Below are 243,793 nucleotides of genomic sequence, written 5' to 3' on the forward strand. Positions count from 1 at the left end.
GAGCTCAGTTTCCATTGCATATTTGCATATGAGTAATACAAGTTATTAACTAAATTATTAAAAATTTTGAGGCTCATCCATTGTTTTAATTTTCACTGCTGTAGTGTTCCTGATGGCAGGTCTGTCAGCACCACAAAAGACATCTAAGAAATGGGATTTACACCTGCCCAGCTCTTATGCCTGTTACCCCAGACAGTTAGGAGAGCTGCATTGCTCATGCCTCTTCAGGAGTTAATGGGTAAGAAAGCAATTTCAGTAGAGCTGAAAGAAAAAAGTAAACCCTGTCATGCCTAAGGATACCACTAAATGTGAATAATTTCAGCTCTAACACATAGTTAGTCGTAAAGAAACCTATCTACCGTTAACAAAATATTGATGCACTGTCTTTCATGCTTTTGCCATTACAGAAGGGACTTGTTAACATGAATTTCCTCAAAGCCTTATAGAAGAAGTTTTAGACATATCTGGAAATTCATTCTCATTGATACCTTTTTGACAAATACTTTATTATGCTAAAACTCCAGTACATACTGGATTTGCATGTTCCTGACTGAGTTATTTCACTCTGTTTCCTAAACGTTAGTTAATGCAGTACTAGAAGGTAGTGAAAAGAGTCCAGTATTAGCTAACAGAAGATAGTTTACATAACACAACTTGCTTTGAATTCTTCCTGGATATTATCCCTCCAGAAATTATGATGTTGATGGAACATCCTGAACAAAAAAGAGAAGATAACTTCCAAATAATACCTTTTTTAAACACACTTCAAAACCTCTGTTTCCACTTGAATCGTGTTTGCAACATGCCTCTTCGGAAGTCTGGTTTGCACAAATATTTTAACAAACCAATTCACTGGGACGAATGCTTTATCAAGATAGCTTTCAAGAAAGTTTTAAAGATTGAAAGGGAAACTACCTGCTTCATTACAGTCTTGATTAAAACAATTTAGTATTTACCCTTTTCAATGAGAAGGAAGTATTTTGTGCTGCAAGGTCACTAGAGTCACTATGAGTCCTCAGCTTTCAACTGAGTTTTTTGATAAGCAAGCTATACAGTAGATGAGTATCTATTTCCAGCAATTTGGAGCCACAAATAAAAAATCAAGAACACTTCATTCCATTCAAGAATAAAATGTGAACAGGAAGGGAACAAATTTTGAGTTTCAAGTGACTCTTTTCCCAGTGACAAACACCATAGTTTTAAAAGATATCACCATAGAATGTCCAACTTTCTGAAAACAACTATTTTCTCTGCATAATGACAGTTATAGTTTCTGATGCAAGGTCAAGACTGTTCCATTAGAAATCTGTGCCAAACTAACGTGCTGATTTTGCATATTAAGCAGCATTACAAACATCTGATGTTTTAGTGCAGAAGTTAGCTCTCTGTGTGTAAAATCCATGCTAAATTAATGCTAAATTATTTTCAATGAACATGAGATATCTGATATCTTTGTCTTGATTAACTTCTACTGTACCTGGGCACAATATAGTGCCAATAAAGTTATTGAAATTGAATTAACTTTATCTTTTCATGGTACACTATCTGTTTGATGACTCTAGATTTGGTTTGATTTAATGCTCCTGGTGATGAGAGAGACTAAAAGTTAAAGAACGCCATATGTGATCGGAGATGAGGAAGACTTTAGGAGGGACTTTTGTTAACAAAATAAAACCCTTTTAATTTCAATCCATCCTAAAAAAATAAAATTAAAAGAAAAAAAGAAAAGAAATTCTGGAGAAAGATATCTCTGATATCTTTTCCATTGTACCTTGGGAAGGCACCCAAGTACTAACATTTGCTTTGTGCATTATTAATTTTTCAGCAAAAATCTTGATTTTATTTCCATGTGCCTCCATATTTCCAATGGAGTTGCTTTCAAGAAAAGAAATCAGACTATTGAGGCAAAATACAAGTGTAACAAACATTTACCATACTGTTGCATCTCACCTATGAAAATATCCTGACATGGGTTGAGTGGAGGAAGCTCCAAGTTCTTAGTCATAAATCACAGAACCATGGAATGGTTTAGGTTGGAAGAGACCTTAAAGATCAGCTAGTTCCAATCCCCCTGCCAGAGACAGGGACACCTTCTACTAGATCAGGTTGCTCAAAGCCCCATCCAATCTGGTCTTGAACACTTTCAGGTATGGGACAGCCACAACTTTAGTTTCAGGCAGACTGTGGCTTTGGTTTTGGTTTGGTCTTTTTTTGGTTTATTTGATGGTTGTTTTGTTGTGGGTTTGTTTGTTTGTTTGTTTGGGGTTTTTTGTTGTTGTTGTTTTGTTTTTAAACTGGTTTCATTAAATGAATACTTCTACTCCTGTTCTACCTCCCCAAAAATATATTTATGGCATTGCAACCTAAGAGAGGGTATCAAAAGCCAGCAATTCCTCCTCTATGTGGTCTAAAATTCTTGCTTCTGGCAACAATGTTATTTTTTTTAAAAAGCTAAGAAGTTAATTGTAATAACTTTTAATGTGATTTAGCATGTGGTAGAGGCCTTTCTGCCTTCAGAATCTCATATGATTTCTTACTGTGAAAAAACATCAGTATTCTACAATGCAGGACAAAGCCTTATTTTCAACTCTTTAGAGTCATATTTGAGGTAAGAAGCTACAAACAGATGGTCAAGAGGAGATAATTCTTATTGAAGACTTTTGAAAAAAAGGAAAATTCATTTAAATGCTTAATTACAGATTTAAGAGAAACATTTTTTAGGCTTCCCTACCTAAAACAGCATGTATTTACACATGCAGATTAAATGTTTGTTTTCAAATAGATACATGGTGAATAAGAGGATGCATTAATCTTACACTACAGGACGATCTAATTTATAAAAATTATGTCATGTTAGATGAAGCATATGTCCTAAGTTTCAGTGGTCCAGTGGGAAAAGTGATACCTACTGATTATATATGGGTTTTGATTCTCTAAAGCATTAAAGAGTTACAGATTTTTACCTTTTCCTTTCTTGCATGACAGGAGACCGTAAATTCATGTAGGTTACTTCTGTATTTAAGAAGTTTTAGATTAAATATGTAACTAAGTACTAGTTACTGAACAGTAAGAAACACATAAAAACTCTGCAGATTTTAATGTGTGCCAAATGTGGCATATGGTATGCAATTAAATAAAATAGTTGCTTAAAATTTACAGTTTTAAGGACACTTAAAATTTTATTGCTCTAAAGATTTTTTTTTTTCATGGGGGGGGAGGGAATTCAGTCAAATCCAGCTTTCAAGTAGCCAGCTACTTAGCTAGAAATCATCTTACTCCCTTTGAACAGTATCAGAAAAAAATCAGGCCATGCTTATATTTGTTAACTAATCTTCCAGCTAGTGAAATTATGGGAGGAACAGAGAAAGAAGGGACAAGTATACCTCAGTTGAAAGAGACTGTATGGAAAAGGTGAAGTTCTGGCGTCACTGGCCATGGCTATGCTAGCTTGTGCTGCTGATTGCCAGAAAAGTCGTTGGTATAACTTTGGTGTGAGCCAATTAGTCCTCTCCCACACAACTCCTGTGCAGGGCTGAGGAGGTGGCATGGAGCTAGTCCCAGTGGGCAACCTAAATGCAGTGGTGCAGGGAAGAGTCCCAAGTGCTTTTATTTACTGGTACAATCAAACTATTGAAGCCAGTGATTAAATTCCCACTAACAAGTTCAGGGTAGCCAGAATATTATCCAAAACTTTTTGTTTCTAAGGAGCAAATCTATGTGACAGAGCTCACTTTGTGGCTGGTCTGCGTAAACTACGGTATCCATTGCATCTACTTCCTTACAGGCCACAGAAAGACATTGCTGTTTTATTTACTGTCTCAGAACTCCTGAAACTTTGGTGAAAAAAAAAATCACTATTTTAAGCCCTAAAATAGCATGGTGAATTGTTCTTGTTTGATTTTAAGTTTTGTTGTTTTTTAAAGGAAGTACCTTAATATAGAATTATTTTTAATGACACATCAGGAATCATATTTCAAAATGTTTGTCAGCTTTTTGAAATATGCTGTTGAATCTTATTAAGCTGTCAAAAGTATGACTAATATGTTAACAAGTAACATGATATTGCTGTAAATAAGTATCTTGGAGTAACAGATCTCAGAAGCAGAAGAGGAAGAAAAAATGATTGTTTGCAAACTTTTTGCTCTGACGTTTTGTCTTCTCTGCCTCCACAGTGCACTGCATCTCACTGCTCTAAGAGGCATTTAAATGCTTTACAGGCGGTGTAATCTGACCTAAGAAGCTGGACACAGAGGCAAGTGTGGATGGGAAGAATGGAGAAAGTACTTCCAAGGTAGCATTTTTGGTTTTCCGGCAATTTTGACTGAAAGTCAACATTTTCTATAGGAAGCAGTGTGATTCACAAAAGAGTCATTCAATCAAAACCCACTGTGTTCTTAATAGTTTTGACTGAAGACTTTCACTAAACCCTGGCATTAAGTTAAATGATATCAGGAAAGATAAACTTGTTTCAAGATTAAAGCTTTCACCTTCAAACATCCAGAGGTACTCATTGCTGGAAGGGACACAGAAGTGTATTTTTTGACTACAGAGTTGCAGTTGAATTTTTTGTAAATTAGGAAAAGGACTCTTAGGTTTAGTTTCGTTAGGAGTGAAATTGCTTGTCAGATATATTAAGATAGAATACAGGATCATACTTCTATATGTTATTTTTATCGAGCAAATGACCTATCTTCCGTTTGCTCATGCATTCCCAGTGGGAAAGAACAACTGACATCTGGAACAGTTTTCAAACTATTTGATGTAACCATTTTCAAAAGAAAACTGGCTGAATAAAATAATTATTCAATCAATTGAAATTGGAGTTTATTAGTAACAGCTGACTTGTATTTCTGGCTTAGCTGAATGCAGTTCTGTGATCCCTGCTACCTAATGAGTTTCAATGGATACTGTAAACACAAAATATGTATTATTTGTAAACAGCATGGCCTTTGCTGTTTTGAATATGTAAATATTTTTCTAACAGGTCTAACTAAAGGTTAGCTTACTTGCTGACTTATTTTATTTTCCTGTATCCCTCTGGGAAGTTTTATAGGGAGTGTTGGAAATTACATCATTGTGGCATGGACCACAGCTTGGCTGGGATGATGGTCACTACAGAGTCCTTCTAGTCAGAGACTCTGGATTTTCTTTCTCCAGAAACCTGGTACACTGTAGGGTCTCAGCAAGAACTCAGGAGTCTGGAAGGCCCCCTCGTCCAACCATTTAGATGTAGACATTGCTAGTCTGTTAATTTACAAGGCTGCTGTTAAAGAGGTGTAAAAGACTTGTTCAGATGCTAGAGGGAGACGAGTCAGGTAAGAATCAAAAGAGAAGAAATACATGTTAGGCAGGAAACAGTGCACTGTTTTGAAGAAATTTTCATTGTTTACTACTCCTACTGTTCAAAGCACTTTATGTAATTTATTAAAAAAAAAATAAAATAATCCCGACTACTTCATATGAAGAGTCTTCAAATTATTGCTTGAGATTTCCTCACATGGACCTCCCAGAGGTATATGGAAATAATAGACAGTACCAGTTCCTCCCTCTAGCCAACCTATTCATCACATAATCAGCCAAGCACATCAGGGTAATTTGGGGTCTTGGCTACATAAAGGAAAACGAAGCTGGATGCTTCATATAAATGAGTCAGTTTTTCCCCCAACTGACTATGTGACTGTCTCAGAAGGCTCTGATCGTGGTTGGTTAGCTCTGCAAAATATCTTGCATGCTGGAATGCCTATTTACCTTTCAAACACTGGGCCAATATCATGAAAACAGATGGAAATTATTTGAAAATTGAGTACAGGATGGAGTTACTCCAAACCCAGTGCCCAATGAGATAGGAGTTCAGGAAAAAGAGAACTGATTGAATTACATTTTTCCAAATTTGGTATAACTCACAATATTGATTCAGTATTTCATCTTATCACCACACACATATTCTTTATATTTTCTAACTGGTATTAATTAGAAGCAAACAGCTAACTTGTCAACCCACCCCCAACATTTTACATTGCCTACTACTTCTTACGTGAAGTTAGTTCTTCACGCTTACTCCATTATCAAAACACAACATACAAAGTTCTGCCTGGAAAAAATAAGTATCAATGCATGATAATCATAGTATCTTCTTTCCTTAATTCACATTCTATAATGTTTTCTATTTTCTGATCAACCTGCTTTTCTCAAAACTTTTTAATGAGAGAATGTTTTAACTAGTATAATTTACAAAATAAGCACTTCATTGCCATTACGTAATTATATATATATATTTATTCTTTCAGTACTCTTTACAACATTTTCATGGTATTAAGATTGTACAAAAGTATCAGCTGTAGCATTAAGTAAACCTCTCTTCTGGTTTTCATTTAGGCTGTTGTGTCCATTTCTGTGTTTTTAATATAAACCAAAGATAGCTGAAATATGAGATGTGTTTTTTGATGTCTGTATATAAAATCTAGTAGATATATATGAAATCAATGGATTAACAGCTATTGTAGTAAATAGAAAAAAAAACCAACAAACTTGCCTATTGCTAACAGGCAAGTCTGTCTCCATGGTCCATCAGAACACATAAGCTAGTGCTTAGTTTTGTGCACTGAAGACAACAAAACAAGGAGCAAGCCTAAAATAGAGACCATCGCTGTACTATGATCGTTCTACCTAAAGAAGTTTGAAACATGAACTTCATGTATGTGCAATGGGCATTGTGGGTGATATATGGAGATTACAGTCATATGTATTGGTATGATTCTCACATTACCGCTGTATGTAGGAAAGGTAAGGGGCACAATGACCAGCTGTGCTAAGAAAAGTGGATGAATAGAAAAACCACATGTCACTAAGCAATATATTAAACCAGTGCTGCCATTCTGTAGAGCAATTCAGAGCTGAACTCTAACTATAGATATTCCAAACTGACTTTCCCAGGAACTAATACAGGCCTCTAGCCTACCTAATCTGCAGCTGGTCTTTGTGAATATGTTCCTCCTTATTCATTAAAGTAATACATTTCCCAGATCATCTTGCAACTTTATCAGCATTGTTGGTTCTAGCCACTGGAGTGCATTTGTGGTCATCTCCAATGGACTTCCCTTTGCTTCTGAAAACATAATGTACTGATGATGTGTGTCTGAAGCCTGCAACTTTCTTGTGACTTTTGGCAACAGTAGTAGTGTTCAAACGTTATAAATCTGTGTGCTAGACTTCATAGAACAGAACATTCAAAAATAATCACAGTTATGTGGGCCAATTTCGGCTATGGTTTTGATTAAAAGTTTGATAGAAACCTCAGAAAAATGACAACATGCTTCCATAGATAAGCTCTGCAACATTTATATTCCACTTCAGTGCACTGGGTTGATTCAGAGTGTATTTGCTTTTCCTGGCCACAGTTTAAGTGCTCAATAAAGTTACATTCTATTATTAAGTGCTGACTCTTTTTCCCTAGATTAATGGATTTGGGTTGTCCAGAGAGATGAAGTCTTTTGAAGAGGATGAAATATACCAAACTTTTGTATCATACTCATCATACTCTGTGATGAGTAGCACCACAGATAAATACTGGGCTTTTGCCGTTTTATGGTATGAAGAATGCCAAAAAGAGAAAGTGCTTTCCAAATCAGTAGCCGAAGATTATTTCATCATTTGGGCAATTTCTTATGAGCCTTCAGGAAAAATCAGAGTATTTTTCCTAATGAAGATTGTTAAATATGCCTTTCATAAATGTCCATGATATAGACTTGACACTGTAACTTGACCCAATAGTGAAAATGAGATGCTAGCTTGGAGTGTTCTGCAATGACAAAGAGCTGAACAAATTCAATTTTCCTTACCCTATCATTTAGCAAATTTTATGATTTATAAAGATTAAATATTTTTATGTGTCCTTTCTATGCTGTTTAACTGATCACATATTATTAAAAAACTATGAATCAAAAGCGTGAGACTTAGCTATTTATCTATATCACCTCTGTAGCAGGATTCTGAGCAGTGCATTGCATGTTAAATAGCTTGAAAGCAGAGTAACTAAATGCCCAATTTCTGTTCTTTACCATCACGTGACTTAGTGTCTCCTGAACATATTAGAAATAGTAGAACAGCAACATTATACCTGAGGATTGATCACTGCATGCTTTTTACATATTTATTTATCATTTACCCATCTGAAATCCTGAGAGAGTCAATACTCCCGTTGCACATTTCAGCCAGACGTTGGCCATCATGCTTTTCTTTCTTTCTTTTAACAAGAGAAATTGCACATAAATATAAAACAGACACTACTGGAAGAATACTGGCAGAACAGCAAATATAACTCCATATTTGGAGAAACTCTCAATAAGGAAAAATAGATGTTGGCAATATTGTTTGATCTACATTTTAAGAGTGGGCTTGAGGATATATAGTCAGTGTAAACATAACTAGCATGCAAGAGTGTTCTCAGAAATGAATCTCTAGGTCACGTCCAGTTCCCTCTGTCAATATTCTGGTCACTGGAAGACCGAATACATGCACAACAAGTACCTCCCAAAAGGCTAAAAGAACTAAGGATAAATATTTCAGGTACACATACATACAAAACAAAAGTGTTAGCAAAAAAATATCTGGCACTCTTAGATGAGATACACTATGAGGAAACCTTCAGCACTCATCTACTAGTCAGAGGACTGAATTCACAGGTCGATACTAAAGAGAAGTATGAGAACATCCTTCTCACAGAGAAACCAGTATACACTACATCCTGTATCATTGCCACAGCAGCTTGTTTTCAGCAGAAAGAACATTTACAACCATCTATATATACCATACAGTGTGGGGCAGGTGGTTGGTAAGCATAGTGCACATCTCACAGTGCAAACTATTCAAAGAATGACCTCTCTTCCTTCCCCCTTGACCTTCTACCTTGTTCCTACATCTATCCTAGCCCCACCTGCAGTATGAAAATACACCTCTCCCAGTTTTATGTCTTTCTATGTCCCAGCGAATTGGGACTGACAACCTGTCTCACAATTACATAGCAAAATTTCAAATAACTTCAATAAAGCTGGAAAGTTTCTCCTTGGAGTAGATCCTCAATTGCACGTAAGTCTCAATTCACTTCAAGGTAACTATTGCTTGAGGATCTTTACTGACATGTCTTTCCAGCAAAAGAAAACTGTCACTGTCCCATTTCACCTGTGTCTGATGAGTCTTGAATGGCAGTAGTGGAATGGGAAGGCTAACTGCAATCACTGACACACTTTTACTACCATTACAGAATTCAGCACTAAGTTTGCTCATTTGCAGAACATGATCCTTTCCACTCTCTTTTGGCTTTTCCACTGGAGGCATGGTTATGCAGTAATGATAGTTTGGGCATGCTGAGGGACTTTGCAGCTCAGAGAAAAGGGGCAAACACCTAGTTCAGTGTAAAGTGAGGGGCTGTGCTACCAAGGTAAGATAAAAGAGATGCTGTCACCAGTAACTAGCAGTCGTCAGGTCAAGTGATCATGTAAAAAAATCCACTGATGGGTAGGAGCAGCATTAGTGGACATTGCAAGTTGAATTTCCAAGTCAGAAGAACCCTGCAGGTTGTGCAATGGGGTGACTGAGAGGCTCCACAGGCTGGAAGCATAGAGATTCCAGATCAAATATCTGCACTTTTGTACATACGCCGGTGCTGCTTCAGCACTGGGACATGCTATATGCCAACGCCTTTCCTTCAGGGTGGGAGGACCTCGTTGACAGAAATCTGTAGCAAAAGCCAGCAATATTTGTTTGTCTCCTTTGTTATTGTAGCCTGAGATCCAGGCTGAAAGCATGAAGAAATGAGAGTTGCTTTATCTAGGGGAAAAAGACACTACACAAGAAAAGGCAATGTTTCTCCGCACTTTTTTGTCAATATGGTTGCTTGTTTTAGCTGTCCTTTCCTCTTTGTCCTTGGCTTTACCTCTGCAGACTGAAGGAAGATGTTCACAGCTCAGTCCTTGGACACTTACCAGACTGTTTCACTGGATAATTTATTCTAGTTTGGATCCTCCCACTATATGTGTTTATGTTGTTTGGCGGCCAGCAAATTTGATCCTCAGCAGTCATCATTTTTGCCATGTTATCTTTCTCCCGGGGGTTTGGCTGCATCAAATACAAGCCTGCTGAAGTGTACTCTATTCCTACAAAAGGGATCAGTGTTTCTTCTACAAGTCAAAGCTAGAGCCATTCACATCAGCTCTAGCTCCTGTTGGCGCAGCTCTCCTTGAAGCCGCAGACAGTATGTCCTTGGTCCATCTTCATACAGACACTTCCATGCAGAACGTATCCCACAGCGATATTTATATGGTCCCTGCTTTATCATTCTGCAGGGAAAAATACACCGGTCCAGAAAGAAGACTTTCACATGGATCCTGATCCAAAAAATATGCATATTGCTGGGGCCATCAGAAAGAGAAGTTTTTGATATGCTGGGATTTCTGAAAGCTCTTCTCTGAGCAGCATGGGGTGATTTTACAGAGAGCTTTTTCAGAGCCCAGACATAATTATGCGAGCATCAGCGATGGTAAATACTTTGGCTCAAACTCTCCATGGCCTAATATGTCATATTTCCATCTGAATGACACGAGACTTCTATGTTCATGTTTCTAATTCCCTAATCAAATCTCATTTTGTTTGTCTGGATCATATAATAACATTTTGGTCTACAACAAACACACTTCTCAGTAACAGTAAACTTACATCAGACACATTTGTTGGGCCCCAGGCTGGCCAAATAATTGCTCTACAGTTACAGCAAATGGGGTTGTACCTGTGTTTGCTTCTGTGGAAAGGTTTAACAAGGTGGATTGAAAATATCATTGGAGAATGTGGGCTGTAATGATTTTTACCTGGTAGGGTGTTATTTGTATGAATGTTGTTTTATCGTTTCAAATGTTACTTGTAGGAAGGGAATGTCGCAGCTCTCCAAGAGCTACATTATGTCAGCTGCCGTGCTCTATAAACAGATTACACACACCTTATATAAACAAACTGTGGTTAGCTAATTATCCTGAACAAAAATACACACACAGAGAGAAGAAAATTCAGTTCAAAATGATTAGTTATATAAATTTTAGTTTCACTTCAGCAGCATATTTCCGATATCCCCATGTGTAGCTGCAACTTAATAAAACTCCCTATAAGATTACCACCATTTAGTTGGTTTCACAAGTTCAGATTGTTATGCAGAATCATGCCATGTTGTGAATTCAGCACTAACCACATTGTAAACTATGACCTAACTTGGCAGAGAGGACATATATATTGTAAATAGATACTATGACAGGTGTATCAGCTAGTGCCAACAATCAACTTTTAAAAAATATATAGTATCAAATGGTTATGGCCATAAATAAGCTGGAAAAATTGTAAATGGCTTATTAAAATATTCAGGAAAAAATGTTTTATTCAGAGGGTCATTTCTCATTACCTATAGCATCAGGTAACAAATTAGAAGTAAAATGCGAAGTCAGACCAACGCATTTTACTCCTTTTTTCCAGAAGTTATATGCAGTGCATGGTAATAAATTCTTGTGGGAGAAATAAAAAAAAGGCTTAAGAGCACAATAATTACTTTTAGTCAGATAAGAGATTTCAATAAAAACCAGCACATCTCTGCCTGTGTATGCCTTCCTTTTACGAAAATCTTAAGTTAAAAAAAAGAAAAGAAAAAGAAACAAGGCAACCAAGACAGATTGAAAGATGGTAGAATTTTTTCTAAAAACAGATTCAAAGCATGATTGGCTGAACAGCAAAATACTTCCAAGTTCGGAAGGACCAAGATGCTCAAAGGATTGAGATTAAGAGATTAACTAGCAAAGTTAATGATTTTAAATACATACTTCCCAATGCTAACATACAGCACTAAATACACCAAACAACTTAACTGATGTTGATATAGCCTACGAATGGTTCCCATATGTGGTTCCTGTCTATGTGTATACTGGGTAGTATATTTATTCCAGTGGTAAATAAAATCTTAATTCAGCAACCCAGTGGTTTACCAATAGGGCATGTGTGGATATCCAGATTTTAAGGAAAACATTCTTAGTGGTATACATAGCCACATTACAAAACCCCACAGACAGAAAGTCCCTCATGAATTTCCATTGGAATTCCAGCCTAATTTGAAACTCATGGGATATAATAAGGATTTGATTTTGTGACGTCTAAGGCAAAGCACTGGTTATGAACTGCGAGAAGTTTCACAAGTGAGTACAGAATTGACATCTTCAGCATATTCTCCAATACATTAGCAGTACATACTGGTCAGAAACTCCACAAATTTAGCATAGTGTCATGTGTTAAAGATAACTGTAGCAACAAAAATGTCAACATAGCACAGTAAGATCTTATTTTATTCCAGTTATAATTACTAAGCAATGTTCAATTCCTACTTCTACCTCAGCGCTCATGAATGCATTATGGAGAACTGAAGCACTAAAAATAATTATGAAGTAGTGGAGATATTCTTAGTTTTAAGAGTTTCTTTCATAGTGTTATAAAATAAAGTATTTACAAATATGTAAGAAAACAGGGGAATTAAACCAGAACATTTCCTTTTACTTTCAAAGTCATACTTAATTTAGCAAACCACTTGAAAAAGAAGAGAAACTTGTAAGAGAAAATATGTTACAAAAAAGTTTAAGGTTGCAATGATTAAGAGAAGTCAATGATAAGACTGCCCAAGTAGCTGTAAGCTGATATCCTTCTGCAAGTACATTCAAGAGACTGTGAAATTAAAGACCCGAAGTTTGGTCAAGAAGTGGCTGAGATGACAGCTGAGATGTCTGCTGTCAGCAGAGGAACAGGGAGAGTGGGGAACCCCAGGCACTTCCCAGCACCTGGGCATGTGCCCCTAGATATGACAGGCCTTTTTTTGCTGCTGTGCCCAAACCTGCCCCCATCTTTTGCTAGATGTTCCACATTCTTCATATGGATTTCTCTTTTATTCCTACTTCAGCTAACTAGATATTCATTCACCCACCTCACCCAAGCCTTTCAAAAGCTCCTCAAGTGGTTTCTCAACAGAGAAGACTTTCAGAGGGTGCAAACTTATAATAAAATTTTGTCCACAGCAGCTTATACAGCAAAGTGAGTTTTGGGTCCATCCTCAGATGTATTGGAGATCCCAGTTTCTCCTTTCCTTATGCCTAGTTGTGGACCCTGCAATAACTCCAGGCATCAATCGCAAGGCTTCCATACTCCAGTTACACCCTATCAGCTGTTCCCCAGACTCTTGCTGACCAAGAGTAAGGTTAACATGATATTTGTAGGGCTGAAAGGTATCTGAAGCAATCTGCTGTCTTGGTGAAGAGGATCAAAAGTGCAGACTGAAGTGAGAAGTGAGAAAAAAACACACATGTTATGAGCTTGAAAAGCAAATGAAAAGGGTAGATATGCAGCTAAAATTATATAGAGAATGGCCCCGGGGCTTTAGTAGAACAAGAGAGGCAGGTGGTGATTGTGTGGTTAAAGATGTGTGACAGAAGGGTGGAGGGCATAAGGATGATAATAGAGCAGTAGACTGGTTGTACAGCAAGTTACTTGTAAAATTTACTTGGGGTCTTGCTCCTATTTAGATGAATAAATGCCTTCATATTTCAACACAAACACTAAGCAATAACTGCAACTTGCTACTACATATACGAAGTAATACACTGGTTGTCAGCAGTTACTCCATCAAGGCAGGCAGACAGAGAATACTGTGCCCTGCTTCTCCATGGAGAGAGAAAGGCAGAACGGTAAAGCTCGACTACGGGGGGAATTTCATCTCAGGTATGCCTGATTCCCAAATATACTCCTTCTCACCCCACTGTTCTGCTTTTCATTTAGTATATTTTATGTACTGGGGGTTTTCAGCTAAACAGTCTCATGAGGCTCTGATCATGCATTATCAGATCAAGCCAAGCTGCCAGCTGCACCACGTAGCATGTCACTCCTTTCTGGAAGAAAGGAAAGAAAAAGCTTGAAACGACTTTCTGTGAAAGATAGGTACTACTTTGTGTTGTGTCAGCATCCTGTATGTTGGTCTTGTCCTACAGTCATTTCTCACCTAGCTACTGCATATACACAGAGTAGTAAGATTTAAGTCTATTTAAGTTTATTCATTCTTTGTTTTTTGGTACTGAGCAGACCAATTTAATCAATGAATATGACCTCCTGTGTAACAGGCCATACTAAATACTGCATCTAGTCATGTGTACGCATTTCTAAATGCTTTGCCTTACTAAAGCATGCTCCCTTTCTTCAGCTGCTAAATTTCTACTGCAGACATATAGTGTGACTTGTAATGTTATCGAGGAGTTGTTTAAGGGTTAAACTACAACCTTCTCTGTAAAAACAAATCTCTAAGCAACTGACAAAAATCTTCTTAGGAATTGTTATGTTCTGCAGCAACAGCTGAAAGCATTTAGTTTATGAGCCAGGATTCATCTTCAAAGACTTTATTCTGCCCAGAAAGGAAAGAACAAGAGATCAATTAAGATCTTATCCAGCGTGCTAGTAACAGTGGGAAACATACCTCACACAAGTCATATAATCTTGGAATACATCCTAAGCAAACCAAAGTCTGATTTTCACTTTCTTACCTTTCATAGACTGTACAGATGCTGCTTCAGACTGAGATGACTGATTTTGGGAAATGTGAACAAAGAACTTTTGGGAGCTTAATTCTGAAAAGGGAAATTATATGCAAGGTACCAGGTTCGTCATTATTTAACACACATTACCCAGGTGACAGATGACCAGTCTTTTTATTTAGTGTGATGTCATGGCCATGTAAAATCTGTAGCATATGGAGCAGGAAAACTGCATGTGGTATATTTCCCTATTTAATCCTCAAAGCAACTCCATCAAACTGTCATTTTTATATTAAACATGGAATTAATTATAAGATTATGAGATTTCATAGCAAGGGTTATAAAACTACTGTTTATTCATCTGAAAATGCTTAATTAGGTTTATTTATAACAGGTTTTAATATTTTGTTTAGAATATTCCATTATGTTCCATGAAGAAATACAGGTCCCATAGACATGGACCTAAGCATAAGTCTGGGAGCCGTGCTTGAATTTTCGTGAAGATGAAAGTTTCTCAGATCTTGAGCCAGCTTGGCTTTCTACAAAGGTACGGATGAAGACTCTTACAGTGGTGAGAATTTCCTCTAACTTCTAAAAAGAGAGTTGGTGTAAACTCCTCGCTAATTTTAATGGTAGTCAGGAGCCAGTTTTCTGCATGGAGAATAATGGGAATAACCTTTTATCCCACTGATTTTCTACATCAAATTCAGAACATTTTCAAAGGTGGATTGTATTTTGGGAGAGGCCATTTTATGGCTACTGTAAATTCTCTGTTCCGAGGTCTTGAGACCAAAATGGCTGATGTAAGAAAACGTATAGTTTGGAACAGCAGTCCTTATAAATCTTATGTGCATATAAAAGAGCAAAGAAAATAAAGAGACCGTGAACAGACTTTAAGACCAGGCGAATAAAAGAGAGTTTATTTAGAGGAGACTCACTACCAGACTGGTTTGACTGGAATGATGTTTGTAATCTGTAAAGAGGCCATGTTATGTGGGGTGAATACAAAGTGATATTCCTCAAGGGTGAGAGAACACTTGTAGAACTTACTTGTGACACTAAAGGTACCACTTACTGTGGAGTAAGACTTACAGAACCAAATTACAATTCCAAAATTGCCTACAATGAGTCAAAGTAAACAGCCCAGTAGAGCAGACTTCACTGGTGCATGTATGAGGTAAATTGTGCTTGTTTGCAGATTATTTTAAAAAAGTAAATAAGTGAACATTTGTCCTGTGTAGGTCACTGTGAAAAGCACTCACATGTTTTTGCTCTTAGCTTAAACAAGACTGGGGAAAAAGAGGGGAAAAGTGGCTGGACAAGACAGACAAGACTCTTTTTCAACCCTAGTATACTCAGTGCATTCAATTAGCTCAGAATACAGCTCTAGCTACCACAATAATCTCATTTTAAATCCAGCCTTTGATTTTTCTTTTATGGCAACGATTCAGACACAACATAGTTAATAAGCAGCATAAATGTCTCCATACCATTTTCAGTTATGTTCTTCCTTAAATTTTAAGACAGAGATACCTACAGATCTATACTTGAAAGAATTTTTAGGATTTTGTTCAGAGTTCTCACACTGCAAGCCAGATCCTTTGCAGTAATTCAGTTCAGACAAACTGGAAAGCAGCATCTCACAATATCCTCTTATGAAATAAAGTAATGAGCTCATTTTGAAGGAAAAAAAATTATACAATTTCACAAAAGATTGGTTTGAGCTACATTAGTTAACAGAAAGTTAACTCCAGAGCCACAGATTTTGCAAGTGCACTTAGAGCTAAGTTTGGTCTTAGGAAAGTAACTAACTGTTTCCAGCTGGACTTAGAAAACAAGGTCACCTTCAAAAGCAACCTTTACTATGAAAGTTTTGAAAGAAGTGACACCCATAATTCCCACTTTAGCAGTTCTTTTGTAGGAGACCACTATTGTATCTTATTTCTGCGAGTAAGTGCATACAAAATTGTATTTCTGCTTTGTATGAACCTGTTTACACAAAGTCATGAAGGTTTCGGGGAATTACAGTTGTGAAAGTCCCGCTCGGTGCAGGTGTGTTACAGACATGCCTTCTCTTTATAATACCATGATTCATCTCATTTAAGACACAGAAATGAAGACAAAAACCACAGGCACTGGTGTGCTACATTTCAGTATCCTGTGTATAATCACTGCAGGAAGAATGACTGTGTAGTTTACAAAACCTTCATCTTTTTTATCTATTCTAAACTTCCTGAGTGTAATTTTGTTAAATATGAACAACTCCCAAAGAATTCTTTCCCTGACCCTATACAATCCTTTTTCTTCCACAAAAAGCAGATTGATAAGAAACTCTACTTGCATAAACAGCTTCAAAAGCCACCAGACATTTCAGCATGCAGGATGGGTTGATGCTGTTGTCAGGATAAATTTCATTCTTACTGCAAATTGTGGACAAAGGCAACAGCACCTTGAAATGGACCAGCTGTTAATATCTGTGGCAGCTATTTGAATGGTATTTCAGTAGTACATGGTTACTGACTTGAACAATTTGGTATACAGATAATGAGAAACGGTGGTTGGATAATGTAATACAGTAGTGCCAAATATAAGCATTATAACATGCCAGCAAATTTTATTGAATTAAAACATGATTTTCTAGATACCAAGTACAGTGCAGTTTCAGTGCTACTACTTTACACGTTCTCTGAGAACTTTTCACCTCGAAAGTTCTAAAAAGACAAAATGTAAGTGAGATACAGAATATTCTTACCTCTGGGGTGAAACTGAGCAGCTGTTTAACATCACATACAACAGCACAGTTTAGGACAGCAGTTGCTAATGTGGGAAAACATACCCAGATGTTGACTCCTTGTTGTTTCAGGATCACATCTTGCTTAGATATTCATGTTCAGAAGATTGAACTCTTTCATGCCTTTGAAAATTCTCTTTTCCCCTCAAATTCAAATATGAGAGGAAATCATTATTTTTTTTCCACATATAAAAGCAAGATGTATATATGGCTTTACTGACACTTCTTAAAGTCCTTGGTCTGAAGGCTTTGCTTTCTTGGACTTTAGTACTGTGGTGACGCATGCATGAACACTTGCATCTCAAAACACATCAAGAAAGGGGAGGAGGAAGGACTTACTGCATTTACTTCCAGAGAAGATTCTTGGAAAATCAAAAAGGGTCCTCACAGGGGTCAAATAGACATCCTTAAGGACTGGCAGCTAATTCTGACAGCCACATTAAAGACTGTCTCAAAATCAGAAACTGATTTTCCGGGCTAAAGCAATTTCAAATCCCCAGACTATTATCCGACCCAAGTCCTTTAAGATTTTACTTTAATGTTCTTCTATGCACAAAGCTATTTTAAGTCACATAGTCACATTTATGTATGGAAGGAAGTCCAACACACATTCCCAGTATTAACGTGTTCCAACAGATGCCACAAGTGAGGGATTCAGAGCAGCAAAGTGCTCCCAAGTGGTCTGTCTAACTCAGAAGTCCAAAACCAATGTATACATATATATATGTGAAAAATATATGCTAACCCGGACACCATGCACACAGCTAGCAAGAAGATCATGTGAGCGCTGTGTTTAAGTGCCACTCTAGACTAGGTAGCAGCTGACTTGGTCGTTATGAATAACAGTTCATTCAGATTGTCCAAAGATGATTTTCAGCTTATGCTGAAGTGCTATGCTTGATAGAAGGTCTTCCACAAGGACTGATTCAGAGTTCAGTACAAGCCTATATAGCTAGGTAGTGACTGGTTTGTTGAATGTAAGCAAGTCTGTCCATGGGCACACAGTTAATCTGGTGCATGACTGACCAGGTAAATACAGTTTGGATATGCCCTCAGTTTTCAGCTGGAAGCGCAGAGAATAAATATGACCACAGAGTAAATGTTACTTAACTTTGATAGGGTGGTGGAGAATTTACTTCAATTTCTAAATTTGACATCCATTTTTGACTTTTACTTTTGATATTGTTACATGGTTCTCCAACACCCAAACACTGGACATTCAGTTTCACGTTTACCAGCTCCAGTTAATCTCTTGTCCACAGGTTGCATTAGCAAAGCAACAATATGTCAACTGATAATATCTTACCAGCACAGTCCCAGAACAGATGTAACAAGGAGATCACCCATCAGGCGTGGCTTTGGGAGTTTCCAGTCAGAGCACATAACAGAAGACTGATCCCATGAGCCTAAGAAACAGATGATTATTAATGGGACCTATATGATAAAGTTTTTGGCTCAGTTCTGTGAAGTTCAAGGACTGAAACAAACCTGGAAGAAGTTCATCACAAGGACTGCCAAGAGGACAGCTGCTTAGGGAAAAAGAAAAAAGCAGTGACTCACACTTCATAGTGGAAATGGGTGGAGTTCAATCAATAGATGAAGTGCAGACACAAAATGAACCAAAACCCCTGCTGCTAACTAACTCTGAGGTTTTGATAGAAAGGTGATTCTGAAGCTCTAAACAAGGCAAACTGTCTTACAAAAATCTGACTGTGGGAACCTAAGGGATACGATGTCCCTAGTGACATCCCCTAAAAATAATGCTTTTTTTTATGGCAATGGTTTAAATCACAGCCTCAGTAATTATATTTTAACCAAAGAGATACAGTTGACTACAGATGCAGATCATATGGAAACCAAGGTAACCAAAGTTTACAAAGCAAAGAGGCATGTCTAACCTGTCCTACTCAGGCAGGTAGAAATGTGGTCAGCAAAGCAAGAAGTTACAAAATTCTGAAGAATAATTGCTTTAGAGTCCCAGCAACAATTTTATATTCAACACAGAAACATCTAGAAAACAGCAGCAAAAGCAAAGAGTTACCTAAACAAAAGTAAAAATAGTTAACAATACCTATTGTTATAGGTATTGCAAATCCTTCAGGTTACCTGGGAGAGAACATAATGATCCAAAGAGTCCTACCTCTATTCTCCTTGCTAAACTAGCAGGAAGATTGAAAGGACGGTAACAGGGTTAGAAGGAGGATATCAAATCTTTTTGCTTCATCACCTCTCCAGAAAAGAGCAAGGAAAATGGTTAGAGATTAGAAAACACAAAGACAGAAAACTAGTTTTCTGGCAAAAAGGGGAAAGATCATAGCATCCTTCAATTACATGAAAAGCTCTTGTCAAGAAGAAGAAAATCATCTGTTCTACTTGCTCATGGTGGAAAGAACAAGTAGTGACAGCACCAAAGGTTAAACATTAAGAAAGAGCTTTGAAATAGATTTTCTGGGAAGGTCACAGAATTTCCATCACTGGAAAAGGTTAGACAAACATCTTTCAGGAAAAAAGATAGGTATAGCTGATTTTAGTTTAGGGACTTCATGACCTCTTGAGATCTTTTCCAGGACTATTTTCTATTAATTATTTGACAACTTAAGTAGTGATGACAAACTTTACAGACTTACCTTTGAACTCTTCATGTGTCATTAAGATTATCCAGACCCTTTATTCTAACAATTAGGCACAGTTTGCAGGAAAAGATGACATCCTTTATTTTTCCAGCTACCTCAGTCTAAAAAGACAGTATTTGGGGCATATGTGCCTTTCTGAGAATAGCAGGCAGGAAAGCAACACATTCCCGTTGTTTAAAAGGACTGAGTTGCTAGTTGGAGAAGAGCAGGTGTACTTTGCATTAGCTTTTAATACGAGGTCATGATATTACATCATTCACACGGAAGCACTGAAAGTTAATATGCTGAAGAATCATATTTAACGCTAGAAACAAATTCTGGTTAGTTAGCATCTTCACTATTCCAGTTAAAAATGTACATTTACCTCTACAGTTGCTGTATTTCATACTGAGAGGGAAGATGTAAGGCTTCAAGTGATAAGGTTTGCTTATGTGAGCTGAATTATATTTCTTTTCCTAACATTAAAAGGGAAAAAAGACTATGGTCAAATGGGATAATGGACAAGGCAAGTATCATCCTTAGAATGTAGTCAAGTACTCCAGTGACATGAAGAGACAAGCACCGGCCTAGCCTGATCACATGGTTGCTGACCATCCTTTTGTAGGACAACCTCTCATATGTGCTTTTTGTTGACACAATACTCCTTGTCTATGCATCCCTCAAGAAGAGAACAACAAGGTCTGAGTTGCAAGAAAAAATCTCATTTACTGTATAAGCCCCCACCTGAGGAATGGAAGGGAGAAAAAAAAGACTGGGAACGTTTGTTCATGAAACTATCTTTGGCCTTCTCTGGGAAAAAAAAAAAAGTCATTATAGGAGTGTGCAAGGCAGAAAAATTACTTTCAGGTTATTTTTACAGGTGATTATAAATAATGTTTCTGTTTATGAGAAGTATAACCACTTCAGTCATAAGACAGACAACAGCGCTGTTGCACAGTGCTGTATCTCCCACTTCACTCAAAGTAGAACTTGATACCATCAGCATAAGCAAATGCATGTAGCCTTCTTTACAAATCTTATATTTCCTTTATGTTTTTTCCTATTAAATAATCAGACCTGCTCTTCAGACTAGTTCTATACTTTCTATTTACCTCTACAACAGCCAATGAAAAAAGAGTAAAATCAGGAGGCCTTGCTAGCAACTGTATCTACAACATTTACACACCTATTGGGGCTACATTCCTCTTATTTCTCCTAGAATGAGCTTTCCAGAGATTTTCTTCCTTTCAGGAAAACTTCTGTTCCGTTCTATTCATTCTATTATATTTCCACAGCCTAATTTTGGAAAAGTTTCTATCCCCCAGTTTTTTATGGCCTTTATTGGCCTTGACATGTACATGCCAGATAATTTTAGAAAAATGACGTCAGGCAACATTTATACTACTAGATGCTAATGACATGACATCATTGCAGGCCAGCCTATTAGATCAAACTTTAAGTAGCCTTTTTCTTCCATTGCAAATCCCATGAAAGAGCTGATATTGCCATTGAAATCCCTTTTATATGCAAATCAACAAGTCTGTCTGAGACACAAACAAATATAATTTGAGTTGGTAGCTATAGCCTAGAGACTCTGCTTGCAACATTTGGACAAACAGAAGCAGAGGCTTCTCCCTGGTGATCTTCTCTTTTACACAGATCAAAGACTTTCTAGTCTTTTATGGGAGCCAATTCAGGAATTAAAAGATAACTTGGCCTTATTCAAACATTAGACTTCCACAATACTTGGAATGGAATTAGAAAGCCTTAACAAAGCCTGTGGTTTAGAATTTGCACTTCTCCTTTAAGCTTAGCATCAAATCATATTTTCAATGTTAACTATGTTAAATAGAACAGCCTCTCTACTAGCTTATAAAAAATTGCAGACATCTTAGCTGCACAGTCTTTAGTATATTTATCTGTTTGAAGAACTACATCCTCACTTCCAGATGGATTGAGTTCAGCACTTACTAAAATCAAAGCAAGCCAGTTTATAGAACAGAAATGATGTCCTTAATTATTACCTAAGTATTTTTATCTATTGCTTGTAAATATGTGAGGTCAGCTGTACCTTTGCAAGAAAACAAACATAGGAAAATTATTCAAAGTGACTGAGCATGTAAAAATCTTCCAGCTAAGCAGGCAAAGTCGATTTTGGAAGGAAAGCTGCAGAACTTCTCAAAAGGTGTTCTTGCGTGAAATGACTGTGTATTAACGTGCTACAGCAGCAACTGGCTCCTTATGAATGTCTCAAAGACAGCAGTGGACTTAGACAACCCTATAACCTCTTGCAGTAAACCACAACTTCCACTCGTCATCTTGAGCTCTTGTACTGCAACAGGCAGAAGTGGGAAGAGCAGAACAAGCCCTACAACACCAGCACGAAGCAGGATGTGTCAGGAAGAGGGTAACACCACAGAACACAACTCATCTCCTACTCTGAGCTCAGATTGACTGTGCATGATCCCAAATCAGAAATAGGCTTTGCAGTTTCTGAAAGCAGAACAGTCTTCTGAGCCACTAGCACCCAATTCACTTTTTGATGTACTGTTTAAAGCAACATCTGCTTACCAGGCATGGTTGACTGAAGGATAAAACCCACACATTTGCTAAACAAAATAAGAAGTAATTACTGAGATATGATGCCACTACACGGCAGCATGTCACTAATAGAAAAAAATACTCAAGCTATTCTGTCCCAAAGCCATATAACAGTTTGGGTTTGTTTTTTTTTTTTCTCCTTTTCTCTTTCCTCTTTTACATCCTATTAATTTAAATTTCTTCAGGGAAACAATTTTAACAGATAGGAAATATATTAACATTGCAACAGCATCAATCCTAATGATTTCTGATCATTTCCAATAATTTCTTGATTTTAAAAAACAATTTCAACTAATAATGTTTATTAATGTCTATACCTAGCCAAATGTTACTGTACATTTGTTATTTTATTACTTTCATATTTCATCAAGTATCAATAAGTCCAGTATATTTTTTGCCAGAAGCTTGTTATAAAACATCTTTTTTTATTACATACCATATCTCTGCATACTAAATAAACTTACAAAAGCTCTGAGAGAAGAGAGGAAGATAAAAGAAGAGCAATAGAAAGAACAATATTCTTTTAATCTTCTGTGGACTCTTTGTAATGTCAGTTACCAATAGATCTCCTTTCCCAAGCAACTGGCATGTGACTTGTTCCAAAGATAGATCAGCAGAGCACCATGCACAGTAGAGGGAAAGAAAAAAAACAAACAAAATCCCGCAAAAAACTGGCATCAATCACCTAAGAAGGTATTCCCAACCAAGTCAAAAGCCTGGTTTATAAAGCCCACAGGGATGATCATCCATTTAGCCATCTGCAGACCAAACCACAGAATGTCCTTTCTTCCTAAAAAGCAAAATTTATGTAAAATCAGATGTACAGGAAGAACAAAATCTTCTGTTTCCAGAAGCTTATGCAAACAAAAAGGATTTGCAGGCTCCTGATCCTATGAACTTTTCGTTCTGCTGCATTTTTATCTGATGGAAAGAATGAACTCAGAACTCAGGGCTATATTACCAACTGGTAGCTCACAGAATTTCTTCAGAATGCAATGAGGTAAAGGTGTCGTTCTGTTGTTTGCTGTGTTTCAAATGAACATTTCATCGTATAAATGATACATAAACAGCTTTGCCTCCACCCACTCAAAAATCTCTGGTTGATATATACACACAGTGTAAAACTTCCTAATCTTCTGCCTGAGACAAAACAGGCAGGTGAATTACCAGAAAGACAAGCAATGTGAGAGCCGCAGGCTTAGCTGCTGTTTTGTGCTCTGAAAAGATCTTCTGCAGGCCAAGCTCCTCAAACCTTGAGGTCCTGGACAGAAACTCCCTCAACAGGATTTCTCTCTTGGGAAACGCAGAAGAGCAAGCTCACCCGTAAGTTCAGGTGGGACTGTGAAACAGAAAGCCTATCCACAGAAAAACAGAGCTAAAAAGGATCTCAGAAAGTTGTGTATGAAATCCCTGATTCCTGTGCAGGACTATTATACCATAGCAATTGAGGCAAAATCCAGATGGCATCTTTTTCTGTGGGGAACAGTACTTTAAGGAACACGGGGCACAGTTGCAATAGGCACCATTATTGGTGTTTATTATCAATGGCTCTGGTGCTTTGTGGCTGGAAATGTGCTGCCATGGCAGCAAGGGCTGAACACAACAATGAGCAAGGATCATGCTGAATTAAAGGAAAATGCCCAGTCGCTAAGTACATTTTTATTATGTAGAATAAAATCATTTAGTCTGCTGGAAGCAAAAGAGGCCAAATTACTTTCCAACACTCCCTCTCCCACAAAAACTTCTCACTTATTTTGCTGCTAATGACTACCAGTCCCTTCCCTCTTCTCTATATGATCTTTTGCAATAGTACTTTCTGTGATTTAGATACATTAGAATTGCAAGCATGAATAAGTACCACACTTTTCTATCATGCTGTGCAAGTACAACACATTTAAACTAATAAATGTTCATTCTTCATTTTTTTAAATAGTTTTATTACTGATAATGGGAGTTTCTGTACTTATTCATTACATTTGCCAAGGCCCTTCTTTAGGAATTGATTTTGAGTTTATATTACAGTGTTCTCTGGATTAATATTAAAGTGTAATTCTAAGCCACTTTTTTCTTGGCTTAGTGGATTAATTTAATGTCTTTTTAAAGACACAGCTCTATGTGACATCATTACACTGCTAGATTTATAACAGCCAATGAAGTCACCATTATAGCTTCTCATAATTTTCCTCTTTCACCAGTGGTCTAATATGCCATTAGTCCTACTTCTCAATTATGAATCTAGTTTCTGGACAGGTAACCTTTACCTAGAATAGAATATTTAATTCACAATAATGGTCAGAATTACTTTACAGTGACATTTTGATTAATAAATTGTAAATCAGTGTTACCAAATTTCAGAATATTTCAGATACAGTAGATATGAGAAAGTGTTAAAATATAAGGGTTAATATTGAAAATGTTGCTGATGTTTCTGAAAGAACTGTAGTTCTTTCCAATTTTTTAATCCTAGTTAAAAATCTTGTTATTTGTCCAGTTTTTATGTATTTGTAGCACAGAAATTTCCTTGTGTAAGGACATACATAGAAATTACAATCAGTGTTATATGAAAAACACCTATAGCATGTTGTTTTCTGTTCCTTCTACCCTTGTTAATGAGCGATCCAATGTTTGTGCTCCTTGTAGTAAGTATAACATCACTAGTATAGGCAGTAAGTGTGCAATTAATAACTTTCCACAAAAACATTAATTTAGGCAGTTTAAACATTTTCATCTATAAACCGTACCTTGGGCAGGCTGTACCTTTATGTCTGCATGCTTGCTCTCTGCTTAGTCATGTTTACTTCTTTGGTTTCTCCGAGTTTCAGGGTCTCTTGAATGACAAGGATGGCCATATGCCTCTTCTTTCTGGCCCAATGTATTTATGCTCTTTTCTTAAAATTTAGATTTTTTTGATGTGAAAAGATTCACATCATGAAAAGGTAGTAGGTTAATAACTGGCCATGGCCATTAGGTAGGACTAGATTTTCTCTGAGAAGAAGAGGATTCTTTATTGCAATAAAAACTAACAACCTATATATCTGTATAAGTAGTTAATTTGCATAGATACACCTCAAGTGGTTCTAAAATTAACTTCAGATCAACAGTCATAACTTTGGTGCCCTGCTGCAGGATATAGATTTATGGTATCATAGTTGTATAACATTTTTGTAAATGAGGGAAAACAGCTTATTGACAACCTAATCATATGAACAGTATTCCTGTTCCAAACTTCAGATGTGTTAAAGAAATAAATACTTATGTGTGGTCTTTCTTCGTCTTCTGTCTTCAGCAATGATTCTAGTTCTCCAGGGATAGAAAAAGGAAAATGCTGGAAACATGGTGGCCTGGAGAAACAGCAAGTCAGAGAAACAGCAGAAAGAAGGAGGTAAAACATGACGGACAAATCAAACTGAGTACTAAACTTCAGACTAATTCTCCTGGATTTTACATCTATTGTACTATTATGCAATGTTTTCATTCATCGAACCTCCATTCTAATGATTCACCTACCACCTCTATACATTTAACTCCTCTCAGTTTGTTGCAGAGCTCAAATCAGAAAAAAATTATGTAGATGTTGTTCTTTTCATAACATCCAAAGAATTTATGTGCATAATTTTGCTCCAAGACCATCATTTAACTCTTCTGTTTGCCACAGTGCAAATAGCTCCCCCCATAGATTTTTAGCTGTCAATGTGAAGAAGAAATAATAGGTTTGATTTTTACATTTAAACTTTTCAATCCATGAATAAATTTACAAAAATCCACCATATATAAATTTGCCTTCTTATCTTTTTTTTTTTTTTAAAAAGATAGAAGTGGAAATGAAAAGTAATTTAAAAAAACTGATATCCTAAAGCTGAGTATCAGTTATTGATTTAACCATATTTAACATTAAAGGATCAAATGTCCCTATCCCTGACAACTAAAGATAATGAAAAAATACAAACATGAGCTTTGTCCTTTGTTACAGGGTCAGGAGATACAATCACTCACTTAAGCTATTAAATGTAATGCATACAGGCATAGGGAGATGAAAAGTGCCAGTTTAAATTAGCTTGACCTGCAGTGTTGACTCCTGGACAGATGGCATAATATACCCTGACTTCATTGCTGAGGCATTAGAAGTACACAGCAAGAGCTCATTGTGATATTAAGAAAAAGCTCAGAAGCAAACTCAGACTGAGATCCAAAAACCTGCTGGCCCCCTGTGAGGCTCTTGGCTTCCTTTTGCCAGACCTATTACAATATAGAATGAAGTCTTCTCAGTTTTAGCTAAAGCAATGCAGTGCTCAGGCAATGAACACTCATTTTCTACTTTGCCGTCTACAGAACAGGCTTTAGGATGAGATTCAGAGTCCTAAAGACCAGGCTGACAAAGGGCAAACCAGTCAAAGTCAATGTATTCTTTCGAAGAGAAGGAAAAGCTAACAGCACCCGAACCTCACTGTTTGACAAAGCTGGCAATCCTTTTAAGGAGGAGTGTACAGGCATAAAAATTGAGTAGATCTGTAAATCCACATATAGTATTTCTCATGAGACAGTAAGAATCATCTAAAATAGTCTTTCTCCCTCTAAACTGTTCTACTGTTAGCAGAAACTGAAGGATCTTCCCTCACACACACACCAACCCACACATAATTTTTTTTAGTAGATTTTAAATTAGAAGAGAAACAAAAAGTGCTTATCCAACTTCCCTTTTGAATTCATTGTCTAAATTGGGAGGGATGACTCTGAAGCGAATAGATAATTCACTGTCTAACATCCTGAGAAACAGAAGCAGGGGTATGGAGTGCAGAGCACTAACAAAATAGTTGAGTATATAAAAACAGAGAGCTAAAGGCTAATGGCATCTCAGTGAGTGAAAGGCGGTTAGGAAAGAAAAGCAATTAGCCATTTATACAATGCATGAAAGTTGGCATCGTGAAAATGATTGGTTCCAAATATCAATGATTTACATCAGTTTCTTCATCAGCACAAGTTTGCAGCTGCGCATTTTGGGAATTTAGATTTTATGGGCTCTAAGTAGAAAGGACACATCACAATACGAGTGCCCAGCATTCATCAAACAGGGTCACCCACAGCTCTAAAGGTCATCTGGGTTCTGTTTTGTTATTTGGTCCCTTTAAAAAACTAGAGAAAATAATATCCCTGATATCTCCTCATGCTTCCCTCTCCAGCAAAAGCAGAAAGCATGACAAAGGGCAAAGAAAGTTAAGAGAGATGGTGACATTGGATGAACCTCGTATAGAAAGGAGTTGTGGGATGCTCTGTATGCCATGTCTGTAGCACTTTGAATAGACGTGCCCAAGTTTCTTATTCTCCTTAGTCATTTTTATGTACTGAGATAATCCTACAGGAAGCGAGATAGTGATTTATTCCATAAAATGTAACAGATTCAAATTGTTTCTGCCAGTGACCACACTTTCCATTTTGTTTTGGGGTCATGACATTAATCTTGTTCTTTTCCCTCACTCTCCAAAATCTTTATTATTTTATAGACCATAAACCTGGGGAAGCTCTCATTTTAAAGGAAGAAATGAAACAAAAAACAAGAAAACATTTTGTCACCTACAAATCAGCTTAACATGAAACTACAATGATCCAAACTCAAAGCCTGGCAGCAATCAGTAGCTTTCAATACAGGCTTCATTACATTTTGCAGCTTCTCCAGGCATTTGCCTTTTAAAATTGAGTTCCATCTTCATAATGTGGCTTGCAGAAAGCCTGCACACCGAGAAATCATGTCTGAAGTGTGGGGTTTTTTCACTACAGAACATCTCTTAAAGTGTGAATGATTTCTCCAAAATCTTAAGTTCATAACGAGAATGATTTGTGTTCTCATGTATGTTTTTTCTAAATAGTTACTGTAATAAAAAATATTTAATTCTACAGAAACTGCTGTGCCTAAAATTAGGCATCTGAGTAAGGAGTTTGGATTTAGCCTTTTCTTAGCTAAGGCATTCTGGCACCTGCTTTATTAACTTAAAGCACCCTCTTAAATTTAAACATATTTAAGCATCAACACCAAAAGTGTTGGGCAGTTTCCATCAATCTCTGAAGAAAAAGAAAAAAAACCACACATTTATCTCCCTGATTAAACTTAATCATGTGTATTAAAAATGTTGGCTTTTATGACTAATGGAAAGTCAAAATACTTTCCCAGTGTATTATTTTAAAGGATTTGCAATACAGTTGAGCTTTCTGAGCAATCACAACACTGTGCATATACACCCTGCTTCTTATTTATGCCCTGGTAGCACTGAGGTGGTGGATAATGGCTCCACTGTTGCAGTTACTGTACAGACAAAACTTTTGCCGCAACCTTTGCCAAATGTACAGTTTGGGCTAATACCAAGCTGGAGCTAAAGGTCTAATCAGAGAGCACTCAGAGCAAGTGAGGGAATATTAAAAGCTCCCTTGCAGTTCAGAGCAAAGAGAGGCCTCTAAGTAGGGCAGATCTCCATTCCTGGCTGTCAGAAGGCTGAGTTGTAACATGAGCTGGGCTCCATTTGCTTTTCCATTTATATAAAAACCTTTTTGTTTCTTTTGTTATAAACTTAGACCTCCAGAATAAAGCCTGGAGGAAGGGGGGAGGGGGAGGAACACATGCTGCCTGAGAGATGTAGTTTGTTGTTCGACCACCTTATGCAGCATACAGTTCCCAGCTATCTGCCGAACTTGCAGCAACCCCTCTATGCCATCTATAATCTCTTAAAAAATAAAGTACATGTCCACATCCAGAGAATCCAACCCAGTCCTTGTCACCAAGGACTGTACATTGCAGAGGAAACACTAAAGCATGCCGGGAAAGAAGAGCAAGCAAAATTGTTTCCTTTTACAATACTTAGAGAATAAATCAGTCTTTAGGACACATTTTAAGATGGGAAGACATTAGCAAATCAAGACTTCAAAAGCAGCTCATGATAGAGAGGAAGAAATTGATAGGATGGGTATAGGGTAAGCATATTAAGCAAGCTTAGCACTTGGCATTACTCATGGCGAAGGGAGCAAACCCTCAAGAAAAGAAGATAAAGCTGGGAGAGACTACAGGAAACCGTTTCAATGGAAGCTATATTTGTCAAGCATGCTAAGGGGAAGTGGCTTGGTAACAAATGAAAACAATTTATTGATCATATTGATCATGAGAACAGCATATATTGCCACCTTGCTTACACTTCATTCAAAAAGAATAATAATAAGTAGAACATTACAAGAGTTAATGTGGAAGAGGATAAGTGAAAACACAAATATAAGTGTCCTAGTTTTCTTCAAGAGAAGACATATTTACCTATCAGTCATGCAGAGAGGAAGCAACACAAACTGTGTGGATGCATGGGTGAGGGTAACTATAAAGGAATTGAAAGACTTTATTCAGCTGAGACTTATAAGTAGCAATAAACAACAGAAATCATGCTCTTCATAAAATCAATTTTCATAATTGCTTTTATGAAGAAACCTTATCACTGCTCCCATTTTACAGAAGGAAAATGATGTATAGCTAAGTGATACAAGTCACACAAAGCTGCCAAAGGTGGCAGTACAGGGGCAAGAACAGAAGCACAATGCTTGGAAAACCCCACAGCATTTCACCCATGAAGTTGCATTGCTGCTGAAGCCAAATGCAGCCATGGCTAAAGGAAATGGAGAGGGAAACCTCTTCTGCAATGAGCAATGTGGGATGCATAAGGAGAGAAAAGAAACCTCCAGATGACACCTTCCTCTGGTCCTCTCCATTGAGCAGGTCGAGTTCTATCTACAGGGACTAAAAAAAAATAAATTTTCTCTCCAAATGTAAATTAAAGTATTATCTAGCTAGTCAGTTACTCCTATTAGTTTATCTCAGGCCTGTAAAGACAACAAAACCTGAAAACAAGGGGAGTTGCAGTAAATAACCGATCACTAAATCACTATTTAGGGCTGTACCTCGTTTGTTATGTTAAATTTAAATTGAAAGAAGGAAAGATCGATCTCAAAAAAGAGCAGTGCAGTTTGGAAAGCAGTGGTATGATTAATTCTCTGTGTTTTGTATGAGTGCTATAACTTAAGCTGATAAAGGAATTAAGCAAAGTCTTAAAAAGATAAATAGCCAAAAAATTTCAGAGATCTGCAGAGCGATAGGAAGTTTTGGGGTTTTTTTGAGACTCTGCCCTCACATGTGCCCTGTCATTAAATAAGTACACAGGAGAGTTCCTCATCACAAACACTTCAGTCATTATCTATACTGGAGATTTTTAAGGCTATATATTTAAAGGGAAGGATGAAGAGGCAAGTGATCTGGGCAATAGCTAGCATATGTGGTAGCACTGAAGGAGGTAGTTATTCCAGGATTAATTATAGCCACACCTCTGCCATATAAAATGGCAAGTAGTTTATTAGTGCACATACCAATGAAAAACTTGCTCATAAAGATATGAAAAGTAGTGTAAATACATATATGTGCATCATCAAGAAAGACAGTGAAAATATGAAGGTGAACACAAAGGAAGAGCCCTGTTGCCCAAAACCTCAAAACTACACAATATCTCCTGCATCACTCTGCAAGCCTCCAGTGCTTATGGAAAGTACAAGAGCTGAATGCTCATAAGGTTGGGAAGAACTTAATATGACGTATCACTTGGATGACAGGTCTGCTATGCCTTGCTCCATTTGAACCTTTCTGCTTCCCCCACCACTGGAGCAGAAAGATCTAGGGCTGGGGTCTGCAATGATCTGAGGTGAAAGGAAAACAATGGGAGAAACTGTTTTTTTTTTCTTACCTCCTACGAATCCCTCAGGGGCCCAGAAAGCTCATTTTATGTTAGACTTTGAGGGCTGAATTCTCAGCCAGTGTTCTGTAAAACATGCTTTTTCATGTTACAAAACCAGAAAAGGCAACAGCTTTAACATTTTAAATTCCATTCTGTTAAAACAAGCTTATTTCTATTTTTTCCCTAGTTCCTTATTTTCCCCCTTTTTTTTTTTTTTTTTTTTTTTTGATTCTTCCAAAGCCTATAGTGGAAAGTTTGACATTTGGCCAAGTTTCAGTATGAAATTTTATAGCTGAGATAATATAAACTTCTGTAAAATTAAGTAGCAAAATGCTGCCAATTAGCTTTAACAGTAACTGGAACTGGGAATATTGTTTCTGAAATAAGCCCCTTTGCTCTATTTGTTATTAACAAGTGCTGAAAGAGATTACTTTTTTATAGGTGCTATTTATTTTCTGCTTCTCCTTGCTATTGATTTATAAACATACAAAACACATCTAAGTAAAGTATTTAACAGCATAGACGTATGCAAAGTCTCAGAGTCCACTGTCATATTGCTTTTCAGTAGCACAATTCCATTCATTTAATTGACCTGTTCCTGATTTATAAGCCACAGAAGTAGAGCAGAATCTGATCCACAGAGCAACAGGATCTTTCTCTGTAAAATTTGGTTTTAAATGTTAAATAGTCAGTGCCGCAATGATCAAAAGATGCCACAACAGTAGCAGCATCTCTGTTATTCTGAAATTTTCTTGCTTGTAAACTTCAGACAAAACCTCTTTTTTGTTTGTTGATGTGAGCATTTTAACAGGAAACAGGAGTTCAGCCACTAAAAAGCACTTTTTTTCCGACACAAATTTCACCATTGTACTGTGATTGACAGCCATCCCAATGTCTATAAACAACCTACAAGCCTCCCAAATTGACCATTCAGTTCCTGCGTCCAACATTTAAACACTGAGCAGTTTTTGCGCTCAATAAAATTCCTTTTCATTTCACCCTGGGTTGCCATGTCTCTTCAAACAGAAACAGAAAAGCAGTGCTCTGTGTCAGACAGATTTTAATTTTCAGTCCTCATCCATTCGTACAATGTAGACACAAGCAAACAAACCCTACCCAAAGCCTAGCAACCCGCAGTTTAAACAGTCAATGCGTATGAGCTACGGGATGAAGGCCTGGACCTGTTCACACATGAATAAAGAAGATTAAGATTTTCTTTCAAAGACATGAAGCCTTTTTGACAGCCTGTGTCAACAGCGCTGTCTGCCTCTCAATGTGAAACAGTCTTCTATCACAGGTTCCCACAGGGAGGTCTTGCTTATTAGCATGCTTTACACTTCCATTCCTTGTCAGTATTTAATTTAAGAATAAGGGTGCAAAGTTTTGCAAACTCTTACTTACCCACAATGAAAGGATAACTTACTGGAGACGCTGAAAGGAAATACCAGCTAACACGAACACCTACAGGGTACACTTTAAAAAGAGGATAACCTAGAAGGAAGAAGAAAGGCAGTGGATACAGTCATATTCTCTATTTGCCACTGCAGGAATATACCAGTAAATTCGTAACCACAGTATATCTTCTTTAGCAGGTTACTTTTGCATAATTCCTATCAGCCTACATTTCAAGTGTAACACGTGCTGCTGTGCAGGGCAATATTTCAACTAAAATTTTGGACATCAAACCAAAAAGAAAAAAATATCCCCATCCAAAAAGCAATAATACTGACTGGATTCATATAGAAGCACAAGACTGGAAGGGATTTCCAAAGTTATCAAACCGGGCTCACTGCTATCACAGGTAATGCAACATATAATCCTTCTCCAAAAGTGCCTGAGTGCTCTTCTAAAAAAACACTGGGAGCAATAAAAAGTCAACACCATGGTTTTCATTGAAGAGAAAGATTAGTCCTGGCTGAAACAATTTAGATTCCATTTTTCTCAACGAATGACAGCACCGTCACTATTACGTACTGATGGTATCATGTTGTTTAAAATAAAAATATTCTAAGACCCCAATCTCACAAACACACTTACAGAGCTGTTTAGATAAAGAAGTGAGTGGTGCCAATGAAGGTAATTGCATCATGCAGATGTAGAGAATATGCAGCTTTCAGGATTACGGTTTAAATTTCTGGAGCTAAAATACGAAGAAAAAGCCCAACATATCTCCTTCAGTATTGGTATAACTTTTGTTTTCAGAAACCAACAAAAATGTTGAGTGCTGTATTAGCTTACTGCTTGGGTAAGACCACAGATTTGTTATCAAGTTATTATCTAGCTTAACATTAAGGGTTTATTTTGAAATTATCACATGGAAAAGTTAGAATGTCAGGGCAAAACACTATTTCAACAAGGAACTGATTATGTTTCAGTGAAGTAAGTGGGAAAACATCCAAATTTATCTCAGAATTGGACTTAACATGATTAAATGACAATGGTCCTGAAAGCGAAGTCATAATCCCTATCATGGGAAGCAAGATCTCAGGCAGGAAAATTATAAAAATTTTTTTTTCCCAAATTGCTAAGATTTTTCTTAAGGTTCAAAATACCCTGCATCTGTATTTTTAAGGTATTTTTGTTTGTTTGTTTGTTTTTCAAATAATGCAGCTGAAATTAAAGGAAAAAATGTTTCATGACTAGTAAAATTCAATGTGAGATACAGAAAAGAGCTGAATGACCTTGTAACTAGAAATAAACAGCTGAGACAAGGAAGGATAACTAGGATTACATGGATCAACATTTAATGCATTAAAAATCTGCCTTTAAGGCTATGTACTGTGCACAATAATGATTCATAGTCTTTCACAAGTATCTGCTTAACAGATGCTTTTCAACAGTATTCCTGATTTCTTCCCCACTGTCTGAAAATTGTAATTGAGTGTGTGAAAGCTAATACAATTACACCAAAGATGCACTTCCTTTTATCCTGGTTTAGTACATCCCAAAGAAATATTCTAGATTTTTAATTAGTTATTTTTGAAGCAGTACATTTCGAGTTCTACAAATTGTTTCTAGCCGACATTTATTTCTACAAAGCAACTATGTGATTTAGTGCACTGTGGTTATAATCCGTAACACATTTAGTTATGTTTTCAAAACTACATATTTGTTTAACAGAAATAATGTCATTTAAAGTTTTAATTTGCTAAAGTTAAATTTTTCTAGACATCTAGAGAAAAACTACATAGGTCAAAACACTAATATAAATAAGTAAAGAAGATGTACAAATACAGTATGTGTGCAAGAGTCTGGATTTTATTCTCTCCAATGTCAGTTATTTATAGGTATTAATTTTGAGAAGGAACACTAGGTTCTAGCAACAGTTAGTGGCAGGCCTATAAATAAAGCATCATTTCCATAATAAAAGAAAAAAACCTCCAACAAATAAAGTTGTTGATTTTTTATTTTCTGATCAGTCTTTAAAGTTATAATATAAAAAAATGAAAGCGTACAGCCATGCCTTTGCATCTTTTTCACAAATTAATTTATTCACTGTCTCTCAGGGTCTCAGAATGCAATCTTTTGTTTTGCTTTTTTTGAGACAGATGCATTGGAATCAAACACTTTTTAGGTTTAGATATACAGTGCATACTATTTGCACAAAACACTCTCAACAGTTTAGGGACCACTGCATAATTCCACTTACAGGCAGGGACTCATCAGAGCCACTACATTTGTTAAAACAAACAAACAAGCAAACAAAACCAAAACTAAAAAAAACCCTGACCAAAACCAACAAAAACCAAAAAACAACAAACCTTGAATTATTGTCAGGTTTGGTTTTTTTTTTTTTTTTAAAAAAAAGGAAAACAGTGATTTCCTGACTTTTTTGCTTTAATTTTCATCACTGACCAAGCTGCACAACAAAGTTCATCACCAGAGAAATTTCACAAAGCCTCGTGAAGCCCCCTGTCAGCATGGCTGCTATCTCCCCCTATTCTTTCCCAGTTGACCTCAGTGGGCTGTGATTTTGCAAACGGTATTTCTAAGCCTTTGTTCTTAGTGGAATTGTCTTGTCTCCATCTCTTAACCAGTTAGGAGGTCATCCTTCTCCCTGGAGGCATTTGGTTTTACTGTTGTAGAGCACAATGGGAAATAGGCACTGTCAACAAGTTTCTCTGAAGCACAAGATTTCAGGGAATGGTGGTGGTATTTCCTAACTTTCAGTTACAGCCAGCAGGAGTAAATGTGACCACATATATAAAATACTTCTCAGAAGTCGTCACATGTGCTATATCTACCTGATAGAGTAGGCAGGAAAGAGGAAGAAAGTTGTTTTAAGTGCATGCCTGAATGACAGAAAGGAAAATTTAGGAATGCATGCCGGGGGATGGAGAGACATGGGAGGAGGTGTACATGTAAGTGATGCTTAACCATGAGCAGCCATTTACGTGGGGTATCTTTCGAAGATTCTAGTATAACATGTAGGCAGTACCTGTATGTAGAACAATAATTTTGTAGAACGAATTTGTATGTTGGACCCAATTCAGTGTTGTGCCTTAACCCATAGTATTTCAAAAAATTCTATGGCAGGTTATGTTTTGTGGTCAAGCAGATTCCCATTTGTCCCAGTACTTGTTATCCTCACCACAAAGGCAAACAAGGCAAAAAGTTGTTGTCTAATACTTTCACAACTTAAAGCATGTTCAACATTCATTCTGTTTACCCATCTTATTCCTAATCCTAAAATACCCAGCTTTAAAACAGGGTATTTTGCAGATTTTTACAACTTTATAACATCTGCACCAAATATTGTGGGAATACTTTACCCCAAGTTCCAAAATTATACATGATTTAATAAGAGAGTTGTTTATGTTGGTTAAATAAGTCAGCAATTGAAAACAGATTCGTGGAGGATAAACAGCTCTAGTATGTGAATTGTTTAGGTTTACTGCATTGTCCTTGAGTATATTTAAATATAAGTTATTAAATTAGTTTACCAAAATGGCTTAGCCTTACAAAGCTATGTTTGGGGACTCTGCATAGTATTTGATGGCATAACACTAAGCCATCTATTAGCATTTTCAATTTAACCTGTTTGAAGAGTAACTGAAAAACAGGAACAACATCAACAGGAAATGTTAAACAGTTATTAATGTGTTTATCTGTTTATAAATACAATTTTTTTTGCATTGCCACTGATGATGATTGATGGTGATGTGTTTAAAGCTTTTGTAACTATGGCTCCACTTAATAGAAGTGATCATGCATTTATGTTAAATGTTGCACTACAGCCTAGATTTGGTCTGTTTAGTATCAGAAGAGCTTCTTAAGCTCCCAAAAGAAGTACAATGTGGCCTCTTTTTGTGAAATAATTTATTTTCATGGCTCCTGCTCCATGTTAACTGTTTTCTTTGCAATTTCATCAAAGTTTTAAAAAGACATATTAAATGCAGTTCCTGCTCCAACATGCCAACAATTTAAAATATCTAAAATATATTGGATAAAACACGCAAACAGGAGACCAATTAAGATTGAGGTATCAACAGTTAATGAGTTTTTTTATGCACTGGTCTTTTGCATGCACTTTTCTGCAAGTAGCTCATCTATAGACTAGTGAGTGCATAGACTGTCTTGACAAAACATTACCAGGAGATGAAAACTAAGGACTATAAAGTGGTGAGAAGGAGGGAGAAGAGGAAAAAAAATAGGCAGATCCATTAGAAAGGCATCTCTCACTTAGACAATATGTAAGAAGGCAGATGTCACGCATTTGTTAAAGTATATTTCCACCTGTTCTCTATTCCCCATCCTCACATCCTCACACACAGCTCTGCATTCCTTCACCAGGGCAAAGGAGAGCTTGGCTGTGTTAACATCAGGGTTGGGAATTTCCCTGCAGTGTTCATTTTAATGTGAGACAACATATTCCTTTCTCTTTCAGCAACACTTGGCTCACTAACAGGAGGATGTGACAAAATCTGGGTAAGAAGACATCCAAGGTTTATAGCCCATAGAGCTAACTCTTCCATTGCTCTCTGCCAGCCTCCTAGCAAATGTTGTTCTGCAGGTAGTGCCAGGGTCCAACTGCTGCGCCTGTTAGAAAAAGCCATTTGGCTCACCTGCTGGAGACAGGAGCTTTTACTATGACTACTTCTGAAGCCAACTCATTTACTCTGACTTGAACAATCCAATCTCTCCCCTTGGGTTAAAAGACTGAGGATTGTAGCAAACAAAGATGCCTTGCTAGATAATTAAGACCTGAGCATGGCTAGACAGGGATTGCAGCCACCTGTTTTGCACACAGATGCAGCTTTTCTCCTGCACGGAGGCAGGCTCAATGCAGGCTTCCGAGAAACATCATTGCATGAAGTGCCAAACACCCAGAAGTGGCACAGTTTCTTCTTTTTCTCTCTGCACTACAAAGGCAAAGTTCTGATTTCTGCCTTTCCAGAGGCAAGGCTAATTGTCTTTCAGTAAATCCATAGAGCAGCAACAAAACAACACATTGAGAATAGATATGAGACAAGGTAAGAACAGAGGAAAACACACTGATGCTTCTTTCTCTGCAGCCATCAGCAGGCATGGAGATTTGAGGAGTTCTCTCCCAAAACAGCACTGAAGCTTATCTGGCATGGCCACAACAAGGCATGTAAGTGCTGAACCACGCGTAACCCATGCCTATTAGGGTCATAAATATAAAATAATTACAAGTAATCAGGTTCCAGATTAGTATCATTAAAATCTTTGGCACTACCACTTATCACAGCTCCTTCAACGCTGTGCAAAAGCTCTTGTTTAATACTGACTCACACAAAAGTGTATCTTATATTCAAGCAATAATACAAACCCTTCTTTGGAGTTCTGAGGTCCATAGGTCCATTATTCCCTGGTTCCAACAAGACCTTATCATAAATTATCAGATAGGCTGGGATCACAGTGTGTCTAAGGTCAGTGATGAGAAATCTGAAGTTTGGTAGCTTTAGTAGAAAAGCAATGGAACACATCTGAAGAATACAGTAACACAAATCATAAAGCCGTATTGTCAGTGCTGGAAAAATCAACTTTTATGTGACTAGCCCCACCTTTAACAAAACATTAACTTTTTCCACAAGTGAAATATTGGGTGATTTGGTTGTTGGGGTGGGCTGAGGTCTGATATGCCTGGTTAGTCTTTGGTGGGTAATTCATTTGGATCCTGAACACTTAAACCAGATGTTTGTATTTAATAGCTCAGTGAGTCTCATAAGCAAGTAATTATTTAATGGTAGAATTGGGTATTTCAACATCTCTCTCTCTCCTTTTCCACTACCAAGCAGACATAGTGTCACACATACATACTTTTATCACTTGTATGCAGCATACTGTAGGCATTTAATAGCTTTGAGTTGTATGTAGAAGACTGATGTAATTTTTTTGCAGTTTATGAGAGCTCTAACTGTAGGTTTATAGGATACAAAGGTTTAAGTATTCTATATCTGGGGCAGATTTGGAGGTGAAGCAAAAAAAAGAAAGTCATCTTTGAAATATAATACAAGTGTGACACAAGTCAACTGTTAAGTCCTCCTCCTGACTAATTAGAATCATGGCTGCATTCATTAAATTGCATTCATAGCTAGATACTCTACTGAGCTGTCAGCCGTTCTTTAATGTGAATCTGGAGTGAGTTTATTGGGGTAAGTCAGAGTTCCTGGTCTTTTTCTTTGAGTGTTCATTTTCTTCACTGATTTATTTTGGATTTAGTCCAGTGTAATAAGGTAGGGTTTGGCCCATCGTCATTTCAAAGATTCCAGCATTTCCAAATATTGGGTTGTAAGTGAGCCTGTGATATCCATAATTTATAAAGACATATGTTTACCGACTGAATTCAGATCTATATACAAATAAGTAGAAAACAGTCAAGAAGTGAGAATTTGAAGCTTATCAAATATATCTTACTCCTTTTCCTCCATTCTAGAAGCTGCCAACCCATGTTAATTAAAGCAGAGCTGCCAAAGTGACAGGGCAGAATTTGGCTCCAAAAATGCCACAAAGGCAAAATAATCACTGTTCTCAGTACCAAATGTATTTATTTCTAAATGTTACATGTTAAAATGTAATTTTGAATAGTGTCTTTATTCAGAAAGATATCATTGTATAATCCAGAATTTACAGTAGGATAAACTCCTGAAGATGGGTTTTAAAATAAAGAAATAATCCAATAATATGAAAGAACAGATCTTTTTAGATACACAGTTTAATTAAAACTAGATATTTAAATCTACAATATAACTGTAGTAGATAAACATTGTTACATAGCGTCAATACATAGTTAAATGTTGAAACAAATATTAAAGTAAATATAGAATAAATTCATTGGAATCCACAAGTTCACAGCATGTTAAACATAAGTGGTAACAGTACTTAATTGCCCAATTTTTTTCCTCCAGTAAAATTCTACTTTGAGTTGCTCAGAACTTTGCCATATTTCAATTGTTCATGATGAAGTATGTCCTGCTGTTCCCTCACTTCAGGCTGAGTTCCTCTAGAGAGTGTAATCTCAAGTAGTTCACCCATTTCCAAGAACAGTGATAAGATTAAAATGGTGCTGTCCATGTAAAAATGCTTTCAGCTTCTTCGTGAAGGAAGACTTGCATTCCTGCCACCTAGAGCAGGGGCAGGAGCTGCTCATTAGGTTTCTTTCTACAAAAACCTGTGTCAATTAAAAAGTTGATGGAGACAGCTCTGGAAAGCACATTGGCGCATGCTCATGACAGTCAGCTGGAGCCTGGCAGTTAAATTCTCCAAGGATCCTCTGGGTTTTGAGCATGCCTTGTCCCACCACAGCTCCTGTGTACTGACTAAGCGGCAGAGCTGACAACACTCAAGGTTCTAGCCCATCTCTTGCACCATATTATGTATTTCTTAACATGCCAACTTCTGAAGAGCTTAAGAGAATCGCAGATGCCGATATTATTTTAAGGAAGTTTTCCACCACTCACAGTGAAAAGCCTGAAAGCACGGTGTGAGCACATGGTGAAGTCTCAAAGAAAGGTTTGAAAATAAGCTCAACAACCAAAAAAGTTTAATAGAAAGAGCAACAAAAGTCTTTTTTTTTTGGTTTTTTTTTTTTTTTTTTTTTTTTACACATTCTTATGACCAAAGGCAGTTTCATGATTTGTTGTGGTCTGCCTCTTGATGTTTTAAATGCTTGTGGCTGAGAATACTGGAAGTATGCATGCATTTCCCTGAGAGAGCTGCTGCAAGGGCTGGGGTAGTCTTGTTGTGCAGTTAGTCCAGGCAAAAAATCAGTTCTATTTATCAGGCATGCCATTCACATTTGTGTCCTGGCAGTAAAGGAAGAAAGAATCTGATCCAAGAGAGACAAGGAACCAAAAGGCATGTGTTGAGAGAGGTTGGAATCAGCAGCTGGGGGTCTGGAGTGAAGCAGAAGGGAGCAGAAGAGGGCTGGGAAGAAGAAATAAACATGTCTATAGCTGGTGGTGAAATTGCTCCTTCAGAAATTTGTGAAGAAATGGAGTAGTCCTGAGTATCTCTGTAGTGCATTGAAACCCACTGTAAAAACTCTTGCTAAAATGTGTGGCTGCATGCTATGTAATAGCCTACCAATGAGGCCATGGACAACTCGAATGGCTGAGATCTTTTCCAAATTCTGAAGTTTCCAATCGTCTTGTTGGCCCTGCAGTTGTGGACAGGCATTCTTCCTGCTGTTCCTCAAGTTTGCCATGTTAAAAAACCCATACTAAATAGAATCATGGAATCACATAATCATAGAATGGTTTAGGTTGGAAAGGACCTTAAGATCATCTAGTTCCAACTCCCCTGCCATGGGCAGGGACACCTCCCACTAGACCAGGTTGCGCAGGGCCCTGTCTAGCCTGGTCTTGAACAGTGCCAGGGACGGAGCATTCACAACTTGCTTGGGCAACCTGTTCCCGTGCCTCACCACCCTCACCCTAAAATTCCCCTGTTAAAGTCTGAACCCATTATCCCTTGTCCTATTGCTACAGTACCTGATGAAGTCTCTCTCTGGCATCCTTGTAGCCCCGTTCAAATACAGGAAGGCTGCTATGAGGTCTCCACGCAGCCTTCTCTTCTCCAGGCTGAACAGCCCCAACTTTCTCAGCCTGTCTTCATACGGGAGGTGCTTCAGCCCCATTAGAACCCAGAAAAACAAAGAACCCCCCCAAAAGTGAAAAATGTCAGAATTAAGGTTGTTACAAATCATCTCTTCATGCATGTTCATTATGACACTCTTATTTACACTATTGAGCATTTCTTCCACAGCCACCTTTGTGTGATTATGGGACAGACAACAGACACTACATGGCTGGCTATTTTATTCTACTTCTTTCTCAGATTAAAGTTTTAAATACAGGATAATTACTGCTCTTTGAGTTCAGTCCTAATGTTGGTACTATCATAATTCTTCACAAATACTTTTGATTTTCCTGAAGAAGTTATTTTTCCATTTCTTACAGCTGGTGCTGGGATTGTCAGTAGACAGCTGTGATAATGTTAATTAAAAGCATTTGATCATCATCATATGAAGAACTCTGTGGCAGAAACAAGGGAAAAGGGCCAGTTTAATATTTGAGTTTTTTCAGGTTCTTGTAGTACTATTATTGTGCTTTCTCTTCTTGAAAGCTTCTGTTTTATTCACTGACACCTTTCAGCTTCTGTAAAAATATATCAGGTGTTCCCACAAGCAGCCTCATGCAATAAATCAGGTGAGCAGAGCTCTGTAGATGCAGGGCTAGCTACTGCTCTTGGGATTTCTTTTTGCGGGTTATGTTGGCACTGTGACTTCTGGCTCTGAGCCTGGCTGTGCAGAGAGACGTATGCCTTCCTCTCCCAGAAGGATGTCATCAAGGCAACCCGGCAAGGGCCAAGCATCTGGCCATATGGAAGAACAGCAATTGACTGGATGGAAACAGTCCAGCCAGAGCTGGGCTAACAGTTGTCTTTTGCCCTCATAAGTACACTACGTTCTGTGCACTTAATAGGTACTGCAATTATCAAGTAATTAGAGAACATCATAACATGTACAAGTAGGTTGAATTAATATTACTTAGGCAGCCTTAACCCCAGCAATTTTTAAGTTCTGAGTGCCTGACTTGCAATCTTAGCATTCCTGTAGTGTAGTTTTCTGGATGTAACAGTCTCCTCATATCTGACAATATGTTTCATGCTTCATTTGCCAGAAATGTTACGAGCTTTAAGTCAACACATTAGGAGCATGTCTCTGTTTTCAGTGGCAAAAGGCCAACTTTTAATTTCACTTATTTGCCACTGGCTAAACTGTGTCATTTCCTAAGCATTTCTTAATTTTAAAAATAAACGCCTAACAGTATTGCAATATACTAAAAGATACTGTTCAAATGGCTTTAAGGGAGAATAGAAATACAAAGGTAAAGCATTATATATGGGGGAGCTAGAGGTTTCTACTCTAAAATTTTATGTTGACAGGATAGGGTGGAAATTTTTTGTATGTAGTCCTCTGTGTTTCAATTTAAATGTTGTTTTAGGTTTGGTCCTATTTTGCTTTGAGTACAATTCTGTTTAATTGGCTTTGCAGTTTTGTATTCGTGATATAAAATGGTACAGAACAAAACAACAGCGTAAACTACAAGGTAGTTTTGTTGTTCCTAGAAATATAGGTAATATAGATTAACAAGATTTGGCTGTGCTTAATCAAACATTTGGCCAAAGACAGATTATAATGTTAAGAAGTCAGATGATTTTACTGTTCTCCAGAACAATGGATTAAAAAGACTCCAGCGCTGTTCTTCATCAGTGGCTATCGTCGACCTTCCCTATGTATGCTACAGGCATAGAACATCTCTTTAGTTTTTAGGAGAAAAGCTCCTCTAATGAATTCTGATTTTTTTGGTGAATTTTTTGCAATATTAAGAGTTTATTGACACCAGTGTGCATTTGCTCACAACAGTACAGGCTTTGGTTGATAGATCCAGTTACAGTAAAGTTAACCTTTCTAGAGGAACTGGGGACAGTTTTGATGAGAAGTAAACGTAATCTGTCATCAGACTGTAAATGTAAATCAGATTGTAAATGTAATCTGTAAACAGAATTTGTTTGGAATAGTGAGGAAGATATTATTGCTAAACATGCACCACATTTACACCAAGGGTTTTTGTATTCATTTGAATGTTACACCTTCAAGAAATGGATTTTTCCTTCTTCATGACTGAAGTGCTGGTTTATTGCTGACTTTGATTACTCAGGTATTGACATTATCACCTGAGCAGACTTCATACCCAGAAGTCATTCCGAATTAAAATAACAGGTGTGTTTGACCTTCTCCAAGCTGACCTTTTAATTAATTTTAAGACTTTTAGATTAATTCTTAATTAAGTACTCAATTACTTTTTAAATCTTAAGTAATTTCAAATACTGAATAGCTTTGAGGAAGATCCATTTCTGCTGTAAAAAGGAAAAAAGGCACCATCACTCTACAGTTAAGGAATATACAGCCATTGAAAGTAACTGGATCAATCATCTTTTGTTTTCAGCATGGTAGGTAGCTTAAAGCTACTGAGCATTAAGGCATCAATAAAAGTGTCCAAGACAGCAAATAATCATAATAAGTGATGTCAGCAATTCTTCATGACCTTCCAATTTTATAGCCTTTTATTTTAAATACATTAATAAAAGAACCCATAAATCAAATCCTGGAATATAAGTAACATGCTTCTATATTGAAAAGTCCATTCTGTATTTCCATTGAAATTTCCATTTCATCTGTTTAAATATCCATTGAATTAATTCAGACATAGACCTAATGTTTCTATATTATGGGAGAGAGACAATTCACTTTAGATACCCATTACAAGTATTTTTAGAATCTATTTAAAGCCCCAAGGAAATGTATACGATATGCACTTGAACACCAAATTAACTCATTAAGATAAGAACAATTTTGTTAGTGTTAAATCAATTTCTAGTAAAAGGCTGCTTTTTTGTGCTGATAATTTATGGAAAGTTTTGACTGTTATAGCTCCCAGCAAATCCTTACTAACGTGTCTGTAATCTTACTATGCTGAAAATGTTATAGATAGTAAAAAAAGATGCTTAGGCATCATTTTTAGAGAATGTACTGTACCTTAAGGCATTGAGGAATCTTCATCCTCAAGAAGATCATTTTTCACCTTAGAGAACTTCCAAAACAGTACATGAAGTGGTCTCTCTCTTGCCTTTTGCTAGTGTTCTGTTGTCATGTTGTAATGTGAACTTTCCACTCAGAGGAAAAAGGGGTAAGAGGGAGATGAAACAGGAAAAATATTCCATTAAAAGATTTTTTTTGTTTGTTTTAGGAACTGTATCACCATTCATTCCATTAACTTGAACAGTCCCAAGTCTGTAGTGGTTCACACTGAGTATGGAGTGAATGCTTTCTGAAATAGGTACCAGATAAGACTCTTAAATTTTACAGGCCATGTTCTCAGTGGCTGTAAATCACTGTCATTCCATTTGCACAAGCCTGCAGTTCCACTGCAGTATAGAACTATTTAAGTCTGAATTGTTGTGGTCCAGGCTTCATTCCCACTCCATTCCTTGCCCCATCATCCTTCCCAGCCTTATCAGGGGCAGCCTGGATTTCAATCTGTTCAAGCCGCTCTGGGACTGCAGCCTTTGACATATATCACTGAAACTTATCAGCCGACAAGCCTAAATTGTGTTGGTTTTAGTGAATCTTGCCACCATAAGAATGGGGCAGTTTTCCAGGTAAGAGATTGTCAGATAACATATGATTTGGTATAAAACACTGAGATCGTGGTAGCTTGAAACTCTAACTCAGCTGGGTAGATAGATGCAACAGAATGAAATTACCAATTTCCAATGAAATTACATTTGACAACAGAAAACCATAACTCCAGCTTCAAGATTTGCTGATAGCAGTTTAAAAAAATACAACAATCACCCCAAAGCATATTGCAGATGTCTTCACTGCACAGATGTGCAGCAGACATGTGGGTTAGTTGCTGAGGCTGCAGTTACAGTCCGCTTTGTAGTAGGATCATGAGGAACATGATATGTTGCTGTACCCACCCTGGTGAGTTGTGCGGCCCAACACGAGCAGATCTGGAGAGCGAAACGGCCAGTCCTGAGTGACTTCCAAACTATCTGTGTTCAGGGAGACGGGGGATTGGTTCAGATGGGCTATAGTCTGGCCATGTGGAACAAATGCCAGAGAGTGGTGGGGGTGCATTTATTCAGCTTCTGGAGCGTATTAGCTGGCTTGGCTTAGCTCAAAAGGCAGCCTGTCTGTGTGCTGGGAGAGCACTCTGCATTGTGGACTGACGGAGAGTGGGGATGAGTCTCCTCAGCAGTGCTCATGCGCCTGGTCCTAGCTAAAAAGCTCACAAAGCTACGCCAATATTCATGTACAAATGCCCTCTGTGATGAAGTAGATGACCCTTGCTGGAAAGATAGAGTCCATCAAGGAAACTGGTGAAAGTTGTATGTGTGGAATAAGTTAAAATGTACCTTTTATATTACTCTTTCACTTTTAGATATGAGGCAAAGTTCATCTTTGATACCCATAATTGCTGTTGTTGATGGTATTTTTCCTTCATGGCCAAATGTTATATGAAGCCTTATATATCCTCTGGCTTGTTTCAGGCATTTTGCCTGAGTAAAGGCTGTAGGATCAGGCTTATAGATTCTAAATTCTCAAGATCCTTGGGGAGATATAAATCATGACTGCATATAACTTGGCTGATGTAAGTGAAAGAAAATACATGTAAGAATGTGTACTTGTTACAAAAATATGTTTAAAGATATATTGAAAAATCAAGTCCTGTTGCACTGATGTCATCTACGAAGGCGGGACACTGCCTGTGAGGTACTTCAATGTTTTGTGGGTTCCTATAAAACTTGGCCAAGGAGCAAAGGCATTTCAGATTAACAAGCTAATAAATAGCTTTGAATAACCCACCTTGTGTCTCATAACATTTGGAATTAAATCATAAAGTCAAGCCAATGAGGATAGAAAATAAAGAAACGCAAGGCTGCCCTCTGCCTCTTACACTGGAAGGGATGTAAGGGATAGTGATGGAAACGGTCGCTTTTTGACGGGTATGATCCATTGGCTCTTCTGTTTTATGCCCTCTGTATCAGTAAATGGGGCAGCATATTGTATTACATAAAATTAGAAAGACATTCTGACACCAATTGAAGTTTTATGAAACAAAAAATGTAGCGTGTAGAACATTTTCCAAAGGTATGCCATGACATTCAAACGTCGCAAGAGGAAATCATATGCCGTCTTGAGACATAGCCTAAAAATGATAGAGATGATTTGCATTTAACATTTTGGCTGGGGCTGGATCTTTTCTAGGATTTTTTTAAATGTTCTTTTGGGATTACAATAAAGTCACCTTGGTGTCAGCATTAAAGTGTTCCCACCTGCCAGATAACCTGCCAATACCATTGTGATCCAACCAGACATTTCTAAATTAAGAGAGGAAGTGAAAGAGGAGGAAAGAGGCCACGCTCATGCAGGACGAAGACATTTTAGTGGACAGACTCTGCATTTTACTACTAGCAAAAATTCAATGATGTGATTTAACCATAGAACAAAGATAAGTAAAAGGAGCATTATCTCCAAAATTTTTATTGTTGGTATAAAGCTACATCTAGTCTAAGCTGACAAGTTTTGGCTTTTAACCTATATTTGAGAGACAATGTTTATTTGTGGCTGGTGACTAGAGTAAGAAGAATAAGAGAAGTAGATGATGAGGATAACATCAATGGTAGCCCTAATTATATGGAAATTGCTTTGATCTATAATGACTTGTTTTAGCTACTTTTGATGAGAACCCTTAGGCTTTTGCATGTGGAATACCAGAAATAAATTAAAAAGAGTAAATTTTAAATGTTAATTTTACACATGAAGTATCATGCCATGGATAACATCTGCTTTTTAGCTTAAAAAGGCACAAGACTGAATCCACACATAGAATTTCCACCAGTTCTTGTAGTAGTTCATATAAGAGTACATGAGCAGTATGTGACCGCTGTGGGGCCATTATGCATGTTGAAGCTACAAATCTTTAACTGTCTGCCATCTTTAGCAATACCTGAGTGCCCCAATTTAAGGTAGGGAATTAAACATGTAGCAAATGAGAATCGCATGGGTAACATTTGGAAAATAATTACAATAAGTGCATTGATGGAAATCATCCAAGAAAAGCTCTGGCAAAATGAGCTCTGAAGTACATTTCATCTGTGTTTACATTTTTAACACTAAAATACAAAGTTTATAGTGTTTGCCGTTAGTCCACCTGGGAAACATGCGATATTTCTCTTCTATGTTTCAAAAAAAACCCCAAAATAAGTTTGGAAATAAATGTTAAGCTGTTAGCTTAAGGGCATATTTTCATGTTGTTTGGAGCAATAATTTTTAATAGCATTAATAAGAGATGTACATACTAGGAGAATAAATCCACCTGGGCTTGTGTGTCAGAGGTAGGTGAGCTGAGCTGTGCATATGTCTTTGTCTATGTGGAATTGATCCAAGCGTGCTTTGTATCTGATTGATAGGCACAAGGACCTCAGTCACAGCCTTTGCCTTCACTTTGTCAGTTAGTCCCTGCATAAATAATTAAGAATTTCTGTTACTTGACTATATAGTACTTCAGAAATACGTTATATCTATTCATAACCTTTGCAGAATAATTTTAACAGTGGAAAACATGAAAAAAAGTACTTGCCAAAGCCTTCCTATGTTAATATATTACAAACATGAAGCTCAGAAGAGTATGAGAGCTAAGATGAAGGTGTTATTATCGGTATTTATTTCTCTATTAGAGAAGGATATACAACTTTCAAACAAGGATAAGGGCCTTACTGTAGTAAGCTCTGTACATAGCCCCAGACTTTCCCCTGTAGAGACCTCTAGGCCTTCCTTGTGTCCCAGCCATTCACTGGTACCTTCTAGTGACTCAGACTACGCAAGCACCACCCAGTCAGATTCCCTTCTGCTGTCCAAACAAATATCAATATAGTTAGGGGTACAATGGAAAACTTCAGCTGGTGAAATAAGGTAAGGCAGTTCCTTAGCCAGAATAAACCAGGATGGACCATAAACATGTCTTGAAGTTCTGCTTAGGTGATGAGTTTAAAAGAACAGTCAATTTTTTGACTGATGCCCCACTTACTAAAGAGCACTGCAGTAGACAAGCAGGGATTTATACAGAATAGACGGTTGCCTGACTAGAGTTTTCCTGTGAATGCATGAACTCATGCAAAAGGCAGCAGATGATGGCTACCAAGGCTGGCAAGGCTGGCTTAGCCGAGACAGAGGTCAGACATAGGATAACCCAGCAGAGCATAAGTAGCGCAGATAGGCAGTTGTGTCCACCACAGGTATCAGTAGACTTATCAACACAAAGTAGAAGGAGAAGAGATTGACAAACTAGAAAGGGGATCCTGGAGGTGGCATTTTGAGATCAACCACCTGAAACAGATTGAACAGACTTTCTTCTGTGACCTAAGCAGGTCACATTATACCCAAGTAGATACAGTTTACACCTACAACTCAGATGACACATTCAGATATGGTTTTTAATTGCATGTACTACTAAAGTCACTGTGATTTACAACATCAGAAACAGCTCCACTAAGGTTAGTAAACACAGACCAAAAGGCAACAGCACAGATTATATCATTCAAATAAATTAAAAGGAAAATAAACAGAAGCAACTTCATGTTGTGAACTAGTAATGGCATTAGCTCTTACAGCAAGCGCACCCTCACTCTATTAAAACACACTAAACATTCAAGTAAAGTAACTAAAGCTCAGTAACCAATAGTCCACCCTTGAACATTTCACTACAAGTCAAAATTAGAAAAACAATTACAGCAGAGTCTTCACAAAAGGGACACAGTTTTATTTCACAAGAGTAATTATCTTCTAACGAACACTTGACTTCTGAATATAATTAAAAACCTTCTCAAAAGTGTCCTCCCCCTTTAATCCTGTTGATCTTACCACGGCAGATCACACACACACACTGAAGTGCAAAACATTCAGAAAAAGGTCTGGAGAGTTCACTCATAAATCCTGGAAACAAATACAATCTCAATGGCTTAAGGCTGTCAGCACATGCAAACTTCCTTCAGTGTCAGCAGTGGGAAAACTGTACTGCTTGTAAATTAAACATACAATTTGCAAACGGATAGCATCTGATTAGACTCTTAGCCTTTAAGTTTAGCTTTGCTTTTGCTCTGCATGTATTCAAAGTACCAAAGCGTCAATTAAAGTATCTGCTCCTAACCTTCATGGCTCAATGTTCTGGAGAGAAACATCAGCCCATGTGCTCCCCTACTTCCAAGTCTCCCAGTACAAACCCGAAGCTTCATCCTTTCATGTTACATGGTCTCAGACATGAAGTGGCAGGACTGTCAGCTCTGCACAGGGAAGGGGAAAGAAGGTCTCATAACTCCTCCAGAAAATAGGACTTCCACTATGATTAAATTAAATTTTATCTTTCTTGGTTTTAGACAGAAAAAAATCACTGGCGAAGGCTTGTTCATAGCAGAGGTTCCTATAAAGGTGGGTCCACACCACTGCTAGAAAACAGCTCGCAGAGTCCTGTCTTTAATCTTGCTTTCTGGATATTCTGTGAAAAGTTTTGGCAAAGCTTAATAATAATAACCCTGAGGATCCTTGGCTACCCACATGGCCTACAACCACATTTCCAGTTGGCCTGTGAGTGTATCCTAAAAACATCTGGAATTTCTGGGACTTCACTGTACCAACAGCTTCACTGAACAGTAAATCTACCCACACCTGAGCTGTGCTGTACCCTTCTCAAAGACCATTTCTAAAGAGACATCCAAAAGAGCATTTAAAAAAATTGTGTTCTACTTTGTGCTCCAGTGTGCCTTATATTTTGCTCCATCATGCTGTGTGCTTACCTTGCGAAGGAAGTTCCCTCAATGCTGTCATGTGTGTTCTTTCTCAAAAATTGTTTATGTTTTCCCTTTTGTTGAAATTAATCTGGAATATTTGGCCAACACTAGAAACTCATCTTGGAGGATGTGGTATACTGTAAGGTTCTTTGTTTGCTTTTTTTAATTTAAGATTATATCAGTACTGATGATAAATATTGGCATGAGGGACATACATGAAATTAAGTCTCCCTACTTTCGTCATCCTCTGAGACAATAAAAGGACAGCAAGGTCATGCCCCTCAAATAATTCACAGCTTTTTGGCACATTTTGAAGTGATCTATTACTCAGTATATTGATTTTCTTCCACTATCGATTTTGTGGAATCTTTCCCATATTTCATGAAAGGAGCTTCATTTCATCTTTATGCCATAAGCATGTCATAAGAATCTCTGTGACAGCAAAACCAGATAGATAGACTCACACTACATGAGATAAAACCTATGCTTAAAAGCCCTTTGAAACAGATTTCTGTCATAAACAAACTGCTCCCACTGGGCTAAATTTTACATGTACATATATATTGTTACAGCAAGAAAAAGAAAAACCCTACAAGCTCTCTTACTGACTGATGGGCACACTTTTTATTTACTCCATGTACAGCTTATGGAAAGTCAACAGGAATGAAAATATGTTTTCAAGTTGCCAATTCCTAATATGATTCCGTGCTTAAAAGTGAATCACAATCTTCCTTATAAATTAAAAGCATCACAGATAATTTATCAACACACTTGCCAAGCTTTTTCTTTCTGTCAGTTTAGATATAGTATTAAAAATCAACTTGAAATAATAGAATGGTTTATGGAACGCAGCTACTGTCTGTTCTACATTTTTATTTTTAAGTAAACGTGTGCCAAAAGGAAAGCTCACATAGAGCCAGAAAGTCTGTATGAAATCATTTACTACCCCCCAAAAATGCACTGAAGAGAAATTAAGTTCTGAACTTTCACTAATCTCTAATAGGGCTCCCTACAACAAATAGTGTATTGTTCATGGGCCAACACAAAAAATGCGATTAATTTCAATTTGTGAAATATGCTTTGATCATAGTTATTACATATTTGAATGAATCATTAAAAAAACCCCACCTTTGTTTGAGATGAGATTGCAAGTAGACTGTTGTACAGTAAGGTGTAAGTGGGATGGAATGGTTAGGGAGAAGAGAGAGGCAGTAGGTAACTTGCAAAACAGGATGGCATGACTTTGCACGTGCTAACATTGATTGCAATAAATCTCTCATACTTCAAATCAGACATTCCAGTGTTCTATCACTGATTAAATTCAGATCTCAAAAGGTCACAGCCAGAAAGCCTGGTTTCAATCCACCATGGAAATGGGGGCATGGGTGAAGGGAGGGAAAAACAAGCTAAACTGAAGATGATGAGATCAGCTTTTAAAGTGCAACATAGTGTATTTTAATTGTGGTTTAAAATATATGTATAAATTTAGGATGTGAACTGTCACGTTCAGAGGGACAATATGAGGTTATTCCAATCCTGGTTAATGAAAGTGAAACTCTAGCTCAGTAACATAATGGAAAAATAGAGGGTAGGAACCAAATTATATATAAAAAAGACAGAGGTAATTGATTCACATTATATTCTGAGAAAACTCAGAAAATACCAAACAAATCCAGCCTTCACACTGTTCCTTTCAGAGTCCAAAGAAAGCAGTGAAGCTGCAGCAAATTTTGACTGCTTCAGTGCTGGCATGTTGGCAGTGTACAGATGCAGAGCACAGGTGGGCATGTCTTTGTCAGTAGGGCATTCAGAGGGAGTGCTGAATTACAGTGCTGTCTTGGGACTGGTGGTAGGGTTGTGATTGTCCAAGATACATAACCAATTTTATTAAGACATAAACTGTGTAAACATTATTAGATTAACCATTACATGTCTGAGTTTAACAGTCAGGTGCTTCAAGGAGATCATGAGGGATAGATTACAAAACTAATGTAAATTTAGGTGGTCCAAAATAACACACTCTTTGATGATTTCAGTGTTAATGGAGTTTGGGCTAATATTCAGATCCTAATTAGACAAGAACTGAAAGAGTTGACAAAGATTTAACCAATATCTCCTACCCATGTGTAGCCTCCATTAACCAATTCAAAGGACAAGACTTGGAAAAAAAGAAAAGATCTCAAAAAGTCTCTACAAGCCCAAGAAAACATTTCTCTGAGACCAACATTATCATGACCAGCAGACTCCAACAAACCAGCAGTAACTACCACCTTCTTAAAACTAAAATTGTAAAACCATTAAAAAGTGATGAGATGTTGTTTAACTCATTTTGTTTGGAGGTGTTTAAGTACTTGTGAATGTAACTAATGACAGTTTTATATAGTGACAGATTAAGGCCAAGTCCCGTTTAGTAGCTGCAAATGCCCTATAGTAACAGCATCCTAAATAACTGTTGTCAGAGCACCGGGTTTAATGTTATTTACTCTCCTCCTTTGAGTACATGCTTTGCAGTTTAGGCATTGTTGCATGGCACAAGCAAACTTCACAACCGCTTTCTGGTCTCCTCTTTGTCCTGCCTCCAGAATCTGGAAGAAGGATGCTCTCCCAGCCAGCATGTTATAGAGTAACAGGCAGTAACAGGGCAAAGGAGAGCAAGAGTCTTTACTTTTTTAGAAAAGAGAGGTTGTTTCCATAATAAAAGGTACTAAGAAGTGAGTAGGGAGGAGGGAAAAGAAGGGAAATGAGAAGCAAAAATGGAATTTCTGAGGTTTGCACTTTGGGACCAAAAGGATGTTTGCCTTGGTGGCCAGGGCAGGTATTTTGCAACACCCTGACATTTTGTTCAACCGAAGTCTTATTTAGTTTTAGTCTGTGAGTGAGCCTTTATCACTCACAAAAGTCTTCCTGTTGCTAACCACAGACTAAGTCAGAAGAGATTTGCAAGACTATACAGGGAGAACACACAGAAAAGAAGGCAGGGTATAGAATGGGGACTGGGGGGTGGGTGTGTGCGGGACCCCACCTTAGAATAAACCAAGCAGAAGCATACTTCTCACTATTTACAAAACTACATTAAAAGAACAGTTTACAAAGACATAGATTTAAGTCACTGCCATAAATTCGATGTTGGAAGGTGGTTGTACAACTGTGGTGGGTACAGCTTTGAGTTTCAAGCAGAAAAGAGCCTGGTTCCAGCATTACTTAGGAAAAAAACAGTGTCCAGCACATATTAATTCCTGCAAATAATACAGCAGTACATCATAACTGGCACATGTTTCTGAGGATGTTGAGTGGAAAGAAGTATAAAATACAACAGCTGAATGACATTTCTACCTGAACATAGCTCAGATTTTTATTAAAATCACTTTTAAATGTATATGACTTCAATATCAAATGAAACAGATCTTTTAGATGTTTATACTCAGTGTCACTACGAGCTAAAACAGTCTTTTCACAGAGGTACAATGGCTACAGCCCTTCCCAGCACGACTGAATCAAACGACAATGCTCTAAAAGTAGTAAATGAGATTTGAGGTGTCTCATTGTTATAAAACAGTAATTTTATTAGCTCAGTTATACCCAGTATGTAATGTAATTACATCAAAGAAATTAGCTCCATTAACATGCCCTTTCTGACCCATTTGTCAGAATGTATGCTTCCCATACATAAAGTGCTATGTACAATAAGTAATTAGTAAAAGTCCTTTAAATTGTTGCAGTGCAGACCCCTCCTGAAACTGAACAGATGTCTTAGATGTACATAAAAAATAAGCCAGTCAACTGTCATACAAATGGAGATTACTTCTATCCCAGAAATCATCAAATTGTTCTGAGGAACAAATATTTTGGGATTTGGAACAGACCAGCCTGTACCCCATAATGAAGAAAATGACATAAGCCTGCTTTCCTTCCAACTACGTAGGCTGAATATTGGTACTATCACAAATCCAAGGAGCAGAGCATAAATATTTCCAGAAAATGCACTTAGTCCAAATGTGTTTCCCAATGCGGCTTATTTCTTCCTGTTTATGAAAGCACTGTCTATTTTTTACGTAGGAGGATAAATCAAAATAACTCCACTGCTTTCCCCTTTTTGGAGTACCCAGTCTTAGCAATGAATCCTAAATAGAAGACACAGTGGGATATTTCTTTGTCAGGGAGTGGGTGGAAAGACGGAAAATTTTTTCTGCAGCTACTGTGACTACACCACCAGGCTTGCAGCAACCATATGTTCACATGTAGGTGAGCTGGCTATATAAAGGAATAGATCATTATTCAACAATCTAATGCAATATTTTTTATTCGTTTTGTGATAACAATCACATTCTATGGCAAAATAAAGGCCTTACCCTGAAACTGATTTAATGGTAATATCAGGGCATGGAACCCAGACAAAGCTCCATCCAGGTAACTGGACCTCTGACCTACCCAGGTGCAATAACCAGAAGGATGTTTTCAGCATAGTTCAACCTTCACAGCAGAACTGGCTCACCAAACTGAACTCTATAAGGCCATAGGGCCAGTAGCCTCTGGTGAAATTACAGTATGAAAAGAGACATTTAACTGTGCTTTGTCTGAAGTTCTGCCATAAATTTTGTGGCTGACTTAAGAGAAAACTATGTAACTTACTGGTTATATTGCACGCACTATATCATACGTAGCAAATATAAGCAGGACTACTGGCCGCATAATAGGTCATTCTGCTCATGGCAGGGGGGCTGGAACTAGATGATCTTTAAACTAGTGGTACAGAATAAAACAGAACGATGATTATTCACACATCTATTTTTTCTATCAGGGCTATTTACTGATTTTTCAGCTCTTTAAAACAAATTTCAGAGTCTTTATCAACCCCTTCACAAAGGCACTCAAAGTAGAGAAGGGCCAAGAATTTCTGGTGACATATTTCATAACTGGAAAATATTGATTACAGAATCTTCCGGTAGGAACATGCACAACCTTTCCAAAAAGATCAGATGTAAAAGTGAGTGTTCATGAACCCATTCAAATGTGCGTCCTCACAACTAGTGCACTAACTATTCTGACATAGCTCTTTTGCCTGGTAGGGCAGTTCCACATTTCATAAAATTTCAATATTCACAAGCCTAGAGCAAAACCAATATACATAAAAAAGGAAAAAAAAAAAGAAAAAAAGGGAAAGAAAAAACCCCAAAGGTTCAAGGTTCTGCATCCTGCTGCCTAAAGAACTCAAGATGTTGGAAAATCGTATTCAAAACCTTGTTTCAAATCCAAATGAGCTGTCTTTCTATAGGAAGTATCTTAAACACCAGAGCACACTACAGAGTGAAAGTAAGCATTTCACTTTTGAAAGACCTTGATTTGAGCTCATTGAGGACTAGGACACTTTCCAAATTTGCAGCCTTTCGAAAGACAGGATAGTTGTTCTTCTGCTGAGGAACTTGCTGGATTTACCACCTATCTAACTGCTAAAATCTATCCATTGGTTTTCTGTCTGAAAAGATTCAGGACATTTACTGTTAGCTGTTAAATTGGAGCTGTTGAAATTCCAAATTTATGTGCAAACTTGATAAAGTGGGGTCTGTGTGATTAATTTGTTTTGGATATGAAAATGAGATTCTATTAGTGCTGATATAATATACATTTAGTGACATTCCATTAAAGGAATTCTGCATTCTATTCATGACATTGCTTCAGTGTTCATGTGTAGTCAGAAACTCACCTAGCAGTATTTATTCCATTTGTCTGAAAAGACAGGAATGAAAACAATAACCAAATCAGAAGATAAGAATGAGTGGGTTTCCCTTAACTGTGGGACTATGAGAAAAAGTACACGAAAAATCTTGCAAAAGGTTTGATCCCACATCCAGATCTCTTTCATCGGAAGTAGGAATACTTACTGTAGAGATTTAAAAGATAAAAGATGAAACTTGCTTTTAGCATAGCTGAAATAAAGGCAATAATTTTGCTGTGATCGCTACAATTTCACTTGGCAAATACTAGAATTCATGTCAAAGTTGAGAAATATCAGTCTCAGTGATGTTTTGTGTTTCTAATGTTCTAGTTTTAATAAGGTGCTTATGTTCTATACAGGAAAAGTATCTGAACTATTAAACTTTTTCATTTAATAATAGAGTGTAAGTATGAATGAAGGTGCTTGAAGAAGTTATTTAACCAACGTCCACTTCAGATTTGAGAGAAACCTTATTTAATTAGCTGTCAAGTTAGGGTAGATATAGTTCTGATGTTTTTATAAGCAAATGTCATTAAAAGTCTACCATGATCTCTGTGGGATTTTAGTGATAATGAGTAGGAAAAGAAATAGTGCTGTAATCTAGCCAGGTTCCATGGGGAATTCAATAACACGGTATTAAAAAATGTTTCATACAGTGATTCATAATACAGCTATTTTCCATAGCTTCTAGATGAACAATAACAGAGAGACCACAAACTCTAAAAACATTTTTATCTACTCTATTATACACTATTCAGACATTGATAATTAATAAAAGGCTAAATCACCAAATAGTTTACATTAACAATGTGAAGCATGGTATAGTCTATCTAGTCTCTTCCGGAAATCAAACAGGAATGCACAAATGCCTTGCTGTGAAGCTGGCTGCCATTGTCAGAATATTTTATGTTTAGACTGTGAATAGGAAAATATATTTGAAACCAGATCTCATTTAGGTCATAAATACTTTCAGATTTTGACATTTGAATAGACTAATTTGTCACTCCTACAATGCTGATCTAATGTAATCAGAAGTATACAGCAAAACTGATTGCAAGGCTCATCCTTTGGGTAGGTTACAAAAATACAGTTTAGTTTAGTTTAGTTTAGTTTAGTTTAGTTTAGTTTGGGGTTATCCTGTTTTATGCCCCAAGGACCTTAGTAATCAAATGGAGGGAGCCCTTAAAATGAGGCAGGCTAAAACCAGGAACTATTCTGCATTCTTAAAATCTCAGGGCATTCATCTAGTGGTTATCCTCTTGGAATAAAATAGCATCAGCTAAGCTAAGCCAACAGCACATACGCTATCAGCTGATTTGACCTGTCAAAAATTTTAAAATGTATATGGAAAAAGATTAAAATCTAATTGTTAGCCATAATGGAATTTAATTCAGCATTTTAATATTCATTTATAACTGTTGTAAGATACTGAGATAAAGCTTTTTGAAGTACTACTTTGAAGCATGGAAATGTTTTTAAATGTTAGTTTAAATTCAAATGTTTTAAATGTTTATAAAAATTTGCATTCAACCATTCACTTGTATATGCTTTTTAGCAATGCACAAAACCAAAAGAGATTTTTTTCAGTTGATAGAGAAAGATGCCAATGGATGAGGTTACTATGAACTGCAACAATACATCCAGCTGGGCCTCAACCTTAATTATTATTGAGCCATACCACATTCCATGTTTCATTTGATTCTGCTTCTATTACCAGCCAACCAAAGGCAAAGATTTTCTAATATAAATATAAATATAGATATAGATATAGATATAGATATAGATATAGATATAGACATAGATACAGATATAGATATAAATATAAATATAGGAGATAGATAGTATGATGAGTGTCTATCAGATCTACTAAAAACAGATTTCAATGGACCTCACTTTCTAGTGGTGTACACTAGTTAAAATCAGAGCAGATTAACTGGGTGCTGTACGCATGAGAAACAAAAAGGCCATGTCATTAAATACAGCTACATTCTCAGTTACTGAGAGAAAGCATAAGTGAAATTTGATCAAGAGCCATTCTTCAAACATGCCTATGACAAGAAAATAGTATTGTTATTTTGTAATGAACACAACCCTTATTTGGTGTTGAGTTCTCATTTACTGTGTTGAAAATCAATCAATCAGCATACACAGACGAAAACAAAGGAACGCATCCATCAGGGGTAAATAAGGTTAATACTGGATCCCTGATAAAAAGGAAACTTATCAGATAATGACCTATTTTCTCTGGATGTTCTCAATTAATATCAAACTTTATACAATATGACTCATTACAGTATCATGTTGTGCCTGTTTAACAGCATGTTTGTGTACAAGTGCTAGTGGTAACCAAAATCAAACCAGCCTGGGGAGGTTCTCAAGATGAGTAATTATTCTTCTCTTCATGTCACAATTCGTTATCCCTTCAGTTTGCTCATTCACTGTGGAAGAAGCATTACTATCAAGTCCAGTGTCTGAGCAGTCTAGTGTGGAGCTTGGCTATGAATCCTTCAATACCTGAATGCACTGACATGGCTATTTCTGGAATTGCACCATGAATAAGATCACTGTGAAAATACGCAGCATTTTTTGTGTGCTGATTTTTCCTCCATCTTGGAAAAAAATTTCTTTGGTTCCAATCCAGCTCACATTGCAACCACCACAAACAGCTTTGACAACAAAACCGGGAAGGCAGCACACACCAGCAATGGCAAACCTATCATGAGGAGACAAGGGGCAGCAATACTTGAACCAGTATTACTGCAAGAACTTTTAAATCCCAAAACAAAGTGACTGTCAGGAAAAGTCACATTTGATTCTAGTAATAGCAGGAGAATTGTACAGAAAGCTTGCAGCTAAAACTGCATCCAGCCCACATTTTACTTATATGACAGGGCTCCTCGTTCCATGTGCAGGGAAGCTACACTAACTGCAGTCAAGTCCAGGAACTGACTAACCAGACTGTAATATTTTCCCCAATTTCCAGCTGTGTTCTTCCCAAGCACACAATCAACAGTGCCACTTAGACATAAAGTCCTTGAACGTTAGGCTGAGCTTCCATGGGCACCAGCGGAAGTCCTGTAAACCAGAATTGCTCAGCATGTTCATCTGTCAGAGTTGTGAAGCAGGAACATCAGTATGAGTGGAGAATGAGGAAAAGGGCTAATCTGAGAATTTTATGTAAGGCAAGAGACCTCTTAGACATGCAATGTATCTAATTGTTTTTAAGACTCATTCTAGGAAATGTTTACAACTCCTGAAGGACTGCTTCAAAACGTTTACCAAAAGGGGGACAGGGCATTTAGTGACACTGTGCTTTTATATATGAGAAAAGTATGTTCTGAGTGTATCTGTTGACAGCAGGGCACAGACTGTTTATCATGTCAACTTCTCAATGCTCCTGGACTTCAATCTGGCTATAGGCATGAGCAAGGAAAGTATGTCCTTGGACAGGAACATTAATTGGTACTTGGCAAATTAATGAGAAATATTAGATAAAAAAGCATGGGGTTTTTGCATCCTTTCCACCAGAGGCAGTCAGTATATTAGAAATTAATTTTGGCAACAGTTATTTCTTATTCTACCACCACAACCAATAAAGCATGGATAAGCCCATTTAATTTAACACAAGCCATCCTTCTGTTAAGTCACTCAGGAAAGGTCTTATTTGCAACCTCCCCTGGTAATAGCAAACTAGGAGCTGAAGGAGATCAGGGGCTCTGTCACATCAGGGAAGCACAAACAGAAACAGCTGCTTTTCCTGCTTGTTAATTGTAAAGAAGGTAGTGTCATGCCAAAATTTATTAAAAATAGATGGCATTAGTTAAAAAAAAACCAAACACAAAAACATCTCTAGAGATTTTTCAGAGATTCTTTTAGCTAATCGTTCAATGCACTGACTGATTTTACAGCTAAGTGAGCTAAGGTATTCAGCTAATTGGTAACTAGGTAAAGTAACTTGTCTCTTCCTTTCTGGATAAAGAGTCAAACTACTATTGGAAGACTGTAAATGTACAGTGAAACATGCATTATATCTGGCTTCAGATGTTCAATTTGAACTTTCTTTAAATAAAGAAGATCCAGACTTCTTAATCTGCTAAAAAGAGACACCAGCATGCTGTTGGTATCATTTTAAATGCCACAACACAATTATTAAATTTATGGGATTATATGCAATAAACAAATGGACAATAATTGTGTTAGTAGTTTCTTCTACCTTCCGTTAGTCAGTATTGTGATCAACTTTCTTGGCATCTAAAAGCTGCTGCTCCCTTTTCATATAGTCCCAGACTAATAATGAAATCTGAAAGCAAAAGATGTGAAATCCTACTGCTGGAAAATCAGTATCAAAGCTCTTAAAGTTTTAGTGGTATTGGTCTACAGCCTATAGTTTGAAGTTTCTCATCACTTCAGTCTAAGAACAGTATTGGTCCAAACAACCAAGCTCCTTTTTCACTCTGTTTTCATCAAAGGCAGTAAAAAAGTGGCCCTACCTGATTGTAAAGGATAGATAATTGCAAAGAACTAGGAATAAAACCCAAGTTCCTTCACTTTTTCAGTTTCATCACAGTATTGTCTGTTTCTGCAGCCAGTAAACACTGGTGTTCAACACAGAAGTCAGTATATGTTACATTTATGTAGGCATATTTGGCATACTTGGATAGAACTTCAGATTACTTTTCCAAGAATAAATCATTGCTTGTCTGAAAAAGTACATGTCATGCAAGAACAATGAACTGTTATCAGAATTCTGCTAAGAAAACATTATGTTCATGATTGTCATCATTGTCAGGAGCAGCATTTTTTACCTTCATGACAAACTAGATTGCAAAACTTATACAAATTAAGGGCTTTCCAGAGACAAAGCTGTTGTAGCTACACTAACTTCTACCAAATGTGGCTCTTACCTTTTTGTGTAAAGAGACAAATGCATCTCAGATCCAACCTCCCAAAATGTGGGCAGAACTCCTTATAAATCTGTATCACATACATTAATATGAAACAAAACATGATTAACACACATTTACAAGTCATATATTTAGGAGTCTAAGGATACTGACAAGTCCATGACAGGACTGAGGAACTTTCAATGATAAGGCTGTAGCCTTATAAATTTACAAAATTTTTACAATTACAGATAGTATTAGAGTAAATCATTGTGATTTGATGTGGCTGAAATGAATACACAAGACATAGGGTGTGTCTAAAGAAAGCACTTGAGTGTTAAAGAAATACAGAAAAAAAGAGGAAGAACCACCACCAAACACATTAATTCATGGCACATAAATGCTTTGGAGACCCAAGGAGTAGGGGGCCAAGGACACGTTCCTTGCATGCCATACTGCTTAGCAGTTCCCTCTGTGAAAATCAGTAGGGACATTCAGTAAGTTTTGATAAGACCCATCAAAAAGAATACTTACCCAAATCCAAATGCTAGTCCCTTGTCCATAGGTAGCTTGGTGTGCAGGACCCGTAAACAACTGAATGTCTGAAAGGGCTGGAGTGAGTCCCACCAAGACCTAAGTGGTGTCCAGACAATCTTTATCATCATTCTAGAGGCAGAAGGAGTTGGACATAATAATTTTCTTCTCTTGGGATAGTTTATTTTCCTTCTCCTTGACTACCAAAATTATCACTCTTGTCCGTCCCAGAATTTATTTTTTCTCCAAATCTATCATCACTAATTCATTCTCACCACATGTACAGTAAATGTGTTTTGAGCTCTCTGTCTCTTTTATCACTTAACTCCATTTTCTATTATAGAAGCAATTATGGGATCAGAAAGCACCTGAAAGAACTAGGAAAGTCAATAGTTCATAACTGATTGCAAAAGGAGCTGGGACCAGATGAGAGGTTGCAGTATTAGAGAATGCTGACTGTTTTGCCCGCATGTGGTTTTACTTTTTATTTATATGCACTGTCTGTTTATTCTGGATCAGCATTTCTCCCTGTCATCCCTCAGCCTCCACCTTCTCACCCCACCTCCATACGCCTGTAGTGCAATCATGAAATCTCTGTCTTGGTTCCAAGATGGGACTGAGGTTTAGAAAAACCTCTAGCTAGCCCAAGTGCAAATAGCAGTAGATCCAGGAACCAATCTGGCTAAAGGCAATTGATGAAAGCCAGTGGTTCATTTTCAGGTCGTCACAGAGCCAGTGATACATTACCCCTGGCACAAGGGAAGAAGAGGTGGTTTCACAGCAGTAGCTGGTATAGACCGAGTATCACTAGAGCAGGCCCTGGTGACCTGAGGATGAACATACTGGCCATTAGGTAGTCAAACTGCAGAGACAGATGCTACCCAGCCTCAGTGAAAGCAGCATGTCTAACTCACAAAGCTTTAGGTATTCAAGAAATCATCCTGAGTCAGTCAACTGAAAGGCAGAGCTCTACACAGATTTTCAGCAAAAGAAGTTGCCAAATGAGGACGAATATGTTGAGCTGCATGCCTCTGCATGACGATGTCTGGCATGTCTGGTGGCACTGTCACTAGATGGAATAAGGAACTTCCGTTTTCAACTAGCCACACAGAACCAGTGTATAAATAACATGGCTACAGTGAGATACCAAACTGAGGTCCCTTCACTTGCACCACAACACCCTCCTACGATCCCATATCAGCAAAGTCACTGACCTCAATGAATTCCAATAATGGGTACTTCAAAATAATTAGGAAAAAAAAAGTTTCCTCTCCAAATTCTAGGTTAAGTGTTCCTATCTTCAGTTTTGTTCCAATATGTGGCGCAGCAATTCAAACTGTAAGATAAAGAGAAATTCCTGGGAGGAAATTTTCATTGTAAAAAATCTGGAATGTTCTCAACTGAAGATGCAAGCTATAGCATCCAGGATTCCCTAAAATAACATTGCCCCTCCCCCACTCCATTTCTTGCATAAATTAAAACTATCTATTTATATAAATGAAAATAAGACTGTGGGTTGTATAACATAAACTTGTTTCCTGACACCTTTTTGTCATCATATATTTCAAACACACAGTTTGAAAACAAGCTGGCACATTTGATAATTCAATAGTGTCAAAATAATGCAGTAAGGTTTAAAAACTCACAGCCCACTTATAAAGGATTCAGAGAGATCTAATTATCACCACTTTGTGCTATCAATCAGTATGCCACAATGCAGCATCCACTGTCTTAGTCGAATTGCCTGGGAATAAGTTTCACTGCTTAGTGTGTTACTGACATAGGTCCTGAACAATGTAGGTGGTGAAAATAGCCATATGGTCAATATTAAATGAAAGTTGCTCTGCTATAAATCAAAGAATGGTGCTAGCTGTCATCACTGGAAATACACAATCACTTTCCAGAAGGGCCAAAGGCCACTGCTTGTTTTGGTTTTGCAGTGGGCTAAAGCTCAAAAACTAACTACCTAACCTTCGCCCTCTCCCCCACCCCAGAAAACCCAACCCATTAAATGGTACAGTGGTAGATTATACATTGCACCTATCTGCTTATTCTGCCGCTTTCCACAGTCCTATATGTTAGCTCTAACTAAATCTCATTCCTCTGAAATATGCCAGTATGCCACTGTTTTGGGTTCAGCTATAGCAGTCATTTTTTTTCCTTCTTAGTAGCTGGTGCAGTGCTGTGTTTTTGACTTTCAGCCTGGGAACAAGGCTGATAACACCAATATTTTTAGTTGTTGCTAAGTAATGTTTAATCTGACCAAGGACTTTCTCGGTGTCATGCTCTCCCAGGGAGGAAGGGAAGCCAGGAGGAAGCAGAGACAGGACACCTGACCCAAACTAGCCAAAGGGGTATTCCATGCCATGGTACGTCATGCCCAGTATATAAACTGGGGGGAGCTACCTGGAAGGCCAGATTGCTGCTCGGGTTGGGCTGGGTATCGGTTGGCAGGTGGTGAGCAATTGTATCCTCTCCCTTTGTTATTTCCCTTATTATTATTATCATTGGTGGTAGTAGTAGTGGTTTTGTATTATACCTCAGTTACTGGACTGTTCTTATCTCAACCCATGGGAGTTACATTCTTCTGATTCTCCTCCCCATCCCTCCAGGAGCGGGGCGAGTGAGCGAGCGGCTGCGAGATTCTGAGTTACCAGCTGGGCTCAAGCCATGACAGACAGTCACCAAAATTTATTCTATATAGAAGAAAACTTCATAATGGCATGTAAAGAAAGGGAATATTTTATTAACTGAATGATTCCAACTTCAAGGCAATACAAGCAATAAAAAAGTCTTAATTTCCAAATATTTTACCATATGAACCTTAAATCTTCTCAAAAAGGAATTTTTAGAATGCAAAAATTGAAAGTAATTAATTCAGAGTATTCCTCCTCTCCGTGACATAAGTACTGCTTTCCACTGCCATGAGTAAAATGATTTCCTCAATCTGTAAAGTTACAGGGTCTCTCACCATGTGAATAACTTCCTTCTTGAAAGAGAAAATTGGTATCTCTTCATACAGAATGCACAAAGCAAAGGGCAGATTTGAAAGCTCTGCAGGTCGAAACTGGATTATAATAAATGTTGTCTGTAACTCAAGTTGTGGCACTGAGGGAAGCACGTTCTGCAGTGTTTCAACACATCAGCATCAAATAGATGGTTTTCAGAAAGCATTTTTAAATGCCCTCTCACATCCCTGTCCAGAGCTAGGAAGTTGCTCGGCAGCAGCGTAAGCAACACTAAATTGTATCATTTTCAGGATAAGAACACCACCCTTCATTGTGGATTTAGGACTGTTCTCAGCCCTGAGACAGGACCATTCATCCTGGAACAGTAGCAGGGCACCCTTCTGGGACACCAGTGTCGGATGACCACAGAAGACTCAAATTGCTGTCAACGGGACAAGGGAACCATGAGAAGGCAGACGATTTGAGGTGCATCAAAGGATGTCAGTGAGGATCTGTGTTTCCCAAACTGATCTACTAATCTGCTTACTCGGGGGGGCTTCTGTTCATAGTGATGAAGTAGCCTCACAGTCATGGCATGGGCCCTTCAGAAACATATGATCAAGCACTTTAGAAACTCTGGATGTTCACTGAAAGCAACATGGACACCTCCCATCAAGGTACATGGAGATGCCCACCCAGTTCCACTTGTTCAGAAAGAGCAATACATAAATATCCATATACACACACAGCCCATACAGCAGCGTAGAAACACTTGTGTGCAAACTCCCCTCACTTCCCAATGCACCCAACCTTTTCTCTGTCTGTGAAGACACACCTGAGGCCATTCCCAGGCTTCATCAAAGACAGCAACAATGGCAACAGAGCAGCCCAGCCTACAATGCAGAAGGAAGAGCTTCATGTGGTAAGGCACATACCTAAGACAGACCAGGAAGAGGACAAAGAAAGGTACAGCATAAATGCCATTACAGCAGCTTTAAAGGAGAGGAACTTGAAGAGCTTGGAGCACTGTAGGCAAGTAAAACACATGACCTTATGGAGCTTGGGACAGATTTCACTGTCCTTCAGCCTTGTACACTTGCCAAATGCCCAAGACTGCCTTTACCTAAAGGCACTTTGGACCTGTGAAAAACCATTAAACACTTACAGGTTGTCATAATGTTAGCTGACACTCAGCTACATATTCTGCGTGGCTAAGTGCCATGCCATTCACACAACTAATTACAAAAAACAAACAAGAAAAATCCAGAAAATTCCTCTTATCTGGTAGCATGTAATTTCTTACTGAGAAACATGAACTAACACAAACTAGAATATTAACCAAGACTAGTCATTTTTTATTGAAGAATGGAGAACATTCTAAAACTTCACACCAGCCTGTGAGAGTGCTAAATGTTACTTTGCCACGGAAAGAAATAAATTTGACAGTTAAATGAACTATGATCAAACTTCTCCAATAGTGAAAAAGCACGAAGGTCATAAAACAGAACACTACAGTATTCATATGACATCATAGGGTATGAAATTAAAATGTAGACCAATTGTTGGCATACTAAATGGAGAAATAAGAGATTTTTTTTTTGGCAGGACTTATGAATGTGTTTCATATAGAAAAATTCAGCTTTTACAAATAGTATATCATTAACAAAGTAGTAAAATTAAAAGATACTACAGAGTCCAACATGCTAAGAAGTGGAGTTTGCTTCTCATGTGGCTCAATCCTTCAATGCTAAGATAAAGACATAGGTAGGCAAACAGACAGGTCAAGACAAAACTCACAGTTACAAGCATAAAGTGAATCCTACCAAGCAGGCAAATTGTTCCTAAAACACCCCACATTTCCTTGCAATGCTTTTGGTAAAATTAAAGAATAAAAAAACATGAATAAAATTCAGCAAATTCATAACTTTTTATCATATTGTGTCAAAAAGATCTGAACAGGTCAAGCCAGTTATATTTAAAGAGTAGTTTGTTCTTAACCTCCCAACAATTTCATTCTTGAAATCCCCAAATATTTTAATGGAAATCAGCTTTCTCTGATACAAAAGCAAAGCTGTGTTTTGCTTCACCAACAGATATTAAAAAATAAAATGAAATCAGACTACGCCATTAAACACATATTATTCACATGGCTCCATTCCAGTATCTATACTTCAAAACTTACATAGTGGCACTGACTGGCATCCCTTTTTAAGTTCATAGAGAAGTGACTCCATGTTTTGGCAATTTACATAGTAAAATCATCAATCAGTCTCCCCAGGACAGGAAAGGTATGGAAGGAGTCATATTAGCACTGTACTATGTTAATTTTGTTTAGGCAATCACTGACCTATGACAAGATCAGTCACCTGCCTGTGGTGGTCTCAAGGGTAGGAGGTATGGCAATCAGTCGAGCTTCAGCAACAACCTGAACTCACAGCGCCATATCAGCACTGTCTAATGCAGATAATTATTTTGACATCTGGTGGGTTTGATACATATTTTTCCCCAAAATCCTTCATTATGAACTACTGAATAGGGAAAATAATAACATATTACACTTATTTCCACTGCATTAGTGGCATGGTAGTTCAAATCTTAAACCAAATGAAATATCTTAAAATTCTTATAAACAGTCCGGCATAGATGCATCCAAACAAATATGTAAAACTGGAAAGAAGGATCTCATCTTCCTCTTGGAAAAAAATATCCTGGGGGTCAGAGGGGGAGAGTTTCCTCCCTTGCCAAGGTACCAATGAAACATAAATCCATGCAGGCTTGTTCCTTGTGCTGAAAGAAACAAACAGCTGTGTTCCACTTCAGTAAGTAATATATTAAAAGAGTTGAGGGGATGGAGGATAGAGACGACCTGAAGATGTCCCTTGCCCCTAAGCACTTTTCTGTAAATTGCTCCAACTTAAGTTTCAAGTCTGTCTCAGTTATTACCCTAACTCTTCCAAAATCCCATGGTAGTAGTAAATTACAGTTACTAGAAGGAAAAACTAGCATTGCTTCCCAGAAACACTTAAACCTGCTATATTTGGATTAGAGTAGCCACTCAGTTAAGTACTTCAAACAATATTTAATATAAAGGCAGTGGGAAGGGGGAGAACAGATATTCCTAATGGAAAAATTGTAGCCCTGTAATTAATCCGTGTCAAAGTTCTCCTACCCGCAAAAGAAATAGTTTAGAAAGAATGATTAAAACTTTCAGATGATATTTAATAAATGTCCAATAATAAAACTGGATGACTTCCAAGCTCATAAAACATAAGGACTGCAAGAGATGGAACTTCACTGTACAGTGCAGAATCTGCTGGAAACAGCAGCAAGGATGTGAAAGATCCTTTAGTGTGTCGAGACGATGCAGCTGCTGGGAGGCTGCTCTCTGCTAGGACAACTTTGCCCACCGAAGAAGAGAATATCCTAGGTTAAAAAGACCACAGGGCAATTTGAATACAATGCTTTTCACTGTTCAGAAAGGAGCTGGCTTTTTGGGCACGGAATTTACTAATACTGTAAATAACAGAAGACCATTCTGATGGATGTAGCAAAACTGTGTCACCTAAGTGAATACCATATACACAAATGTTAATAGAAATATTTCCTCTGTATCAGTAAATACAGGATAAAGCTTTTATCCCAGCATCTCTATTATTAGACCAATGTATAATATTTTATAACTAGACTAAGCATTGAAAAGTACCATGGGTCAGGTAAGCAGTTTAGCCGAATCATGTACCACAGGACCATCAGAGGATGAAGTGAAGCAAATACCCATGTCAACATCCCACATTCTCTGTAGAGCTTATTTCTTAGTATTTGTAATGTCTCATTGTATCTCATTTTGCATGACACTTGTTAAGGTATTCAGATTTCTGAATCACTAGTGAAGGCAGAATTCATATTAAAAGTATTGTAAAGAGTTATTGAAGTGTATCTTATCTAGTTGAATGGGGTTCCACTGGAACAAAGCAGGGAAGGAGATACTGTATATTTTTTTACATCAAGTTATATAATGCCCCTGCTTCAACTGGATACAAGAATAAAAATTTCCACATTCCTGAATTCATTCTCTTATATTTTTAAAATCTACAGAATACATTTACTTTTCTTAAATGAGTTATCCTTCTTCTGACATGTCTGAAAGCTGAAAAAAAAAAGTGTTCCAGCATTTGAACATGGTATTATTCTCTACAACCATTTAGCATACAGAACAAGTGACAGAAGATAACGTTTAATTTGTGATACTATGAATTAATTGCTTTTAAAGACAAATAGCAAGTGTACATCTCTATGGGGAATATTGGCTGTGTTTTTACCTGAAGATCTTTAGCTCTGTCTGTCTTTGCATAAAGCAGACACAGAATTATGGATGCAGTTGATGCTTCAGTCTCTCCCAGAAGGCCTATGCATCACAGTACCCCAGGCAAGCCCATCAGATATTTTCAACACATCCTCATAGGAAAATATGTTAAATTCTGTAAGATCTGTGTCCAGATGAAAAGTCAATAACAGATAATGTGTTCTGGGACACAGAAATGTAGCATCACCTGGGGGGACAGGAAGTATAAGTTGCTTTGGAATCTCAGCTAAAGGGCCCCACACTTTATTAAACCTGGAGTTGTGAGCGTGTAGGTGTTGGATTACACACATCAATAGGAAGAGAAGGATTTCTGGAGGCACTTATAGAAAGATTTTGAATTACGGTACTTATCAGGCCCCAGGGAGCATTTTGGCAAGTTTTTGAAATGCACTCATGAATTCCTCATGCACCTTTTGGAGACAGCTACAATGACTGAAGCATGGAGGCTCAAATGACCCTTTGCTGTTTCATCCCATGTGATTTCCAGTGCAAAAGCAGGGCTTCTCAGCACCCTTTAGAGCCCAAGTCCTTGCTCTCAGTGGCTGACACATCTCATAGCCTGTAACAATGCTTCTTCACTAACTGTCTGTAACTCTGGGGTGAAATCCTGGCCACATTTACATCACTGCAAAAATTCAAAAGGTTTCACAGGACCAGTAATTCATTCTGTTGCTTTGGGTGGCATCTGAATTCAATGTTAGCTGAGCCGAAACAAGATGCAAACAATTCAGATGTGAAGAATGTATTAAAGGGGAAAACATCTTGTTCTGAGAAACCACTGTCAAGCAAAAGTACGAGCACTTGGGTACATGATTTTCTAAAGATAAGGAGAAGGATTCTCCATCTCCAGGCATTCTCAGAACAGATTAGTCAAACATCTGTCAGAAAAGGTTTAGCTGCAGTTATGCTGCCTCAGGGTTAGTAACTAAATGATATCTGGAGGCCCTTCCGAGCCCCATTTCCTATGACAGTCCCTCTGTAGGCAGAGAGGTTCTTGGTGATAATCAGCAGCTCAGCATTCAAGTAAGTCACAGTAGGAGGTATTTAACGTTTGCTCTCCTGTGGAGTCTCTTTAGATCTGTGCTGTATCTGAGTTTGGTGGGCAAAACCATGGTTCCTCCTGTCTCTTTCACAATTTAGAACAAGATTCTGTCACAAAGCTTTCAAAAGAAGGTCCATGAATCTACAGATTCAGCAGCAATTGTGCTTAATTGCTTCAGAACCAGAAGCATTCTCAAGGATTGGGTGATAATTAAAAACAAAAATAATGTGAAGCTCAAATATAATACAGATACTATTCATACAATAAAGATATGCTAGCTGGAGAGTATGTCAAATTCTACAGTAGAACTTCTGGAATAGCAGCTGGTATAGTATTACTCACTAAAGCACTGCCATCTTCCAACAACAGACATATGTATGGAGCTTCACAGATTGAACACCAGTTCTTCATACAGTGAAATTTATACATTTGTACTGTGTTTGTGTAAGTGAAAACACCACTAGACTGCTTTGCTAACTGAACTGAAGGTCCAGTACAGTGTTTTCACTTGACAATGCACCTTGACATAAAGCTGTCATAGATGAAACTTCTACAGACAGTAAATATTAAATTTGCTGTGTGTCTATGGCAGACAAACCATAGAAAAGAGTATCTGACTGTACTATCCAAAAGGGAAAAAAAAAAAAAAAAAGCCATCAAATTAGAATCTATTTGGCTATGATTTAGTTTTATATAATGTGTCAGGAACAAAACAGCAACCAAAGTCATAAGTAACAGTCATGACAGAATTCTAACTTACAGAGATGTGTCTTTAATTTGGCAACTAAAAGTAATTAAAAATAATTGACTAATATTTCAGCAATATACCATTAAGTAAGCTAATGTTGTCAAACCAGTGATCTGTTTAAACTTTACTAGATTAACCCCAAGCTTTTGCACTTTCAGCTAAAACTGTGAGGGGCAAAAATATCTACAAAACTAAGTACTTGCATTGCCTAACCAACTGCTGCCTAATCCAAAGTAAGTAGAAACCAGGGCCATGAGTGAATGGGCACCAAACTTCTATAAGCATAGGAAGAGCCACTTGTGTATGAACACAGATTTTTGTACATCTTTTTTCATTGGGAAGCTGCCCGGAACTAGTCATAGAAAGCTGTTAAAATCACGGTAACTTCATGGTTAGCATACTTGCTGCAGAGAAACCCAGGTTGTGTAATCTATCCCAGGGGAGCTTTTCTGTAGTTTACATTAATAGCTCATTGGATTAAATGTAACACGTCCACATATAACCAGACCAGTGAAACGCTAATGTATCATACATGTGTGTGAGCTGGCTTTCATTTATTTCATGTATTTCTGTGAATTTAGTTGTTGCAGTACAGAATTCCCCTGCATTTAGCAAGTTTCCTCTGCAAGTAAAATGTAGACATACCTGAAGCAATACTCCAGGAAGCAGGATACAAGTTTCCCTCCCTTTGTTGTAATTACTGACTCGGGAGAAAGAGACTTAAATTGCAAATAAAGCCATATTTTTAGGAAGCATATTCACACAGTGCCAGAAGCTTTTGTTAATACGTATGTGCACTGTATAGTTGGTTGTTATATAAGTGTTTTTAAATTATTGCTTAAGTTTTCAAGATAAGGATTTGCTCAGCCAAATCTTCCACTGGATAATACTGTAAAAGAAATTGTATCATTTTAATAATTTCTGTAAGTAAAATTTCTTCCCATTTCTCCCTCAGCCACGCCTACAAATCCTAAAGCTAGACACTGGGGTAGCAAGAAGTCACTCAAATCTGCCAAATTGCGAAGTTACTTGATATGAGCAGTACAGAAGGAAACCTATTAATATTATTGTGTTATTGAAATTAATAGAGATACATTAAGGTTGCTTTTAAGATTATCCAGATAAAGTATCAAGGGTGTGAAGGTCTTCACAGGAAGCAGCAGAAGTCTGGCAACAAAACCCCATTTATTATAAATTGGCCTTTGAAAGCAAGACAGCTGCTTATTAGACAAGCTAGACGCTATTTTATATACTGAGATATGTTTGTACTTTTTTCATTAACAAGTACTACTGAGTATATCATGTCCTACATTATTGCATTAATAAATGCTTTTAAAAACTAAGATGTAATAAACATATGGCTAGGAAAAATGTATCTGTTTATCATGGCTGTTTTTCCATCAAAAAGCAGTAATTGAATAGCATCAGCAATGACCCATGAAGTATCTTTCTGAAAAGCACTGAATTTACTCTGTTCCATGCAACTAGAGAGAAGCACATTTCTATGTAGCTTACACTGAACTTTTTGTGATGACTTTGAAGCATTTGATGCAGTCAAAACCAAAAGAAATAAAACCGCACCTGATACTCCTGCTAAACTAACTAGAGCAGCAACAAGAACTTCCACAGCTGACACTCAATTCAATTAGGCACCATGGAGGCAGAGTTTATTCCATAAGCAAGTGGCAAATGGAAACTGCTTCCCGAAGCCAAAAAGGTCAAACAGAAAATGAGTAAGGCTTCCCACAGCTCAAAGGTGAAAACAAGTTTATCACACATGCCTTCTGCATGGCCTTCCCAGCTGCTGTTTAAGCTCCCCAGCCTCTTAAGCCCAGCTGCTTGTTGCCTATTAAGCAAATCTCAGCTCCTCCTTGGAGTTCTCCTGACTTGTTACGCTTCATTGCCAGCTTGTTCACAGTCAGGGTACCAGGTGGCTGCTCCTCCTCTACAGTGCCAGCAGTGGTTGCTGGGCTGAATGGTATTATCAGCCAAGACTGCTTGCCATACGCTTTAGAGGGAGTAGTGCCAACCACAAGTGCTAAAAAATCATGAGATCATCTCAAAATCATGAGAACTAAAGCAAAAAAAATTACGTGGGATTTTCTGTGTTTTAATGTGAAAACAAAGTAATATTTTCCATGAGTTTATCCTCTACCCTTTAGTTTAGAAAGTGTCCCAAAAAATACCATTTTTCTGGCCAGCCTCAGGAACAGCCAGATCTCAGGAGCCCAAGATTTCACAGCATCTACAACCAGGACCACTCAAGAGTCAAGCCATCCTACCACGCCTTGAGACACTTGCATACAATTAACATTTGCAAAATTATTAATAATTTTAATGAGTGTTGATGGTACCCACTATATTTGTAACTGAGAAGTTTTTTGCCCTCTAAAGATCAGAAGCAGGATTAATATTCTGCCTTCCTCTATAAAGCTTGTCTTGTCTTTCCTCACATGTAATCAAAATATAAAACCAGCCATGTCCCTCACCAAATCTCTCTGCACAACCCAGCCAAAACTGTCTTCAAGTTCTTAGACATGCAAGAACTTCTAGAACTACAATGCTGACAAATTCTAATTTCTTTCTCAACTTCTTGTGGGCAATCTTAGTTCTACTGAAGTCAATGAGATTTTTCCCAGGGATTAAATAGGGTCATAATTTCACCCAAGAATGGCATGAAGTGGAAAGAATGGAGCTTAACAGATGTTCAGTGAAGCAACTGGAAGAAGAAAAAAACCCTGAAATCTACTTTACACTTTCAGTAGTGTCAAGGTAAAATATGAAATGCAGGCCAGTAAGGGTGAATAAAACCCATGAAAAGGAGATATTAGTTTCACAAGAATGCTTTACTGAACACAACTGACTAAATATAGCATAACAGAGATAATATGCTCTCCTCTACGCAAATGAGTCTTCAGGTATATTGCAAACACACATAGAAGAACAGATTTTCTTTACTGATGACAAATTAATGAAGCCCTTTACTGAAATGAACTTAAAGGGACTATTCCCATGCGGTTGCAGCATACTAAACATTTTACGTATAGGAAGTCCACACTAGGATGACACATATAGCAAGTACTTGCTCATCACAACAAGCATTTTACTTGCTCATGACTAAGACAGACCATACACTTTCTGTGTATTTCGCACTGTTTGTGAGACAGCAAAAAAAGTTCACACTATGAAACATCCATGACAGACAATTCATTTTTATTTCATAAAACAAATAGATGGTTTGTTGTACTGTATTTTTTAATAGTTGCAAGCAATTTCGTTATATCATTATGTCTAAGATACAGGAACCAAGCGTACATTATTGAAGACAAAGGAAATTGAGAACACACTTGACAGAATTAACAGGTAAATGAAATCAATAAATGCAACTGCCACATCCCTTCAGTTGATGTCTGCGCAAAAGCATCTTCTAGAGTTCCAAGCACACGGCATACACCAGTTAGCTTATTTTAAACAGCAAATTTGTTTCAGTAATCCATATGGGTAACTAATGGTTTATTATATATATGAAATTCCTTTAGGTGCTGTATTTTTGCATGCATGCTCCATTCCTTATTGGTAGGTTCCCTTTTTAACAGAGTCTTTATTTGTTTTGAAGATCAAAGTAGGTCAACTCAATACAAAGCTATGTAGCATGGGCGACACCTGTTTCTGCTACCCACACACATACTCTTTCACTAACTCCCCCTTCTGACCTCTCTCTGCAGGTGACTATGAGTGAACAGCTACTTCTCTGTGAGACCTGAATGGGACATACACATTGGCAGTAGGCGAATACTTTAATGTTTATTCATCTAAAAAAGAGTAAAGATTACAAAAATATAAGGAGTAGAAAAACCTTTGACAAGTCAAAATACATAAAATCTCTAGGTAAAGTTTATTTTGGTCAGGCAGACTTTAGTTTATCAAATGTCAATCCAAAATAAGAGGGGTATAAACGAAACAAAAACATTATAGTAACTTTATACTAAAAGGCAACAGTTACCCTTCTTCCCTAAGGCCACTGTACCACAGTAAATACTCTGATTCAGTGCATTACAGCATCCACATATCAGAGTGGTTCCACTTATGTACTGCTGATACTAGAAAAATAACTTTCTTTAAAATTATGTATAAACTAAAGCAAATTTTCAGGTGCAGTTTTGATCACCATAATTTTAATTAAATTGTTCTTCAACAATCCCACTGATTTCACAAACCTGTGAAATCAAACAGAAAAATACAGAAGTTAGGGCTAGAATTTAATGTACACAAAAATAGGATAAAAGGGAAAATGAATCTTTCACTGTGCTTGCATTTTGTAAAAGTTTTCCATAATGCTGAATTCAGTTAAATATGCAACAATGATCAGTATTTTGATGCATCCTGATTAATTTTTATTTCTAAAATATTCAGAAGCAAATCACAGCTTCTTTAGTTATATTATTTGTTCTGATTATTCACTGAGGGTTTTTTTTTGGGGGGGGGGAGGGGGTCTGCTGCTTCGTTTTCAGTAGTAGTAAGAGATTGCAAACAATGACCAGTGTTTCAAAAAGTATCAAACATAAAAAGCAATTGTTATGAATCAGAGAAGCTGAGATAGCAATGTTTTGAGTTCTGATTGTGATCATTTTGAAAACCTTCCCCAAAGCAAAATGGAAATTTAGCTTTTGCAAATATTTATACACACGTATTGAAATAGATTGTTTTGCAAATGTTGCTGACTATAATACAATCTGCCCCCTGCCCCAGGTTATGTAAAGGATATAATGCTTTTACATTATACCTATTACATGGATCCAGTTAGACAATCAGGGTTATAAACCAGAAATAAACACCACAACACTTATAATTACACAGCTGAACGCATAAAGGTCTGTGTGTTACTTTAGAAGCCTTCACCTTGCCATTTTTAAACACTGAAGGAAATCAGGCACAGCAGCTTCACATTTATTCACTCCTCTTGAACATATAAATATGCAAGCCCTCTTTGGGAGATTAAAGAAACTTGGCAGCAACAAGCTATTCCCATTATCTCCAGCTAATCAATTAACTACACGTGGAACAAGATCCTTAAGGTTCACTTTACCAGGTGATAAGCCTGGACTTTATATCTGATATTGTACTGATATTCAACATACATGAATATGTACATACCATGAAAACCTCTGCATCAAAAAATGTTAATTAAGCCTAGGAAATCTTAGCAACAGTTCTTACCTTTTATTAACCTCATATGTAATTTTTTTGTCATTTGTACCTAATGTTTAACAACTGTTTTCCTTGGGGGTGCTTCATTTAGCAGATATTCAAGTATTGTCACAGTTTGACCTTAAAGTAAAAAAATTTGTTTTAAGGCTGGAAAAGCAAATACATATAAGCCTGTTCATTTGCAAATTCTTCTCATGACTGTTACCCACAAAAACTCCAGGGACTGTGATTGTCTTAGCTGCAGAAGGCAGTGGGATGCCAGCCAGAAAATATATTCCATGCTACCCGATATACATTATGGAATTCTTGACTGATGAGAAATGATATTAGCAAGATCAAATCAACTTTCAGCTGACATGAGATAGAGATGTGCCAAGGTCAAGATGGAAGAGATGAAGGACACCCTGGAAGGGTGATGGGATTCAGTGTACCTCTCTCAGTCCCCCTGTAAGACAGATCTCTGGCTGTCCTCTGAGGTCCCTTTGTTTCTCTCCTTCAGAGAACAAATAGCTTGGACTAGACTCCCTCCCATTTACATAGCTGAAGGTAGGTGAGACAAGTCATATTCTGACAAGCTGATTTCTCCAATACAAAAGGAAATGACAATAATTTAAAAGTAGTTAATACAAGCAGGAAGCCACCACTGAGTTACTTGGGGAAAATAACTGAAAAACTACAGCCATTTCAAATTTAGTGAAATCATGCCAGAAAGAAACAGATAGATATTAGAATTGGGGCCCAGACTCGTGACACATTTTAGAAACATTAACTGGTGATTTCTCATAGCTTTGACATCAGTTATCACATTTTATCATTCCTTTGCAGATCAGGGAAATAAGACACAGAGAAAATAAGCATTGCCCAGATCCTGCTGTACCACTCACACTGGCGTTGCGCATTGCCAAACAAAACTTCATCGAAACACACAGAAGTCACCTATATCAACTCTCTGCTCTTCTCCCTCTTCCCCAGTCTCCACATTCATGGATTTTCCCCCTGACAAGATCAAGAACAGTCACCATATTTATATCATAAAATCTTTATCTTTTCCGTTACGGAGCTTTTCCTACTTGATTTTGAAATCCTTCCTCTTCATGATGAAAGAAGAATTTCTATGGTTTTGGCTTAGAATAAATCTTGGCCTTGTAAAACACATTTACAGCAATAGGATAATAAGGAGTGTTAATTTATTTGTTTTAGAGCTTAGAGAATACCAGACAAAAGAACGAAAACAGACTTCTTTCATAGATCCTTCACCTCCTACTCATTTTTGCACCCTGGGATTACAGTCAGGCGTTCTATGTTTTTTCTGGTTTCTGCACCAATGTGGTCCCTCTGCTGAATCAACCATGCAGTTGTAGAGCCAAAAAAACTTTCAAGGCCTAATTTAATGCAAAAGGATGTACTCCCTTAGCTAGTTGCTCCCTGGGTCTTGCACTTCATGGGGTCATTTGCATTCAAACGAACTGAGTGAAAAGCAGGTGTAGAACATGACCAATGTGCTTTGGTAGTACTTCAGGGCTACTTTGTGCTCTTTCTTCAGTGCTGTAAATGACTATACAAGGCACTGGTGAAAGATGACTGGGTTTGATAGCTCTTGAAAAAAGCTGGGACAATGAAATGGGCCAAAAAGCTCACATGGGTTTGTGGCAAGATCTTCTTGGCCTGCAGTGAAAGCACTCAGCAAGCATGGCAAATGAAGGAAGCAAGAAAGGCATAGAAGAATGAGCCCATCAGTATGATTTGGTCCCTAGCTCTTTCCAATGCTCTGTACTATGAAGGACACATGAAATGGCCAGTTCCTTCCAACCAGAAAGTCTGGACAGCAGTCCCTTAGTCAAACAGCTCATCGTTATACCCCTCTACAGCCACACATAGTTTAATAGGATGACTTTGCACCTCACAATTTTCACAGGCTTATAGTCACTTGTCCTTACTAAAACTCTAGGAGTATTGCTTCATAAGCATGTCTTGGTTGAAAGGCCAGCTAAAGCAGCCTCAGCTCATCACTATCAGATTCAGATGTTGCTGCTCCTGATTCACACAGCACAAATGTCAGGCAGCCACAGGGTGAGCAGCAACAGAAGACTGAATTATCTGAGTAAAAATGTTCTTTTTACTCAGAGATTTTCCAATAAGATCAGTTCTCAGTTCACTGCATGTCTTCACAAAGAGCTACGTTCAAGTTACCTTTACTCAACATGTGTTTTGCAAGAGCAAAGGCTAAAAGGGGGTGGACCAATCCGATACAAACAAAACCAAATCAAGTGATTTAATTAAAGTTCATCAAGATGCAGCAAAGTAGGCTGCATTCCCATTTCTTTGCTATAATGGCTAACCTTGTTAACTGCTTGTCAGTTATTAGTCAGTAAAAGCTTTATTTTATTCTCCAAAATTTTTTAATATTAGAGAAGAGCTTTACTTTCCTAGATGCTTATTATTCTTTATTATGTCCTTTTAGCATGAGTTTTTAACACCCCAATACTAAACAACCTGTGTTTCAACACATACACTACACATTGCGAATTAAACTAAAGTTCTTGTATCAACCTATATCTCCTGCTATATCAATATACAGCTAGTGGAGTATTTTTATTGTGATGTGTGTAAATCAATATATGTTTATATTTTTATTTTGGAACAAAATTCTAACAAAGCTTAGTACAATTTTGCAGTGATGAGCATAGATGATTATCTGTTGAACTTACCTGGGTATCTATCCAGAGAGGTTTATACAAGGCATAGAACTCTGGAATTCAAAAATTATGGACATCCAATATTTTTTTTTCCTGGAAGCTTAGAACTCCACTTGCAGATATGTTTTGAATTTAAAAAAAATAAATCTTTTAAAAGCAAAATATTTATATCACTGTTAGTATGTAAATTGCCATTTAATACCAGACATTCACACAGACAAAATTAGCATGAACATATTTTGTGCTTTGAAATCTACAGACTTCTATGACTATCTAGAGCACAGTAAATTTTAACAGTATTTTATTAATATCTTTGTTACAGTCAGTATTAATCCAAACTGTCATATTTCCCAGGTATATATTTTTGGATCACTAAGGACAGCCATTATTTTATCCAGACATAGCCTACCTTCTCCAATAAAAGATTTTTATATTCCAAGGACTAAATTATGATAATAAAAACAACTGTGGGGCAGATAAATGTAGAATCATGATCACTATATCATGCATATCTTTATCAATGCCTAACATGTAGTGTCCAGGAAAGCAACTTCAGTTGCACAACCAGTCTGTTATTTATGTGAATGAATAAGTATATTCATAGGCACCAAGACAAAAAATCCTGCTGTGATCACCTAGTTTGACCTCCCATATACCTGTATAAAGCCCACAGAATCTCCTGCTGGATTTTCTATCATCTGTCAGTTAGCAAGCTCTATCACCTCATGCTAATGACTTCATTGTCGTCCTTAACTTTTGCTTACAGTGCTTAAGGCTTCTGGTTGCTAGGACAGAAAACTTTTCTTTGTCACAGTTTGATGAGTTGAATCTTTTTTATTTAAATGTCTACCTACAGATACCAGGTAATCTCTAAGGTTCCTAGTTGAATGCCTTTAGGTGAGGCAAACTCCTAAGAGCACTTCCCAAATCCTGGGTCATTTTTAATCATCTTCTGAAATCTCTCAAGTAATTCCAATCTTTCTTAACAGCAAGACACCAAACCCACAGGTTTTTACCGATATGATGTGGAATAATTACTTTGCTGCTTAACTTTTTAGGCATTCAAGGAATGGTCTACCCTTCTTTGTGACAGCATTATGCTGAGAGCTCACACTAAGATGATCTTCTATGATGACTCTAAATCCATTAGGTCACTGCTTTCCAGGACAGAGCCTCATTATTCTGCAGCAGAGACAGATATGTTTCTCTGGTGCCAGATATATTTCATTTGTTTCAGATATACTTCATCTGGTTATAATAAAGTGCATTTTACTGGAATGCAGCCATTATACCAGGGGATTCATATAATTTAATAACTTCAACTTGTCCTTCCCACCAATTATCCAAACCTATCAGACCCTAATGAGCCCCATTCACCTACATCTTCCCATTAGAAAAACTAGTTTTTGATTCCTCAGTGAGCCAGCCTTTAATTTATCTAATGCGTGCCCTGATAATTCTCTACACCCTTTTTTAAATTACAGTGTCATTTTTTATTGTGTTAAATGTATTTGGGAATCCAAATTTACCATAATAATGTAAGTTGCAGAAAATGAAATCCTTTGGTTTGCAATCCTTTGGTTTGCAAGTTATAGTGAAAACAGCTTTCTGCACCGAAACAAATTTTGAGAATTTTTTTCCTCGCTGCAATGGAAAATTCCTGCCTTCTCCCAAATATTTAGTTCAATGTGAACTTTTGAAAGATGAAACCAAGTATTAGTCAGTAGAAAAAAAGTGACATGAGCTAAAGCCTTAAAAATAATATAAGGAGATAGATAATGGCAGCTTTGGATTTAAGTGCATCCATTCAAAAAATGGATCTGGAGTCTTGTTCCAACTTTCCTTAGCTATATTTGAACTTTCCCCTCACCATCCAACAGTCATCTAACTTGTGGTAGAAATAATGTCAATTTCCTTTGTTTCACTTTTGTTTCACTATCTAGAAATAATTAAATCCAAGTGGGCAAGTTTCCATGCTTGAAAATCATTTTCTCTCATTTTCAGTCTCAAATAGCAGTTATATGAAATGCTGCAGCTTCAGCTATGGGTGTTACAAGACATCAAGCGAAGACCATCCAATAGGCTTGGAGAATTTTTGTTTACAGGAACGCTATTCTTACTGGTATCCCATTTCTGAAGTGGACATAGAACTGTCTCAAGCTAAATACCTAGCTAAGCCATTGGTAGGGAGAATGAGAGACAACAGATCTTCTTTAACATATGTAAGGACACACTGGAGAAATATGGAAAATTACTCATACCCCAGGCAGACAAAAATCACATGAGGTTTTAACCTTAGAAACCTTATGCGGGATGGGGAGATACAACTTTCTTACTCCAGTATGTATTACTACTTTTGAAGTATTAAATGAAAGAAAGATACCAGTAAGTTTCTCCACAAGATTCATAACTCTGAACTTGTCCCAGAAGTTCAACCCAGATTTACTTTCGGAACAAAAAAAAAAAAGTGTGTATTTATAGTGAATTTACTATAGTAATAGTAAATTATATTGAATTCACTGCAAAAAATTTCAAACTACAAATATTATGTTTTTCTTAACCATAAATACAATTGACTAATCTAAGAATGCCTCATAACTACATTATTCCCTCGAGAAACCAGATCCAGGCTTGCCTTAAACTCATACCCACTGAAAGAGATGTTTCCAGTACTGCTATACTCCATCTGAGCACACCACAAATACAAATAGCTGAATTTAACTGACAGAAATGTGTTCGTGCTAATGTCACAAAGGTTGCAATAAACAGCTGCTGCTTGAAGCCTGATTTTGTCATTCTAACTCATACTGAGTAGTACCCGGTTCTAGCAAAAGCAAACTTTCACAAACAGATTCCAGTAAATAGCAGTAAACACCTCCTTATTATCAAGCAATATTCCAAATCTTAGGAACACTTTTTTCATAATTAAGAAAAACTGTTTAGCCGTGTTGATTTGCTCAGTGTAAGGAATTTTACTCATGGACAAATATTGTAGAGTTTGGAATTTTACTGGAACACAGTCTGAATTTCCTGATTCTACAAAAAAACTTTCTTTTATTGCATCTTTTTCCTAAGTGGACAGTTGTGAAAAATGGGAAAAAGGTTTTCTTCAATACCTGTTGAAGTCATAAGCAGCATGTCTTTGACTGTAGAGTTTCAAGACCAGTGCAAGAATGAACAGAGTAACAATCCCACTTTTTCCCAACAATCACCTGCGATTTATCAGCAGTTGACCTTCCACTGCAAACCTTAGAAAAGACTTTGCAGATGTATAGTGGCAAAACATTTAAGGTTCTTGCCATAGGTCAGCAGGTGAGATTTCAAGCCTTGTCCCAGATCAGCCAAGCTAGAAGTGAGCATCTAGTGCTCCCGCTGACAAGCTGAAGTTAGAATGCAAATGGTAGCAGCCACATCACTCAGTGTGTCAATGGCTACAGACACTGACATGCCTTAAGTGGATTAGGGCAAAGGAATGTACATATGCATATATATATATTTAATATGTATTAACCAAGTAGCAAGTTCACTAAGGGTCTACATTATTCACCTATCATGTACATCTGACACATGGACTGACTGCAGGTAGGGATACTCTGTGTACAAGACTGTGAGAACCTGGGGAACCTGTCGTGAGGGTTACTTCTTGAGTTAGGCTCCCAAGAAAGCAGACTCGGGCTTTTAGGCATGTTGGGACTACAGATAGTAGGTTAAATTACACCAGAAGACTGTCTTTGTCTTTTCAAGGTTTTTGGAAGCTAGTGATGCATTAGAAATTTCAAACCAGCAGTCTTTGTGGGACCTGTTCTCAAGTGAAAATTATACACCTGTCTTTCTCTGTCTGACATATGGCCAAAACTTAATTAAGCATATAAAGAGGAAGTAAAGGGTATGCTGAAAAAATCAACAACGCTTCTTAAAAATTTTTCCTTCCTGCTGCAACATAACAGATCTTTTAAGCTGTAATCATTTATACTCTGCTATACGAGTGCCTATTTGATTTCAAATTTTGACATAATTTGTATAAAGCTTTAAAAATTATTGACTTCTAGTTATCTTTGGATCTTGCTGATAAGGATAAACTCTAAAAATGCTGTCAGAGAACCTAAAGTATTTAGAAAGTAAGTTCTGATTTACAAGAACTGAGAACTTTGATCTCACCTCTATAAGAAAAGATGTGTGCTGTCTTATCTGTTTTGCAAATGATGTTTTTTGGAAGATGCTGGGATGCCAGAGTGACACAATTCTTTCAAGCTACCACTGGCTTTGAAAATAGCCTCTTTAAACTCTTACATCTGACTACATTTGAAACTGTTATCCCCAATTTTTTTTTCTTATAGAACACTAACCAGCAAGTATTCATTTAAAAGAACTCATGGTGACTCACATAGCTTCTCTTTTTCAATTGTTAGTTTTCCCACTACCAAAAACTAGCTTTACACCTGGCTGCTATTATCTCAAAGCAGTCAAAGAATGTGGTAAATATTATCTACATACAATTTATTAAAAGCTGAGTCAAAGAACAGGTGTTGCTATTGTAAAGATTAATTTTGCAGCTCTTCTGTTCAAAGTCATAAATTATGAACTCCTGGGCCCTCTCAACACTAAATCACACACAAAACATCCACACAGATTTATTAACTTTAGGGTGAAAAACGATGTGTAAACTTGCCAGCTGCTCTGCCTACAAGCACTGGCATCAGCAAGTATGCCAGGCCCCTTACTGTCTCTCCGCTTTATAACTAGGAATTGGCAGCTTCTCTCTGTCACCAGTGGCAGTTCTGTAATTTCTGCTTTTGTTCTACTCCTTTAGTTATATCAGAAGAAACAATGACCTACTATAAAGGGTGCAGCAGTTAACTACACTACAGTTAACTGCACAGTCAATGTATGTTCACAAAACAAAAGTCCTGTTTAACTGATTTGATATCCTTCTATGATAAGGTCACATGCTTAGTAGATGAAGGGAAGGTGAGGGATGTAGTTTTTCTGAATTTTCATAAGACATTTGATACTGTCCCTCACAGCATCCTTCTGAACAAGTTGTTCAACTGTGGGATGAGCAGATTCATGGTGCACTGGGTGAGGAACTGGCTGAAGAGCAGAACTCAATGGGTTATAGTGAGTGCAGCTACATATGGCTGATGACTGGTCACCAGCAGTGTTCCAAAGGGCTCAATCCTACCTCCAGTTCCATTCGATATATTTATCAGCAACCTGGATGCAGGAGTTGAATGCACCATTAGCAAGTTTGCTGGAATGTGCCGTGGACTGTCTTGAGGGACAAGAGGCCTTGCAGACAGATTGGAGGACTGGACAGTGATTAATGGGAAGAAATTTAACAAGTCCAAATGCTGGATCCTGCACCTAGGATGGAGTAATGCCAGGAACAAGCATAAAATGGGAGAGGAGTGGCTGGAAATCAGCCCTGCAGAAAGGGATCTGGGGGTGCTGGTCAGCAGCAGGCTCGATGTGAGCCTGCAGGATGTCCTAGCAGCCAAAAGGGCAAACCACATCCTGTGGTGCATCAAACACAGCATCACCAGCTGGGCAAAAGAAGTGATCACCCTACTGTATTCAGCATTGGTGCAGCCTCACCTTGAATACTGTGTGCAGTTCTGGACCCCACAGTTTAAGAGTGAGAAGGGTCCTTGAATATGTAGGGCAACAAAGGAGGGCAACAAAGCTGGTTGAAAGAGCTGGAAGGAATATCCTTTGAGAAGTGGCTAAGTACTTTGGGTTTGCCTAGTTTGGAGACGAGGCTGAGGGGCAACCTTAGTGTTCTCTACAGCTTCCTGAGGAAGGGAAGTGGAGAGAAGATCTGAGCTATTCTCCCTGGGATGCGGTGATAGCATGCATATGAATAGTTCAAAGCTGAGCAGGGGAGGTTTAGACTGGACATTAGGAAGCATTTCTTTACCAAGAGGGCGGTCAAATACTCAAGAGGCTTCCTAGGGAGGTGGTCAATGCCCCAAACCCATCAGTGTTTAAAGATGGTTGGATAATGCCCTTAACAACATGCTTTAACTTTTGGTCAGTAACTATAGCTTACAGCTACCTTTTTTTTCCTTTGTTCTTAGTGCCATCAGATTAAGGAAAAACAATTGTTATTATTTAGGCAATGGTCATCTGTACAAATCTGGTGGTAGAACTGAGACTTTTATCTATAATTTACCACTCTGTCACACTGGGCAGTGACAATGATCTACCAGGATTCTTTGAATCCTATAGCATAGGATCTTGGATGCTCAGAAGTCCCCACATCCGTGCAATTCAGGCACAGCAGCTATAAAAGAACCATGCTGTGCATCTGATGTGTTCTGAAGCATCAGTCTCCCTGATCACATAATTATCACCAGTCTATGTGTGTGCAGCCAGCCTTACCAACATTTGTGGGATTGTAAATTCGTTACAGAAAATAGAGAAGAAAATTCACATGCACAGAAAAGGCAGGTACCGGGCTCTCCCTTGGGCCACTTAAGGTGAGATTCAGTCCAAAGATAACTGAAAGGTTCAGGCGCAAGTCAAACTGGACTTTACTGGCTTTGGATCAAAATCAGCTGGACACACAGAACTTCATTTTAACACTGTACTAGTGTTAAAAAAACTGTCACATGCTCTTCAGTATCTCACTGTGCAAACTGAAATTTCATATTCAAACCCTGGGCTATGTATGGACTTGTGAAACTGGTACATGAATAGAAAACTCTCATTTTTTTATGTGGCACAATTTAAAAATGTATTCTCTTTATTATGAATCATTAATGCCTTACACAACTGTTCCATTCAGTGAAGAAATTGGCTTTTTCTTAACTCTGCATGTTTAAAGCAGTTTTAGAAGAAAGTATTAAGTTTACTAAATATGCTGATTGAATCATCTGTTCTTTTCAAGTACATTACCTAAGATATGTTAGGATACAGTTTGCATATTCACCCTTGCAGATCCCAAAACTGCTGTGAATTAAAAAAGAAAATGCAAAACGTAGCATTTTCAGCAAGATCATTTACAGGTACCTTGTAGGCACACAGAACTTGCTACAGTTTGAATGTATTGCAATTTAGAGCATGTTACTTGTTGTTACTTGTTCTGTCATTTAGGTTATGATCCTTCTGACCTTTGCTTTCATGATTAGACAACTGCTTCAAAGAATGTAGGATATTAAGGATTACTTGTGTGATTAAGAAAATTTTTTTTCCATACAGGAGAATTCAAAGGAACGCAGGCAAAATAGAGGTAATGCAGTCACAGGCCTGAGGAGGAAGCTACTGAGGTTTTTTTCAGAGCTTCTGGGGGTTTTATGGTGTTGTTTTGTTTTGGGTTTTTTTGTTGGTCAATACAGATTTACTAAACAGAGTATCTATTTCAATTTCACGCTACTTCTTTGGAACAGCTACTTTAACACATCAGAACAAATTGTTTCACCTAGCTAAGTAAACTGGTCTGTGATAATTTTGTCATTGTTCAGCGACTGTAGGAAAGCTTATGTAAATCAATCCTCTAAAGTTGAGTCCTCAAACAAGTGAGTAATTGGTACTTAGAAGAAAAGCTCCTGTGAGCAGCATGACAGCTTCACAGGATTTGAAGATATGAAAAAGAGAAGTTAAAATTTCGAGGGTTTTTGACATATTATCTGGTCCTAACAAATATACTCACATTTGTCTTGATCAGCTTCCACTCCTTCACTTTCTGTGTCACTCGGCAATATCCAAGGTTGATGAGCAAGCTGAAGCTGTTGTAAGAATTCATCCTGCCACAAACAGATCTATTTTAGATAAAATTACAGAGAATGGTTCTATATAAATGTAGACTGTAGCAAACACTCTAGCCTCAACTAAATAGTGAGGAAAAAGCCTTTAATAAAAAATATCTTGCTGTGAAATAATAGCAGAATGTAGAGGATATGCAAGCTCCCTAGATTTTTTTTAATTCTTATTTATTTATCTATTCTGAAAAAAACCCAAAGGTTTCTTTAGCTATTTATCTGCTATAGCCACAGATGATATATACATATTCATCTTAAGAAATGCAGCAACAGAGCAAATTCTTAATGCAGATATTCCATCTGTCCCTGCAGGTTTTGGATCATGCCTAGACATGTCATGAACAATTTGCTAAAATAAGGTTTTGATTTGTCAGATTTCACTGTCTCCAATCTAGTAAGAAGAAGGACCTGAAACTTGATTTAGAACCTATGGTTTTATTGGAGAAGTAGAAAGCCGAGGAAGGAAAAATGCTATGGAAACTTTTGTCTCCAAGATACCATAAAACTCACAGCATCAAAATATAAATGTTTTACACAGTTAAGAATCCATATGCAGCCGAATATATTCTTTCAAAAATGTTTTACAGTTGCCTTTTTTATATATAATGTATATATGTATGTATATAAAATTTTTTTTCCGTACACACACACATGTATGTGAGCACGCACACACACAGACTTATAAAATACTTTGGCAGGTTCCTTTGCAATATTCAAGGTGAGAGATGAGACTGGAATGCATTTTATTTTCAAAAGCAGTTCAAACATGCAATTCTAGTCTCTAAAAGAGAACTTAAACATTGGCCAGATATCATAAAATTACTGGCCAGATTCTTGTAAGTGTCTGAAAACAAAGAAGGATAATAGCCCTGTCTTGTTTTACATCAGCTAAAACCCAGAATCTGTATGTTCTAAGTTAAATTGTATTGCACAATGCTACAGCATTATTTTCATTGTCAGGCTATCTGGTTTATAAACAGAAACCAGGCTTCTTTTAATCAGTTCTTGGAGACCAAAGGCTGTTCAATCAAGATGTAACTCTCTGGAAACAAATTATTGATTCCATTAATAATCTGTGAAAAAATCCACAAAGACTGCTGCCATGGCCCAACACTAAGCTCAGGGAGGAGCTCCAGGCTTTAATGCATGAACTTCCATTTCACATGTGCTCATTGTTCGAGAAGGTTGCTGACCACACCACTGAACTGGGAGAAGTGTTTTGCTTCATGGAACAGGATTCCTGCAGCAGGAGAGAGTGGCTCTCAACACTGATCAGCACACTTTTTAATCTTCCAAAATCCCAGAGCAAAGAACTGAGTCAGGCAGCAGAACATAATGGAAGTATCTGACCAAAAAGAGCATCCTCATCACATCAAGTTATGCTCTATACTACAGTAAGTAGGAGAAAAAACTTGTGTTAATCAATGCTATATTCAAATAACCTGAAATTTCCTGCTGTTAGCAATGACAGACCAATAAAGATTACTGAATACCACTTTAAACTATCTGGATAAATAAAGTGATTGTAAAATTCCACATGTTCAGAAAATGGTATGGCAAACAAGGGAGTCAGAAGTATTTTCATCTCAACAGCTATTGATAACTATCAAGCAATTGTGTCACTTTAATGGAATCCATCCTAAAGAGATAAGCAGGATTCAACATTCCTTTGTCAATTTATACAAAACACCAAAGGATAAGGTAATGCATAGAAGTATTTCTGCCAAATGATTTGGAACCCTGATTTATTAGTTTTATAGAGATAATAAAACTATTTCTCTAGGTAGCATTTCTTTGCTAAAATTCCATTCAGTCTTGAACAGAGCAGATAATAAAACACATCTGTTTGTTAGAACTTTGTAATATTATGTGTGCCAAGAGGCAGAAACTCACCCACGAAATCACAATCATTATAAGTCTTGAGCATTAAAAACCCCTAAACATTCTTAACAGCTGATATGTTAAGTACTTGCCAAATTATTGAAGATTTGTACTAAAACAAGATTAAATCACCCTGAGTTACAGCATGAACTTTACTAAAACTTAAGGACAACTCTGAATTATATTTATCAGTAATATTTTTGTATTTTAGACTTATTATGTTTGTTTGAAGCACACTGCAAACTAGGAAACATATGTAAGGCGTTGAGAGATACTTTAAAATTCCTGTTAAAAAAGTGACAGTACATTGTGTAAACCCATGCAGATTCTGAATTCTTTAACTCAAGCTCCTTATGGTAAAGCATGCTCCTTGTAGCCAGCAATGACATCCTTTTAAACTGACTTATTCTCATCAAATATGTATCAATCAAGTTCATACTGGTTAATTCCATTACCACTACCTAAAAGTAAGGAAGCAAAATTATTTGCAAATTCTCATCATAGAATCTTCAATAGGATTGGTAAGACAACCACAGTGCATTCACATCTAGTGGAAATTCATGGTTCACACCGTAAGGCTAAGAAGAATAAAGACAATTTCCCTTTTTTATTTTACTGGTTTTAAACAGGAAGAGGATACAAAACCTACAATGAAAGTTGCAAAATCATTTACAGTATCAGCCTTGAGTTTTACATGTTTGCGATCTGTCAAAGTACAAAGTAAGAACTTCTCTTACCCCAGGCCACCTTTGACTTTTCAAAATTTGTCTCCATGGTCAGAGACAAACCGTGATACAAGAAAGTTAAATCACATGGCCACAAATAGGGGACGCCTCTAACACAGCAAAAACGTCATTGGACAGAGATTCTTCTTGGGTATGTTCTGTCTAAACCCAATTCTCTAAGTGACCAGAAACTTCGGTGGGCAAAGATAGCTTAAAACAGTTCCCAAAGCTTCTAGCATAACACTCCAAAGACGAGGCTGGGAGCAGCAGACTGGCCAGACCTCCATCAGCTACTTTCTGACATCCAAGGGCCTTTACAGTATGGCAGAATAAGATCTTTTGTATGAATGTGTCATATTAGCAGTTTTGCCCTTGGAAGCAGAGCTAGTCCCAAGATGAGTTTCCATTAAGTCAAAGGTCACGTGTGTTTGTCAGGAAAGGATAAATAGGGTTTGAGCTGGGTCATTAGCATCCAACATACTATTGTACCCAGTGAGCGAAGAGAAAGAAAACAATTTGTCACAGAGGATAAGACCCTGCCTAGAAATGATGCGATTTAACACCAGCTTTACAGTGGGCTTGTTGGATGAAAAGTGCGCTTGTTGGATGAAACTGGACACGCTATTCTAACTGTAAAACAAGGTAATACTATTGCTCATTTCTTAAAGTTCTTGAGACATAAATATACATATATAAAAGTATAACAGGACACTTACTGTAAGAGCTATTAGCAAAGCTTGGGATTTGGCAAACAGAAGTAACAAGTCACAGCAAATTAAATGGGATTCATTGCTATTATTACTGTAACTTCAGAAAGGCTGTGGAAGAAAGCATTTTTAATTGCCTGCCTTGTTACAGGAAAGATCAGAAGTGATGGACAGACTGGATGTCCCTTGATGTAGATGCAGTGCTCATTACATGGCACTTTCAGGACTCTATACAATAATTTTAGTTGGCATCCCATGACTACGGATCAGTTAAGAGCAGGACTGCTTAAAAAGAAAGAAAGAAAAATAGGAGTGAAGTACTTAGTAGGAAACAATGAAACAGTTAATTTCTTCCAAACATTTTTAGTTTAAAATGAATTTCAATTCTCATTTTCTGGTACATGAGAAAAATTCCAACACACTAACACACCCACCCCTCAAAACTGGAGACAAAGGGGTTCAGTTTGTCAAAAAAGAAATTTGTTTCAATTACGTATTTTTTTTTCCATGGAAAACTTCTGGTTTGAAAATGTATCAACTGTCAGTGAAGATACTTTCAACAGAACTGTAGTCACCTTCAGTTTTCATGTCTTTAAGTTGAATATCCAATTCTAGGTGAAGAAGTAGCTTGAGTGATGGGATTAGTGCACTGCCATTCAAACACCAAAATGAGGATTTTTTTTCACCACCAAACTTAAGTAAGAAAGATTTCCTCCACATATTCTTCAGTTTTAGTTATCTGTGCCTCATTTCCTTCCTTTCATACTAAATAATGGTGGCCATATACTTAATTGCAAGATTATACCAAGTATCAAGTCTCTGATTTTCCTATACCATCTCTAAGCAATATTACTAGAAACAACATCTTTTTAATTTTTTAAGAAGTCATTAGACTGATAATACATTGTGTTGTGTCACATCCAACAGAATTTTAGAACAAATTATATTTCTCAGAAACAATTATCTAAAAGTATGATTTTTTTTTTAGTCTTGGAAAAAACTCTCCAGGCTTTGACAAATTGATTACAAAGAGATTGGTAATAAATGGTGGGATCCGGCTTAATCCACCATGAAAAAATTAGCAATCTGCACATATATATCCTTCTCAAGTCAGTATAGAAGGACAGGCATTTCCTGAGAAGAAACTCACCTTTGTAAGGCATGTATCTGAGATAGACAGCAGGGCTATTCTTTCACAGGTGCTTTTATTTCCACTGCCTATATACTAAAGTTATCTTTAAGGCAGCAAAAGTTAGCAGAGGAGTATCCCACTCAAAATTGACAAGGTACTTTAACTTTCTGTCTTGTTTTAAAGACTAATCCTGTAAAAGTGATTAATATGGGACAGGAAGTTTTTATGCTCTGAATGAGCCTAGTTAACATGCACATAGTGCTAGACAGTGATTCAATGATATTGGACATTTTCTTATTGCACTTCAGTTTTGTGTTTCAGAAAATTTGTTCACTCAGCGATGCCTAACTTATTATTCCAATGTGTCCAAAAACTGACAGAAAAAAGCAGACAAGGAAATATTATGTGTTGTCAGTGCTGCAGGAAAAAAATGCCCTGGAATCATAAAGATAAGATAAAGTTGTGTTTAATATTCCAGAGGTACACACCTCTTAGAAACTGTAAGGCTAATAAAACTGCTATACATTGTACAGGCAAAACCCTACAGAACTCATGGAAGATTTGAGGGGCATAAGTGTTTCAGTATGATTCCTGTAATCACCCTGATATTCTCTAAGCTGTACCTCTCAAAGCTGAGCAGCATTTCCTTGCTAATTTTCTCTTTATGTTTCAAGTTATTTTCAGAGTAGTAAGTTACATTAGGTATACTGATGTTACTTCAACATAAAACACAATCTAGTCTTCACATTATAGCAGCTCTTAAACATAGCAAAAACATTAAATCGAAAATCTTACTTCTGATAAACTGCTTCTCTGAGTAGTGACAGTTCCAACAATGTCTCCACTCATTTGCACTGAAAGCCCTGAAGCAGCGCTGAGGGTCCTCCCCATTTGGCTCTTAGATGTCAAAGATCTGCTCCTTTGCATACTAATGATGCCTTCCCTATTTCCTTGGTTGCTAGGGGTAAGAGGCCGTGACAGCAAGCTATTTGGGGTCACAGGTCTGCTCCCTGGAGTTGATGGCCTGTTGGTTTGTGTACCAGGCGTTGGAGGCCTGCTGTTTGCAACACTGGAGACCTGTGTTCTGCTGTTAGTGGGCAGTGGTGGTGATTTGTTTCCTTGGAGCTGAATGCTCTTCCCCATCTGAGTTGGCACCTGAGGCCTTGGATTTTGGCCTTGTGTAGCTTGAAGATTGCCTTGATGGTCAGATGTAACTAAACTATGATGTTGGATACTTGGGCTTCTTGAGAGCCTTGCTTCTTCCCACAGTGCTAGGTCCTTCTCAATATCTGTGCACACACACAAAAACAAAAAAGAAAATAACAAAATAAACTCATTTTCTGTTTCTCTCTGATTTAAAACTTGTATTGATTTTCTCCAATGTAAGTGACAATCTGAAGTTGTGCATAGAAAATCTATTCACCTATAATCTATAAGGCATTAGAATTCATAGTTCAAATGTTTGACAAGGATTTGCTCAAAGTTTATTTATATTTCATTTACTGCAAACACAGCTATCCCACAGAAACAAAATATTACCACTTAATTGAACGTCAATACAACCTATAAAAATCCCTCTGATTTCTTCAAAGTTCTCTCTCTGTGGCTTTTGCACAGTTTCTCTCTGTGGCGTTTGCTGTTTCTCAGTAACAAACCAAGATGGAGCAGTGAGCTAAATTTGCCATCCTCAGCTGCAGTGAAGAGCAATCCAAAACTGGTTCAAGGTGAGACTTTTGCTTCTGGCCTTGCTGTCTATTGCCCAACCACAACTCTGGGGGAAATAACCCCTTGAACTCTGCCATGTCTGGATCTGTAATCCTGTTTGAATCTGAGTTTTGTGCTCAGGCTTGCAGTCAGTGCCACAGCAGGTGGAACATTTAGAATCCAAGGACAAAAGTTGCACACCATTTGGTGGTGCAGTCCTTACCCCTTACGCAGCCATAAGGAATAAAATCCTATTTAAAAACAGATCAGGCATAGCGATGAAAAGTATCTTTTGAATTCATTTAAATCATTATAATGCTTCTAACGAATTAAATCAGATACATCCAACAGTTAGGTGAGGGAAGCTGGAGTTTAGGTTACCATTGCTAACATAGTGAAAGTCCTCACAAGTAAAAATGTCAAACTTAAGGAACAGTTTACTCAAGTTCATTTTATCTTATACAATTGCTATCAATTTTCACTCTCACCAGCATGTACTCTACTGTAACTTGTTTTTGATAGGGACAGTTGGTTATTGTTAGAAAAGCAATGCCACTTCCCATTGAACTGTAAAGTCACAGTCACAGAAGCTGTAAATCAGCCAGCCTCTGCTGATTTAAACACCTGGTATGTGAATTTATATGAAATATGCATTTCCTTTTTATTTTTATAACAATAATTTCAGGTTCTAAAAGCCCTAAAAGAAGCAGATTTAAATTGCATGTTGGAAAATCAGATTTTCTTTCACTTGTGTTTACCAGTAGATATAAAAAGAATGCTGTCTGTAAAATTAACATTAACTTATTTTATAATAACATCTTGAAAACAGGAAAATAAGATATGTCAATTTCATGTTACCAGTCTAATACAAGATATTCTGCACATTTCAATTGCTATCACTAGAAAAGCTGGTAAAACTGAAATAGTTGTGAAAGCCTCAGATAAAAGTGTCTCCCAACTCTTTAAAGGTTAAGTGCTTTGCTGTTAGCAAATTTCAAAACAGTCATTGTTTCTAGCACATACTTAAGAACATTTCTAATTGTTACCTTGCTGACCTCTTAAAATTATTTCCATTTTGAAATAATTATGTCTTGAAGTACTTCTCCATTATGCTTTTAAAAAAAATCAATACACATCACTTTGGAACTTGTAAGATGTCTGGCAAAAATTCAGGGGCCAATAAATGACAATGTTGGTTACCTGATTTAAACCAAATAAGGAATATGTTCTATTAAATATTCATCTTAGCCTATGTCTTTGCAAAATTACAGACCTCTAACTTTCTCATGATGATTCAGTATGCTAAGAAATTATCTGAATACCGAATGATTTCCTAAGAGTTAAATAAACATTTTATTTTGGCTCATGTTACCTTAATTCCATATAGTAATCAAGCCTGCAGATAAACCAATTATCCTAATAATTTCTCCACATATAATTAACATGTTTCCATAGCATAATTATTCAATTTTATTTAGCACATATCCTCTATTTGATTTTGCTTCCAGATCAGCTTTTCAACCAGAAAGAATACCTTTACAGTATTATCTGATCCACAGTAAATACCAGAATTGAATTACAATTTAGGATTTTTTAAATCCCTTGTTAATGTGATTTAAAGGAAAATAAAATGCAGACAATAGAGCAACACAAAGGCATTTTACTTTCATATCAAGAATACCAGTATAAGGATGTGATTCATAATGTGCTTATAAACTGTTTATACATTTAACATTTTCGTGTGATAAAATATATTCCAGAAGTATCCAATGACCACAGAATCAGTGCAACAAACCAAATTGCAAGATACTGGAATAAACTACCAAAAAAAAATATATCCTCTTCTTGTGTGTGATATAAAGCAGCCACAGTAACGTAAGAGACTGGATCTTAGACAAAAGTATTAAAAGCCATATGTAGAGAAGGAAAAGAAAATTAACTGCTTCAATACCCAATTTTGTAAAAATGCTACTTTCAAATATTGAGGTGCTGAGGCTGTTGCTGGCAATTGGTGCCAGTCCCTAATTTAGGCACAGGCACCAAGTTGTTCCTTAGGTTAGGAGTGAATTTTATCCAGCACGTAGTCCCCAAAAGAAAGCCAGGCTCCTTAAGAAGATGTATCTCAGACAGGAGACCACATTTCATCATTACACAGGTAATCCAAATCATAATTCAGGCACCTAAATGCCTGGATAGGCAGTCATTTGGGTAGAATTAATAGGTTCCAGTGCACTTGGTAAGAGAACTTAAACAGGAGACTTGCTGATATCAGAGACACTTGAACTTTAGCTAATGTACACAGCATTATTATCTGAAGTCTTCTGAGCTGGTTCTTCATGAAAATTGTTATGCTTGTCTGTGAGGGGAATAATTGTCTCAAGCAGCACTGGTGCTATAATAGGACATGAATTATTAGAAGAGTCCAAAGTCAAATAATTGGGCTGTTTTCTTGTGAATTTCTCAGGCAGACAAAAATTACTGAATGGTAGAACGACTGAACCCCATGTTACAGCATTACTGAAATAATGTGCCCAAAGCCAAATGACAACAGCAGCATTGATGTGAGAGAGAAGACCTTGTAGGTCACAAAACAACAGGCTGAATTGCAGAGACTAAGTGAATATAGCTAGTTAGCTTACGGTCAATTAAGTATTTAAATTCCATATTCTGCTGAATATGGTAGTTATTACTGTCAGCTATGTCAAGGGAGATCTAAAGGAACTGCATCTTTCAGAACACACTGCGTACAAGAACAACCATGGACATGTGACCAGTTAGGACATAAATCAAAGTAGGGAGTTCTTCACCAGACCTCTCCTGAGTGACAACTGCAGCAATACAAGGGAAGGCAAGTGCTACTTCAGTGGCAGAGGCCCCTGTGGTGCTCAGGTCCCTGCTATACCACAGAAACCTGATGACCACAGCTTGGCCTGCTGGTCTCGTGGTTCTCACTAGATCTTCCTGGCAGTTTCACCTTGGAGACAGGGACCATGGAATTTCAATCTAGTTTGGCAGTGACTACATCTCTAACAGCTACAGTGACTTGAACCTGTCAAAAAAACTCCAATATCTCTGTTGTCAAAAACAAAAACCATCTAAAATATCTGCATTTGCAGACAGAATAATTTTCAGCTGTTGTTCCACTACAAGGAAAACTTTTTTTCTAAAGGGCTTCCTTAATTGTGTTCACAGATCTGTCTTCTGCTTTGACTTCAGCTGCAGCAGCCCCTAGGCAGAAGTACAACAGCTGTTCCTGTCTCTAAAGTGGATACAACTCCCAAGCCTTTCACTCCAGTATTATTGGTAGGATTAATGTCCAAAGTCTTTTAGAAAATCACACTGAAAGTGGTAAGTTCTCTGCCTCACTCTTTAAGTGACCTAGATTCAGGTCAGATAAATTTCATTTCTCCCTCCACCTTACATATACTGTCTTCATGTTCCAGTTCTGCATTACTTTTCATAGACTTGGCCTACAAAACCCAGATTTCACCATACGACTGTTGTGGTTTAAGCCCAGCTGGTAACTCAGAACCACACAGCCATTTGCTCACCCCTCCTTTCCCACCCCCGTCTCTAAGTGGAATGGGGAGGGGAACTGAAAGAATGTAAACCCCACTGGTTGAGATAACAACAGTCCAGTAACTGAAGTATAATATAAAAATACTACTACTACTACTACTAATGATAATGATAAGAGAAATGACTAGGGGAGAGAATGTAAAATTAAAAAGGGAAAGAGGAAAAAAAATAAACACAAGTGATGCACAATACAATTGCTCACCACCTGCCAACCGACACCCAGCCTGACCTGAGCAGTGATCTGGGCCTTCCAGGTGACTCCCTCCGGTTTATATACTAGGCATGATGTGCTCTGGCATAGAATACCCCTTTGGCTAGTTCAGGTCAGGTGTCCTGTCTCTGCTCACTCCCAGCTTCTTGTGCCCCTTCTCACTGGCAGAGCATGAGACTGAAAAGTCATTCATCGGGGTAAGCACTGCTCAGCAACAACTAAAACATCGGTGTGTTATCAGCACTGTTCTCCGACTAAAGCCAAAACACAGTACTGTATCAGCTACTAGGAAGGAGAAAAATAATGGTTGCAGCTGAAACCAGAACAATGACAAAGAGCATGCGTAATATAGGACTATCATGCTATAGGTCTATGTCATACCTTAAAACTAAAGCTGAAGATAGCAAATATTGATTACAAATAACAACAAATGCAAACTATATCCTAGGATATCCCTCATTAATTTTTACAGAGCTCTGAAATATATTTTCACCAAAAAAAAAAAAGGTGGGTGTGTGTGTTTGTTTGACCTTTTAGAAATGGTTGCCCCCTCGACGATGTTGCAGATGTTCCACTGCACGCAAGTTAACAGACTTCACTTAGCCAGAAGTCTCATGAACAACGGAGGCTTTCCCTGCAAGGCAATGTTTTCAAGCTGAAGGTTCACTGTAGCCTCTTCTAAAGATTACTGAACTGTAGGTAAAGCATCTTCCTTATTACGTAAGTCTTGGTGAAATGTGAAAACAAATAAATAGGTGCAGTATTGAGCTGTCAGACTGCAGTATATTTAACACAGCTTAATTACTGGTTAATTGCTGTATTTATTGTAATTACAGCAAAGATCATTACAGCTATGAACATAACAATAACTGTGCTCTTTCTCCTCAATAAAAAAACCCCCCGAAGTTTAAAGTTTTTATCTGTTTTCATCAACATGTGAGACAGATCATTTTTTTCTTCATCTATAATATTGGCAGAGCTAGCTGGGTGAGTACTGCTATGTGGTTTACAATCCCTTGCTACCATACATACCAGCTAGGTGTTTTTCCATGGTCTGAAGTTCTTTTGCTGCTAAGGAGTCCTTTAAGAGTTTCTGCCTTGGGGAACCTCCTGGTCTGACACCCATGGCATCCAGGGTCCAAACTGTCTGAGACTTACAGAGAGAAAAGGAAAAGGGAATACCTTTAATCTAGTTTCTCATTTACATGTGAAGCAATAAAAGAAAAAAAAAGATCTTGTCTTTTTTTTAGAAGAGTGAATCTGGTGCTTTTTATGTAGAATACATAACATTTTATGCAAAATATTACAAAATATCATGCCTTACCTTAAATAACATAAATCAGAGGTATTACTTAAAATCAACAGTTCTAAAGTAATTCAAATATATACCTTCGCACAAGCTCTTGTTCCGTGCTGAGGCATCATACAGGACAAATTCTTCAATGATTTACGTTCTGTGCAGTTCCAGTTACTTAGTGGGGGTTGCACTGACTTTAAATTACCATAACATTTGGCACCATATCTCTGCAAAGCAGCACTTCTGGGAATATCACAGAATTTCCTAATCAGAATTGCCAGTGCTTTTTTATCACTGCAAGAAGTATCCCTTTCAGGAATGGCAACTAAATCATCCGGGTGACATAGCAGTTTGGAAGGGATGCCAGCAAACAGACCACCTCCCCAGACGCTTCACTATTGAACACTGTGGTATTCAAAATCATTTGCATTTTCTGGAATCCACTCAATACAGTTTCAGGAAATGATTTTAAAACATACTATGACATAAACTTGGTAAGTTTTTTTAACGCTTGAGATACACAAAAAATATATAACTAAGTATATAAGACTTGGTCATAAAAACAACAAGCAAAAACACTAACTAAAGCATTCTTGACAACCTATCTGAAATAAATCATACAATATTACCTCAGCAAAACATTTAATCAATAATCTAAGAGGTTTTGTTGATTTCCTGAAGAAACAAGGCTTACGCAATGGTCTCACTGTCATTCACCTCTTCCTAATTTTTAAATCTTTCAGTAAATGTCAAACAAATTTAGAGAGGGACCATGGATTCAAAGACATTAAGCTGACATAATTTCAGGGAGAAGAATGACTGAGCAGAGGAGGGAGACCCAAACCAGTGACCCCTATCACAGAAGGCATACAGGGCTCTGCTGCTTCGCAGTGTGCTGGGCTGGAACTATATCACCTGCAGACATGTGGGCTGCTGCAGATAGCTCCTGCATGAGATGGAACTCTAAAAGGATTAATCCTTTTTGAATGTACAATTTCATGCACAATTCTGATGAAATATGGAACAAAAACTAGTCAGTGGTCTATGGTAATAATTGAAGACCAAAGTGCTCTTCTAATATTCTTCAGTCGGACTATTCAAGGTTATCATAAGGAAATTACTATGGGTTTTTATTAACTCCCTAACCTCCTAAAAACACAGGCTTCCAAATGTTAGCCTGATGAAAGGGTTATACTCTCCATGTTCTATTTTCTGGAAATGAAATAGAGTTATCTTTCTCTTCTACAAACCTCTACTGTTCCTTACATTCTGCTTTTCCCTCTACTGTACTTCTTTCCTTTATGCACAGCAATCATGTAAGACACATACAACAAAGATGACTGTCTAAGTAAAGGCAGCTGTCTACTGCCTGTAGTAGATTCAAAGATAAATGGAGAAAAATGATTCTTTAATCATCGTCATCATTATAGTGCTTCAGACATTTATAAAAACGTAAGTAATGTTTAAATTTAATCGTTTCTAATTAAGATACTCCAAATCACAAAGATCATCAAACATCAGCAATACTTTTTTATGTTTCAATACAGGTTTTAAAATCTTATATAAGTGCATGTAAGGCACTCAGATATGCCTGTGCATAAGCACATACAGGCACATAAAGGCAGGAACATGCAGGTGTTTAATAAATATGTCTGCCTTCATTGTGTTAACACAGCTACAAAGACATACAGAGTTTGTGTTCAGTTCTGTATCTAGCACAGATATATACATTCTTTCTAGGAATGTATATTAATGTATATTAATCTTGCATATGATTTAAAACAAATACATTTACATATATTCATTACCTATTTTTATATGTTCAAACTCCCTTTCAGATGCACAGTTCCAACACCCTCTGAAATTAATGAGGTAACTTTGGATTACTTTTTTCCCCAAATTTTGTAACTCTTTGTGTGCATTTTTCTGTTCTATGTAATACCACAGGCTTATGGCATTTTGTCAGGCAATAGCTTCACAAAAGACCAGAACAGTATTGCAATACTAGTTATGGAAAATTAAACATTTAATATTAGCAATTTAGTTTTGTGACAAGTTATGTGCTTATAATTGTGCCTTCCAATTAAACACTCACTTTATAGAAAATACTAATGATCAGAATTTATTAAGATATTAAAACCATAGTGTAACCATTCTTTGTTCCTTCTCTGAAGCTAGGCATTTCAGGGCTATAACCAACAACATTTTTGGATGCAGGCTCAGGTAATGTTTTTTTCCTATATATCTAAATAATACTGTATATAAAAATATTTTTTAACATTTTGAGACTATGAGTTCATCTATGTGAATAATGCACAGACACAGACAGATGTCCTCAGTGTCTCCAGTACTCAATTTATGCAGCAGCCTTATTCCTAACAGACAAACACAATCTGAAAGTAGGGGATGTTATCAAGGAGGCTTTGGAAGCATGCCAGTTCAAATTAATTTGTACAGCTCTAGCAGGATTCATTGGTGCCCCTTCTCTCCACTGGATACATGGCAGCAGCTCAGACATGCCACTGAAGAGATTTGGGCTTGCAAGTCATATATTTAAACCTTCTTATTCCACTTCACCAAAACCTATCCTTTGTCTACTGGCCAGGAATTGCAGAGATAAAACACTAATGTCAGTTAACTCGGACTTTAATGATAATGACAGTAGACTGAAAAATAGAACATATATGGATGAAGTATGTGCACAGAAGTCCTTCCAATTCCTTCAGTATCTTCCAAACTACAGTTGCCCTTGATCGTTCATTAAGCTTTCTAAATATTAGCACAAAATTTATAAATGGCTTATTTACATTAACAAGATTAACCAGATCTAAATATGCGGATGTTCCTGAAAGACATCCTTGTCTTTCAAACTTGTAGCAACAGCTCTGGGCCCTGTTCATCACCTTCAAACTTGGAAGGTGAGGCAGTGTCACTTTGCGCCAGAAATATGTTCAAACAAAGCCCTCAGGATACATTTGACAACTTTTAAGGTCAACTATTTCTTTACATATCATCATAATTTCTTCACATACAATACATTCATCAATGCTATTTTTACTTAGAACGCAGCCAAATTACTACTAAGAAGTTACAAACAATAAAACTAAAGGTAATCTCGCATCACTGGTTCCCTGAACTTCTGGAAAATACCGTCACTTATTGGGAATGCTGCAGTGGAACAGAACTACAACTAAGAAGGTCATTAATAAGAAAGTTTTTCAAAGAAGGATCACTGTATGTGCTTCGATCTGCAGCAGTGTTAGCCAGCATACATCAATATAGCTTGTACCCTAAAAAAACCCAATGCAGATATGGTCTTGATCTCACCATTGAGCTGACTTGACATGGGCTGTGTAATAATCACTGAGACCTGAGGAGTTCTAGAGAGGTGCAACATTTCAGAATGGCTAAGGCCCAGAGAAAGGCCTCCAAATTGCCTACAGCATGACCTGGAAATTGAGCGCTTGTTAGAAAAAATTACTCTTTCTTGCTGACCACAAAAAATGTTAATAAACAGCACAGCATTATATTTCTGTGTCATTTTGGCCTACTTTAGAGTAAAAACACCCAGGTACTCACACACATGTCCATGCACACACACAATCTCTTTTCAGGTGTGGGAACAGTTCCCACTTCACAAGAGAAGTGCTTAAAGACTGAATTGTATGACCACAATGAAATAAGGAGAAGGAGGTGAAACTCAATTAATTAATTAGTTCTTGGCACGCTATAAATATATGCAATGCGTTTTGATTGAACTTTTTCTTCTACATAGTTTTGCTAATCAACTGCAAATTTTATTGGTAATTTCAGGAGATAATACTGTAAGAAAGACAACCATGCTTGGCTTTCTATGTATAACGTACAAATCCTTTGCCGAATAGCTTAGATATCTTAAATAGACACATTTGACAGAGATCCCTCCAAATGCACAAAAAAATATCCCCCTTATTGAACAATTTGTTTGCAAGTGTCCCTTCTGTTCTGACCAAACAGCTGGCAAGGACAGTTGTTATTCATGCAATGGAACTTTTCGTGCAATATTTTGTTTGAAGATTCTCCATACAACATGCATTTTCTGTAAGAGTTCACCAAATATTTAATCTTTCAGCTTCCGTAGTCTGTTCAAGGACATATGGTCAGCTAATCAACATGGTCTTTTGGTGCTGTAAAAATAATAAACCTCAGAGCTCTGCTGCAATATTGGCAGCCACCTCTAATCCCCACCTACCACATTAGGGCCTGTTCTACTTGAAATGCCATGTAATTGAAATTACAAGCCTTTTGCTTCCCATGGCAGTCAGCCAGCACATTTTATGCTAAACCTTACACTAAAAAATGGTAGTTTGAGTTAACTTACACACAGTTTTTCTGTCTACAGGCAAGAGGGACGGAGAAAACATGTGGGCACCTGGGTATCACATTTGTTTCAATTTCTGAAGCGTAACCAGTATAATTTTTTTCTAAGCTTTGGTCTTGTTTTATTTACTGTTATTTGGACTAATATTTTTGAATATGTCATACCCAACAACTAAAATTTTAGACAGGTAAAAACAAGGCACTCATTGATTTTTTTTTTTGTTGTTGTTTTGGGGTTTTTTTTTTACACCTTTTTTTTAAAATTCAGAAAATTCTTTCAATTTAAAATTACATTTTAAGGGATTAAATATTTTCAACTAAGAGTGGTTTTACTTCAAAAGACATCTGTCCTCCTGTGTGCCCGATGAAAGGTCTCCTTGGAAGCACTGTATTTAACATATATTGTAGCAAGAATTAAAAGCTTATTTTTTCATTGTGCATTGAGCCTCACGTCATTTCACAAATTGAATTACCATTAAGGAATTTTTGTATTTATCAGAGAAAATCCATGTGTGTATTCCTTCCAGGAAAGCAACTGAAAAATTCCAAAGCAGCAGGGAAAATAGGAGAAAATTTATTTAAAACAAAACACCTTCATAAAATAATTCATTACAGTATTTTTCCCACCATAATAAAGAACAAAAACCCAAGGCAAATTCATGCAGAAATGCCTTTTGCAGTTGGGCATTTTTTTTCCCCACAGTTTCTGATATACTTGGATTGGTTTGACTTACATGGATAATTTGCAAGGAAAAATATACCTTTTTATGTGCACAGGCAGAGGCAAGATGAGTGAATGCAAATATTCACATCAAAAAAACAGTAACCATGAGTCCTGTTAGATCCAGGTGGTAAAAGAAGCAACTCAGAGGGAAAGCACAGTCTACTCAATGTGAATTGCCCAGTGCACATGCCCTCTTTCTTTCTGTTAGATACTGTAAACTTAGTAATTTCCCTATATACTTTACTTTTCCATTTCTGTCAGAACCCCAGGCCACTTACTTTGTTCCTAGTATCACACCAGTATTACCTTAAAGTTTGCTAGCCAAATATTTATAAAATTCATTTACAGAAACACAAAGTAAAACAGGACTCCATGTCCACCACACTGCAAAAATCTCAAGAAAAAGCTTTGTATTTTGCCTAGCACTTTTTGTTACGTTAAATATTTGTCAGGAAAGGAGCCCTGCAGTAAACCGGGACCTCTAAGCTTATTTTGAATGCTTGCTTCCACTTTCAATCGTTGCAAAACACTTGGGAAGAGTGCTGATGCCTGTAAATACTTCAAACTGGGTTTTGTTAGCTTTACTCCCATATTCATTCAGTACACCCTGTTTGGGATTGTGCAGCACTGAAAAGGTAACCTCCCTATTTTTCAAATATCAGCTCTCTTTGTGAAAAATAAATCATATCAAAATAATCTATTAAAAAAGAGTTAAAAAGGTCTAATTACAAAACCTTCTAGATTCTTCAGAAACAGAACAGTAAACTTATACAATGTTACAAGAAAATCATAACGTATCCATAGTATAAATTACATGAACAATGTTAGAGACATAGATGTGGCCTATCTCTTCAAAGTATCAGTATCCAGATTGCTTAAGTCTCCACATCAAAGCTCTTATATGGGGACTTACACAAGACATGAAAAAGAGCCCATGCGGCTCTTTCTTATCTAAACATCCTTATGCATAATTCTTGCTGGTTTATCCCACTGTTTTTCTCAAAACACTTCTTCTTTGAAGGCTGAAGCACTTTTAAGGAAAATTTGTCAAATACACAAGTACAGAGAAATTCATGATAATGATACATTTAACTAGCAACAGGCTCAAATTACCCTATTGGAATGCAGTACCAATATTAAAGATGGCACACCCTGAACCAGATCAGGAATTTTTACATGTAATATGTACATTTGAGTGAATGCCATGAACCAATTTGTTCAGTTTATGAGAAATGTCTGATCAACATCATAGCTGTTCTATTTTTCTCTCATCTTGTATCTCATACAGTAACTCCTATAATATCTGAAAATCATTTCAAGTCACGAAAATGTATTTTGGTACCAATTTCTGAAGTAATTTTCCAGGCATATTTCTTACTGTTTTGAAGGATCTTCACAGCCTTCCTATGGGAAACCTGTTTCATCTCTGTATTTTATGTGTCAAGATTGTCAAAGAATGAGTCTCACTGGAAGTCATGAGGGGCCAATGGAACAGATCTCTACTCCATCAGAGCCCTAAAAGGTAACTAACAACAATGGTTGGATCATTTTTTTCTTTTCGAGCTAACAGAGTTGCAGACAAATATAGTGTTGGACAGATGAATCTTATTCCGGATAACAAGTCACTTTAAAGATATAAAAGTACACAATCAGCTATGCATTATTTAAGCAAGAGTTTTAAGATACGAAACATAAAACAAAAACCCCAAAGCTGCTGAACTAACAGTTACTGGCTTATGGCTCCTTAGAAATTTAGGCAAAGGAATTTTCCAAAAGCTCAGGAAACTGAAGCTAGCTGCCTTTGACACAGGGAGAGGTTGGGCGTGCAGAGCAATAGCTGTAACTGCTTTTTCTTGCCATCAATAACAAAAGCCAGTGTGGCTTTCAGGGATTCAGCCCAGGCAACTTTGCTGCCTCTGACAGCCTACTGCTCCAGGCAACCTCACCAATGTCTAGAACTAGCAAAGCATTAAATGATACATGTACATATTGTTTGTCCATTCTAAAGCATGCACACACAGCTCATATATCTAAAAATAGCCAGTTGAAGGCTGGACATTTCAGTAGCAAGAATTTGCTAATAGCATAATGATCTTTTGTTTTCCTTGCATCTTTTATTTTTTCTGTGTAATTCAATTTATTTGTTGCTAATTCCCTATGCTACATGTCTGCAGAACTGATAAATCAAAGCTGGTAGCTGCAAGTCCAAATCAATAAGAAAAACGTGGGTTCAGATATTGCTGCACAATTTATTATCCCTCTCTGTTCAGCGGTGTGAAGCAGAAAGGAGGTCTGAGAAAGAAGCTCAAAGCAATGGCAACTAATGTTCTGCTCCTTACTCCTTTTGCCTAATATCTGTAAATGCTCTGTGAGGTTCTTGCACTCCAAGATCTCAAAAAGCTTTAGGAATTGATCTGGAACTCAATTATATGCCAACTGCTTTGATAACTCTGGTTAGAAATATTATATGGTTTGTATTATTATTAGTAGTTAATCAGCTGCCTGAAAGACTGCAGGATCACTCTGCATTATCGCTTTTCTTTTTGCTTTAACACTGCCCTTTTCTCCTTAGCTAACAAATACTGAGCCCTTCTTTTGACTGACTTTATCAACACTACCATGTGCTATAAGCCAGTATTGCTAGGGTTGAACAGGAATTAATGTGTCCTTTTACAGGTGTCTAAAATTCTGCAAAACCAAACAATTATTGTCAGGTTATTTGCCTTAGAAAAAAGTAATCCATTCTTTAGCCTATATTTAAATTATGATGCAATACAACTAGCCTCAAAATTCTGATTATATCATTTTTCAAAAATTATTTTATTGCTGGTTATATTTTTCTGCAAACTGCAAACCTGTAAATATTTTCTTAAATTTCAAAATAAAAGAACTGATGAAAACATGACCAAGCAGAATATTGCGTTCTTTAAAAAAATACATAAATTAGCCATACATTTTAAATAGATACCTCTCATTTATTAATTTTCAAGCAAATGTTACCAAAAAGCTAAATTCAGATACTATAATCATATTTCATAATGAAATGTAGAGCCTGCATTATTTTGTTCCCTTATTTTGTGAAATCGAATACTAGCTGGTAAAACAGACATTTGACTAACATTTAAGAACAATCAGACCATAGTATAAAATGACTGCGTTTTCAATAGAAGCTATACATGTAAAAGTCACACAACATATGGTTTTTTATGAGATTATAATAATTTCTTTCAAAACACCACCTTTCCTAGAATGAAAAAAATTAAAACAACCGGAAAACTGAAGATTCAGAAGGCTCAGGTAAATAAAGTTTTCTCTAGGGCATAGTGCTGGCACACACAACTGTTGTCTTTACGCAAAATCAATTTTTTTTTTTTATCAAACTAATTTTAAAATTACAGGATTATCCATAAGGGAAGATACTCACAGATCCTGCCACTTGAGAGGCACTCTGAAATTCATCAACATCTTCTGTAAGTGTTTCAACCCCGGGTGATTGAGCTGTTCCAAAGAGGTAGAAGAGACGTAAATCATTCTAATTAAGTAAGCATAGTCACTTTGAAAATAAAATGCCTATAAATTAACTGCTAGGAAGGTAAATGTGGCTATAGTAAATGCACAGCTTTCAGTTACACTTCAACGGGTTTTAATTTATGTCTGATTTTAATTTATGTCTGATTTTATGCCTGATTTTAATTTATAAGCTTAATGCAGTGTAGCACAGTGTCTCTAACATGATTAGAAGTACAAGCAAGCTTACTTCAGCTGTCTCGTATGTTGGGGTATCTCATACGTTATTTATTATTTTTACTATTAAAACTTAACAGTGTTCTTTACACAAGTGAGTAGTGGATCTTCAGCTTTTATAAAATCAATACAATTACTTTAAATTAATTTTGTTAAACTAATTAAAATATAGTTAAAATCCTTGAAGTAAGAAGTTCTGGTCAATGTTCAGCCGATGTTTAAAAGCCCATACTGCCACATTTGTAAAACAACATGACTTGGTGAGAAGCCTAGAACGCCTCTTTGACACATACATAACAACTTAAAGCAGAATTTAGGTACCTATGTCAGAGAAAGCAATTTCCAAGTAACATGCTATGCAGTTTCATTCTTTGCCTGGCAGTCTGCTAGGCAACTTGGATGCTGTTCATAAGCAGCCCAAGAAAACAAGACACCCTGATCTTCTCTAGTTTCTCCTGTTATTCAGACACTTAGCAGGGAGATCCTTATGTTTCCAGAGTGCCCTGATGTGCTAATCATCTCAGATTATGCTTACTATAAGGACAGAACTATATTGACGTACAGTAACTATGGTTACCACATTCATTGCAAAAACAAATGAAAGCAGAAGGATTAAAAATAACGATGATGCAAAGGTGTGGTCAGAGAACTGTGCAGACGTCTGTGGGAGATGATGCCACATTTTTGCCACTGTCACATCTAGTTCTCAACCCTAATTCCCACATATTTGTATCCTTCTTAAGTTTTTGCCCTGGTCATGCAGTTCCATCTGGAATAGCACTATTTGTATTTCATACATTCCTATTTCTGTTGAACATCTCCAATTTCAAACAGTTCATTTACATACAAATGCCTGTTTTGAACTTTCTACTATATTGGCACTTTAAAGGAAAAAAAAAATGTAGAAGCCTCACAACCTAGTCTTTCCAATCCCTCCAAGCTGAAAAACTGACTGCAGGTTAACAGATGCTGATTTTTACTGGACCAATTCTGTTGCAGTGTCTATCTTTTCAGGCCTCAGCCGTTCTCCCCATCTATCTGTACAGAACACGAGCTAGGCTTAATGGCAGACTGATCCAAGAGGCAAACCTGACAGGCTTGGAATCTAGAGGGGAAGTTTGTTGTGTGGTAATTCGAGCTGTTTCTTCTAATCAAAATCAAGAACCTAGCTATTAAATTCTTCCCTTAGTTCTTTCCTGTGAAGTGGTCCAATGGGAAAGAGAAAGTTTTGAGAGGAATAGTTTAGGACAGTAAAAAGAAACTGCAGCTTTAAAGCATCCTGTGTTCTCTGATCTTGAGACCTGATTCCCATCTCTCTTTTTTACTACTTAGATCAACACAACTCTGTCCAATTCTGTAGGATTATACTAGAGGGAAATCAGTATAGTGGTTAATTAGAACCAGGTCCAGACTGACAGCGGAGTCACTATAGTGCCTGATGCTGCAGATGAACTTTTTACATAAGCTATTACATTGACTTTATTAGCTGGAATTGCTTTAGTAAGGTTTATTTATAAGGGCTGTTAGATCAGATGTGTTGCCAATTACTTCTGAACCTAGTTCATCTGAAATCCACAAGAGAGATGCTCCAGATCTAACAACTTAACAATTTCCCACAAACCCAGAAACAGATCATTATCTAAAGAAAGCTACCCTTCACTTTGCTGGGCATCAGCACCTTGCTTGCATATTCTTGAACAAATGGTTTAGATCAGCACTTCTGAATGCATAGTTTTCTCTCAGTAAGGCCATTGGTACCAATAAGCAAAGCAGAAAATAAATTCAAACAAACCAGGTAAGTGAAGCCTGTTAGTCACTGTTTCATGATATAATACATTCTTAAGAAGACATGACAAAAAATTCAGTGCAATATGATGCATTGGGTTACTTAGTGTTTTCTAACAGAATGTTTAGGAGTCTCTTTTATCATCTTCTCATACATAATATTTATTGTAAATAAATTTCAGATGCACAGAAAACAAGTAATATGATGCATTTACAAGAAAGATTGATAGAATGGGTGTTGCCTGAGTTCTGTGCCCGTTTCTAGCCTGTGCCTATTTGTAAAGTCCAGCTGTGATTTTTTTCAAATCAAAATGTATTACTAGCCAACATTTAAGATGAAAAAAAAAATGTTTTGAAAGACTGAACATTCCTAAGAGTGCCTCCTGACAAAAAACTGGCAGTACCTCACTGCTGACCTCAGTCCTTTCACCCTAGGGGTTTTACTATTTTCTAGCTATATGACTAAGAGGTTCATGTATATTCACAGACATGAGATAGATGTGTTTATAACAACATGAATGTCATTGCCCCACCTAACTAACTTATAGCCCCTATATTTTTATTGGAGGTAGTTCTTTAGGGAAAGTGTTCTCCATCTCCATTTCACAGCTACAGGTTAGGCAGAGAAGAGATTCAGAGCAGCCCTGTGGAGAAGGATTTGGGGGTGTTTATTGATGAGAAGCTTAACATGAGCCAGCAGTGTGCACTCGCAGCCCAGAAAGCCAACCATATCCTGGGCTGCATCAAAAGAAACATGACCAGCAGGTCAAAGGAGGTGATCCTGCCCCTCTACTCTGCTCTTGTGAGACCTCACTTGGAGTGCTGTGTACAGTTCTGGTGTCCTCAACATAAAAAGGACATGGAGCATGCTCCTGTGACGAGGATGATAAGGGGGCTGGAGCACCTCCCGTATGAAGACAGGCTGAGAAAGTTGAGGCTGTTCAGCCTGGAGAAGAGAAGGCTGCGTGGAGACCTCAGAGCAGCCGTCCAGTATCTGAAGGGGGTCTATAAGGATGCTGGGGAGGGACTCTTCCTTAGGGACTGTAGTGGTAGGACAAGGCGTAAAGGGTTCAAACTTACACAGGGGAAGTTTAGATTAGATATAAGGAAGAAGTTCTTTACAGTCAGGGTGGTGAGGCACTGGAATGGGTTGCACAGGGAGGTTGTGGATGCTCCATCCCTGGCGGTGTTCAAGGCCAGGTTGGACAGACCCTTGGGCCACATGGTCTGGAGTCAGGTGTCCCTGCCCATGGCAGGGGGGTTGGAACTAGATGATCTTAAGGTTCTTTCCAACCCTAACTATTCTATGATTCTATGATTCTATCTTCTCTATATCCATGCTGACTGCAGAGTATCTTGAAGCATAAGCTGGAGCAATCCTGTGCTCTTTACTCTGTGACAATGAAAGATCCAGCTTCATTATTATACAGCATTCATCAGCTTGTTTCACCTTCTTTAATCCTGGTGCCTCTGCCACTTAGCAACAGCTTACTATTTTATTGAAGCCTACAATTTCAGAAGATAGCATGGCAAAGTGGGTAGATTTCCACTTCAAAAGCAAGGGTACACAGGAAGAGAGAAGGAAGGCAATGATCTGTTAAAAACAAAATGTTCCAGGAACTACAGAACTTTTTCCTGCATGTCTTACCCCTCTACTTGTTTCTGCTGCAGTAATCTCATGCTTGCATACCCCCTTACCTACCCCAAACAAGCCACTACCACCTCCTTTCCTGGAGTTTACTCCCATAACAGAAAAATTTTGCTTTCACAGGGCTTGAGTGCAGTCACAGTCTGGGACTCTCTTGCTCACAATCTTCATGAAGCAGTAAGACCATCATAGTTTGAAATTCTGAGTCCCCTATTAATTTTTTTTATAAAGTGATCAATGGGAGACGAAAGGAAAAACAAATGGTATGGCTGCATGAAGCCATGCATTCTCACAAAAACAGTTTGAAAAAATTATCTTTAAAGACATACTAGTTACTAATGCTGACATACACTGGTTTTCAAATGAGGCAAGAGAAAGGAGTGAAAGCTCAGGTTGTCATCATACCTAATAGCACACCTAATAGTACTAAATAGCAGAGGATAAGCTAATTAAAGAAACTCAAAAGTTAGTTCCTATTTGTTTTGCATTAATTAATCAACAAAGCTAACTTGTCTGTGGCTGCTGAAGGCCAAACTACAAATCAAATCCTCCAATTAATTGACTGGAATTAACTGATTATGCCCAACGGAGTGAGCCATTAATCTTTGCAGATTCTCTGTCCAAACCTCTATTCCTCTCTGTCTCCATTCCAGTGACAGCTAAGATAAAGTTAACCTTCATCAACTTAATCTTTTGTAGGAATGCAGGTGTTCAAAAACCTGAGCAGAAATTGAAATAAGGCTAAGTGTCCTGACTGCAGATTAGAGCAATGTACGATTATGTTTGTATGAGGTGAAAAAATGTTCTTCAGAGCTACTGTATAAACTCCTTTTTATTGTATCTTAATTCTTGTCAGTGGTGCTTTGAGAGATCAGAGAAACATTTCTGATACTTAGTTCAAAAATGGGAGAAATTCTATAACTTATTATTTTTAGTGTATATCATTTGAACCCTGTGGATGCATTTGTAGTGTTAAATTAAATATTTCAAAGACCATTCCTTGGCAGAGAGGCCAAGTGGCAATGAACAGCCCATGTCTACACTATTAAGTTATTTTACATCCAAAATAGTGTGCTAACATACAAACTGTCTACTAAGAATGAATCCTGGCCCAAGGCAGATCCCAAAATATGCCTAGGAATTATTCTGGAGTGCTAATTGGCCACGACAAAAACCACGTTAGGGGCTCTTCTAACAGATTTGATTGTAAATGATTGAGTCCAACTGCCCAGGAACATTCTCTGGAAGTGCTTAATCTTCTTTTACAGACTTAACCTCTACTCTTCAATTGAAGATGTTGGTATTTTTTTTTTTTTTTATGAGCAGCAAATATTTATGTAACTTACCATCAGAGTCTGCAACTGCTGATTCAGATGTTTGAGATACCACGGAGACATCTTCTGGCCTTTCTGCCAAATTCTCTCCTTGCAATCTAAATTGTGGAAAAACTGAATGAAAACACTTGCAATCATATTGCATAGACAAGACACAGAAGAGTGTCATCTTTGTCTACATACCCTACTCACAACATTGTCCTAATCAAGATGGTGGCTTTGCTGACCATCTTAACATCCATGGTTCAATCATATCATCCCAGATTGTCTAGTAACCAAAACTAGCCTTTAAAAAACAGTCAACTGGATCCTAGCTTACGTGTTTTTGTAGGGCTTATGTCAGCAACAGCGGAGTTTTGGTTGTATCATGTGCATATGAAACTGAAAGCTTCCTTCACTACATTCAAAAATATTTTAACTGAACAGTTAAACAGAAAACATTTTAACTGAACAGTACTGGGTGTCCGTGTCAAGGGGTTGTCATTGCGGAGGGCTACAGGGATAGCCTTGGTGAGGAGAGAGGCTGCCCTATGATGGACACAGGTGCGTCCATCCAGCTCCAGAAGACCCACGGCGGGACACAGTTGAGCCCCTCAGTCAAAATGGTGGTGCCTTATAGAGAAAACATAGTTAAGGAAGAGCAATCAAAGCCACACAGGCAGAAGAGCAGCGAACAGAAGGAGTGGAAACAGCATAGGGAACACCAAGGTCAGAGAAGGAGATGCTCCACACTCCAAAGAAGATACTCCCCTGCAGCCCATGGTGAGGTGCACCCCAGAGCCGATATCCACTGCAGCCTGTGGAGGACCCACACCAGAGTAGGTGGATATGTCCTGGAGGGACTGTGGTCCAACCCACAATGGAGCAGATGTTTTTCCTGAAGGACTGTAGCCCGTGGAGAGAGCCCACACTGGAGCAGGTAAAGTGTGAGAAGGAAGGAAGGGCAGAGAGGAGCTGTTATGGAATGACCACAACCCCCTGTTTCCCATCTTCCTATGCTGCTCAGGGGGTGTGGAGAAGGATCTGGAGTGAAGTTGGGTCTAGGAAAGGCAAGAGGAAAGGTGTGATTCTAATGATTGTCTTTCTGTTTCTCATTACCTAAATCTATTTTATTTGGCAATAAATTAAATTGATTTTTCCCCAAGCCTGGTCTCTTTTGCCCACAACATGAACTGGTAAGCAATTTTCCTGTCTTTATCCTGACCCACAAATTTTTTCATCCTATTTTTTCCCTTCATCCTGCTGAGGGCAGAAAGTGAGCAAGCGGCTGGGTGGGGGTTTAGCCAAGGTTAACCCACCACAGGGAAATACATGCAAGAATATTTCCTCCTCCTTCATTATTTTTTAAAAGACAAATACAGTAATTATGGCAGGCTTCATCTTCAGGCTTTCCCCCTGCATCAGCTGACTGCAATGCCTTTGACAGCAATGTACAATAACACTCCTTGTATTTGTTCTTTTAAATGAGCATCCCAAGAGTCCCACCATCCTTCTTCAGGCTCTTATGAATCCTTAGTACAGATCCTGCTCTGAAGAAATGGTTTGTAGCTCTTAACACAATATAACTGCCAGTTACATCAAGGTTATCTGACCTTGAATTTATTCTGACATGAAAAGAAAAGAAAAATGCAATTCAATTTTGCAAAGCCCAGGAATCATAAAAATGCATTCAAGTAAAACCTTGGGGAAAGAAATAACTCATCTTTTACAAAAAAGTTTCTTTCACTTTGTATTCTCACTTTCTGCAGCTGCTTTACACTAAATTTTGAATTAATCTTTGAAACCAAGCAGAACCCCCATATCTGCCCTATCATTATGACACATTTTATGACTCTCACAGTTATCTAATAAATTTGGATCTTAAGTCATCTACTTGTTTTTACCTTCTCAAATTAAGCCCCCCCTAATTACTTTATCTCCTTTTATTGCCCCTGGGACAGCTTATTTAGGATGGAAAGCTCAATGTAATTCATAATGACTCTTACCTGAGCAGCCAGTTCCACAGATCACAAAACTCCTCAAGGCAATGTAAGTAAAACTTAGAAGCTGTAAACCTAATTTAGAAAATTACTTATATGAATACTTTATAGCTCTATACCTGGTTTGTAATGCTCTAGTTACCAATTCTTTAAAAGCCTGCTTGTCAAACAGGCTTTTCTGAAAATGTCAGTGAAACAGAAGCAAATAACTTTGTACCATTATCATAAAGATATTCAAATAGAGAGGAAACAAACTGCAAATGAAATAACCATGTGAAAAAGAAAGATCTCAAAAATCACATCATTTTCCTTTGCATTAAAATTGACCTGTCTTCCTTCACTGCATACATACATGTTCACTGCAAGTGTGAATTCAAGCTTATAAGGTTATGCGTGAAATCGCAGGAACCAGCAGTGATATACTCTTCTCTGCAGCCATGTTGATAGTTTATTTGTGTTTAATTAAAAGGAAAAAAAACTTCTCTGTTTATATTGCAGTAATAAAAAAATGGTCTCTAGAAGTAGTAGCTGCTTCTTTTATCTCATTAGAATTTTCAAGGTTTTATAATACATTCTCGTTCTGAGCTTTCATAAATCCAAACCAGACAACCGAAAAACTGAAATTACTCTCACCTTATTTTAGAAATTACATATATTTAAGTGGCCCATTGCCTCGTGAAAAACATGAAAAAAAAGAATTTTTTCAATTTATCTAGTCAGAAAAGCTAGTTCATATGATTTCCCTTTGTAGGAGGAAATGGCTGGGTGAACTGGGTGAGTGGATGGGTGAATAAGATATTTGACATATTTGGACCTCATTTTCACATCCAGTTTTCAGCTTATTTATGTATTTCTTACATGTGGATTCATATTGAAATAAATTCTTATATGGCTCAAGCAATAAAAAAGGTCGCAAACACTACTGTTTGCTAAAAGAATTCTGTTACTTGGACTGATCTCATTTCTTCTTTAATAGTAACACTATTCATAAGACAACTCCACAGTAAAACGAAAACATGTAAAAATTCTTAAGCAACAGATTTCAAAGAAGCACACATCTAGAAGAGCTACTGGATGCTTCAGAAGCTCATTATACAATCAGAGATGTATTTTATAATCTGAATGTCTTCCAAAAAAAGTGTGCTGCACCATGCTCCAAACATCATTAATGTTGGATGGCTTAAGCTATGAGATTCACTGACCTGGTCTCTGGTACTACAAAAGCATTTTAATCTCCAACACTTTTTCTTGCAGACTAGTTGTACACAGAAGTGTAAACTAGAAGGTAGACTTGATTCTTTGTTACCAGATACCAGATAGAGATCCTTTTAGCAAAGAAAGGTAAAATGATGAGCAAAATGTTGTGTTGGAACTTTTCATCCACTGCTTTGGAAAAGGTGATTATATAAAGAGGAATGCATATGAGATCACATCCTTGTTTGCAAATCAATCTAGAGTCGAGCTTTTCCAAACTGGAAAACCCGATACCTGATAGCCAACATTTTTTTCTACATACATTCTGTTTATAGTGTGATCTCTTGATTAGAGGCCATTGTTTCAGTTACATTCAACCAGCCACATGTTGGAGCTTCAAGAGCTACAAAGTCAAACAGCCTCCAGGCAAATACTTCAATTTCCTTTGACTCAAAAATGCATTCTGTAGGAATTGATCCAACAAAACTGCCAAGAACTTCAGGACCAAAGACATTCTGAATAAGTTCTATAGGATGGGTGCAGCAGCATTATACCAGGTCTATCACTACAAACAGGCTTGTGTGTGTGTGAAACACAGTAATACTGCTAGTATTACTTAGCAAATATGATACTATGAATATGCAAAAAGAGGACAAAACAAGTTCATCTACATTCCTTGAATGAGTCACAGCATAATAAAATCCTATATTGCTTCATCAAAGAAAGGAAACAGAAAATAGGAAAAATAGAGTCAAGATTGAAATTACAGATTTTTTGGTTTTCATCCATTATTTTGAAAAGGTCTTTTCACACTCTTGAAAAATCTATAAGCACACACAGTATTATCTAAGAAATGCTGGTGACTAAGGTCAGCAAAATGAAAACATGTTGATTCCTTTAGGATTCAGATTAGGAAAACATTTCCTCTCGACTTAACATCTGACAAAGCAGTGTTTTCTACAAAAGTTTAATATTTATCAGCTTATCAAAGATTTTATATTATTTCCATGTAAGTTGTCTTTATGTACTATGTTAATTATTAGTGAAGGGATTTGGAAGTAGGAGTAACCAACTTCAGCATGCACAAAGGTGATACAAAACAAATGTTACAGTTTTGATTCAGTAATACATTTATCTAAACAGATTACTCTTTGGTTTAAAACCATGCCCATGTTAAGTGCACTGCTGAACTCTGCATTTAGGATGTTTTCTTTCTTTATACATATATTGCTAAAGAACAGGGCATGTCATCAAGATGAGGATATTACAATTTGCTATTTCAATATAAGTCACCTAATTTACCAAATGACAAAATACTAAGATTAAACTATTATTTGAATCTAAGTTGCTAAACTGCAATGAAAATGACATTAACTCCATGACTTATGTTGTGTAAGCTCTCACCAATGAGACTGTGTGAAATAACCTACATAACACCCCATTTTCACTAATACAACAACCTCTTTTTGAACATCTTCAGTATTTTCCTGGAAATTTTGAGTGCCCAGTAACACCTCAGAACACATTGTTCTGTGGTATCAAAGTTACCAACAGTCTTAGTAAACCACATCAGAATCCCTATGATTACAGAGGTGGAAATCAACTCATTGGCTCATTGATTTCATCCTGTGGGCAGTGCAAGAAGCAATACCCTAGAGAAGTATCAGATACTAGTTCCTACTCTAGTTCCATTTGTTGCAGAAAAAGTGAAATAAAGCAGACTAATGGCCATAAATGTTTCAACTTATTTCCACTTTCAATATGACAGAATGTTCCAGAGGAATTTTACAGGGATTAAATATACAGCATGTAAGTATCTGTAACATGAATTTAGTGACAGGGACATTGTACACCACGCAGGTGGGCTAAGGATTCACTGCAGATCTGCATTTCCTGCCTGGTAGATGAGCTCTGTAGAGTAGCTGTTTGGTGTAGTCCAGCTGGAAAAGACTGATCAAGTGCTGCAAAGTCTCCAGCTTCTCTTGTGCCTGACCTTTCAGAAAGACACGTGCCAGCACTCAAAGACAGACTCTTGAGCTTTTCTGACAGTGCAACTTAACGAGAAAATGCCTCATGGACTAACTTTATTTCCCTTCATAGCAACCCCCTCATCCACCCACCCTGTTTTTAAAGCCACATTAACATCCCTATGGCGATTCAAACACTACTATCCAGAGGAAACACTGAGTGCATCTTGATCTTTCTTCTAACATAGCAGCTAGAAATAAATTGCACAGTATGAGCAGTCATTCTGCAAGACCACCTTTGCTTTGAGCTTGAAGAGTCATCCAGAGTATTGTTTGTTTCTAGATTGTACTGTCTGAATCGGATTAGAGTCAGATTCTTCCATGTATTTGCAGAAAGCAAAGAGTATTTTCAGTACTAAAGAAGGAATGAATAAATAGTATGAATTTCCCTTTTAGTTTCTGAAATTTACCAGTAAGTGCTTTTAATACTGTAACACATACTACTTAATTAAGCCAAAAATATTAGTTGGAGCTATCTACATAATCTTATCTAATTACAGCTCTATAAAAGGAGACAGAAGAAAGGACCCTTACATAAGGAAGATCTGTTCTCTGCAATATGAAAAACTTTGAAATGACATCTACTTTTTCTAACACTAGGACATATTTCTTAGTGATCTTTTCTTCTAATCAATTCCTTAAGTAGACTGTGTGGTGAAATTTGTTGCTGCTGTCTGAAGGTTAGCCCTTCCCAAAACTTAACATATTTTACAAGAAAATAAATGTTGACAGTATCCAAAGTCCAGTTGAGTTTATTGCTCTTCTTTATTGTAATCAGCTACGTGGCATGTAATTACACTTCCCCATTCTCCTTGTGTGACAGAACACTAGTTCTTTCTTGTTTTCAAATCTCTCAGACTCCCATCAATAACCAATTTACCCCAGCTATTAAGAGAACAACGTCTTGACATTATGGTAATTGCTGCTTTAGAAAGATTTTAGATTAATGACCTCACTTAAAAACTGAAAACAGACAAGATGATTCTAGAAAACAATTCCTTATATGAATCCAAAATCCATCAAACAGCATCCTAAAATGACTAATTATAATGGATACCTATAAAATGTGGGTATAGTGAGAATGGAAGAAGAGTCTCTACTTGTACTACCCTCAAAACAACGTGATAGCCGTCATACAGCTGCAGAGTTTTTAGACAATAGGACACTGGAATTAAACTGCACCTTGTGGAAAAAATAACAGCGAACAGTTGAGGAAGCTGAATTAAAATTGGTTGGATTTTTTTCCCCTCCATAATTTAAAGTTGGCAGGCAGTTTCAGATTTAAAATCTGTGGACACATTTAGCTTGAGCAAAATGGACTTTTAAGAGGTAAAGTCCTGCTTTGAGGACAAATATGGGTATGTCTATACTTGAGTGTATACATGACTGCAAGTACAGATGCAGGACAAATTCCTACTGAAGAACTCCTCTAGTGCACTAAATGTAGGTATACACTATGAGTGTCCTCTATGTCAACACTTGTCTTACGATATTCTTAAAATTAGCAGTAAATAAAATTAAAGCAAACTGTGTTATAGCAGAATACTAAAATAATAATAATAATAGTAATAATAAAAAAGTTCACTGGTAACACCATTCTCACAACATTAATGGATTAGAAAAAAAAAAAAAAAAGCCTACTTCCAAGGACCACACCAGATTCATAAAAATAATTAAAAATGCTTAACCACAAGCATAAGTACTTTCTAACATCAGGGCCTAACGAGAAGGAACGAAGTTCCTGAAAACAAGGACATGGAAATGTTTCTCATACCCAATATTGAGATACACGTTCTTTAGTACTTATTCTTTGTGTAGACTACTAATTCAGTGTATGTGCATTACAAATTGCCTTGTACTAGTATATAGCAGAGGTTGTACATTAGGAATTTTTTGTGTACAATCAAATATTAAATAGGAGAGGAGATGCACTTTCAGAGAATGGTGATTGTTCACTCACAGAAAAGTTTGGATTGTATTTAGATTAATACTATTCTGACAGACTCTTCCAGAAAGATGTCACTCAAATAACAAAATTCCCATTCTATTCCTCCTAAAAATGAACAAAAAAAAAAAAAAGAAGAAAAAAAATCCAAACAGAGTAAGGGTTATCATTTTTGGATAAGCTCTCCTTTAATCTCCAAATAAACAACTATAGGCAAGAGTTACAGAATTACTGTGTACATGGCTGGCCTTCAAATTCTGGTACGTGACTATGGATGGGACTTCTTTTTCAACATAGCAAACTAAAGCTGGATAAATTTTCTCAAATTCTGATGTTCTCCAGAAGTGAACAATAGAAACTGTGAAATTCCACTTCAGAAGAAATCCTGAAAACCTGTTATTTCCAATACAATACAAGACAATACAAATGCTCCTGCTGGCTTTTTACTAATAAAGAAAAATTCCTTCAGGGTCTCCAAGACAGTAGAAAGAGAAGGAAGTGGGAAATTACATGTCTGAGAATTGCAGCTCCAGCCACTCTCTCTGCTCTGCCCTGTGTCAGCTAAATTTTGTTGAATCTGGATAATTTCTGTAAAACATCTTGGTTTCTGTGAATCATTATTTCCCGAAGGACACACATTTCATTGGAAAATTCCTGATCTTCTTTGCTGAAGATTCAGCTGACTTCTTTTAGATAAACATGGTGAGAAGTAAGGGAAAGCTCGCCAAAGAATTTTTAAACTTTTAACCAAAAAGAGCAATAAAGCTGTTTCCATGTTCACCCAAGATCAGTGTATGCTTTTAAGCCTACAACCACAAAAAAGAGTCCTCAACTCTGAAAAACAGAGGTAGTGTCATATTTACATTAGAATCTTAATAAAGGAAACTTTGGCTTGCTGAATCACTGATTTTGCTTAAATTATTTCAAAGTAGGTTAACTATGCTCTTGAACAGATCATAGAATCATAGAATCATAGAATAGTTAGGGTTGGAAAGGACCTTAAGATCATCTAGTTCCAACCCCCCTGCCATGGGCAGGGACACCTGACTCCAGACCATGTGGCCCAAGGGTCTGTCCAACCTGGCCTTGAACACCGCCAGGGATGGAGCATCCACAACCTCCCTGTGCAACCCATTCCAGTGCCTCACCACCCTGACTGTAAAGAACTTCTTCCTTATATCTAATCTAAACTTCCCCTGTGTAAGTTTGAACCCTTTATGCCTTGTCCTACCACTACAGTCCCTAAGGAAGAGTCCCTCCCCAGCATCCTTATAGACCCCCTTCAGATACTGGACGGCTGCTCTGAGGTCTCCACGCAGCCTTCTCTGCTCCAGGCTGAACAGCCCCAACTTTCTCAGCCTGTCTTCATACGGGAGGTGCTCCAGCCCCCTTATCATCCTCGTGGCCCTCCTCTGGACTTGCTCCAACAGCTCCATGTCCTTTTTATGTTGAGGACACCAGAACTGTACACAATACTCCAAGCGGGGTCTCACAAAAGCAGAGTAGAGGGGTAGGATCACTTTCTTTGACTGCTAGTCATGCTTCTTTTGATGCAGCCCAGGATACAGTCGGCTTTCTGGGCTGCGAGTGCACGCTGCCGGCTCATGTTAAGCTTCTCATCAACCAACACCTCCAAGTCCTTCTCTGCAGGGCTGCTCTGAATCTCTTCTCTGCCCAACCTGTAACTGTGCCTGGGATTGCCCCGACACAGGTGTAAGACCTTGCACTTGGCTTGGTAAAACTTCGTAAGGTTGGCATCAGCCCGCCTCACAAGCATATCAAGGTCCCTCCGGATGGCATCCCTTCCCTCCAGCGTATCAACCGAACCACACAGCTTGGTGTCATCGGCAAACTTGCTGACAGTGCTCTCAATCCCATTGTCCATGTCACCAACAAAGACGTTGAACAAGACAGGTCCCAACACCGATCCCTGAGGGACACCACTCGTTACTGATCTCCAACTGGACATTGAGCTGTTGACCACAACAATTTGCGTGAGGCCATTGAGCCAGTTCTTTATCCACTGAGTGGTCCATCCATCAAATCAATGTCTCTCCAATTTAGAGACAAGGATGTCATGTGGGACAGTGTCGAACGTTTTGCACAAGTCCAGGTAGATGACGTCAACTGCTCTGCCCCTGTCCATCAGTTCCGTAGCCGCATCATAGAAGGCCACCAGATTGGTCAGGCAGGATTTGCTTTTAGTGAAGCCATGCTGGCTGTCACCAACCACCTCCTTGTTTTTCATGTGCACTGGCATGCTTTCCAGGAGAATCTGCTCCATGATCCTGGCAGGCACAGAGGTGAGACTGACTGGTCTGTAGTTCCCTGGGTCTTCTATTTCCCCCTTCTTGAATATGGGGGTTATATTTCCCTTTTTCCAGTTATCAGGAACTTCACCTGACTGCCATGACATTTCAAATATAATGGACAGTGGCTTAGCAACTTCATCCACTAGATCCTTCACAATCCATGGATGGATTTCGTCAGGTCCCGGTATTTAGTATAATGAAATTATACTAGAGAAATATCATTAAACAATATACAGGCAAGAGTACTCTTTTGCTGGTAAAACTCTTCATCTGCTTTAGCCACACACTTTAGCTTCCTAATGAAGATTAGATTTTAAAAGAAGTTTATATAAATTTCAGCTCAATAAACCACCGAAGAAAAATGTCTCAGATCTATGAAGGCAAAGAACAGAGGATTGTGAATTCAGTGAGTAATGAGAGCGCTGGCACCTCTCAAGTCTGAAGTAATAATGCAAAAGCTCTGCAGCATGTCACCTTGTTATATTAAAAAATCAGTGCCATAGCTTCTGTTTTCACTATAGACTAAAATGCAGGAAGTGTCTGCACTGAAGAGAAATGAAGCATAATGACCATTGGATTATCCTGCAGAACATTAACCAGGAAGGCAGATGTTTCCAAAACTAAACTACATGGATAAATACAGATATTTAACAAAATTTCCAAATAAAATGTATGAATATAAACTTAGTGACATCTTCAGCACGGTCCCCAACAGAGATTTATAATTCCTTTAAATCCATTTTAAAGAAGTAGTGCAAAGCTCTCAGGCAGGAGTATTTTGTTACTACTATCAATGCTATTCACATGAGATATACAGCATTTGTATTCTTTTGATTTCTACCCTCATCTAAGGTACAGTTGAACAAATTCCATTTTCACTGACACAATTCAGATCACAGTGTGTTTCTTACTTTTTCACTCACTTTCTAAGGACACCATTTCTCAGTACTTGCACACTAAAACACAGCAATTTAGTTGAAAACTCATTAAGAACATAGTTAAAAAAGGATTTTGATTGATGTTCATTCTCTTTCTGCAAATTGAAAGGATTATTTTCCAGTCACAAAGATTTTTCTGGAAAGTTTCCATGTTACCAATACATTAATTCACAGCCATGATGTTTTCAGCTGGTAAAAATACAATATCCACTTGCTGAGCAAAACTTACACATTGACACAGCCTGCAAAATAATCTTCTTTGTGTGCTGTTTGCCTTTTCAAAATGTCTGAATGCAGGCCTTTGTGCATTTAAATAAGTACACTCTGCAGCTATTTCTGAGGAGAATCAAAAGTGGAAATATATTTCCCAGAGTAAGGAATCCATAAAGAGACTGAATTATCTAATCCTTTTTCAAGATGGGGAATTAAGCCATTCTTATAGCAATCTTTTATCTGCTGCTGGCTTCAAACCATTATCTCACAGGAGAAAAATTACAGTCTTTGTCAGTCTTTTCAGACTTAACACTCTTTCTTCCCCTGTGAACAATTTTTTCCTAGGACTTGTGAAAGAGTTTTGTGTCTGTGTGTGTCTTTAAGAGCTATATTAAACTGGTATTCAGAGCTGCAAATTATGACCAACAAGCTTCCCCAAGCTCATGATCTCCTGGCTTCCTCCCTATATCAGTTTGCATCCAAAAGCAACTGCTACTGCTGATATACATCACAGTGTAGCTCCAAACAGAAAAAAATCTCTAAACACTGCAGTAAAGAATTAGCTTGCAAAGCACACATCAAAGAGAGCAAGGAAAAAGAATGGGGAAAGGTTTGGGAAAGCACTTGATATTTTAAATTATTGAGAGGGTTAAATGTGTTTTGTAAGGGAAAAGAGAAAGAGATGTCTTGACAAAATCTACAAATGAAGCACAGGATGACATGGATGTTATCCTCTATAAAACTGAAAGACAGTACAATATTTTTCAGATATGCTTCTACTGCTTTCCTTATTACAAATCAAGACTGGTATATTCAAAAGAACAAAAAAAACCCTTTAAATCTACTCTTCTTAGAATTTCTCAACAGCATTTTTAAATGTTTACAAGTGTACCAACCCACTACTGTTGAACAATAGTTCTTAGAAAAGATGTTCTGGTGACACATCATTAATTCACAGCATCTTATACTGTATTCTTCCTTCATAACCAAATCCAGACAGTAATTCCCTATCAGTGAATTTACAGTAGGGATCTCTCCAGATGAACTTGGTGCAATAAGTGCCACATTTCCAAAACCAGTCCTATCATGAAAACAATATTTTAGTGTGTATGTATAAGATGCAATTCACATGCAAATTTTATGTACTTAATGCACATTTTAAGTCTAAGTCTATTTTCATTAACATGCAAACACTTATCTTTCCTCAAACAAACAGCTCTTCCATTTTTCTTATACTGATTGACAACTACTTATGTCAAAAATAAGTCTGCTCCACACGTGCAGCCTTTAAGGAAATTAAATAGCTGTTACATTCAGAAGGAAATGTTTCATCTCTGAAAATACTGCATAACGCAAGGACACAGACATACACTGTGCCTTTTAAAGAGATATGCTCCATTTGAAAATACTGGTTTCTTTGCAGCTTACATAGTTTTTGGTAACAGACAATGATTATCACAGTATTTTGTGGAATTTCTGATAGGTCTGAAACTATTGCTTGGTGGATTTATCCAGTGGGAAATTCTGGTTAAAAAAAAGAGGAAGGAAGGAAGTCTGATCCTCCTGGGATGTCTGATCTTGATCCTCCTGTCTGAGCTCTTGGTATAAATCTCCTATCTTATATTGTTCCCTTTCCAGGACACGGTTAAGATTTTGAAAATAGAGAGACCTTGGCCAGTCTTTTAAAACACATTCATTGAGATTTTGCCATAAAAATAAGGTTTGGGATTAAATATGATAATATATTGTGCATTTCAGAGGCCAAACTTAAATCCATGAACTCAAAACAATCATTTGAAATCACACAGATATTCTCTACTTTGCATATAGTAAGATGTTCAAAAGAAACACAAGTCAGTGAAAGAAAAGACAAGCCAGTATGTTACTCTGAAGACAAGCAAATCAACCTATTAACTCTTTATCTTCTTTTTCTCTGCTAACCATTAGGATCAGTAAAAACATTTTCTGATGTTTTTTTCTTTAGTGTTTTTCGAATTTTTTGAAAGAACAAGTAAGCTACCAAAGTGGTAAATCACTCCAGAAAGGAAATATAAAGTAGTTTATTTTAGCTGCATTTAACACTAAAAAACCAAGAGGACAGTGAAGGCACTTCTGATGTTCTTTATGTATCAAAGCTGGATAAACTAATCACTGCCCAGATTTAACTCAGCCAAAAAACTAAATGAAATTTTTTGGACTAATTTCTTTTTTTTTGCCACAACTTTTTGTTGTCTTGTAATTCTTTTCATTTTTCTATCTTTTAAGAAATTCTAAGCAGCAAAAAGAAAAATACAGGTTTTCTCCACAATTTTCCAAAGTGAAAGGTGATTTTTTTAAAGTTATGAAGCACTACTATACAGAGTTTAATTTGCTTGTTTGCCACTCTTAAAAGGAAAAAGATGTAAATGAAACACTTTGTTTAGGACAAAGTCTGTGAAGCTAGCACAAACAAACATGAGGAAAATTCAGCTCTTTAAAACAAAAGATCCAATAAAACTAAGGTTACCAAAAAAAAAAAAAAGGAAAAAAAGAACAAAAAAATTACATGAGTCACGTGGAATATTAGACTGTTCTTAGACTATTTCTAAGTGGCGCTTAGAAATAGTATACAGACAGAAAGCTAACATGATATGTAAGATGGGAAAGAAAAAAAAGTATATATAATGGAAAGATTTGGCAATATTTGAACATAAATGTCCTAATATTCTGTGCATGAACTCCAATCAGAGAATTTTTCCCCAAAAATTATTTCTGTACCAATCACTTCAGTTTGGAAACATTTTTGTCCCTTGGTACTTTGAAGTCATTTGTTTCCAAATTTCAGGAAAATTAACAAACCAGAAGTTTCTGCCAGAAACTGAGTCACTAAGCTGGCCTTACCACTGCTGGGCAGACATACAAAAACTATTCTTTATGCAAATACATGCACTAAACCACACGTATACCTGTATCCATTCCCCAGTATTACATCACAGTGTACAGAGCCAAACAAGGGATTTACGCAGGATTTGAGAGGTTAATCTTTCTGACAAGTGTATATCGTTGATTAATTAGAAATATAAATTGTATGACACAATATCAGCCTGTTTCCTATCTTTCTGCTGCATAACTAGACAGAAATTAGCTGCTTCCTTTCAAAGATGACATGTTCCACATGGAAAAAGACTAAAAACTTTCATAAAACCCACAAATCGCAAAATACAAATCTTAGGGGGTTCTCTGTTACACTTCGGTGTAAAAGGCTGCACTCTAGACAAATAAAAGCCCATTTAAACGTACAAAAGGACAAATTTATATAAAATTCACCACTGAGAATAAAGCTAGGAAGGAAAAAGGGGGCGCAAAATTAAACAGTCAATAAAACCCAGAAAAAACAGGAACTTAGTGGGGAACATAAAAGATTCAGATACAAGTCATCTGGATGCTCTGCACCTTCTGCTCTGACAATATACTCACTATGCATTTATTTACACAGATTTTGGGGAGTAGCAAGAAAGCTAGGAAAAAGAGGAATCAAAACTATGAGTCAGGTCTTAAGAGGAAATGTGATGTTAGGTTTTCCAAATAGATATATCATGTTACATCATAATTTTGATATCAGAAATTACAATTTATTCTCCTCAAATCAGAATTTGTAGTCATAGGCATTCCAAGATCCACCATTTGTAGGTTACTCTCCACAAAATATTAAATTAGGAATGAAGTTAAAGTCTATAAAGAAAAACCAGGATTTAAAGACATCCTTTGAAGTCACATACACAGTGCTCTACTCCTAAATCTGTTAGGAATAGATAATTTTATATTCCCAGTGATCAGATTCTCTTCTACCTGTTTCCATCGCCTCTTGTTTTATATTAGCACTGCAGTTAATAGTTTGATTATAGTTCATATAAACATACCTGAAGCACCTTTAAATTAGCATCTGTAGACGCTAGCACTGAATAGTTTTGATAACTCATGTGGCAGCTAAGATAATACGGCACAAGCAGAAATCTCCCTGTCAGATTTCAACGTAGGCACAGCCTTTTATCATCTCACCCAGACACCACATACTGTTACATATGCGATAAGAGGAAAGCAGTCCATGGAGTCTCAATATCTTTTAGTCCTGCATGCATTTTCGAAGTACTACTCCCTTTAGAGTGACTCACACCAAAACACCTCAGCCTAGGAAAAGGACTAGGGAAAAAAAAGCAATCTGCTGAAAACAGAGCAGAAGGTTCTACAGTGATGGCTTGGTCTAATTTAGCAGAATATAAACCTAGACCACCTATTAAAAACCACACCAAGGAGTAAACTCTACATCCTCTCTTCTTCCAGGATCTATGGCATCTTCATTGGGATGTTAGAGGTTGACTTTCTTCTACACCCTACTGGATCAAGCTATCCCAATGTTGCATGGTGCAGCACCAATTCCTTAACACCTTCTGCTCTCCAGCTATAGAGTTAGTCTGCGATTACATGTCTGAACAAGATAGGAGAACCCATCCCATTTCAAAAGACAAGTCAGCTTTCCCAATAGTTTCTGTGCAGGGAACACAGTGACAATGGGAGCAGACTAGCCATAAAGAATAAGGAAGGGATCTAGTGCACGGCTGAAGCTTAGGAAGCTCAGCAGGCTTCCTTCCTTCCCTTGAGGAAAACTTCCAGGAGCCCATCATCTTTAATTCCTTTTAGAACATAGTCTTTTGTCAGTACTTATGAACTTCCTCACAGGGGTAATTAATTTCACTAATATTTCTCTTTGTTGTCCGAAGTTTCTTTAATGTTGTCTGTGGACGGTACACACAGTAACATGGCTTCTTCAAGAGCAGGATTTCTCTCTATTTACAGTTGTCAGCTTTTCTGCTTTTGATAGTTAAATGAGATCCACTTGCCAAGCTTCAGACACTATTGTTTTCTGCATAGTTCATTATCAAATTTTCCACCAAATGCTTTTTAATGACCTCAAGTCTCATTAGTATTGTTACAGCTTTGTGATACTCAGATAAAGCATTTCCATACAAACTCTTACTCTGTAAGAATCTAAAATGGTTTAAGATAGATTAATGCCAGAGAATTCCCTGACCAAACATCTAATTCCTATTCTTTTTTAGAGAGATATATCATGGCCAGTTCAGACAACAGTTCTATTCTTTCCTCCATAATTCTGCAATTTATGACAAATTACAGCTGGTTCCTTCAATTCTCTCATCTCCTCCCCCACATGTTGATGGTCCTCATGGCTCTATGACATGAAAATCTGCTTAAAGTCCAGTGGTATACTTGAGAGAATCTACATGTGATTCTTAAATTTCACATAGTATCATGCAGTTTATATGACTGTGTTCCAGGTTCACATCGAAATGGTGTAGACCACTCTGTAGAAAATCAGATTTACTAAAATAGTGACAAAAATTCAGATGGTTAAAGAAAAGTTAACTGGCCTTGGTAAATAAGCAAGCAAACTTGAAGATTGCTTGGAGGACAAGGCGACAAGACATCTTAAAGGAGTCAGACATACAGATGATGAGCGGGGCAACACTGAAGATTTCACAGGCAAGACAAACTGATAAGAAAATTTTTGAGTGTTTTTTCCAAACTAAGTTTTCAGAGAGCATCTGTAAATGGTAGCATGCACAGAGCATCTCATTTATTCTACACTATCAGCTCAAGCACACAAGTTACTACACTTGAACTGTGCTCCACGTCCCAATGGTGATAGATAGAAAAGCCACATTTACTTTTTTAATGTACAGAGGTACTTTTGTTTATATGAATATACTTGATTCCTCTAATATGTTAAAAAACTTTAGGACATCGTGCTTTTGCTCTGGCTTATCTTAAAATATTAACTAAAATATTGCATCTCAAACCTACATTTGTATGCAACTAGTGCCCCTTCCCAACATTCTTGTTCAGAAGCCTTCAAGCTTGTGGCACAGTATGTTTTCTATAATCCCATTTCTTTTTTAATCACATGCAACCCCTTTTTTGTATTCTATTGATGTTAAGAAGAATGAATGCAGCCTTTGCGCTATTAAAAACAAAAAGCTTCTTACTTCCAGGAATGCATTGGCAAGACTCCACAAGAACAAGATTTAACTTTTGAGCATGGCAGTGGGCATACAAGGCTAATGGGTGGTCCTTACCCCCCCTCCAAAAAAAAAAAGGAAAAAGGAAACTCTCAAATTCATTCAACAGTACATTAATATTATCTTAAATCTTATGTCTGATTACATTGTTGTAAAATGCTCGATGTTCAAGTCACAACACATAAGAAAATATGGAAGTGTTGTTTGGCTTTTACAAATATTCATTTAGATCTTTATTTAACCCGTATGAATTTGCTTATGTGAAGGTGTCTTGTGATTCATCGGCCAAACCTAAAGTTCATTTGTTTTGCCTCTATGTTGAGGTAGGATTCACAGAATCGTGTTATAGAATGAGTCACTCCACAATTTAAGCCAGTCAGACTATAGATGAAGAAGGAATTTTTACTATAATAATTTTGCTCTAAGGATCTAAATCCAGATCAGTCGTACTAAAAAATTTGCTAATTTTCCAGACTAAATAGCAAAAAGCAAACCTTCCAAATACAGGGGTTTTGTAGCCTTTTTTCTGTATCTATAAACCTTGTTTTGTTCCACCTTGTGAATGATGTCACCCCTTTATTTAGATGACTTAATATGCTGCTTAACTTGCACTGTAGTCCAAGAGCAGCTATGGGAATAACATTGTTCTGTAGCTACTTTCCCATTTCAAAAACCTCTTAAAGCTGTTATCCATCTGCATTTCGCTCATCGTGTGTGAAACATCTACACAGAAAACAGTAAGCTCTCTGTGTCCTAGAGCTATATTCCAGTCTACAACCCAATTTATACTCAAGGAGAACTAACCCCTCCTTCTATTTCTCTTTTTGTTTTTTAAAGAGTTGTTTTGGGGGGGATTTTTTAATTTTTTTTTTTTTTTTTTTTTTTAATCATAAGCTGTAAAGACCAACTTGGCATCATAGCTTTGAAAGAACTCCCGTTCTCTACCTCCTAGATGTCTGGGTGAAGAACTCCTGTACCTTTTATCAAAATTAATGACCTCGGTTGTGATAACTCTGTTACTTGAAGATTGGTAAAATTATCAGCATTGAAGATACCACTTTCTAAGAAAAAAAGAAATACATCAAAAGTTTTAGGGTTTTATTCCAGTTCAAATTATGTCCATTCTCACACTCATTTCTTATGATTCATAAAAAAGCTCTTAGTTTTGTTTGAGACACCTAAGGCAAGGGAGAACGTTTTGCCAAATGCAGTGCCTCAACAGCATGGCAGGTTTCCCCCACAATATAAACTGGATTTAATTTGCCTTGTAACAAAGTAGATTTTTATCATCTTGAACTATAGTCACTCCCATTTGGTGTTCTTTATTAAGATCTTCTTCTGACAATGTGTTAAAACTCTGTGTCAGAAATAGAATAGGGGAGTTCAAAGAGAAGAACTGTTTCTGCGCAGACTAACAGCCTGGTGACAGTAAGAGAAAACCAGCTACACAGGACATTTAATACTAGCTTGAACTAAGTGCCAGTTACTAGCAAAGGAATAAGGCCATACTGACAGAGAACGAAGGAACCAGAAGCTGCTAATAGTGTCCTCCTATTATTATATTCTAGAATTTGGGTCCTCATTTTCTCATACAGTTGAGCGGTACAAAGGGAAGGAGTTAAACTGGAGCTAAACAAAGTCCAATTGACAAATATCTCAGCATGAGGGAAACAGTTGGTTCAGTCCATTCTTTTCACAAGTCACTGTACTTCCATATTTAGCCCATTTGCCGGAAGCTATCAAAGCTATCAAAGAAGAGACAAGACATACTGCTGCACTGTACCCTACTGCAGGTGCTCTCAGTGAACATACAGAATTAACTGGCACTCCTCTAAAGCTTAAGCAACCTACACATAGCCACAGACCTGTTTTTTCTAATTCTCAAATAAGTGAGCTCAAATGATGCAGGGCAAGAAAATGTAATCTTAGTAGCAGGAGGTTCTGAAACTTACACACAATTTTAATTAAGAAGTAGGGTAGAACTTCAGTAAGAGTATTTGTCCTTTCCATGTGAGACCACAAAAAATTAAGCCAAATTAAGTTAAGGCTAGTACTCAGGAACTCCTTCAATTGTTTAAATAAATCCCTCTCAGAAGAGCCCCAACATAGCCAACCAAGTGAGAAACCTTCTGGACGAGATATCATCGAAGGTAAATTAACTGGAGAGTAATCAGAGCAGAACATTTAAACCAAAAATACAGCCAGGTGAAAAAACTAGTTTATGGAACAATAAAATTAAACCTTTTGTCTGAACCAAGAAGCACGTTTCCTAACATTTGGAACTCCGCCAATCAAATTTCAAGTGAAAGTCATATTCTTCCTACAGACAGCCAAAATACCTTCAGCAAACCTGATCTGGTAATCTGATTTGACAAGCACTATTATCTACAGAACACCCACTGCCATTAATAGCTCCATTCATTTCAAACCCCTTTTACAGAACAAAAAATTGGGTAAAATTAAGAGGAAAGACACCTGTTTAATTGTTACCAAAAGTATGCATAATCATAGAATCATAGAATCAACTAAGTTGGAAAAGACCTTTAAGATCATCAAATCTAACCATTACCCCAGGACTGCCAAGACCACCACTAAACCATATCACTGAGGGCCTCATCTACACAGTTTTTGAACATTTCCAGGGACAGTGATTACACCAGTTCCCTGGGAAGACTGTCCCAATGCCTGATTACTCTCTCTGTGAAGAAATTTTTCCTAATATCCAATCTTCTAACAGCAACTTATACTAGTTTCTTTTTCAATTGTATTAAAATGTGCCTCCAATCAAATCCCCTAGTATTGATATATAAAACGTACAGTGCACAAGACTACTTAGAGAATATGAAAACATAAAAGTATCACTTCCAGAACAAGTAAATATACTAACAGCTTCTGTGTTATGACTTGATAATAAATATTAGGCTTTGTCATAACAATAGAGATAAATGTCAACACTGAAAAACTTTCACAGAGATGACCCAAATACTCAGGCTGTGATTTTATAGCACAGTAATTTCAATGGCTGTATCACTGAGTAACAGAAGGTTGAATTGTTATTTGATCCAAACAGGAAAAAAACCTGCCTTTGCGTCCTTGAAGCCACTTGCTTCATGCAACTCTCTCTACCTACTACTTCAGCTGCTGCAGGAAGACACTGTGGAGGTATCTATCAAAAGAGAGAGCTAACTGCACTAATAACTCTGTCTTGAAGTAAGAAGAAAGGTGTCCTTAGGCTCAGTAAGAAGGAAGCAATGCTCTAAAAAAGTAGACAGACCTTCATCATCTTGAAGAATAAATGCTAGTTTCCTTACTACTGAATACAACAGAGATATCCATTTCTCTTTTGACTTTCCTTGCTAGCAATGAGATGGTATATTTTTTTAAAATTCCTCCAAAGTTTAAAGAAACTGCTAAACTGCAACAAGAGTGAAAAGAACCACAGTCAAGGAGGCTCCTCACCAACTTTATTACACAAGGTAGGGAATGAAGGTGTATAGGTGAAATAAAGCACTGCTTTGCATTCTCTGATCAGTGACAAAAGAGGATTTTATGAGATCTTTCACAACTCACATATTAGACTGCAGAGTCATACAGTACAGCCAGTTAAAGGACAATAACAATAGCCAAGGTTGCTAGGTTTGGCTCAAGATCTGAGCCGTTTGTTCCCTGGTGTGCAGGACTGAGAAAATATATAGTATCTTGGCACCTGCTGTTAGCGGCTACTTTAGGGAATTTAAAATTTAATTAACCTTCATAGTAATCCATACAGGATTTTACGTAAATTCAAAAAGACCATGCAGAAAAATTAACATTTCTATTTTCCTTACCTTTCTACTTGTTAACCCATGGACAACTGATAATAGTTGCCACACTTGAATGTAGCTAGTTGTCTCATATTTTACAAAATTTACAACATTTTACAAGCAACTTGTTTCTAGTGAATTGGGAAGAATCCCATGACTAGCATGTTTGCTCTTTCTTTTAAAGTATAAGGCCACACTGCTGACAGCAAAACTCTCTAGAATTACAAGGCCATCCAGGCACTGCTGGTCTGACAGCACTGTGAGCTGAAGTTCCTTGAGGCTCCACAACCCTGCAAAAGAAATGCTATTGCACGGGTGATTCAGTATGCCTGTAGTTACGCTCCCAGAGCATCAAAAAATGTTTTGAAGCTCCTCTTCCTACATAAGTGCCTTTTAAAAAGCAGTAATTTGCAAGGAAAATGGGAAAAAAATAGAAACGTAGGGTGGCATATGGCCAAACTTTTGACTTAATTTCACCACAGGTTGCTTTTTATTTACAAGCGGCTAATCCCCTCTCAAACTACACAATAGAGCAGCCACTGGCAAAGGCAGGCAGATAAAATTGGCATGCCTCTGTATTGTTCTTGCTAATCTGAACCATTAACAGAAGGGTGAGAAGGCTAGTTTTGTCATTTAAACAGGCTTAAATCCTTTCCCCAAATGAGCTTTTGTCTACATAGAAGAATGCATCTAGGAAATTTAAGGGGTTTCTGTTAGTGTTGCATTCTCAAGTTGACTTGGCTACCGGAATACCAACCTGTTTATTTGGCCCTCATACTGTAAATGCAAGAATTATTTCCAGCTGTCAAAACCAAAAAGGGATTCAACCCAATTAAATCATTTCTCAGAGGTGAAACAGGATGAGATTATAAAGTGCTAAGAAGCAACTATTTGAAATCCTGAGCTGCACCTGTGCAACTAAATCTCCATTTATACAGGTGCTTTTCAAATTGGATTTGAACCTTTAAATTCCCCGATTCATCCCCTGCAAAACCACAGAAGCCCAAATAACTAATGAAATTCAGAGACAGAAAGGCTTAAAATAGTTTCAAGCTGTGAAGTAAGGCCTAAGACTATGTTCTTTGATTCACTGTTGATGTGACATATCAAGCATAAACAAAAGTTGCACAACCCAAAAGCTAGAGGTCAGAGGGTAGCCAGTAGCTAAGTAATTATTTTTTCTTTAGCCCAGGAGAGGTCATCACCTGGCCCATATGCTCAATACATAGCTGAAAACCTGGGGAAAAGAATGCACTGGTTAGCATGATCTGGTTTTATTTTGCTTTTTACCTGGCACATCTTGCGCAGATATTCAATGTGACCTTTGCTTGAGGCTCAGCCGTATAAGCACTTCGAGTTTGATTGAATTTGCTCCCAGAAGACATCACACTTGTTACTCCTTCCATTCTCAGATCATCAAGATCCTCTGCAACAAGACAGAATAACTGGATGAACACACCATTAAATTTTGTAGCAATTGCTTCACCTGTAGAATCACTAAAGAATGGAACAACTCAAAAGTCAGAAAGAAAACACACAGTTACTTGCATAATAACAGGAAAAGGCATTTAAGAGGATTTTCATTTATATATATTTTTACCCTCTTACAAGGGGTTCCTTGAAAAATATTCACTGTCATTTCCACTTCAAACAGTGCTGTGTATTTTTTTCAATCGTTATTTCTCTGATCCATTTATAAAAAACGTGTCATCAAGAGATGCTGTTCAATAGCTCCATTTGACATACGGCATATCAAAGAGAAAATTCACCTTTTTTGAGTGTACGCTCCTCCTCTGATTTTTTTCATCATCTATTCACTTAGCAATGAAAAAATACTGGTAAAATAAAAGTGCTCTGCTACACCCAGAGAATGTAAAATGGATACACATATCACACTGAAAGAAACCATAGATGCATACTTATACCCTCCATAATATTTGGGCAACTCAATACTAACTGGATTTTCTGCTACTTTGAAAGTATTCCCATTTTGCAGGAAGACTGCTCAGGCTCTCAGATTTTTTTGTCTAAGATGACACCGGAATAATGTAGCTCAGTTAGACTGTAAATGAATTCTCTCGGTTTACAGCCAGGATATTCTTCGGGGGTAATCACTATTTTGCCAACATAAAATAGGCAATTTCTGTATATCTAATATATCTGGAAAGCCCAATTTTCAGTTGTGTACAATTTGGTTAGATTCTAACTGAAAGATAAACAAGCAAAACACTGATTAGCTGCTATTAAATGAGCACCAACCATTCCATGTAGTGACTCATACATGTGGCTTATGGTATACAGTATGTGATCATCTAATTAAATGTCTTTCATGGATACACATGTATTTTCATATATTAATGTTTACAAAAGAAACCTGATGTTAAAGGATCTGAGTGGAGCAGAAAGTGCACAAAGGCAGGCTTTAAATCCCAATACCAGATGGGGAGAAGTCACAGAGAACTTACAGATCAGAAGAGGCAATGTTCAATTACAACTTGAAATACACAAGTAGTCATTACAGATAGACAGTGGAGTACCAGGCTCATCTTCATACACAAAAGAGTGAGATACAAGTCCCTGAATAATTACCTGAAATATTTCTGGGTGTGCTCTATAGTTCATACACTACTTTTACTGCTGTGCTTCAAACTCCAGGCAGTATGGTCAGATTGTCAGCATTATGCCATGTTAACAACACTTTCTGGGAGTGCTGTTCACCCATTTTACTAAGCAACATTCAAGAACAGCAAGGTTACACTTAAATTCAAATGAATTTTTTGTGACTAAAGTCCTTGAACTAGATTTTCTTGTCAGTTATGTTTTATTTTACTGCTTAAAGAAACTCTCCTTCCTCCCAAAATTTGTTGTCTTGGTGATATTAAATGGACAGTTCTACTGAAGTTTCTGGCGTTGATCTACACCATTTCGACACCTTTCTCGTTAAATTTAATCTATGGTTAATATACAAACTAATTCAAAGGACTTGGAAGGCTGTATGATAAAGAATTATGAAATTAATCATCTATGAGTCATTTCAGAAAAGGTATTACATATTCGGAACACATTATGTATTAAAATAAATACAGTTTAATTGTGCTTTAAAAAGGTGTGAAAAGTTCCATATTTCTTAACAGATGTAAACCACTGAATGGATTACAGTTTAAATGAAATTGAAGCATATGCCTTAGGGTTTGGGGTTCCCCCCCCCCAAACAGATGTGATTTCTTTAAATGAGGTTTTCAACTGTTCCCTGCTTGATTAACTTTTGGCTCTCTGATGACTAAGACTGTTATAGCAGAGCAATGACATAGGCTGCCCTCTTTCATAGCTTTTATATTTGAATCTGTATATCAAAAACATGCTCTTTTTAAATTTTTAGTCAACATTTTTCTCTCAAGAGAAAACAAAGTGAAACTTTGTGCAAGAAACTTGTATTTCAGAGGTTGTAGCTAACAGACAAGTAGGCAGAATATTATGCAGTATTGATTTATTGTCACATACTGTTAGACCAATAACAGTAATGTGCATGCAAAAATGCAGATTTAAAACCCCCCAAACTACATCATACAAAACTGTGATTTTTTTCCAAGGAATATTCAGTGATCACATTCAGCATTGGATGTAATTTGTCCATGGCAAGCTACAAAGAGCTGTAATATTCCAGCTAGACAGAGGAGTATAACCCTGTAACCAAATCTGAAGAAGAACTGCAGCATTTGATTTAATTTTGATTACTGCACTTCTGCCTTAGCATTGAATTATTTCAGTCTCTTCTGGATGCCTGAAATTTACAGTGCAGATACTGCACTTTCTTCTCACTAAAGCAACTGGGCTTTGAGAAGCTACCTCGTTCCCAATACCAATAACTTTGGATGGGAATTTTTGAGTTGTGACCAACTTCACGTGTCACCTGGCAATCTTCCTGATTGACCGCATTCATTATTGAAGGCCCTTAATTAAAAAAACCCAACAATAAATCATAAAGTAGTTTTAGAACTAAACTCTGTGAGTGTGTGTGCATATTGTTCAACAATTGATGCATGATTTGCAGAAGAATATTTGTGATAAATAAGGATGTTATTAAAATAAATATAAATAATGAGCGCAATAATGCATTTTAACAATTAAAAAAATATAAATAAAGGTTTCCAAAGGTTCAGATGGTTCTATGTAAAATCAGAAAAAAATCAGTTTTAGCAAAAAAGGATTTTATGAGAAGTCAATTCAGTTACAGGGTCTGGAACACTGGATCTTTTATCTTCCTTTGTATTATTTGCTAGACCAACTAGTGATGATACAGCTGAACAGTTCAGTGATTTTATTGAGCAGCAATGAGGTAATTCACTGAAAAAGGAGAGAAAGAAAAGCCAAGCTGAGGTCTGCTTATGTGATAGATGACAAGAATACTGTGAAACTTCTCAAATCCTTAGAAAATTGTTACCTCTCTTTGGAGAGTGATAGGCTGGAAGTTCACGTAAATGAAACGATCTCACTTGTGCTAATAAAACTTTTAGTTATTTTAATGCTTCACTGTGCACTGTATTTCTTTGATTTAATGTTAATTCTCCTCTATTCCCTACATGAATAAGGTATGTGAAGGCCCTAGCTTGGTCCTATAGCAATTTCCATTAAGTATGTTCTGTGTAGTAAAAAAACCTACCTACCTACAAAAAAACCCAACCTTCCATTTTTCTCAAATCAGCAATTCACCAAAATAAATTCACACAGCTGCAATCTTCATGCATTGCCATAATGTAGGTAGTTAAGGTCTGGCGGCCAGAAGATATCGCGATGTACGGAAAGAGAGAGCCCCTCCCCGGATACTCTCACAAGCCCCATAGCATGGAGAGGGGAATTGTGGGGCGAGGCTCGGCAATACCATAAAAGGTAAAAATTGTTAACCTGCCTTCTGATTGGGTCAGCATAGGTACTTCCGTGTGGCCGAAAGGCATATAATGCCTGCTGTTGTTTAATAAAACGCTATTTGGTCATCCTCCATATTGGTGTCTGCGATCTTCTAGCCCTAAGCCAGGGGTTGGCTTAGTTCTGCAAGTCTTGGCTGAAGCAACGCAGCAACACCATAACAACAATACACAGAAATACTTAAAAGTGAGATAAAGATCACAAGCGTAATACAGCACAGCAAAGAACCAGACGTTTTCTGTATTAATGATAATACTGCACTAAGCTAAATTCTCTGTGATTTTTTTATAGACAATTTTCATCAAAAAGGAAAGGGGAAAAAGGGTACCTTTTTCAGTTAAACAAGAACATAGCCCAGTAACAAGGTAATGTTTTTAAATAGGATGTTGTTAGTAACTATTTACTTCCTTTCTTTTCGGGGTAGAAGGACTGAGGAAAGGGAAAGGGGCACTAATGCAAGAGTTCTAGAAACTGCAAGATTGCTTAATGTCTTGGATTGAGAGGCTGTGGAATAATCTTACAAACATCTCCTACAAGACTCACACACACCATTCACTTTAAGGACAGAGGTCTTCTTATGCAAAACTCAAATGCAGTGAAAATGCAGTTGCACAGAAAGCTGAAGTAATCAGGATATGTGCTACATTGCTTGATATGACCCAGTCACTTTTGTCTCCTTCCTCCATTATAAAACATGAAGTAATTTCCCAGGAGTAATTCAAGAAGTATATGGTGCAAAGCTGGAAAAAGTCCTGGTTCATCTTTAGAAAGGTTATGACTGCTCAGAGTTTGTTCAGTCTAATGCTAAGAAAAGCACTAAATGTTTTCACATGAGAGCAAAAAATTCAGATAATGAATTCTGATCTATGTTCTTGCAGGCAACCAGTCAATTCTGATGCACCAGTAAAATAACGCCTCTTTCTCTGAAGCAATCAATTCCTTAAGGCAGTATTTTTGCATCATGATAGACATTGATATAGACATTGATGTATTCCATATACATAGCATTGATTTGTCAGGGATTAGAATCTGAAGCACAGATTCCAAATACATTCTACTACTTTCATTAAAAAGAAAACAAAACAACCCCCAAAACCCCAAACAAAAAAATCTACACCCCTATCCCCCCCAAAAAAAAACAAACCAGAAAACCTGTACTGCCAATAGCAGTTCTGTTTGAATTCCAGGAATTTACACTGCTTTATATGCCATACTTCTATGTTTCTTATTACGTTAATAAATCTTTCCATTTTAGGTAAATTTTCTTACCAGTATCAAGAGAGCCCAATAAAACCCCCACCTTAAATCCAAACGAACTGTTGGGAAAAGCAGGAATTAAACTTCCAGACAAAGACATTAAACTTCCAGACATTTATCTAGAATACCTGATGCTCCACTCCCGAAAATTATGTTAATCATTTACTTCAACAGAAGCTAAACTGGAGTTATCTTCTGCAAGAGACTAGCTACAGGACATCTCACTTTGTTTCTTCTTACTCATCTAGGACTTTAACGTCATGGAGTAGACAATGCCATTATTCTGATACATACGTTCTCATGTATCTTCATCTCAACATCTTCAAATACTGGCTTTTGGACCAGTTCAGACCCATGCCATAGACTGTTGATGCAAATATCATCCTAAGTAAATCCATCAAGAGACTTTCACTCCTTAGAGCAATTTTAGATATCTGAACCCAATGCTCTGAAGACATCTTACTTTATAAGCATCTCAAGTTGACAGTAAATTCCCTAAATATTTGTGCTTCCACTGATGGATGTATGCAAAACCAAATGAAACATGATGCTGCGAAGTCTTTGAGTTTGCAAGTCCACTTCTACCTGTACCATTTGTCAGAGCCAATCTAGCAGAATCCCACCCCACAGTCAAAACCACAAAACTAACCTGAGATTACAGAAAGAAGGATTGTTTGAAGGTACTGAAACATACCAAGAAACATTGATTGGAGTTTTCACATTTAATGAGCAAGAGTGAGAGTAATATGTCTTCAGTTCCTCCACATTCTTGTTTTAAGCTGGGACTGGAATTAACACAAGAGGTATCCTTTTGTAATGAAGTTGTTCTAGTTTCATTTGAACACACTTCAGAATCTTGGACAACTACACTAAGCACTGGCCTACAAGGCTCCTGCTTACTCTCCCTTTTTCCACTAGGTGGAATTTTTGTTTACTACATAAAACACTGCAGGCAAGACTGATGTAGCAGACAGAGGATTAAGAGTGTCTCTTAAAATGCAGTGTCTGGACTTCAGAGCCTTGTTCCAAATCAGGCAGTTGAAGTTTATAAAGCAAGTCTTGGATATCCTAACTGCCCAAACCACCAAATGAATGCAACATTACAGTCTTATTTAAATGAGAAAATCCATTACTACAGTTGAAAAGAGCTGGCATCATGCCCTCTTATCATTCCCTACTGGTAATCCTAGGCCAAATGATCTAATATCACCAAATAGAATCCTATCATCATAGAATGGTTTTTGTTATAAGCAACCTTAAAGACCATCTAGTTCCAACCCCCTGCCATGGGCAGGGACACCTTCCACTAGACCAGGTTGTTCAAAGCCCCGTCCAACCTGGCCTTGAACACTGCCAGGGATGGGGCAGCCCAGCTTCTCTGGGCAACCTGTGCCAGTGTCTCACCACCCTCACAGTAAAGAATTTCTTCCTTATATCTAATCTAAAATTACCCTCTTTCAGTTTAAAGCCATTACTACGTGCCCTTACTACATTACTACACCCTCTGACTACCTAAGCACTGTTGCTCCACACCTACAGTGATTTCAAACACACTGGTCTGCACTTTCAAGTAGGTAGTTTCATTCAGTGCTAAAGAATTATTTCAAACACTTTATTTTTACAATAATGGGAATCTACTATTGATTGGAACACATCAATTACCTCTACATTTCCAATAAAATATCATTTAGAGTATTTCACTTGTTACATCACATTCTATAATGCATTACTGCAACTACCACAATTGTACAAAAGTACTTGCACTATAATAATTATACAGAACCACAAAAAGGCCATAATGACAAAATCCACAAAACAATCAGAAATTCTGGTCTTCAGAATGCAAAAGGAATGTCTTCTAATGTTTTTCCTTGGCAAACTTTTTCTTTTTTGCACTTCAGCTTTAAGTAAAATAAGTTTTAAAATTAAAAGCAAATTTGGATCAATATTTCTAATCAGCTCTAATTCTGATGTTGTTTGTTTATGCAACCACTACGTTTAATGGAATATGAAATTCAGACCTCAGTCCAACTCTGCATTCTTAAAGAAAACAACAAAAAAATCTTTGTCATAATAATAGAAAAAGCCATGTTTAAATCAGTTAGCTTTTTTTTCAATCATATCAAAAATATCAATGTATTAGAAAGGAATGTATATTTAAAAGGTACATTATGCTTTTAATTTCAGTTTGGATTTTTATTTTCTAACAAAAAGGAGCCAGCCATAATATTTTTCAAGTGTGTTTGGTTAATGTAGTACAGATGTTCGTTAAAATACATGTCCTAAATATTGAATTCAACATTACCATTGATACTGTTTTTCTTTATTAAATCTATTTTGAATTGAACTGATAATTTGCATGCTGTTTATATGAAGTTTTATAAAAATAAGCTAAGATGAATAATAATTCATTAATTCAGTGGTACACCTCTCTAAACATAAAGCAACTACAGTGAATTTCAGAGAAGATATTAAATTGTTCAGCTCTGTATGAATTTGCACTGAAGGCCACATTCATATTTATTTGCATCCACCTAATTTACTCTACCAGCCCCTTAGCAAGATTAAGCTTGTCAAGAGGTCAATGGAAATTCATACACCTTTTATTGAAAAGAAAGTTGAGGCAAAGCATAAAAATTACAAATAATCTTATGCCAAACATTTCCAGTAACACTGAACCTTCCAATAGCTTTCTTTTGAAAAATTATTATTACAAGCATTTCTGGAGTGCCAGTTACTAGAGCATCTATATGCCCTATTCCATAAACCTATCTAGATCAAGGATTCCTGCAGTGGAAATATCTTTCTTTCCCCAACTTTTTTCTTCTATTGTTTTGTTTCGTTTCACTTTTTTTTTCTTTCCTTTTTTTTTTTTTTAATAAAGATTATCAAATTTTAAATGTAGTCAAACATCTTACTTGTCCTTCAGAGAATCGTCTTCATGAAAAGAGAAACACAGTAGGTAAGAAGCAAGATGCTTGTACAGCTGAAGTTTTCTACCAAGAAACCAGTGTATCTCTCATTAAAAAAAAAAAACGCTTTTCAGTCAAGCACTATACCCAAATGCACCTGGCTGTAGCCCAAGCTGTTGTGTTAGCGAAGTTCCAGTTAATTCAGGGACTCATATATGAGTGATGTCAGACTGGACAATCACTAAACTGTGTGCACAGCCACATTTAGTGAAGGATACTTAGTGTGTTGTATGTGAATGTTCACCGTAAGCTCTAGGTGCATTAAAGACTAGACTGAGACAGAAACATAACAGTAAATCTATGATAATCACCAAAACTCTAGGATAATAAGCTAGTAGAAACAAACGGTGGATCTTTGTTATTGCTCTTCAAACTTCTGCCTAGTTGCAAAGGGACAACTGCCCTCCTTGTTACCTCTGCTAACTGTGAATCAAAGATAAGAATAAGATGGCATCTAACAACTGAAGCTCTGCAGTTTCTTCCAGTTCCATCCCACTACCAGCTTGCATCAACTCTCCTTTGTCCTGAGACAAGATCATCTGTTTTGTATCACTATCACTATTTTGGCCAGACTCTGGGACATCTGGAAGACTGCACTGTCTACACTTAGAGCAGCAGACACTGAGCTGGATACCATCAACATACCAATGGCATCATGGGGGACAGTACATGCTCTTCCTCACTTATTGATTAAATTCATACCATTGACATCGTTTGAGAGATGGTAGAACAAATTTCTGAAATATAATTTTATCTTTCCATCTAGGTTAAGCAGACAAACTAGCAGGTGTGTCAAAAACATCCCACATATCCAAAAGATTAGCCAGGTACTAAATTTCTAAACAAACAACTCAGTTTTCCAGTAATGTTTTTACTGAAGAGAAATTAATGTTTTTTAAATAAACTTCTGGTTACTGAAAAAACTGTGTAGTTGGGGTGTTGTATAGGTGCCGCTTATTCTGTTAAGATTGCTTTGTGTAACCTACCAGTTCTGTCCACTACCAGGTTATGTTTGCTCATGCTTTTGGTTTGGGTAGGAGAAAATTAGAAGGTTTTTGTTTTGCCACATTGCTTGCACAAGCATACTGCAATTCAAGACAGAGAGCTGGCTGAAATAGAAAATAACGTAGTGGTACATGTAATACATGTGGTTGCTACACTTTCACTGAATATTGCAGGATTAGTTTATTGCCTAAATAATAAATCAAGCATTGAAGCATGCTAGTTCATGTAATGTTAGCTCACGTCTACTATCTTATATATCAAAAGAGGTACATTAGCTTTTACTTAGCACTACTTTATCTTCTGGGTATGAATTAGAACTACATATTTCTCCACAAGATCTCATTTCAGAACTATAAAACCATCTTATAAACAAATCAGAGAATGTTACCTGGCATTTCTGCTTTGCAAGACATACTAAGGTTAATCATGACTCCATTGAACTCAAGTGGAATTTGCCACTGACTCCACAGACTGAAAATTTATCTAAAATACGTCAAGTTTCTCTCTTTTGGGTTTTAACTCCTTAATGTGAGAGCTGTGAAACTCCTGTAGATCTTGAGAGGTGTTTAACTTGAGCCAGTGACTCAATTCTCCATATCTAAAGAGGAGATACCTCCTCTTACCTACGGTAATGGTATGGTTTAACTTTGGAGTCCACAGCAGTGGAACTGAATGTTCTCTGGTGGTCACTGTACGCCATCCTCTGTGGAGCATAAAAACTGTGGACTAACCATTCGAAGCAATTCTATCAATTGAGAGGGAAGCAGAGGTCCTAGACTGTAACGCCAGTTTAACATCAGACAGCAAATGTTCCTTAAAGAGTCGTTAAAAAACAAGAATGAAGGAAACTCAAAACCTTGAGAAGCACAATTGTCATATGCTGGAATGAGGCAACAAAAAACAGTACATTATATCACAAAAGATAAATTACTAATTTGAGATATATTCCTTCACAGAAAGAACCATCTGTACTAAATTCCTAGAGTGCAGGCAGTTTGACAGACAACCTAAAAAATGAAATGAGGTCAAACTTGCAGTACAAACCATATCAACAGGAGGAACAGAGAAAATGAAAAAAACTAAGAACTCTTAACTGAAAGCATCTTCAACAATATCCAGTAGAGATCTATTTCAAGCAAAAAAAACCCAACAAACACTTAGCATTGCACTAAGAGGAAAGTTAGGTCAACACGAAAAGGCCAAGTGATTCATGATTTTCAGTCTTCAGGTACACTAGCAAAGCTCGCTGGCCCTGAAACGCTATTAGCTCAGGTGGTGGATGAATGAGGTCACACTCCAAGATGCTGACCAGCAGTTGCTACGGTGCAGTCCTGTAAGCCAGTAGCTTGTTCCCAGTGAGAAGGTCCCACTTATTTCCGTCCTCTTACCCCTTTCTACTGTTCCCAGTGATATCAGTGCTTGATTCTTATCTGACCCTGGTGTGAGCTCATTCAGGAGAAAAAATATTATGTTATTGCTGGAATTTTCTGGACCTGGCTTAGTGAGCTGCATTGGCACACTAAGGAGTCATACAAGCATTAAAATCAGTTTAAAGGAAACAACAGGAGCATACAGCCCTGTGTGAAGGAACAGAGGAGGAAGTACGACCACTTTATTTAATGAAAGAAAGAAATCTGCCACATTCAGCTAGGCTCAGCTCATCTCCCATAGCCATACCCTAAGGGATAAAAGCATTAGATATTTAAGCAACACTAACATCTCACAATATGACCATGTTTCTACAGGACTAAAGCACCAGAAGAAAAAATATAGATGTTTGTCAAACTATCAGAAATAAAAGAAAACAAGACATAATTTTTACACCGATGGAAGGATACCCCATCTGCACCACTGCTGCTTCTAAGGACCATAAAACTTAGTGTAATTTTGCTTCTCTCAAGACACAAGAATCAAAGTTATTCAAAACTGGTATTACATCAGAGTATTCAAGTATGTATTCAGAAAAGCATCCCTAATACATTATCAAAATATGATTCTTAGTAGGATGTGTTAGGGCATTAAAGATATGATTTTGGATTTTGTTTTTGAATTTATTACATTTGGCAATAATCTCTGCCTTTCAGGTTTTTTTTACTGAGTAATGCCAAACTGATATAATCTAGTATGACTGAACTTGCAAATAAGCTTGAACTTGAGATGCAGGTTAAGCTGCCTTGCTATCAACACGTCTTAACTTCTTACACCTTTTCTTCATGTGTTTTAGAATTCCTGAAATATAGTAATGTACATGAATTAAATGAATTCTGATATTATGATGTGATTGTATAAAGATTTTTTTAAAGTGAATGCAGATTTAATGGATGAGTCTTGCTGTACCAATAGATGCAAGAAAAACTGAAGTTGCAGCTACTTTGAAAGTTATCACAAATGAGAGACGCCATTGATGTGCTCAAAGAAATTTTAAAAATAAGTAATTTTTCAGTTTCAGAAAACTGAGAAAGTAATTCAGAAATTACTTTCTGAAATTATTCAGAAATTTCACTATCATGAATATAAATACTATTCTGAAACTAAGGTACAGATACATTTGCTTGTCCATAAAATGACATAATCTCAATTCAACTGCATTCCTCCAAATGCAACACCCCTTCAGTTTCCTAAAATACAAGAAACAGTTTGTAACATCTGATAATGCTTCAGCAGATCCACAGAAATGCCTTTTTTTTAGCTCCCAAATGACATTTTAAATTATCTATGTATACTCAAAGTTCCCTTTCACATGAGCACCCAAAAAAAGTCCTGAGCAAGAAGCTCTCCCAGCTGTCACAGACTTACTCTTCCCTATCACTTGAGCAGCTTAGTTTGTAGACATTTTCATTAAGCACCCACTAAATACCCATAGCAGTTAACATCATCACACCAGTGAAAGTCTCCCATCTGTTTAATGTTCTGTTTCAGGTATCACCTACTTATGAAAATTTTATCTATGTGAAGATTCAATATAATGTGAAATATCGCCAAATTATTGTTTGTTTACAAGTTAGAAATTATGTCCAATATAAACAAACCAAACCAATATAATCAAAACAAATTCTAAAGAACAGGTTATCCGAAACAGAATTCCCAAGGCACTGGTGGTATAATTACGATGTTTATAGACTTTGGAAGTTTTAACAGAAGAGCTTTGATTCCTTAAGCAAATACATTATTCAAGTATTTTCAACAATGCTTTTGAACACGTCAATAGACAAGCAATATTCAAAGATGAAAAAATAACTACTGCTCAGCACCTTAACAATATTTTGTCTCTCGTAAGTAGACACACATTTAGAGCAAATTTCACGAAACAAGTATTGTTTTTATCAGGTCATTATGCCAGTATTTATACAAAAACGCGGTGACAAAGCCTAATTATTTGTGACTGATATATACCAGTTGCTATCCATTTCCTGAAAAAAAAAAAAAATCAGGAAAATTAGTTGCTCTCAGAAATACTCAAATATGTCAAAAGCCAATTGTCCAAGTAAGTGTAAAGAACAATTGATAAAATCCTCTGCAAAGATACATTTCCCCATGCAGCCAAATAGAGAAATAGGTCTGCAAATTATTGTCAGACACCTTGCCAAGACTCCTCTATCCCAAACATTACTTAGAGTACTTTTGCAGTTAGGTGATAGTGATTGAATAAATAAATCTGTGACATTCTGAGGAACTGTTTCTCCACAGCCATTAATTCACATTTGCCTATGGTTATATATACCCTGACTAACTGAGAGTCAGACACAGAAATGAAATGACACAGTTCTTTTGTATCTGTAAAAATGACAACCATTCAGTCAGCTTCTGAGTATCACAAATAAAATATAGACCAATTTATATATCAAGAAAGAGCTTAGTTCAGCAAAAGATCATGCGTAAGAACAAAATCAGTTATCCTTCATTTGCATTTCACATAAATAATAAATCACGAGTTATAATACTGATTATAAACAACAATAAATGTGATTTTTATATAATACAAATGTTACTCTTTTCAGCCTACTGGACGATAATTCTCTGAACAATCTTGAAGCTGAAATTTCACATCAAAAGCAACCTGAAGGAAGACTAAGAAAGGATTATATGCAACATTACTTTGGAACTTCAATGTCAGCATTTATAGTTTCAAAAAAAGGAAAATTTAATAGTCAATAACATTTAAAATTTCTGCAATAATGCAGGAATGTTTGGGAGGAAAAAAGAAAGTATGTTCGTTACCTCTGTTGGAAAGGACAAATACGTGACTATCACTTTTTTATTATGAACTATGCCTTTAAGAACAATTTTGTATTCTTATTGTTTCATTTACAACATCTTTCAAGTTTTTATTCTCATCATATTGAAGAGAAAACAATCCCTTTATAACTTCTGGTTTTAATAAAACAAGGGGAGAAACCTTTTTGAAGCCACAATTGTATTTGTCTCTTTGCATCTGGTTAAAAATCAAAACCGAAAAATCCTATTATTTACATATTTATTTATGTTTCATTATTCCCAGGACTGTAAACTTTCTCTGTAGAGAATTAAAAATAATGTAATTACTATAATTCTTTTCATTTCCATTTTATTCCTTCATTATTTGATATTTCAAAGAATCACCATTTCTTTACAGAGAAGAAACTTGGGCTACATCAATATTAGCCAGAAAACAGTAAGCCAATACATGTACCCTTTTTGTGTTCAAAACTCCCCCTTCTATCACAAAGGCACATTATAATCTCATCTGCTCAGTCCAGGAATGTATAAACTTTATGCATTTAACATCACATCCATCCATACATATCCTATTAAATTTTAATCTCTTTTTCAGCTGCTCAATATCTCAACATTTTGCTAACCATTTCCATTCTCATTTTTATATATCCTTTCATAGGTGACTCACCATCTCTCTTCCCACGATCATACTGCCAGCCCTAGCAAAACCTTGGCTTTATATGAATCAGTGGCCTAACTCATATTTCACTGTAGTGAAGCCAGGACTTAACTCTTTTAAGTGTGCTTCCTGTGCAGCTTATTGTTCCAAGATAGTGATGATTTAAGGAGCAGTTTCACAATCATTTTAAGCTAAACTAAGTCTGTGTTGCCACTGAAAGAGTCAGGCTTGCCTGCCTCGCATGTCAGCTGACTAACACTTTCTTTCCTTACACTAGTGGTGCTTGTGTGGCCCACCAGGAGCTGGGTCAAGGAGGTCATCTGTCTGAAGGTTATCCCTTTTGCTGTTGTTTTGTTGATTTTTTAGCCCAGCTCAGACTCACTCTTCCATATTTAATTTGAGGTTTCTTGCTCAGACATGGACTGTTTTAAACAGGCATTCATAAGAGATGATTTTGAAATACAGCTTAATATTTTTTCAAATCAGTGTCTGGTGATACAGAATCATAGAATGGTTTCGGTTGGAAAGGACCTTAAAGATCATATCGTTCCACCCCCCCTGCCATGCCAGGGACACCTTCCACTACACCAGGTTGCTCAAAGCTTCATACAAACTGGCCTTGAACACTTCCAGGAATGTGGCATCCATAACTAATCTGGGCAACCCATTCCGGTGTCTCGCCATCCTCACAGTAAAGAATTTCTTCCTTCTATCTGATCTAAAACTACCCTCTTTCAGTTTAAAGCCATTCCGACTTGTCCCATCACTACATGCCCTTGTAAAAAGTCCCTCTCCAGCCCCCTTTAGGTACTCGAAGGTTGCTAGAACTCCCTGGAGCCTTCTCTTCCCCAGGCTGAACATCCCCAACTCTCTCAGCTTGTCTTCGTATAAAAAAGTTAAATTAAATCAGGGTCATGGCTGATTACTGAATTTAAAATAGAGGAAAACACCAGGAAGCATCTTCATAGAAAATAATACAACATCAGCTTGAAGTACCATTTTTATTTTCCTTGGAATGTGATGCTGAAATCCTGTAGGTCGCAATTTGAGGAAATATTCAGGAGATATTAGAAATTAGTTTTAGGAGTTATTTTAAACACCTCTTGTTTTGGATTTTGTTTATGCAAAAAATACTGTATGTGTTGAGATCATTGCAGTAATAAGTAAGCACAGAGACAACATACAGAAATCACCAAAACTTTCACAACTCCAAAGAAAATGGTTAAAAGATAAATTTGTGCCAAAAATAGACATTAAGCTTAAACCAATGCTCTTTCTGACTACAGGGAAAACACAGAAAGTGTAATAAGGAAGGGACTCGGAATACAAACTTACAGACAACAGATTCCAATGTCAACTCATACTTACTGTAACTTCGTAGACTTCAAATAATTTCATATCAAAGGTAACTCAGATCCTTATATTTAAATCTAGCATCTTTCCTCTTCCTTGCCTCATCTTTGCCCACGGGCACATTTCTTTTCTTTTTAGATTTTGTATTTGGGTGTATGTTTACTGTACTTGATGATTGGACTTGATGATCTTAAAGGTCTTTTCCAACCTAGTTGATTCCATGATTCTACTTGCCCCTCTCTCACCTCTCCTTAGTCCTTACTAATTATGCAAAGGATCTAGCAGCTATTTATGACAACGAACAGACATCCTTCAGCTGAAATGCTCCTTTAGGTTCTTTTTTTTATTTATTTATTTTCCAGCATTCTTATTGTTCAATGTTGCAAACTGATGATTACTCCTGATTTCTCTTCTCATTAATTCTTCTGATTTTTAATTTCTCATATCCTGAATTCTTATCAGTCTCAATAGACTCCCACTCTACCGCCCTTTGCAGTATAGCCTTTGCTACATTTTGACTCTTTCTCATCTTTGCTACATTAGTAATCAGAATGTCCTACATATAATAATACTTTCTGCCAGTATATTCACATACAAAGAACTGTGTCTTCATGAATGCTGGGTCACTAAAGAAAATGCAAGAACAGAAGCTGGTAGCACTAGTTTTGATGTCAGCAGGTGCACTGCAGTCAATACAGCAATGTGCCTAAACTACCACTGAACTTGCAAACTCAAAGTATTGTGTGCTACAGTAACCCTGTGAATCACAGCAATGTCTAATGAGCTCCTTGGTCTGCTCAAAATTGCTAGATACACACTACAAAAGCTGGCACTGCCAGTGGTATCTGACTTGGACTGTTTGAAGCTGTCCTTCGCTTGCAGGGCAATCACAGCATTTACTGCAGTATTCCTCATGACAGTTCTGTCATGTAATTTGTTAAGACAGCAATCAAAGAAGACAAATAGGATACTGGAAATTGTAGGTGGACCAAAGAGCTATTTAGAGGTGCTTTTATTTTTTTTTTTTGTTTTCAATCTCTCTCATTTTTATTAAAGCTTTCTAAATCTAATTTTGAGTTCTGCAAGTATCACAAGAGTTACCTTTCTGAAAAAGCTTTTTAATTTGCTATAAAGGATCTTTTACTTCACTCTATTCTTTCTTCTCCACGTTTATTCTTTATCCTCTTTTTTTTGCTTTCAGCAACTACAACTGTTAGAAAAAAAAAAATCCATTTCAATTTAATTTTAGAAAACAGAACACTCTCAGAATCTCTTCACATGCAAAACACTATCAGAAAGAATGGCTCGCCAAGCAACAGCCTTTTAATATATGTTGAATTGACTGTTTTCAAGTAAGAACAGGTAACAAAGTTTGGATTTTGCCATGTTATTTACTGTTTGTCATATTATTTACTGCTTGCAGCATTTTAAATAACACTTATCTTGTGATTTTTAAACTTAGTGTTCCATTTGATATCATGTTCAGTGGTAAGAGCACACACCTTGCAGTCACTTAAAATGCTGCCTGGTCATGGAAAGAAACACAAGCAAAAAAAAAAAATAAAAAATATAGAGGTACCTATTCTGTAAGCAGCACACATAATTAATCTTGATTTCTATGGATTTGTGTTACATCCCAAAAAATCCTTCACAATAATTTCACTTGTTTCCCTCTATATTTCTTACAGTATCCTCTCCCTAGTAATTCTGCCCATCTTCCTTCTTTTCCTTTCCTTCATTAACTCAAACAGCTTGTCCCAAATTGCTTGAGCAAGTCAGCAGATGCTTTGTTTGATTCAGAGCCATAATACTGATCCATCTGCAATAGTATGTCTTTAGTTTGTACTGAAGCTTCAGGATTGTCTTCTATCCAGATACTACTTTTCAGGAAATAGGAAGAAATTTTATATATTAAATGCCTGGCAAATTCTACTGAAATTTGTCAGCAAAGTTACTAGGAGTAGAACCCAAAGACAGATGGGCATGGGCACACCTCAGAAATCACTAAGTGCACAGAAAACCAGCCTCGTGGGAAACCAAGGGCTGAAAACTTAGGGTGCAAAATGGTATAGAGGGGAGGTCGCTACTGACACTAAGCTCATGGCTTTGCAACTATGTTACTGTGAATGTTTCCACCAGTTAAATACACACTGGATAAAACAGATTTCAGTAGTTGCAGTTTTATGAGCTTTGTCCTTGAAATATCCATTGTATGATGTCTCTGGCAGTCTCACCCTGTGTGATGTTACTACCAGCCAAAACCACCTCCCTCTCCTCTGACAGACATTGCTACTCTCCTAGGCAGAAACAGGCTTTTCTAATGCACTGAGCTGAAAACAGCAGTTGAAAACAAGCTGATTTAAGAGCAGATCAGATGCCTCTGCCCTGAGGGCTTCCATATCTATTAAAGGCGCAGGGCAAGGCAGATGGCTGAGGGTGGCAACACCTTCAGCCAACAATCTCCTGCTGCAAGTCTGTCAGAAGCCAAACAAGAATCAATTTATACTGACTAATGATTTTGCGTGCCCTTTTTCATTCCTTCTCTAAACTGGTATGTATAAAACTCTTCAACTTCTGTCTGTCTTCAGGCATTTCCCATTCACATTTTCCAACCTCCTTCCCTTCTGCTGCATCCACTCTGAGATGAGGGTGCCAAGGATGGAAAGCCTTTACACCAAACTGGGATAGCTCGCTGGATACACACAGAGACAACTGAAAGAGACTTGAAAGAAGTCGAGCAGAATATGCAGTGCAGACAAGGTTACACGTTGACCTAATAGTATGGGCCAAAGGTACCTGGCTCCTCTTATGTTCACAGATGTTACAGGCCTGTGAACATCTTATGACAATTGTTCATCTCAATTTAGTAGCCTGAAAATTGTAGCAGTAGTTCAAATCATGTTCTCTTATATGTTCCCTGACATTTCTCGGCCACAAAATGAATCTACTGTCATGCTCCTAATTTTTAGACAATTCTTCCCTTGTTTTTAGTCTTGACCAACTTGGACATTTTTGTGTAACATTATAAATATAATTTCACTTTATCACCTATCTATCTCCCAGTGGAGAATAATAGAAAATGAAATTCTAACATTCTAATAGAGGTACTCCACTGCTACTGGATTGCTAAAATAATAATTATTAAAAAACATCATGCATTTATTCATTGCTATTATATTGCCACATGGGCAGCTTCTAATCCATGACAGCACTTGATTTTTCACTTTATGACTACTTTATTTCCTTAGTATGTCTTTGAGAGGCTTTGATTAAGGTCTTTTATTTTTATTCTGCCAACACCTTCATAGAATCATAATCACACACACACAAGAAAAGAAAGAGCTGCACTGAAGGCTAGACTCTAGAACAGCCCCCTTTTTATAGCTTTCTAGGGAGAAAGATAAACTCGACATTAGTATGAACATTCACCTTTAAAAAAGGGGGAAACACCACCACCCCACCCTCCCCCCCCGCTAAAATGATTGGTTTATGAAATATTGAGAAGGAGAAAGCAATGATTAAGTATTTAGTGTCTGAGCCTAATATTAACCTCAAAAGCGATGTTATAGTTCACATCCTAACCCCCTATTTCTTAGCAGAAGTTGTGAAATATTTATATGAAACTCCTTCGATGTCTTCTTTCTCAAAACTGGACCTAATAACTAGCTAACTCATAATTAATCAAACTGCGTAGGTAAACTCACAGAAAAATTTAAATACCATTTCTTAAAGTGAGTCATACCCCTTGAAACAAATTTTCTAATAAATTCAGATTTTTCCTAGTTTTACTGTAAAATAAACATTTACTTAAAAGAGGTTATTTTCTATTTTTATTACACAAGATGTTACTTAAGCAACAAGTGCTGGGCTCTGTAATATTTCAAGTAAAGATATTTGTAGAAAGATATTTAGTGGGAGTTAATGACACTGAGGCATTATATACCAGCTGAAATTTTACATGTTACAAAACTGATGTTAGTAACATGCAAGAAAATACTTAAATATTTATAATTCTTGACAATTTGTGGAATGGCAGGGTGCAACAGAAGTGTTCTGATATATGCTGATAAAATGTGTTGCTCAGGACAGGTTAGCAAGCAAACGAAACAGAACTTAACTGACTATTCCAAATGCGACACTGAACACACTTACAAGCTCTTGAATATTGCTAACCATGGTCATAACTCATCTTCATACACAGGTGACTTGAAATACTGCACAAACGTGATGTTACACCACTGAGAGTCAAAGTCTAATTAACAAACTCTCAGAAATTTTATGTTGTGGCAAAGATTATAGTAAAGAAATATGGATTTGCCTTGCATTCACAATTGTGTCAGCAGAACTCCTGCTTGTACTAAATGGTTTTTCAAATCCTGGCAGCTTACCCTTCCATGCAGCCTGATTACACCAAGAAAACATTGTCTATTTCACAGCCAAGAACCATCTATCTGGTATTAGGCAGACTGCCTTTAAGGAATGATTCAATGCCTAGAGGGTACATGCACTATTTATTCTGTATCTAAATTTCAGCTCATTTTGTTAACTGAGCATGCAAAGGGACAATAGCTCAAAGCCCATCTTGTTAAAATATGTAAAACCACAGACAGAACTATTTACTCTACTGTTAGTTAAGAAATGCCTCTAGAGGTGAAAAGAGCACAAGCTTTTCAGAACTGAGCAGCTGTTCTGGACCATTGAAAACAGAAATGTAGTTTGATGATAACCAACAATATTCCAGATGCTCAGCCTTTCCTTTAGGAAAAGCAATTCTGAGCTGAAAATGAAAAGATTGCTTTGGTGTTATCTTTTCTGTATTTCAAATATACTTCATGCTAGTATCTTTTCCAGTTGAATGCTACCAATCGTATTTCAGTGATGACTGATATTCAGGTGCCCATGTTAATCCTTTCACTATATTCAAATGTATTGTATCATTAAGCTTAAACATATTTCATTCAAAAAATACCAGGTTTTCTATACTTCTAGCCAATCTGGAATAGGTTTACTTCTGCTTTCCTACTCATCAGCAGTCATTTTGGAAGGCCTATCTTAGTAATGCTGAACCTGCCAGTTGCTATCACACAAGCCTGAGAAAGACTATTTGGCACCAGTCGGTATCTGCCTCTCAAAGCACAGAGCCTTGGAGTTTCCAAGGAGCTGGAAGGCTACAGTTTAAAGAAGCTTTAGCTCTAACCAAAAATCAGGTTTACCTGCTGCACATTTAAGTCAAAGTACCATTATAACCCTGTCTCCTAATTGCAGAGTTTGGACACACACCATGCTTGTAATTTCCGAGATCAGTGGCCCAGGTCTGCTCAATCCACACAGGGGCTGCCCCTGAGCCACACAGGTCTGGGAGGTCCCAGGGGCTCCCCCGTGAAATCGCCATTCTTGTCAATTTCACAGCTCCCATTAGCAGGGAAACTGACAAGAATGTCAATTTCACCCACCTGCAGCAGCAGGGGAATTGGGCAACTTCTGCCAAAGAGCAAATGTAAAGATTCCTGCTTCAATCCTATTTGGAACTAAGCACTTAAAGAAAATAAAAATGTCTGCTATTCAGCCCACTTTAATATTCACATTTTTTCTTTGAGGCATGTCTAAACAGCCATGTGAATTGTAAATGTTTCGACTGCAAAACTAAAACTGCATTGAAAGAATAATCTCTCATTTTCAGTGACATAAAAGGAAACACAGAAGATGTTAAGTACTTGTCACAGGGAATGGCCTATCGTTTTACTGGCAACAAACTGCAAGAATACTGCAACATTCGTTCTTAAACTGTATCTCTTGATGCAATCCTCCTCTTCATGGCAATTTATTACAAATACCCTGGTGTTTGTAATAAAGAACAGCTAAATCCTGTAGTCACAAAAAAGATGATATATCCAATATATATATAAAATATACTGCATATATACATATATGTATGTGCATTACAGACTATTCTGCTGGAGATTACTTGAAGTAATTCATGTAATTATATGGAACTTCAGGTGGAAGAAGTGATGTATATTTTCTCACCAATAGGGACTATGATTCTGCAGATTACTTAATCTGATTCTGCAGATTTACTTCAGTCATCTCCCTGAAGAAGTTGTTTAAGATAGAGGCATTTGTGAGAAGTAGAACTTCAACCGCTGACCAATCTCCAGAGTAAGACTTCTCTTCAGTTTCTTATAATATTAATAAATATTTGCAATTTCAGCATATTTTTCCTTACTTCTTGTACCTCTTTTGAAGGGATCTTTTTTTTTTTTTTTTTTTTGAAAATTTTTGATGAGTTAAATTGTTTCATTAATCGTAAAGGGTTAGGAACAGAAAAGTATGTTTGCCTATGTTAAGAAAATTAAGCAGGAATCCAAAGTTTTGTGGCAAGTCATGATAACTTCTTTTTTTTCAGACATCTTAATGGCACTTTTATGGAAAACCTGGTCAATGTGACCTCCTTATAAGCGTCTCAAAACTTCAAATTCATCCTCAGTGAGTAAAAGCTCTTTAGGTTAGCAGCTTACTCTGTCTACAATATGGGAATATGGACAGGTGTATCCTATCTGGCGAATATTCCACCTCTATATAATACATTCTTCTCAAAGGCTCCAGTATTGGACAATTAAACAATTATTTTCTGTTGGATTGTTGCCAACATTGTTCTACCAGGGACCAGAACTGAGACCATGCCTGTCAGTCAGCACAGAAAAAAGAAAAGATGGAATGCAATTCAAATGGAGAGAAAAGTGAGGGGTGGGTTTGGTTGGAAAAAGGCAGAGAACAAGAAAAAAATGCAATCATATATCAAAAAAATATCATTTAACACATATGCACAAGCAGTTCAAATGACATATGTAACAGAACCCTAAGTCTAGTATTGCTGAATTTCCCGCTAAATGTCCTGCTGTTTTACATAACTTTTTTTTTTAAATTTTGGGTTATATGCTTGGTAACCCACTTACTAATGATAAAGCTCACAAAGGTACTGCTCCTTGAAGTACTTTTGCATGTGTAGTTTTGTCACAAATGAAATTCCCTATAAATGCATTTTACTTTTTCCTGTTAAGCTATAATTATGCCTTTCTTTTATCTTGCATTATTTTCCTGCTCATTCCAACTCAATTCAGTCAATATACGGCATCCCTAACAAAACAAGTCACTATTCTCCATTCTGCACTTTTTATCTCTAAGGAATTACAGTTGAATTGCATTATAGATTCAGGGAAATATTTTGGTTTCTGAAGTAAAGTTTAAGTCAAGCTACTGATGGTTTTCAGCAGCATTTTCTATGCAAGCTTGCATCTATTTATAGTGATCATCATAACCTATTACATATGATCTCACTGAAGGGAAGATGGGCAATGCTTGTGCTCTGGAAGTTGATATTATTTAAAAGCATCTTTTGAATAGCATTAGCTTGTTTTTTCCCCCTAATCTTCTGTGGGGAAGTGATCATTCACATACACACACACACAAAATAATCTATCAGCAGTGGGTTTTACATTATAGATTGTTGAGCCCTTGATATTCGTAGGTCAAAAGCTGCTATTATATCTCAATGTCACATTTCTTTTTACAAAATAATTTGCCAAACAAACTACTTTTTCTCTTAGAAGATAAAGGGAAGCATTAGTTCTTTTTTTCATTCAAACCATGAGTTCTCTGAACATTACCTTCTTTCAACAGACTTTAACTCAGCCAGTTATATAAGATAGGCTTTTGGATAAACAAATCAAACAACAAAAAAAATCAGAAGCTAGAATAGCCACACCTTAAACAACTCACCAGAAAAACAGTGGCAGGATTAGAACCATTTTAAATTCAATTTTTCCACATGATTCTAACAAAGGACCAGGTGTGCTACAAACTAAAAGTATGAAGTCTGAAAAAAGAAAGCAATACATATACAATGAAATATGCCAAAGAGAAGGAAGATTTTTAAACTCATTTGACCTGCAACATCTTAGAATAAAACAAATCACATAATCACTCCAGTAGCAGAGGTTTGACAGCAGCTGTGTCACTGACTTCTTAGTTTTCAGTGATAAACATACAGTTCATAAGTTAATCACAAAAATTGCATGTCACTCCTTTTAATCAAAATTTAAAACAAAAAAAATTCACGCTGCCCCTGCTACTCCAATGAAGTGTCTTTTGAATGCACCAGCTGAGCAGAAATTCTGTTAACAACAAAAACCATTTTATTTTCATGAGAAAGTAGTAAATAGGTTAAATTCTAAACAGCTGAAGTTTGAGATACTGAACCAGTTTTTATTTTTATACATTTACATTTTCTTTTAAAGAGTTTATTTTACTTGTCTCTACAAAAACTATTTTTAACCCTTATTATGTGATAAACATTTTATATAAATAATATCAATTGTATATCTGGGAAAAGGACACCATAATCACTGTAGCCGAAATTTTGCAGAAGAAGGATGAAGCAAAAAGAACCATTTTGATGACCACTTTGTGATTCACATCTCCTTTGTCCTACGCTGATTAGTTGATTTATTCTGACCCAATTAATTGTGGTTTTGTACTACACACTAATATATATTCAATTAAGTGCATGTTGCATCATATACTATGTTAAGATTTTGGTCTGTAAATAATTTTCCAGCACTATCCAAATGTCACAATTTGCAAGTCTAGCATTAACTACATGCTAAGCTAATTATGAATGCTATAAAATTAAATTAAGTTCAAATGCATCACAACAGTTCATTCTTGCAAAAATTGAAACTTATCATCCCTAGCTGAATATCAGCACTTCTCTACATATTTATTCCCTCCCCTATACTTAAGTAACTGCTTTGCCAGCAGATTTACAAAATTTGGGATAGATTACGAATATATATGGGTAGCAGCAGCAAGCAATTGTTGATACGATTCTGCCACATTTTGACAAGCGTTGCTCTCTGAGTTCACTTGCTTCTACATTAATCAAGATGACATAAGCCAGATATTCGCAATTTGTACGATTATGTGAGTCATGCAACATGCTTACAGGATCACTGACCTAGACTTGGAAAAATTGGCAAAAAGAAACACATTTTGTTATAACGGACAAATCCGAGCAGTTTCAAAGATAGTCACTATAACACAGGTTATAATGGAGGTTTGTAAAGCCTTATTTATTGCTGCACATTACAGCATGTCTTAATTATATATACAGAAGAACAAGTTATTTACTTCCTCATGTGAAAATGTTACTTTTTCATTTCAAGGAGAAAAAAAATAAATCTGTTTCCCAGTTCTTCAGTATATTTCTTTTAAATGATGTACATGCATCACAGGTTTAAAAACTATGTTCTTTACAAAAAGTAACAAAAAATCATCAGAGCTTACAACTTACAGCCAACTATAGAACACCAATTAAAACACGATTATCAGTTTTTGCAGTCACATGCAGTCTTCACTGTAAATTTGCATACATCTCTTACTGGAATAAAGCACTTATTTTTATAACCTTTGAAAATAAAAGGTTTACAGTATACTGATTTTTTCCCGTTTTCTTGTACATATGGTACTTTTTTCTTGCAACGTTAAACACTGTGTTCGCCTTTTAAATAGATTACATCTAATCTACATTTAGATTAATCATCCCATAAAGAAAAACGCCAGCGCCCCCCGGTGGGCACAGCTTTCTTCTGACAATACATGCTTCACTATGTAGGGCTTTTTTCATCTAGCCATAAAAAAAATTCAGTCCATCAATAATCACATTTAATTCCCCAGCTAGACATTCGTATTTTCTAATCATGCAACAGACTGTGGAGCCGGACCTTTAAACTGGAGAAGCATGCACATTTGTGTCTGTATTTGCTATAAAATACATGAGACAGGTTTATAAAGAATAATCTGTAACTAAGCTTTAGCTGCATGCTTAAAAGACAATTTCTTCATAAATTAAACTAGTGAATCACATTTACTATGTTGGTTGGTTATTCTAAAATAAACTGAAAACTACTGCAAACTCAAAATGAAACAGAGAACACAAGAATGACAGGCTGTAACCTGTAGGGTCCAATTCTATCGCAAATGGACATAAAAATCCACAAAATATATAGAAGCATTAAAGCACTAAGAAATAGCCTCTTCATTTTAGTAAGGCTGTTTGCAGGGTCAAAGCCTAAGTTTGTTCACAACGCTATTCACAGTAGTTTTGTGTGGCTTTTAACATAGCAGATTCATATAAAATGGTTATCAGCAGAAGTCTCACCTGAACATAATCCCTACTGATACCATTTGAATTCTAGGGTAAATAGCAACCACAGTATCCCAATTAGAATGTCTTCAAAGTATAACATGTCTGGAGCAGGATAAAGATATCATTGCAGCACCAATGAGATACAGAGTGAGCTGCAAACGTAGAGCAGCACCCAGAACCAATATGACCAAAGCAGTTACCCCTACCTCAGGAGCCTCTCAGTCCACTCTGGAATCATGTTCATCTCTATGCAGAAAGTACCTGAGGTCACAGCCCAGGGCTCTCAGTGATGCATAATGCACATCGTTCTACCTCTTATCTCCAGTGTATTACAGCAAACTCCCTTCTGGAACTGGAAAAAAACTCTTCCAGGGCGTCACAGGCTAATGGTATTAGCCTGAGTCAGTACTGAAGGTTACTGCAGAAGGTTAAGCCTACACCAATCATTTTCAGAGAAAACCATGAGGTTTTGAGCAATTATTTTTGTGTATGTTCAAACACTTGTGCTAGGATGATACTCAAGTTATGAGATAACTTTGCATCCAAAGACAAACCTTTAAACAAGCTTCTACTGAATTCAATGTACTGTTTTGGTAAGAGATCAGTACAAAACAAGCAAAAGTCTTTATGTTACGTCAATACAGAAATAGAAGATTTCACTATTTGTCCCTGTTCATGTAGCTTGTTCATCACTAATTTAAATGAAAACATTACATATCCATCAGAAGTTTCTTTTGCATTTGGATTATTTATTTTCTTAAACAATATTAACCTAATCAAATTTGAACAAAAATGTAAATGTCTGCAACCCCCTGCTTCTCTTTCTTTTTAATCTAAAAAAAAAAAAAAAAAAAAAAAAAAAAAAAATTTGTAAGCCCCAGCAATATTACAATCACGTAATGAATTCTGAAGAATGTGAAACAGCAAATTTAAAATGAGGCAGAGACTCCAAAGCTTCCTGACTAGGCTGTGTAGCAGTCAAAAGGGTCAAGGTGTTTCTGGCTCCCAGGCTCCCACACACCTTTCCTTTCCTAGCACTAGTCTTTTCTAGTTCTGTAACTTCCTCTCCTCACTTTCCAAGATGTCAATGCTGTATGTCCTCTGCAGATGCAGCAGTGAACAGCATGACTGTGCATCTGTCTGTAAGATACTACTGTAAGACATTATCTCTCACTTGCTCAGTAACCAGGACTGCTTTGTAACCAGGGTCACAACAACATCTCTTTTAAAAATGATGATATTAATTGCATTTTAAATAGCATTGCTTTGTCACCTGTATCATGGTTAAGTGCACTATTCATAGTCTACTTCAGGGATTTTGGAGTCATGAGGTTGTTGCCAATTGTCTGTAGAGATATCTGCCTCTATGTGTAATTTGGTGATGTTTTTTTGTACCAAATACACCCATATTTTATCACTTCGTATTCTACCAGAGAAAGTTTCCAATTGTGCCTAAAAAAATACATATGCTTTCTATGGGATAGTCACTGATTTTTTTTTTTATTTTTTTTTTTTTCCTCCATTAGGACTGTTCTCTCTGGATCCCTGGTGTTAATATTACACTCACCTAACCTGTAAGAAGTGGTTGTTTCTTCTAGCTAATTATATGTTTCTATCACACAATCTGGCATGCCTTCAACTTTGTGCTCAGAAGACTGACTTTTCAATCTATCTTGTCATTCTATTTAGATTATCTGAGATATTTCAGTCCACATTAAAGGGTCAGAAGAGGGAAACAACTGTAATGGGCTGTAATTACTTGTCTAGGTCCTTTTATATTAACTTTATATCTGTACAATTACTATATAACTTAATATCTGTATAACTACTTTGGTGTGTCAATTTCTAAAATGTGCCATAAAAATACATTTTCTTCTGAGTATGTATCTTGACACTACTCTTCAACTTCCTTCTCTCCTTTCATCTGTTTTTCTTTCTAAGTACAAATCAACATTTTTGGTTTGAATCAGCTTGAAGCTTTATTTTCACCACATTCTGGATATAACCATGCGGTTTGACAGAATTTTGGCAGTACTAAAGGGCTAATATGATTCTCATCAGTAAACAAATCTCCCTTCTGGATGACTGAACTTGTAATCAGCTACTGGTTAGTTAAAAGCTCAGCTTGCACCTGTAATATTTGTTACCAGATGTGAAACTGGCATTTTATGTTAAGTAATATAGATACGTTATGAGAGGAATAGGGGAATAGAGCAATCATTCATGCATGTTTGCATGACAGATATACTTCTTATATAGATTATCCAAACCATCTAATATTTTAAACCCCTCTGCATGCTTTCTAATCACACAGAAAATATTCTATTTCATCACCTATTTCACTTTCCTTCTGAAGTCTAGATCTAATCTCTTTGCCTCAGCCTGTTCTGTTTGGTAAAATACTTACTTGCACAGTTGTTTACCCAGATATAGAGCAACATCAAGTTTCTAATGGTTTAATTTTCAGTGTTTTACAAGTAGAGTAAAACAAAATTACAGTTCATGGGTCTGTGGCCCTCCCTATGCTAGCAATTCATAAAATCATTAAGGCTCAGAGGGACCTGAGGAGGTATCTGGCTCACCTTCCTGTTCAAAGTAGGGTCAGCCACGTTGCTTAGTGTTTTATCCAATTGAGTCTTGAAAACATCCAAGGTCAGTGACTCCACAACCTCCCTGGGCAACCCATTTCAGCAGTTAAATATCCACATATCAATTTTTTTCCCCCTTTATATCTAATCAGAACCTTGCTTGTTTCAATTTATACCTAGTATCATCACTCACTCTCCTGCTGTGTACCTCAGTAAAGAGTATGGCTCCTCTTTCTCAGGAGCCTCGATTTAGGCACTGGGAGGCTGCTCTTAGGTTCCCCTTGGGCCTTCTCTTTTCCATGCTAAATAAACTGAGTTCCCTCAGCTTCACCCCATGGGTAGGACCCCTACGTTATGAACAATGAATAGTCTTAAAAGGAATGTCATCTGCTCTTAGCTGCTAGAGTTCCTGCAGCATAACTTCTGCAATCTCTTTACTACTGCAACTTGTATCCTATACTGTACTCCATGCATTTAACTCCTTTTTTTTTTTTTCTTCTTTTTCTTTTTCTTTCACATGGCTACAATCAAACACAAGCTGTAAGAACAGGCTGAACCTCCTCACGAAAAAGGTAACATCTCTGCTTCTTTACTATCATCTTATCTAAAGCCTTCTATATCTCATCACATCAAAATAGATAGATCTGCTGCTGCAGTTGGAGCTTCAGGAAAGCTGAACTTCCCATGTGACCCACATTTCTGTTCATGAGGTTTTGCCTTTTTTTTTTTTTTTTTTTTTTTGAATAGCTTAGAGGAAAAAGCAAGGTAAGACTCTATTTTTCTGTTCATTCTCCTAACTTTACTATCACTTCTTCTCCAAATCATGGATACTTCCTCTAATTTCATTATTTTAGCCTTAGTAGACAATATTACACTTACATGAGATACCAAATGTTTTAAGTACTAATTCATTGTATTTTCTACTGGGAATACTAGTTATTCTGAAATACCCACACTTCTGCAGAAAAATGTGTTATTGAAGCTCTAATATTATTTCCTCATGCTGTTGCAGTACTTGTCAACTCCAATTTCATTCTGCTAGGATCCATACTAAAAAATGGCAGAGTTTTACAGTTTGAGCAAAGACCTTACAATCCAGTTACTTCTGCTCAATAAAATTATCCACATAATAATTGGTCTTTTTCTCATACTTACAAATCCACATCGCAAATCTGCGAATCTAAGCTGAACTAATTAGCTACATATTAACAACTAAGTGATCAGTCTTCTGGAGTTCATAACATCATTAGTGGCCAGCGTCAGAAAGTTGGGGCTGTTCAGCCTGGAAAAGAGAAGGCTGCGTGGAGACCTCATAGCAGCCTCCCAATATCTGAAGGGGACCTACAAGTATGCCATAGAGGGACTCCTCATTAGGGACTGTAGCGATAGGACAAGAGAGAATGGGTTCAAACTAAAACAGGGGAAGTTCAGGTTAGATATAAGGAAGAGGTTCTTTACTGTGAGGGTGGTGAGGCACTGGAATGGGTTGCCCAAGGAAGTTGTGAATGCTCTGTCCCTGGCAGTGCTCAAGGCCAGGTTGGATGGAATCTTGGGTGACACGGCTTAGTGTGTGGTGTCCCTGCCTGTGGCAGGGGGCATGGAACTAGATGATGTTAAGGTCCTTTCCAACCCTAACTATTCTATGATTCTATGACATATAGATTTCAACCTGATTTCCAAAGTAACAAACTGACATTCAGCATTCCCTACTCATCTTCTGCCTTTCAGAAACTTGACATAATTTATCTGTAAGGTTGGAATGTTCCTTCTATCAGTTCTGCATGAATAAACTGTAGTGACAATTTTTACTTAAACTATAAAAATTGCTAAACTAGATAGCAAGTCTTAGCACAAGCTAATCTTCTTACAAGCCATAATTAAGAGTTGGCTTTAGTCTGTTTGGGCTTGTCAAAAGGATAATGGAGTAGTAATAGAGTAGTATCCACACATCTTTTACATCACCTTACCTTTAACTACAAGCAGTTGGGGTAGACGAAGTGGGAAATCCTGGAATCAAAATGTACAGACTGATGGAACGAGCAAGAAGCAATCCCTTTTCTACCCAGGGAAAAGCCAAATTTTTCCATTTTCTTATGGAAGAGAGACAGAGAATCAGCCCTGAGGGAATAAATATTTATTTAACTCCGTCATTTTCCCATACTATTAGCAGAGCAGGAATAATTAACACAAGAATGAACTCATGAGTGATTTAGGGCCAAAGAAATATCTTGAGAGTATTACCTAAGCAGTAAATACAGAAAAGGCATTGCCTGACTTCAAGCAGTAAGAGAAATACTTAAAACTTCAAGGCAAACTACATGTGACTACTCCACATGAAGACCCCAAATTGTACCTAGTACTTAGTGCCTAGTACGTTGTACCTAGTACATTCCACATCAAAAGACAGTCAGCTGTGCGAAAGAGAATGAGAGGAGAGTGATTTATTAGATACGTGGTTTCTCACGACTGTGATGGCATGTGTAAAATCCCACAGCCCATAGCCCAGCCCATGGGTATACCTGGCTGGATGGCTGGGCCCAAAGAGTTGTGGCGGATGGAGCTAAATCCAGTTGGCAGCTGGTCACAAGTGGTGTTACCTGGGGCTCAGCACTGTGGCCAGTTCTGCTTAATATCTTTACTGATGATCTGGAGGAGGGGATTGAGTGCACCCTCAGTAAGTTTGCAGGCGACACCAAGCTGGGTGGGAGTGTTGATCTGCTGGAAGGTAGGAAGGGTCTGCAGAGGGATCTGGACAGTCTGGATTGATGGGCCAAGGCCAATTGTATGAAATTCAACAAAGCTCAGTGCCAGGTCCTGCACAACAGCCCCATGCAATGCTACAGCCTTGGGGAAGAGTGACTGAAAGCTGCTCGGGGGAAAAGGACCTGGGGGTGCTGACTGACGGCTGCTGAACATGAGCCAGCTCAGACCTGAGTTGTGAGCTAGCATAGTGCCCTGACTCAAAGTGGCCAGCAGCATACAGATGGTAAATAAAGATCCTCTGTTACCTGCAATTTCCAAATTTGGACTGTACCAGAGCGAACATATTTAGTGAAGTAGAACTGATCTATCTTCTATGAATTTATCTAGTTTTGTATATTTACACTTGTAGTCTCCACAATCTTCTGTGGCAATGCATTCTACAAAACAACTATGCTCAACTCGTGAAAATATACTTCCTTGAACTTCATAGCTCAAAATGTTATCTAAAATATGCCACTTGACTTAACTACAGCTCTTTGCTATTTGCCTGACACCTGATGTTCTTGGCATTTCTGGCGGTGGGCAGAGAAATAAAATCAGGAAACAGAGCTAGCTGTGAGAATCACCTTCCTCTCTGGTAAATGGTGTTGAGATGGGAGGAAGGTTCTTCCTATAGCTTCTTTAAAGGGACCTCTGTGTCTCCACAGCTATTAAACATGCCAGTCTAGAAAAGTTATCAGTCTGATACAATGATATTAGGGTCAATATCACATCATAATGAGTGATCTATACCATGTTGATGTGCCCCCTTGCCTTCCTTTAGAAAAAATCCCAGGCTGTAAGAAGGCCTGTAATAGACATTTAGGTCTCATCTAGGCAGTCAGGGGACTAGGATTACACAGTGTCCCCACTCTGTTCTTTAGGTATAGACTTAAAATAAGCTTTGGTTCCTCGTGTAAACTGTAAACAAATGACATTTCAGGATAGTACACATCATGATACTCAGTACGTACTTATTTTTTGAAAATAATTCTTTCAAAGCTTTTTATTAGCTCACATAACTCATTTCAACTCAAGAGAAGCTAGTATCTCTAACTATAATTGGTTTTCTCTCTCTGTTTTCCCTTTAGCAATATGAAGCACAAACAACTTCAGTTGCAACCCATTTTATGCTTAGCAAGCCAGAAATAACTACATGTGTTGCAATAGGATGTGACTAATCGAGTTCGTAATTTATTCTAACCTTACAAACACTCTCTTAACCAAACTATAGAATTTACTAAGCTGACGAGAAGTTATTGTCATTCTAAAAATTCTATGCAAACATCAAACACCTGTACTACTACTGACAGCAAAATTCAAGAGCAGGATTCCATTATTTTAAGACTTTAAAAACCAAATCCCTGTTCTTTGAATAAGTAGTTAGAGCTTTGCTTAAACTCAGATCAGCAAAAAGATTCTCACTGATGTTGCTGTCTTTTAGCACAGGACCACAAGATGCACTGAAATCAGTGAACTCCATGAATGACATTGAACAGACTTGCGCATCTCTCTTCTTTCAGGGACTTTATATATTGGGAAATTGAAAAAAATAGTGAATACGTAATTTCTTAAACTTCTACACAGGTGTTCAGTGACAAGTACAATGCATGAATACCTAGCTTTAAAATTAGTAGTAGATTTCAAATTTATGGCTTCTCTCTAGACAATAGTCCTGCAGATCAAGGAATCTGGCAAAAAATACAGCATCTGCAATAATGTTGTAGTTAAAATTTCAGTGAATTGCCATAGAAAAAGAATAAACCCCCACTTTTTAAGGTTATTTCTCATCTTAGTTGTTTTGTAAAAATAATTACTCCAAGTGATTTACCAATCCGGCATTATTTGTATAGTACATTTGCATAAAAATGATCAGTATTTACATTATTGTTTGAAGCACAAATAAAATTTTATATATTACACTAAAAGTGAAAAAGATAAAAATATAATGAGATTTACTGGAGTTAGAGCATGCTAATCACTGTAGCCTGAACATTAAAATACAAGTGATCCTTAATTGCTCACTTTGAAAAGAGAAATTCCTTTTCGCAACCTTGGTGGTTTCTTTGCTGCTCTTTTCCCCCCTACCGTTTCCACTAGATTTCAGTATTTATTACACATTCTCCAGATTACATCCTGCACATGGATCCCTTCAGGTGAACTTCACATAACTCACTACCTTAAAGAAATAACAGAGTATATATGTTAAAAGGGAAAAGTGAGAGAAATTACTGCAAATACGACCTCTTGAAAGAAAGAATGTGTCTTCATCTAAGTCCACAGAAGTTGTCTGAATAATAACCATAATGCTCTCTACTGAGCTCTACAGAACTTAGAGTCTTTAACACTTATGGTACACTTACGCAATAGCATAAGAATCCCAGCCAGATACTGTCACTTACAAACTGTATCCTCTGTGAGAACTATGGTCACTTCTCAGTGTTATGCTAAGGCCTTTGTACACAAAAAGACTAATTAAGAAGCAAAAAGACACAGGGCAAGTGTCAGAGACATTCTGGAGTCCACAGTTATGGTCTAAAACACACATGGGGAGAACAGAATCAGCTGTGAGTGAAAGGTAATAAAAATTGGAGAACAGTTGCAAGAAATCTAACCATACACTGATCAACCTATCTCAGGAAGAGAAGAGAAGCCTTTATCTAAAAGAAGTGAGAACTACGTCCCTTGAGATGCCAGAGATAGCAGAATAAACTTTCCATCATGTCAATACAAGCTCTTGGTCTTTAAAAAGACAGTAGTGACTTGGGAAAAATATCTTTAAGGGATATCCTGGGTCTTGCTCGAATGGAGGTAATTTTCTTCATAGCAGCCCACATGGCGCTATGTTTTAGATTTATGACTAAAACACTGTTGATAACACACCAATGTTTTAGCTATTGCTGAACAGGGCTTGCACAAAGTCAAGGCTTTCTCTGTTTCTCACTCTGCCCGACAGTGAGTGGGGAAGAGGCTCTGAATTGAGACAGCTAGGACTGCTGACCTGAAATGACCAAAGGGATATCCTAGGCCCTTTAATGTCATGGTCAGCAATAAACACTGGGGTGTGTTTTTTATCAAAGTACCTGTTGCATAGGGACTGACTAGGCATTGGTCCACATGAGGGAGGTGATGAGTAATTGTTCTGGAATCACTTATTTTAGGTTTTGGCATTTTTCTTCTTTTCTTCTTCCTCTTCCTTTCAATTATTACACTATCGTTATCTCAACCCATTAGATTTCTTGCTTTTGCTCTTCCTATTCTCTCCCACCTACCACTATGGGGCAGTGAATGACTGAGGAGCTCTGTAGTCCTTAGCTGCTTGCTGGAGCCAACACGTAGGTAGGGGAAAAAACATCTTTTGGAACTTCTGCCTTCAAATATTCATTTTCTATCCAAATTTTAAATCTTTCAGAAATTTCAAAATACCTGGTAATCAGGAATATCAGAAATTACCTACTATACAGATAGAAGATTGAAGATAAACAGAGGACTGAATATCAGACCTTTTAGAAGTTGTGGTAACAGTAAATGGCATTTATTGATATTTTTCCTAGAATCACATAGTTCTATATTCAAATTGGGATGAACTACATCTTTCACATCAGACTCTAAAGAAAAAGCCACTGAATGCCAAACACCTCTCACTTACAAAGTCAATTACACTTCACAAAAGTAAAGCTTAAGATATTTCATTCACAGTAGCCATATCATTCACAGAGCAGTAACATCATGACTGTTAATATGCTAAGGCTGGCCCATATAATGCAATCCTCCTTTTGCTCCAGTAATAACCATCAAAGAGCAGAAAAAAAAAAGTATCAAACCAGTGCTTTTTTTTCTTTCTCTTTTAGATAGCTTTTCCTACCTGTTGAAATTTGAAGGAAACAGAAAACTTCATATGAATAGCTTTATAAAATCTATGACCACTGCTCTGTAAGACATTAGAAATGGAAGCATGTAGATATCTATGGCAATTTCCAAAAAAGATGCATCTAAGTGATTATTTACACAGTAACTTTTTTCAGAAATTTCACTAGAAGGGCATAAGTGATGCAGATAGTCAAGTCATGCATACAAAGACGTATCACTTGACTTTTGAAGATACACTCTAAGATGAACAACTCTGCTTTTCTTTTTTGATTTTTTTTTTAATTTATTTTTGTTTGTTTGGTTGTTTTTTGGTTTTTTTTTTAAGAGAAAAATAATGCTGGATCATACCCTTCTAAATATTTTCTTGGAATCTGAGAACATCGATGTTCATTGTTGCATTGAGTGTACAGAATCAGCATTCAGTGATAAGAACATGAGACACAGAACACTGACATTATCACTTTCCCATGACTTGGGCTAAAGCAGTGATCCCTATCTCTGACTAGACAGAAATCTTCTCTTTCCAGTGGCAAAAAATACTCTGCTACACTGACTTCCCTGCTTGCTGGTAATTTGAACCTGATGTCCATCATACAATGAGAAGTTTGTGATCCATACAATAATTGAGCTGAGCAGGCATAGGTCTGTGCTGTGCTATGCTGTGTAATCATAAGGGTAGGCAACTCACACCTGGCATTTGGCAATTTCATCAGCTGCATGGTCTTACCTTCAAAGTGAACTGCCATGTTGTCATGTGAGCATCTTTTTGCTTGACGGTATAAATGCTGAATGCAATTCTTATAAGAAAAACTAAATTATTTACCTGAAGAGCTATAAGGTCTGTAATGCCAACAAGCCTTAGCATGGCAGGATCTGTGCAGTGTACCATGCCATGACTGGACGTCTGGCCAATGTTGTGCAATTTAGGGTTTCTGGCATCTGAAGGAATGTAAGATTATCTATGCTATCCCATTTTTCCACCTCAAAAAGGTATTTAAAACCTCACCTGATGGAGTCTGAGTGCCCTCCTAATGGAGATCTGTAACACACACTTGCACCAGAGCATTACATCTGAACTGAAAATTTTGCAATGTGTAGTACAGCCAGTCTCCGCACGCAGAAGAGGCCTACTGTCTACCAGTGGTGTCAGCTTCTATGAATGCACTACACAGCAGATGCTCCCTGGTAACATTGCCGATTTCCCAATACTTTCCACAAAAGAATAGTCAGCAAAAGCAGTCATGATGTGCAATTCACTCAGCTTTCTCCCACACAACCACTCTACTTACACCCCAGAAGACTGTTCTGAAGATGCGGTACGACTCACATACCATTGTTCCCAGGGCCTTGTGGCCTCTCTTCTGGCAAGTGATGTATTCTAGTCACATAATGGAGAAGTTTTTGTCCAGCTGAGAGAGACAACAAAAAGGAACAACCTGCTGCTAGTCCTGGAATAATTTGTCAGGTCTAGACTCTGTTTCCTGCATGTTGCCAAAGACCTCTAGGAAACAGGAACATCAGGAATGACTGTGGAACAAGAGGAAAGCACTGAACACACTGCAGATTGGACACCCTTTCATTACAACATTTAGAAAAGCAGTCTAGACTATATAAGGGGTAGACTACCAGACACCGACTTACTATCTCATCCTACTGGCAAAGGCAATCTTCACTAAATTCTATTTACCTTCTCTTGTTATAAAATGTAAATATATCACCAGCCAATCTTTCAGGGGTGTTACAATGATTAAGTAATTAACATTTGGAAAGCTCTTGACAAGAAAAGAAATTCTAAAGAGTAGAAGAAGAATTATTGAAGCAAACAGAAGACATCAGGTATTTCTCGAAACAGTAATCAAAAAGCATACTACTTGATGTGCATTTCTGTCTTTAAAGATTATGGTTAGTTACTGTATATTACACATAATAAACATGAAGCAGACAATCACTGAACTTTCACTTAAGATTTCTACATCGAGCAAAAAACCCACTGTTACTGTGAAACCAGCTCTAAAGAAAAGAAGAGATGGTTTTACAAGTCTTGGTGCTGCAAACACTTAAATTTCTCTCAGATACATGATTATTTGCATTGAAATCATGGAGGCTTTTCAGAGTCATACAGACTGGCATACGCATCAATTGCAGGAAATGGAGCTCAATTATCACCACCTTTCACTTCAACCACACCTGTGTGAGCTTCCTGGGTACACTTATCTTTGGAGTGGTGCTACATAGTTAACTATCGCATAATTAACATATGGTAACATTTTTAATTTTATGAGCATGCATAAAGATTGGGCAACAACAAGAAAAAGGTGTTTGAGCATTATTACTAAATATCATAGAATCACAGAATCATTTAAGTTGGAAAAGATCTGTAAGATCATCGAGTCCAACCATTAACCTAGTACTGCCGAGTCCACCGCTAAACCAGGCCCCTAAGTGTCACATCTACACATCTCTTATATACCTCCAGGGATAGCGACTCAACCATTTCCAATGTTTGAAAACCCATTCAGTGAAGACTTTTTCCTAATATCCAATCTAAATCTCCCCTAGTGCAATCTGAGGCCATTTCCTCTCATTCTGTCACTTGTTACTTGGGAGAAAAGACCAACACCCACCTCACCACAATCTCCTTTCAGGTAGTTGTAGAGAACAAGGTCTCCCCTGAGCTTCCTTTTCTCCAAGTTAAACAACTCCAGTTCCCTCAGTTGCTCTTCACAGACTTGTTCTCTATATCAGTACTGTGTAAAACAATACAGAATTTCTTTTTCATCTTGTAACAATCTCGGGAGCGTATATGTAAGTAAGTCCAAGTGTGCCACAAAAAAAATATGCTTTTACTATATGTGTATGTTTATGCATAGTAGTGCATTTAAACAATTCTATTCTTACACTTAATCAAACAATTGATTTTTTTAAAACCAGACGAGTCATGCTTTGGTGACTGTTCAATCAATATTCCCATCGATTTCAGGGAAAATACAGTTCAGCCCATCCCAGTGGACATCAGCGAGCTACAGAGGGAGTAACATGATTTCAAACTCTCAGTTCACTAAGAACTACTTTAGTTCCCGATTAGATTTACAAAACACAATAGTTGGCATTATGATATGTACAAAACAAGTCTCTCAATATAATTTTCAATCAATCAGAGACCTCAATTGTATTACCCTTTTACATTTATAAATACATGTGATTTTACAGTTACAGTTCTCAGCTTTTTAAAGTCAGGCAGATCCTTTCCACCCTGACATTACCTGCCAGTAATCTATTTCAGCCACCTGCATAAAACTGACTTAGAAAGTTACCAGTGTGTTAACGGCATCTTAGGTTATACACAAAGAGTGATAACTGAAATTAGAACGTAGCATCATTAATATTCTTTTTTATCTTTGCAGATATATTTCTTTTGAAATAGGTTCTTCAGAAGTATAACAACAGCTGAATTGTTTCTTTTATTTGGAATGTTACATTCTAGCTAAACTTTCATGGACAATTCTGATGTGAGTACTAAGAGTTGAGGTTTTTTTTTAAAGAAAATACAACATCGGTAAGTTTCATACTTTTAATATCTAAATAAATCAACCAAACTTTGAAAAAGATTCTCATGAACACACATAAAGATGGAAATTTGTGTTCTGCAAAAACCTGCATTGTAAGTAGGGTGCACATTAAAGTCATCTGCTACAAATAGTAGGACTTGTTTTCTCAGAATCCAGGCTTAGAGGCATGAGATTTTGCAATTTTTTTAAGAAAGGGCTGAATAAGCAACAAATACTGAATTCTAAAGGGAACAAGTGAAGTACCTATATACAACAATGCCCTGCAATTCAGTGATGGCAGAAAGCCATGATTTGAAATTAGGTACGCTGCATATAAGCAGTGTAAAAAGCATCAAAGCAGTTAATGGATTAATGCAGTAAGTAATAAAAAAATTCAATCCCAGTATCATACAGTTGCTGATCAGGAAAATATAGAAATGAAAAATACATTTGTTTGCTGATAGAAACTTAAGTTCTTTATGTTACCTCCAAAAGAAATTTGAATACCCTTCCTGTGTAACACTTTGTCATATCCTCAAGTTTTGAGCCATTCCGCACGATATAATCTAACCATTATATCAAATATAAAACACATACTGTTTTATATAAATTGCAGTAAACCGCAACATGAGAATTAAAATTAACAGCCAGTCTTTCAGCAGCACAGCACTTTCAACATCAAGATGTGCATATTGAACTTTCTATCCGTGGTTGTTATTCCAACATGGCTGCATCATAATCACTATAAGCATGGCTATTCATCCAATACGCCATGATTTTGTGCTTCAGAATCACTTCTATAACACCTAAACCAGAAGCCCTGTTTTTGACATTTCTTAATTTTAAGTTGATTTTGTATAAGCTTTGCCAGTTCTCATGAAATGCACGATAGAAAAATGTTACAGGTTTTGCATGGCACAAAATCGGAATGGATTTCTACAATCATCAAGTCTTTACTAAAAAATAAACCAAACCCCCCAAAAACCAAGAACTTCACTTGTTCGTACAAAGATAATATTCAGCCCACATGTCAAGACACTAGAAAATAAAATTTCTTTTATACTGCCTTTCTGCTTCCAGATACACCTTCAGGGATTCAAGTGTCTGGAAGAAAAGACCTACACACCTACTGCATACCCTTTTCTCGCTATCTATCTCCACTGAATTTAACAAGATTTTATACTGTATATGACATATAATGAGGCCAATAACATTACACACATACTTACCTACTGTAGCTTCCAGATGCCACAGAACCCTATAGGAGTTCTATGATTTATGCCAGCACCAGACACCCATTCATCTTTCTTTTTATGTTACATTGATAAAGTTGGAAAGATCTGTAAATTGCAGGAGGAAATAAGGAGATAATGCCGCTACAGACTAATTATGGCCTTTACTGGAATGCATGGATTAGTTCTGGAAATACCAGTTGATTCTACGAAGACTGCAAGCCCATAGTCACAAACACTGTGACTTCCTTCAAATACAAAGACTAATTGACCCACTGTGACGCCTGAGTTACCCAGCCCATTATTTCTTATTTCTTGTAAAAACAAATGCAAGCATCAAACTTAAAACTACTGAAAAAAAGGATGTACGTATTAATTCACAATTTTTTAAGCATAACAAAAAATTCTTTTACCGTGAGCATAGTCACATACTGAAACAGGTTGCCCAGAGATATTGTAGTCTCTGTCTCTGGAGAGAGTCAAAACCCAACTGAACAGTGTTCAGATCAACCTGCTCCTGCTGATTGTATTGAGCACAGGGTTGGACTAGGTATCTCCAGCAGTCCCCTCCTACCTCAGCTATTCTGTGATTCTATGAAGGCTGCTAAGGAAGCAACAGAAGTATAACAAAGTAGAGCACCATTTGTTTTTCTGAGTTTTAGATTAAGGTCAAACCTGAAGGAAATAGTTTGTGATGATTGATAGAATTCATAAATGTAAGAATGCTGAGCTATCCTGAGATTGCATATTTTCCATGCTTTGATCCTACATAAAGTTCTATATAGCAAAAGTTGAAAAAAAAAAAAATTGAAATCCATTACTAGCTTTTAAGTATCTTACATTGAAGCTTTTAAAAATAGCAGAAAAGAGACTATTAATTAACTTTCTTCAACAATTTCCCTCTTTTCACAACTAGAAATTCTAGGAAAGGGAGGAAGCAGTGAATGTACAGCCTTCTAGAATGCAATTTAACATACAATACAGTCTACTGGAAAATTATAATCCAATCCTCTAGAGAGGTTACAAATTCACATTGCATAAGCTATTTGTAGCTAGTAAGTCTCAAATAAAATCCATTGAAGTTAGAACTGTGATACAGCTAAGAAAAAGAAGAACTGGATGAAAGCCAGTGAAGCTGATTTTGCTCCTTGTGCATAAGTACATTCACCAAGTGGAACCTGTGAGTAATTTATGTAGAAAATCAAATTAATTACTTTTAGCACCTGAAGCGTTTGATATTTCATGGTATTTTGATGCATCTGGCAGTTTACTCACACACATATATGGTCTTCATTACATTCACTCCTGACAGTTCCAAGTTAAACCTTCACACAGCTGCTGAATACTTTAGCTTCAGACATAGGGAGCAGTCACACTAATCTATGTTTAATGAGATATTACACTTTTTAGATTAATCTATAATAAAAAAGTATGAGAAAATATACATAATTTTTTGCAGTTACCCAGCAGTTCCATTGCATCATCTTCATTGTCAATATCTTCTTCAGTTACAGATGGAGCTGTGCTTTGAGCAGAATCAAAGGAGTCCTGAGAAAGCATGGCAGCCAGCAGTTTCTTATGTTGTTGCTGTTGTTGTTTTAATCCTTTGGTCTTTGGCTCCATTTTTAAGCTGTGAGGGAGGAAAGCACAACTTTCTCTTACTGGTGCTCTCTACGAAGTATGTTACACATTTGTCAAATTACCATAGCCCGTGATGTCTTCAGATCTGAAGGTTAACGCCATCAGACTGCACATAAACCAGCCGGTTATCATTCTTTCCCTGACCATTGGATGTTGTTGTCCTGGTTTCAGCTGTACCAGTTATTTTTTTCTCCTTCCTAGTAGCTGGTGCAGTGCTGTGTTTTGTCTTTAGTCTGAGAACAATGCTGGTAATGCACCAGTGTCTTAATTCTGCCAGTGAGGAAGGGTACGTGAAGCCAGGAGGAAGCAGAGACAGGACACCTGACCCAAACTAGCCAAAGGGGTATTCCATACCCCTGGAATAAACTGGGAGGGAGTTAGCCGGAAAGTGCAGATCGCTGCTCGTGTCGGGCTGGGTGTCAGTTGGCGGTTGGTGAGCGATTGCATTGTGCATCACTTGTGCTTATTGGGTTTTTTTCCTTTCCCCTTTCAGTTTTATATTCTTTCCCCTTGTTATTTCCCTTATCATCATGATTATTAGTAGCAGCAGTTTTATATTATACTTTCGTTATCGGACTATTCTTATCTCAACCTGTGGGGGTTTACATTCTTTCAATTCTTCTCCCCATCCTGCCTGGAGGGGTAATGGTGGGGAGGTGAGCCAACGGCTGCGTGGTTCTGAGTTACCAGCTGGGCTTAAACCACAACAGTTATAGATCAGTTTGTGTTTTCAGTTCCTATCTAAATTTTGACTGAATGATGACAGGAAATTTCCCATTGATTTTATGGGCATTAATCAAGTCTACATAAGTTACATGTACAAAACAGGATGGCAATTACTATTCAGCATTGCTAAGGCACTGATCGTACAGCAACAAAGCTGAAAACAAAGAACTGTTCCCTTGAGCGGTTATGTTATCATGAGCCCACAGGATTAATGACTATATACTTATAACAACAATTCTCCTGGTTCGTGGACTTGTGTCCCTAACCTAAGTAACAGACAATTGGAACCGTACAGAAGTTAGCAGAAGGGCCTAAGGAGGGCTTGCTATAGTTAGCAATTTCCGATTCCTTACAATATCAAGACAATGGGACAGAAGTTTGGTGCCCCACATGAGAATATAAGCAACACCTCAGACTGTTGCACAGTCTGTTGCAGGAAGGCAGATCTACTGCAAACATATGAAATTTAGTATAATCAATAATAGTTTCCCAGAAAGCCAACCGTATCCTGGGCTGCATCAAAAGAAGCGTGACCAGCAGGTCGAAGGAGGTGATCCTGCCCCTCTACTCTGCTCTTGTGAGACCCCACTTGGAGTACTGCGTACAGTTCTGGTGTCCTCAACATAAAAAGGACACGGAGCTGTTGGAGCGAGTCCAGAGGAGGGCCACGAGGATGATAAGAGGGCTGGAGCACCTCCCATATGAAGACAGGCTGAGAAAGTTGGGGCTGTTCAGCCTGGAGAAGAGAAGGCTGCGTGGAGACCTCATAGCAGCCTTCCAGTATCTGAAGGGGGTCTACAAGGATGCTGGGGAGGGACTCTTCCTTAGGGACTGTAGTGGTAGGACAAGGGGTAATGGGTTCAAACTTAAACAGGGGAAGTTTAAATTAGATATAAGGAAGAAGTTCTTTACAGTGAGGGTGGTGAAGCACTGGAATGGGTTGCACAGGGAGGTTGTGGATGCTCCATCCCTGGCAGTGTTCAAGGCCAGGTTGGACAGAGCCTTGAGCCACATGGTTTAGGGCAAGGTGTCCCTGCCCATGGCAGGGGGGTTGGAACTAGATGATCTTAAGGTCCTTTCCAACCCTTACGATTCTATGATTCTATGATTCTATGATTCTATAGTTAATTTCCAACTGCAAACATAAACACTAATAAGACAAAGTGGACTTTGGAGATGAAGAACAGACTTTGAGTTTAGAACATCAGGTTATGGATTGGGCCTCTGCAAGCTCTAGTTCATTTTGGGCTCTAAGAAACAAGAGAATCATATTAAAAATCACTGAATTCCCCACTGTGTACATACATTATCACTTGAGAAACTTTCCCAAGAGCCTTGCTGCTTCTCAGAATTCCTCCAGGAATTTTTTAATGTAGAAAACTACTAACAATGACTTGGAAATGAGTTTAATTCTATTTTCACGTTGTCTGAATTTCTGAAAGAGGAGCTCGGTACTAGCAGGATTGCCATCAGCACTTTTATATGGTCCCTTATCACATATTAATACTTTGCTTTGCTCCCTTACAGCAGCAACAGAGCAGTACAAAATCAGTGACAAATAGTTTTTCCTCTATAGCAGTCCAGAACATTAAGGACAAAAAGGTGACCCTTCATCAGTCTGACAAGATATAACTAATACAATTACCACAGACTGGCTACACTATCCTTCCCAGTCATAGTAGTGGTAAAATCTGTCCTTTCAGTTGCTCAAAATTAATTCCCCTTCTTTTTTTAAGTAAATGCGCCTGGCTTTCAGATGTAAAACATGCCTGCTTCTGTTGCTCATCATCACAGGAATATATGGTAGGAGATAGCACTTCTCTCCCACTGTTCACTACTGAATGGAGCAAGAAGTGAGATGTGTAGTTGCAAAGACAGAAAAGCAGACAACTTACAGATTCCTAAATATCACATACTATGTATACTCAGTATTATCTGCTATATGCTGAAAAGACCAATATTGAAAATGGGCATGTTATCAACAGATCAGTGGTCCATAGGAACATGCCATTCACTGCAGCCTATTCAGTCCCTTACAGAATGATACGAATGTGCAAGGACCCAAGGCTTTCCCTTCCACCAAACAGAAACTTGTATTGCTACGGTCTATGAGAACAACACAGGAAGAGGAAGTTGCATGACACTGATGGCAATTACTCCACCAGTGAACTGACAGTGCTCAACCCTCTGGATATTTATGTAGTATTTCATTCATGTTGCATTTCCTTATGTTTAGTGATAGGTAAAAGAAGACGTATTACCTGGAAATAATGGGACAATTAGTTTTCATTTTCCTGTTCTTATGCTGTAATTGAAGATTTGGATGACATAAGTTCTCATAATTAGTGATCAATAAATGATCACTTTTTATTAAAAGTGTTGCTAAATCAAATTTAGCAAGATATAATTGGTAACATTTAATGTGAATTTCAAATTGTTCCCTCTTTCAGTTGCCAGGTAAAAATGTAACTGAATTACTTTAGGCTACAATAAATATAAAGTAGATGAACGAAATAAGATGAGGCAGACAAAAATTCTTTACAACTGATAACCTCACTCTTTTAAGAGTTTCATTAAAATTTGTAAAATCTATACCATTCACACTACTTTTGGATATACTAGGTATATGCTACATTTAAACTAAATTATTATTACCTATTACTTGTCTCATGCATTTGGTGTATAGTCAGTTCCAAATTCTGCTAGTAGCACTTTACTTCACAGTAACACTGAATCACACCTTGAAGAAACTGCCTGTTATTAGCAAGCTACTATTAACCATTCAGATTAACCTTGATCAATATAGGTCTTTTAAACTCCCATACATACATAGATGGCACCAATTTTAGCATCATCGCTATCTTGACACTTCTCCAATTTAAAGTTTGTTTTGCAAGACTGCAAACATGCTTTTTATAAATGCCTTACAAAGGCTGATGAAATGCTAACGAACCAAAGAATTATCACAGATACAAAATCAGTCATCTAAATGTAAATCCATATGCTGCATGTAAATTAGTAGTTATTCACTTCCCCTGAAAATAAGTATTCCCACTTAACGATACATATTCTTCAGCAGGTCTTCAGCACCTAACTGCACCTAAAGACTAGAGATATGTGTCCCATGGCACATGGGACACCAAGTATCCCATATTCTCCTAATTTCACGCATGAGGCAACGTGACTTTGTCGTGATACTCAACAAGACTTCTCAAATACAATTCTCAAAGCCATTAATCCCATTAATCACATGTTTTAATTACAGAATTAGCTGTGAGGTTTCCCACAGCCTGAACCACTCTCTACAAAGAAAAAAATACACTGCTTTGAATCATCTTTGTTAGTCAGAACTAAACCTCTTTGCTTCCTTCTGGAGGTTAGGCAGAGATGCTTATTTCTGCTCCTTCCTATTGAGTAAAAGGATACAATACCCTCAATTTGCTCTGCAACATGGAAGAGATCATTATTCACTGTCTTTATTACACTGCTGAATAAGGAAAAAGAAACCCAGGTCCTCACAATGAAGATGCAGTGCCAGCTGCTGACTCCGTTACTTTCCCAGGAACTGCACTGGAGAGACCCAGTGTCTGAGTTCTGTTGGTGCCAGTCCAAAGTCTGGCTGAGGGATCATTACTACATGCTGCTACTTCTTTGAAATAGTAGTACTTAAAGGGGCCTCCCTCCCCCCAATAATCTAATTAAAAGAAGAAAGAAGTACTCATGGATAACAAGCATTCCCAAAGTGAGGAAAGTTAATGAATGCAGCCTGTAAGAGCCTATAAGAGACAGACTAGTTTCCTTCTGACATGGAGGGGAATTCCAATGTGGAAGGCACATGGAGGGCATAGTGAAGGAATACCTTAGTCCTTTTCAAAGGAAAGCAGAGACTTTCTGCCTTCTTAAAACAGGAAGAGAAAGGTGTCTGTTGCAGGCAGAGTACTAGTTATAACCAAGGAAAAAGGCTACAGGGCTCAGGGAGAACCATAGGTGTTTAAGCCAATTAACAGAGGCAGTGCTTTACACTTTAAAAAAAAAAAAAAGAAAAAAAAGCATGCAACCCTTAGAAAGGCAGTGAATACTTCACTTTCTGTGACAAATAGGTATCTTTAAATCATGGAAAATGGACCAATTGTAAAAATTATAATCACTTCCAGGTAGCTAAAGCACATTAACAAAGAAACATACTCCACCCTCAGTAAAGCCTAATAAATCATTAGAAGTCGTTTACTGCAGAGATTACAATCTTCACTTTGAGAAAGACTTGTTATTAACACGAAGATGCTAAGTATAAGAACTGAAGATTAATTTAGGAAGTCCTGTTAAAAAGGACTATCCTGTCTATCTTTCCTTTAAATGAGAGAATCAGATTTATCACTAATGTGTCAAGAAGATTAATGAACAGGTACTACCAACCACTTAAAGAAGGGTTAGAAGTATTTGAATGAAGCAATACATAACAAAATCATGTCAACAAATCATGTCAACATACACTTAGCTTTATATATAGGAATAAAACCATGTGATTGCAAATGAGTATAAAGTTAATATATAGAAGCATGATAAGAAATCAGTCACGTATTAATTTTGCATGCTGCCACACTACAGCATAGGAATTTAAAAGTCTTGCACTCTGCTCTCAGAAATTGGGTGTTACAAAGACAGCTTTGTTTCACAAATTATAAAATTTCTAGGCCAAACCAAAATCCCACCTTCCTCCAGGACTGCTGCTATCCTCACTGTCCCACTGCTCATTTTTATTTCTTGGTATTGGTGGCTGCAGCATCTCAGCAGCCAGTGGGTCTGCATCATTCTCCTCACGACCAATCCATTCTCCAATCACACGAGGTCTGAGAAGGGGGGCGTTAAAACCTGTTGTGTCCTGAAGAGAAATAAACAATAATAAAAAACCCCAGAAACATTGCACTGCTTGTTCTCAACCACACATGCAAATAGGAAAAGAAAAAGAAGAAATAGAAAATAAAACTATTAATTTAAAAAGTACAAAACCAGTAAAGTACATGATCATTTCAAAGGGCTACAAAATACTCTGCAACAATATGAACTAATGAAAAGATTCCCATTAACAAAATTCCAAGAGAGATTTGCCTGCCCTGATGCCTAAAAATCTCTCATTTCTTACTTTTCATAGCAACTGTAAAAATCTGCAATATAGTCTTGACAAATTATATATATATTTTTAATAAACGCACAACTCTTTTAATCAGCACTGTGTCAGTTCTGCTAAGAAACATCAGGTCACTTGTATAATGAACACCCCAGCCAAAAAACTGTTGTAGATTAATAGCATTACTCTTATTTGCATTATGAATTAATGCAAAACTAATAACATCTGCATTTGGCATTTAAAAATAACCCTGCTGAGATTTACATAATGTATCTTTCAGTTCTGAAAATGATATTAACATTTTAATAAAATACATTTCTGAAACTACTACTCATACTTTTAACCACTGACTGCAAGAAAATAGCTGGAGAGGATTACAAGAAGCAAGCAAAATGCAACTGGAATATTCAATACCATAGTCGTATCATTATATCAGGAATTTAGATTAAGAAAAGAAATTGTCCTTAAAATTGTATGAAAAAACTGTTCTGAAGTGACGAGTGTCTGTTCTCAATCTCACTGGAATGGTTGTAGATAGAGCGTCATGTACAACAGTGTAGTCAAACTAAAAAACATGCATGTATGCAAAAAATAGATTGAAATGATGGGATAGGAGTATTTATTTTGCTTTAATTAAACTATTTTCTAGGCTAGCAAAGACACTTCAAATACAGTGTGGTCCTCATTAGGAGAAATGTATCTATTTCTATCCTTTAATGACAGAAAATTTCAGGAAAACAAATCCTTGGCTGTTACCTAACTCAGTGTCTCAATAAATATTCCTGCCATAAAACAATGTTTTTGAAACAAAAAGTATCTGAAAAAAAGTACAGCACAGTGATTGCTTAGCCTAGAACAATATTTTTTCATCTTCCCAAAAACAAAGCATTTTCAAAGTCACTCCCTAATTGGCACAGATATGGTAAAAGCATGGTTTGAAGTAGAGGTCTACTGAAATGAGCCAAAAAAAAAAAAAAAAAAAAAGGCCTGCAAACTGCTTTCATATGAATATATTTATCCCACTCTGGCTAGATGCTGTAATTCTGCTCAGCAGAATGACAGAATCTACAATGGTTTAGGTTGGAAGCGACCTTAAAGATCATCTAGTTCCAACCCCCCGCTATGGGCAGGGACACCTTCCACTACACCAGGTTGCTCAAAGCCCCATCCAACCTGGCCTTGAACACTGCCAGGGATGGGGCTGCCACAACTTCTCAGGCAACCTGTTCCAGCTCCAAGAGCTTCTATTTTGGCAGAGCCAAATGTGGCCCAGGCCCTGAATTATATTCATACACCCTTGGTTTTTTGTTTTGTTTTCTGCAGTGTGCCTGTGAGTGCATTCTTGCACTCCAGTCTCCATATGTCCATCTAGAGTGCTCCATCACTTGACTAACTCAGCTTTTATACAATGTCCATTTTCTGCAAGGTTGATGTGACACAGTAGAACCACTGAAAATGGAATGCAGCCGATACAGAAGAGAGAAATATGAGGTAAACACCACAGCTTCAGAGGTTTTATAATACCTAACACCACGGGTGTCTTTCTTTTCTGTACTCACAAGTACACATTTTGTACATCTGTCTGGTGCTGTGTTATAGTCAGGCAACGTAGACTAGAAGACAATGGCCTCTGGTCACTTGATAGACGTAACGTGTCACAGGTGTGACCAAGATCATATGCCTATGAGCTAGGAAAAACGATTATTCTACTGCCCACAATGCTTTCATTACACAATGTGCTTACATTAGTTTCCTTAAGGAAGAACCATTTGGCCTCTTTTAAGGTTTACTCCTGCTACTCTGGCCATTTTCTCCCTTCCCTTTTATTTATTTTATAGTAATTAATAAAAATGGTTCCTGAAGCTAGTTAAACTTGCAACAACTTGCAGTGTCAATCTTGCTAAAAGCTTTCTGTCCTGTAAATGAAAATGAAAAGTACCTAAAAATTCCCCTTTTTTTCAATACCACAAATTTTTCCTGGCACTGTGCACTGCACCATCAGCATATGAATAAGTAAACCAGAATAGATAGAATGTTGTGCCTATCCTTGTTATTCTGATTTCTTTTCTAGACATTTTAGGGATTAAAGTAGCACTTCATACTCTAAGTAGAAATCTAATTTATATTACATAGTCATGCTTTGCCTCACTGTATCACCTTGCCTTCGTTTTTGAATCTTGTTAGATTAGTACACCACAGTTTCGGTGACCTAATTTATTTCCTTCCTTTCAAATATATAAGCAGCCACAGTGAAAACAGTAAACAGAGAATCAGAGATGGCTCTATTCAGAACACCAGCACATTTATTTGGCACCTTATTTAAAAAGCTTCTATAAATTCTGATGAAGTATTCTGTCCTCAAACAAGGAAGTTTTGTTTGTTTGTTTGTTTAATATAAACCTTAGATCTTAACTGATTTCGAATTTATATTACCCCATAAATAACACAAGACATTGACCCTGACACTAGTAGTAGTACATAGAAATATTTTCAGGACAGGTAGGTATTTAAATCTGCACTAAATGAATCTAGAGGATTATTTTATGGAGCAGTCCAAGTGTCATCCATGTATCATCCACATCAATGGCTACCAACTTGACACACTTAAGCTTCCCTAATGTGGAGACCAGGAGAGGAAGGAAAAGACCGGAGGACAGCTGAACCTCATCTTCATGTTGGGCTGAGATTTGGATTTTGAGGGAACCTCCATTGCAAGAAATACTTTAGGGTGAGAAGAAATTTGTTTATTTTTATGACTTAGAGTAGTTCTTTCTTCTGTTTTATTAATTATAACCTGTGTTCATTGAATAATACTACCCATATGAAGAAAGTATACCCTAGACACAGCATAGAAAAAATGTTTTAATATTAACATTGAGGGTCAAAATCTGCTATGAATAATTACATCATCTTCACTTGAGTCTGATTTTGGATCTCTAACACTTAGATGTCTCCCATTATTAATGTTTAAAGTGACTGAAATACATTGTTGGGAATTCTGGACAAATCTCACAATGTTATGACAGCTCTCACATCATCTGTGAGAGCTTCACTACATGAATCTCAAGCAAAGCACCAATCCATTGAATAGTTGGATTATGTGAAATTCTCATCTAGTTAAAAAGAAAATATTCCTAGTTTCTGTATTTGCAGACAAAACCAAAAACAAAACAAAACAAAACAAAAAAGCCTGGAAAACATTCACTAAGTATTCTTTAGCAAATCAAAAGCCAAAAGATGAATAAATCTTCCCCTACCTCTTTTTAAATTGCTTTAAAATGACAATACTTTAGTCAATCTCCAACCGTGGCAAGAGATAAAAGGTATGACTCCTTTTTTTCCAAAGCCTGGTTCAGAAACATTGCTGAAATGGGTACAACCATATTAACCCATTTTAAGCATACTTTTTTGCACTGTAGCATCCCGACAACATTTTGCCTCAATGTATCTTACCATGCAGACATTCTACAGTTCTACAGTGCAACATATATTACAGTTTATTTTGTGACCCATAGACAAGTAGAGTCTTCCAGCAGCAGCACTTCTAGAAGAGACACATCATCAGTAGCCCCATGGTCAGAGCATTCACTAAAGACACCAGAGTTTCCATACTATGGCTATTCTATACTTCTGTGTGCTTTTGAACTTCCACTTCCCAGGGAAGTGCCCAAAAGGACTTCGGAAAGAACCCTGAAATTCACAATGAATTCTCTAGAATTTTTTAATCAGCCTAGAATTCCATGCATTTGGCAGACAGGCTAACATTTTAGCTCAACTTCTCTGTTTACATGAAATTCTTCACATTATTGAGGAGCTTTAGGAAACTACACTTTCATACATAGTTTCTGTTCAGTGGAAAGGAAGGTGAGTTAGTTCAGAAATTTGTATTCTATTAACTCTGCCCTTTAGCCTTAAAATCTGTGAGTCACAAATCATTCCTTCTCATTTTCTTTCCTTACACACCATACAGCCAGTTGCTGATTTTACATAGCTCCCATGGCCTAGAGACGTGAGCTGAATCACCAAGAGAGACAGAACACCAAACTTTTCCAGTCTCAAGTAAATGAGATTAAAAAGCAGGGAGTCTATATAATAAATCTGGTTTAATTGCAGTAATGTTAGGAAATTTTTTTGCAATGATACTAGTGAATTCTCAAATTTTATTAGACTTTGTCAAACTAAAAGCTTCCATTTTGACAAAAAGACTGACCTTGTCTGCCTGTATTTTCTCTACTTCTGTCTTGGACTGAAGCCCTAAGTACTGGCACAAAGCTAATAATAGCTGATATTTGACAAGAATCTGTTTAAATGAACCCTTCCACAAAATTGATTGTAATTCAGAACAAACTGGTATTCCAAATCCAAATCCTGGAGTAACTAAGTAACTAACTAATTAACTGGATTACTTGGAGGAGGAGTTACATCAAACAACAATACTGATCAAGTACTCCCCTAACAAAGGCAGCTAGAGGTTACTGCAGGCAGAAAGAAATAAGTTTTTAAAAGACACTTACATAATAAGAAACAAAAATAAACATACACATTCTCCTTTTTCTCCAGCTTCATAATATAAACCACAGAATAGAAGAATTTATTATTTCGTTTAGTTTTTGTGCCTCTCATGACATTTATGTAATGCCAGTGTTCTAACAGAATCTAATGCCAAGTTTGGGCATGATGTTCTAGACCTGTGACATGCACCTGAAGAGTTAAATGGTTAATTCAAACCACAGATGAATGTGGTTTGAAAAATGATTCAGTGCTGCCACAGCATAGATAAGGAAACTGTAGTATCATCACATATTTCTGGCAAAGGAATTACAATGAACTTGACCACATTTATACCTGAAAAATAAACATCACCTGGGAACATGCTTGGGTGAAATAGAACCAAATTCTGTCTAATGTTAAACCATTATCATGTTGTCTTTGGCTGCTTTTGGCCCAAGCCAAATAAACAAAACATCGGTGTGTTATCAGCACTGTTCTCAGACTAAAGCCAAAACACGGCACTATATCAGCTACTAGGAAGAAAAATAATTGTAACAGCTGAAACCAGGACACACACCGGTGTTTTAGATGTTGCTAAGTAGCACTTACCCTGGTCAAGGACTTTTCAGTCTCACGCTCTGCCAGCAAGGAGGGGCAAAAGAAGCTGGGAGGAAGCAGAGACAGGACACCTGACCCAAACTAGCCAAAGGGGTATTCCATACCACAGCACATCATGCCCAGTATATAAACTGGGGGGAGTTACCCAGAAGGCCCAGATTGCTGCTCAGATTGGGCTGGGTATCAGTGAGCAAGTGGTGAGCAATTGTATTGTGCATCACTTGCGTCTTCTGAGCTATCATTTCTTTTTTGTTGTCGTTGTTTCCTGTTATTATAATTATTGTTATTGCTGGTATTCTATTATCACTATATTTTACTTTTAGTTATTAAACTGTTCTTATCTCAACCCATGTATTTTACATTTATTTGATTCTTTTCCCAATCCTACCCAGGAAGGGGGAAAGGGGAGATGTGAGGAAGCGGCTGTGTGGTGCTGAGTTACTGGCTGAGGTTAAATCATGGCAAGGGAAAAATAGTAAGTAAAGGCCATGGTTTCTAAATGGCAGCCCCATATGCACATGACTGCATGGTAACAGTGATCAATCTTGTCTAATCGGCCTTTCCTGGAGAACCCAGTGGAGGTATTCTATACACACTTGCGTCAGAACGGTTTATGCCTTCATTTTACCAGGACAAAGGAAAGACATGAAAAAAGTATCTCCTCTATTAGGCATTGTTCCTTTGTTTTATACACCTTTTGAACTTATTTCCCTAACAGTAATGGGTTCTGACACCGCAAATAAAACCCAAGATTATTGCCACTACAGGCATACTGCTGTTCACTGGTGAGAAGAGGGAAGAAAAAAGGTGTTCTGCTTCATTTGGAATTTTGAAAAAATAGCTTGATTACTCTCTCAACATAGAGTTCATTACAGCTAAAAAGAAAAATCACGTTAAATGTGTAATGAATCAAAAAGGCCAAAACAGAAGAGATTCTTGTTTGTTGCATTGAGCAAGGAAGGAAGGACTGATCTTTATACCCTGTACATTCTTGTAGGAGAGGATGGAAACTATTTGATTATTGCCAAAAAGAAGTAACTGCTTGGCTGGAGAAGAAAGAGTTAAAGAAGCAGCAAAGTACACTGTGTGATTAAGCAGAGCAACCCAGCTGGACAGGAGCAGGAGAACAGAAAGATAAGGAACTGGTTATTTTGGGACTGTTTGTGAAATGACGAAGAATGTTGGAAAAAACAAAACTGTAAACCATAAACGAAACGTAATGTGCTAAAACTAGCTTGGTATAAAAGGTAGAGCAATAGGGTAAAAATATCTTTTGCTAGAATGGTATAAAAGCTAGAGCAATAGGTAATAAAGTGATTCACTGCATGAAGATGCTCTGAGTCCATGCTTTTCATATGCCACACATTCTTGATTAAATTTGGGGAGCAAAAATTATTCCCAAATATTCTCACATACCATAACTGAGAATGCAGACTTCATGACTTCAGGAATAAAATGTATTTAAAGCTAAATGTTTTCAAAATTACAGAAAGTAACCCAACAGATTATATTAAGCAAAGATGATATCAAGATAAAAAAGTATTTCCATGGCCTCACTGAGAGCTTCTTAAACTCAGCAAGGTTTCTTATCCATAGTTAGCAGCCTATCCTGGATCAAACTCTTAATTTATTAGCATATACTGTAGTTACCCATATAGGTTTCCATACCCAAACTTCCTCTGAACTCAACAGAACTGAAGTGTGTATGCCAGGACAGGGAGATGCAGCTCTCATTGCCTAAAATTATCACAATTATCTATCTTTTTTTACTGTTCATTAGGCATAAAGTAAATCTTACCTTATCAAGTTCATCAGAAATAGCAATGCCTGAAAACAAAACAGATTAAAAAAAAATTAGAAACATTCTTTCTATAAATGTCTTTTACTACAGTAAGTAAAACTAAGGTTTAATCTGGAAAGTTTACCTATTGTTCTCTGCACACTGCTGTACTATACAATGTATCATATTCTGTTCCATTAGTGAAATAGCCTGCAAACAATATACTCTTAACTTTTCTCAGCTGCAATATTACCAAAAAGAGTTTAAAAAAACCCCACGGAAATGAAAATGGCAGATGTGCCAGTAAGTGACAATGAGCTTAAGTATACTTCTACCTGCTTTCTAAAATTAAAGCAGCAACATAAAACTTCCATATGGACACATTGTTATGCAAATCTCACCCTGACCAGCATGCATAACATCATGCTGCAATTACAGGGCAACATGGACATGACTCTTCTTTCTTTCTCCATAGTTCAGTGTAGAAAAGGTTCTATGAGAACAGATGGAATTTAAAGAGTGGAAAATCTCACTATAAATTTCATAATAAAATGCAAACCAGTTTTTCTGAATCCCCTGAAAAAGAACTCACTTATTTGCTCTTGTCCTTTCTCCTGATGCCTGCCTGAGGCTTTCCTATGCTTGCTTCCATCACGCATCTAACTCTTTTGACTGTCCTTTAGCACATTAAATATGCATAGCTGGTGTTGGAATTGTTAACACATCTATATGCCTCAATCATATCACATCGAGAGAGCAAGTAATCATACATTTCATGCTATCATGTTGAAAATTCTTATATATTGAAAGCAAAGCACTTCCCAGGTTCCTATGAGGTTTCATAAGAAACATTTCCACTTTAGAGCTTCATTTAAAAAACCAAAGAAGCATCTCCTGGTGGTGAAAATAAAGTGAAGTACCCATGCACAGTAAGAATACACACTTGAAAGTAATTTTCTAATTCACATCACATTGTCAAGACAACTTTATCCAAGGAATGCAAAGATGATATTGCAAAATAGTATCAGCTGAGTGGAGAGTTATTCTTTCTAAAATCACACTAAAGATTGCCGCAGTATAAGCTTATTTCCATGACATTTTTATTTCTTACTATTTGGTATACCGCAACTACAAAAATTTTTTGGTTTTTTACTATACTTTTAATCACTAACTCTATATGACTAATTCTTAGTTTGGGTGACTTCCTTAGATAGATTTTTGTTTTAAAAACACTGAAGTGCTAGGAGAACCAAAATTATCATTTGAGGACCTCATCAACACATAAGAAATATGTCAGAAGTAAACAACGTATTTCAGTCATTCAGTAGTCCTAAAGTACATTACATTGAAAGAGATGCATTTTGCCTAACTCTTCTACCTACCCCCTCACAGCAATTAACCCATTTTAATAACTTCAGACTTCTATTTAGCCCAGATACTATACTAACTGTCCATACAGTATAATCAGGAGGTTGCACCAACCTGAATCATTCAACAGGACTTTAATGTGTTATGAGTTTCTTCAATCCCAATAAGCATTTACTAGAGAGAACATAACTGCACTCTTGGAGGCAGTAAAAACCTAATTCAAGGTTCTATTTATCTCAACTTTGAAAATCTGATCTCCATCAACCACTTCTCCATCACATCTTATGTATTTTGCATAACCACATCTTACAACCACAAACGCTCTCTCTAAAAAGACAGACTTTTTTCAGCTATTTCCCATAATGTTAAGACAGTTCATTTTGGTTTGTATGGGTTTATTTTCTCAGACTGGAGGTTGGTCCACTCTTCTTCTGCTTTCACAGACACTCTTTGAATGGATCTTTGAAACCTGGGAGCAGATGCAAGAGCCATTTTTCCCTGTGCTGACAAACTCATTAAAACTATTTATTCTCAAGTATAGCAAAGGAAATTACAAAAGGTAACCCTTCCATTTCCAAGACTCTATTCCAAAAAATGTCAAATGCTTTTACTATTCAACTGCCTATGTTGCTAATCAAAGATCAATAATGAAAGTACCAGGTCAGGAAAGCTTTAAACTAGATGTGTTGGGGGAGGGGAGCATTGATCCATCCCAACATTCCTGGTCAGTTGCCAGCACCTGTAGTAAGTGCTTGGAGCGATGGAGTTCCAGCTGCCCCAGCCATTGAGTCGGCTTCATTTGGAGCTCGGCTAAGGTGCCTCTATACAAACGCCCGTAGTATGGGGAACAAGCAAGAGGAATTAGAGATGTGTGCAAGGCTACGGGAATATGATGTCATTGGTATCACAGAAACATGGTGGGATGGCTCCTATGACTGGAATGTCGGAATGGAATGTTACAGGCTGTTTAGAAAAGACAGGCCAGGCAGACGGGGAGGGGGTGTGGCTATCTATGTCAGTGATAGGCTAGAGAGTATGGAACTCTGTCTGGGGACGGGTGATGAGGTAACAGAGTGTTTGTGGGTCAGGATCAAAGGGAAAACAGCAACAGGGGACATTACGGTGGGGATCTGTTACAGGCCGCCTGATCAAGAGAACTCTGTGGATGAAGCGCTCTAGAGACAGATAGGAGCAGCCTCACGCTCGCAGGCCCTGGTCCTCATGGGGGACTTCAACCATCCTGACATCTGTTGGAGGGACAGTACAGCCCGGCAGAAGCAATCCAGGAGGTTCCTTGATTGTGTGGAAGACAACTTCCTCTTTCAAGCAGTAGAGGAGCCGACGAGGAGAGGTGCCATGCTGGACCTTGTGCTAACCAACAGGGAGGGACTGGTTGGAAATGTGACGCTCCAGGGCAGCCTTGGCTCTAGTGATCACGAGATGGTTGAGTTTGAGATCCTCAGGACGGATAGAAGAGCGTGCAGCAAGCTCACTGCCCTGGACTTCAAGAAAACAGACTTTGGCCTCTTCAGGAACCTCCTTAGTAAGGTTTCATGGGATACAGTCCTAGAAGGCAGGGGGGCCCAAGACTGCTGGTCGGTATTCAAGGATCACCTGCTACGTGCTCAAGAGTGTTGCATCCCGACTAGAAGAAAGTGCAGCAGGAGGGCCAGGAGACCTCCATGGATGGACAAGGAGCTGCTGAGGAAACTTAGAGGGAAAAAAGAAGCTTATAGAAGGTGGAAGCAAGGACAGGCGGCCTGGGAAGAATACAGGAGCATTGCCTGAGAAGCTAGGGACCAGGTTAGGAAAGCTAAGGCCCAGCTAAAGTGAAGTTTGGCAAGGGATGTAAAAGATAACAGGAAAGGATTCTATAGATACGTAGCAAATAAAAGACAGACTAGGGACAATGTAGGCCCTCTCCAGAAGCTATCAGGAGAACTGGCTACCATGGATTTGGAGAAGGCTGAGGTTCTTAATGACTTCTTTGCCTCAGTCTTCACCAGCAAATGCTCTGACCACACAACCCAAGTCTTGGAAAGCAAATGCAGGGACTGTGAGAACGAAGACCTTAGGCCCACGGTAGGAGAGGATCAGGTTCGAGACCATCTTAAGAACCTGAATGTGCACAAGTCCATGGGACCTGATGAAATCCATCCACGGGTCCTGAAGGAGCTGGCGAATGAAGTCGCTAAGCCACTGTCCATCATATTTGAAAAATCCTGGCAGTCAGGTGAAGTTCCCGATGACTGGAAGAAGGGTAATATAACCCCCATTTTCAAGAAGGGGAAGGTGGAAGACCCGGGGAATTACAGACCAGTCAGTCTCACCTCTGTGCCTGGCAAAATCTTGGAACACTTTCTCCTGGAAAACATGCTAAGGCACATGAAAAATAACGAGGTGGTTGGTGACAGCCAACATGGCTTCACTAAGGGGAAATCCTGCCTGACCAATTTGGTGGCCTTCTATGATGGAGCCACGGAACTGATGGACAGCGGCAGAGCAGTTGATGTCATCTACCTGGACTTGTGCAAAGCGTTCGACACTGTCCCACATGACATCCTTGTCTCTAAATTGGAGAGACATCAATTTGATAGATGGACCACTCGGTGGATAAAAAACTGGCTCGATGGCCGCACGCAAAGAGTTGTGATAAATGGCTCGATGTCCAGTTGGAAAACTGTAACGAGTGGTGTCCCTCAGGGATCGGTGTTGGGACCGGTCCTGTTCAACATCTTTGTCGGTGACATGGACAGTGGGATGGAGTGCACCCTCAGCAAGTTTGCCGATGACACCAAGCTGTGTGGTTCGGTTGATACGCTGGAGGGAAGGGATGCCATCCAGAGGGACCTTGACACGCTTGTGAGGTGGGCCGATGCCAACCTTGTGAAGTTTAACCAAGCCAAGTGCAAGGTCCCACACCTGGGTCGGGGCAACCCCAGGCATTGCTACAGGCTGGGCAGAGAAGAGATTCAGAGCAGCCCTGCAGAAAAGGACTTGGGGGTGTTGGTTGACGAGAAGCTTAACATGAGCCGGCAGTGTGCGCTTGCAGCCCAGAAAGCCAACCGTATCCTGGGCTGCATCAAAAGAAGCGTGACCAGCAGGTCGAAGGAGGTGATCCTGCCCCTCTACTCTGCTCTCTGAGACCCCACTTGGAGTACTGCGTACAGTTCTGGTGTCCTCAACATAAAAAGGACATGGAGCTGTTGGAGCGAGTCCAGAGGAGGGCCACGAGGATGATAAGAGGGCTGGAGCACCTCCCATATGAAGACAGGCTGAGAAAGTTGGGGCTGTTCAGCCTGGAGAAGAGAAGGCTGCGTGGTGACCTCATAGCAGCCTTCCAGTATCTGAAGGGGGTCTACAAGGATGCTGGGGAGGGACTCTTCCTTAGGGACTGTAGTGGTAGGACAAGGGGTAATGGGTTCAAACTTAAACAGGGGAAGTTTAGACTAGATATAAGGAAGAAGTTCTTTACAGTGAGGGTGGTGAAGCACTGGAATGGGTTGCCCAGGGAGGTTGTGGATGCTCCATCCCTGGCGGTGTTCAAGGCCAGGTTGGACAGAGCCTTGAGCCACGTGGTTTAGGGCAAGGTGTCCCTGCCCATGGCAGGGGGGTTGGAACTAGATGATCTTAAGGTCCTTTCCAACCCTTACAATTCTATGATTCTATGATTCTACCAAATAGCAAACAGGAAAAACTGTACATAAAAATATATGGCTCACAAAAAAAGCTCTCCTAACTTCTCTGATCAAGTTACATGTAAGCACATAAAATAATCAAAAAGAGTGCTTTCAGTATAATGCTTTTTTGTATAAGTCACATCAGTTCCCTAGAACTTATTCTGAATTAAGAGAAGACTAAGCTGAGTAATTGAAATAACCCAAATGACTCAAATTTCTTCTTTACTAAATTGCAAACAGTAGCAAGACACCAAAACTAACTGTATTTCTTAGACAACCATGTAGAAAGATAGCAGTTTCTGAGGACATCCTGCCAATATTAAATTTTCAAAGTTTACTAAACTTTTATCTTTGCAATCACAGAATTAAACCTGCAGCATTTTTTTTCTCTCTCTCTCTGATGTGCTATCAGAAGAAAAGAAATCTGGATTCTGCTGGTTACCATAGTCTTGGCATGCTGATTCTTCCAGTGGTGGGGTCTACCACCTTGTCAGTCATACAGATTTTTATGTTATGGCTTAAGCTCCATTAATATTAACAAAACTCAATTAGCTACTGATAATACCACTCCATTAACAGAGATCGGGATAAATTATCCCATAAAAAGGCGGTTGCAAATCAGCTTCTAATTTTCCTCCAGGACACTTCTGCACCGCACACTTAATGTGTGCCCAGTCTTATCAATTTTCTTTTGCAGTTGCCAAACTGACAAAATATCATGGCTGAACTTGAGAGTACAGGGGACTTGCACCCTGTGTGCAGTAGATAGAAAAACATTACAGTGAAGTAATTTTTTGAGTGTGGATCTCAGGCGGAATTATATGGACTCCAGTTTTCACAAAGTAGTTCCTCAAAAATTAAACCCATTGCATGTTTACCATAACATTAAAACAAATCCAAAACACCTTAATCCAGAATCCTGAGAATGCAACTAGAGATAATAATAGGGTTTCTGTTATTCTCTTAAATCTCAGCACACACTTCACTTTTCGGTAGTCAAGTAAGTTACTGTCAGTTACTTTATTTTCAAATACTACATTGACAATGTAAACACTTAAATATCTACAAAGTAACGATGACAGTGGATGCCATCTCTGGGTCATGTAATTGCTAGTACCCAGAGATCAGCATTTTTCAAAAAGAAAACCCTCTTTTCATTTATTTTGTGTATTTGACAGCAAATAATTGGTTGTGCTTCCTGTACCTTGTATAGTTATTTTTACCTTTTTTTTTTTTCCTATGGCTTTCATACAACATAAAAGAGGAAATACAAATTTTACTTTTTATATATTCTAAATGGGAAAATGTCATGTAAAATCACAGAATACTAGAAACAAAGGAACAGGTCTTCTCATGAAACTATTCTAAATGGAAACAGCTACATTTCAGGTTTAGGCAAAACATCCATAGGTGTAGCCAGAATGTCCATACAATAAACACTTTTTACCTAACAATTTAGCCACTTCTCAATCTGTAGCTTTTTCCTCACAACTTAATCCAAATCACCAAAAATCTCTAACACCAGAAAAATTGACACATCTAGTTTTTTCAACCTTGAATCCAATGGTTTTGTCAGAATACATGTTTTTAGGAACAACTGCTTCTGACTTCCCTCAGCTTAAAACATTTAAAGCCTGACTCTGCATGATGGTGAACATAGACAATGGAAGCTTTATGGCTGCTTCATCATTGCTCTGCTTCAAGTCACCAAGCAGTGGATAAGAAGGGGACTCTTGAAAAAAGTCTTCTGCCTTTGTAGGGGAAGGTCTTCTGATGTCAAAGGCAAATCCTTCAGAAATAAAGGAGTATGCTTTACCCTTTCTCTCATAGCAGCTGTTTCTCACAGACAACATTTGCTATAGTTTTATATTATACTATGACTGACAACTATACAATAGTCCTACATTCTTATTTTTCGCAATGAGAAAGTGCAGTGTTCCAACTAATTGAGTAAGAGGTTTGCCTGACACCATCAATCAGCTAAGGTTCACAGACAAGGTTTACAGTGGGAATTAGATACCTAACTGCCAATTTTATGCCTTTAAAAGTCCTTCCTTTTACAAGCAATTAAGGGTGCTGAATTTTGATCAGGCATCACAAATACCCAGCCCACTCAGCTGTCTGGTGAATTACACAGATTCAGGGCACTTGTTTCTAGTTTTAAGTGTAATGACCCTCTGTGCTGGAACAATAAAGTAATTGGTCTGAACACGCTTTCACAGTCCTTCAGAAGTGCTCCACAGCCACAACTACTGCCATCTCTGATCAGCAACAAATCTGGAGTGGGGCTGTTCAGGCTAGCACAGCCTTTCTCAACTGGAACACTTTCATCCTGTCAATAGCTTGATTTTTGAAAAGAACTGGAAGAACAAGCTACTCTCTGCAAGAAAGGTCTGGCACACTAGGATTAAATGAAACATGACTACCAGACAATTTAATAACAATGCAACTTATTAATACTTATTATATTTTAATTACTATTATCATGCCTCCATTAGGCTAACCGCCCAAAGGCAGATCTCACTGTATTAGCCATGTACCGTACGTTTTTTTTATACCTAAAATATTAAACTAGTTGTTTATCATGCCTTCTTTTTTTTTTTTTTTTTTTTTTTAATTAGCATGGATTATTAAAAACATTCCTTACACAGTTATCTTAGATTTCTGTTCCCAATCTTCTATCCCTATGGCAATCTGCTGCAGCACAATGTTAAGAATCATAGAATCATAGAATAGTAAGGGTTGGAAAGGACCTTAAGATCATCTAGTTCCAACCCCCCTGCCATGGGCAGGGACACCTTGCACTAAACCATGTCATAGAATCATAGAATCATAGAATCGTAAGGGTTGGAAAGGACCTTAAGATCATCTAGTTCCAACCCCCCTGCCATGGGCAGGGACACCTTGCCCTAAACCATGTGGCTCAAGGCTCTGTCCAACCTGGCCTTGAACACCGCCAGGGATGGAGCATCCACAACCTCCCTGGGCAACCCATTCCAGTGCTTCACCACCCTCACTGTAAAGAACTTCTTCCTTATATCTAATTTAAACTTCCCCTGTTTAAGTTTGAAACCATTACCCCTTGTCCTACCACTACAGTCCCTAAGGAAAAGTCCCTCCCCAGCATCCCTGTAGGCCCCCTTCAGATACTGGAAGGCTGCTCTGAGGTCTCCACGCAGCCTTCTCTTCTCCAGGCTGAACAGCCCCAACTTTCTCAGCCTGTCTTCATACGGCAGGTGCTGCTGCCTCCTTATCATCCTTGTGGCTCTCCTCTGGACTCGCTCCAACAGCTCCATGTCCTTTTTATGTTGAGGACACCAGAACTGTACGCAGCACTCCAAGTGAGGTCTCACGAGAGCAGAGTAGAGGGGCAGGATCACCTCCTTCGACCTGCTGGTCACGCTTCTTTTGATGCAGCCCAGGATACGGTTGGCTTTCTGGGCTGCGAGCGCACACTGCCGGCTCATGTTAAGCTTCTCGTCAACCAACACCCCCAAGTCCTTTTCTGCAGGGCTGCTCTGAATCTCTTCTCTGCCCAGCCTGTAGCAGTGCCTGGGATTGCCCCGACCCAGGTGTAGGACCTTACACTTGGCTTGGCTTGGAATGGAGAAATAAAGATGATGTATTATTCCTGATCAGCTTTACAGTAGCTTAAAAGCTTGTGATATCTTCATATGCTATACACGCCTGAAACTTCAGAACAGGTGTTCTGGTAAGAGTGAAAGTCGTGCTTTTATTTGTGGTCCTTAAACAGTTATAGGAAGAGGTAACACACAAAAAAAATTAGTCGAGATTTTTTTTTAAGACTTACATTTTTCTAAATGCACAACATACATCTGACAAGTCTCGTATGGACCCAGTCATGATAAAACAAAATGCTACGACTTCAACATATGCCAGACTACCATTATTCAGCTCAACGGGAGCAAATAGCTTATGCATTTTCCTAAATATCCAGAAGATGGCCACAGAGTTCCCGATAGCCAGTTTTCGTACTTGCCAAACAAAACCTTCTGGATTTGACAGGTTTTGTCACACAGAGTTTGGACATACGAAGACAACCTCAATGCAACTCTGACTAACTTGACAAAATTCATTCTCATGATCGGTCTAGACTGGGGAACTTGTGGATGGCTGGATTGTCAATCTCATAGTGGTTGTCACAGAACACAAAAGTTCTGTAACAAACTCCAGGACAGAAGCAGCATTATTATTCTATCATTATTAATACTGCAGCTTTGAGCATGAACACAAGAATACTGTATCATATATCAACTGCCTAGCAGTTAACTGTCCCATTGCATTCTCCTATCCACCGTAAATCAGGGGAAGCCTTTGCTCCCCCACTGGTGAGGCAGGCCATCTCAGATGTACTTGCATTTCCCGTGGCAAAACCTCATGCCATACTGTAGCTGGCAGCATAATAATTTCTAGCCCCTGTACCCATTTGCACCATGCATTAAACACAACGTAAGTTGCAATTATTTATCTTATACAATCTTGGATTATAAAGGACATGAAATGGTTGCTCTGGCTGCACCAAACAAAGCACTTCCCCCAGAGAACACGTACACAGGAACCAAACCAGGTCAGTCATTTCTGTATAGAAACTTTATAATAGATTTGTCATTGACTGTCATAATACACATTCTTGTATTATTTTCTTTACTTACATTGGGTCATTTACAACTTTCAAAATTAGACATTTTTTGTCCAGTAGTAATTCAGAGATTTTCTGCGAAGGCATATTGAATTGAAACCTCAGAGTTCTTGCCAATGAGCAGCATATGTCCTTCTATTATTAAACAACTATGTATCAAGTTTCTGTAGTGGTATCCATTTTGAACTAGGACAATATTCCTCCTAACATCTAGCCATATAAGAACAAGGGAAACAGTGTCATCTACAAGGCACCACATATCAACACACTATACATCAGTATAGTCACTATTCAGGAAACACGTATTTAACCTCTCCTCCCCATGGTGTCTTTAAAAAAAAAAAATAAATAAAAAAATTAAACTCCAGCAAAATAATCAGTGTTTTAGACTTGCAGCATTTCTATATCCAAATTTCTGAGTGGCTCCAATGGAGAACATAGGTTTCAGGATTAGGTTTAGTGAGTAATGAATTAAGCAACCAGAGAGAAATAAAATGCAAAGTGCGCAGAAGAGAATAATCTTTCAAAACACTTTATTTTAGGGAAAGGTGTACACTGCAGCAGGTTGGTTAAGGTGGGTAGCCCACAACAGCCAGTAGCCAAGGATAATCATAGCTCTCCCCACCACAACCCCCTGAATGCAACCCACTTCTTCTAAGAGCTAGAAAGTACCATATCCGAGATGACTGTCACACGAACCCCACCCAAACCTCTGGCAAGGCAAATACTGTCCCAGCAAAAGGAGACTGTAACTCCAAAAGAGACTTTAGTCCTGCAGCTTTGAGTAGACTAGATCAGAATGGCAAATACCTCTCAAAAGGTAATTGAAAATTTAACACCTGCAGGAAAAAGATACTTGTAACTGCCATCTCCCAGCCATATAAGCGCCACTTTATTATTGAATAGCAAAAATTATGTTTATGTTCTTCCTGTTTCAATCTCCGAAAATACCATTATTTTGTATTATTACTCACACATCACACTAAAAGCAAACGGATTTTATGAGCAAAGGCAGTATCGGATAACAGCTGCAGTACTGAGATAAAATTATCTTCCTTAAAGGTTTGATTGAGCTTATCTAAAAATGTCGATCTCAAAATAAATCACAAACATTGATCTCACACAGAATAACATGATTTTAAAGTTCAGCCTGAACAGAAGAAAGGAAAAATCCAAAAATCCTCTACAGAATACTGATGACTAGTTTCACGGTTCAATTAGTAGAACACATTTAGGGCTAGATGCTCAACTGATCATGGATAAGTAATTTTTACAGACTAAAGAAGTCCTTTTTACAGACTAAAGTCCATTTCACATCAACTGTGTATGACTGAAAAAAAAAAAATACTAAAAATACTGAAGTATTATGTCTTAAAACAGTGCCTCTCCTGAGGCGATAAATAAAAGTCTAGTAACATGTCATGCAGGTGTGCATTTGCAGTCATATCATCATCAGAAATGTCAGGTTTCAATGGGAAAATTCAGAGGTCTCTTATGAATGTTATGGCATTCCATTCAAGTGCTCTTCCATAACCACAACGTAAATCATTAATAGTTTCCTATAGTGTAGAAGGTTCAAAACGAAACCCCATTCTAATGTGTTTCAGAGACTGCCAAATGTATAGAAATAGTTCATGATGTATATATTAAACTTCTCACATCCCACATATTCACAGGTTCATCCACAAAACATTATTTTAGTGGTTTATTAACAGATTCTGATCTTTTTTAGAGCTAGTTTTACCCTTACTGTTACGAGAGTTTTACCCCTATTGCGTATCTTCTTGCCCATAAAAGATAAACTGAACAAAGGATTTATGTTTCACTATTTTATCTTTCTCTTAAACGGGTAAGATCATGGTTGTCTTTCTTAAGCTATGCATAAACATCAACTGATTCTAACATTATAAGAAATAACTTTGAGATACTCCAGAAGGACTCAGAGATCTTTTGTTCTTGATCCAGGGCCATGGATATAGGCCTGGACAACCAGCTCTAGGTGGCCCTGCTTAAGCAGTTGTTTTGGATGAGATGACCTGTATAGGTCCCTTCCAACCTCAACCATTCTGTGATTCTATGATTCTTTATGGTTCTCAGCAATATTTCCTATTAGACTGCAGATGGCTTTCTTATTTACTGATGATTTATTTATTGATTACTCCCCTTCCATATGAAGAAACAAAAGACTACTTTTTTCTTACTGGTTATAGCTAGATACCATTATTTCTGGGGTTCCCTCCAAGTAACTGACTTGGATTGGTTACCTAATAGCTTCGGTTAATGTTAACTTATTAGCATTTCTGACCTTACAAGGTCAATTCGATTCAAAAAATGATAAATTTGCTTCTTCCCCTCTGATGTGTAGTAGATAGCTGGCCTTAACAAGGATTCAAACATTACTAACAGAATGTTGGTTATCTCTGTTGAAAGGCTAGATGCAACTATGAAAAAGTACCCCTCTGATAGTAGAACACATTAAGTGTCTTCAGATGCTGTTACCATGTATAAATTGAAACATCCAATACACACACTTTTTAAATATGCACGCTAATCCTTAACTGTTTATATAAAAGATGTAAAGCTGTTTACAAAGCAGGCAGGCTTCACACCTACTTTGTAGCATGCTCTTGCTGTTTTAGTACTCATTTTTCCCACTCAAAACACTTATGTTTTCCATCTCGTTATCTATTTTTCCATCCTTAGAAGATGGGAGGTGAAGACAGGTATATTCAAGAGCAAGATCCTTTGCTATACAGGATATTTTAATTCCATTTAAAAGGCAACCAGACCAAAAGGGGAAATACAAAAGCATACATTTGAAACAGCATGGAATTCTTCTTACTTATGATTAGCTGAGGAAGAAGGATGATAGCAATGAAGATGAGAGGCCTTGCAATTGAAGAAAACAAAACATGCACAAGGAAATGCAGTATATCCCTGTATGTTGCTTCATACACCAGAATCTCCCCTAAATCATCACCTTGATAGTTTAAAATCCACTTCCATGATGCACAGCTGATTGGAGAAGAAAGCAAAACTCAGCTTTCCCACGTGGTTAGGCCTCTGGAGAATGGTACACTTAAACCGCCAATCTCCAATGCATGTAGACCACAATTATGGCAATACTCTTCTCCAGTCTCCAAAGATACTTTTAACATTGAGCGTGAAGTCACTTTTGGTTTCTCAGATCTACGGCAGCACAGAGTTACATATTGTCTTGATGGAGCTTGGGAGGAGGGCTCCAAATATAAGGAAGTTCAGTTTTGAGCACTAAGAGGACTGAACACAGGAGAGACCAGACATGCAAGTGCCTGAGCCTCATCTTCCAAATCTATCCAGAAGTTCTAATTTTGTGTGAAGTACACAGGTTTGTCTCAAAGCAGATATCTAGATTGTACAATGAATAAAGCAATAGAAACTAGAGTTTAATTCACAGGCTGTGTCAGCTACATGGCAGCAATGAAATCCTGGAAACTCACAATGAGATCCAAATCTTATCTTTAAAAATGCCATACTGCTTTGAAACAACATTAGTACTAAATGTACTATTAGACTCATAGATTTCACAGATGTGCTTGTAGAACCAAAAGCACTGACTAGCCTGCCCAAAACAGGCATTAACACAGGAGAAAGTAGCTATGGGACCTTGCCATGGCTTTATAAAATTCACCACATGGGATGTTTGTTTGGATACAGCACAGATGTGTTTCACGTGTCTTACACTTTTAAGGTTCCAGATGTGTCTATTCATTGAAACCCTCTAAGTACAATCCATATTCTACCTTTGGGAAACAATAAATCCACATTTATTTTCAAAACGATATTTTCTTTTTTTTCAAACTTGTCACATTTTTTATTTTGAATTTTTATATCATCTTAATATGTAAGAAATCTCAGCACAGAACAGGTTTATTTCCTGAAATGATCTGAAAATCAGAAGTACAAAAACTGAAAACAAGGACATACAGTTTAGAATTAATCTGATTCAAGTGTTTAAATGATACAACCAAAAATGCTAAAGTCCAAAATGAGTAACAACAGTCAAGGAAAAGAAAAAAAAAAAAACCAACAAAAACCACATAATACAAGATACTATAAATACACTACGAAAGGAGGAGAAAGTAAAATACAGAACTACTATATCAAAGAGAAGGAAAGCAAATAACAAAGAAATCCCAGTATTCAATAATCTCACTGCTAGTGATTTTAAGAGGAAAAACTGCAAGCAAGATGACAGAAAGCTGAAAGATATTCTGATGACTTAGATATATCTAAGTTGGCAGAATCTAGTGAAATTCACTCTAGAGCACTTCAGTGCTCTTTAAGAAACCTCTAATCCATTAGCAACCGTCTTTCAGGAATGGAGAGGACAGAAAAGGGTGAATATCTTTCTGCAGAAAGAAAAAGGGAAGATGTGGGAACTACTAACCATCAGGCCTAAATCTGACAGCAGCAAGAATATTTGACAAAATTGTTAAATAAACAATTTATCAACCTCTAGTGAATAGGAAAGGTGATAAGAACCAGCTGACATGAATTTATCAAGAAAGAGTCGCATCAAATAATAAGACTTTCTCAACTGGGAAACTTGCTTAGTGGATAAGAGGAGGAAGTAGATGTAAAATACTTCAGCTATAGTAAGACTTTGTTTACTGTCCTAGATGATACTCCAGTAAACAAATTAGAGACTATTCTAGGTGAAATCACTGCAAGCTAGATGATAAACATCTGGTGGGAAAAAAATGCACTTACTGAGTAGCTTTCAAGGGCTGGCTGTCAGATCTGAAATGGAATCATGAAGAGGTCTGACAATATTTCCGTTAATGATCTGGATGAAGAAATAGAGAGCATATTCATGAAAGTGAACTTAGTATCAGGCTGCAAGTGATTTAAAGCACTCTGGGGGATAGCATTAAAATTCTATATTATCCAACTAAATCGTCAGAAAACACCAAGTACTAACAAGGAATAGTGAAGAATGCTTCATTTCTGAAATAACTCTATGAAAACCTGACTCAAACAACCATGACCAGGTACATTCACCTCTGGTCCAAGTGTAGGACCCAGAAGAGCTGCAGTGTTTTGTACTCCAGTTAGAAAGCTCTGTGGCAAAGAGAGGTATAGGATGCTGCAAACTATATTTTATGTATAAAGAAGCCAGAGCTCAGTGGAACCTACACAATATTCATAAGGAAAGACAAAGATGTAGGATTGAAGAGTGGATCTAGTCCTTTGTTATTGAACTCGCACATCTGATTGGCTTGTATCTCCAGACAGTGAATAAATAACCCTTTCTGAAACTGAAAAAAAATCAAAACTAATTGTTTCTGTATCTGTGTTTAGCTTGCTAACAAGTCTCTAAAGGAGAAACGCTTGAAAATGACACTTGCACCCATCACATTAACATGGTCAGGCAATAATGGGGCTGCAAATCAGAGACCCTAACTGGAGGTGGTTTAACTCCCTAAGAGGCATAGACCAATTTACTAGAAATACATTTGAAAAGAGCCCTGTAATCTATATTACAATAATTAATATAAATATGAAAATTGCTCAGAATATAATTGTTGTGATCAACCTAAAACGTTTGTGAGAGAGGGAATCTGGACAAACTAGTTTTGGGTATTTGACACAATTTGGAAAAATGATGAAACCCAAAATCCTCCACAAAACAGATCTTCCATTCTTTATTCAGCTCTGTTTCTGACCTCACCATCTGCAATTTCTCCAGTGAATCAAGAAGTGCCATGGATAAAATTTAATGAGAGGAAAAAGAAAATATTTCTCATTCAAGTGTTTCCCAGACCACGTAGTATCACCATGTACCATGACAGAGAACACTTTTCATATTTTGATAAGTGTTAGTAGTCTTTGCTCCCACCAATGTACTTCAGAATTCTCTTCTATAGGAAAGAACAGGGAAAAAAAAAAAAAAAAAAAAAGGAAAAGCTATTAAGCTATTCCTCATCATACCCAGTAATTCTCAGGGCTACTCCTTACATTAGCATGCTATTTTTAAACACTGCTCCTGTTTCACCATGTCTTTTAAAGGATAATACTTGGGTTTTGTTAGGAATTAATTGGCTACTATGTTTTTGAGTATTTATTTGAGATGCTTTAAAATATTTATTTGAATTGCTTTTGAAAACTGGAAGAAATTAACTGGGGTCAAGCATACAAAACACCTAATTGTTTTTCAATGACAGGTCTGATCTCCATCAATGAGGTTAAGGTTTCACAAAGGTTAATCCAATCTAACTGCTACCACCCAAGAAGCAGTCTCACCGCTGCCTGTTCCCACCTTTTTCATTAAGCCAGCCTCTTGTGTTGATCTCTTTATGAACTAATTCAGATCACTAAACTAGCAGAAAACTAATGTAACAAGAAAGGATGTGCAGGCGAAGTAGTTTCAGTTAGCAGGAGAATGTAAGTGCTGATGTCAATGAACTTGGTTTTCATTGAACAAAAGACCACCTTCTTGATACATACTTCCAAATTACAATTCAGGCTGCATGGTTACATTAAAAAACTAAAATCAATCAACTTACTGTGAGACAGATTCTCAAGGGCTTTTCCAAGTTTTTTGCTCTCTTGAAGAATATGATTTAGTTCATCAAAATCATGGTTCTCCGGTTTTGTCCTCCAATCCCATTTAGGATGATCTATTGACCTTGGCACTAAATATACACAGATATATAGATGAAGTTTAGATTTGGTAGTTCGGACTCCTACAGTAGAAAAAAAGCTGCACAATGAGTTTACAAGCTCAAGCACCTTGAGTGATTATTACTTAAGTATCCTATTTTAACAGCTGGAAGTATTTTCTTTGGTCAATGTGAAGTAAAAATGAAAACACCTATAAACAAATGCATACTTGGAATGATTTTTCATGACTGAAATCATTGGTAAAGAGGAATAATTAATATTAGCAATTAAAGTAAAAATAATGCCATAAGAGAAAAATATAACACAAATATTGCATATGGAGGTACTTCATTTACATCAAAATAGAATTGTGTCCTAGGGGCCAATAAGGAAAAATGTCAAAATGCAAAGGAGTACTGGGTACTTTTGGCTTTGCTAGTTATTTTATCAAAAAAAAAAAAAAAAAAATTAGATACAGCTTTTAAAACAACATTTATATACATATTTTTTTAAAAAAATTATAAAGTGTAGGTAACACATTTCATAAAAACAGTGAAACAAAACATGTCCCTGTTGTTCATGCTGTACAGCTTATAATCTTTATTCCGATAATTGAACAAACTCAATCTTTGGGAAGTGCAATCCTGAGCTTACAGTCTCCAATTCATTATCTATTACCAAAACCTTTGATTTAATTTTAAAATGACAGTTTCTCAACTACTGAGCTAACTTTACCTACAATGGCAGGGAAGAACAGGAGTTTCTGAGATACATAGGACCTACAGTGAACAGAGCTGCACTGACAAATGTGAACATTTTGAACAATTTGTAGAAATGAAAACAAAAATGATGCTGTCTCTGGAACTGATATTTAACATGTTCTTTTTGCTAGTGTTCTGAACTAAGCGATCTGCTGCCTCCACCATCAAATGCAATTAATTGTTGGGTTGTCTCCAAACACAGCATTACTATGCTAAGAACGGTATATGCTGGTGAGAAGATGATGATGCCTAGTCCACATTTCCAACAGAAGGGATCAGTTGCATTTATCAATGGTTGCTAACTACTCACTTAAAAATAACTTCAAAAGCAAAGCCTATAGTGTCTAATATAACCTGGCCAGTTCTAAAATTTTTATTTACTATATTGACAGCTACCAACTTATTTCTGCTTACAAACTTCTTTTTCATTAAATGGTAAGAAGGAAATGCAGACTCCTATAGATCATGCAAAAAGAAGTGGTATCTTAGGATCATTTGGAATTTCAGAATGCTTTTATGATGGTATGCAGAAACTATGCTCAGACGTCTCAAGTTCTGGTAGCTACCGTAAAATGTGTTAAAAAACTCTTGCTATTGCTATTGAAATTTGCCTTATTGCTGACTGCCCTCTGTGTGAATACAGAATCTGCTTCACTTTGGATCAACTCCACAGGGAACATTGAAGTTAAGTCAACAGTCATCTTTTCCACATAAAGAAATGGGACAATGGTATGTTTAAGTCCTTCTGTCACAAAGAATGTGATTCTCTCTCCCATGGACATAAACCAAGACATCTTCAAACCAGACATCTGCAGAGAGTTCAACAATTCAGAGCATACTTCGATCTGCAACACCCACTCAGGACCCTGAGTAAGTATTAGGGAAGTTAATACATCAGACTTTAAGTACAGACATTCTCAAAGACAGAAAACAAAGGAAACATTAAAAAGGACCTACAAAGATAAGAGTAGGAGGAAAGAGACACAGGAAGCCTCAATAAGGAGAGGGGAAAAGGGGGGTAAGTTGAAGTGTCAGAGGCTGATTCTGCTTTGTGTTCAAAAAAGACAAGTCATGTATTTCTTTCTGAGGACAATGGAAATAATGAGCTATGGTGGTTCCTAGGGAATAGATACAAGCCTTAAGTAGTGTATGACTAGCCTCTACTCAGATGGACAGCTGGTAACTTTTGTTGATACTTTTAAATGCCAAGAATTTAATTTATAATTCCCTGGTTTAGGAACTGCTATGTTCATTAATAGTTATCTAAATTTCTGTGTGACCAAAAATTGCCTCAATTCATAGACCCTAGCACAATCAACTTAAATAGCACAACTTCAGTTTTTCTCATCCTTTTTCTTATTTAAAGGAAACAAAATGTTCCATCTAGTACTTTTTTGTAAACTTTTACTAACTGTAAATATAAATATTTAGTAAAGTAGAAAAGAAATTCTATAAAGAGATCTCTCTGGTTTTGATCACCTTTATTTTATATTGAAAGCACATGCTCCTCTACTGCCTGCTTTCCAGCCATCTCATCTTCTCCTTTCAGTGTACCAACACTATGTTTGTTCTACAGCATCACTCAGTGTAGGCTACTAGCAGTTCGACAGACTTTTCTTTCCATATTTATATTGAACTCACCACACCATAGAAATCTTACAGTACCACCAAAATACAGGCAGTAATTTAATACAGTAAAACCATGTAGAAAGATGACAATACCTTAGAGGTTCTGAAACCTTCCAGAAACCTTCCAGGTTTCAGAAGCCTTCAACAACCTGGAATTCGATAACATGTCAATTTGAAACAAACCACATTTTTCAAAATATCAAAGGACAGAATTTTAGAGAAACAATACGATTTTGAAATTTGTCATGGGACAGAAGCTGAATGAAACAAAGAAAGTTCTACTCAACAGCTGTGGAGGTTAAGCAACTGTCAAGTATATGAACCAACCTGCATCAGAAAAATGAAAGTATCAAGACTCTATCCTTGGAAAGCAAAGAAGAGTGCTCAAAAGACAATTGTCTCGTCCCTAGTTTCAGAGAAATGTCCCACAAACACAGGAAGCTTGGACTGCATCTCACTAGATGGATAGTGGGAAACCACTGTGGAAATTTGCTCTGCATGCTGGTACTACAGTCTGTGTTTCAGCGAATCATTTTGTATTGCAGTGAAAATGTATCGAAACAGATGTGCTGTCATGGAACATTTCTGAGTTTCAATAGGATTTGCTTCAATAATGATTCTGGCTCATTCTATTGAACCAAAACTGAGAAGGAAGTTAAGCAGAATTAGAACTGACTGAAATTTTTACTACTGCTAAAGAAGACAAAGTTCTTACTTTTCCAACTAATGAATGGATACTGCAACTAAAATCTACTTCATTACACCATGTGGCATGTGTCTCTTCTTTCACAATATATCTTCCCAACTATAGCATCAACAAGCACTGGTCATTTTCAAATGTATGGTTTTGTGTGACACATGCAGAACTGGATAAAGACTGTACGACCCTTCCTTGAGATATTTTGAAATACATGATCATCTTCTCTATGTATGAAGTCCACAACATATAATTTTCATACATGCGTCACTACACGCTTAGTAAAATCCTGTCATAATTTTCTCACCTTCCTTTATTACGCTCACTCCACTCCTCAAAATCATCATATCAGTAATTTTAAATCCCCCATCACATTACCTGCCTCAACCTTACCTCTGTTATTTGATTTATATAACATTTTCTCTTGAAATTATTTGCCTACAATTCAGAAGATTTATTAACTCTACATCATAGCATTTATATATGAGACTTTCCCATCTCATCTTAGAAGACTGTAAAGACATGCTTTCCAGTGTTTCTGATTTCCTGGTGGTGCATCACCCCCCAAATGCACATCAGATACATTGACTGTTATGAATGCTGCCACAAATCAACAGACCTTTATTTTCTACTGGATGATGGTACAAAATTAGTATTGTTTTTATCTACATGTACATGTCTTTTTAAGATGTTTTGCAGACAGAATCAGATCAGTTGCTCATAAAAAAATCCTACATTTCATTAATACATTGTATGACCATCTTACATCTCAAAAACCAAAAACACGTGTGTTGCTATTGAGCATAAAATTACTCATGCATTTAAATCTCACAATAGCATTCAGATTAGAGTTCTTTGATAACACAGCCAAACTGGTCTACACAGTACCAGGATACTAAAAGGCTAAGAGAACAATGGTTTAAAGTCCTAGACTAACCAAGGGCAATTAGAAGCACACAACATTGTAATTATAAATGAGATATGGTCAGAATGGTGAACTGAAGTAGAGTGAAAGAATGATCTGTGATCTGAATTAATATGGAGGTGATGACGAGATCAACCTGCTTTGTCTAAAAGCAACTAGCTGTAAAGCAGTAAGCCTGTTTCACAAACTATCCAGAAACTTCCAAATAGAGAATGTGATCATCTAAACATTCATTAAACATGTACATATATACACACACACACACACACATATGCACACACACACACACTAGGAGTCCTAGCTTTAGGCCTCTTCTTTGCCAGACAACAGCAGCAGCTTCTGCTTAATTCTGTTTTTGCATACACCAAAGAAGTGGTCAGATCCCTTGGATGCCAGGGTTTCTTGTTTGTATGTTAATTTCAGGTGTGACTGAGATTGTAACAGGCAGAAGGAGGGACAGGAAGAATCCTTCCAGTAAAAAAGCTAAATGCATAAGGAAGAGATACCCGTGCAGGAATAACATGCACGCTGCCATCAACATCAGCTCCACTGAAGGAAAAAAAAATCTTAATTAAATAAATCAATTCTCCTGATGTTTCCAAAGATTCCTATGAAATGACAATTCTCGGTTCTGAATAAACTTACAAGTTCAGGATCATTTGAACAAGACAGTCATAAGACAAAAGCTCTGCAACAAAACGTATTACAGCTCATGGATTCCATTAAATTTTGGGTTTGTTTTGGCAGTTTTGAGGGGCTTTTTAGGTTGTTGGGTGGCAGGGTTGGTTTGTTTGTTTTAAACACAAACCTTGAGAGTAAGTCTTTAGGTGTCATCAGGCACAACACATTCTGTTTCTCAGATGAGTCCTTACTACCTCTTTGGAAAGGCTTTGGAAAAATGTCCAGTGACACCCAAAAATGTTTTGAGATACAAGCTGCAGGCACAAAACGAATGGAATATGCTGTGCCCATCTGGACAGAGTAACAAATGGCTTCTGAACAGGCTTGCTTTCTGCTGATGTGAGTGATTGAAGCTGCATATGGTACCCACTGATTTTGGCATAAACCCAGAAAAAAAAAAAGTCAGCAAAAACCAGTATTTTGGTTGTTGGCAGAAAAAAAGAGAAGCAAGATGTGGAAAAAAGGCACATGGCTGAAACAAGCTTCTGTGATATTTAAATAATTTTTAAAAATGTAGTTTGAATACGCAAGATATTTTCAATGAGTTGCAGAGAAATATTTGCAGGGATAATGAACAAAAATAACAGGAGGAATCAAGATTCAAATCAGTGGTATGGACAAAAGAAATAGGAAAATGTCTGAACAGAACAGCATGAAATCTGAGTATAATTAGGCTGGAAAGGACCTCTGAAATTCTTCTAGTCCAACCTGCTGCTCAAAACTGGTCCATTGAGGGCAAGTTGCTCAGACTCATTTGAGTTTTGTGTATCTACCAGGATGGAGAATCCACAGCCTCTCTGAACAACCTGTTCCAGTGTTTGAGCACCCTCACGGTAGAATTTTTGTTGCTTCCTGTCATTTCACTACACACCTTAAAGAAGAATTTGGCTGTCTTCCCTCCCACCCTCCAGTGTAATAGTTGGTGACAATGAAATCTCCCCTTAGTTTTCATTTCTTCAGGATAAAGAAACCAATTTCCTTCAGCTTTTCTTTGTCCACCACGTGCTCTAGCCCTCACATCATCTTGGCGGGCCTCCACTGGACTTGCTCCAGTACACCATTGTCCATAATGAAATATGGCATATGCCATCTCAGAAGTGCAAAATAAACACTGCTGGCTACACTCTTCCTAATGCAGCCTAATATGCAGCTCACCTTCAGCACTGCAGGAGCACACAGCCGCAACTGGTTCATATTCAAATTCTTGTCCATCAGCACCCCAGGTCCTTTTCTGTACAGCTACTTTTTAGGCATTCAAACTCCAGTTTATACTATTGCTCAGGGTTACTCCATCCAAGATGCAGGATTTTGCATTTGCCTGTTTTGAACTTAATGAGGTTCCTCTCAGCCCATTATTCAGTCCTGTTGAGGTCCCTCTGAATAGCAGGCCTGCTACCCAGAAAAACAACACTTCCCACAATTTGATCTCATCTGTAAATCTCAGAGAACATTCTACCTTATCATCCAGGACATAAAGACTTTTCAATGGTATTGGTCTCAGTACCAGTCCCTTAAGCATGCCATTAGCAATAGGCCTTTCAACTGGACTTTGCATTACCAGCCACATTCCCTTGAATTCAACAGTTGAGCCAACTTCCCACACATCTTGTGTCCACTTACCCAGTCCATATCTCACCAATTGCGTGATAAGGATACTATGAGACACTCACCAAGGTTTTGCTAAAGTCAAGATACTAAACATCCACTACCCTTTCTTTGATTACAGGCCCAATTATTTCATCTAAGGGAGCAATCGGATTGATCTAATCAACCGTGTATGATCTCATAAATCCATGATTGCTGTTCCCAATCACATTTATCTCCATATTGTAGCTGGGAACACCTTCCAGGAAAATTTACTCAACAACTCTCCAGAGAGTGAGGTTAGTCTGATCAGCCTGTAGTCTCCAAAGACTCCTTCTTGCCCTTCCTCAAAATCAATATGATGTTTAGTAATGAGGAATCTCCTATAATCATCATGTGATGTTTCAGTGATAATAGAATGGCCTTAAAATGACATTAGTCTCCTCTCTCAGCATGCTCAGAATGAATCCCATATAGTGTCATGTATTTACGTATGTCCAATTGCCTTTAGCACACCCTAATTCTATCTTTCTCTGTTGTGGGTCAAGCTGCACTCCCACAAACTCTGCTGCTAAACTCAGGGACTTGGGTAGCTTAAGAACAAGCCTTACCAACTGAAAAGCATTATTAAGTGGCCTTCAGTCCACAAGGACAGATCCTTGAGTCCATATTATATACCAAGTGTATTCTGGGTGCATAAATTATTTCCTTGCTTGACATATGACCTGGTAGAGTGCCCAGCCTCCTCTTTGTCCTTCTCCTGAGAAAATCTAAGGACCAACAAGCATGAAACCTGTAGTAGGCACACAAATGAAGGAAGTGACATGATGTCACACCACTACGTAAAATAAAGACTGAGAACTTGAGATCTGTAGGAGATGGCATAGAAGTTACTTTGTGCCTATCACAGAGTCTGAAATGCATGCACAGGAAGGGAGGACAAGAACACAGTATGATGACAGGAACAGCTCACAACACCTTTGGCCACTGTTTCTCACAATTTATCTCCATAAATTGCTGTTATCCAGCAAAGACTATTAGCTTAGACTCAGATTATGAGTGACTATGCCCACTTCTCTCAATATCTCTATTTACTCTTGAAAGTGAATTAAAATCCACGTGCTTCTTTTGGACTAATATAAAAATTCATGTGCCCATAGAGAGGTATAGAATCATAGAATGGTTAGGGTTGGAAGGGACCTTAAAGATCATCTAGTTCCAAACCCCCTTGCCATGGCCAGGGACACCAGGACTATGCTGCCCAAGGCCCTGTCCAGCCTGGTCTTGAATACTGCCAGGGATTTGAGTGTTTTTGAAGCAAGGAATGTGCTTCATGAAGAAGAAACAGAGACGCATACTCCATTTCCAGAAAAAATAACCCACAAATTAGTGCTATAGGACACACCTACCTGTACAGCTGTTTTTTACTTGTTACAGTTATTTATTCTACCAAAAAGGTTTCATACAAGACTGTTAATAATCCAAAAGCACAATGTCTCTATTGTATAAACCTATCATGATTTACTTTAACCATTGCTGAGCTATATTTTGATCTACTGAGGCCACTGGGAGATTTTTCTTTGGCTCCACTCAAGTCTAGACTTCCCCATCTTGCTTTCAGAGGAAAGACAGCAAGCCTTCTATTGCAGCGTACTATATATCTCTGTTCTCATTAGTTGACCTAATCACACTCTGAATTATTAAGAGGATTTGGCTGTTCTAAAAATTTCAAAAAACTTCAACAGCCAAGTTAAGAAAATATAATTTTGCAGTTTATTTTGGAGAAGAAATCTTGTACACACAGTTGGGTGTGTACCTATACATGTATATATATGTATATTGCAGAAATATTTATTTGTGTAAAAATTCCATTAAAAATCGACCTTAAAAATTTAATTTCTTCTATAGCCAGTACACAGGAAGCACTGTATTTCATCAAGGCTTGCTGCCTCTATTTTTATTACTTTTATTTTACAGGTCATTGACTATTCTCTTCAGTCACCCTATTTCTATTCTGCCTTTTCTTTCAGTGTACATTTAGATTCCTTCAGCAACTTTCAGAGCTGTACACCTGTTCTGCTGACTCTACCCCCATATCTCGAACAGTATCTGTTCATAATTCATAGTTTTGCATTGCCTGACCTGCTGAAAAAGCTTGTCTTTTAGGACCAATATCAACAGATTTTACATATGGCAATGCAAACAGAACATCAAATTGTAATTGGTATCTGAATATAAACTTGTGCATGACACCCAGATATGCTTCTATTTTTTACCTGTCTAGAATTCTATTTGATCTATAGATAACAACATAGGGTATTAAATATTCATAATTCAAGTGAAAGCAAAGCAAGAATCAAACTCTTTTAACATATATATCTATCTAGCCATTTCAACTGCTCATACTTTGCTTTCCATTTTAATCCTAATTCATCAGAAAAACATACAATGGGTTTGGAAGTATGCAGGAATTAATAATGTACTGAAACTTTCTTACATGACTTGGACTCTGGAGACGGTGGAGAAATGTTGGACACGGCAAGGTCGCTCTTTGACTTTTTAGGCTTTTTTGCATTTACCTGCCAAGGTTTATCATAGCTTCTATAATCTCTCCTTGTTCCTTTATTTTCTGTCAAAAGAATCAAATCAGGCAATTATAACATTTGTAGGGGCATTTTTCAAAGACTTGATAAACAATTAATCCAGAAAAAAACAAGACCTAGCAGTCCAAACTAAAGTCTGCTCTTTTTTTTCTCTCCTATTTCTGACTTCTACAAAATTTCATGTATCTCTTAAATTTCCTAAATATTAAAATTTAGAAATTCATTAGTATGTTTTCCATTAAAAACATAACATCTTATTTTTTTGTTATGAAAATGTCCTTAACCTCCATTCATTCTCCTACATGTTTGATTGCCTGTGCTTAAAACTTTACATTTTATATAAGTAAAAAGTAGATTTGTCAGGTAACTAACATTTTGACTATCAGCAACTATTTGAGATCTATTATCGTCTGAAACAGATCATCAGTCAACTTTTAAATACAAACCCAATTCTAACAGTAGCTTGATCCAGAAACCTAAATTTTCTACTTAGAATCAGAGCAGATATTATTTCAGAAATGTTTTTAATGATTCTGAAGATCTACAACCATAAATTACTATTCACACTGGAGTTCATAAAGTAGTAATAGCAGCTTCTCATTAAGTGTTGGAATGACAGGTTGTTAAAAATGTGTATTATTAAAGAAAATACCTCAATAGAGGCTAATCTCAAGCACAAATACACCACAGGAGGGTAAAGGAAAACAAAGCGAAGAGACACGGAAAGCAAAGAGGACAGCGGGGAAATCAAGGGACCTTTATATGTACCTTCCTTTTCACTGAGACTGCAATTGTTTCCACTCTGTAACTCCAACCCATGCTCATATGATATGTACATAGGCTAAGCTGAGAGGCAACAATATATATCCAATTCAGTATCTACTGGGCATACAGGATTTACTGTGCATGCTCAAAACCACAGAGTAGTATCTGTTCAGTAGGTAGATGTATCCAGGAAATCATGGACAAAAGTGTGGGAATATTATACTGAAGACTAGCCCTTTCCAGCATACAGAACATACCTGATGTTTCACTCTCTGCCCAAAGGGCAGCAGAGCCAGACAAGGTTCTCTGAAGCTGATTGCGGTTCCCCTGTTTGGACTGAAGATGGTCAATTAGAAATGGGATTGGCTGGTCAGGTGTCTCTGTTATCAGCTTGGTCATCAACTCCTTTAGAAAATTAAAACAAAACAAAAAATTAGTGGGATATTGCACCCAAACTAATCTAGTATTTATCAAAAGTAAAGGAACATTTCTAACGCCTGTTTTCAACTTTGAAGAAAACAGCCGGAAACACCTATCTCCTCAAACTACTATTAGCTTTGCCTATGAAGTGCTCATGTCTGAAGTACTCTTAGCCCATAGAGTCATGTATCCACTAGAATTTATGTTAAATGACCCAATTTCAACTACCTGCTCAAATTTACCCCAAATTATCTGAATACTTAAAAGAGAGTATACCCACTAACAGTAAATGTGAGTAACAGCATGCAGGAGTATTATTATAAGACAAGTTATCTTTGTACAGTCCAAGACTTTCCATTCTTTTTATTCAAGTAGTGGTATAAAAAATTAGGTATAAGTGAAAATGAGACAGAAACAAGCCTTCCATTTCAGAAATAGAAATTTAACTTCAGAGAATAAAAAGGAGAAAACATGCCCAATCTCATCTCTTGTGAAGCCGTTATCATCCGTGATGTGATTTTTGATAACTATCTACAGGGAGCCAAAAATAATAAAAAAAATAAAATAAAAAAAGTGTCTTTGGTTTGGAAATGGAACTCCACAGGGAGAAATTAAGCTACTTACTAATCTTAGAAACGGTAAAGCTATGGAGTCTAACTTTATCGAGACTGTCTCTCACCCAGGTAGGAGAAACCCTCTGACATACATCATACAAGAAAAATCCAGAAATTGGAGAAACTCATATTTTAGTTGCTTGGCAACACTCTAACAGCAAACCTTTCTTTTTTCCTCTGCCAAAATGCAGAATTAGTGACAAGTGGAAAGATGCAATCTTATGCTCCTGATGGACCAGAATAGCTGTAGGAATTCCACTGCAGAGAATTCTCTTACCAGAGGAAAAGTGTCAATCTGTAACAGCTGACTTGTAATTGAAATAATTTCTCTGAATCGTGGTTTGAAAATCATTTTTCTCTCTTAGATTAAAAGATTAATAGCATCAATGCGTGTAACTCAGCTCTCATCATCTTGTTTTTATTAAAGACATGCATGGGTGACAATCTATTAATAATACATTAAAAAAATCAATGCAGCATTAAAAAAGATAGTACAGAGATGAAAAATTTCAGAATGCCTCTGTGTCAATGTAAGACAAATGATACTTGATTGTTGCCATCACTGACTTGCTTGTCACAAGAAGAAACAGTCTTTAATTAACAGAAACAGACCTAATAAAATAAAACTGATTACATGATTCGTTCCTTTATTCTGAGACATAGCAGTAAAACTAAAGAACATAACTGCACAAAGTAAAAAAAAAAAAAAAAAAAGTGCTATTCCAAATGATGTGAAATAAGTTCTTATTCAAAAGGACCACTTTTTTATCTACTGTTAATATATTGACAATAAGGCCTGAGTGATATAGAGATCTGTGCTGTCTCAGAGCATAATCACTTCTATTCTGTGATAGCAATTAGAAAAGATAAAAGAACTATAGATATAGGCTACGTTTATCTCTCTGGAGTAACAAATGAGTTGTACTGATCCTGTACACCTAAAGCAAAAAAAGAAATAACATTGCTGGAATCACCATGAACTGAAAATAGTACACAGTTCAAAAATAAAAATACTACTTATTTGTTTAATAAGCCCCAAAGTGACTTGCCTCAAGCACTTTCAGAGATGGCATTAAAAGTAAATACAACTTTAAGTCAACACGAAGATGACACAGATTGCAAAGCCCGCCATTTAAGAAAGCCATAGCTCTTTCCTATGAGTATTCTGTTGCAAAAGGGAAATGGAGAAGCTTTTATGGATTTGCTTCTCAAGCCGCTCCAAGCAAGGCGTGAAAGTGGTCTCCAACTTATCACTCTGCAGGGTGTGTAAAGAACACCTCCACCCCAAGCAGTGATAACAACAGCAGTGATAATAATTTCAGATGTACACTCTGTGTAAATCCGCATTCACATGCAGGAGGTGTTATCTGCTTCCACATCCTTCTGCTACACACACAGTCAGAAGTAGGATCACAGCTCCATGATCCTCACTGCCTTTGCCCTCCTACCAAATTCTGCCACCAAAGGACCTAACTCCATCTGCTCAGCCCTTAACACAAGCTCTTCGAGCTCATGCTTCCTTTGAGAATCTTGTCATCCCAGCAAATTGGCAACCACAAGGAAATAGGTTTTCTGCCTGTGTTTGGTTGCTTGGCTATGCCATGGGGTGGAGCGGTGGAAGAGGCAAAAGCAGCAAAAAAAACCCCAACAAACCACACAACAAAAAAGGCAAAAAACTTCACATAGGCAGTAACTGTACTTAGTTAAGTCTCAGCTCATTGTTTTTTTTAAAGTAGAAACATATACTTCACTGAAGGCAAAAAGACATTACAGATTAAGAATGCCTGTAAGGGGGGTATTCTCATCATTAGGAATGCCTGTTGGGGTATTCTCACTGTAGTGCCATTCCCTAGTAAAACTATCGTAAACTTCTCATGAAATGACACAAAGTTTATTTAATGCTCTCATCTGTTACTCAGATGACATCTTAATAGACAGCAGGAATAACATACTACATGGTACTCTAAATATACTCTCACAACTTTGAAATGTTAAAAAAAAATTACAAAAGTGAAGGTATTAAATAAGGAAAACTTAAATGTACAACAATTTACAAAAATAAAATTCCTTTTTGGTTAGCAACAGTCTAATCTGACTCACAATGTGCTAAGTAGGCAAGGTTTCACAAGAAAAAGAAAAGGAAAAGACCAACTAGTCTCAATGAAGCCGCCTCTGCATTAACAGCAGAATAAAAATGGCACAAGATCATCGAAAATGAGATTCGTTTCTTGATGAAAAATTCAACAGGTAAGTTTCAACTATGCATGAAAACAGAAATGCAAGACACTTACATGTCTCAAAAATATCAATTATACTTTTTGCCTTTCCAGCTCAAGTTTCTAAGTTTTCTACTTGTTCACAATTTCACCTAATTCAAATAAGAAAAATGAAAAGTTTTGTCTACCTTTATAACATGTTCTGCACAGCATGCCTTATCAGAACAAATAAAAAGTCATGGCAGATTGGGTCTCCATGCTGCCAGATGAATAGTTTACTACTCATCATCTCTCTCCTCCTATCGTCTTTCCACTGCTGTGTATGACTTCCTTTTACTCTATATCCTTTTGTCTTTTTTATCAGTGGAACTGCCCTGCTTTCCATCTGCGTAAGCAGTGAAGAAGCCTGTTCAGATGTTAGTGGCTACTAATTCCCTGTGCACCCACAAGACACACTGCAGCACAGAAAAAGGTTGAAACAGAACTTCCATGATTACTATAGACTGGAACACTAGAGTGAATACATTCATTTCAGCTGTTTCCCCCACTGTATTGCCCCAAATTAGGTTCTGCCCTGACTAAATGACAAAGAACAGGCAGAAAGGTGATATAAGCTCCAGAAACACTGGCAGTTATCTCCTCCAAGGATTTTACCTTGCAATGTGCAAACCAAAAATGAAACCAGTTATTTCTACTTTCTTCTGTAATGGTATCTTCATATGCTTTAACATTCACTAGTTTTATTCAGCTATACAAGACAGACTAGTACAAGAAACTTTGAAAGGTTGATCTGTGGATGTTTCCAAGAGAGATTCATGTGCATATTGATAAAGCTGCAAAAGATCTTGGGGGGTAAAAAAAAAACCAACCCACAAAAAAACCCCAAAATAAAACTCAAAACAGGTCTAAACTAGTAACTTAATATATTAATTCTTTATAGAGCTAATAATCTTTCACTATTGTGCTATCCTGAGGTCCTCTATTAGTTATTCAATGCAGGCTCAAATTTTAATTTCCTTGTGACTGTCCATGCATTCAATACAAATGAAACAGTCTTCACAGTCTATTAATCCTGGGCCCAATTACAAGAAAGCTCTAATTAGCTATGTCTAAATGTACCTACCAGGTCATTAAGTTAATTAAGAGACATTCTATCTTGCCCGGTAATTGATAACAGTAACTGCACAACAATTACAGGCTTTGTCTTCAACTATATAGACTTCTACACACAATGTCAGAGCACGCACAGATTTTGTCTGTATTATGCTCTGATTTCATGGCTTAAATTAGATGCTTAAAGTAGGCAGAATGAATGACCCTGAGTCTCACATCTGACGAAACAAAGAGACTAGGTGGATTAGCTTAAACTACAAGGTTTTGATGGGATACAGCTCCAAATGAAGACAATCAAATACAGCAGTCTTCATACCAATGTCAATGGTGCTCTCGTCAATGAAGAAGTCAAGGGAGCCTAGAGAGCTCCCAGTTGACTAGCCAGTATATGTCCACTTAGGATATCTAAGGATATCCACTTAGGCCATTCCAGGCTCCACTGACTGTATTGGCTATATATCCATTGACTGCAGTGGAGTTTGGACACTTAGAAGGAAGACATCTACATTTAGTTTTGCTAATCGCTTCATACAGGCTGTAAATTAATGAAGAAGATATAAAGTTGAGTGCAGATCTGTGGAAGGAAAAAGCAAGTTTAATAAACTTTTTAGTGATTGACACTTTTTTCTTTAGTATTTCTTCCTGATTTTTGCAGTAATAAAGCAAGGAAATTTTAAAAATAATCTTACTGGCTAAAATAAAAATCTGCAATTCTTAAATGAGAGCAGAAAGGTAAACATCACTGCTTCTACCACCAAAGTTTATTTTCTACGGAAATAAAGGAAAAATACTGACATCCTTCTTTCAGGCTTTACATTTTTTACATCTTGAAAAAATCAAAATTAAAAGAAAACCACATTATAGACAATAATCAAATTGGATTTCCACATACTTTAAGTGTTCATGAAATTATCACCACGTTCCCTATGAAATAAATTATCGAACACAAAACAAATTTCCACAGAAACACAATTTGCATGCCTGCACCATACTAGTTGTTTCAAACTAACCAAGGTAGAAAAACAGATAAGAGCAAACCTCTGTAGGATTAGTAGTCCCACTCATTTTGTTTATGAAAATACTCAGACTTTTACCTGGAACTAACTAAAAAATTTTCAACCAACTCTTTCTTTGATCAAAGCCTCAACACTATGAACTCCTGCCATTTCAGCTGGCTGTGCAGTTAAATTTAAAATCAAAAACTGCAGTACACAGCATGGAACACAGCCCACAAAGAAATTTTTTTGGATGCACAACTAAAGAGAAAGTACAAAGTTGATATGGTGACCTTCATATTATGGTGCAAACAAGTTTCCCCTAAAGGTGGCACTGGTAGGGAGATCTACAAGATGGGACTACAGGCACAGGTAACATTTTCAGACTCTGACTACTACAACTGAAAGTCTCAAACTGCTTTTTTTTTCTCATATCTCAAATAAAGATGATAACTAATCTGCAAAAATGGCAAACTTTTGGTTTATACAATAAGAATAGCAAGAGAGAGTCTGAAAACAAACACTGAATAGCTAACAGTCCTCCTGAAATGTTCACCTATTAAATATCTGTACCAATTCAATAACAGAAGACCAATTTGGGGGGCTATGTTACTAACCATACACTTTGGGAGACTCTGGAGAGCAGTATGGAAACAACACATTCTTTCCACTACAAACCCTTTGCAAATCATATAATCAGTTCCCTGACTTGGATGAACTAGTGCTATCTGATATAAATCTAAAACATGTATGCAATAGTTCATAAAATATGCATCACTGATCTTGCTTAGCGATCCAGAAACAAAAACCTTTTGCATAGGTGAGGTCTGGTGGAGAATTACAAAGTTTCACCAAGCGAGCTCATGACATTTTACCGAACTCCACCACGCACATCATATTGTGCAATATCTACCTGAACCTCTTGCTGTATTTTTTCATTTATATATCCTTTGAGGGGTTTTCTTCTATTATCTTATTTTTGATATTTCAAATATCATTTTCCCAAATGTATTATATGACTTCTGAGTTCATAAAGTAGCTTCAAACACCTTTGCTCTTTGGCTTTGTTATTGAAAGATTTCCTTTCTCCCATTCAATCACTTCAGACAGGAAAGCTGTCAAAAGAGAGGCTGCTGGTACTAGGTTACTCTAAAACATTAATTACTTCTCAGTAGAAGAACGAAAGGTTAAAGACATGCTGTCAGATATGCCAAGCATGTCAACAGTTACCACACTTTCTCCCACAGTTTTCAAATCACAAAGATTTTCTATGATAGCTTACACTTTTTCAGCAGTCCTGTATCTCTGCACAACAATCTCACATTTGTGGAATTATATCTCCCATATCATTATCTGAACTCAGCAAGGATTTATCAAACAAGGGTAGTTCGTGTTATAGCAGAAACACTGTAAGATTTCCCTAAAGCGTAATTCAGAAATCTCCCTCAGCTTCCACCCACTCTATCAACCAGCGGAAATTCTACCCTGAAGGCAAGGCACTTCAAGTTCAACCAAGCAAAAATGAAAACTACTGATTTTCTGAAAGGTCTGTAGGATTTACATGAAAAGGAATACTCACAGATAAAGGCTAGGAAAGACTATTACAACCTGGATTGATTTCATTAAATTACAGCCATAAACCAACACTGACTGCACATCACTGCCTTTCCTAAGAGCTAACTCAGGAGGCTAAAGCTGATATTTCTCTGATCAGTTGAAGTAATTATTCCAATTCCAAGGTCTAAAGTGGAGCCACTTGTTCCTCTGTGTTCAATGATTCATTACCACAACTATTAAAAAAAAAAAAAAAAATCGCATCATATTTCCAGTTTAAACTTCACTGACTTAGCTTCTACCTACCTGGCACTTATTTTTATTTTTATTTTTTTCCTGAGGGAGGGTGGCATTAGGAACTAAAGCAGTCGGTATTTTTGTGGCTACCTCTGGTAAGTTGCCAGTAGCTAAGGACCCACCACCTGGGGGAAAGAATGGGAAGAGCAAAACCAAGAAAAACGCATGCTCAAGATAAAGACAGTTTAATAACCAAACAGAAGAGAAAACAAAAAACCAAACAAGTGATGGCAAGGCAATCACTCACCACCTCCCACTGCCCAGCCAGTCCCCAAGCAATGGCTCCTTCAAAAAATTTAGCCTCCAGTTTTATTGCTGAGCATGACATTATATGTTAAGGAGGACCTCTCTGGTCAGGTTGGGTCAGCTGTGTCCCCTCCCAGCCTCTTGCCCACCCCCAGCCTGCTGGCTGGTGGGCAGAGTGAGAAACAGAGACAGCCTTGACCCTGTGCAAGCGCTGCTCAGCTACAGCTATAACTAGTGTATCAACACTGTTTTGACAAAAATTCGAAACACAGCACCATATGGGCTGCTATGAAGAAAATCAACTCCATCCCAGCCAGACCCAGTACAATATCACCATAGTAATGGTTATTGAGGGCTTATGAGGGACAATCAGGAGAAGGCTGTACATGAAAAACACAACTGGTATATTAAGGGATTGATTCAGCAAAGCAGTTAAGCTTAGGTGTTTTTTATGCATGAGAATCCCACCCACTGCCTGAAACCATGTTAACAACCAGCAAAGAACAGTCCTGGCTACAGAGCAGAAGCAACATCCCTAATTCCCCTGCTTGCTTCATACACCGGTAGCTACAAAGAGTGTGCTGGGGTTCATTCCAACAACAGTGGCATGGCCTCAAAGAAAGCACTGCGAGAACAGTTTTGACAGCAAACTCTTCAGAGCCATAAGCTTGGCAGCCTGATGCTGTGCTCCTCTTTCCTCCATTTCACGTGGCTCACTACTACTCTTCTATTGTACACATAAAGCATATACGAGTGATTAATAAGACTGAATTTTTGTAAATCACCACAAAGTACCTAGTGGCACCATGAACCTAATATGCGCTACAGAGTCACCGCCTTTGCTCTCACGAACTTCTAGCTTTGGTCAGCTGCCAAAACACTGCCAAGAGCACGAGAAATTGGAAAAGAAAAAGTCAACTTCAAAAAAAGCTTAGAGTTTAGACACACCCCAGAGAAATTCATAGTGTATGTAAAGATTATTTTCTAACACCAAGAGTTTCAGCACTGCTGAAATTACCAGACTAACTCTGAAAACAGTCAGTGAAACATTTCAAAGCAATCTGAAATAGATAACTTAAAAATAGGGCTTACATAAAATAACTGAAATTCCTTATAGAGATAGGATTTCTGGTCTCATGCAGAAAAAATACATTCAAATGGAAAAAATATGCATAACTTGAAATAATGAATATAGTCAAAATCTCTTATTATTGTGGGTACACACGCAAAAAAAGAGTGAAAAAGATCTTCCAGTGTTTTGGAGATATTCAAGAAAATACACCCATTACAATGGTAATGACTGGACTGAGGTAAATTGTAATTCATATATTCATTAATCTATTCACAATATGTAATGCAAATTCTACCTAACATATAAAAGCATTAGTTCCTTCTGTTTGTAAAAGACATCTATTTGATGCAAAATTATATTAAATATATAAATATAAATATAAATCTGATATTACAGGCTATGATGTATCTTAGAAGTTAGAAATGCACACAGTCCATGAATTGTCCATGTCACGCAGTCAAATCTGTATAATGGTTTAGTCCAAGCCAGCAATAAAGCGCCATGCAGCCGCTTGCTCACTTCCTCTTTCGGTGGAATGGGGGAGAGAATTAGAAGAGTAAAAGTGAGAAACTCGTGGGTTGAGATAAAGACAGTTCAATAGGTAAAGCAAAAGTCGCGCACACAAGCAAAGCAAAACAAGGAATTCATTCACCACTTCCCATCACAGGTAGGTGTTCAGCCATCTCCAGGAAAACAGGGCTCCATCACATGTAATGGTTGCTTGGGAAGACAAAACACAATCACTCCGAATGTCCTCCCCCTCCTTCTTCCAGCTTCACATGCTGAGCATGACACCATATGGTATGGAATATCCCTGTGGTCAGCTGGGGTCAGCTGTCCCGGCTGTGTCCCCTCCCAACTCCCTGTGCACCCCCAGCCTCCTCACTGGAAGGGTGGTGTGAGGAGCAGAAAAGGCCTTGGCTCTGTGTAGGCACTGCTCAGCAGTGACTAGAACATCCCTGTGTTATCAACATTGTTTCTAGCACAAATACAAAATCTAGCCCCATACTAGCTACCAGGTAGGAAATTAATTTGGCCTCAGTCAAAGCCAGCACAATCACGTCTAGGTAACACAGTGGTTCTTCATATATATGAAATATTGACATTCAGAATGAAAAATCTAAGTTTTCTCCACTTTATATTTCATCCTTTTAAAAGCCTGTCAAAACTTTTCCAGCTGTATAACAAAAACTGGTGGTGAGTAGTCACATTAAAAGGCCTGATACTGTACTCAAACAACTTCCCCTGTGGATAGAAGTATTGAAGAAAAAATGACAATATGACATTCACATGTCAACAGTCAATGTTAAATTTTAAGGGTTTTTTACATTTCTATTTTAAAAGCTATTAGCTGCGTGCAAAACCATGGCACCCAAGGCAGAACACCAGCAAGGAGCAGAGCTCTTCTGAACAGCTACTTCTGGCTTTAAAACATTGAATCTGGCCAGTAATCTCTCCACAGGTGTACCTGTGAGAGATACTATATATATACATACATATATATATACACACACACATACATAGACCTGTGAGAGACTACTGGCCAGATTCAAGTGACCGCAATCCAAGATTACTTCTCCAAGGTGGCTGCTACAGCCTGCTGACACTCGCCTGCAAGGAAGTGGAAGGTGCGAGTCTGCAGGCTGAACAGGATACTGAAAACAGGATCTCACATCGCAGTCCCTGAGCAAATGAATAGAAGAGGGATGCTATGACCAACTCTTCTGACCATATTTTAAATTCAAGATGCAAACCTTGATCAGCGCTTTTTAGAAAGACAGCAAACCCCCATCTTCTAGAGTGGACTGAGTGCTCTAACAAAAACCCCCAAAATCAATCAAACAAAAAACCACCAAACAATCTGAGTAAGTAGGATTTTGGCTTCTTAATTAAGGCTTTGGGTGGTGCTTTCACATGCAAACATAATGTGATATATGGGGCAAAATGCTATGAAGTATAATGAAAATAACAACTGTGAATGGGCAATGTTGGACTGCATGAGACTACAAGTGGAAGTTAACCTATAAACATGATGTTAACATGAACAAAGTCCATACTTCTGTTGCATATAAAGTTGCGGCAAGAGGGAAGTGATAACTGGATTTCAGGTTTCTGAATAGGATTGGATTCATATAGATTAGTGAGAGATCTGTTCAGCATAAAAGGTTATATTTACAAAACACATTTACTACGTTTAAATTTCACATTTAAAACGAAGTATTTAATGACACAAAAAGAATTAAGAATATCAAAGCCTTATTTTCAGTGGAGCCTTGGCCTGATGCTCATTCCACAGTTTGAAGTTTGCTTCTGGAAACCACCACTAGGATGTCTTCTGGGGTTGCACCAGCGCATGCAACTAACATGTAACATATAACCCACAGGATAATAGACATGATGAAGCTGCAGGCAGTCAAGCTCATGTTAGCAGAAAAATTAAAACTCAGAGCTACCAGGTGTCCATTATCAGACACTTTGCTCTGTCAGCTTTCAGAACAAGGCGCCATAGCTCTTGCATAATCTGTAAAAGACAAATGAATGTTCTCCTGTGGAAAAAGGATACAGCATTACTACATTTACTAAAGTCATACAGAAAGATAAATATGAGATGACATTTTTAAAAGGTTCTGCTGTCTAGTGTGCATAGCCAAAGTTATTAAATATTCTGTATGTTTTATGTGTTAAAATAATTACAAAAATTGTTTTCATGTTTTTTTTAAACTTGACCAAGAATTTTTAAACTATCCACATGAAGTTCAAATAACAATCAGCAATTATACAAAATGAAGAATGTGAGTTATCAGAGTTCAGGGTAGGGAAATTCTAACACAGATTTAATTATCCTGACTTTAGCTGCCTACATAAATTAAACCTAAATTTGCTCAAGTAATGATTACTAAACAAACTCCACTGAAGTTAACAGATGCTCCCTGATTGTTAGAATTTACTTAAATCGTGTCATTTGGAGATGTTCCTTCAGTACAGCAGCTAACAATCATCTGTAATAGTCTAATTACAAGTTTTATTCATACACTTTGAATAGATGAATATTCAGATATGCATCTTAATTTCCTTTTATTTACCTGCGAGAGATTGACTTGGTCTCATAAGACTTCATACCACTGTTGTAATCAGCTTTTTAAATAGAACTAGATGTTTAATATGCACCACTACAACAGAGATTTCTGAACTGGAAAGGTCAGAACTTGTCGCCATAGAAAAATCTGGAAATTCATTTTCACCACAGCAAAATACAAAGGGTTCTTTTACAGCTGCAGAATTTATACACTGCAAATGTGGCTGGTACTCATTAAGTTAGACTAACAAGTATCTTTTATATAGCATTTTAAGAAGACAAAGGTTATTTTCCATAAAAGCAGTTGCTTGATTGACTTACAGCTACTTGTATCCTTTTTTTCGTTCCACAAGAAAGGTCACAGTGATTTGCCTTTCACAGGTAACACAAGATACACAGTATCTTGTCAGAATAATCACCAAAGCCACTGCAGACTATCTGCAAGCAGGTACCTGATAGCTCTCAAACACCTTTGAGAACACACAGTCACATTCAGCGTGGTTCAGCACAGTTCATGCTCTGTGCTTCTCTAACTGCAAGTGGAAACTATAAAAATCTCCTCATTTACTATTCCAAGTAACACTTTTATACTAGCATTTATTTTAACCTGTGTTCATTTAGGGGTAGTTTTTGCTTAAGTATATACACTTGAACTTTGCCATTTAAAAAACAAATGGCAAAACCCCGTGATGAAATCAAAATGAAAAGAATAGATCTTTTTTTAATGAAAGAATAAAGGAATCTTTTGTCATGCAGAAGACATTACCCCATGGATATAACAATGAAATTTGATTATAAATGCATGAATTAATAACATAATAAGTAGCTAAATAACTATGTTAACTATAAAAAAAAAAAAGAACCCAAAAAACAATATTGACTAATGTTTTCATATACTCTAGGAGATCTTCCAGTATTTTGTGTACTACCATCTATCACATGCCACCACAGGATACTGGCAACTATTTTATTTCTGTTGGATATCACTGTACCTCAACCCATCTTCAGCCCCAACTGGGAAGACACATTAATAATTCCAGTTCAGCTGGAAGTAAAATCCACCTGTGATTGGTTCCATATGCATTTTTGTCATCCATCAGTGGATTTTCCCCATCAGCAAGCAAGACGATATAGAAACAGCTTTAATAATATTTTTTTTTTTTTTTCTTAGTATTATTTTCCAAGTTCTACAGATTTCTAACATGCTTTGCCTTCATGGATAATCTCTTCATTTCAAGTCAAATTAAAATAGATATTCTGCTGTTCTAAGCAGAGAAACTTCTGACAATGACTACCCCATCACAGTCAAACTAGAAAAAAAATTGAAGATTTGGTGCACACAGGGAAAAAGACATGTAGGTGTCCATTTTGACCTAAATGGTATAGGCTTAAAAGTTTTCACGTTTAGAGTGCAACATGAACCATGAAGATTCAGGTATGAGACAGTATCAAAATTCCTAGGAGAGGGAAATGTAACACTGAGTACAGAGCTACCCATGGTCTACATGTCTCCAGCCAACTTCCAGGGTTTCCCAACTGTTTCCGACTGGAATTACCAAGTTCACTGCTCTGCCTGAGCCCTGAGAAGGTATCATCACTGCCTCTGTCTCCATCTAAAAGTGGCCCAGCCTTGTGGAACAACGCCCAGGCTGTCAGCTGGGGTTCTCCTGAAAACCAGGCCCTTCAGTGTCAAGGTTTGAATACACACATACTGGGCAAGGCTGAGGTCTGAACCCATGAGAATGCAGAGCCTACTGAAGATCACAGAATCATAGAATAGTTTAGGTGGGAAGGGACCTTCAAAGCTCATCTAGTCCAACCCCTCTGCAATGAGCAGGGACATCTTCAACTAGATCAGGTTGCTCAGAGCCCCATCCAGCCTGGCCTTGAATGTCTCCAGGGATGGCGCATCCACCACCTCTCTGGGCAACCTGTGCCAATGTTTTACCACCCTCATTGTAAAGAATTTTTTCCTCACATCCAGGCTGAATCTCCTCTCTTTTAGTTTAAAACCATCACCCCTCATCCTATCACAACAGGCCCTGCTAAAAGTCTTTCCCCATCTTCCTTATAGGGCCCTTCTAAGATGAACAGCAAGCTGCCTGACTGACTGCTCCAACAAAGCAAAACCTATGCTTGAAAATCCTATGCTTTCTATCACAATAGGGTACCTTTTCCTTCTTGCAGCCAACTCATGAAAACACAATAAAAAGACAGTGGAGTTTTTCAGCAGATACTTGATTTGAGTACATATAGGAGGGATAACATTTCTTTTGCACATCTTGAAATATACCAGAAAGAGACACCACTACATTCCCTAAAAGTAATGGAACGACAGAAAATGACAGGTATAATTCAGTAGTCATCTTAACAACAGCACTGATTTCAAAGCAACATTTAACTTTGTTATTTAAGGAATACCATATTTTATTTTAATCCCGGAGGATGTAATGTCAAAGATTCAACCTAAACACTTAAATCAGGACAGTCCTGCATTAATCAAGTTATTTCCACATCAAAACATCAATTCCCTGTGCCAACATCATCTTGTGTGGAGCTAACTTGGAATGATTTTTATTTTATTTTTTTTTTTAACCCAGGTTTGGCTACTGGAATCACAAAGCCAAAAAGATACCTTTAACCAGTGCACAGTTGCACTTACACAAGTGATGTTACAAATCAGAGAGAGCTCTGATCACCATCAGAAGAGATAGAAGCCTCTCACCCTACTCCCATGCCTACCACACTCCATGTATTGCAAAGCATCCCTTCCTTTGGAACACCATGAGGAAGAACAGATCCCCATTACATTTTTGCACAGAAAGAGTCACTGGAAGGCCTCAGGCAAGACAGTTCCTCCTCAGAGGCTGGATGTCCTATAACCATGCCCGGAAAAGGGTGCCCCAGAAAATGCTTCTCCAGCAAAAGCCAATTGATTAGCAGAAGTGAAAGAACAGTGTGTCTGTTGTACTCTACAAGGGAAAATATCAAACTTTGTTGACAATTGGTGGATATTAGCTACGATGGATTACAGCCAGACACGTTTGACAGGAGAGAGGGTCCAATGCCAAATGCATATTTCTAAACACTTAGCACTATACAGCCGCAGCAACGCTGCACCAACGCTGCAGATTTCAGTATGAGGCAGTAGGTGTCCCTGGACTGTAGCAGCCCATAACTGGGTTTTTTCCTCTTCATCTTTGATTTGGATAAATTTCATGTTGGTCCTTTTCAAATCTCAATTCCTATGTTAAAACAAAAGTATGCTCCAAATACCAAAACAAACAAACAACCAACCCCGCAAACACTGGTAAGTTAGGTTTATAATTGCTCATACAAACTTACTGTGGTTCACTTCTACATGTATATATTGCAGTAATCACGCAGACCTTTAAAAAGACATTTTCTAACTCTCATTCAGCTTGATGTTCAACTTGAATGTCATTATTTGAACAGTTTTTGTACAAAATATAAAAACAATGCTCAAGTACCGGATCAAATGTAAAAATCATCCAGCTTGTGGGAGATACAGAAAGCATTCCCTTTTCCCACAAATACATATGTACGTATATATTATATTATTGATATACATCAGGCTCACAAAATCTTTTGATATCACACAAAAGTAGAAGAAATAAACTTAATGTTCCACTGGACGTAGGGCAAAAAATGTTATTAGAAAGGCCTAATTATTATAATGGTACCTATTATTATAAGGACTTATAAGAATGGCAAGATCCCATTTTGCGCAACTCTGTGGTAAATTTTCATATGCTCAAATATTAGCCAAAAAACCACTGCAGAAGTAGCCAAGGAAAAACCCATTCAAGCGCTTTTGCAGTATAACAGCTATTATTTGCAACATCCTACATTCAGATGCTTCCAATTATTTCAATTTTTTTAGAATTGGAAAAAGCCTCAAAATATCTAGGGTTTTATTACAGCTGAACACAAATGGCAATGTGACATTAAGAAGATACATCAATATTTGTCCAGTGAATAAATATCCACCTATTCCCAGTCCAAAAATTTGGCCAAACATTCTTCTGAAGGTTCTGACAATGGCCATTCCACTTAATAGCCCATCTCCAGAAAGAAACACCATCACAGGCATAACAGTCTATTCTCATGGGCTTCTTTTTCAAATCTAAAGCAATAATCTACCCAAATATTAATGCTCTCTTTTTTCATCCATCAGCAATGGACTTTTTTGCCATTACTTCTGAAAAACAAAACAAAAAAAACAACCCAAACTACATATCCTAGTTTTGCATTCCTGTGTAGTGATTTAATTTTATATGGATGGCCTATATTTGTGATCACTACTGGTCAATGTCAAAGTCATGAATCACAGAATCATTAGGGTTGGAAGGGATCTCTGGAGATCTTCTAGTCCAACCCCTTGCCAAGGCAGGGCCACCTAGAGAAGGTTATACAGGAATGTGTCCATGCAGGTTTGAATGTCTCCAGAGAAGGAGACTCCACAGCCTCCCTGGGCAGCCTGTTCCAGTGCTCTGCCACCCTCAACATAAAGATCTTCCTCATGTCGAGGTGAAACTTCTTGTGTTTTAGTTTATGCTCCTCATCTTGCCACTGGGCACCACTGAAAAGAGTCTGCACCATCCTCCTGGCACTCGCCTTGAGATATTTATATGCATTAATGAGATCCCCTCTCAGTCTTCTCCTCTCTAAACAGGTCCAGCTCCCGCAATGTCTCCTCATAAGAGAGATGCTCCAGACCCCTGATCTGGAAGGAGGATAAGAATTAATGTCGTTCATTGATATTTAAGGCCTTTGTTTTCCAGACAGAATTTATCTATTTGTTCTCAGCATAGTCAAGCCATGGAAAGAATTTCTAGGAGCTTGAGACATCCAAATTATAATTTCCATCAAGCAATTCAGCCAAATGAAGAAGTTCAGCTGAAAGTCAACTCATCACAAAAACACTACAGGTTGCCTTAACAAAACATTTCCCTTTAGCAAACTTAAAAGTTTAAAGGATTTGTGTTTTTCAACAAGAACAAAAAAAGGAATGAAATATTTCTACCCAGCCCTAAGTTGTACATTGCTGTCAATCCCTATCTTCCAAAAATTATGCCTATAAATTTTACATTCTCAGACCTACCCACATCTGCTCATCGATGTGCCATTATGAAAGAGTTTAAGGTAGCATAGCTTGCATCCTGAGGACAAACACAAAATAGGATATATGAAGACTTAAGCTAAAGTATGTGATCCGACTAATGTTAATCATATTTTTGATCTCTTTCTTTTGTACCTCTCAGTATAATACCAGCACTTATGGCTGAAAGTGAGATTCATTCAAATGCAGATTCATAAGCAATGCTACAGGAAAAAAGCAGAAGCATGTATATACGTTGTGTTGCATGAATTACTCATTATTTGTTCCATTAAAAAGTTAATTGCATGTCCAAGTCCTTACACAATCCTCACCTAAGTAATGTGAAAAACCTCCCTCACACTAGCTTTAAAGAGCAGTTGAAAACTGAGAATTATTTCAATACCAAGCTGAAAAAAAGCCTCTGAAATAAGAGGATGTTGGACAGTTCTGTTTGGCCTCTAGCAGGATAAATGCATTGGTTGTGCAGGCTTAAGGGTGACACTTACCGTATCAGGCCCGCAAATAAAGTAGGTCTGAGACAATGGGGACAGCTAAATAAATATCAGCTTACATAAGCAGGATGCTCTTTCCACTCTAGAAGTTATAGATTGGCTAAGTTACATATATGATTTCAACATTAAAGCCATTTTTCCATTACACAAAGCGTAAGTATGAAATAACTAAAATATTAATATTGGTCTCTGTAACAAAACTATAACCTAATGAATAAACATTTTTTCCAAGAGAAAAAATAAAGCACAAAAAATGGCTTTAAACAAAGTCATCAAAAAACACAACTTCTAATAATTACATCATATGGAACAATTTATTCAAATAAATTTCTAGCCCAAATAAAGTAAGTTCAACACATACACAGCACTGATATATTTCTAAAAAAATTGCCATCTGCACTTTGACTATGTCCTCCACATAAACTGTCACCATGGATCTAGTCAGCATGCCCTTGCTAACCTACCCAGGACATGGCCTGCAACATCCCCGAGCTGTCTTCTGGCTTAGGTTTTCAAAACAAAGGTCTAAAGGAATATATTTCACAAGAAAGAGTGAGCCTTAAGGGGATATATAAATAAGTACTACTGTGATAATGACTGAAAACTTTAAATGGGTAGCAATGGTAACTTTTAAGGACAGATCGCTGAATTGTACCTAGGTCCATCATTTCTTATCAGGCACTTCTACTACCAAGACTGCAATGGCTTAGGTAACTAAAAATCTCTTCATTTCTAGAAACTGAAATCTGGGTAGTTTTAGAAGATGTGAAAAGTTGGGAGTTTTAGAGCTATTTTTAATAAGAGCTAAAGCATTATTAATCTTATTTTCCACTGCTTTTTATTTAGAAAACAATGCCTGCAAATCACTGATGTATGTTTTTGTTTGTTTCTCATGCAGCAAAGTAACTTCCCAAGCTTGACAGTGATCACCTAATTAAAACTTCCTGATGATTTGATTGCTATTAATTTAATGTTAGACTAAATCTGCCTAGTTACAAGTGAAGGTCTTCCTCTGGCGAATCAGGGCCTCACCAATGGCAGCAGGGCTCTCTGTAGGAATGTAGTGTGCTCACATGGACAGCACTGCAGCCCTGAACCACCACACTAAGCAAGGGAGAAGGGAGAGAAAAACTTTTTGTGAATGTGTGACACAAATTAATGGGATTAATGGCACTACCAGGCACTGAGGCAGCACAAAGAAAGAAGAGGAAGCAAAATGGCCATAATGAGTTCAGGGCGTTGCTGTGAAAACTTCTAAACTGTGTGAAGACTGCAAGAACCAGAAAGGTTTGTAGTCTCTGTGCGGGTAAACAAGACAGACAAAGCAAGGGGAAACTCAAGCACAGAATAATACATGATAATGCAGTGGGACAGCAGTAGCAGAAGTAGGCACAGAAGCCAAATAACTGGCCACCATTTCAGTACCCTAACTAGTGTATGCTTTATTTCCTCTCCCAACTTCTTAACTTCTTCTTCAGTGGTTAAATAAATGTTAAGTGGACCTTCATTTTGGCCAACTTCATTTTTCTAATCCTTTTCTTATAGAGAAACACAGAATAAAATCAATTCTCTTGAGTTTGTTATTTACTTTCGTTCTTTTTTCTCCCCTGCTATCTTCTTTCAGGTATTCCTCCTTCACAGGATAAGAAATAGAGATTAACTCTGTTGCTCCAGCAATTTAGTCTTCTCTTGGTGTATCCCTTCTTTCCTGGGAGCTCTAAATCATGCAAAGGTATGTGTCTGAAAAAGATACTCAGTGAGTAAATTGCAACCTGCCATCTCTCCAAGGGGTTAGTCCTGCTCAGATTTCATCCTCAGCACAATTATGGTGTTTCATGATGGCATACCCAGAGGAATTTCTGCATCTGCAAACCTTGGTTTTGTTCTCAGCTTGTATGTCCCTGGACAACTCTACTTTGTCCTGATTAGGCAGGAAGGACAAGATTCTTCAGAATGCTTAGGAAGATGAATACCCAAATTGCATCGGGTGTATTGAGCATGTCATGCCCAACTGGCCTGGACATGTGCAGCTAATACAATATGTCTGAACAGAAACACACAGCACCTACTGCTTTTATGCAGGATCTCTGTCAGGTGCACATGGGATTCTCAGGTGTGTCCCAATGCTTCAGAGCACCTATACGCATTGCATGGTACGTGCACATGCACACACGATTTTTAGTCTGAGAAATCCCAGTAAACCCAGTCACAGAAATCCAGTAACCTTATCCTGTCCTTTCATTTCTTCTCCTTCAAATGAAACTGTAGCCTTACTCACACCTGTGCCCCCAATTCCATCTCTATAAAACTATCACAGAATCTGCCTCATAAAATTATTTTCTAACTGCCCTATCCATAATTGCTACCACAAGCTCTCTCCTAAGGTGATCTACAGATGAAACCAGCCTTCCTTCAGTTCTAGGAACCATATTCCAAGTCTCCAGAAAAGCCAGCTTCCACTTATTTAGGCTTCTAGTACATGTTCTGCTATCAACAATATAGAGCAGCTTTCCTGAATTAATATACCAAAAGAAACATAGAACTCCTTTCTTTGCAATACGTACCTGACCAGAGGAATCCTTCACAATCATCAGTTTACCTCTCCACCCATACAAATGTCAGCAGAGACACAACGGCTATCAACTTGGAGTGTAATGCAATCCTGAAGAAGGAGTTTGTGGCACAGCAACCGGTGTTAATAGTAGTGCTAAGGACAACTTTAAGTCACCAGCAAATCTATACCAAAGCAATATTACAAGATCCAGTACTAGGAATTAGACACTGCAAAACATGCACATTTCTTTAGATAATAAGAAGTTATATTTTCTATGTATATATATTTAAAAAGTTATATTTTCTTGTATTTTCTTTCTTTCTATGTGAGCATACTCTTATATGCTGAGAGTATGACTGAAGGGTGAGAAACTCAGCAAACACAAGCACTAGAACCTTTCTTTAAAAAAAGAAAGTACAGATTCCAGGTAACCATTTGACTATAGGGACTGAGATTATAGGAAATTAAAAAAAAAAAGAAATAGAGAAGAAAAATAATGTGTTAGCAATGTAGCATTAATCTTTGCCACCCTATCCCCTTCCATTTCCTATCCATTCTCACTTTCACGCTCAGCGTATTCATATGGTCCTTTTCCTCCTAATTCATTAGGCAATCCTCCTTAATTATTCAATTCCCTCTTCTGCTCCTTCACAGAAGGGTCTGGGGTGGGATCCATGGCATTCTCCTACCTATGGAGAGCTGCACCTTTAAAAAGCAAGATCCATAAGAAGCTAACTTAAGCACACAAGCTTCTGGTATACAAGGCTGAGTAATTAGTTAGAATTCACGGAGTAATTTGGAGATCACTTATGCCCATATAGCAACTTGCTACCGGAGAAAAAGGCAGCCATGCTCCTCTCCTTCCCCTCACTCTCTGGCCACCCACATTTTTTCTCCTGAGTCAATGCCAAGCTCCTTATCAGACCACCTGGCAACAACCCATTGAGCTAAACCAACCAAATGCTTTCACTTCTTTGCAGGCTTCCTTTTCTTCTATTTCATCTTCCTAAACTGGGTAACTGTAGTATGAGACAACCACAAGTTCTGGAATGACAGTAGGAATGAATAGTCAGCAATGACGATGAACAGGACCTGCAGTAACTGTCTATTAGATCAGCCTCACAACCTGCATTTCTGAGTAGCACTAAATCACCAGAGTGTCTGGGGTAAAACAAGCTATGAGAGGGGGAACGATTCGGTTAAAACACCTCCAACACAACTGAAAGACCCAAACTCTTCTTATTTCTGCCCCAGAAACAGCTCCTCCAGAAGTCAACAAAAAAGCTTGATAACCATATTGTTCCAGCTGCTATAGAGAAATCTGGTTCATGAATAGAGTGATTTTACTCATTGAATATGGCAGGGAGCTGGCAAAATGAGGAAAGAATGCTTCATATAAATACAAAAGAAGGTAACAATTTCCATTCTCCACATGAACAGAAATTTTATGAGAGATAGCTAATGTAAAATAGCTTTCTACTTACGATGGGTAAGCGAGTTCCCACGTCTTCTTCATTTTGTATGGGCATTTCCCAGAATTGTAACACATTTCCTCACAGTGTTATCTGAAATTATGTTCAAAACTGAGGTATTTCACTGAAAACCTGAAGTTTAAAGCAAAGATAATGCTTGAATTTTACATGACTATGGAAAGAAAACTGCCCAAACCAATAGAAGAACAAAACCAGAGGGGCATCATAACTTCATTCTAATGACTCTTCCTGAACACTTTTGGATGGAACTAAAAATAGGTATTCAGTGAAACTGCATAACCAATGGAGAAATTAACACAGCCTGGCATACAGAACCTGACAAAAGTTAAGGCCATCAAAAATGTCTGTTGCAAGCTTTTCAAAAGTTTATTACCCTTTTTACTGAGCACAGATATGGATGTTGGGTTATCCTGGAAAAGGCATAGGTGTGTATTTCAAGTGATCATGGTCTTTTCCTATGTCCTAGAATTAAACTTCTGAATCCTTGTTCTTCCTATCAAATAAGTGTTGCTTTTCATCACCTTCAGGAATGTCTAAAACAGCACACTGCCTTAGCCAGTATCCTAACAATTCTATTTGAAAATTATTTTGCTTTCAACTGGGTTTTAACTGTTTCTCCAAGTTCCAGGCAAAGAAGCATCTTCTCTTAACACAGAATATGCCTCTTTCATACTTAAAAACTAGGAGAAGAAGAAAGTGTGCGTCCATGCAAGGAGGATAATAGACAATACAGTTAATAACACCTCATGTTTATCTAGATATTATACACACTAAGGCATTTAGGTAGTTCCAAAAGTTGGTGAACACAAAAATGCCTGAGGCCACCTGTCAAGTCCAAAGATGACAATGTACCTCCATTACCCCTCACTCATACAAAAGCATATGTTTCTCACCCCCTAAAAAAATAATAATTACAAGACAAAAAAGAAACAAAAATTACTATTAAAAAAAAATAATCCCTAGACAAATTAAAATGAGAAATTATTGGTGTCCCCCTCTTCATTCATAGAAAGAAGAAGGAAAATGGAAAGTACCAAGTGGGAAGAAAAGACATTGAGAAAAGTGAAAGAGTATTAATTAAACCTTCAAAATTAGAGGCGAACTGTAAAAACCCATGCTCTTAAACATTATCTTTCTAACTCAATTTTTTAACACTTCCACTTACAAAGTAAGACTTTCAAAAGCAAGCAATCAGAGGTGTCTTTCTAGGTGTGTTTTTTTAGCCAATGCCAAGATAAAGCAGCTAAGAAAACCACTTGCTCCAGAACAGTAAAGCAGTGCATCACCATAACAAAAATGGTGGTTAAGGTACTAGCTGCCCCCTTCCCCCTCAGAAGCTTCAACCAGAAAGCTGAGACTGTGCTGACTCAGCAGATAGAATCTAGCCCACTTGGAAAAGTATAAATCAGTAACAGCAAAGAACCCATTAGAAAAAAATTAAAGAATGAGTTAAAGCCATTAAAGTTTTCTATTTAATATTTGACATTTACATTTGTCCTTTATACCAAAAGACTGGATTAATCAAAAGAAACTAAACAGTCAAAGAGCTTAGTTCAGGTTTAATTAACACCATCCATTAAATATCAACCAAAACCTGGAAGAGTGATAATGTGATAAAAAATAAACAAAGGAAGAAGAGCAGCAGTAATGGGGCTTATTTTGATCCACACTAATTCATCACTCAGGGGTTGCCAGACAAAAATTCAAAGTCATCATTGTCTTAGTGCATATCCTAGAGCAAAGACATTAGACTCATTTTATTTTATTTTTAAACATTTGCTAGCTCTAGACCTTAGCATTGAGCAGTCAGGCTCTCCTGCTATGCGATGGTGAGAGCAACTCAATTGAGAACTACCTCTCATTTTCCCAGCTAATTTTTATGGCAAGCCACGTATGCCTTCTGCTCCCCGCTCAGGAAATAAAGTAATTGTCATTTTGAGAGTTTAAAAACACTGAAAGTTCATGTAACAAAAGGAAGCTATTATGATTCTTTCATTTTATCATTCTGTATTTTAGACACAATTCTGCAATTTTTTTACTATTAGACAAAGAATATAGCTTTGATTTTTATTTCTTTGTGTGTCTTGTGCCCAGAAGGATTTTTTTTTTTTTTTTAAGAGCAATTACAAAAGTTCATGTTTCACTTTCCTGAAAGTTATGGTTTGCCACTGTGGAAACAAGGTTTGCGTGAGTATCGTCTATGTTTCTGACCACACAAATGTATACCTCTATCTTGATCTCTGCCTCTTTCCAATATTTTTTTTAAACTTCCAACTAATTTCAGACAAATTCACAGAGGAGTAGACATCACAAAAACACAAGTTCTTTCAAATTTTGAGACATTAACTTGTCAGGTAGCAAGACGAAAACATGTGATTTTCCTTATTAAGGAGCAACCTCTTTTCTTAAACCCAGATTCCACAGTAGAGAAGAATTATGAACGCCTCATCCACAGGGAAATCTCTGTCAACTTTTGCATCTTGTTGGTCGCTATAAAACCCAAGCAAAAAGGATAAAGCCATTGCTCATGGAACTGTTTGTCAACAGAAAAGAGTCTCTATAGTTTTAATTAGTCTTTTTCACTTCTTTTCCCTTAAAGACAACTTTACCAAGTCAACTATCAGAATGCACAGTGAATTCTCCGAAAAGCAAAGGACATCTCTGCTCCATTTTTTTCCATTTGACTTTGATTCCCCTTAAGTAGGTCTTTTACTTCAGTGCACATCAAGGTTATCACAAAGTCCTACTGTAGTTGGCAACAAAACAAAATTAGAACTTATATATGATTCCCTACCCCCCGCTGTGTAACACTGCAGCATTCCTAGATCACTGCTGGTTTCCACACATTCTTTGAAAAACAGAAAGACGGACTGCCAAGCTGAAACAATGTCACTGAGTAATCAGCTAGTACATAAATGATACTCGTGATGCCCAAGTACCAAAAAATCGGTCTGCCAAAGGCTCCATCTAGCTACCTGAAATTAAATGTTTCTCTGTGCAAATTCACATCATCCAGAACACAGACCTTTTCATGCTAGCAATAGAGTCTAACCAATTAAGCATAATACCAAAATGAAATAGAAAATAATTTGAGCAAGCTCAAAAGCAAGCAATTCTTTGAGACCATCCCAATCATTCACCTTGCAGATATTGCAGCTCAAAACATAATTTGATACTGTGAGAAATCAAACTTGTAAATGAGGCACTCAAGTTGAGCATGTCTACATTTGTGTATTTAAGAATTGAGGGCAAATATTGCTTCAAAAGGTGGTCTAAACTCCAAAATTCATTCCTGAACTTGACTAAGTCACAAGGTGCACTGTAATTACTGTTAGCCACCAAACAGGTGCACTAGGATGTGTTAAGGTTTAATTCAGAAGCATGATTATTTTATTTAAATTAAATAATGGAAGCTATGGCATAATATAATGCAATTTCATTTGTGAAAAACACACCATAAATAAATTAAAAAAAATGATTTCATATTATTTTACTTCAGGAATTTTGGCTGTTAAAAGAAAAGGAGGCAAGTGTAGTAATATAAACACAGCCTTTGTGTTGTTCAAAATAAAAATTATAGCTCTAAACCCACATTATTTTGAGAAAAATTCTTAGTTAACCAGGGGGTTGGTATGTTTATTTTGAGAAGCGTTTTGGGTTGGGGTTTTTTGTGTTTGCATAACAACAGTGTACCTGTCGGATGCTTTTTGGCTGCAGTTCTATAAAAAAAGAGAATTCCAAAACACTAAATTTATCTCAGAGCTCTTTGTAGATTTATTGCAATCTGTTCTTAAGAGTGCTGATCCAGCTTCCAAATTCACAGAAACTGTCAGATTGCCCAAATGACAACACAACTGGATGCCAAAGAGATACAACCATGCAGAAGTCTAGATGTATGGATACCCACAGGCACCAGGATTATTCATTGAGATTATCAGCACGCAAAAAGATTTTGTTAGATTAGATGCTTGAGATGCAAAGTGGGTCAATACTTCACTCAGACAGAAATGAGTGGGTGCTGATTCTGAATACTCTGTCCCAGCCAATTTTAGGCATACACCTTCTGTTCACATTTTAGAAAGATGAAAAAAAAACCAACAGTGAATCTTCATAGCTGAAATAATTCATATTTAGAATTCTTGTTACATTCCAAGTTAAATGTAAAAAAAAAAAATCTAAAAAAAACCAGGTAGTGCTATGCAACATGTTACCATAAAAATCCCAGAAGAGGCGTTTCTAAAGGGCATTCCTCAAATCTAAACTAGGTGTCTAACCACAGTATTCTCAGATGTCAATAATCTCTTACAGAAAGATGTCTAAGCTTTCAAAAGTGAAAGAAAAAAAACAACCCAACAGCAAAAAAACAACCCACAACACACAAAACCTACATAGAACAGAATAAGCCAGCACATAAAACCTGGCAGAATTTAAGGGGTTAATCTAAGACCTTACTGTCAGCACTAACAACTGCATGCCCTAGCGCATTCAGAAGTTGACCTATAGGTTCACAGGAATTTAAACTGCAAAAACCTGTAAGATGAAATGGCAGAGAAGTAACAGTTTTGGAAAAAAGCATGATTTGAGGACCTACATTCAACAGGGGGAAATGAGGCTGAAGTGTTGGAAGTTGTTTTGCAATCTGTCTTGAATCTGAAAATTGACACAGTTTCAGATGTACACACTAATTCCCACCCACCTTCCTTCCCACCTCTAAGCCATAAATAAGAATTTAACTAGTAAAAATGTTTGGAATCAAGTGAGTCTGTGTGTTACCATTCATAGCTGAGTGGATAGGACTTCCTACTATCTGTTAACAGGTAGCAGTAGTGAGTAGAAGACTGATGCCTGCTGAGTCAGCCTAAATTCATTAATTCTTTCTCCAGAAGGTTACTCCTACCTTTCTTATCTAGACGGAAACAACTTTTTAACCAAGGGAGGGCCTACAGTCTTCCTTCATCTTGCATGTCAGCGCTTCTCTTGAATTATCTTTCTAATTTGTGTAAAAGAGAAGTGTTCAAATGTCAAACCATGCAAAACTTCAGCAAAGAAATAAAACTGAACTCATCCTCATATGCAGCATGCACTGAAGGTAAAAAAAAAAAAAAAAAAAAAAAAAAAAAAAAAACCAGATACAGAGATGGAGTCCAAAAGAACAGATACACTGGTTAATGAAATACAAAAGGCCCTAACCACTAACCACAGTAACAGAATAACAGAAGGCCACAAATACAGGACAGAACAGAGAAAAAGAGACACTACCAGGAAAACTGCTAGCAGCTGGAACATAATGACCAATAGCAACTAAGAGCATCTACTGCTCTTGACTGTAATGCAGGGGAATTGTACTTCATCATCAGGAAACCACCCACTGCTCCAGCCACCAGCTAACTCTGCCTGTGTAATTGTCTAATATCTATGGTGTAAAGTCCTCCTGATCACCGATCATTCGCTATGCAAGTATGCAGTATGATCTGTTTATGCATCACCATCCCTGCCTTCACCTCGGAAAGCCTGCAGGTTCTCTCTCCACTTTCTTCTTTCCTGTGACTGCCCTCAATTACCCTGTATTATTCTATGCACTCCCTAAAATGTTGGCTTCAAGCATATATTGAGCAATTATAGTCACAACCTGCTCAGCAAATAACACTGCAGAAAATTGAATCCAAGTCCACTCTGTTCTGACATGGTATTGGAAAATAAGTGCTCACTGCAAAAAAACATGATGAACGGTGATTAATTAGCATCAAAACCAGAAGTGGTGGAAGAAAATGCTAGCTCTTCCTAGCACTGAACATGAAATGAAAGACAATGCACAAGTCTCTTCTCAACGTTTCAGAACTTTTAGAGACATAAAAATCTGATGCATTAGTGAATATATCTGTGGTGGGTTGACCCTGGCTGGACACCAGTTGTCCACCAAAGCCAGTCTACCACTCTCCTTGTCACTGGACAGGGAACAGAAAATCATAACGAAAGGCTCATGGATCAGGATAAGGACAGGGAGACATCACTCATCAGTTACTGTCACAGGCAAAACAGACTCGACTTGAGGAAACTACTTTAATTTATTACCAGTCAAATCAGAGCAGGATAATGAGAAATAAAATCAAATCCTAAAACCACCTTCCCCTCACCTTTCCATTTCTTCCCAGGCTTAAATTTACTCCCAATTTCTCTACCTCCTCCCCTCCTCTGACACAGAGGGATGTGGAATAGGGACTGAGGTCACTTCATCACACATAGTCTCTGCTGCTCTTTTCTCCCCAGGGGAGGATTCCTCACACTCTTCCCCTGCTCCAGTGTGCGGTCCCCACCACAGAAGACAGTCCTCCACAAAATTCAACACGAGTCCTTTTTACGGACTGCAGTTCATCACAAACTGCTCCAGCATGAGTCCCTTCCATGGGTGCAGTCCTTCAGGAACAGACTGCTCCAGCATGGGTCCCCTGCGGAGTCAGAAGTCCTGCAGCAAACCTGCTCCTGTGTGGGCTCCTCTCTCCATGGGGCCACAGGTCCTGCCAGGAGCCTGCTTCAGCGTGGGCTTCCCACAGAGTCACAGCCTCCTTCAAGCATCCCCCTGATCCAGCATGGGGTTCTACCCAGGCTGCAGGTAGAGATCTGCTCCACCATGGACCTCCATGGGCTGCAGGGCGCAGCCTGCCTCACCATGGTCTGCACCACGGTCTGCACCACAGGCTGCAGGAGAACCTCTGCTCCAGTGCCTGGAGCACCTCCTCCCCTCCTTCTTCACTGGCCTTGGTGTCTGCAGAGCTGTTTCTTTCACATACTCTCACCCCTCTCTCCAGCTGCAACTGCTGTTGCAGAGTAACTTTTCTCCCCTTCTTAACTATGTTAATCCAGAGGCGTTACCACCACTGTCATTGATGGGCTCAGCCTTGGCCAGCAGCAGGTCCGTCTTGGAGCCAGCTGGCATTGGCTCCATTGGACATTGGGGAAGCTTCTAGCAGCTTCTCACAGAAGCCACCCCTGTAGCACCCCTGCAGCACCCCGCTACAAGCACCTCGCCACACAAACACAATACATTCTGACCAGGAAAAACACATGGTATTCTTGATACACCACGATGCAAATATAATGGGAATACTGGTATGGAGCATAAGCTTCACCCTATGCATAGTTTTCAATCAATTTCTGTCAATTTCAAATACGTGTCTTGCCGTTAATGGCTACAAGATCGAGCACAGGTTGTACATCTTCAAAAAACTGCTGAGAACAAAAAATGCATCACCAAAATGAAATACATATTTTAAATGACTAATCAGGAAGTGGAGGTGATAAGAATTACGATCCTCTTCTTCTCAGTGTTAATGATTAGAATAACTTTAAACAGCTACATGAATACAACAGCCTTATATCTTAAATCCACTCTAGTATTCAGGTCCAAGTTGATTTCACAAAAAAATTTCTTCCTGGTATACAGAAGTGCACTAGCAACCTCTGGACAGCCTGCACAGTTACGTGAAGAGTCTTCCACAGACTCTTTCTACCACAATTAAATTCCTACATTATAGTGATAAGTGAAATATATAGAGATACATTAAACATTGTAACAAATACAACTTTTCTTTCCTCCACAATTGATAACTAAAGCATCCTACTATTTAAACATAGAGCTCTTACACTACTGAGAAACTTGGTTAAAACACAGTGACTCAGAACAGTGATTTCAAGTAGCTTGTTTGAATTTTAATGTGTAAAACAACAGGTTAAGAAAATTTAGAAGCAAATGACAGCTGTCAGGCGTCTAACTCCTCAAGAACCCCAAGGCACGTAATTCCCATTGAAATACACGGGAGTCAGTTACGTGTAGAGCCCTAGCAACTGTGTTGATTGAACAGCCGTTTATTCAGAAATTGAACTGCACAAATATTTCAGTTTGTATGAATTCTAGAACCAGAAAAATCACCTGCTGTTCCCTAGTACCCAGTTACCATTCCACCAAATGGGCTTTTATTCATTGCAAAATGAAAATATCTTAACACCTTTGACACTGAGCCAACATAACCTGTCACAACAGCCTCAGCCCACGCAAATACAAAAACTGACCCTTGGCGTGCAGTTTTCTAAGAAAATTTGAGCCTTTCTCATGAGGGTTGGCTGCCCAAAACATACACTGAAGACAAGGAATCCATCACACCAGAATAAAAGAGATTTCATACATAGTAAGCCTGATTGAGAACAAGTTAAATATTGAAAAAGGCAGACTTGTGTCTTGGGATAACACTGCCAGAGTATAATATATGTGCATTTAGATGTAAAAACTGTATGAGAAAGAGGATGATAAACTGGTAATAATCACGATTGCTCTAGTACTCTTTCAAAATTTAAGTATTCATAGCTTATGCACAGAAATAGTAAAATATGCACATCTGTGCACCTACAAATCCGAGCAAGTGCATCTTTGTGAGACCAAGGAAAATCTATCGCAAAAATACGGTTCCCAAGTGTCTGACTGCAGATAAAAATTTCAGAAAACACCATGGGCCCGAGCTGTTCTCAGGACAGCTTTTCCCCCGAGTGCCCGCTTTCCCGATGGGAAGGCATCCACCTCTCCCTCCTCGCTCAGCCGGTCCCGGGGGAACAGCTCCTCGGCTCCCGCTCGCGGCTCGCTGCTCAGCGCTGCCGCCCTGGAGACAGCGGAGCCTTGGGAGCGCCACCTCCCCAAGCAGCAGACGGACAGTCAACTGGGACCGAGCCGCTGTCCCACACCGCGGGGCTCCGCGGCCGCCGAGGCGAGGTGAGAGGGCGCCTCCGCGGCCTGGTGCCGCGGGTGGGAGGGCGGAGGGGCACCTGTCTCATGACCCGCGCGGGTGTGTGCGAGCCGGGGGGCGGTGCGTCTGTGGCGGGGCAAGGAAACGGGGCTCGTCCGCGGGATGGCTGGGAAGGGAAGGCTGCGCGGAGCTCCGACACCCAGAGGGGCGTGGAGGAGGGACACGAGGGCACACGCCTCGTGCGGAGCAGCAGGGCAAGGCATGGCAGGGCTGGGGGTGCCGTGCCCTTCCCTCCCCAGCCGGGCAAGCGCCGAAGCGGCGCCTCGAACTCGTCGTCTCCCCTGCGCTCACCTGTGCTGCGCGGGGAGCCGCGGCCATCGCGGGGGCACCCCCACCGCTGCCCGCCGCGGAGGAGCCGGCCGGCAAGCGTGCACCTTACCTCGAAGAGGGGACCGATCTTATTCTTCTCCAGGTAGGCTTGGATCCTGGTCTGCTGGTGAGACGCCATGAAGAGCTCCGGAGGCGGGGGCTGGAGCTCCTCTCCCCCGGCGGCGGCTGCAGTCCCTCCGGCTGCTCGCGGTTCACTCTCCGCCGCCCAAAGGCTGCCACAGCGGGAGCTGGGGGAGGCGCTACGGAGGGGCGGCAGCCCGAAGTGCCCGGGACGGAGCTAACTCAGGTAACCGGGCGGCGGGAACGGGTAACCGCGTGCCAGTCGCCCACTTAACTGGGCGCGGGGCGGCGGCGGGCTATCTCCCCTCAGGGAGCAGCAGGCGGGCGCTGCCTGGAGCGGAGCATGGTGCAGGGAGGAGAAAGGCTGCAAAGGCAGCGCCGAGCCCGCGCCACTCCGTTCCCTCTGTCTGTCTGTTAGTGTCTGTCCGTGTGCGCCAGGCAGCGCCTTGGTTACGGGAATCAGCCGCGGCTCGAGCTGCCGCCCTCACCACAGCCCCGCTCCCGAAACCAATGGCCGGGGGCTCCTGTCAGCGCCGCGGCCGTTGGCGCCCGGGCTCCGGCGCACAAAAGGCGGGAGCGAGGGAAGGGGGAGGAGAGCGGGCGGGAGGCGGGGGCTGCTTTGCCTCCTTCCCTCCGCTCCACACCCCTCCGCAGACAGTCTGCTCCCCCGGCACGGTCAAGTTTCCGCTCTCCGCAGGCGCTGCTTGCGCACCGCTGTTTAGCAGGGATCCCATCTGGCTCTGCTCCCCGGGGCTAGGAATCCCCCGGGTGATCGCCGCGGGCCGCCCAGGGTACGGGGGGCTCGAAAACTTCAGCAGGTGGAGAGTCAGGGAGGAGTGAAACGAGTAGCTCAGCGAGCAGGGAATAGGGGTGCAAGGACTGCAGCCAGCACTTTTTCTCAGTGTTTGTTTAAATGCTTTTTAAATCTTGAAAGGCTCCCTTAG

General features: G+C 37.6%; 1 protein-coding gene across 3 annotated transcripts; it reads right to left on the reverse strand.

The window, feature by feature from the left end:
* Positions 1-73,647: 73,647 nt before the first annotated feature.
* Positions 73,648-243,396, reverse strand: C1H8orf34 (chromosome 1 C8orf34 homolog). Of its 3 annotated transcripts, XM_030500518.1 has the most exons (14): positions 242,839-243,396; positions 212,641-212,788; positions 211,513-211,644; positions 202,642-202,770; positions 186,404-186,432; positions 179,081-179,250; positions 173,468-173,634; positions 132,725-132,860; positions 110,962-111,047; positions 105,863-105,936; positions 97,091-97,211; positions 91,360-91,853; positions 86,011-86,104; positions 73,648-74,672 (listed from the first exon to the last, which is right to left on the reverse strand). In XM_030500518.1, exons 1-14 carry the CDS (start codon positions 242,905-242,907, stop codon positions 74,665-74,667), a joined length of 1,857 nt encoding a protein of 618 aa, XP_030356378.1. In that variant the 5' UTR covers positions 242,908-243,396; the 3' UTR covers positions 73,648-74,664. The 3 variants fall into 3 exon arrangements, with proteins under 3 accessions (XP_030356378.1, XP_030356369.1, XP_030356386.1); XM_030500509.1 differs by lacking the exon at positions 73,648-74,672 and having other exon boundaries at positions 74,912-86,104; XM_030500526.1 differs by lacking the exons at positions 73,648-74,672; positions 202,642-202,770 and having other exon boundaries at positions 74,912-86,104.
* Between the last annotated feature and the right edge of the window lie 397 nt (positions 243,397-243,793).

The sequence above is a fragment of the Strigops habroptila genome, chromosome 1 (assembly GCF_004027225.2).
Source record: "Strigops habroptila isolate Jane chromosome 1, bStrHab1.2.pri, whole genome shotgun sequence".
Taxonomy (NCBI): domain Eukaryota; kingdom Metazoa; phylum Chordata; class Aves; order Psittaciformes; family Psittacidae; genus Strigops; species Strigops habroptila.

Bases quoted from the DNA above. Each gene is read 5' to 3' on its own strand.
- C1H8orf34 (XM_030500509.1), bottom strand. From the start codon at position 242,907: ATGGCGTCTCACCAGCAGACCAGGATCCAAGCCTACCTGGAGAAGAAT. The intron at 211,645-212,640 runs GTATGTTCTGTA...TTCTTTTGACAG, and splicing joins GGCAGAGAGTGAAACATCAG to AAAATAAAGGAACAAGGAGA. The intron at 91,854-97,090 runs GTATGTATGGTA...GTGTGTGCACAG, and splicing joins CATGGAAAAACACCTAGCTG to ATATTGAGAAGGACCTAGCA.